The sequence below is a fragment of the Pelobates fuscus genome, chromosome 8 (assembly GCF_036172605.1).
Source record: "Pelobates fuscus isolate aPelFus1 chromosome 8, aPelFus1.pri, whole genome shotgun sequence".
Lineage (NCBI taxonomy): Eukaryota > Metazoa > Chordata > Amphibia > Anura > Pelobatidae > Pelobates > Pelobates fuscus.
Genome location: NC_086324.1, coordinates 160682246 through 160909487, shown reverse-complemented (window position 1 = coordinate 160909487; position 227242 = coordinate 160682246). Strand labels below are relative to the sequence as shown.

General features: G+C 43.5%; 2 protein-coding genes across 3 annotated transcripts; both read left to right on the top strand.

Annotated features, from left to right (window-relative positions):
* Positions 1-806: 806 nt before the first annotated feature.
* SRL (sarcalumenin) lies at positions 807-41510 on the top strand. 2 transcript variants are annotated; one of them, XM_063430559.1, is made up of 8 exons: positions 807-888; positions 26480-27856; positions 29589-29687; positions 32440-32535; positions 35591-35626; positions 37237-37353; positions 37686-37919; positions 38430-41510. In XM_063430559.1, the coding sequence occupies exons 1-8, from the start codon at positions 828-830 to the stop codon at positions 39239-39241; spliced, it is 2832 nt and encodes a 943-aa protein (XP_063286629.1). In that variant the 5' UTR covers positions 807-827; the 3' UTR covers positions 39242-41510. The 2 variants fall into 2 exon arrangements, with proteins under 2 accessions (XP_063286629.1, XP_063286631.1); XM_063430561.1 differs by lacking the exon at positions 35591-35626.
* Positions 41511-110940: 69430 nt separating this feature from the next.
* ADCY9 (adenylate cyclase 9) lies at positions 110941-215288 on the top strand. Its single transcript, XM_063430558.1, has 10 exons — positions 110941-113289; positions 183373-183551; positions 192065-192166; positions 192384-192604; positions 197608-197710; positions 198124-198332; positions 203650-203809; positions 205936-206084; positions 208487-208525; positions 211667-215288. The coding sequence occupies exons 1-10, from the start codon at positions 111615-111617 to the stop codon at positions 212739-212741; spliced, it is 3912 nt and encodes a 1303-aa protein (XP_063286628.1). The 5' UTR covers positions 110941-111614; the 3' UTR covers positions 212742-215288.
* Positions 215289-227242: the final 11954 nt, after the last annotated feature.

The window sequence follows — 227242 nt, the reverse complement described above, 5'->3', positions numbered from 1 at the left end:
GTCGACCATAGCGAGGCCTGTTCTGAGCAGAACCTGTCCTGTGAAACCGCTGTATGGTCTAGCCCACCATGCTGCAGCTCAGTTTCAGGGTCTTGGCAATCTTCTTAAATCCTAGTCTATCTTTTATGCAACAATCCTTTTTTTTAGATCCTCAGAGAGCTCTTTGCAATGAGGGGCCATGTTGAACTTCCATTGACCAGTATGAGAGTGTGAGGATTATAACACCAAATTTAACACACCTGCTCCCCATTCACACCTGAGACCTTGTAACACTAGGCTAACATAGGCTGTACACTTACTCCTTTACATTGTAGCAGAGTGTCATTTCTTCAGTGTTGTCACATGAAAAGATATAATAAAACATTTTTAAAAATGAGAGGGGTGTACTCACGTTTGTGAGATACTGTATGTGTGTATGTATATATATATATAGTCAGTCACTGCTGTGTATGTGGAATGCAGACCGAAGGATCTGAAAACTGAACTGCAAATTCTCCAACTTAGCTATTTTAGCCTAAATGTTGCCATTCATATTTCAGGTTCACACACAGAAGAAAGCCCTGTGTATAGGGAGTTCCGGGTTTCCCAGATTTCCAGGGTCAATCATATAAATAAGACGGTAATGTTAATATGAATATTTGAGGCGGTCTCGGGGCTGCATTTCTGTTGAGTGTCAGGAAAGGTCAGCTGTGTCTGTGTCAATGGGTTTTGTGACCACCTGTGTGACAGCAAGTGACGTGTGTGACAGTGTGTGTCGCTTGTTCCTTTCTCGGTCAGCTGCTGTATATATAGAGCAGTCCAGCGTTCCGAATTTCCTGGCTGACACCATGAGAGGACCAGGGTTACTTAGCTGCTTCTTTGCAGCCCTTTTCCTGACTGCACATGCAGGTAGGGACTCTTAACCAGCTCCCCATAACCTCTGCTTCTCACTTAACAGGCTGGGCCAAGATCCACGCTCACAGTTGCTTTATTGTTATTTTGATTAAAAGTTCTCAGCGGATTTTGTTTTCTAAACTAGGACTTTCAAATTATATCATAGTGGGGGATTTGCAACTTTAAAAAAAAAAATTAAAAAATTATATATATATTTTTTTTTTTCTGAAGAAGTCAGTGACACCGTAGGTTACGTTACAATCCAGGCAAGATGTTGGGCTGGAAAAGGTGTTGTTTGATGTTCTTTAGGTCATCAAAAATTTCAGAAATATATATATTTGTTTCTAGAGTAAATACTGATTTATCACTTTAGTTGATGCAGTTAACGACCAGAAAAAGGACCAATTATTCACCCTTTAAGTAAGAAATATTGATCTTTAATTTATTGTTCCTAAAGATGTCAGGACCTTTTCTTGTGTGTGTGTGTGTGTGTGTATCACTGAGTGGATTCAATTGACTTATGCAACTAGCCAATAATTAGCACCTATCACTAGAAATTGCTGAACATTTCACATTTTTGTTTTTATATCTTGATCCGTATTACATTTACAATGTAAAATTTCAATTGTTTGCGTGTACAGTTTTTTTTTATTTATTTTTATTTTTTATTTTTTATTTTTTTTACACTGTTTTGCCTGTGTTTATTTATAAGATAACTTTATATAAAAGTCTTGCTTTGCCATCCAATAACTTTATATGTATGGGAGTACTGTGTCTGAAGTTAATTCTCCTATGCACATAAAAGTATTGGAGCAAAGCAATGGTGCTAAATGGCAGACTGCGTTCTCTCATCCAATGGAATATCAATATCAAAGAGGTCACTTTAGACCTCCTTTTGATGAGGCAAGGAATCTGTGACCTATACCGTGTCACAGCAAAAACAGTTCCTCTAAGACAGTCATCTTGGAAAACCGTCAGATTTCACATTCAGAGTTTTTCACTTAAATGTGGATTTTTAGAAATTCAAGTGAATCGACTAAGTTCACTCTGAGTTCCATTTGAATTCCTGGCATTTCACAGTTTGGTGATTAACCCTTATAGTACAGCCAGTGTAGCTCCTTACTAAACTAATTAGGGTGTTTGAGAGTCAAGCTGATCTGTTATTTAGAGCCATCGATGATATATATTGACATACGTCTATATAAACTCTTCAGGTTATTCAATAAGCCGTGAATCCCGGGGAAGTGACATTAAACTTGCACACGTTAGGCCAAAATAGTCAAATTTGAAAAAAGGATCTGCGTTGGAATGATTTTTCAAATTCAACTAATTTGACCTAAAATGTCTAATTCTCCTGTCAATTCTTCACGGTCCCAAGATTAATGAATAAAATTCATTGGATATAGTAAGTAGTCACAGAACCTGACAAGCTCTGTATAACAGATAATAATTATGTCAAAGTGTAGTCGCTGTTCCTATCTGCACATTAATGTAGCACTATAAAACTTGTGGAACGACTGTACAGAAATGTTCTGTAAGTAGCAAATGTATTTATATATTTTTGTTTTTCATTCATTAGATTTTATTTCCCTAATTATTATTTTTTCATTTTATTATTTATATAGCGCCATCAGATTCCGTAGCGCTGTGTAATATATTGATTGTCGTCAAATCTCGTGTCGTTTACTCTTTTTTTCCAGTAGACTTGTGTACAAATCCCTTCAGATGTGCCGAACAAATCAAATGCCTTTCAATCTCTAGACTGACAAATCGATTTGTTATTCAAATCAGGACAAATCAATTAGGTATCTCTGATTTTATCGTTGCACTTGAAATGGATTTGTGCACAAATCTATTATCTAAAACATGTCCTAACGTGCTCTTTGTATTGTGAAAATATTATACTAAATAGCAGATTAAAAAAATCCTCACTTTCTATGCAGAATTGTTGTGGCTCAGAATACAAGTTTTCTGGTAACATGACTTTGCAAACACGTTTCATTTACTTTTTGTTTTAGTAGCTATCGTCTTTACTGAAAAATCAGCTGTTTATTTTATAAAGTAGAATTATTTACTTTTTTTTTAATTATTTTTTTTATTGGTATATTTACAGTGGTTTTAAATATAGTTTGCATTAAGCATTGTCCTAGCAAGTTGGGGTCTGTGGTAAATCTCATTAAGAGTAACTGAGAAAAACACTTTAGTTCTGTCTTCCAAATGGACTATCCAGAGATAATGAATAATTCCAGTGCCTTTTCCTTTGTAGCATTTAGAAAGGCACAGATCAAGGATACAACAGCTGACGCTGACTGCACTGTGTAACATGAGGTGTCCCCAGAGTGCAGGGTGACAGATGGCTTTGGAAGGTGGAGGGAGCCACCAAAAAGGGGGGGGGGGGGAGGGAGACGGGACGCACTGGTGACAAACCAAGAGACTCTTTTACAGACAGTCCGACATTAAAGGGTTTAAGAACCAATGAAAACTATTAAATAGTTAACATTTTTGGAAACACGATATTTCTCAAATATATATTTTCAGACCCACCCCTTGCACACACAGATGGCATCTCACACAGCCAATTCCCACTATGTTTAAAAAAATAATCTATATATATATTCAAGGAAATCACTTAATGGACCACTTGACTACATTGTTTTACAATACTATCCCTTCTTTTGAAAAAGTGTAGCAAGATACGCCGCCTCCTTATAGTTAGCGAGAATTAATGCAGCGTAAGATCTCCATTGCGGCGGGTATCCCCCTTATTAACCTTTTCTTTCTCTTCCCCCTCTATCCTTGTTTATGAATTACTTATAAATTAAAAAACTAGTATTATTATTATTGGTATTTATATAGCGCCAACTTATTCCACAGTGCTTTACACCAATGTGAAAGGAGGGAAATCTAACAATAAATGGGACATTTCATATGAGCAATCTGTACTGTCAATATGACGCGCGATATTGCGAGACATTACCTATGTTACCGTTTGCACTTCTACATGTCATTTATCACGGATTTCATTTCATGTATTTACTGCCTTTAATGTTCATCTAAAAAAATAAAATAAAAAAACCCTCTGTATATTATCTATGTTAGTGTGAATCCTGCCTGGGTATTTTGCAGGAATATTTGCAATTTCCAATATTTTACGTTTCTGCCGCTGTTTGAGTTGTTACTAGATACAAGCACAGTTGAGCTCAGCTGATTTCTAGTGCAAATCTGGAATTTTAATCTATAATAGGCACCGTCTCGCTGTCATTGAGTAGTGGCCAGTTGTTCTGATTTTCACCCAGTGTCTCTAGTCTGGTAATTGGTGGAGGGGGCTGTAGTAATTTGTGTTTAGACTTGCATAACAGAATGAGGTCTCTTGGTCAAGAGGCAGATTACTGCAATCTCAGAATTATGTTCTGATAAGTCTTTCAGGTTTGTAGTAAGTCTTATTTTTTTCTTCATGAATCAAAGTCAACCTCCGTGATGGAGGGAATTCTATCGGTTACGATTTATGGTCAGGCTTGAACAGTTCTTCTTATTGACTTTAACGAAAACAAATGTGTTGGGGCAATAGATGTTGCATTCTCTGTTTTAGGGTGTGTTCCTTAGTTTTGAGGCAAGTTCCTCTGGTTTTAAAAACAGAGAGGCGTGTTATTGGCCAGTACAGAGGTCAGTTTGGTCGGCTATATGCTTGGTATGGGGTGAGGCTTGAAGAAAATGTATCAGTTTCAAAGCTACAAATTCACCTTACTGATTTTATTTTTCCTCTTGGCCTGGACCCATCTTTCAGAGATAGAATTAATCACATTAAATTGTTGTCGGAGTCTCAGATTTAGGACGCCTGATTAAGTTTTGTGGTGTATTATTGAGTTAAGCTGCAGTTTTACATTACCGGGCACTTTTGGTTCCTAAATCCCTCATCGACTCCAAGAACCTGACCTGGGTGGCAAGTCTCCTATTTTTATTTCCAGAGCTGCGGGCGATGATCCCTCATCCATCACTCTAAGTGTGACCTGCAGCCCTGATGCAATCACAGACGGTGGCATTAGCAGGTCTAGGTGATACTTTCTCTTTCAATAAAAGTAACATCTACATAGCATGTGAGAGGAAACTTAGGGAATATATTATCTTTAATTAACCCAGTGCAGTCCAGGAACCATAACAGAACGTCTCTCTATGATAAGTTTTGTCGTAATGGATGTTTCAAGGAGTATGTTACTCCGTTACGTGCGTTCATAGTAACGTTTTGTTGGTTCCTCTTCAGGTACATTGATGAACGCTAAAGATAGCGTGGTCGCGGACCTGATGTGGCAAAGGGTTTAGATGATGACATCTCAGCCCTTTGTCACTGACAAGGGCAACTTATTCTACTGCTGATAATCTACCGGTCGAGTCAAAGGTCAGGAACCAAAAATGCCTGCACTTAGGGTGAGATTTATCAAGGCAAAACAGGAAACCAATAGAATGTATATAACTATTTAGCACTGTGCTCCACAATGGCACCATTTTTTAACATTTATTCTTTATATATCTCCTTTTTAATGTTGATTAATCTAATGACTACCATATACGATAGTTTGTACCTATGATGTATGTTAGACTACCTCGAACCATCCTAAAAACCATAACTAGATATGCCACAAGCCCAGGTAGGAGGGGGCGGCTGGTGGGCCAAATGTGATAGATTTTCCTGGCCGAGCACTGCAGGGCCGGCACTGACTGGAGAGGTGCACTTGCTCTCCATCTCCTTTGCACTGAATCAGAGCAATGCCGCTGGTAACCATGGCAACACTCTGATACATTTCCCAGCTCCGGCCAGTAGAAGCTGTGAGTACCAGGAGGAGGGCAGACATGCTGCATCTCCCACCGGAAACACCAAGGATCAGGATTCACCCTCCATAAAAAAAAAAAAAATACTAAATGAGCCCCTACTCCCCACTACAGACCCTAGAGGGGCTATAATGGGGTGAGATTTGCTGTATTGGGGGGGGGAGGGGTAGAGACTGTAGAGGGCTGGATCCACAGCCCCTGTTACCCAACTCTATTCACTATCCACCCCACAATAGTTCTATCCAACCACTACAGCTCCTATTCTCTCACTACAGCCCCTGTCACCCCACTATACCCACAATAATCCCTATCCCACCTCTACTGCCCCTGTCCCCCCACACCAGCCATTGTCACCCCTCTATTGCCTGTATCACCACATGACAGCCTCTGTCACTCCATCATACCCAATGCCCACCCCACAATAGTCCATATTCTCCCATTACAGCCCCTATTTCCTCACTATAGCTGCTAAAACCCCTGTCACCCCTCTATGGCCCCATCACCTCACCATACACCCCACAATAGTCAATATTCTCCTACTGCATCCCCTATTTTGCTTACTACAGCATCTATTCCTCCACTATAGCCCTGTCACCCTAGTATACCCATTATCTGCCCCCACAATAGTCCCTGTGCTCTCACTACATCCCCTGTTTCCCCACTACACGTCCTATACCCCCACAATAGCCACTTCCCCCCTAAAGTCCCTATTCCACCACTACATCCCCAACATAACAAGCAACCACCCCCAGACACACCACCCCGTAAGCAGCATTCCCACAAGCATACACCACCACAAGCATCCTCCACACACATACACGCTCTCCCAGCCCTATCCCACTTATCATCTAGCCACCCACCTAGTCACATTCACCGTTCTATCAAACCCCAAACCAGTCATATAAATGCATCCTATCTCATACTCCCAACTTTGTGTGTTGAATGCATTATCATGTAAGCATCCTATTAAGAGTTCTGTGGGAACAAATCAGAAAGGTCACTTCTAGAGACGGGTGTGGGAGAAGAGCAATGTTTGACTTTGAAGCTAAAGTTCTCCTCCTTGTAAAAAACAGAATTTATCAGAACAGAAAGGAGAACAAGTGAATTGGCCCTTCCACCATTTAGGTCATGTGAGAAAATTCTACAGAACTACATGTTTGAGGTTAATAAGGATTTGGGCTTTGAGAAACTTGTTTCTAGTGAATCACAGTGTAAAAGAAAACTGTTTAAAAGCTTGACATTACAATAGGAATGGTCACATGACGGATATCCTTTATATACAAATTCTTAGACTTGGTTAATCAGAATCACTTGGACTTGGAATGTGAGATCAGTAAGTGTCCATCTAACATTAATCACGATATGCTGGTTAATTACGCTGGTGGAATGTCAATTTAGAGAAATATGTAATCTTGACTTCCCCAACTGGGGTGTTAGAGCTTTCAAATGTGCTCCAGACCAGCAGGGACAGGACAGTCCACCTTTTGAGATATGCTGGGAATCAGTGAATGTGAGTCAGTCTGCTGGGTATGAGCCAATCTGCTTCCTGCGTAGTTTGGGTTCGAGGGTTTTTATACCCGGTGTACATCGATATTGCATTTAGCTAGTAACATGATAACGAACATGTTCTATGGGTCACACTGGTATGTTATTTATCTTCTGCAATCACGGTCTGTGGTGGACCAGCAAGCGATGATGGTTACTGAATCTCAGTTTATGGTGGTACATGAAGACCACAGCTTCAATCACTCTGCTATGTAGTAGTAATAATAATAATGTACGTATCGGAGTCTTTCTATTAGGCGCCTATCTGAATCAATTTACTGTCTGTGTATAATAATCAGTTTACTTTATAAGTTTCTGAGTGAGCCCGCACGTCAGTCTCGGGATGTTAATTAGCTTTTTGTTGAAACATCAATCAGTTCTTATGGACGTATATTTTATGCATTCACCACCCTGCCCATAAATATAGTGCGGAGACCGATACTCCTCAAAGAGGGAGTATGGTTCTCAGACCATTTCCTTCCTACTAATGTGCTTCCTGGAGATGTTAAGCGTTACTTTGTGTGCTAGCTAATCATGTGTTTTTATAAATGACTTCCTCAATGAGATTCTTTAGATATGGTATCTGAAGATTGACTACAATACTGTATTTTGCTCATACAGCAATAGTGAGTAGAACAGAGTCCATTTACATTCTAGATTTTAAAAAAACAGGGTGGTGCACTTACTGTCACCATAGGTAAGTGAAAAGTTAACCGTGACTAGTAGAAATTTACCTCTGGAGAGTGTGTCATGGAGAGTGTGGCTAGTAACTCTTAATGACTGGCTAGTAGTTTAGGATATTGATATTTTAAGCTATGGGCCTGTACATGACACCTTAGCATTATCTGCTGGGCATAGGATCACCCAAGCTTTTCCTTCACCTCTCACGTACTGAGAAGCAGACAGGGGGGCCCGACTAAAGTGGCATCATCTGTAAAATAATTTAAAAAGTCTTTCCCTATGTACATTCTGAGACTGATTCCAATTATAATCTAATTTACAGATATCTTGGTGACAAAAAGATTGTGGTGAGACCAAACACAATATAATTTGCCACAATGCAATTAAAAAATTACTCTTGGGCATCACCTTCATACCTCGAGTTGGACTTTGAAAGTCTTCTTTTGGCACAGAAACTCGAGACATTATGTTTCCATAACGTTCCAAGCTTGGCATGTAAATGAGCACAGACTGGCATCTTGTTAGATAATGTGGATAAAAATAATAAACCTGCTAGCCCTGAGTTAACAAAAAGTATGTCTCCAGATGTGGGGATTGGCATTCTCCTGATGCTTTGTCACTCTTAGATGAGGCTGTATATCATGTTAGTTATGCAACCTGTAGAAATCTACACATTAGTTGCCGCTGTTTTACGATGTATGGAAGATGTTCAGAATAGCTTCCTGTGGTATTGTGGTTACATTATCTAATGGCCACTGGTAGTATGTTAACCCATCAGCTCTTTGTATGAAACCACCCCAGATGCATGGAATCAGGGGCAACTCCTTCAAAGAATGCAATGGTCACCCCTTCTGCTGGCTGTGCTTAAAGGGACACTCCACACCCCTAAAACACTTCAGCTAAACGGTGTTTTATTTTTCTTTTGGGTATGGGCAGTGGAATGTTCCTTTAATACATTTAGTGGAGTGTCCCTTTAATACATTGAGGTACTCAAAGGGTTAAAGCCAAGTAGATTCCCATTTATACTGGTTAATATCTATTAATAGTGAAACATTCTACAATATATGGTATCTGTGTCCCCCTTACCCCCTTAAAGTTTGCACAGTGTTGTTTGTGGGCACAAAATATTTTGCAATTCACGTTTACTGGCATTTCCTAGGTGTGCCTCCAATGCATTTTGAGTGCTCCTTTCACTGGCCAAACCTTTAAAAAACATGTAAAAAAAAATTAGGATTGAAAATATAGACCATATAAAATAATTCGGATTCCTAAATTACTTAAATAATGTGCTGCAAACATACACTGTGAAAACTAAAATAAATCAACCAAAGGAATTTTTATTTTATTTATTTTTTCTCTTGAAACGTGACACGCATGCTTGGCATTGCATATATAATATTGCCACCAAGTAAATGACTATAAATATAATAATGGATGATATATATATAATAATGGATGATATATATATATATATATATATATATATATTATATATAAAATAATGGCTGATCTCGGCCCTGCACGTGGCTGGCTGAGCATTATGGAAATGCCCTTTGCAGTGCCAAGGTTACCTGTCACTAATATGTGCATTTGGAATACCGAGTAATATTAATTAACCCTTCTTCCTCTTCTTCTGTATTTGAGGAACTCCTTCCAGAGAGAAACGCACTGCATTCTTCTTTCTCTTGCAAATCTCTTGGCATCCTAAAGAGGGGGAAGCCCACATCGCCCCGTCCTCTCTCTGGAGCTGGCTTGCCTATACCCTTGCTCGCCCTTGGGTAAATTTAGGATGCTTCCCACTCCCCCGGGGCCCAGGATGCGTACCTAATTATTCTAGTCAGCTTGCTAAGTATGGAAACACTACTGTAACAGGATCCCAAACTGCTATGGGCAAGCACATCTCTGTACTCCTCTCCTAGCAAGCCGCCTGCCCTCCACTGTCCCAGCATGGGCAGTTTGTCCCCGTCCCTCCCTCCCACTCCTCACTGTCACTCTGGCCCACAGCTGCTCTCTTCTCATACTGTCATACAGCACAGTTGTGGACACTGACTAACTATACCCATTTAAGGTTATATTTCACTGCCCACGCGACCGTCGGGGAGCAGCCAACTGGGGCTTATTCTGGAGCAGCCAAACTTTACATATGGACTCTAAGAAGTCTTCCCTCTCCAGTGAGGTGCTACGGCAGATCAATACAGCCGATAATGTTTTTTATGATCTGTTAACAGGGTTAGCCACGAACGTGTGAGATATTTCGTTCCTGAAATGTGAAATTCACATTTAATTCCTGACAAGTCACACTCTAGTGAATGACTCTGACGATAATTACTTGAATTTTGCTCAGCTAATGCCAGACATGTATATTCAAAGTAACTGCTAGCTCATATTCACTGGTGTATTCTTCATGCAATAACTGTATCCATTAAACATAACAGGCATGAAAAGGGGGCTTTCAAAATGGTGAGCACTTCTGTGATGCGTAGAGAAGAGCACAGCTTTGTTACAGAGCTCTTAATAATTGCGTAATTAACTTTTTTTTATATTAATGCACAGGATTTGTATTAGCGTTGTTTTAGCGTTATATCATGGTACACAAAGTTCCGTAGAAAACGCAGAATGTCTTCTGTGGCTTAGGGTATGCTGAGTTAGCATTCTGCCTGGAATGTCTCTAGTTTCCTCATGTGTCTGATATATATTCACTTTTTCCACAAGATTTGCTTTTAACACTCTGAATGCAGTGCATTCCTCTTCAATGAACTTTATTCATAAAAGGAACAGTCAGGGCACTATAACAACGTAATCAAAATAAAGTTGTTATGGTGCAAGGAGGTCGCTGACGCTTCTTTAACCTTAGGAGGTAAGCCGTTCACGAATGGTTTAACCCCTGTATTGGCTCATCCAACGCCGTTCTTAGCTGTCCCATCCACACCCAGTTGCAGAAAAATGGTACGTACCTTTCTCAAGCCATTTTATGAATGGGGAGCTACTGAGTGAGTGGTTTAGTACGTCAACTGACCAATGAAAGCCAATTAGGGGCGCCTCTGCCTTTTAGCTGTGGCTTCCTTAAGCTGATTTTCTAAAAGTAGATGTGTACGCGGAGAACAAGGAACGGCGATGGAAAGCCAACTTTTCTTGTTATGGGACCTGGAGTTCCTTTAAAGGGTGAATTGTGGGGGATTCAAAGTGAAATAAACATACTCGGCCAAAATAACTAAACTGAAAACATAGATGACTTTTTATTTGGACTATATTTGCCATAAAATGTTAGAGAATAACCCTGTATAGCCTCCGATAAGCAGAAAGAATTTGGCGTATTGGGGGGGAGCTCTTTTTCCAGTCGCCCACTCAAGGCTTGTTAACAACGCGTGTGGCTGTAATGAGAACCCACTCTGTCTCTCTCACAAGCCCCCATCACCAGCCGCTATTTAGTTACATTCACCTGTCATGTACCCTGTCACATACTGCCATATCATCACCCAGTTACGTAACCTGTTACATATTCCCATAGAGTTACATACAACCACCCACCCACTTACATTCACATCAACAACCAAATTACATATATTTATCCAACAATGCAGGCACACTCACTTACCTAACCGTCTCCTACGTACAGTATGAACCAGCTCACATACACACATTACATACAGGCTGTCATGCACAGATCATAAACAGGAGCACATACACAAATTACATGTGCAGTACATGTATGACATATCTGCAGATTTAGGCTGTACAGAATGGGAGCCTGCAGTATTATGGCTAAAGGAACACTACAGCAATAGGAAATGGAATACAACCGTGTGTTCTCCTCCCTATGTAGATTCAGGAACCCTGTTAAATTAAATGGAAAAAAGAGAAGAAAGGATTTTATGTTTTTTACTTACCTATTTTCCATCAGTGAGACTTGCACAGAGCTGCTGCCTGGGCCACCTCCTGTAACGTCATCCTGCAGGTGATGCTTCCGTGGCTCCTCGGCCAATTGAATGCTTCTAATAAAGAAGCATTAGGGAGAAGTAGCAAATGCATGTCAAGCTCCACGCTTGTCCTATCAAATTCTTCTCACATGGAAGAATTGCCTTCAATGCTTCCCTATGATCAGCATTTGACGACATTGAACGTCACGAAACCAAGTTATATCGGTCGCTGCAGAAGCACTCTCTAATTGCTTTCAGGAAGACTTCCTGTATTTCGCCATGCAATCAAAACATTGCTGTATCCACTAATTCAGTGTTTCCGCACCCAGTCCTCAAGGCACACCTACCAGTCCAGGATTTAAGGATTACCCAGTTTTGTCTAAGGTGTTTTTAGAAAAAAAAGAAAAAACACCTTAGACAAAACTGGATAATCCTTAAATCCTGGACTGGTAGGTGTGCCTTGAGGACTGGGTTGGGAAACACTGCACTAATTGACAATATTTTAGATTGCAGGGCTAAAATGACAGGGACACAGCACCAAGACCACTTTATTGAGATGAAGATTAGATTTCTGAGCAGCGGCGTACATACCGCGGTCGCAGCTGCAACCGGGCCTGTCACTCCAGGTTACCAGCTGTCACATTTTGCAGCACCGGCTTGTGCGGCAAACCGCCGGGCCGCATGTTAAGTGGTCCATTGGGTGCTGTCAGGGCCACCTGATGGATATGGATTGTCAGGGGGCCCGGTCAGCGCTGGGCGCTTTAACAGCGCGACCGGGCCCCCTGTGATGACATCACTGCTGGGAGGAAGTGACTCCCCGGTCACTCCTCCCAGCTATCAGCCCTCGTGGGAGGAAGCAGGAGGGAAGAGGGAGTCAGAGTGGGAACCTGACTCCCATCAGGCTGAGCCCCCACTGGACCCCAGGGAAAGTAACAAAAGGTAGGAAACATTTGTGTGTGTGTCTCTGTATGTGTGTCTGTGTGTATCTCTGTATTTGTGTGTTTGTGTATGTGTGTGTCTGTGTCTCTGTATGTCTGTGTCTCTCTATGTGTGTGTGTCTCTGTATGTATGTATGTGTGTGTATGTATGTGTTTGTGTCTGTATGTATGTGTTGGGGGTGCCATGGTCAAGGGGGACGAGGGTCTAGGGGGGGAGGGGAAGAGGGGGAGGGGAAGAGGGGAGAAGGGGGCCCACGGATCAGTTTGCACCGGGGCCCCATGGATTGTGTGTTCACCACTGTTTCTGAGGACAATGTTTCCTATGATGTCCTTTATTGGGGCATATAAAATGAGTAGATGTATCAACAGAGGGGAATGAAATAGATCCATATACAGATCCGAGATGTCCTTCACCCAGGTCAGTGACCCTTGGGTTACCACTGCAGGGTGCATTTATCGATTTATCTATGACTGTGGTTTGCCATTTCTCTGGGATATTGGATAAAACAAATTGTGCAGAAACAGATCTGCCTAGTAGATCACTTAGCACAGGCTCCATATCACACATAGATGCTTTGTACATGTATAGGGGTTTGTTCTAGCATGCTCTATGTGCTTTGTACAGGACTGGATGGTGTGTTGGAGACATGTCATCACCAGTGCATGAGCTAAGTTCCCCTCCTCGTATATTCAGATTATCACGTAAGAAACTCGCGTGCTGTTCCAGTGGGATTTACGGCCATTACGTAAGACTCAATGAGAAAAATAAACTCTCTAACAGATGTTAGCCTGCATTGCACCAACTTATAAATAGGACCCAGAGAAAAAGCAGAGGGGCTTTCTATAAATTCAGCGGGGCTGTGATAAATGAGACAAGCCATCACCATTATAGACTGCTTTCTGATTGACTCGGCCATGGTTTTGTTAATTGACCTGATGGCCTTCTACAAACAGGAACCTTTCTCCAAACAAAGGGAGCTGGCTTACTGTCTTCGAGGCTGTGTGCGAAAGGACAAAAGTCTTTTTGATTTGCATTTTAACCTTTGTTTCATTGATCAGAGGGGGTAGGGGCAACCTTCCACATATAGAGCACACTTTCCAAGCTGATTTCAGCTATTAGTGCAGATGTGGACAGTCTGAGGCCCAGCAGATGTTCTACAGATTTCATTATCTTTTTAAGGGTCTTAAAAATAGAGATGAGATGGATTGCAATGGATTAATACAAATCCGACATATACCCAGCAGCAATAATTGGTAAGATTGGCAAAGCATCATGGGAGATGTAGTCCAAAGCATCTGATATGGTATTGGTTGCCTTGGCTGGGTTCATAGTGTCCCCCATGGAAGGGATTTAGCACACAGTAAGTGAAAACTCACTGTTTATGAGCAGCACTGAATGAGCTGACCTCACAGCCACTCACTACTACCAATGCAATCTGACCAGGGGCCGCGGGGTTACATGCCAGCCTATTTGGCAAAGCAGCAAAGAGGCGAGATTTCGTCACATTGATGAAATACACACTTTGAGATCTGGGTCAACAAACTCAGACCATAAACCGTGTTACAGTGTTTGATATAACTCGTTGGCTACAATCCTTGTAGCGTTGCAGTCTGGACTCTTAAACTCTCTCTCTTCTCTTACTTTTTCCAAACCAAAACTTTATTTAGAAGATTAGGGTGTTGTTGCTCATTTTGACATCAATCATTTTCGAAGAAAGTGGGGTAATGGGACAGGAGGGAAAAAAAAGTTTAATAATGTGGTTATTGACCTCACACACTTTCAATATAGACTAAGATTCAAAGATGAGAAACTGTGAAATTTCACACTAAGGCTGATTTCAGACTGATTAATATTGTAAAGCGCTACGGAATCTGTTGGCGCTATATAAATGGCAATAATAATAATTATAATAATAATTTCACACTTATTATATTCCGTGTAATACTGCGTAAGTAAATAGGAATGTCGTCATCTTTGAGTTAGAAAGTAAAGTATAGAAAACCCTTAAAGGGAAGTTATGACCTCCCTGGGTTTTTGAAGATTATTGCGTTTATTTAATATTTTTGAATTGGATTTTCAAATGATCACAACATATACGAAAAACATCTGTACCATTTACATCCGGGTTTCCTGAAGACGACTGGACATTGTAGATGTAGTGCAGGTGCCATGCAGGACCCATCCATTTTTTGTGAGGTCATTTGCTAAATCTTTTATAGACCAATAAAATAAAATTAATCATTCCATGAAAAGGTTCACTCCGAGTTATAGGTTTCAATGTTTTAATCAAGAAGTGACAGATCCCATTTAATTAATAATCTTTAGCATAGAATTATGGATAACTTTTATTCCCTTGCGTTAAAAAATAAATAAAAAAATAAATCTGTTCAGCTTGTGTGAATTACGGTATTAGCGGGGGGAAAAGGGTTATTCATGGGACATGAATCTTGCTGGTTGTATTCTGGGCAGAACTATTCGGATTGAGATTATATATAATTTGTTATTTCTCTATTCCTCTGGTAGAGGGGTTGTAAATATTGCAATGGCCACTTGATGTGTCTTGTTTCCTAATTATTTCGTTCTGATCAGTTCCTTAGAGTTCTGGATTTATGTCCAGTAATTCCTAGTATAAAAATATACCAAGCTCAGTCTTGCAAGGATGAAAAATCTAATCTTTAATTACAGTAATTAGGTAACGTGATATACAGCACATCCTTTAGAAATTGCAAGTGATCCCCAAAGCTTGGCATCTTTTCAATGTGCACATCCAATCAGGAAAGGGTATCCCTGTGTGGTATTAATACTCAGATATATGAGACAAAGTTATATATTGTAATGACTACACATGATAAATTGTGGTTGGCCATTGAACAAGGAATCAAAAAAGTGATCGTTAAAGAGGATTATGGACTGGAACTGATCCATTCCAATCAATCTAAAATAATAGGATAAAAGATACTCTTTATATTTCTGAAGAGCTCCTCACATCACATAAGGATCTTTGAGCTTTTCTTTTTTTTGTCAATCTTTATTTTGTTGAGGCATTAGGTAAATGGGATACAGAATGAAGAAGAGGGGTCGTTTGTTTTTCATACAGATTGGGAATACGATAACATTATCCAACCTTTCCCTTGAGTAACAGCCTCATTTTATATTAATTATACGTTCAATAATAGTGCTAGCTAGTTCAGTAAAATAGCAGTAAGTGTAGTTTGGCATAAGCAGAACAACAAGCAAGGTTATAACAGGCATGTAACATGAGGAACAGTGTACCTTGTAGTGTAATGTGGTAGAGCAATAGCCTAACTTTCCAGCTCAGCCTAATAACATAAATGCAGTGAGTATTCATATGTGAAGTCTATCGTGCGGTGCGTGTGTCTATGTCAGATCTAGCGTTTCTAGTGCAAGTCCTGCGGGTGATCGTGTCTAGCTGGTTTGAGTTGCCATATCCAGTGGAGCGCTAAGGACAGCGTACTCTCATGGTTGGTAGATTACTAGGCATCAGAGTCAGTAAGGCTGGGGTATGGTTAGTATGCCTCAAGTCTGTCTGACTGCTTGTCACTGCATGTCTTGCTAAGTAGGCATAAGCTAGTAGAGGTCTGTATGTGAGGTACATAGTAGGTGCAGTCAACAACAAGCATGCACACGCGGAACAGTTTAGCTATTTCTGGCTATCAACAGAAGCAGGTGATCTAGGCTATCATATCTGGCTCAGGATCCCCTCAGGATCCCCTCTAGAGTAAAATATTGTAAAGTAGAACAGTCCCTGTGCAGAGCATATTTTACGGTTTGGTAAGGAGTGAAACAGGACCCACGTTCCATATTGGTCTACTCTGCATCAGGATCTTTGCATTTCTGCACAGCGTCTTTTGGTTGATGCAGAGGGGGGTGTCTTCTGTGTGATGCCTGGTTAACCAATTCCTCTGGGCGGGAGTTGCGGCAGCGGTTTCAGGTAAGTCAGCGAGGAGTGTAGGTGAGTGCAGCGAGAGGCTTCTCCCTTGCTTCTGGCAGCTTGTGGGGTCATCACCATCTGGCCACAGACTCGGGTACCTCTCGGGGCCGGGTCTTTCCCGTTATGGGCTTTGAGCTTTTCTTACACCAGAAAGTAATTTGGCCAATCGGGATCCTCCCATTCTATTGTGAACTGTTGGATGTGTTAACCTCAGCACTGCAAGGCTTAAAGAGACACACTATAGGCACCCAGACCACTTCATCTCATTGAAGTGGTCTGGGTGCAGTGTCCCCATCTCCCTTAGTCCTGCAATGCAACACATTGCAGTTTTAGAGAAACTAATAACTAATAGTACTAAGACTGCCTCTAGTGGCTGGAGGCGCTTCCTGGAGACTCATGGCGCTTCCTGGAGTTTCACAAAGTTTGACTCTGCATGAGAATGTCCAGTGTCAGAGAAAACCACATAGGAAATCATTGAGGCGCTCTCATCGCTCACATTGCATGCACATTAGGTCCCCCATCAAATGACACTTTAGGACCCCCATCAAATGACACTTTAGGACCCCCATCAAATGACACATTATGTCCCAAATTGGATTGCACAATAAGTCCCCCATCGGATGACACACTAGGTCCCCCATCGGATGACACACTAGGTCCCCCATCGGATGACACACTAGGTCCCCCATCGGATTACACACTAGGTCCCCCATCGGATTACACACTAGGTCCCCCATCGGATTACACACTAGGTCCCCCATCGGATTACACATTAGGTCCCCCCATCGGATGACGTCAGAGGAGGTAGACCATGACATAGCGATGAGTGACCTGGAGCTGGAATTAGGTAAGTGAATAAAAATTTACTTAACCCTCTACAACATGGGGAGAGAGGCCGCGGTGGGTGAGGAACACTTTAGTTTTAGGAATACATCTTTGTAGGGTACTAAGTGCTAACATGAGGGAAAGACCTGGTAAGACTAGGAGGGGTACGAAGTGGGGACACAAGAGAAGGTACTAACTGAGGACACTGGGTAGGGTAGTAAAAGGACTTATTTCAAATCTTGCGCCTGGAGTATTTGCTCCAATAGTTCTAATGTGTCATGGTAAGTATTCCCCAATATGCAGCTTTTGAACTTACAGTAACCTTGGACGAGGTTAGAGGTTAGAGGCACATTGCCGGTACTCATAGTGACCAGGCTTAAAAAGTGAATAATAAAAGAATAACCAGAAACAGGCAGAGGTAAAAGGGTTGCAGAGAGCAGAGAGAATGATAAATAAAGCCGGGTCAAGGAGGCCAGGAATCAGGGGAAATCATCCTATAGCTGCATCAAAACCAGATACATTCTGCACACAAAGAACAAGCTATTGGAACCAAAAAGGAACCATAATAGGACGATATACTGCATGGTGGGAGACATATATATTGTCAATTGTGATGTGCACAATACATTGTTGCCCGAATGAAGCAGAGCACTCTGCACCCTTATCCTGGCGCAGGTTAACTTATAGAGAGTGTAAATGGACGCAGGTTCACAGCATCCAGTGTCAGAAATGATACCACCATAATGTGCACCTAGAATGGAGCAGCGTTTGATGTCTGTAAACTGACGCATACTTGGCGATGTTCTAGAGCCAGAGGTACCCTGACACAATGTTAATCTCTATGATGTGCTGGGGGCCCAGTAACTGTGCCGTGTGCTTGTGTCATGGCGGGGACAATCCAGATTACTCTTTTTTTGGAAAGACTCTGATGACTTATGTTTGACTTTTTATCTGTTTAACCCCTTAAGGACACATGCCATGTGTGACATGTCATGATTCCCTTTTATTCCAGAAGTTTGGTCCTTAAGGGGTTAAGGTATAGATCCCTTTTTCACTGAATCAATAATAGGAGAACATAAATTCTGTTTCATAGTATAAAAAAAAATGGGATTGTAATAGTTAAAAAATCATTAACGGCTCATCGGCAGCTGTTGACATGATGATAATTCTCTACGGAAGTTGGTAATTTACCTCTAGGTGACTGAAAATTACAAAAACGTTTCCTTACAATGAATAGTTCAGCTTTTAAAACATATCTGTTTTTTAGTTTGTATTTTTTAAGTAATACATGTTTACTACATTTGCTCATCTGATACATTTTGTTATTCTTAATGTGGTCTCTTTTCAATTTATTGGTTTATAAACGTAGGGAGCATTTTACCTTCTGGGCTGGTCTTCGTTGTATCACTCAGAATTGGATTTGGCTTCCCAGTTGTGCAGCTAGCCTCTAGCTCGAGAGATTGATAACTGTACAAGGGAAGCTGTGCTAGTACTTGCTTGCCAATGCCACGACTTTAAATTTAGGTGCAATTCACATCCCCACATCCTCTGACAGACTCACACATAGCTATCTATTGGATAGTCTGTACGTTGTGCACACAACCAACTTCATTCATGACGGAACATCAACGACGTTATCATCACATAAGATAATATCTCCTTATCACCCTCACTGGTCACTTTTTAAAACGAAAATATCATGAAAAAAAATCACTTCTGTGAATATATGGCACTTAGCAAATATGTAAATGTCATAGTTATTTACTTTAAAATAAGAATTGTAGCTGTAGTGTTCCTTGCCTATTCTACAAGCAGCACTTGGCAATGTCTAACTTTTTGGCTCCGTGGCAGCAGCCTGTTACGCACTGATTACAGGAGGGCGACTGACTGTCACTCATAGGAATTCTTAATGTTGTATTCAAGGGTAGCTCTCGGGGGCCAGATGGGGAAGTAAGCTAAATAACACTTTTATTAAAAGTTCTGACCTGCCTGAGCAATTTGGTTCTTGTCCAGTGTATGGGGCACAGTAATACATTACTCCTACCTTATGCTATCTGGACTCTGACCAAGGCCTACTACCTGGCTTTGATTTCCGACTGCCCCGTGCCTTCACTTGTGGATCTGTAGAATATTTGTACTTTGACCTTGGCTTACCTGCTCGTACTTAAAATAATGCCAATAATAATAATAATGGATACTGACTTCAGACTTATGTTGGTCTCTGCATTTACGGATCACCACACATAACTTCTCTTTAAACGTGGTGTCCTCGTATTCTGAGAACCAACCCCAAACCATTCCTGAACATGGGATATTAGAGGTGTATATAAGCGGTATAAAAGAGTTAGCGATGTCGCTGGTCAAATAAACTTCCGATCTAAAGTATATTAAAGTATCACTATTTAGGTGCGGCACCTACCCCTTGTTTTATCCAGATTTTAACCGGAAGACACTCCGTACTTGGTGATTGAGCTGCCATTGGACTGTTATCATTTTATAAGCGCTAAATTTTATCTTTTGGTTTTTGTACATTAAAGTATCAGTTTACGGCATTCTGTTAGAAGGGATAATATAAAAGTATCAGTTTACGGCATTCTGTTAGAAGGGATAATATTATATCTTGTCACCGAATAGCATAATTCTACTGCGAAACTGTTCTATTACAGGAGATAAGCTTACGTGTTTAACATGACCTATTCCTATGAATAGATTTCCCTCTTCCAGAAAACCATTGCTGCCCTATTGGATGGATCTTATATAAGCATCCACAGCTATGGCGAGGTCAGCCACCCTAAGCAAAGGTTGGCCATCTCTGAGACAGATTGTCCCAGCTGCCTGGATGTAATGGTTAGACATGAACACCCTGCTCCTGGTCATCTCTAGGACGTCCCATTACGGACGGGAACGGGTCGAACAGAGCTGGGGTGATGATTTAAAGGCATCTCCTGTCTGTGTCCTCTCCGTGAACAAGTATGTGAAAAATGTAGCTTGCGCTGCATCAGCGTTGACCTCAGAGGCATACCTTTCCCATAATCCCTCTGGAATATGCGACTGAATGTCAGTGACACAATACAGAGTATCTCATGTGTATCGCGTTTCTGTGTCCCAGTTATAAAAGGCACTGTCTTTCTCTACAATCAGCAAATAGCCATGACGCGTTGTGTCAGCAGTGTTTAAGAATACACGGCGCTCTATATAGGTGTGAGCGTGTATAAATTACAGGTGTGTTTACTAAACCGGAAATAGGAACTCAAAACGAATTCCAAATTTTAGATGGAATTAGCACACATGGAGAAATTCTCCTATTTAGCCCTGTTTTCAATTTGAATAGTCTGGCCTAAAATTTAATATTCACTTTGAATTCCTGACAAATCACACTTTAGAGAAAAATCTGTAAGTGTTTATCTGATAAAGCGCCATTATTATTTTTACGCAGTCCTGCCTCAATAACCGATAATTAGAGCGATGTACAGTAGAGTAGGACTATGAGTATGTACTATGAGGACTTAGAGTTGTTGGTGTGTTTTCTGATCTTTGACCCGAATCCACTTTACAAACTGATCCCAATCCATAATCCGGGAGCCATTTTACTGCCAGAATACAATATCGGCTTAAAATGCCCAACTTGGGATATACTAGTTAATCTCTTGAAAGGCCAGGTGGCAGGTGTGTCATTAACCTATTATGTGCCAAATGGACATTGCTGTGTAATGCATATTTGTCCTATTGCACTAACACACACAGAAATGTTTGGGGATTATGGTTACGTGTTGGAGAGATGTTTCCAGTGACGTTTTGGTGATGAATTCACTACATGTTTGATAATTCCGTTAAAGTTTTTGAGAACTCCTCTTAGACAGCATTGTGATTGAATAAACTTAATTGTTTAATGCAGGCCTGTCCAACCTGCGGCCCCCGAGATGTTGCTGAACTACAACTCCCATGATTCTTTCAATGAAACAGATAGCCAGGGAATCATGGGAGTTGTAGTTCAGCAACATCTGGGGGGGGGGGGGGGGGGCTGCAGGTTGGACAGCCCTGGTTTAAGGTAAGGCACTGGGAAATGTTTCACTAAATTCTGAATTGTGGAAGTGTTATTGAAACGTTTTAGAATGGCGAGATTGCGATTACTGCGATTAACAACAGCCGTTAGTGTGCCAATAATTATCAAACAAAAGATTATAATGTACCCCATGGCTCGTTAAGAAATATCTGCGGTATGCTCCATTTATGCCTAGTCTGTGGTTACAAAGGTTAAATGGAATCCCATTTCAAGCATATTTTGCATCAATAATTATTTATTGATGATAAAATTAAAGTCTATCCTAATTTTTCTTTTTTGTCTCAGCTGAAGTCAGCTGTAAAAGTTAAAATAGGATAAGTGATTATGCAAAGTTGTAGAGTCACAGTTTTGGCAAAGCATTGTGGGAATTTGAATTCCCCGGCAGGAGTCGTTCATAGCTAGAATACCCAGTAGGAAATGTATCAGTTTTGTGCGAATGCAGACTGGGTTCACAACTGTCCTGGTTGTGCCTGAGCAAAACTGCCCTGTATGGCTTCACACAGAATAAAGTGCATTTTATCAGGAGATAATTTTAATATTTGGAAAAAAAAATATTTGAAATCTTTATCGATAAATATTAAATCATTTGAATAGCTTATCAAAAAATATTAAATCGAGGCCTATGTCAGGAATCAGGACTGTCTTTTTGGATTCTGGACAGTTGGGTGATATGCTTCCAGGACTATCTCATTGAATTTGGGACACCTGGGTGGTATGCGTATACACCAAAGTGGTAAAAGGTTAGATTCCTGCAGCCATATAAAATCATTCCTCTTCTCTTATGCTATTCTATTTCATAAAATGGGCTACATACCCACAGAGAAATGCCTCTTATTTGTACATTTTAAAGTAGTTTCCATTTTAGCAATCACTTGTGAAACACCTGTTAACCCTTCATAAGACAGTTGCCTGCTATGTTGGGATAAGTCTCCTGTTCAGTGGTTCCACGCAGATCTATGCTTGTGTTCCCAAGTCTCTGCTTCGAGTGCTACTCTCAAAGCTATTTTTTGTCCCTGTGTCAGACACCTGTTGGGAGTTGTCACTTAGTTCCGGGACAGTGACTTTCGGCTGGCAAAAAGTGACCACATTCCTAAACTGAATTCTTCTAGGTATACTTAAAGTGCACACGTCATTCCTAATGTGAATGAAAAGGTGCTCTTCAGGTAAGTCGTAAAATGTGATCTGTACATCGTGCAACACATTTGAAAATTTATAGATCAAATGAAAGTCTTACCTTATATTTTTGCTTGACCTTTGCAACATGCATTTTTTCCCTTTATTTAGAAGGGAGAGTCCACATTTTGACTGCAAATCCCTCTGTCCCTCTTCTGTATCCTAATGTCCCTCTTTCCTAGGAGCTCCATATTGTTGGTGTGTCTGAGTGTATAACAGAGCTCAAAATCAATAATACTCCCAGTGATGTGTCTTTAAACTACAATAAATGTGTTTAGAAACCAGTCTGTGTAAATAACATAATCTGTTTTACGATAACCAGTCTGTTTAAATTATGGTTTTTTGATGAATAATGAAGAAAAATGTGCATATAAAATATCACTTTCTCACTCAATATGCTAAGTGTTTTTTACTTGAATATATTTATACAGTTATTAGCTGTATTAACAATTTTGTGCTAATTAATAACTCACTGCTAATGCTTCAAGCAAACAGTATTATTTCTTTTTTAATCCTTTAGGGTTTTATTTATTTTTTGGCACTTTAATTACATTATGCGCCACCAAAACTAACACAATGGTTTAACGGAAGTCAAAGATTTTCAGGTGGTAAAATCCAATAATCAAATGGAAGTTTGAAACAAATGCAACGATTCAAATGGTGTCCTCCTGCTGTCCCTGCTAATATTCTTATAATCCCCAGACATGACCAGCATGTCACACATTGAACATAGGACACACAGACGACAACTTAGCAAATTTCAAATGTATTTTTACCTTTTTTAAAGGGCAGATGCTTTAACATCCCCAGTAGAGTTTCCAGTGCTGTCAGAAGACTACAGTACATTACACACCGTTCTATTCTATCGGGAGTTTTTTTTTTTTTTTTTTTTAAATATGTAACATCCGATTATTTTCAACAAAAACTGTGTACTTATTAAGTACAACAGTGAATAACAAGCCATCAAAAAGTGCTGCCATGTAATCGGAATTACCTCTTGCAATTCAAGTGCAAGCAAAACAAAAAAAGAGTGTCTCTAGTGAAAATCTCATGCAAAATACAAATAAATCTGTAGGTGTTTTGTTACCTTAAGCTTCAGCATGTTCTCATATAAACCAAAGAGAGAGGAGAGAGAAATATGCATATATAGTGTAGTATTTTAATAAGAAAAGATAAAATTTACATTTAATGAACAGACACTCACAAAATAATAGCACAACAAAAGTGTACTAATAGAGCTTTGCCCTAAGGGCCACTTACCTTCAATTAGTCCTTTAATCTTCTCCTTAGCTGGTCCACAAGTCCTCCACACAAAAGGATTTGTGGATGCGTTTTGTCTCGTCGTCTTCTTCAAGAGCTTCTTTCTTCTTATGTGTGTTTCATCTTTTGTCGGTAAAATATTACGCTATATTTGCATATATTTATTTCTCTCTTTTGTTTTATATGAGAATACACTGTACCTTAAGGTAAAAAAACATCCACATTAAAGCAGCACTGTCACCGTTTGGGGACTTTGCTGAGTTCGCAAACTTTCCCGAAGGTGACATTGCTGCTGGTGATCCGGAGACCGGGGGGAGAGGAGGGGAAGGTAGGGTGGTGGCAGGTAAAGGTGTGTTTAGTTACCTGAACCTATCCATCGCAGGCGCCCAATCTTGATCCAGTGGGGTCCTCTTCGGCACTGACGTCATTTCTGTAATCTCACTCAGGTGCGAGAGTACAGCACTGAGCTCTATGGGGGATCCCGCAAGACCTTCCATAGACACAGCCAATTGCCTGCAGCCGTCATCTGTTTGACTCTTGTGTTAAGGAAAGTCAGGTGGCATTTGAAACAAATCGGGGAAGTATGTAATGCCTTGTTGGTGTCTTTGGCTTTAAATATGATAAAGAAATGATAGTTATACCGGCCTGGTATAATAGATGTTTGGAAACAATATATTTTTGCTGGTAGGGCCTATCAACCTCCATGTACGTGATGGTTTACAATAGTCAGTATGACCCTTTTCAGGAAAAATACCTTGAAAGGCAAAGGCAGTATTATATAATTTTTGATTTTTTTTTTTATAAAACGACAAAATATTCTGCAGAGCTGTACATTGGTGGACTAGTAAACAAATAATATAATTTGAAGCTACACATTTGCTAACACATTCACTTACACAGCCCTAATCCCCACTTAGGTTGCTTTGGGAGTTTGGGAGCCGTATAAAAAGGAGCAGCACTTTTTGGGAATTAAATGTAATCCATATTCTATCATTATTGAAGATCCATTTTAGATTAGTATGGTAAGATATGGGCTGAGCTATGCAAGGATTGATTTGTCCTTAGCTGTCGAGGTCAAAAGAGGATTCCCATGGGGATCCCCTGGCAAGAGGTAACTCTTGGAATAATAATTCTAAAACGTTTGGTGGATTCCCAAGCAAACACAAATTAATGTAAAATCTTAGCCTAGTCTTAAAATGAACAGAATAATAATAGATTTCCACTCTAATTGTTTTATTTATGCTCTAAAACAGAACTGTCACATATGAGATTTTTGCCCAATCAAGTACTTAACGAACAGCTATTGGTTGTGCTATTTAAAGAGCACGCCAAGCACCATAACTACTAAAGCGAGCTGTAGTCGTTATGGTACCAGCGCTGTCATGGTGCTTCCTCATTGTAAGGATTCAAACTGTTTTCAAACATTTTGCATTCTTACCTGGTGTCCACCTGGCACCGATCCTGTATCCACTAATGCTCAGTGAGAGCCAGAAGATTTCTTCACTGAGCTAAGTCTATTTTTCTCTTTCTTTTTAAAAAAAATCACACCAGTTCAATAGTTTTTTTTATTTACGAGCCCTGCAGAGTATGGCATGTATATTAACTGAACTCCTGCAGTGCTGTACACTTTGTACATGCTGATGGAATGCTTGAGTGCGCATGCAGAGTGACAAAGTTGCGAATAATGCAGAAATGTGGCAGAGGTAAGTGCATTTTGCTTTTTTTTCACCCCAGTAAATGCTAAAATAGTGTTTACTGGGGTGAAATAACAAAGCACTATGACTTCCAATGAACTCAAAGTTCCAAAAATGAATTTGGTGAATAGAATTGTGCTGCTGTGATATATAGTAAATAAAAAAAAGCACACAAAGTTTTAAAAGTACACATGACTGAGAATTTTTAACCCAATATTAGCCAGTGCTAAGAGAGTTTATTTGCATAGTTATGAAATATATCAACAACTCACGTTATGATTGATCAGTTACTGCCGTTACTAAATTCAAAAATGTAGTCATTATAATATTTATTTTTATTGTTGTTTAGTACATGGCTCCCTTGAAGTTTTTTAGTGCTAAATGTCAAAGGTATGCGGATGCTGTAATTGTGTGACATACGTACATAAGGCGCAAACAAAACAGATTGAAATTTTTAAGGTGTTAATTACTTGCAGGTATATATCAAAACTATAACTTTTACCTAAGTTTACCTTAGTAGTTATTTGTAAATTAAGGTTTGTTAGGTGTTTACACATGCGGAATACGCATGCATGTATATTCGGGTCACACGCTGTAATTATTACAAACTTCCCTTATGTCGCTATTAAACAGAAGCTTGGACTAACAGATCATGCAGATATTAATGTTTTGGCTCTACTCTACTGAGCTCAGTGCTTGGATGACACTGACTGATCATCTTCTAACCATTTAGAATTTCAAGTCACTTCCCCGGACGGCCCTGAAGATCCAGGAAGCTTCGCCGATGGCCAGCCAGCTGCCGTGGATTCTGGCTTGGATGAAAAGTCACTGCATGTTGAGCAGATTCCGAATCTGCTGGTGTCCTACACAGAGGGCCTGGAGGCTGAGACACAAGACCTGAAGCCGCAAAACTGCAATTCTGAGGTTAGGGACGAGATAAAAATTGAGACTGAGACCTTGAAGAATGATGGGCAAGACGAATGCAACAAATCTTGGGTTTTACCTCCTAGTGAACATACAACAAACATTATTGATGAAGTAGATGATTCAAGTAAAGAGGATGACAGTACACAGGAGGGGGACTCAATCATTGTTGAAACTCTGGAGGTTGAGGAGCCTGACATTATAGAAGATGAAGACATACAAGCCACCGAAGAGTCAACTCAGAGTGAAAAAGTAGAAAGCATACCTTCAACTGAGGAGACACTAACTGAAAAGGCTGAGTATGACAAAGGTGATGATGATTTGGTTTTTAGGCAAGAGGAGAGTGATTCTGGCATGGAAGAAGCTGGAAGTTTACTAGAATCCAAACAAAGTCTGGCAACCGGAGATGAATCAGAACAAATTGCATCGGAAGAAGAAACATCAAATGAAGTTGAGGATAAACTTGATCATGAAACAGATGACAAAGACTCGGGAGATGACATTGTTGATCTTCAACTGGAAGACAGTGATGCCCACACTTCTGAAAGAAGCACTGAAAATATTCTTGAAACAGATACAGACAACTTAAAGTCTAGCAATGATGAGTCAACAAATGAGCATGAGACTGGAGATGTTGTAGAAGAGATATCTGAGCAAGAAACAAAAAGTGAAGAGTTGCAGGAGCTTCATGAACCTTCTGGAGACTCAAATGAACTGGAAACATCTGAGACAGAGAATGTCAACCAAGAGGATTTGAAAGAGTACACTAATTCTGAAGAGCTTTCAACAATAGTAGTGCCACTGAATGAAAACATTGCTGAGCAGCCATATGAAGAAGACACAGAAGCAGGCAATAAAAAGGAAGCAGAAGAAGAGCCGAAAGAAGAAACCATTGGGGATGTAGAAAGGGAAGACATTCCAGAAGAAGATGAAGAGAAACCCGAAGAGCAGCCAACCAATGAGGACATCGTTGCAGAAGAAGAATCAGAGCAAATTGCTGAAAGCAAATCAAGTACAGATGACTCCGTGGAGGATCAAACTTCGGAAACTCTGCCAGTAGATCAAGTGATAACAGTCCAGGATTCCATAGAACAGGAAAGTGACAATGAAGGAACGAGCTCTGATGAAGATGAGGCTACAACCACTGATCAAAGGATTACCAATAAACAAACAAAAGAGCTAAAAGGTATAGACTGAGTCATATCTTCACTCAAAACTAGCAATGTGGAAGAAAATATGAGTCTTAGGAAGTAAACATGCCCATTGAAATATTGAAGCCATTTCTAGAAGGTGTCTTTTTTTTTTTTTACCATGTTTTATAGGTTTTGACAGTCGACATGGAGATGTTTAGAAGGAAATTTAAAAGTGGAAAAAGCATGTGCAGAGACTCTTTATCAATCTTCTCCCTGTCCTCTTCATTCCTTATCATTAACCTGGGAAAAAATAGCTCCCAACAAGCTTCTGCAGTGTATATATTTTGGGAAGTGCACGGTTATCTCAAGGGTAATCGGGCAAGGGTCATCAGTGACTCGAGTAGAGCTTAAAGGACAGTATAGTATATCTTATTATATATCATTAATTTATTATTAATCAAGTTACTTTGTGCTGCAGAAAACCAGACCAGTGCATCAGTAGTTATAGGTAGAAGTGTAATCGTCGCACAGATCAACATTTTTACAATGTGTTCCACATTACAGATGGGTAGAGAACAGAACCTTTTGTTCATACATGAGGCATCTGGGTCTTTGAAACAGGCTTGGGCGACTGAATTATATAGTTTGGGGGAAAAGGAACATATTGACTTTTGCTCCAACACTTAAAAACTGTATATTTACTTCTTAGAGTGGTTATATGAAAAAATGTTGCATACTTTAGCCCTAATTATAACACAAGGATTTTTAGATTGTTTAAAGGAACACTATAGGGTTAGGAATACAGCAATCGGCCGGCACTGGCCCCACCTCCAAACCGCTTCCTATCTGAAATCATCAGAATTGATGATCTCACCCAATCCAATGCTTTCCAACGCTACCCTGGCCAATCAGCATTTCCTCATAAAGATGCACTGACTCAATGCATCTCTATGGGGAAAGTTCCCTTCAGCGTCAGTTCTGAGTGACCTCCAGTAGAGATGTTCCTAGGCAGTAATATAAACACTACCGTTTCTCTAAAAAGACAGTGTTTACATGAAAATGCCTGCAGGGACTGACTATACTCACCAGAACAACAACATTAAGTTGTAGTTGTTCTGGTGACTACAGTGTCCCTTTAACCTTTCTGAGAATTGTTTGAGCCGGAGAACTTTGAATTGCATGCAGTAGTCAATGATAATTTAAATGCTTTTATACTTTCAAACTTAACCATGGTAGATCGATCTTCAATTATAAAATTTAGCTCAGAGACCCAGCTTTTCATTTGTCACATTATACATGCTGAAATTACTATTACGTAACTCCTTCAATAGATCATTCTGAGATTCATAGGGCTCTCAATTGTACCAGCGATAGTGGTGCTTTGACTGTGAACTATTCATTGTGAGCAGTAATTTGTGATCGGACATCTGATTGGTTGAGTTATTGAGGACACTAGGGACATAGTTTGAGGTTTACTTTAGGCTATGGCAAAGACCACAGCTATTATACCTCATTACTAATGTTTTGTTATCTCTACTTTAGCTTGAACAGGAAGGTGTAGACAACTGGTTATTCTAAACAAGTACATTCTGGGCCAAGTTCTAAAGGTGGAGCAATGGCCAGGACTATTTCAATGGTTTCCATAGTGATTGTTTCACTTTTAGAACTTTGACTCAGAATTTCAGCTTAGCTCTGTAGTGTGATGGAATTTGTATATTGAAATGCTTTTTTTGCAGACAAGCTGCAGATTAAAGTCTAACACCATTTTCTCTTTCTTTCTAATAGAGGACACAGAGGAATCTGAAGACTTTGTAAGGAGGGAACGAGGCCACATAGACAGCACATTGAAACTTACAGAGGAGAAGCCAATAGATGACTACTCAGGTACCCTTTAAAATCGCCCATGCTCAATTTTTTATTCAAACATTTCATCTACAAGATTAGAGCTTGTCACCAGCTTTGCCTAAAAACCACTCTACCGAAACTGTGATCCTCCTCTATTCATTGTACGTTTTTTTCACGTTTGTTTGTTCAAATTTTTATTAGATTTTGTGGGAAATTGCAGAAAATTTGAGGTGAAATGGGGCTGAAAAAGAGCATCACAGATGTATTTGAACAAAAACAGCAAACGTTTCAGGGAAAGAGGAAACATTAGACTTATGTATTTCTGGAAGCACGATGTGTAGGTTAAATATTACTACCTAGATAGGACTGGGGTGTTCTAATACAACAAGATTTGAGAGCTTGAAAAATGATTTTACTTATTTAGCTTGTGAGACATTATTCAGATAACTGGTAAATGATACTAATCAATGTAGGCAGATAGGAACAAAGATCGACAATGATCCTACTCAAGTGAGCTTACACTCCAATCAAGGCACTGTACCAGGGCCATTCAGGAAGAGGGGGTGAAATAAGGCCAATTAATTTAGCAGGACAAATTGGGGTGAAAACTATGAAGAGCATGGTGTGATCCAATATTGGGAATTTCATTTAATCTCATGTAACAGTTAGTGTTGTGATATTCAGAGAGCAAAGCAATGTTGTGTAAAGGTTAAAGGAAAACTATAATCACCCAGACAACTAAGTCTCAAATAACTTTTGTAGAATCCACTAAAGTATTGTCATGCATGAAAAAGGGCATTAACTCTCGGGACGAGAATATAATTTTGCCTCTTTATAAATCACTGGTAAGACCACATATTGAATATGCTGTGCAATTTTGGGCACCTGTTCTAAAGAAGGGTATTATGGCACTAGAAAAAGTGCAGAGGCAGGCCACAAAATTAATAAAAGGAATGGAACATATCAGCTATGAAGAAAGGTTAAGAAATTTAAACCTATTTAGTTTAGAAAAACGTCGCCTGAGAGGGGATATGATATCATTATACAAACATATTCGGGGCCAATACAAACCATTGTGTGGAAATCTATTCACAAACCGGACTTTACATAGGACACAAGGCCATGCGTTTAGACTGGAAGAATGAAGATTTTGTCTAAGGCAAAGGAAAGGTTTTTTTTACTGTGAGAACAATCAGAATGTGGAATTCTCTGCCTGAAGAAGTGGTTTTATCAGAGTCCATACAGATGTTCAAACAGCTACTAGATGCATACTTGCAAAAACAGAATATTCAAGGATATAATCTTTCAATGTAGGGTAATAACTGCATGATCCAAGGATAAATCTGACTGCCATTCTGGGGTCAAGAAGGATTTTTTTTCCTAGCTTGTTGCAAAATTGTGCTTCAAACTTTTTTTTTGCCTTCTTTTGGATCAACAGCAAAAAACAAATGTGAGAAAGGCTGAACTTGATTGACGCAAGTCTCTTTTCAGCTATGTAACTATGTAATGGCACTTACTCCACCAACTCCCCACAAACTCTGTCCTGTATTAAAATGCTGCTGTTAGCAGCATTCGATTGGAGGAACACTGTATTTGGCCATACATGCGCATCTTCAATCTATTAATAACTATGAGAAGCAATGGATTGGAGGAGATTGTGAGTGATGTCAGCTTGGATGCTGACATCACCGGAGGAGGAGCTGGAGGTTGCAGTGGAGGAGTACACACAAACACAGTACACAGTAAACACAGTTGCACAGTAAACAAGGTGAGTAATCATTATTTTATTTAATTTTACACAGCAAAGGGGGGCAGACAGAAGGGAACCTATAGTCCCAAAATTAAGATTTTTATTTTTGCCACTATTAGTTTCCTTTAAAGATATGGTTTAACTTTCCGTGCAAGTATTTTAGAAGTAGATGCAATCAGTTCAGCTGACCTCTAGAAAATATCATTTGCAGACCGCATGTCATAATATTTATTTATTCTCTACAAACATTCCAACAGTATGTGATGGGTCTCCGCACAGCTGTCGAGTTAGCCCACATGTTCCTTGAAGTTGTGGAGGAAATAACATGAACAAATGTTACTTCCAGGCCTGTTTGCTCAGTAAAACAAGACGACTCCCGCTCTTTGCAAAGTCACATTTTTTGGGATTGCTGTCTTTGACCAACAGTGCCTATGCAGTATTTCTGGGCATGCTGGTCTGGATCTTTTTCAGAGACCTTGAAATGGATGGCTGAGCATTACTGGAAATCTAGTTTCCAGAAATTGGGGTTGGAAAGTTTAACCATCACTCTACTATATCTAGATTGTCCGTCACATATGACAGTTGACAGAATTCATGATAGAACATCTCAGCTTGCTCGAGTTAGAATCGGTTGTGTTAAAAGAATCTTATGTCTTACTGGTAGTATTTTTCCGGGGGGGGGGGGGGGGGGGGGGATAACTTAGTCAATGCAGGAGCCAGAAACAGATGCAGCCAATAACAATGCATGGAACCAATAAGGGCCAATCAGAAAGAGGTCAGGTAATGAAATAAGGTCAATGAGTCACAAGGAACTTTTTCAGAAAGGGCTTTGGCTGGCATTAACTAGTACTAGGACAATCCATGTGAAGGTAATTGAATGCCTGGTGGCAGCTAATCCCATGCTCATCTCTTTTAGAATAGTCTCTGTTTTTATTGACAGAAGTGTTAAAAGCATAAACACTAGGACTGCATTGATTCCGCAATCATCTGAGATTTTCTTTGCTTCCATTCTTAATGTTCCATCTTTTCTCTCTCTTGTAGCGGCATTGCAGCGGCTGAGGAAGATTTACCACTCGGCCATCAAACCCATGGAGCTGTCTTATAAGTACAATGAGCTGAGACAGCACGAAATTACAGGTACATGCCTTATATAATGATAAAATGAGTATACAAATGCCTAGTGGTGTCACTAGTACAGTGTGAATGAGTGGCAGACACAAAAGGTGAAACACAATTTTTCAAGGCCACTATTGACTGGGTACAGGGCCGTCTTTAGCGCGGGGCAAACGGGGCAGCTGCCCCGGGCCCAGTTGCTCCTGGGGGGCCCCTGAGCAGCTGCCCCGTGGGCCCCGCGATTTGAGCAGCCCCCATGTACCCGGCCCGCCAACTAAAGATCCCCCCTGGGTGGACCATGCACCCGGGCCACCCGGTAAGCATGTGTGTGCAGGGGCCCGGTCGGGCGCTGTGACGCTTAAACAGCGTGAGCGGGCCCCTTCCTGTACCGGCTGGGAGGAAGTGAGTGCCGCGCGTCACTTCCTCCCACCGGAGATAAGAGCCGCGCGGGAGGAGAAAGGCAGGAGGAGGGGAGTTCCAGAGGAGAACTCCCATCTGCCTCAGCCTGCCACTGGACCCCAGGGAAACCACCTCCAGGAAAAGGTAAGAACCTGGAGGGTGGCTAAATGTGTGTGTGTGTGTCAGTAGTATGTCTGTGTGTGTCAGTATGTCTGTGTGTGTATGTCAGTGTCTGTGTGTCAGTATGTTTGTGTGTGTGTCAGTATGTCTGTGTATGTCAGTGTCTGTGTGTGTGTCAGTATGTTTGTGTGTGTGTCAGTATGTCTGTGTGTGTATGTCAGTATATCTGTGTGTGTATGTCAGTGTCTGAGTGTGTGTGTGTCAGTATGTCTGTGTGTGTATGTCAGTATCTCTGTGTGTGTGTCAGTATGTCAGTATGTGTGTGTGTATGTCAGTATGTCTGTGTGTGTGTGTGTATGTCTGTGTGTGTGTGTATGTCTGTGTGTGTGTGTGTGTGTCAGTGTGTGTATGTCTGTGTGTGTGTGTGTGTGTGTCAGTGTGTGTATGTCAGTATGTGTGTGTGTGTGTGTGTGTATGTCAGTATGTCTGTGTGTGTGTGTCAGTATGTGTGTCATTATGTTTGTGTGTGTGTATGTCAGTGTGTGTGTGCCAGCATGCCTGTCGGTGTGTATGTTAGTATGCCTTGTGTGTCAGTATCCCTGTGTGTGTCAGTATCCCTGTGTGTGTGTGTGTGTCAGTATCCCTGTGTGTGTGTGTCAGAATGTCTGTGTGTGTGTGTGTCAGAATGTCTGTGTGTGTCAATACATCTGTCTGTGTGTGTTTCAGTATATCTGTCTGTGTGTGTTTCAGTATATCTGTCTGTGTGTGCTTCAGTATATCTGTCAGTGTATGTGTATGTGTGTGTCAGTATGTCTGAATGTATATTAGTATATATTTGTGTGTCAGTATGTATCTGCGAATGTTTTAATATATCTGTCTGTGTGTGTTTCAGTATATCTGTCAGTGTATGTGTATGTGTGTGTCAGTATGTCTGAATGTATATAAGTATATATTTGTGTGTCAGTGTATGTGTGTCAGTATGTATCTGCGAATGTTTTAATATATCTGTCTGTGTGTGTGTATGTGTCAGAAGGTCTGTCAGTGTGATTGGGGGTTGGGCGTAATTGGGGGGGGGGGGGCAGGGCCTAGGGGGCCCAAGAAAATGCTTTGCCCAGGGTCCTATTCATATTATAGACGGCCCTGACTGGGTAGCATTAAACACATGGTTTAGGAATGACTTAGAGCTCATTAATATTTGAGATAAGCAAGCTCAACTTAGCCTGCACCCGTCAATGTTCTTCAGCTTTGTCCTGATGGAACAGATGCAGCCAATGACAATTCTCCATTTGCCTCCTCCCAACATTCTTAGATAACTAAAGTATTAGTGCTATTAAATGTGAAATAGATAATGCACATCCAGAAGCTAGGTTTGAGCAGAACAGTGCAAAATTGCAGCCATTAGACCTTGGTTCAGTTTAAATGAAGCCTTCCAATCAAATATTTGCAATTTCTGTAAAATAAAAAACAAGTCTCCAAATCACATGTATTTAGAACCAAGCTAATTTTTTTTTTTGCTCTTAGTGCCCTACCTCAACCAATTAACCAACGTCCCACCCTACAGCTAGCTACCCTCCCACTCTTTATCTAAGATGCCCCTCATTTGTGTAATCTAACCCTAGAATGCCTTGCTGTGCTTTTGTGACTTATGTATGTATATTCATATTAATAAATACTATATTTAGTTTGAAAACGGAGGAACATCTGGCTACCAATCTTCATTTTTAACATTTGCAAGCATGGCCAGTCCACTTTAACCTATCCATAATTTCTGGTCCACCGTGTCTAGCTTTGGTATTAGCTAGCTAATAATTGTATGCTTTGTTTATCCATTGTACTGCCCTGCAGTATTTGTTCCCAATTTATACATGATCTTATAATATGAGGCCATGGTCAGAAGAAGCATTATCATAGGTTGAACCTTTTCAAATATATAGAAAGGTGATTGACCAACAGATTGCTTGATTTATAAACAGCATTGACTCAGTGGGGTTCAAGAATGGCAGCTGAGTTTAAAGGATAGACACAGGGGCTTTGAAAAACAACACAAGAGAGCTCTCGTACTTAACAATAAGAGTTTTAGTCAGGAAGAGTCTTCCACCAAGAGTCAACAGGTGAAGGAGTTCAGAAACTGTTTCAATTGACACATGGAGGGTGGAAGGTTGAGAAGAATGCCAGTTTGAGGGAGGTTACAGAACTTTATTTTGATGATAATGGGATGGTTCGACAATAGAGTTAAATGTAATGAATGAATGGATGACTCCTAGGAGGTGGGATCGATACGATGGCTGGGTTATTCACGAACCTGTGGATTGTCGTGAAATTACCGGTATATGACAAATTTTAGCAGGAAACAGAGAAACCAGGAAAATAATCTTACATTTGTGATTCCTTGGTGACCTCCAGACAATTATCTGCTTAGGGAATTGCCCATTCAGAGTTTAGGAAGGGAGAAACATAGGTTAGATAATATATTGGTTGTGTTTGGGCTAGGTGGAGTGTTAGGGCCCTTGCATCTTGTAACTCCATGTTGACGTGTGATTTCCCTCCCATCTGCTAACAGCCTACCACGGACGTACCCTTGCTGACTCGGCCACAGGTTGGTAAAACTGCCCGAGAAGCACGTATCCTGCCTGGCCTTCTCAGCTTGTGTGTCTGGCCTTCCTCCATGTAGCTCATGGTTGAGGAGTCCGTGCTCAATCGCCTGCTCCCTTAGCCTTGCTCCATTGCTTACGCCCTGCTCAAACAGAGCTAACCTGTTTCACATGAAAATTACCCTGCAATGTGTGTCAGTGCAATACTAATATCGCAGCTTACCTTGTTTCGAGGTGAAGGCATCCTTGGGAAACAGCTCAGATCAAAGAAGCTAACGTAAATAAATACACATAATCACATAATATAAAGAAATACAATTAAATACTAAAGTGGGCACATCAATAACAAGTACAGCAAAGAAAAATAGCCTAAATGACATTAAAAAAGGATTTCTAAATATTTTTAATCATTGGAACCTGCCCAGCATGTTATCAGTGGAAATGTAGTGAACATATATAGGGTATATTTATTAGAATAACCTAATACCCCTAGATCTTTCAGGATGTGACGCTGTAAGTCAAACCAGCTTTTTGCTGTCTGTGGTTAATTTTTCTGTTTTCCTGGCTTTTAGAATTTTATTTTTTTTTCATTCCAAACAGCCTGTGACTGCAGAGTATGTACATTAAAGCGACATTATAAGAAACAAATAATTTTAGCTTAATGAAGATGTTTTGGTGTAAAGATCATGCCCCTGCAGTATAACAATAGGACAGTGGCACTGACCAGCACCGTAGCTACATCCGGGGTTAAATAGAGGCAGAAGCGCGCAATGTTTTTGAGATGGAAGCGGCAGGATTTGGCAATAAACTGGACATGAGGGGTGAAGTAGAGGTCGGAGTCAAAAAGAACACCTAGGCAGCGAGCCTGCGAGGTAGAGGTGATGGTAGCACCATTGACTTGGAGGGAAACAGAAACGGGAGGAGCAACACTTGAGGGAGGAAAGACCAGAAGTTCTGTTTTGGACAAGTTGAGCTTAAGGAAGTGGGCAGCCATCCAGTTAGAAATCAGGGGAGGACAGATAAATAGGGTTAACTCCACCTCTAATGGCTGTCTACTAGACAGACACTAGATGGACTTCAGGGCCGTTAGGTGATGTTTGGTTGCCTAACTGACACTGGATATCCTCACGCTTTGCATGTGGTCTTCCAGCGTCACCCAAAACCCCATAGGAAAGCATTATATAATCCTTTCCTATGGGGAAACCATAATGCAAGCGTAGCCATTGCCCTTGGGTCTTCCCGCCGGCTGACATCGGCAGGGGGAGGAGCGAAGGTGGACTGAGCCAGCGCCGAGGGACATCGGTGATGGACTGAGGTAAATACAGAAGGGGGTGGGGGGCACGAGGGAAGGGGAAGCTATAGTACCAGGAAAACAACTTGGTTTCCCTAGCACTATAGTTTCCCTTTAGCTACTGTCCATAGGATATTCCTTACATAAACCATTCTCTCTGAATGACCCCTGGGATCATAGTCATAGTATAAAACCACACGGTTTTTCCTATTGACTCTTCTCATGTACAGACAGGAACCACAGAGCAATTCTGGAACAAAGCAAATGTGTTTCTATAAATCAGAATTACATGTCATCTTTTTTTCTGTTTCTTCTTACCCCTAGATGGAGAGATTACATCTAAGCCAATGGTGTTATTTTTGGGACCTTGGAGTGTTGGCAAATCCACTATGATCAACTACCTCTTGGGGCTAGATGAATCCCCTTATCAGTTGTACACAGGTAACGACAGAAGACATCTTTGTTTCAATATTAGAATTTACTTTTTTTTTTATGGCACTACTGCTGGCCACATGTCAATTCCCATTCGTGTTTTAGAAACAGTCTTGTGCACTGAGAACACACAAAGGGCAAGTAATATCTATCTGCCCATCTTACTTATATTAGTAGACCGACCGTTATATGGACAGACAGAATGCATAATAATACAATTTTTTAAGAAAAAAAACAAAACATTCTGCCTATTTCACAATTTCTCATATTTAAGACAAGTGAGAATCAATAACCACCATAAAGTCCATTGAATTTTATGGAAATTTCGTTTTTTTTGACAGGTGCTGAGCCCACCACTTCCGAATTCACAGTCCTGATGCATGGGCCAAAAGTGAAGACCATTGAGGGCATTGTGATGGCTGCTGACAGTGGCCGCTCTTTTTCACCACTGGAAAAATTTGGACAAAACTTTCTGGAAAAACTCATTGGGATTGAGTTCCCCCATAAGCTGCTAGAGAGAGTTACGTTTGTGGACACCCCTGGCATCATTGAGAATCGCAAGCAGCAGGAAAGAGGTAAGGATGGTTTAACAGACACGTCCGTTTTGTTAAATTTGATACAAATTAGCTGGGTTTTTGGTAACATACCATTTGCTAGTGGAGATGTGCATAGAAAGAATTTTTGTTTTGGCTGGTTTCAGTTCAGTCGATACTTTTCGATTCTTAGTTCAGTCGAAATTAGCATCGATTCAATTCATTCGAGCCGAAAATATTTTCGATAATTTACTGAATTTCTGTCATCTGTTAATCCCTGTGGGAAATCAATGAATTCAAAAAGAAGCAGTCCCAAAATTCCCTAAAGGGGGATATTCAAGTAAGAAAGGTTACTATACACCATTGAAAATCAAATTAAGTTAAATAATAATTAATGAAAATTTGATTGGTGTGAAAACGATTACACATGTCTATTTTCTAGTCAATGTCTGAATTGGTATAATGATAAAGGTTAGAGTGGATTTCTCATCCAAAACTGGGGACTTTTTGTTATTTTGTGTCGTGATTCCTTCTCTATCACTTCCAATGCAGGTTATCCATTCAATGATGTCTGCCAGTGGTTCATTGATCGTGCTGACCTGATCTTTGTGGTGTTTGATCCAACCAAGCTGGATGTAGGTCTTGAACTAGAGATGCTTTTCCGGCAACTGAAAGGTCGAGAGTCTCAAATCCGTATCATCCTGAATAAGGCTGACAGCTTGGCCACCCAAGAACTGATGAGGGTATATGGAGCCCTCTTTTGGAGCTTGGCTCCCCTGATTAATGTGACAGAGCCCCCAAGGGTATATGTTAGCTCCTTCTGGCCTGAAGACTACCATCCTGAGACACACAGAGAACTCTTCCTCAAAGAAGAGATCTCCCTACTAGAAGATCTTAACCAGGTCATTGAGAACCGTCTTGAAAACAAGATTGCCTTCATCCGCCAGCATGCTATCAGGGTGAGGATCCATGCTCTGCTGGTGGATCGGTACCTGCAGACTTACAAAGAAAAGATGACTTTCTTCAGTGATGGAGAGCTGGTATTTAAGGACATTGTGGATGACCCTGACAAGTTCTTCATTTTCAAGTCCATCTTGGCTAAGACCAATGTCAGCAAGTTTGACCTACCCAACAAAGAGGCTTATAAAGATTTCTTTGGCGTAAATCCAATTACAAGCTTCAAGCTGCTGTCCCAACAGTGTTCCTACATGGGAGGCTGCCTCATAGAGAAGATTGAGAGAGCCATCTCCAATGAGCTCCCTGATCTGCTTGGCAGTATCGGCCTGGGTAAAAAGCCAGGTGCTCTCAACTGTGATGCAACTGGCTGCGGAGAAGCACCAAAAAATCGTTATAAAAAACACTAATTCAACTCTGTCTTCATCCCTCTTATATTTCCAGAAAATTTTAAAAAAGAAAACACAGTGTTTCAGATCCATAAAAAAGGTCCTGTGATCTTTTGGTGACTGAACTTATCTGCTCTAGAAAACCTTGCAGACCCCATCCTTTCTACAATGTGTCCTTGACGCATGTCACAAAGATCCTTGTATACGTTCTCTTCGGTGCTGAAGGGATCAATGTGTCTCGTTACCCTGGTGCTGACGGAATCAAAGGAAAAGTTAGTGGAATCTACTGGAAACTTGAAACTTTCAGAGAGGCTGCAGTGACCCAGTAAGATTCCTCTCATCTCATGGCACCATCCATTCTCTGATTAAAAAGAGGGGGGAATGTGATTGTTTTTCTTTGTCTTACTAACACTATGAGATAGATGGCTTAGTGTGGAGCTCACTGCAGACTCTCTGATATCTTCAGTATAAGTCTAATTCAAGAAGGCAACACTTTTATATGTGAACACTTCACTATGGTAGATCCATGCAGTCTCTGTGGCTTATCTGGCATTCCATGCCTGTAGAAAATCAAGTTATCACCAATATTTAATTACAATTAGGATCATTTTGCATTTGACAATCTAATCCGTTATATTTTCTTTGTTTTAATTCAAATTCTTTGAAGAATCTGGGTTATTCTTTTACAAACACAAAATGTAATAGGTTGTAACACTACAACACAGGTTTCTGACACATGGTACATAAATGGTATAATTGTTTAGTACAGACATATAGTTTTACGTAGAGAAACACAAATACTCTTTTGACCACAAGGCTGCTTTATTTACTTTGTTTTATGTTAATGTATTTATTTTTCTGTGAGTGTGAAACCACTGCCAATCACAACTTGCAATTAAAGAAGTAATACAGTTTGAATACACAAGCTAAACAAAGGTCTTCTCGTTGTATTGTCCAGTATTTACCACATAGCCCATCAGGGTAAATATTGAGCTCACCCCTCATAACTGATCAAATTAGAACTCACCACATTCACGATGGTGGCAGAAGTGGGATCGCAACATCTCAGCGACACACAGAAGGGTGATAACTTTCAGTGACCATATGGTTACAGTATTGCAAGACTGATACACAAAAGCAGATTTTGTTTAAATTTGATTTGAGCAAGATAAATTAAGAAAGGAAAACACTGCTGTAGAAATAAGTGATATTTAATGTGATTGGCTACAATCTCAGCTAAAAAATCCTGATTTTAACAATGCCACAGCAGAGCCATATTGCCTAAAAACCATCATGTTTAGAGACAGGCTGAATGCTAAAATGCCTCGATGCCCTTGTGTGATGTTACACTTCACAGAGGGTCACACGGCCATAACACTATTAAAAGCACCTTTCAGATGTATTATTAGAATACAGATACTTATATATGTGCCATGTCACTAGTAAGGTAAGGTTCTGCACAAGGTCCCAATGCCAACACAGTAGAGTATGGAGACTCTTTAAAAGATAACTTGTATCGACAGGGAGGTATGTGATTTCATCAATTTCATCATTTGGCCAGGGAAGAGCACCTTCAAAAAAATACAGTTTTTGAAGTAAATTAAAATAGAAATTAGCCTAAAAAGGCAGTGGATTGTCTCTCCGCAGTACCTAAACATCAAAATAATGCCTTAATACTGGAGTTTGTTTTACAAAGGGTGAATTGTGCCTTAACCATTTAGAATGCTGGGTGGACAGTAGACATAAGAAAGGTTTACCGGAGATATGTTGAACGGAGATGGAAACGAGGGATTAGAAGATGGGTAAGGATTAGAGGAAGTGGGCGGAAATATCTTATTGTTACAATTAAGTGTGGTTGTCGTAGGTTTAATTATCCCTCCTAATGCAGGGCTGGTTAATGGCTAAAACTCCACTAAGCATCCAAGGAGTTGCAGTCCAGCAGCAGGCCTCTGTGGTCTTAAAGGAATACTGTCATGATTTTTTTTTTACTTCTATTTAAAATAAACTATTACATCTATTATAGCCTCTGTGACTGTGTGTATTATTTTGTTAAGTTGATATCACTTTTTATGAAATTTCTGGCTTACTCTTGCTTTATGGGAGCGGCCATCTTTCAATCATCCTTTGGTCATTATGATCTTAGCAGATAAGTGTTTTTTCACAACTACAGATGGTTATATATATATATAGCAACCCCAGGTAGCAAGGGTAGTCACGGATATTCACTGAAAATAATTAGCTTTTAATTAGTATTCAATAGAAAACATCTCGCTTCCCCCTCCCCCCCCCCCCCACATCCTCCGAAAAAAAAAAAAATCCATAAAAAATAAACAAAAGCAAAAATGCACAAGGCTATATTACATGCAATCTTTGTTTTTTTTTTGGTAATAATAAAAATCTCTGACAGTTTTCCTTTAAAGTGACTCGCACAGTTCATTACACACATTTCCATGTTAGAACAGTGTGTTAAAGGTGCATTCAGCTCCTGAAGGGGTTAATTAATATAGGGTACAATAGTTTTAGAATTATTGGTTAATTAGCAGTTGTCATTCCCACGGTTGACGTAATAAAAATCTGTTGATTGTTTCTACCATAAACACACCATTCACTTTGTCATAGTGATCCTCCGAAATGATTTTATCCTCTTGAACAAAATAAAAAGTTTGAGCTTGATAACAATAAACAGCATTTTGGACCTGATTATTCCACCTTATTACTGCAGTATTACTAGAGCACTCTTTGTACCTGCCTGCCACTTACTTAACGGATCACTATAGTGTCAGGAAAACAGGTGTTTTCCTGACACTATAGCATCCTTAGGACCCCCCACCCTCAGGGCCCACCTCCCCCGCTGACCTCAGCGCGCGCATTCAAACAGTCCATAGGAAAGCATTTCTCAATGCTTTCCTATGGACGTTCTGCACGCTGGATGCGAATTTCGCATCCAGCGTCGCAGAAGTGCCTCTAGCGGCTGTCAGGAAGACAGCCTCTAGAGGCCGGATTAACCCTGCAATGTAAACATAGCAATTTCTCTGAAACTGCTATGTTTACATCTGAAGGGTTAAAACCTGGGGGACCTGGCACCCAGACCACTTCATTGAGCTGAAGTGGTCTGGGTGACTATAGTGTCCCTTTAAAGAGCCTCCTGATCTCTGAATGTATGTTGTATGATTTTGTACAATGTGACAATGTTTGGAGCTGGTCTGGAATATGCTGTTGCTGAGATTAATGGGAGCTGAAAGGTTAATCATCGTAACTGCAACAAATACTTTAATGTTCTAATTCTAAACCTAACCTCTACTTTGATCACGGTCAAATGGGGCAAGTGTTCTGCCCCCACAGAAATAATTCCTTATTTAATTCAATTCAATGTTCAAAGGGACACTATAGGCACCAAGACCACTTCAGCTTATCGAAGTGGACTGGGTGCAGTTCCCCTGCCAGTTTAAACTGGCATTTGTTATTATTGCAGTTACTGAGAAACTGCAATAATTATCTTGCTGGGTGAACTCCACCTCTAGTACCAGACAGCCACTAGAGGCGCTTCCATGTGGTTAGACGACTTTTGATCGCCTAATTGATGCCGAACGTTCTCACACTATACATCAGCTAAAACCCCACAGGGAAGCTTTGATGCAATGCTTTCCTATGAAGTATTCCTAATTAGAATGCGCATTCGCCCCCTCACCCCTCCACTGGGCAGTGAGGGAGGGGGACACTATAGGGAGCTATAGTGCTAGGAAGTTTGTATTCCTAGCACTATAGTTTCCCTTTAAGAGTGAAAGTGTCTGTATAATAGCTTTGTTCCTTAATGGAAAATCTTCTGCAGATATCACAGCTTTGAACACTCTGAGAACCATAACAACCTCATCTCAGTGAAATTATCATGGTGCCTGGAGGTCCTGGGTACTGAATTACCTTAAGGGGTTATACTATTTAGGAGTGGACCAGACGCCACCCGCTTGCAGGTACCGGTGTCCCCTCCCCTGTGTCCAACTTCAGTGCGGCAGCTGGCACAGAGGAACGGCTAACCTGAGACCTGTAAGACTGCCACTGTTTGGACCACATGGGAATTAAACAATTCGTAAACCATTTAACCCTTTTAGATGAGATGGCACCCAGGACTTCCAGACACCATAACAACTTATTCCATAAAATAATAAAAATAAATTAGTATAACCATTAGCTCTCCCATTTATCTTGGAGACATAGAAACAGCCCTTTCCGGTTCACAGTTCTACGCAAGAAACAAAAACAATACAATTTCATTATGTGTATATGTTATGCAATCAAACGTACTGAAAGAAAATTTAAAGGAGAACAGTCACCTCTGAAAGTCCCTCTTTTGGACCTGGTCTTTGTTCAGTGTGGACATTACGGTTAATAAAACATTACACAAGAAGTGGCTGGGATCATTTGGCTAATCCTGGTCTTCCCATAGTGGTCCCTGTGAGATTTACCAAGCGTGGTTATTTAGGTTTAGTCATTCCCCATTCACTTTAAAAATTGCAGTAGATCCCCATTAACGAGAAAATGATATGCAGTGCATTATGGGAACCAATAGCCATGTTTACATTAGCCTCAAAATCAATTTATTCCTGACCCTATACTGTTAAAACCACCATCTAGCCCCTCTTGCCCCCATAAATATAGTAAAATCTTACTTGTAGTAATGTCTGCAGTTGCTGGCTCTCCCCCTGTCTGCCCATGACCCGCCTGCTGTCTGCTGACATCATCAGAAGTGGTGGCCTGAGCCAATCACAATGCTTCCCCATAGGATTGCCTGAGACTGTCAAGGTGGCAGATTAGGGGCAGAGCCAGGACAAGTCAAACGTCGCCCTGGCCAATCAGAGCCTTTTCATAGAGATCAACTGAATCAATGCATCCCTATGAGGAAAGTTCAGTGTCTGCATGCAGAGGCAGGAGATACTGAATGTCAGTCAGACTGTGCAGCACCGCCCCAGGAAGCACCTCTAATGACCATCTGAGGAGTGGCCAGTGAAGGTATCACTAGGCTGTAATGTAAACACTGCATTTTCTCTGAAAAGACAGTGTTTACAGCAAAAAGCCTGAAGGGTATGATTCTACTCACCAGAACAAATTCAATAAGCTGTAGTTGTTCTGGTGACTATAGTGTCCCTTTTAAAATTTACAAAAAATCTCTTGCAAATCCCCAAAAACCAATATTGCGTCCAAAAACAACATAGCCTCATTTTGATCTCATTCTTTGACATAATTATTTTGCCTTAAGATCTTAACAGTACTTTCTTTCAGAGCAATAGAAGTGTAAATTAGTATCCCTGGGCACTGCTCAATGGATAGTCAGAAGACCTATATTATGAGGTAAGCCCTGCAGTGTAAAACAGTTTGACTCCTTACAAGGGGGTGTGGGGCAGGACACTCATGGCACCATAACCACTACAGTATACTGTAGTGATTATAATACTTGAAGTGTTACTTTAAAACTTTTCCAATTTGGCTATTATGCCATAAAATTTAAAATTCACTTTGATTACACTTAAAGAATATGAACCCCATCACACCAGCTTATAAACTACCCAGGCATAGGCAATCTTCGGCACTCCAGATGTTTTGGACTACACCTCCCATGATGCTTTGCCAGCATTATAACTGTAAGAGCATTATGGGGGATGTAGTCCACAACATCTGGAGGGCTGAAGGTTGCCTATCCCACAACTAGCATAAGGATTAATCTTTTCACCCAAAAAGTACAATGCCATTAAAATCTAATCTTGTAAAATAATCGCATTTTAAAATGTACTAATAATTGTACAAGTACAATAATCCTGTAATATTAAACAATGTCGTTATTTCTCATCTTCTGCTCCTGGCACTTGATTGTTCCTTTAATATAGTTTATTATACAATGTTACATGACTTGATAGAATTAAAAAGAAGATCTTAAGCATTACTTGATTTTCAGATGATTTCCAACAGCTTATTCATTGTTTAAATTTAAGAACAGTGACTGTTTCACTACACAACTGGTATCTCTGAAGCTTTACATCGCTGAACACTGCACTGACATCCCAAAACCTGCCTCAGTGGGCAAGCCATACGACTGGGCAAATGTCTCGTTACATTTTTGAAAATATGCAAATGTTTGAATTTGTTCCTAACCAAATTTGTGACCTAATAAACAATGACCGGCAGAATTGCGAGAAAATGGAGCGGTCTGGTACCCTTTCATCGGCTGTTTCTGTGGGATGGAGAGATGATATATGAGATGTTTATGAGATACATGAATATACCGAAGTTACTAAACTAGAAAAGCACTTGGAGAATTCCTTAGGAATTCCTATAGGCACCCAGACCACTTCAGCTCAATAAAGTGGTCTGGGTGCAGTATCCCAGGTCCCTGAACAGTTTAATATTGCAGTTTTTAAGTAACTGCAATAATTACCTGCTAGACTTAACTCAACCTTTAGTGGCTGTCTACCAGACCGCAATTAGAGGAACTTCTGGGCTGTCAGGCGACTTTTGATCTTCTAACTGACACTGGACGTCCTAATGCTATGCATGGGAACGTCCAGCGTCACCCAAGACCCTATAAGAAAGCACTGAATAATGGTTTCCTATTGGGTAATCCTAATGCAAGCGTGACCATTGCGGCCAGGAGAGAAGGCAGACCCATGCCGGCGCCGAGGGACATCTGCGCTGGACCCAAGTGACAGAAATGGTCATTAACCCCTTCTGCACCACAGGGGGGAGAGGGGGGGACGGAGTAGGAAGCTATATTGCCAGGAAAACGTGTTTGTTTTCCTGGCACTATAGTTGCCCTTTAAGGTTGTTGAATTGGAAAAATTCTCAAAGTCAGCTTTCCTACCAATTTAGATACTTTCTCCTGAAATTTGAAAATTCTCTTTGAATGCTCACTTTATTGAATAGTCCTGTAAGTCTTACCAGCATATAATTCCTCCAGGGTAAGACACGTCTCCCCAGTGCCCACTTCTTAATTTCGCACTGGCAAGGCACCTTCTCCAGCTATAACAACAACAATAGAGAAACACACAGCAGGTATCCAACCAAACAGAACCGCAAATACATCTTAGGGAAGGTGGGACCTTGTGTGGATCAGACTCCAGTCCTTCTGCTCAGATAAAAGAGGATAAGCACTTCCCTTTTACCTTTAATAAACCCCAAGCTATGGTATGGTGGTAATCACAAGAAGCTAGACTATCTCTGCGTGGTCTGTGGCAGAGACAGCTTTAACACCTTCACTTGCAGTCCCACACAGTCTAATAGTGACAGGTAGGACACGATACTAGACACTGAGGATAATGCAATGAGAGAGTGGATGGCTGACACATTACTGTCATAGTGAAAAGAGAAACGAGAGTGTGGAAGAGAATGCAACAAACAGATTAGAAAGAAGCCCAGAGACCATTCAACGAAAGGTCCTGACGAAACACCAATGAAATGTTCCCTGTGTGTTACTCTCAAGTAACTGTGTGGCCGATCTGCACAGTTGAAAATCAGCAATATATTTCTCAAACGATGACCAAACAGCTAGTTGATCTACACAATGTGAAAATAAAAAGTTCCATTTAAAACTGCTCGTCCCAGTGGTGATAACTAATTCAACAAAGAGGGGCCTTCGGGTCCAAACGGTAAGTCTATGGGAGTGGTTTATAGATTTGGTTTTGGGGTTTAATTTCACACACTCATTATTACAAAATTCTTGGCATTGCACAAAGAAGGTCCCATGCCGGCTGTGGCTGAGAGTGATGGGAGCAACCCTAATGGATCCACAAATGGGGGTTATAAAGGCAACATGCCTTAAAGCTACTTAGAGTATGTGGGTGGTGTGACAGCTGCTTTCTCGGAGTGTATAATCCCCTTTGTGTTTTCGGAAACCTGCAGAGGGCTGTGTCAGTCTCACTGAGCAGCAGCTGCAGCACTAATGCACCAGGAAAATACTCTGAGTGATGTACAGCAACGCTTTGAAACTCATTGGTGGCCTGGGCAAGCCGATAAGACAACAATGGAAAGCTAAATAATGTGTTAGACATGCGGATCAGCTAGACCTAAAAATAAAGGATAGACAAACAGACAGACACATAGATAGATAGAGATGATACATCGATAGATACTTAGATAGATAGACACATAGATAGATAGACAGACACATAGATAGATAGACACATAGATAGATAGACACATAGATAGATAGATAGATAGACACATAGATAGATAGACACATAGATAGATAGACAGACACATAGATAGATAGATAGACACATAGATAGATAGACAGACACATAGATAGATAGACACATAGATAGATAGACACATAGATAGACACATAGATAGATAGACACATAGATAGATAGACACATAGATAGATAGACACATAGATAGATAGATAGACACATAGATAGATAGATGGACAGACAGACACATAGATAGATAGATAGATAGATAGATAGATAGATAGACACATAGATAGATAGACAGACACATAGATAGATAGACACATAGATAGATAGACACATAGATAGATAGATAGACACATATATAGATGGACACATAGATAGATAGATAGATAGATAGATAGATAGAGTGAGTGAAAAAAGTATTTGATCCCCTGATTTTGAATGTTTGCCCACTGACAAATAAATGATCAGTCTATAGTTTTAATGTTAGGTGTATTTTTTAATTCTTTATTTTTGTTGTGCGCTCATCGTAATCAGCAGTGACGTCACATTTGTTTCAAACACGATATAGAGGAACAACAGTGTCAGTCTTAATAAGCAGCACATTATACAGTAATGATTCTAATGTATGATATAGAAATACTGTAACGTTAACCCAGAGAAATAAAAAAAAGACAGATCCAAGCAGGGTTAATGCGGGTACCCCAGGATTGTGTGTCGTTACCATAGCGAGTGGTGTTGCGGTGGATTTCGAAATATCTATGCGGGGATGTCAGTGTGGATGGGCAGACTAACAGAGAACATTGCCTTACTGATACACACTCACTGACACTCATTGTCTCACACACTGTTTAATTAACTAACACACACGTTCACTGACAGACACACTGACACGAACACACTCTCAGAGACACATGCACTCACTGAGATACACTGAGATCATTGGCAGAGCAGGCACTTGCCATCATGGTAAGCAGGTGCCTACTCTGCCATACCAAAAAACGGCCACCTCCCGGGTCCCCTGTGACAAGGCTCTTCCGGGTGCCCCCATTTTCGGGGGCCTGGAGGATTGGCCTGGCGCCGAAGGGGGGCGGATCTGTTCGCCCAACGCTGCAGCTCAGGACAGGGGGAGCCCACCAGGAAATATCCTAGTCGGTGCCCCAAGCAGGCCGGCGCCCGAGGCGAATGCCTAGTTAGCCTATCGGTGGCCCCAGAGTCCACTGGGTTAGCGTGAGATGGGTAATGTAAACAAATAAAAAATTACTGCTAGGCCGTGCTACATAGAGAGACACTGTGAATAGGACACCGATCTGAAACAGCTAGGCCATGATACCTAGAGAGACACCGTGAATAGGAGACAGATCTGAGACAGCTAGGCCGTGCTACATAGAGAGACACTGTGAATAGGACACCGATCTGAGAGAGCTAGGCCATGATACCTAGAGAGACACTGTGAACAGGAGACAGATCTGAGACAGCTAGACCATGTTACATACAGAGACATGTGAATAGGAGACAGTCTGGGGTAGCTAGGTCGTGTTGCATAGAGAGACACTGTGAATAGGAGACAGATCTGAGACAGCTAGACCGTGCTACTAGAGAGACACTGTGAACAGGAGACAGATCTGAGACAGCTAGACCATGTTACATACAGAGACAGATAAATGAGAGGCACAGGCCAAGGATTAGCAGATAATTTACGGATTATTGACCTAGTAAATGATGATCTGCCTATTGAGATATATTTACTGTGAAGGAAGATTATGTATTAATACCGTAAAATCTGTGAATGTCAGATAATCCGAGAAAATGGATTAGAGATCATCAGATAGCCATTCTAGAAAGTCAGATTTATAATGGATAGACAGACTGCTCACCTTCCGCTAGAACTAAATGCAGCAGGCGGAAATCAATGTCTATCGTCTATTGAGACTTACATGAACTGCTTATAGGGACATGACTGCTGTCTAGATGACTGTACCACCCACCCGGTGCCCCCCTTTCCCAATGACACACAGAGACCGTATAAAGTTGGGTAAGGGCATCGGCCACAGCTTTATTAATTTTCCATGCCAGCAACATAAATACTGTCAGCTGTTGGGGTGATTGCCCAACAGACAGGTCTATCCCCACAAACCATGAGTCCATGAGCAGCCTGCCTCCGCCATCAGCTCCCAACAGGCTGCGACTCCCCAAGCCTCCTCGGCAACTCCATCACTTCTGCCTGCGCTGGCCAGGACTCCCGCATGCTGTGACAAAACAAGAAAAGACAACCAACAACAAGCACCAGAAACAAAACCCACATTCCTTCAATAACCAAATGTCCTAAGGGCGGGAGGGCGGGAAAGTCAGGATCCCTGCACTTCCAAGAGCTGACTGGTAAGTCCCCTCCCCTCACTGTCCTTATAACTGTCTTCCATCTTAGCAACTATGTATCCATATATCCCCCTCCCATCTGCTCTTCCTTTAAGACTCCTTATCCTAGCCGCAGTCATGTCCCCCCTTCCTTGTCAGTCCAGGGAGGTGTCTTGACTGCTGTCTAGATGACTGTACCACCCACCCGGTGCCCCCCTTTCCCAATGACACACAGAGACCGTATAAAGTTGGGTAAGGGCATCGGCCACAGCTTTATTAATTTTCCATGCCAGCAACATAAATACTGTCAGCTGTTGGGGTGATTGCCCAACAGACAGGTCTATCCCCACAAACCATGAGTCCATGAGCAGCCTGCCTCCGCCATCAGCTCCCAACAGGCTGCGACTCCCCAAGCCTCCTCGGCAACTCCATCACTTCTGCCTGCGCTGGCCAGGACTCCCGCCACCGCGATGACGACTTCCCCTCACGCCTCCTGCCGTCATCGCGCCCCCCGCCGACAGCGCAGCCTCAATCCCACTCTGCAAACCCGTGTTCAGGATGTCCAAACCTATCTCATTTAAGTGGACCCCATCCCTCCTCATTAAGTTCTGGTTCTCCCCTTCCAGCTCCACGTGTCGAACGACCACCCCACCTAGCCGCCGGACAAATTTCCCCACTGCAATGTTCAGCTTGCGCCGGCTCTTCTCCAAACCGCGCGAGTGCGGCAGCGCGCGCCAGCACGGCCTGGAAACCACCTCCGACCAAACCAAGGTCATGTCCGGAAACAGCGCCATGCACCTCGCCAAGTCGTGCCGAATCGCGTGGAGAAGGTCCACAGTCCTGGAAACCCCCAAGTCGTTCCCGCCCGCATGGACCACCACCACCACCGGCCCTGACACAAACTTACGGAGCTCCACGAACTCAGGATATACTTGCTGCCATCGGAGGCCCCTAATGCCCTTCCACCTGACTCGGGCCAAGTCCACTGAGAACCCCAAATTTCGTCCATAGGCCCGGTCTTCAGCTCGCCTAGCTGCCCAGTACACGTAGGAATGCCCTAGTATCCACACGTACCGGGGCCGCCCACCTACAACGAGAAGAGGGTTACAGCATATGAGGTCGGACATAAGACTTAAAACGCCCCGACTCCCATCTTCCAATGCGTTTAATGCCCGCAGCCGAGTAACCCAAAACACTTGCCTGGGTAGCCGCCCCAATCCGAAAGGAATGGGCCGAAAACCCTTGACTTTCCATACCACCCGCGGCCAATGCTCTCTTCAGCATAGCCGAGAACTGATAGCGTGTTAGGGGAGACCCATCCGCGTGAGCCAACAAAGGGCCTCCCCGCTCCGGGCGCACCTCCAGAAAATCGTGAAAAGCCCCGACAGGACAGACGACATCCCTCGTGGCCCCTAAACGAACCCAGGCACCCCGGGCCGCCTGGTCCGTCTTAGAGCGCCGCACAAAAATGTCAACGGAGGAAGTAGACCACCGCACATCCGACAATGCCAAAGGCGAGGCCTTCCCCTTGCTCGGGGCTACCAACTCGCCGATGCGAAAGGCTCCAAAAAAGCAGACCGAGAAGGCTACGCGAAACAACTTCGATACATAATCCGAGCCACAGACCCGCGGCAAGACTAAAAGAATCCGCCGCAACATTTCCACCGAAATCGGACGACGACGATCCGGGCGACGCCGCAGTCGCCACCCCTTCACCACCCTCTGGATCCCAAATTCCTTAGTAACATCCCGCCAGCCCATAAATCGAAACAAGAAAGACAGGGCAGCCAGCGCCTTCTCCGCTACTGCGCAAGACCTACCTCTCCTGACCAAGTCATCCAGCAACACAAGAGTCGCCTCCGTACGTCCCATTTCCGTGGATACATCCCCGTCCCGTGCTGCCGACAGCCACTGTTTCCACACTGCCCGGTATGCCTTCCAGGAAGCCTCCGCCAAGGAGTCCGATACCAAACCCATCAGGCCTCGAAATCGAGCTTCCATAAGGAGTCCGGACACTGCAGACCGGTCCGCCGCGCCTCCGGCGCTGCCTCGCGAAACCGTTCCCACTGCAAGCGAGACAATGCATCAGCCACCACATTTTGCACACCCGGGACATGTTGCGCCCGCACCCAAACATTAAACTGAAGACTAAGGAGCACGAGGTGACGGAGAAGAGCCAACACTGGAGGGGACGAGGAGGACGATCGGGCAATCACATGGACCACACTCATGTTGTCCGTGTGAAAGACCACCGTGTGATTTCTCAGCTCCTCACCCCACAGTTCCAGGGCGACCACTATCGGAAACAGTTCCAAAAAGGTCAAATTCCTTCGAAATGGGGAAGACTGCCATTCCTCCGGCCACTCCCCCGCGCACCACTGACCCCGAAAATACGCTCCAAAACCAACTGACCCCGAGGCATCGGTAAACAGATCCAAGGCAGCATTGGTGGTGGCCTCCCTCAACCAGCAAGAGTGCCCGTTGTAACGTCTGAGGAAGGAGCTCCACACTGCCAGATCCGCCCGAAGGCGCCTCGTGATCCGAATGTAATGGAAAGGTTCCTTCACCCCCACCGTGGACAAGGACAATCTACGACAAAATGCCCGACCCATCGGTAACACCCGACATGCAAAAACCAAGTGCCCCAACAGGCCCTGCATCTGACGCAACTGAACCTTCTTGGAACCTTTGACTAAGTCCACCAACCGCAGCAACCCCTCCAACTTCTCTTCCGGAAGCCGGAAAACCATTCTCTCGGTATCGATTTCGATACCCAAGAATGAAAGGACCAACACCGGGCCAACCGTTTTTTGTTCGGACACAGGAACCCCGAACTCAGCCGCCACCCGCCGGAATGCCTGAAGCAACGCTGTACAATCCTGGGAACCCGACGGACCAACAAACAAAAAATCATCCAGGTAATGTGTCAACGAACACAAACCCGCAACTCTGGACGTGACCCACTCCAAAAAAGAAGAAAACAGTTCGAAATGATAACAAGAGATAGCGCAGCCCATGGGCATACACATATCATAATAGAAGCAACCGTTAGCGAAACACCCCAACAAGTGAAAGCAATCCGGATGAACCGGCAACAAACGAAAGGCCGATTCAATGTCCGATTTTGCTAATAACGCCCCACGACCGGCCCGCCGCAGGAGGAGCAATGCCGAGTCGAAGGACGCATAACGTACCCTGCACGCATCCCTGTCAATGTCATCATTGACCGACGACCCCGAAGGGTACGAGAGATGGTGAATCAATCGAAAAACTCCCGGATCCTTTTTGGGTACCAGACCCAGCGGAGACACCCTCAGGTTGTGGAATGGGGGGGAATCAAAGGGGCCGGCCATGCGGCCCCGTTGAATCTCCGCCTCCAACTTTTCTTGTAACAAAACCTCTTTTCCCCGCGTGGACCGAAGATTGTCCGCGAACTGGCCCTCGTCCGACAGCACAAAGGGAATCCAGAAACCCGTTGTGAAACCGTCGAACAAGAGGCTAGCAACGTCCCTCTTAGGATACTGGACGAGCCATGGACGCATCTTTTCCACGCTCACTGGAGTCCTCTCTGCGAGGAACGTCGTCCCTACCAGAGCCCTTGGAGGCAGATGGTCTGCCCTTCTTGAAACAACGGAGAGCCGGGTGGGCTCCCCCACAGTGGGCACACTCGTGCCGGAATCTGCAGGAGCTAAACCACTTACAGTGGCTCTCGTTGAAGAGCCAACAGACTCCCTTCCTCTGACCTGCCGACGTACCCGTGGGGACGCCGGCCGCCCCCGAAAAGGGAGAGGGTCTACACGGGGTCATAAGTAGCAGCCACAGGCTGCCGTCCTGCACCCCAAAACCCATACCCGGACACGCCGCCATCTTCTGGCGGAATTGCTGGTCGTATTTGAACCAGCATTGCCCTCCAGAAACCTTGTAGACGCCCCAAATTAAGTCCAAATAACCAAATAAAGAGGGGGCCCTCTCAGGGAAACGGCGCACTAGTACGCTGGCAAAGATATTAAATCCTTGCAGCCAATTACCGAACGTACGCGGGATAGCCTTACCCTTTTCTCCCTCCAATTGTTCGCCACGTCGCGGTCTGTCCACGGACTCCTTGTCTGGCGGAACGAGAGAAAGGAGATCCACATACTCACCACGAATAATCTTCTCTTGCACCTCCGCTGGCACATGTAAACCTAGGGGAGCCAGTTCACACCCTGGGAGAAAGGAACCCACCCCAACCCCATGACCCCTCAAACTATCCGCACTACCGGGACCCTGAGCCCCTAGCCCAGTACCCCTGGCTTGCCCCTCCACTAACATCCTCAGCAGGCGCAACACCTCGCTATCCTGACCTGAACTCCCTGCAGCACCCCAGGCGCCTGCGCATGCTGACTCACCAAATGAGGGGAGGCGCAGGGGGCGTCCTCCTTCACCTTCTCGCTCCTCCTCAGACTCCTCCTCCTCACCGGACTCCCCCTGGAGCCTCCCAGCTCCCAGAGGGGCTGCAGCCGACACGGCCTCCCGACCGCCGGCATCCTGGCAGTACTGCAATCTTGGGGCTGCCGCCTGATCCGCGGCACCCCATGAACCGGCCGGTCCTGGGGACTCCCATCTCCTTGGGGCTGCTGTCCGGCTCACAGCACCCCTATTGCCGCCTTCTTCCGCCGGCGCTTGTGGTCTCCGGGCGCCCGGCGTCCTATTTCCGGCGCGGGCACCCACTTCCGGGTTTTGCCCGTCGCCGGCTGCTGTCGTCATATCCGGCGCGCCGGCCGTGCGCGACCGGCGTCGTGACGTCACTTCCGGCCGCGCCGGAAGAGAAGGTGGAGGGCTCCTGGATCTTCCCGCCGAATCGCCATCTTGGAAATGGCTGCCGGACGCAGCCGCAGCTCTCACCTGGGACCGGATCGCTCGGGGGGACGACACCAGGCTCGGCTCCACATTCCCAGCCACTCCAGCTCGCCGGCTTCTTCGGCCTTCACGACCTCCTCTCACCGGGCTGGGAGACAGTCGCGACGGCGGCCTTGAACGCCTGGCCCGCCGCCCACCTTCCACAGGTCGAGCCTCTTCACCGGGGACGCCATCCATGCCGGCCAACACCTCTGCTAACGAGCCTGCACCATGTGCAGCCCGATAAGCCTGCAACAGGGCCACCAACGATTCCTGGGAAACGTCCATCACTCTCAAAATTCAGGAACAGGTAAGTATAAAACTTTTTAAGAATAATGTCTATAATATTTTTTTTTTTTTTATTTTTTTTTAAGGGGTCAGCAAAGAAAGACAGATGCAAATCTGAAAATCTGAAAGTCAGGATCCCTGCACTTCCAAGAGCTGACTGGTAAGTCCCCTCCCCTCACTGTCCTTATAACTGTCTTCCATCTTAGCAACTATGTATCCATATATCCCCCTCCCATCTGCTCTTCCTTTAAGACTCCTTATCCTAGCCGCAGTCATGTCCCCCCTTCCTTGTCAGTCCAGGGAGGTGTCTCTATAGTCACTATAACAACTACAGCTTATTGTATTTGTTCTGGGGAGTATAATCAGTCCCTTCAGGCTTTTTGCAGTAAAAATGCAGTGTTTACATTACAGCCTAGGGATAACTCCACTGGCCACTCCTCAGATGGCTACTAGAGGTGCTTCCTGGGGCAGTGCTGCACAGTGTGAGTCGACTGACATTCAGTGTCTCCATCCTCTACATGGAGACAGTGAACTTTCATCATAGAGATGCATTGATTCAAACCCTAACATGGGGTGCTTACTATTACACTGAGCTCTAAACACTAGGATGGAGTGCTTACTATTACACTGAGCTCTAAACACTAACATAGAGTGCTTACCATTACACTGAGCGCTAAACACTAGAGTGCTTACTATTACACTGAGCGCTAAACACTAACATAGAGTGCTTACCATTACACTGAGTGCTAAACACTAACATAGAGTGTTTACTATTACACTGAGCGCTAAACACTAACATAGAGTGTTTACTATTACACTGAGCTCTAAACACTAACATGGAGTGCTTACCATTACACTGAGCTCTAAACACTAACATGGAGTGCTTACCATTACACTGAGCTCTAAACACTAACATAGAGTGCTTACCATTACACTGAACGCTAAATACTAACATAGAGTGCTTACCATTACACTGAGCTCTAAACACTAACATAGAGTGCTTACCATTACACCGAGCGCTAAACACTAACATGGAGTGCTTACCATTACACTGAGCGCTAAACACTAACATAGAGTGCTTACTATTACACTGAGCTCTAAACATGGGCATGGAGTGCTTACCATTACACTGAGCGCTAAACACTAACATGGAGTGCTTACCATTACATTGGGCTCTAAACACTAACATGGAGTACTTACTATTGCACTGAACGCTAAACACTAACATGGAGTGCTTACCATTACACTAAGCTCTAAAAACTAACATTGAGTGCTTACCATTACACTGAGCGCTAAACACTAACATGGAGTGCTTACTATTACACTGAACGCTAAACACTAACATATACCATTACACTAAGCTCTAAAAACTAACATAGAGTGTTTACTATTACACTGAACGCTAAATACTAACATAGAGTGCTTACCATTACACTGAGCGCTAAACACTAACATAGAGTGTTTACTATTACACTGAGCTCTAAACACTAACATGGAGTGCTTACCATTACACTGAGCTCTAAACACTAACATGGAGTGCTTACCATTACACTGAGCTCTAAACACTAACATAGAGTGCTTACCATTACACTGAACGCTAAATACTAACATAGAGTGCTTACCATTACACTGAGCTCTAAACACTAACATAGAGTGCTTACCATTACACCGAGCGCTAAACACTAACATGGAGTGCTTACCATTACACTGAGCGCTAAACACTAACATAGAGTGCTTACTATTACACTGAGCTCTAAACATGGGCATGGAGTGCTTACCATTACACTGAGCGCTAAACACTAACATGGAGTGCTTACCATTACATTGGGCTCTAAACACTAACATGGAGTACTTACTATTGCACTGAACGCTAAACACTAACATGGAGTGCTTACCATTACACTAAGCTCTAAAAACTAACATTGAGTGCTTACCATTACACTGAGCGCTAAACACTAACATGGAGTGCTTACTATTACACTGAACGCTAAACACTAACATATACCATTACACTAAGCTCTAAAAACTAACATAGAGTGTTTACTATTACACTGAACGCTAAATACTAACATAGAGTGCTTACCATTACACTGAGCGCTAAACACTAACATGGAGTGCTTACCATTACACTGAACGCTAAGCACTAACATGGAGTGCTTACTATTACACTGAACGCTAAACACTAACATGGAGTGCTTACTTTTACACTGAACACTAAATACTAACATAGAGTGCTTACCATTACACTGAGCGCTAAACACTAACATGGAGTGCTTACTATTACACTGAACGCTAAATACTAACATAGAGTGCTTACCATTACACTGAGCGCTAAACACTAACATGGAGTGCTTACTATTACACTGAACACTAAATACTAACATAGAGTGCTTACCATTACACTGAGCGCTAAACACTAACATGGAGTGCTTACTATTACACTGAGCGCTAAACACTAACATAGAGTGCTTACCATTACACTGAACGCTAAATACTAACATAGAGTGCTTACCATTACACTGAGCTCTAAACACTAACATAGAGTGCTTACCATTACACCGAGCGCTAAACACTAACATGGAGTGCTTACCATTACACTGAGCGCTAAACACTAACATAGAGTGCTTACTATTACACTGAGCTCTAAACATGGGCATGGAGTGCTTACCATTACACTGAGCGCTAAACACTAACATGGAGTGCTTACCATTACATTGGGCTCTAAACACTAACATGGAGTACTTACTATTGCACTGAACGCTAAACACTAACATGGAGTGCTTACCATTAAACTAAGCTCTAAAAACTAACATTGAGTGCTTACCATTACACTGAGCGCTAAACACTAACATGGAGTGCTTACTATTACACTGAACGCTAAACACTAACATATACCATTACACTAAGCTCTAAAAACTAACATAGAGTGTTTACTATTACACTGAACGCTAAATACTAACATAGAGTGCTTACCATTACACTGAGCGCTAAACACTAACATAGAGTGTTTACTATTACACTGAGCTCTAAACACTAACATGGAGTGCTTACCATTACACTGAGCTCTAAACACTAACATGGAGTGCTTACCATTACACTGAGCTCTAAACACTAACATAGAGTGCTTACCATTACACTGAACGCTAAATACTAACATAGAGTGCTTACCATTACACTGAGCTCTAAACACTAACATAGAGTGCTTACCATTACACCGAGCGCTAAACACTAACATGGAGTGCTTACCATTACACTGAGCGCTAAACACTAACATAGAGTGCTTACTATTACACTGAGCTCTAAACATGGGCATGGAGTGCTTACCATTACACTGAGCGCTAAACACTAACATGGAGTGCTTACCATTACATTGGGCTCTAAACACTAACATGGAGTACTTACTATTGCACTGAACGCTAAACACTAACATGGAGTGCTTACCATTACACTAAGCTCTAAAAACTAACATTGAGTGCTTACCATTACACTGAGCGCTAAACACTAACATGGAGTGCTTACTATTACACTGAACGCTAAACACTAACATATACCATTACACTAAGCTCTAAAAACTAACATAGAGTGTTTACTATTACACTGAACGCTAAATACTAACATAGAGTGCTTACCATTACACTGAGCGCTAAACACTAACATGGAGTGCTTACCATTACACTGAACGCTAAACACTAACATGGAGTGCTTACTATTACACTGAACGCTAAACACTAACATGGAGTGCTTACTTTTACACTGAACACTAAATACTAACATAGAGTGCTTACCATTACACTGAGCGCTAAACACTAACATGGAGTGCTTACTATTACACTGAACGCTAAATACTAACATAGAGTGCTTACCATTACACTGAGCGCTAAACACTAACATGGAGTGCTTACTATTACACTGAACACTAAATACTAACATAGAGTGCTTACCATTACACTGAGCGCTAAACACTAACATGGAGTGCTTACTATTACACTGAGCGCTAAACACTAACATGGAGTGCTTACTATTACACTGAACGCTAAATGCTAACATAGAGTGCTTACCATTACACTGAGCGCTAAACACTAACATGGAGTGCTTACTATTACACTGAACGCTAAATACTAACATAGAGTGCTTACCATTACACTGAGCGCTAAACACTAACATGGAGTGCTTACTATTACACTGAACGCTAAATACTAACATAGAGTGCTTACCATTACACTGAGCGCTAAACACTAACATGGAGTGCTTACTATTACACTGAGCGCTAAACACTAACATGGAGTGCTTACTATTACACTGAACGCTAAATACTAACATAGAGTGCTTACCATTACACTGAGCGCTAAACACTAACATGGAGTGCTTACTATTACACTGAACGCTAAATACTAACAGAGTGCTTACCATTACACTGAGCGCTAAACACTAACATGGAGTGCTTACTATTACACTGAACGCTAAATACTAACATAGAGTGCTTACCATTACACTGAGCGCTAAACACTAACATGGAGTGATTACCATTACACTGAGCGCTAAACACTAACATGGAGTACTTACTATTACACTGAACGCTAAATACTAACATAGAGTGCTTACCATTACACTAAGCTCTAAAAACTAACATTGAGTGCTTACCATTACACTGAGCGCTAAACACTAACATGGAGTGCTTACCATTACACTGAGCGCTAAACACTAACATGGAGTGCTTACTATTACACTGAACGCTAAATACTAACATAGAGTGCTTACCATTACACTAAGCTCTAAAAACTAACATTGAGTGCTTACCATTACACTGAGCGCTAAACACTAACATGGAGTGCTTACTATTACACTGAACGCTAAACACTAACATAGAGTGCTTACCATTACACTGAGCTCTAAAAACTAACATAGAGTGCTTACTATTACACTGAACGCTAAATACTAACATAGAGTGCTTACCATTACACTGAGCGCTAAACACTAACATGGAGTGCTTACTATTACACTGAGCGCTAAGCACTAACATGGAGTGCTTACCATTACACTGAACGCTAAACACTAACATGGAGTGCTTACTATTACACTGAGCGCTAAACACTAACATGGAGTGCTTACTATTACACTGAGCGCTAAACACTAACATAGAGTGCTTACCATTACACTAAGCTCTAAACACTAACATGGAGTGCTTACTATTACACTGAGCGCTAAACACTAACATAGAGTGCTTACCATTACACTAAGCTCTAAACACTAACATAGAGTGCTTACCATTACACTGAGCGCTAAACACTAACATGGAGTGCTTACTATTACACTGAACGCTAAATACTAACATAGAGTGCTTACCATTACACTGAGCGCTAAACACTAACATGGAGTGCTTACTATTACACTGAACGCTAAATACTAACATAGAGTGCTTACCATTACACTGAGCGCTAAACACTAACATGGAGTGCTTACTATTACACTGAGCGCTAAACACTAACATGGAGTGCTTACTATTACACTGAACGCTAAATACTAACATAGAGTGCTTACTATTACACTGAGCGCTAAACACTAACATGGAGTGCTTACTATTACACTGAACGCTAAATACTAACATAGAGTGCTTACCAATACACTGAGCGCTAAACACTAACATGGAGTGCTTACCATTACACTGAGCGCTAAACACTAACATAGAGTGCTTACCATTACACTGAGCGCTAAACACTAACATGGAGTGCTTACCATTACACTGAGCGCTAAACACTAACATGGAGTGCTTACCATTACACTGAGCGCTAAACACTAACATAGAGTGCTTACTATTACACTGAACGCTAAATACTAACATAGAGTGCTTACCATTACACTGAGCGCTAAACACTAACATGGAGTGCTTACTATTACACTGAGCGCTAAACACTAACATGGAGTGCTTACTATTACACTGAACGCTAAATACTAACATAGAGTGCTTACCATTACACTGAGCGCTAAACACTAACATGGAGTGCTTACTATTACACTGAACGCTAAATACTAACATAGAGTGCTTACCATTACACTGAGCGCTAAACACTAACATGGAGTGCTTACCATTACACTGAGCGCTAAACACTAACATGGAGTGCTTACTATTACACTGAACGCTAAATACTAACATAGAGTGCTTACCATTACACTGAGCGCTAAACACTAACATGGAGTGCTTACTATTACACTGAACGCTAAATACTAACATAGAGTGCTTACCATTACACTGAGCGCTAAACACTAACATGGAGTGCTTACTATTACACTGAGCGCTAAACACTAACATGGAGTGCTTACTATTACACTGAACGCTAAATACTAACATAGAGTGCTTACTATTACACTGAGCGCTAAACACTAACATGGAGTGCTTACTATTACACTGAACGCTAAATACTAACATAGAGTGCTTACCAATACACTGAGCGCTAAACACTAACATGGAGTGCTTACCATTACACTGAGCGCTAAACACTAACATAGAGTGCTTACCATTACACTGAGCGCTAAACACTAACATGGAGTGCTTACCATTACACTGAGCGCTAAACACTAACATGGAGTGCTTACCATTACACTGAGCGCTAAACACTAACATAGAGTGCTTACTATTACACTGAACGCTAAATACTAACATAGAGTGCTTACCATTACACTGAGCGCTAAACACTAACATGGAGTGCTTACTATTACACTGAGCGCTAAGCACTAACATGGAGTGCTTACCATTACACTGAACGCTAAACACTAACATGGAGTGCTTACTATTACACTGAGCGCTAAACACTAACATGGAGTGCTTACTATTACACTGAGCGCTAAACACTAACATAGAGTGCTTACCATTACACTAAGCTCTAAACACTAACATAGAGTGCTTACCATTACACTGAGCGCTAAACACTAACATGGAGTGCTTACCATTACACTGAGCTCTAAACACTAACATAGAGTGCTTACCATTACACTGAGCGCTAAACACTAACATGGAGTGCTTACCATTACACTGAGCTCTAAACACTAACACAGAGTGCTTACCATTACACTGAGCTCTAAACACTAACACAGAGTGCTTACCATTATACTGAGCGCTAAACACTAACACAGAGTGCTTACCATTACACTGAGCTCTAAACACTAACATAGAGTGCTTACTATTACACTGAACGCTAAACACTAACACAGAGTGCTTACCATTACACTGAGCTCTAAACACTAACATAGAGTGCTTACCATTACACTGAGCTCTAAACACTAACATGGAGTGCTTACCATTACACTGAGCGCTAAACACTAACATAGAGTGCTTACCATTACACTGAGCTCTAAACACTAACATAGAGTGCTTACCATTACACTGAGCGCTAAACACTAACATGGAGTGCATACCATTACACTGAGCGCTAAACACTAACATAGAGTGCTTACTATTACACTGAGATCTAAACATGGACATGGAGTGCTTACCATTACACTGAGCGCTAAACACTAACATGGAGTGCTTACCATTACATTGGGCTCTAAACACTAACATGGAGTACTTACTATTGCACTGAACGCTAAATACTAACATAGAGTGCTTACCATTACACTGAGCGCTAAACACTAACATGGAGTGCTTACTATTACACTGAGCGCTAAACACTAACATGGAGTGCTTACTATTACACTGAACGCTAAATACTAACATAGAGTGCTTACCATTACACTGAGCGCTAAACACTAACATGGAGTGCTTACTATTACACTGAACGCTAAATACTAACATAGAGTGCTTACCATTACACTGAGCGCTAAACACTAACATGGAGTGCTTACTATTACACTGAACGCTAAATACTAACATAGAGTGCTTACCATTACACTGAACGCTAAATACTAACATAGAGTGCTTACCATTACACTGAGCGCTAAACACTAACATGGAGTGCTTACTATTACACTGAGCGCTAAACACTAACATGGAGTGCTCACTATTACACTGAACGCTAAATACTAACATAGAGTGCTTACCATTACACTGAGCGCTAAACACTAACATGGAGTGCTTACTATTACACTGAACGCTAAACACTAACAGAGTGCTTACCATTACACTGAGCTCTAAACACTAACATAGAGTGATTACCATTACACTGAGCTCTAAACACTAACACAGAGTGCTTACCATTACACTGAGCTCTAAACACTAACATAGAGTGATTACCATTACACTGAGCGCTAAACACTAACATGGAGTGCTTACCATTACACTGAGCGCTAAACACTAACATAGAGTGCTTACTATTACACTGAGCTCTAAACATGGGCATGGAGTGCTTACCATTACACTGAGCGCTAAACACTAACATGGAGTGCTTACCATTACATTGGGCTCAAAACACTAACATGGAGTACTTACTATTGCACTGAACGCTAAATACTAACATAGAGTGCTTACCATTACACTGAGCGCTAAACACTAACATGGAGTGCTTACTATTACACTGAACGCTAAATACTAACATAGAGTGCTTACCATTACACTGAGCGCTAAACACTAACATGGAGTGCTTACTATTACACTGAACGCTAAATACTAACATAGAGTGCTTACCATTACACTGAGCGCTAAACACTAACATGGAGTGCTTACTATTACACTGAGCGCTAAATACTAACATGGAGTGCTTACTATTACACTGAACGCTAAATACTAACATAGAGTGCTTACCATTACACTGAGCGCTAAACACTAACATGGAGTGCTTACTATTACACTGAACGCTAAATACTAACATAGAGTGCTTACCAATACACTGAGCGCTAAACACTAACATGGAGTGCTTACCATTACACTGAGCGCTAAACACTAACATAGAGTGCTTACCATTACACTGAGCGCTAAACACTAACATGGAGTGCTTACCATTACACTGAGCGCTAAACACTAACATGGAGTGCTTACCATTACACTGAGCGCTAAACACTAACATGGAGTGCTTACTATTACACTGAACGCTAAACACTAACATAGAGTGCTTACCATTACACTGAGCTCTAAACACTAACATAGAGTGCTTACCATTACACTGAGCTCTAAACACTAACATAGAGTGCGTGCCATTACACTGAGCTCTAAACACTAACATAGAGAGCTTACCATTACACTGAGCGCTAAACACTAACATGGAGTGCTTACCATTACACTGAGCGCTAAACACTAACATAGAGTGCTTACTATTACACTGAGCTCTAAACATGGGCATGGAGTGCTTACCATTACACTGAGCGCTAAACACTAACATGGAGTGCTTACCATTACATTGGGCTCTAAACACTAACATGGAGTACTTACTATTGCACTGAACGCTAAATACTAACATAGAGTGCTTACCATTACACTGAGCGCTAAACACTAACATGGAGTGCTTACTATTACACTGAGCGCTAAACACTAACATGGAGTGCTTACTATTACACTGAACGCTAAATACTAACATAGAGTGCTTACCATTACACTGAGCGCTAAACACTAACATGGAGTGCTTACTATTACTCTGAACGCTAAATACTAACATAGAGTGCTTACCATTACACTGAGCGCTAAACACTAACATGGAGTGCTTACTATTACACTGAGCGCTAAACACTAACATGGAGTGCTTACTATTACACTGAACGCTAAATACTAACATAGAGTGCTTACCATTACACTGAGCGCTAAACACTAACATGGAGTGCTTACTATTACACTGAGCGCTAAACACTAACATGGAGTGCTTACTATTACACTGAGCGCTAAGCACTAACATGGAGTGCTTACCATTACACTGAACGCTAAACACTAACATGGAGTGCTTACTATTACACTGAGCGCTAAACACTAACATGGAGTGCTTACTATTACACTGAGCGCTAAACACTAACATAGAGTGCTTACCATTACACTAAGCTCTAAACACTAACATAGAGTGCTTACTATTACACTGAGCGCTAAACACTAACATGGAGTGCTTACTATTACACTGAACGCTAAATACTAACATAGAGTGCTTACCATTACACTGAGCGCTAAACACTAACATGGAGTGCTTACTATTACACTGAACGCTAAATACTAACATAGAGTGCTTACCATTACACTGAGCGCTAAACACTAACATGGAGTGCTTACTATTACACTGAACGCTAAATACTAACATAGAGTGCTTACCATTACACTGAACGCTAAATACTAACATAGAGTGCTTACCATTACACTGAGCGCTAAACACTAACATGGAGTGCTTACTATTACACTGAGCGCTAAACACTAACATGGAGTGCTCACTATTACACTGAACGCTAAATACTAACATAGAGTGGTTACCATTACACTGAGCGCTAAACACTAACATGGAGTGCTTACTATTACACTGAACGCTAAACACTAACAGAGTGCTTACCATTACACTGAGCTCTAAACACTAACATAGAGTGATTACCATTACACTGAGCTCTAAACACTAACACAGAGTGCTTACCATTACACTGAGCTCTAAACACTAACATAGAGTGATTACCATTACACTGAGCGCTAAACACTAACATGGAGTGCTTACCATTACACTGAGCGCTAAACACTAACATAGAGTGCTTACTATTACACTGAGCTCTAAACATGGGCATGGAGTGCTTACCATTACACTGAGCGCTAAACACTAACATGGAGTGCTTACCATTACATTGGGCTCAAAACACTAATATGGAGTACTTACTATTGCACTGAACGCTAAATACTAACATAGAGTGCTTACCATTACACTGAGCGCTAAACACTAACATGGAGTGCTTACTATTACACTGAACGCTAAATACTAACATAGAGTGCTTACCATTACACTGAGCGCTAAACACTAACATGGAGTGCTTACTATTACACTGAACGCTAAATACTAACATAGAGTGCTTACCATTACACTGAGCGCTAAACACTAACATGGAGTGCTTACTATTACACTGAGCGCTAAACACTAACATGGAGTGCTTACTATTACACTGAACGCTAAATACTAACATAGAGTGCTTACCATTACACTGAGCGCTAAACACTAACATGGAGTGCTTACTATTACACTGAACGCTAAATACTAACATAGAGTGCTTACCAATACACTGAGCGCTAAACACTAACATGGAGTGCTTACCATTACACTGAGCGCTAAACACTAACATAGAGTGCTTACCATTACACTGAGCGCTAAACACTAACATGGAGTGCTTACCATTACACTGAGCGCTAAACACTAACATGGAGTGCTTACCATTACACTGAGCGCTAAACACTAACATGGAGTGCTTACTATTACACTGAACGCTAAACACTAACATAGAGTGCTTACCATTACACTGAGCTCTAAACACTAACATAGAGTGCTTACCATTACACTGAGCTCTAAACACTAACATAGAGTGCGTGCCATTACACTGAGCTCTAAACACTAACATAGAGAGCTTACCATTACACTGAGCGCTAAACACTAACATGGAGTGCTTACCATTACACTGAGCGCTAAACACTAACATAGAGTGCTTACTATTACACTGAGCTCTAAACAAGGGCATGGAGTGCTTACCATTACACTGAGCGCTAAACACTAACATGGAGTGCTTACCATTACATTGGGCTCTAAACACTAACATGGAGTACTTACTATTGCACTGAACGCTAAATACTAACATAGAGTGCTTACCATTACACTGAGCGCTAAACACTAACATGGAGTGCTTACTATTACACTGAGCGCTAAACACTAACATGGAGTGCTTACTATTACACTGAACGCTAAATACTAACATAGAGTGCTTACCATTACACTGAGCGCTAAACACTAACATGGAGTGCTTACTATTACTCTGAACGCTAAATACTAACATAGAGTGCTTACCATTACACTGAGCGCTAAACACTAACATGGAGTGCTTACTATTACACTGAGCGCTAAACACTAACATGGAGTGCTTACTATTACACTGAACGCTAAATACTAACATAGAGTGCTTACCATTACACTGAGCGCTAAACACTAACATGGAGTGCTTACTATTACACTGAGCGCTAAACACTAACATGGAGTGCTTACTATTACACTGAGCGCTAAGCACTAACATGGAGTGCTTACCATTACACTGAACGCTAAACACTAACATGGAGTGCTTACTATTACACTGAGCGCTAAACACTAACATGGAGTGCTTACTATTACACTGAGCGCTAAACACTAACATAGAGTGCTTACCATTACACTAAGCTCTAAACACTAACATAGAGTGCTTACCATTACACTGAGCGCTAAACACTAACATGGAGTGCTTACCATTACACTGAGCTCTAAACACTAACATAGAGTGCTTACCATTACACTGAGCGCTAAACACTAACATGGAGTGCTTACCATTACACTGAGCTCTAAACACTAACACAGAGTGCTTACCATTACACTGAGCTCTAAACACTAACACAGAGTGCTTACCATTATACTGAGCGCTAAACACTAACACAGAGTGCTTACCATTACACTGAGCTCTAAACACTAACATAGAGTGCTTACTATTACACTGAACGCTAAACACTAACACAGAGTGCTTACCATTACACTGAGCTCTAAACACTAACATAGAGTGCTTACCATTACACTGAGCTCTAAACACTAACATGGAGTGCTTACCATTACACTGAGCGCTAAACACTAACATAGAGTGCTTACCATTACACTGAGCTCTAAACACTAACATAGAGTGCTTACCATTACACTGAGCGCTAAACACTAACATGGAGTGCATACCATTACACTGAGCGCTAAACACTAACATAGAGTGCTTACTATTACACTGAGCTCTAAACATGGGCATGGAGTGCTTACCATTACACTGAGCGCTAAACACTAACATGGAGTGCTTACCATTACATTGGGCTCTAAACACTAACATGGAGTACTTACTATTGCACTGAACGCTAAATACTAACATAGAGTGCTTACCATTACACTGAGCGCTAAACACTAACATGGAGTGCTTACTATTACACTGAGCGCTAAACACTAACATGGAGTGCTTACTATTACACTGAACGCTAAATACTAACATAGAGTGCTTACCATTACACTGAGCGCTAAACACTAACATGGAGTGCTTACTATTACACTGAACGCTAAATACTAACATAGAGTGCTTACCATTACACTGAGCGCTAAACACTAACATGGAGTGCTTACTATTACACTGAACGCTAAATACTAACATAGAGTGCTTACCATTACACTGAACGCTAAATACTAACATAGAGTGCTTACCATTACACTGAGCGCTAAACACTAACATGGAGTGCTTACTATTACACTGAACGCTAAATACTAACATAGAGTGCTTACCATTACACTGAACGCTAAACACTAACAGAGTGCTTACCATTACACTGAGCTCTAAACACTAACATAGAGTGATTACCATTACACTGAGCGCTAAACACTAACATGGAGTGCTTACTATTACACTGAACGCTAAACACTAACAGAGTGCTTACCATTACACTGAGCTCTAAACACTAACATAGAGTGATTACCATTACACTGAGCTCTAAACACTAACACAGAGTGCTTACCATTACACTGAGCTCGAAACACTAACATAGAGTGATTACCATTACACTGAGCGCTAAACACTAACATGGAGTGCTTACCATTACACTGAGCGCTAAACACTAACATAGAGTGCTTACTATTACACTGAGCTCTAAACATGGGCATGGAGTGCTTACCATTACACTGAGCGCTAAACACTAACATGGAGTGCTTACCATTACATTGGGCTCAAAACACTAACATGGAGTACTTACTATTGCACTGAACGCTAAATACTAACATAGAGTGCTTACCATTACACTGAGCGCTAAACACTAACATGGAGTGCTTACTATTACACTGAACGCTAAATACTAACATAGAGTGCTTACCATTACACTGAGCGCTAAACACTAACATGGAGTGCTTACTATTACACTGAACGCTAAATACTAACATAGAGTGCTTACCATTACACTGAGCGCTAAACACTAACATGGAGTGCTTACTATTACACTGAGCGCTAAACACTAACATGGAGTGCTTACTATTACACTGAACGCTAAATACTAACATAGAGTGCTTACCATTACACTGAGCGCTAAACACTAACATGGAGTGCTTACTATTACACTGAACGCTAAATACTAACATAGAGTGCTTACCAATACACTGAGCGCTAAACACTAACATGGAGTGCTTACCATTACACTGAGCGCTAAACACTAACATAGAGTGCTTACCATTACACTGAGCGCTAAACACTAACATGGAGTGCTTACCATTACACTGAGCGCTAAACACTAACATGGAGTGCTTACCATTACACTGAGCGCTAAACACTAACATGGAGTGCTTACTATTACACTGAACGCTAAACACTAACATAGAGTGCTTACCATTACACTGAGCTCTAAACACTAACATAGAGTGCTTACCATTACACTGAGCTCTAAACACTAACATAGAGTGCGTACCATTACACTGAGCTCTAAACACTAACATAGAGAGCTTACCATTACACTGAGCGCTAAACACTAACATGGAGTGCTTACCATTACACTGAGCGCTAAACACTAACATAGAGTGCTTACTATTACACTGAGCTCTAAACATGGGCATGGAGTGCTTACCATTACACTGAGCGCTAAACACTAACATGGAGTGCTTACTATTACACTGAACGCTAAATACTAACATAGAGTGCTTACCAATACACTGAGCGCTAAACACTAACATGGAGTGCTTACCATTACATTGGGCTCTAAACACTAACATGGAGTACTTACTATTGCACTGAACGCTAAATACTAACATAGAGTGCTTACCATTACACTGAGCGCTAAACACTAACATGGAGTGCTTACTATTACACTGAGCGCTAAACACTAACATGGAGTGCTTACTATTACACTGAACGCTAAATACTAACATAGAGTGCTTACCATTACACTGAGCGCTAAACACTAACATGGAGTGCTTACTATTACTCTGAACGCTAAATACTAACATAGAGTGCTTACCATTACACTGAGCGCTAAACACTAACATGGAGTGCTTACTATTACACTGAGCGCTAAACACTAACATGGAGTGCTTACTATTACACTGAACGCTAAATACTAACATAGAGTGCTTACCATTACACTGAGCGCTAAACACTAACATGGAGTGCTTACTATTACACTGAACGCTAAATACTAACATAGAGTGCTTACCATTACACTGGGCGCTAAACACTAACATGGAGTGCTTACTATTACACTGAACGCTAAATACTAACATGGAGTGCTTGCCATTACACTGAGCGCTAAACACTAACATGGAGTGCTTACCATTACACTGAGCGCTAAACACTAACATAGAGTGCTTACCATTACACTGAGCGCTAAACACTAACATGGAGTGCTTACCATTACACTGAGCGCTAAACACTAACATGGAGTGCTTACTATTACACTGAACGCTAAACACTAACATAGAGTGCTTACCATTACACTAAGCTCTAAAAACTAACACAGAGTGCTTACCATTACACTGAGCTCTAAATACCAACATAGAGTGCTTACCATTACACTGAACGCTAAACATGGAGTGCTTACTATTACACTGAGCGCTAAACACTAACATAGAGTGCTTACCATTACACTGAGCTCTAAACACTAACATAGAGTGCTTACCATTACACTGAGCTCTAAACACTAACACAGAGTGCTTACCATTACACTGAGCTCTAAACACTAACACAGCGTGCTTACCATTACACTGAGCTCTAAACACTAACACAGAGTGCTTACCATTACACGGAGCTCTAAACACTAACATGGAGTGCTTACCATTACACTGAGCTCTAAACACTAACACAGAGTGCTTACCATTACACGGAGCTCTAAACACTAACACAGAGTGCTTACCATTACACTGAGCTCTAAACACTAACACAGAGTGCTTACCATTATACTGAGCGCTAAACACTAACACAGAGTGCTTACCATTACACTGAGCTCTAAACACTAACATAGAGTACTTACCATTACACTGAGCTCTAAACACTAACACAGAGTGCTTACTGATGTGGAATTATTAAAAATCTTTATTGTACTTGTATTGAATTATTGTACTAACTCCATTTTAACTTTATACTGTGACTTCGTCCTCCATTTTGTCCTCCTAACCTGACTTCTTCAATCCTCCATTTTGTCCTCATGACTTAACTTGTTCATTTTAAAACTACATTACGTGACTGAACTTCTCAACCCAATTAATACAGTAGACAAAGACCGTGTTTCCTTCAAGGACAAGTACCAGGAGGTGCTGGCTACTCCTTAAGACTTGCTGGCTACTCCTTAGAGCTTGTAAGATAGTACAGTTTGAAGGCCACAGAACACAGTAGTAATGAAATGTTCTATTCATAAGAGACCTTGCACCTGGACATAAAGCCTGATATCATTGACCGTGTAAAATGACGCTTAGGACCCCCTTGTCCCCCACCCGTGTCCAGAATAATCCCACCTCTGATGGGTGGGCACGGGACTAACCTCTTAATTTTACGAACCAATAGGTAAGACACTAACCCCGTCACTTAACAATTAATCCAATTGATGATGTTTATTTGCTGATATTCTAATAATCAATGATGACGCAAAATGCCTCTTAAAAGGGCCTGCGCGCCCGCTTTTTCTTCACTTGCCAATAAACTTTCTCGAAGTTATTTTAACCTGAACCTCGTGTGTCAGACTTAATTACTTCAGCGTATATACGCAATTTAATTTTATTGATTTGGACAGGAACAGATAGACTTTGAACATTTTGGTTTACTTTCAAAAAGTACCATAACAACTTGGCGCCCAACGTGGGGCATCGGGCTATGTCCGGCCGGTGAGCCGTCCTAAGGAAGACAAGGGTGGACGGAGGAATCCAGGGGGAAGGAAGGGAGATTGATCACCTCCAGATACACGGTAGAGACTTCTGCAGAGCCACCGGTACGTTCCGGCCCCTTTGATTGACCCGTCCACGTGTCTGTGACTGCTTCCCGGGAGGACATCAAAGACAGGTAATATCTTGCCCGGTGTCTCGTTACTCACTTGTTTACCTGCATTTTAGTCTATCTGTTGCCTGGGTGTGTTTGAATTGTGTTTGAATTGTTTGCCTGTTTCCCCATTTTGAGATAAAGGGGGGGTGGACCTGCAGGGGATTTGCCTGGGGTTCTGTCTTGCTTGTTTTCCCCTTTTTGGGATAAAGGGGGGTGGACCTGAGGGGACTTGCCTGGGTCTTCTGTGTGTCTGTCTATCTGTTTGTATTTTACCCCTTTTGGGATAAAGGGGGGTTGACCCGTGGATGTGTTCCTGGGGGGTCTTCTGTTGCCTGTTTTACCTCTTTTAGGAACCACGGTGCTGTGGTTGTAAGGAAAAAGAGGGGTTGACCCGTGGATGTGTTCCTGGGGGGTCTTCTTTGCCTGTTTACTTCTTTTAGGAGCCTCGTGGCTGTGGCTGTAAGGAAAAAGAAGTTTGTGGAACTGTGGGATCTGTGTAGAATCATAGTTTCCTGTGATCCAAGTTTGTGTCACTTTGATAGCCTAGCTAGCTTCACTGTGCGCGTTCGGACTATCCAGCTCTAGTTGAGTTGGGGACGTCCTGACCCGGACCATCCAGCTCTAGTTGAGTTGGGGACGTCCTGACCCGGACCCTTCGGCTCTAGTTGAGCTGAAGGTCCACTGATTATTTAATCGTGGTAGGAGACTTAGCCTTGTGGCAGGGGACTTTGTTTCCTGGGGGAATTCAGGCAGGTATTGCTTGTTTTTCGCATCACGTGGTAGTGAGACTTATAAGTGGGTTTTATAGGGGCACTACGGGAGTGAGGATAGACGTGGCCACATTCTTGTGGACTGCAGAGTAGAGGGAGGCTGGAAAGGATTTCGGACCGGTGTTAGCTGTTATCCTTGGCCGCTGGTAGTGAGACTTATGAAAGTCGTTCTCCGAGCGGGGACACTACGAGGTTGAGAAAGGTGACTTTGGAGTAAGCACATGTAGAAGGAAAGGGATTATTGTTGATTTTATTTGAACTGTAATGCATGCACTGTATTTCAATTGTATTGTTGTCTTGTCTGTTTTATTAGGAGTCTCATGAACTCCTGTGTCTGTCTCTAAGGATTTTTTCCTTGCCTTTCATCTTTTCTAAACTTCCTATATTATTATACTATCCACTCCCATTTCTCTTGAAAGAGAAGTGATTGGTCACACACTTCTCACCTCGCTCCAATCCGTGTCTACCACCCCGGGTAGGCGGATTCAGTGACTAGTCTACGTTTTGGGAAGACGCACCTGAGAAAGTCCCACGATTCTCGGGTGGCAGTCGAGCATTGTAGACGTTCTTGTTCAGTTTTCCTTCTCTCTCCCTATATCTAGGACGCTGGTATAGGGGTAAAGGGATTATGGGACAGGATTTAAGCAAGCCCAGTAAGGGCTGGTTAGCATGTGATTTAGTCGAAGACAGAGAGGGTGAGGAAATGGTTAAAGGTGTTGAAAAGATTGCAAAAGTATGTAGAATTGCTGTACCGACATGTGGAAGATTGCAACCAGAAAGTTGGCGTAGGTTACTGACAGAAAAGAAAGGCAAACTTACAGATAATGGTTTATTAAAGACTGCTGAAGCATGGTATAGAGTAGCGAAGGCTATTCAGCTAGAAGGTTGGGTTGAGGAAGAGATAAATCACAAAGGTGTGAAATTGTTTGTGTATCATAATAATTGTGTTGCTGGGGTCTATCCTCAGCCAGCGCCCAAAACCGGCGCCCAGGGAATGTCTATCCCCAAGGTTCAGTCAGCAATTAGTGATAGCCAGCTGACTATGTTCCCCACTCCCAATACCCATCCCATCACCTCCCCTGTCTGCCCGGTCCTGAATTCTGATGGATCTTTCTTTTCCCCTGCCCCATCTTTAACATTCCCATCATCCTCATCCATCCCTACGCTACCTGCTATACCTTCCCCTAACATTTCATCTGCCATTCCTGCCCTACACTCTCTCTCTGTTCATGACCCCCTCCTCTCTTCTTCCACCCAACTAACCACCTCCTCCGCCCTTGCCCCGGCTCCTCCCTCTACACCCACCCCTACCAATCCCTCTCCGTTCCCTCCCATCTCCACCCCAGCTCAATACCCCACCTCCTTCCCCTCCCCAGCCTGGCCCTACCCCTTCCCATATCCCATGGCCCTGCCCTATCCCGGATATCCACTCCCCACTCCCCAAGCCACGCCCCAGGTTCCGGTCATGCCCAGTCCGGCACAGTCTGCCCCGGATGTGCCCTCTTCCAACATGGCCGCCACTTCTTCCCTTAACCCTAATGTAGTACCTTCTCCGGCCACCAATATGGCGGCCCCCAGTTCGGCCCTGATGCCGGTAATTCCCGGTGACTACCTATCCCCAGGTTATGACTCGCTAGCCACCCCTGCATCTGGGGCTCGTTCCCAACCACCGATCCTTTCACCTCATTCAGGCCCTGCACCACGCAAAAGAGCCAATATCATAGAATTCGATGATGACGAGATGGACAGGGTGTCCCATGTCTCATCGGAGCTTGCCGCGGGAGCCCCAACTCATCGTTCTATCGATGACCCCTTTGGCCACAAGGGTCGGGGAGAACAGGCCCCTCCTAAATATGTTGCTTTCAATCCCACTCAAGCTAGTGCTCTAATGAAATCACTCCCTGACCCAGAAAAACAGCCTATGCCCTTCTACCGAGGGATAGTTCAAATTCAAAAGACTTATTCCGCAGCATGGCGTGATCTACTGAGCATTTGTGCTATAAAAGCAGGGGATGCATATTGGCCAAGCATGGCCCGACACCTCAGTACGGATCTGCTCGGCAGTGACGTTGATTACCCCTCCGGAGTAACTTTTTGCACCCAATTAAGAGAATGGGCTAAGGACAAACTTGCGGATCAGGCTGCTGGCCTTACTGATGTTATTCAAGATAAAGGAGAATCAGTGGAAAGGTTTCATGCAAGGCTGTATCAAATGTTCACAGATTTGGGGTTTGATCTTACTGACAAGATTCATTCACAAATGCTGTCAGGTGCGTTTGTCCAAGGTGTTAAAGACTCTATACGCAAGGGAATCATTGCTGCACGTCCTGAATACAAGGTTGTTCCCTTGGATACCCTGCTTTTAGTTGCTAGAGGTCTGGAATCTGTTCAGACCCCAAGAAGACCCAATCCAGCTCCACTCATGGTGGCCCGCGCTACCCCCATCACCTCTGGCACCAAGGGTGCCAAGCTAGAGGATGTAACTTGTTTTAATTGTGGGGCTCAGGGACACTACAGAAGTGATTGTCCGGAACCTAAAAAGGAACCTGGGGCACCCAGAAAGTTCTCTAAATCTGCCCCAGGCCCCAAGACCGAGAAAAAGATTCCAATTATTGAAGAACCAGATGATTAGGAAACTGGCAAGCCTGTGTCTGTAATCCCTGTAATGGCAGCGTCTACAGGGGATAAGGGAGGGCCACTTGCCACAGTGACTTTGCCCATTGAAGACCATCCTACTACATTTCTAGTTGACACAGGTGCAGCCCGTAGTGTTCTACGAGAACAAGACCTGCCAGACCCATCCTTCCTGTCCAGTATTGATGTCTCTTGTGTTGGAGTGGATGGCCAGCCAAGACGTAGCCCTTTAACAACTCCACTACGAGTTGGCTCTAGCCTGCTTGCTCGCTTTGTAGTATCCTCCACATGCCCCATTAACCTGTTAGGTGCTGATGTTCTCTCACGCCTGCAAGCATCCATCACCTTTACCCCGGATGGGCAGGTAGAAATGTTTACACCTCTGTCTGTATCAGACACTTCAGCCCTATGCTCTTTGCCTCTGATGCTGCATATAGAAAAGCCCCGTGAGGAGGCAGCAGAATTAAGGTCCAATTTCCCAGAGGAATTAAAAACACAGGTGCCCGCTAAGTTATGGTCCTCAGGCCCAGAGGACATAGGTCACCTAAATGTTCCCCCTGTGGTGGTAAAGCTTATTTCAGGAGCTAAGTTACCAAGAAAACCACAATATCCATTAAAACCAGCACAGTCTGCTGCAATTTCTGTCCACATCAAGGCACTCTTGGGGAAGGGTGCCCTTGTCAAATGTAAATCTGAATGCAACACCCCGTTATTTCCTGTGAAAAAGAAAACTCCAAAGGGTGAGCCAGAGAAGTACAGGATGGTTCAGGATCTCCGTGCTGTTAATGAAGCTACCGTCCTAGACACCCCTCTTGTACCAAATCCTCATACTCTGCTCTCCGGAGTCCCACCATCTGCAAAATTCTTCACAGTTATTGACCTGGCCAATGCCTTTTTCAGTGTCCCACTGGACCCATCCTGTCAATACCTGTTTGCTTTCACTCATGAAATGCAACAGTATACCTGGACTGTCATGCCCCAAGGGGCACAAAATTCTCCAAGTCAATTTGCTAAGGCCATGGGCACCATCCTTGACCCATGGCAAGCTGAGCACCCAGAAGTTGTCCTACTTCAGTATGTGGATGATCTACTGCTGTGTGGAGATGATATTTCCACTACTGAAAGGTGTTCAATCAGTCTTCTTTCCTATTTGGCAGAACAGGGATGCAAAGCTTCACTCATCAAGCTACAATTCTGTCAATCTTCAGTGATCTTCCTTGGACATTGCCTATCTCAAGGTACCAGACATCTTACTCGGGACCGGGTAAGAGCTGTTCTGGACATTCCACCTCCGAGGACTTCAAAGTCTCTTCATGCCTTCCTAGGCCTCATTTCCTACTGCAGAGCATGGATCCCAGAAGCCTCTCTGCTTATGCAACCTCTCTATGACGCTCTTAAGTCTGACCCGTTTTGTCTGACCAATGACGCCCTGGACAATTTCGATGCTTTAAAACGTGCCATTGCTTCAGCTCCTGCCTTGGGCCTACCTGACTACTCCAAACCTTTCAAATTATTCGTCTCTGAAAGACAAGGCCATGCTACAGGAGTCCTCACCCAAACTAATGACTCAAGAGGCCGCCAGAGGCCTATTGGATATTTCTCATGTCAACTGGACATTGTGGCCAGAGGGACTCCTTCCTGTCTCAGGGCTGTTTTTGCTGCGAGAGAACTCATAGAAAGAACCTCAGACCTGGTCCTTGGCCACCCTCTGGTTGTTTTGGCCCCTCATGACATTTCTGCCATCATCAACCAAGTCCAGCTCAAGCACGTGTCTCCAGCCAGACATCTGCGCTTACAGTGTCATCTTCTTTTGCCTGACAACATTTCCATACAAAGATGTCAAGTGCTTAATCCGTCCACTCTTCTTCCACTCCCTGAGGGGGGTATCTATTATGGATTTATCACGGATGAAACCTACATTCACCTGCTCTGTGGATGTATCAAGAAAGTCATGCATCCACATTTGACATTTTATGAAGGCGAAAAACCTCTCTGTGAAGGCCCAGATCACGCCTTCTGCACCATGTGGTACAAACCGAACATTACTCCTGAACCTTGCTATGAAGATGAGCTTTACCACCGGACCGATGTAAAGCTCACTGCACAAGACTTCTATTGTGACTCTGAAGGCAATAGCATGGTCTTGATCCAGCTACCTCAACAACTTAACTACCTTTACCGTCATTGGGATACTGCTATCCCACATATTCCTGTTACCAAGTTGAAGACAAGGTCATGGAATGATCTTGGGCCCATGGCAAAACTATGGGCCACCATGAACGAAGAACAGCTACAGGAAAATGGTATTGTCAAATACCCAACAACTGACCTTCTAGAAGCATGGCCACGCCATTTCCTGGAAAAGGAATTCCAAGATCTGGTCATAAAGAATGATTATGACCCAGAAACACCTCATGACTGTTTTGAACAGATGAAAATGGAAACAGTGCACTTACCAACTGTGCATGAGAACCCATTACCAGATCCGGATTTTACCCTGTTTGTGGACGGATCGAGATATGCCGATGAAGGAGGAACATATCACACAGGATATGCCGTAACCACAACAGATGAAGTCATTAAATCATCATCCTTACCGCCAGCAATGTCTGCGCAAGAAGCTGAATTACAGGCTCTGACTTCAGCATGCAAAATTTCCGAAGGAAAACGTGCCAACATCTATACAGATTCAAGATATGCTCTGGGTGTGGCACATGACTTCGGCCTAATTTGGAAGACTAGAGGATTTCTTACCACCGCCGGTACACCAGTCAAACACAGCACTGCAATCAAGGAGCTAATGGATGCCCTCCTACTCCCCAAAGAAGTGGCCGTTTTGAAAGTTAAGGCCCATGGGAAATTGGATACAGATGAAGCAAAGGGCAACCATTTGGCTGATCAAGCTGCTAAGTTAGCGGCCAGGGATCTGCAGGAAGTGGATGAAGAAGTGTCCGGACAAGAAGAAGAAGAAGAAGAAGTCCCTATTTTTGCTTTGCAAACTCTTCCTACTGATTTGCGAATCTTACAAGAACAACAAGCTGCAGTCACTCCTGAGGAAATCCAGAAATGGAAAAAGAAAGGAGCTGTCCAAAAGGACGGAATATATTACAACAACTTCAAATTTTGTCTTCCCAGAAATTTATACCCAGCAGTGGTCCAATGGGCACATGGGCCTGCACACCTGTCAAAAGAACTGATGGCCGCCCTCATACAGAAGTATTATGAAGCACCCGGAATCACAACATTGATAAGCAACTTCTGCAAAGCCTGTGTTATTTGTGCAAAATGCAACCCGGGAAGACCAGTCAAGGTGCCTGCAAAGAACCTGGCAAAGCCCATGTACCCCTTCCAACGAATTCAAATTGACCACATCCAAATGCCCAAGAGTGGGCCCCATGAATATGCACTAGTAATAGTGGACATGTTCTCAGGCTGGCCAGAAGCCTACCCAGTGGCCAATATCACTGCAAAGACAACCGCAAAGCGCCTAATTACAGATATTGTATGCAGATTCGGACTCCCAGAAGTCATTGAGAGTGATCAAGGCCCAGCCTTTACGGCAACTGTGACTAAAGAAATTTGGACTGCTCTAGGGGTGACTCTAGCCTTCCATACCCCTTACCACCCACAAAGTAGTGGTAAAGTGGAGCGCATGAATGGCACTCTAAAAACCAGAATGTTAAAAATGTCACAAGAAACAAAGATGCCCTGGCCAGAAAGCCTACCAATAGCTCTATTCAGTGTTAGGCACACACCTAGAGGGAAGCATTCACTGTCCCCATATGAGGTTCTATTTGGGACAGCACCCAGACTAGGTTGTTATTATCCGCAGCAGTTGCAACTCCAATCAGATGTTTTAGTAGACTATGTAACTGAACTTGCAAATGTCCTAAACAAAATACATGCCCAAGTTTTCTCTTCAATTCCAGATCCCGAATTGGATACAGGTTCCCATAACCTACTCCCCGGAGATTGGGTCCTGGTTAAGAAGTTTGTGCGGAAAAATACCCTAGAACCGAGATTTGACGGTCCATTCCAAGTTCTCCTGATTACCGCAACCTCCGTCAAATTGGCCGGTAGGCCAAATTGGATCCACGCTTCCCACTGCAAGAAATCTCCTGCCCCAGAGGAGGCGAATATCGCACAAACATGTATCTCTGGTACATCTTCCCCTTAATTAGCCTTATGAAGGCCCAGCAAGTAGCCATTACCAAAGACATTAGTGGGTACACCTTCTGGTATAATTCATCATGCACCCAGGTGGCTACTTATACCTTTGACTACTGTGATATTGTAGAATGCCCATTTCCCACACCACAAATCCAGAGCATCTATAGAGATATCCCTCATTCGAAAGACCCATATGTTTGTGTAGTTGACAAGCAATGGGGGCACAATTGTGACCATTGGGGGGCGGCGGGGTGGAATGCCGGGCCTGCCTGGGGTTACAAACCAAAAAGTGCCATAGCTAAAGTAGATGATCGTGGTAGATCGCTTCTCCAGAGAATGACTTTGAGAAAGCCTGGGGGGAGCACACCAATGAAATTAATCCTTAACATTGAGCACCCAAGCCCAACAGATGCAGACCAGTATGTGATGGGAATGTACTGGAAAAGGGGTTCCTACCAGAAATTAGGGCATTTCTACCTCAAAGATATGTGCAACTCTTCTGAGTGGCAAGGGGCCACCCATATGGTCCCTAACCCATTAAAACCCCATATCCAGACCTTTCAGGACATGATGGCCATTGCTAACCCCACTTTTGAAGATACCATGGCCGCTGAAACAGGTTTTAATGATGTAAATTTATGGTTAGAATGGATGAAATATAATGCTAATAAGCATAATAGAACCGCATGTTATGTGTGTGGAGGTGCCCGGCCTCACCTGGGTACCGTACCTTTAATCCTACCCGTAGATATAGAAGAATGTGTTTTAAGCCTTTTTGCCTATCACTATAATTTTAACAGGTCCATATGTATTGCATGGACAAAGGAGTATCCTCTTCTAGCCAAAGACGTCAAACCCCCTGATGGTATTACCGTATATAAAGGTAATTACACTTGCTATGCCATGTACGATGGTATTGGTAAATTTGTAGGTAACTTTTCCAAAGGCTATTGTGCTACATACAGAACTGTCCCTGTACGTTTGCTGCAACATCACACTAGGTCACTAGGGGACATTTATTGGTTGTGTGGGGATTTACAGCTAAGATCCAGAATGGACACAGAATGGTGGGGAGAGTGTACTTTGACTAAGGCCATTATGCCTATACATATTATTTCTGACACACACCTCAACACCCATGAGTTCAGCCACACTAAGGTTAAACGTGACGCCCCAGTGAAAGGAAGTTTTGATCCTCATGTATATATTGATGCCATTGGAGTGCCCAGGGGGGTGCCCAATGAGTTTAAAGCTAGGGATGAAGTTGCTGCAGGATTTGAATCAATTTTTACCATAGTTACCGCAAACAAGAATCTAAATTGGATAAATTACATTTATTATAATCAACAGCGTTTTGTCAATTACACCAGAGACGCCCTCCAGGGGTTGGCCGAACAGTTGCAGGCCACATCCCAAATGACTTTCCAGAATAGAATGGCCCTAGATATGATCTTAGCCGAAAAAGGAGGGGTTTGTAAGATTTTACCCGACACTATGACATGTTGTACCTACATCCCAGAAAACACAGGCCCTAATGGTAAAGTCACACTAGCTATAGAAAAATTAAATGACCTGTCTGAAGAGTTAAAAAGGAATTCGGGGATAAAAGATCCCTGGGAAAGATGGTTTGGTTGGATGACAGGATGGCAAAAGGCTTTAATACAGATTGGTATGGCTATACTAATTTTTCTTTTTATTTTTGCTCTTCTCTTTTGTTGTGTCCTCCCATGTCTGAGAAAATCCCTCATGAAGACTGTTGACCAAGCAGCACCCACTTTGACCCATCTCGAAGTTGATGACCAAGAATTCCAAGACATCAACTCACCCTGTCTGCCGCTGCAAACATTCCCTTTTGTTGATAAAGTGCAGGAATTCTAGGAAGGGACTAGCTCAGGGACAGCATCTGTCAGTGAATGGTAAAGGCCCCATGTGGAGAAGTGGTGGGTTAGCTGCCATGGGATACCCTTGGGTGTGAAGCGTTCGAGAGCCATACTGACGGATGGTTAGCCTATTAGGGTCAGATCTAGGGACAGCCTTGCACTTTGCATTAACACCTAGCTAGCGGACACGGGGTTTCTGTGCCTTTGGGTTAACACGTCTTCTGATACTAATATAATAAAGTTTTATCTCTTAGAATCTAACATTTCATAGGGGGGACTGATGTGGAATTATTAAAAATCTTTATTGTACTTGTATTGAATTATTGTACTAACTCCATTTTAACTTTATACTGTGACTTCGTCCTCCATTTTGTCCTCCTAACCTGACTTCTTCAATCCTCCATTTTGTCCTCATGACTTAACTTGTTCATTTTAAAACTACATTACGTGACTGAACTTCTCAACCCAATTAATACAGTAGACAAAGACCGTGTTTCCTTCAAGGACAAGTACCAGGAGGTGCTGGCTACTCCTTAAGACTTGCTGGCTACTCCTTAGAGCTTGTAAGATAGTACAGTTTGAAGGCCACAGAACACAGTAGTAATGAAATGTTCTATTCATAAGAGACCTTGCACCTGGACATAAAGCCTGATATCATTGACCGTGTAAAATGACGCTTAGGACCCCCTTGTCCCCCACCCGTGTCCAGAATAATCCCACCTCTGATGGGTGGGCACGGGACTAACCTCTTAATTTTACGAACCAATAGGTAAGACACTAACCCCGTCACTTAACAATGAATCCAATTGATGATGTTTATTTGCTGATATTCTAATAATCAATGATGACGCAAAATGCCTCTTAAAAGGGCCTGCGCGCCCGCTTTTTCTTCACTTGCCAATAAACTTTCTCGAAGTTATTTTAACCTGAACCTCGTGTGTCAGACTTAATTACTTCAGCGTATATACGCAATTTAATTTTATTGATTTGGACAGGAACAGATAGACTTTGAACATTTTGGTTTACTTTCAAAAAGTACCATAACACTTACCATTACACGGAGCTCTAAACACTAACACAGAGTGCTTACCATTACACTGAGCTCTAAACACTAACATAGAGTGCTTACCATTACACTGAGCTCTAAACCCTAACATTGAGTGCTTACCCTTACACGGAGCTCTAAACACTAACACAGAGTGCTTACCATTACACTGAGTTCTAAACACTAACATGGAGTGCTTACTATTACACTGAACGCTAAACACTAACATGGAGTGCTTACCATTACACTGAGCGCTAAACACTAACATGGAGTGCTTACCATTACACTGAGCGCTAAACACTAACATGGAGTGCTTACTATTACACTGAGCGCTAAACACTAACATAGAGTGCTTACCATTACACTGAGCTCTAAACACTAACATAGAGTGCTTACCATTACACTGAGCGCTAAACACTAACATGGAGTGCTTATCATTACACTGAGCGCTAAACACTAACATAGAGTGCTTACTATTACACTGAGCTCTAAACATGGGCATGGAGTGCTTACCATTACACTGAGCGCTAAACACTAACATGGAGTGCTTACCATTACATTGGGCTCTAAACACTAACATGGAGTACTTACTATTGCACTGAACGCTAAATACTAACATAGAGTGCTTACCATTACACTGAGCGCTAAACACTAACATGGAGTGCTTACTATTACACTGAGCGCTAAACACTAACATGGAGTGCTTACTATTACACTGAACGCTAAATACTAACATAGAGTGCTTACCATTACACTGAGCGCTAAACACTAACATGGAGTGCTTACTATTACACTGAACGCTAAATACTAACATCGAGTGCTTACCATTACACTGAGCGCTAAACACTAACATGGAGTGCTTACTATTACACTGAGCGCTAAACACTAACATGGAGTGCTTACTATTACACTGAACGCTAAACACTAACATAGAGTGCTTACCATTACACTAAGCTCTAAAAACTAACACAGAGTGCTTACCATTACACTGAGCTCTAAAAACTAACATAGAGTGCTTACTATTACACTGAACGCTAAATACCAACATAGAGTGCTTACCATTACACTGAACGCTAATCACTAACATGGAGTGCTTACTATTACACTGAGCGCTAAACACTAACATAGAGTGCTTACCATTACACTGAGCTCTAAACACTAACATAGAGTGCTTACCATTACACTGAGCGCTAAACACTAACATGGAGTGCTTACCATTACACTGAGCTCTAAACACTAACACAGAGTGCTTACCATTACACTGAGCTCTAAACACTAACACAGAGTGCTTACCATTACACTGAGCTCTAAACACTAACATGGAGTGCTTACTATTACACTGAGCGCTAAACACTAACATGGAGTGCTTACTATTACACTGAACGCTAAATACTAACATAGAGTGCTTACCATTACACTGAGCGCTAAACACTAACATGGAGTGCTTACTATTACACTGAACGCTAAATACTAACATAGAGTGCTTACCATTACACTGGGCGCTAAACACTAACATGGAGTGCTTACTATTACACTGAACGCTAAATACTAACATGGAGTGCTTACCATTACACTGAGCGCTAAACACTAACATGGAGTGCTTACCATTACACTGAGCGCTAAACACTAACATAGAGTGCTTACCATTACACTGAGCGCTAAACACTAACATGGAGTGCTTACCATTACACTGAGCGCTAAACACTAACATGGAGTGCTTACTATTACACTGAACGCTAAACACTAACATAGAGTGCTTACCATTACACTAAGCTCTAAAAACTAACACAGAGTGCTTACCATTACACTGAGCTCTAAAAACTAACATAGAGTGCTTACTATTACACTGAACGCTAAATACCAACATAGAGTGCTTACCATTACACTGAACGCTAAACACTAACATGGAGTGCTTACTATTACACTGAGCGCTAAACACTAACATAGAGTGCTTACCATTACACTGAGCTCTAAACACTAACATAGAGTGCTTACCATTACACTGAGCGCTAAACACTAACATGGAGTGCTTACCATTACACTGAGCTCTAAACACTAACATAGAGTGCTTACCATTACACTGAGCGCTAAACACTAACATGGAGTGCTTACCATTACACTGAGCTCTAAACACTAACACAGAGTGCTTACCATTACACTGAGCTCTAAACACTAACACAGAGTGCTTACCATTACACTGAGCTCTAAACACTAACACAGAGTGCTTACCATTACACGGAGCTCTAAACACTAACATGGAGTGCTTACCATTACACTGAGCTCTAAACACTAACATAGAGTGCTTACCATTACACTGAGCGCTAAACACTAACATGGAGTGCTTACCATTACACTGAGCTCTAAACACTAACACAGAGTGATTACCATTACACTGAGCTCTAAACACTAACACAGAGTGCTTACCATTACACTGAGCTCTAAACACTAACACAGAGTGCTTACCATTACACGGAGCTCTAAACACTAACATGGAGTGCTTACCATTACACTGAGCTCTAAACACTAACACAGAGTGCTTACCATTACACGGAGCTCTAAACACTAACACAGAGTGCTTACCATTACACTGAGCTCTAAACACTAACACAGAGTGCTTACCATTACACTGAGCTCTAAACACTAACATAGAGTGCTTACCATTACACTGAGCTCTAAACACTAACACAGAGTGCTTACCATTACACGGAGCTCTAAACACTAACACAGAGTGCTTACCATTACACTGAGCTCTAAACACTAACATAGAGTGCTTACCATTACACTGAGCTCTAAACACTAACATAGAGTGCTTACCATTACACGGAGCTCTAAACACTAACACAGAGTGCTTACCATTACACTGAGTTCTAAACACTAACATGGAGTGCTCACTATTACACTGAACGCTAAACACTAACATCGAGTGTTTACTATTACACTGAGCGCTAAACACTAACATGGAGTGCTTACTATTACACTGAGCGCTAAACACTAACATGGAGTGCTTACTATTACACTGAACGCTAAATACTAACATAGAGTGCTTACCATTACACTGAGCGCTAAACACTAACATGGAGTGCTTACTATTACACTGAGCGCTAAACACTAACATGGAGTGCTTACTATTACACTGAACGCTAAATACTAACATAGAGTGCTTACCATTACACTGAGCGCTAAACACTAACATAGAGTGCTTACCATTACACTGGGCGCTAAACACTAACATGGAGTGCTTACTATTACACTGAACGCTAAATACTAACATGGAGTGCTTACCATTACACTGAGCGCTAAACACTAACATGGAGTGCTTACCATTACACTGAGCTCTAAACACTAACACAGAGTGCTTACCATTACACTGGGCGCTAAACACTAACATGGAGTGCTTACTATTACACTGAACGCTAAATACTAACATGGAGTGCTTACTATTACACTGAACGCTAAATACTAACATAGAGTGCTTACCATTACACTGAGCTCTAAACACTAACACAGAGTGCTTACCATTACACTGGGCGCTAAACACTAACATGGAGTGCTTACTATTACACTGAACGCTAAATACTAACATGGAGTGCTTACCATTACACTGAGCGCTAAACACTAACATGGAGTGCTTACCATTACACTGAGCGCTAAACACTAACATAGAGTGCTTACCATTACACTGAGCGCTAAACACTAACATGGAGTGCTTACCATTACACTGAGCGCTAAACACTAACATGGAGTGCTTACTATTACACTGAACGCTAAACACTAACATAGAGTGCTTACCATTACACTAAGCTCTAAAAACTAACACAGAGTGCTTACCATTACACTGAGCTCTAAAAACTAACATAGAGTGCTTACTATTACACTGAACGCTAAATACCAACATAGAGTGCTTACCATTACACTGAACGCTAAACACTAACATGGAGTGCTTACTATTACACTGAGCGCTAAACACTAACATAGAGTGCTTACCATTACACTGAGCTCTAAACACTAACATAGAGTGCTTACCATTACACTGAGCGCTAAACACTAACATGGAGTGCTTACCATTACACTGAGCTCTAAACACTAACATAGAGTGCTTACCATTACACTGAGCGCTAAACACTAACATGGAGTGCTTACCATTACACTGAGCTCTAAACACTAACACAGAGTGCTTACCATTACACTGAGCTCTAAACACTAACACAGAGTGCTTACCATTACACTGAGCTCTAAACACTAACATGGAGTGCTTACTATTACACTGAGCGCTAAACACTAACATGGAGTGCTTACTATTACACTGAACGCTAAATACTAACATAGAGTGCTTACCATTACACTGAGCTCTAAACACTAACATAGAGTGCTTACCATTACACTGAGCGCTAAACACTAACATGGAGTGCTTACCATTACACTGAGCTCTAAACACTAACACAGAGTGCTTACCATTACACTGAGCTCTAAACACTAACACAGAGTGCTTACCATTACACTGAGCTCTAAACACTAACATGGAGTGCTTACTATTACACTGAGCGCTAAACACTAACATGGAGTGCTTACTATTACACTGAACGCTAAATACTAACATAGAGTGCTTACCATTACACTGAGCGCTAAACACTAACATGGAGTGCTTACTATTACACTGAACGCTAAATACTAACATAGAGTGCTTACCATTACACTGGGCGCTAAACACTAACATGGAGTGCTTACTATTACACTGAACGCTAAATACTAACATGGAGTGCTTACCATTACACTGAGCGCTAAACACTAACATGGAGTGCTTACCATTACACTGAGCGCTAAACACTAACATAGAGTGCTTACCATTACACTGAGCGCTAAACACTAACATGGAGTGCTTACCATTACACTGAGCGCTAAACACTAACATGGAGTGCTTACTATTACACTGAACGCTAAACACTAACATAGAGTGCTTACCATTACACTAAGCTCTAAAAACTAACACAGAGTGCTTACCATTACACTGAGCTCTAAAAACTAACATAGAGTGCTTACTATTACACTGAACGCTAAATACCAACATAGAGTGCTTACCATTACACTGAACGCTAAACACTAACATGGAGTGCTTACTATTACACTGAGCGCTAAACACTAACATAGAGTGCTTACCATTACACTGAGCTCTAAACACTAACATAGAGTGCTTACCATTACACTGAGCGCTAAACACTAACATGGAGTGCTTACCATTACACTGAGCTCTAAACACTAACATAGAGTGCTTACCATTACACTGAGCGCTAAACACTAACATGGAGTGCTTACCATTACACTGAGCTCTAAACACTAACACAGAGTGCTTACCATTACACTGAGCTCTAAACACTAACACAGAGTGCTTACCATTACACTGAGCTCTAAACACTAACACAGAGTGCTTACCATTACACGGAGCTCTAAACACTAACATGGAGTGCTTACCATTACACTGAGCTCTAAACACTAACATAGAGTGCTTACCATTACACTGAGCGCTAAACACTAACATGGAGTGCTTACCATTACACTGAGCTCTAAACACTAACACAGAGTGATTACCATTACACTGAGCTCTAAACACTAACACAGAGTGCTTACCATTACACTGAGCTCTAAACACTAACACAGAGTGCTTACCATTACACGGAGCTCTAAACACTAACATGGAGTGCTTACCATTACACTGAGCTCTAAACACTAACACAGAGTGCTTACCATTACACGGAGCTCTAAACACTAACACAGAGTGCTTACCATTACACTGAGCTCTAAACACTAACACAGAGTGCTTACCATTACACTGAGCTCTAAACACTAACATAGAGTGCTTACCATTACACTGAGCTCTAAACACTAACACAGAGTGCTTACCATTACACGGAGCTCTAAACACTAACACAGAGTGCTTACCATTACACTGAGCTCTAAACACTAACATAGAGTGCTTACCATTACACTGAGCTCTAAACACTAACATAGAGTGCTTACCATTACACGGAGCTCTAAACACTAACACAGAGTGCTTACCATTACACTGAGTTCTAAACACTAACATGGAGTGCTCACTATTACACTGAACGCTAAACACTAACATCGAGTGTTTACTATTACACTGAGCGCTAAACACTAACATGGAGTGCTTACTATTACACTGAGCGCTAAACACTAACATGGAGTGCTTACTATTACACTGAACGCTAAATACTAACATAGAGTGCTTACCATTACACTGAGCGCTAAACACTAACATGGAGTGCTTACTATTACACTGAGCGCTAAACACTAACATGGAGTGCTTACTATTACACTGAACGCTAAATACTAACATAGAGTGCTTACCATTACACTGAGCGCTAAACACTAACATAGAGTGCTTACCATTACACTGGGCGCTAAACACTAACATGGAGTGCTTACTATTACACTGAACGCTAAATACTAACATGGAGTGCTTACCATTACACTGAGCGCTAAACACTAACATGGAGTGCTTACCATTACACTGAGCTCTAAACACTAACACAGAGTGCTTACCATTACACTGGGCGCTAAACACTAACATGGAGTGCTTACTATTACACTGAACGCTAAATACTAACATGGAGTGCTTACTATTACACTGAACGCTAAATACTAACATAGAGTGCTTACCATTACACTGAGCTCTAAACACTAACACAGAGTGCTTACCATTACACTGGGCGCTAAACACTAACATGGAGTGCTTACTATTACACTGAACGCTAAATACTAACATGGAGTGCTTACCATTACACTGAGCGCTAAACACTAACATGGAGTGCTTACCATTACACTGAGCGCTAAACACTAACATAGAGTGCTTACCATTACACTGAGCGCTAAACACTAACATGGAGTGCTTACCATTACACTGAGCGCTAAACACTAACATGGAGTGCTTACTATTACACTGAACGCTAAACACTAACATAGAGTGCTTACCATTACACTAAGCTCTAAAAACTAACACAGAGTGCTTACCATTACACTGAGCTCTAAAAACTAACATAGAGTGCTTACTATTACACTGAACGCTAAATACCAACATAGAGTGCTTACCATTACACTGAACGCTAAACACTAACATGGAGTGCTTACTATTACACTGAGCGCTAAACACTAACATAGAGTGCTTACCATTACACTGAGCTCTAAACACTAACATAGAGTGCTTACCATTACACTGAGCGCTAAACACTAACATGGAGTGCTTACCATTACACTGAGCTCTAAACACTAACATAGAGTGCTTACCATTACACTGAGCGCTAAACACTAACATGGAGTGCTTACCATTACACTGAGCTCTAAACACTAACACAGAGTGCTTACCATTACACTGAGCTCTAAACACTAACACAGAGTGCTTACCATTACACTGAGCTCTAAACACTAACATGGAGTGCTTACTATTACACTGAGCGCTAAACACTAACATGGAGTGCTTACTATTACACTGAACGCTAAATACTAACATAGAGTGCTTACCATTACACTGAGCGCTAAACACTAACATGGAGTGCTTACTATTACACTGAACGCTAAATACTAACATAGAGTGCTTACCATTACACTGGGCGCTAAACACTAACATGGAGTGCTTACTATTACACTGAACGCTAAATACTAACATGGAGTGCTTACCATTACACTGAGCGCTAAACACTAACATGGAGTGCTTACCATTACACTGAGCGCTAAACACTAACATAGAGTGCTTACCATTACACTGAGCGCTAAACACTAACATGGAGTGCTTACCATTACACTGAGCGCTAAACACTAACATGGAGTGCTTACTATTACACTGAACGCTAAACACTAACATAGAGTGCTTACCATTACACTAAGCTCTAAAAACTAACACAGAGTGCTTACCATTACACTGAGCTCTAAAAACTAACATAGAGTGCTTACTATTACACTGAACGCTAAATACCAACATAGAGTGCTTACCATTACACTGAACGCTAAACACTAACATAGAGTGCTTACCATTACACTGAGCGCTAAACACTAACATGGAGTGCTTACTATTACACTGAACGCTAAATACTAACATAGAGTGCTTACCATTACACTGAGCGCTAAACACTAACATGGAGTGCTTACTATTACACTGAGCGCTAAACACTAACATGGAGTGCTTACTATTACACTGAACGCTAAATACTAACATAGAGTGCTTACCATTACACTGAGCGCTAAACACTAACATGGAGTGCTTACTATTACACTGAACGCTAAATACTAACATAGAGTGCTTACCAATACACTGAGCGCTAAACACTAACATGGAGTGCTTACCATTACACTGAGCGCTAAACACTAACATAGAGTGCTTACCATTACACTGAGCGCTAAACACTAACATGGAGTGCTTACCATTACACTGAGCGCTAAACACTAACATGGAGTGCTTACCATTACACTGAGCGCTAAACACTAACATGGAGTGCTTACTATTACACTGAACGCTAAACACTAACATAGAGTGCTTACCATTACACTGAGCTCTAAACACTAACATAGAGTGCTTACCATTACACTGAGCTCTAAACACTAACATAGAGTGCGTACCATTACACTGAGCTCTAAACACTAACATAGAGAGCTTACCATTACACTGAGCGCTAAACACTAACATGGAGTGCTTACCATTACACTGAGCGCTAAACACTAACATAGAGTGCTTACTATTACACTGAGCTCTAAACATGGGCATGGAGTGCTTACCATTACACTGAGCGCTAAACACTAACATGGAGTGCTTACCATTACATTGGGCTCTAAACACTAACATGGAGTACTTACTATTGCACTGAACGCTAAATACTAACATAGAGTGCTTACCATTACACTGAGCGCTAAACACTAACATGGAGTGCTTACTATTACTCTGAACGCTAAATACTAACATAGAGTGCTTACCATTACACTGAGCGCTAAACACTAACATGGAGTGCTTACTATTACACTGAGCGCTAAACACTAACATGGAGTGCTTACTATTACACTGAACGCTAAATACTAACATAGAGTGCTTACCATTACACTGAGCGCTAAACACTAACATGGAGTGCTTACTATTACACTGAACGCTAAATACTAACATAGAGTGCTTACCATTACACTGGGCGCTAAACACTAACATGGAGTGCTTACTATTACACTGAACGCTAACTACTAACATGGAGTGCTTGCCATTACACTGAGCGCTAAACACTAACATGGAGTGCTTACCATTACACTGAGCGCTAAACACTAACATAGAGTGCTTACCATTACACTGAGCGCTAAACACTAACATGGAGTGCTTACCATTACACTGAGCGCTAAACACTAACATGGAGTGCTTACCATTACACTGAGCGCTAAACACTAACATGGAGTGCTTACTATTACACTGAACGCTAAACACTAACATAGAGTGCTTACCATTACACTGAGCTCTAAACACTAACATAGAGTGCTTACCATTACACTGAGCTCTAAACACTAACATAGAGTGCGTACCATTACACTGAGCTCTAAACACTAACATAGAGAGCTTACCATTACACTGAGCGCTAAACACTAACATGGAGTGCTTACCATTACACTGAGCGCTAAACACTAACATAGAGTGCTTACTATTACACTGAGCTCTAAACATGGGCATGGAGTGCTTACCATTACACTGAGCGCTAAACACTAACATGGAGTGCTTACCATTACATTGGGCTCTAAACACTAACATGGAGTACTTACTATTGCACTGAACGCTAAATACTAACATAGAGTGCTTACCATTACACTGAGCGCTAAACACTAACATGGAGTGCTTACTATTACACTGAGCGCTAAACACTAACATGGAGTGCTTACTATTACACTGAACGCTAAATACTAACATAGAGTGCTTACCATTACACTGAGCGCTAAACACTAACATGGAGTGCTTACTATTACTCTGAACGCTAAATACTAACATAGAGTGCTTACCATTACACTGAGCGCTAAACACTAACATGGAGTGCTTACTATTACACTGAGCGCTAAACACTAACATGGAGTGCTTACTATTACACTGAACGCTAAATACTAACATAGAGTGCTTACCATTACACTGAGCGCTAAACACTAACATGGAGTGCTTACTATTACACTGAACGCTAAATACTAACATAGAGTGCTTACCATTACACTGGGCGCTAAACACTAACATGGAGTGCTTACTATTACACTGAACGCTAACTACTAACATGGAGTGCTTGCCATTACACTGAGCGCTAAACACTAACATGGAGTGCTTACCATTACACTGAGCGCTAAACACTAACATAGAGTGCTTACCATTACACTGAGCGCTAAACACTAACATGGAGTGCTTACCATTACACTGAGCGCTAAACACTAACATGGAGTGCTTACTATTACACTGAACGCTAAACACTAACATAGAGTGCTTACCATTACACTAAGCTCTAAAAACTAACACAGAGTGCTTACCATTACACTGAGCTCTAAATACCAACATAGAGTGCTTACCATTACACTGAACGCTAAACATGGAGTGCTTACTATTACACTGAGCGCTAAACACTAACATAGAGTGCTTACCATTACACTGAGCTCTAAACACTAACATAGAGTGCTTACCATTACACTGAGCTCTAAACACTAACACAGAGTGCTTACCATTACACTGAGCTCTAAACACTAACACAGAGTGCTTACCATTACACTGAGCTCTAAACACTAACACAGAGTGCTTACCATTACACGGAGCTCTAAACACTAACATGGAGTGCTTACCATTACACTGAGCTCTAAACACTAACACAGAGTGCTTACCATTACACGGAGCTCTAAACACTAACACAGAGTGCTTACCATTACACTGAGCTCTAAACACTAACACAGAGTGCTTACCATTATACTGAGCGCTAAACACTAACACAGAGTGCTTACCATTACACTGAGTTCTAAACACTAACATGGAGTGCTTACCATTACACTGAGCTCTAAACACTAACATAGAGTGCTTACCATTACACTGAGCGCTAAACACTAACATGGAGTGCTTACCATTACACTGAGCTCTAAACACTAACACAGAGTGCTTACCATTACACTGAGCTCTAAACACTAACACAGAGTGCTTACCATTACACTGAGCTCTAAACACTAACACAGAGTGCTTACCATTACACGGAGCTCTAAACACTAACATGGAGTGCTTACCATTACACTGAGCTCTAAACACTAACATAGAGTGCTTACCATTACACTGAGCGCTAAACACTAACATGGAGTGCTTACCATTACACTGAGCTCTAAACACTAACACAGAGTGATTACCATTACACTGAGCTCTAAACACTAACACAGAGTGCTTACCATTACACTGAGCTCTAAACACTAACACAGAGTGCTTACCATTACACGGAGCTCTAAACACTAACATGGAGTGCTTACCATTACACTGAGCTCTAAACACTAACACAGAGTGCTTACCATTACACGGAGCTCTAAACACTAACACAGAGTGCTTACCATTACACTGAGCTCTAAACACTAACACAGAGTGCTTACCATTACACTGAGCTCTAAACACTAACATAGAGTGCTTACCATTACACTGAGCTCTAAACACTAACACAGAGTGCTTACCATTACACGGAGCTCTAAACACTAACACAGAGTGCTTACCATTACACTGAGCTCTAAACACTAACATAGAGTGCTTACCATTACACTGAGCTCTAAACACTAACATAGAGTGCTTACCATTACACGGAGCTCTAAACACTAACACAGAGTGCTTACCATTACACTGAGTTCTAAACACTAACATGGAGTGCTCACTATTACACTGAACGCTAAACACTAACATCGAGTGTTTACTATTACACTGAGCGCTAAACACTAACATGGAGTGCTTACTATTACACTGAGCGCTAAACACTAACATGGAGTGCTTACTATTACACTGAACGCTAAATACTAACATAGAGTGCTTACCATTACACTGAGCGCTAAACACTAACATGGAGTGCTTACTATTACACTGAGCGCTAAACACTAACATGGAGTGCTTACTATTACACTGAACGCTAAATACTAACATAGAGTGCTTACCATTACACTGAGCGCTAAACACTAACATAGAGTGCTTACCATTACACTGGGCGCTAAACACTAACATGGAGTGCTTACTATTACACTGAACGCTAAATACTAACATGGAGTGCTTACCATTACACTGAGCGCTAAACACTAACATGGAGTGCTTACCATTACACTGAGCTCTAAACACTAACACAGAGTGCTTACCATTACACTGGGCGCTAAACACTAACATGGAGTGCTTACTATTACACTGAACGCTAAATACTAACATGGAGTGCTTACTATTACACTGAACGCTAAATACTAACATAGAGTGCTTACCATTACACTGAGCTCTAAACACTAACACAGAGTGCTTACCATTACACTGGGCGCTAAACACTAACATGGAGTGCTTACTATTACACTGAACGCTAAATACTAACATGGAGTGCTTACCATTACACTGAGCGCTAAACACTAACATGGAGTGCTTACCATTACACTGAGCGCTAAACACTAACATAGAGTGCTTACCATTACACTGAGCGCTAAACACTAACATGGAGTGCTTACCATTACACTGAGCGCTAAACACTAACATGGAGTGCTTACTATTACACTGAACGCTAAACACTAACATAGAGTGCTTACCATTACACTAAGCTCTAAAAACTAACACAGAGTGCTTACCATTACACTGAGCTCTAAAAACTAACATAGAGTGCTTACTATTACACTGAACGCTAAATACCAACATAGAGTGCTTACCATTACACTGAACGCTAAACACTAACATGGAGTGCTTACTATTACACTGAGCGCTAAACACTAACATAGAGTGCTTACCATTACACTGAGCTCTAAACACTAACATAGAGTGCTTACCATTACACTGAGCGCTAAACACTAACATGGAGTGCTTACCATTACACTGAGCTCTAAACACTAACATAGAGTGCTTACCATTACACTGAGCGCTAAACACTAACATGGAGTGCTTACCATTACACTGAGCTCTAAACACTAACACAGAGTGCTTACCATTACACTGAGCTCTAAACACTAACACAGAGTGCTTACCATTACACTGAGCTCTAAACACTAACATGGAGTGCTTACTATTACACTGAGCGCTAAACACTAACATGGAGTGCTTACTATTACACTGAACGCTAAATACTAACATAGAGTGCTTACCATTACACTGAGCGCTAAACACTAACATGGAGTGCTTACTATTACACTGAACGCTAAATACTAACATAGAGTGCTTACCATTACACTGGGCGCTAAACACTAACATGGAGTGCTTACTATTACACTGAACGCTAAATACTAACATGGAGTGCTTACCATTACACTGAGCGCTAAACACTAACATGGAGTGCTTACCATTACACTGAGCGCTAAACACTAACATAGAGTGCTTACCATTACACTGAGCGCTAAACACTAACATGGAGTGCTTACCATTACACTGAGCGCTAAACACTAACATGGAGTGCTTACTATTACACTGAACGCTAAACACTAACATAGAGTGCTTACCATTACACTAAGCTCTAAAAACTAACACAGAGTGCTTACCATTACACTGAGCTCTAAAAACTAACATAGAGTGCTTACTATTACACTGAACGCTAAATACCAACATAGAGTGCTTACCATTACACTGAACGCTAAACACTAACATAGAGTGCTTACCATTACACTGAGCGCTAAACACTAACATGGAGTGCTTACTATTACACTGAACGCTAAATACTAACATAGAGTGCTTACCATTACACTGAGCGCTAAACACTAACATGGAGTGCTTACTATTACACTGAGCGCTAAACACTAACATGGAGTGCTTACTATTACACTGAACGCTAAATACTAACATAGAGTGCTTACCATTACACTGAGCGCTAAACACTAACATGGAGTGCTTACTATTACACTGAACGCTAAATACTAACATAGAGTGCTTACCAATACACTGAGCGCTAAACACTAACATGGAGTGCTTACCATTACACTGAGCGCTAAACACTAACATAGAGTGCTTACCATTACACTGAGCGCTAAACACTAACATGGAGTGCTTACCATTACACTGAGCGCTAAACACTAACATGGAGTGCTTACCATTACACTGAGCGCTAAACACTAACATGGAGTGCTTACTATTACACTGAACGCTAAACACTAACATAGAGTGCTTACCATTACACTGAGCTCTAAACACTAACATAGAGTGCTTACCATTACACTGAGCTCTAAACACTAACATAGAGTGCGTACCATTACACTGAGCTCTAAACACTAACATAGAGAGCTTACCATTACACTGAGCGCTAAACACTAACATGGAGTGCTTACCATTACACTGAGCGCTAAACACTAACATAGAGTGCTTACTATTACACTGAGCTCTAAACATGGGCATGGAGTGCTTACCATTACACTGAGCGCTAAACACTAACATGGAGTGCTTACCATTACATTGGGCTCTAAACACTAACATGGAGTACTTACTATTGCACTGAACGCTAAATACTAACATAGAGTGCTTACCATTACACTGAGCGCTAAACACTAACATGGAGTGCTTACTATTACACTGAGCGCTAAACACTAACATGGAGTGCTTACTATTACACTGAACGCTAAATACTAACATAGAGTGCTTACCATTACACTGAGCGCTAAACACTAACATGGAGTGCTTACTATTACTCTGAACGCTAAATACTAACATAGAGTGCTTACCATTACACTGAGCGCTAAACACTAACATGGAGTGCTTACTATTACACTGAGCGCTAAACACTAACATGGAGTGCTTACTATTACACTGAACGCTAAATACTAACATAGAGTGCTTACCATTACACTGAGCGCTAAACACTAACATGGAGTGCTTACTATTACACTGAACGCTAAATACTAACATAGAGTGCTTACCATTACACTGGGCGCTAAACACTAACATGGAGTGCTTACTATTACACTGAACGCTAACTACTAACATGGAGTGCTTGCCATTACACTGAGCGCTAAACACTAACATGGAGTGCTTACCATTACACTGAGCGCTAAACACTAACATAGAGTGCTTACCATTACACTGAGCGCTAAACACTAACATGGAGTGCTTACCATTACACTGAGCGCTAAACACTAACATGGAGTGCTTACTATTACACTGAACGCTAAACACTAACATAGAGTGCTTACCATTACACTAAGCTCTAAAAACTAACACAGAGTGCTTACCATTACACTGAGCTCTAAATACCAACATAGAGTGCTTACCATTACACTGAACGCTAAACATGGAGTGCTTACTATTACACTGAGCGCTAAACACTAACATAGAGTGCTTACCATTACACTGAGCTCTAAACACTAACATAGAGTGCTTACCATTACACTGAGCTCTAAACACTAACACAGAGTGCTTACCATTACACTGAGCTCTAAACACTAACACAGAGTGCTTACCATTACACTGAGCTCTAAACACTAACACAGAGTGCTTACCATTACACGGAGCTCTAAACACTAACATGGAGTGCTTACCATTACACTGAGCTCTAAACACTAACACAGAGTGCTTACCATTACACGGAGCTCTAAACACTAACACAGAGTGCTTACCATTACACTGAGCTCTAAACACTAACACAGAGTGCTTACCATTATACTGAGCGCTAAACACTAACACAGAGTGCTTACCATTACACTGAGCTCTAAACACTAACATAGAGTACTTACCATTACACTGAGCTCTAAACACTAACACAGAGTGCTTACCATTACACGGAGCTCTAAACACTAACACAGAGTGCTTACCATTACACTGAGCTCTAAACACTAACATAGAGTGCTTACCATTACACTGAGCTCTAAACCCTAACATTGAGTGCTTACCCTTACACGGAGCTCTAAACACTAACACAGAGTGCTTACCATTACACTGAGTTCTAAACACTAACATGGAGTGCTTACTATTACACTGAACGCTAAACACTAACATGGAGTGCTTACCATTACACTGAGCGCTAAACACTAACATGGAGTGCTTACCATTACACTGAGCGCTAAACACTAACATGGAGTGCTTACTATTACACTGAGCGCTAAACACTAACATAGAGTGCTTACCATTACACTGAGCTCTAAACACTAACATAGAGTGCTTACCATTACACTGAGCGCTAAACACTAACATGGAGTGCTTATCATTACACTGAGCGCTAAACACTAACATAGAGTGCTTACTATTACACTGAGCTCTAAACATGGGCATGGAGTGCTTACCATTACACTGAACGCTAAACACTAACATGGAGTGCTTACTATTACATTGGGCTCTAAACACTAACATGGAGTACTTACTATTGCACTGAACGCTAAATACTAACATAGAGTGCTTACCATTACACTGAGCGCTAAACACTAACATGGAGTGCTTACTATTACACTGAGCGCTAAACACTAACATGGAGTGCTTACTATTACACTGAACGCTAAATACTAACATAGAGTGCTTACCATTACACTGAGCGCTAAACACTAACATGGAGTGCTTACTATTACACTGAACGCTAAATACTAACATAGAGTGCTTACCATTACACTGAGCGCTAAACACTAACATGGAGTGCTTACTATTACACTGAGCGCTAAACACTAACATGGAGTGCTTACTATTACACTGAACGCTAAATACTAACATGGAGTGCTTACCATTACACTGAGCGCTAAACACTAACATGGAGTGCTTACCATTACACTGAGCGCTAAACACTAACATGGAGTGCTTACCATTACACTGAGCGCTAAACACTAACATGGAGTGCTTACCATTACACTGAGCGCTAAACACTAACATGGAGTGCTTACTATTACACTGAACGCTAAACACTAACATAGAGTGCTTACCATTACACTAAGCTCTAAAAACTAACACAGAGTGCTTACCATTACACTGAGCTCTAAAAACTAACATAGAGTGCTTACTATTACACTGAACGCTAAATACCAACATAGAGTGCTTACCATTACACTGAACGCTAATCACTAACATGGAGTGCTTACTATTACACTGAGCGCTAAACACTAACATAGAGTGCTTACCATTACACTGAGCTCTAAACACTAACATAGAGTGCTTACCATTACACTGAGCGCTAAACACTAACATGGAGTGCTTACCATTACACTGAGCTCTAAACACTAACACAGAGTGCTTACCATTACACTGAGCTCTAAACACTAACACAGAGTGCTTACCATTACACTGAGCTCTAAACACTAACATGGAGTGCTTACTATTACACTGAGCGCTAAACACTAACATGGAGTGCTTACTATTACACTGAACGCTAAATACTAACATAGAGTGCTTACCATTACACTGAGCTCTAAACACTAACACAGAGTGCTTACCATTACACTGAGCTCTAAACACTAACACAGAGTGCTTACCATTATACTGAGCGCTAAACACTAACACAGAGTGCTTACCATTACACTGAGCTCTAAACACTAACATAGAGTACTTACCATTACACTGAGCTCTAAACACTAACACAGAGTGCTTACCATTACACGGAGCTCTAAACACTAACACAGAGTGCTTACCATTACACTGAGCTCTAAACACTAACATAGAGTGCTTACCATTACACTGAGCTCTAAACCCTAACATTGAGTGCTTACCCTTACACGGAGCTCTAAACACTAACACAGAGTGCTTACCATTACACTGAGTTCTAAACACTAACATGGAGTGCTTACTATTACACTGAACGCTAAACACTAACATGGAGTGCTTACCATTACACTGAGCGCTAAACACTAACATGGAGTGCTTACCATTACACTGAGCGCTAAACACTAACATGGAGTGCTTACTATTACACTGAGCGCTAAACACTAACATAGAGTGCTTACCATTACACTGAGCTCTAAACACTAACATAGAGTGCTTACCATTACACTGAGCGCTAAACACTAACATGGAGTGCTTATCATTACACTGAGCGCTAAACACTAACATAGAGTGCTTACTATTACACTGAGCTCTAAACATGGGCATGGAGTGCTTACCATTACACTGAACGCTAAACACTAACATGGAGTGCTTACTATTACATTGGGCTCTAAACACTAACATGGAGTACTTACTATTGCACTGAACGCTAAATACTAACATGGAGTGCTTACCATTACACTGAACGCTAATCACTAACATGGAGTGCTTACTATGACACTGAGCGCTAAACACTAACATAGAGTGCTTACCATTACACTGAGCTCTAAACACTAACATAGAGTGCTTACCATTACACTGAGCGCTAAACACTAACATGGAGTGCTTACCATTACACTGAGCTCTAAACACTAACACAGAGTGCTTACCATTACACTGAGCTCTAAACACTAACACAGAGTGCTTACCATTACACTGAGCTCTAAACACTAACATGGAGTGCTTACTATTACACTGAGCGCTAAACACTAACATGGAGTGCTTACTATTACACTGAACGCTAAATACTAACATAGAGTGCTTACCATTACACTGAGCGCTAAACACTAACATGGAGTGCTTACTATTACACTGAACGCTAAATACTAACATAGAGTGCTTACCATTACACTGGGCGCTAAACACTAACATGGAGTGCTTACTATTACACTGAACGCTAAATACTAACATGGAGTGCTTACCATTACACTGAGCGCTAAACACTAACATGGAGTGCTTACCGTTACACTGAGCGCTAAACACTAACATAGAGTGCTTACCATTACACTGAGCGCTAAACACTAACATGGAGTGCTTACCATTACACTGAGCGCTAAACACTAACATGGAGTGCTTACTATTACACTGAACGCTAAACACTAACATAGAGTGCTTACCATTACACTAAGCTCTAAAAACTAACACAGAGTGCTTACCATTACACTGAGCTCTAAAAACTAACATAGAGTGCTTACTATTACACTGAACGCTAAATACCAACATAGAGTGCTTACCATTACACTGAACGCTAAACACTAACATGGAGTGCTTACTATTACACTGAGCGCTAAACACTAACATAGAGTGCTTACCATTACACTGAGCTCTAAACACTAACATAGAGTGCTTACCATTACACTGAGCGCTAAACACTAACATGGAGTGCTTACCATTACACTGAGCTCTAAACACTAACATAGAGTGCTTACCATTACACTGAGCGCTAAACACTAACATGGAGTGCTTACCATTACACTGAGCTCTAAACACTAACACAGAGTGCTTACCATTACACTGAGCTCTAAACACTAACACAGAGTGCTTACCATTACACTGAGCTCTAAACACTAACACAGAGTGCTTACCATTACACAGAGCTCTAAACACTAACATGGAGTGCTTACCATTACACTGAGCTCTAAACACTAACACAGAGTGCTTACCATTACACGGAGCTCTAAACACTAACACAGAGTGCTTACCATTACACTGAGCTCTAAACACTAACACAGAGTGCTTACCATTACACTGAGCTCTAAACACTAACATAGAGTGCTTACCATTACACTGAGCTCTAAACACTAACACAGAGTGCTTACCATTACACGGAGCTCTAAACACTAACACAGAGTGCTTACCATTACACTGAGCTCTAAACACTAACATAGAGTGCTTACCATTACACTGAGCTCTAAACACTAACATAGAGTGCTTACCATTACACGGAGCTCTAAACACTAACACAGAGTGCTTACCATTACACTGAGTTCTAAACACTAACATGGAGTGCTTACTATTACACTGAACGCTAAATACTAACATAGAGTGCTTACCATTACACTGAGCGCTAAACACTAACATGGAGTGCTTACTATTACACTGAGCGCTAAACACTAACATGGAGTGCTTACTATTACAGTGAACGCTAAATACTAACATAGAGTGCTTACCATTACACTGGGCGCTAAACACTAACATGGAGTGCTTACTATTACACTGAACGCTAAATACTAACATGGAGTGCTTACCATTACACTGAGCGCTAAACACTAACATGGAGTGCTTACCATTACACTGAGCGCTAAACACTAACATAGAGTGCTTACCATTACACTGAGCGCTAAACACTAACATGGAGTGCTTACCATTACACTGAGCGCTAAACACTAACATGGAGTGCTTACTATTACACTGAACGCTAAACACTAACATAGAGTGCTTACCATTACACTAAGCTCTAAAAACTAACACAGAGTGCTTACCATTACACTGAGCTCTAAAAACTAACATAGAGTGCTTACTATTACACTGAACGCTAAATACCAACATAGAGTGCTTACCATTACACTGAACGCTAAACACTAACATGGAGTGCTTACTATTACACTGAGCGCTAAACACTAACATAGAGTGCTTACCATTACACTGAGCTCTAAACACTAACATAGAGTGCTTACCATTACACTGAGCGCTAAACACTAACATGGAGTGCTTACCATTACACTGAGCTCTAAACACTAACATAGAGTGCTTACCATTACACTGAGCGCTAAACACTAACATGGAGTGCTTACCATTACACTGAGCTCTAAACACTAACACAGCGTGCTTACCATTACACTGAGCTCTAAACACTAACACAGAGTGCTTACCATTACACTGAGCTCTAAACACTAACATGGAGTGCTTACTATTACACTGAGCGCTAAACACTAACATGGAGTGCTTACTATTACACTGAACGCTAAATACTAACATAGAGTGCTTACCATTACACTGAGCGCTAAACACTAACATGGAGTGCTTACTATTACACTGAACGCTAAATACTAACATAGAGTGCTTACCATTACACTGGGCGCTAAACACTAACATGGAGTGCTTACTATTACACTGAACGCTAAATACTAACATGGAGTGCTTACCATTACACTGAGCGCTAAACACTAACATGGAGTGCTTACCATTACACTGAGCGCTAAACACTAACATAGAGTGCTTACCATTACACTGAGCGCTAAACACTAACATGGAGTGCTTACCATTACACTGAGCGCTAAACACTAACATGGAGTGCTTACTATTACACTGAACGCTAAACACTAACATAGAGTGCTTACCATTACACTAAGCTCTAAAAACTAACACAGAGTGCTTACCATTACACTGAGCTCTAAAAACTAACATAGAGTGCTTACTATTACACTGAACGCTAAATACCAACATAGAGTGCTTACCATTACACTGAACGCTAAACACTAACATGGAGTGCTTACTATTACACTGAGCGCTAAACACTAACATAGAGTGCTTACCATTACACTGAGCTCTAAACACTAACATAGAGTGCTTACCATTACACTGAGCGCTAAACACTAACATGGAGTGCTTACCATTACACTGAGCTCTAAACACTAACATAGAGTGCTTACCATTACACTGAGCGCTAAACACTAACATGGAGTGCTTACCATTACACTGAGCTCTAAACACTAACACAGAGTGCTTACCTCTACACTGAGCTCTAAACACTAACACAGAGTGCTTACCATTACACTGAGCTCTAAACACTAACACAGAGTGCTTACCATTACACGGAGCTCTAAACACTAACACAGAGTGCTTACCATTACACGGAGCTCTAAACACTAACATGGAGTGCTTACCATTACACTGAGCTCTAAACACTAACACAGAGTGCTTACCATTACACGGAGCTCTAAACACTAACACAGAGTGCTTACCATTACACTGAGCTCTAAACACTAACACAGAGTGCTTACCATTACACTGAGCTCTAAACACTAACACAGAGTGCTTACCATTACACGGAGCTCTAAACACTAACACAGAGTGCTTACCATTACACGGAGCTCTAAACACTAACACAGAGTGCTTACCATTACACTGAGCTCTAAACACTAACATAGAGTGCTTACCATTACACTGAGCTCTAAACACTAACATAGAGTGCTTACCATTACACGGAGCTCTAAACACTAACACAGAGTGCTTACCATTACACTGAGTTCTAAACACTAACATGGAGTGCTTACTATTACACTGAACGCTAAACACTAACATCGAGTGTTTACTATTACACTGAGCGCTAAACACTAACATCGAGTGCTTACTATTACACTGAGCGCCATGTGTAGATGGATGAATAAATTCTATATCCTGACTGCAATGTAATGCAACTGTAACCATTAAAAACTAAGCAGAGTTTCTAACCAATTAAAGATCCCACAGTCACCGTTTACGACGTGTTACTTGTGTGTGTGTATATATATATATATATATCACCAACAGATGACATAGCGCAGCACAATAGGAGCGCACGCAGAGCATCATAAATGTTACTCACAGTTTCATTTTGGAAATACTGAAGGAGAGGGTAAGAAGGGTCACAGATGGAGCCAGCTATTGCAAGAATACTGAATTGTAAAGATAGATCAAATGTGTACAATCCGTTTCAATCTTTATTATATATACGAGAAAAGGCAGCGTTTACAATGAAAAGTCAGCAGGGACAGGCTATAGACACCAGAACCACTACAGGTTAATATAGCCTGTCCCTTTAATAGTTTGGTTATAAAACAACCCTGGTCTGGTGCAAGACCTGTAGAGGCCACGTTGCAGTTTACCAGTTTTTCCACCAGAGAGCAGTGTTTGCCTAGTGTCCATGTCAGATATATATTCCTGCCAGGAATTGCAGAGAGCTGGCAGGCTAGCTATGGGGACAATGACATGAACTGATGCCTGGAATGAAAATCCTGCTAAATCATAACTCTGAGCATTATGGGAAATGTAGTTTAAAAGGGCCTGGGTGCTAAGGCTAGCTTTATGATATCTGGCATATGGCCTTTTAAGGAATTTACGTTTTCATTAACCCCTCCATGGCCACACATTTCTTGTCAATGTGCGATACCTGACATATTTATTTGTAAAAGGTTTTGCGAATTAAAAATGAATTTCAAAGTTAAGTTTAAAATGGCTGTACTGGACAAATGCAACAAGACTGTTAGTTCAGCTAGTCTGGTCTTAAAGGACCACTATAATGCCAGGAAAACAAACTTGTTTTCCTGGCACTAAGGGTTTTTTAGGTACCTCCCACCCTCTGGGTCCCACTCTTGCCGAGCTGAAGGGGGAGGAAGGGGTTAAACTCTTACCTTTCCTCTCCTCCTCCTGCAGACGTCAGCTTTGAATGCGCATGCGCAGCAAGAGCCGCTCGCGCATTCAATCAGTCCATAGGGAAGCATTTCTCAATGCTTTCCTATGGATGTCCAGCGTCTTCTCACTGTGATTTTCACAGAGAGAAGCGCGGAAGCACCTCTAGCGGCTGTCAATGAGACAGCCACTAGAGGCTGGATTAACCCATAGGTAAACATAGCAGTTTCTCTGAAACTGCTATGTTTACAGCTGCAGGGTTAACCCTAGATGGACCTGGCACCCAGACCACTTCATTGAGCTGAATATATTATTCAAGAAGTCTGGATGTGCACAAAGAGTGTGGGATATTTAATAATCAGGACCAGCATTCACAGTGTAGGTATTTGTTTAACAAATCAGGACAGGTTTACACACCCAGATTTGTAACTGATCTGGACAGGTTTGTCCAGGATGGGTTTTTCATTTTACAAAATGTGCAGGTTTTAATAGAAAATTAACCTTATTACACCTCCTTGGATGCCAGACAACCGGTCCTTTTACTTCCAGGTTTGTTTAGTTCAGTGGAACAAAACTCATGACACAGCAATTGCCCAGAGTACCTGCCTTGCAAATACATTGAGCTGCATTGGGAAGTCTGTGATTGGACAGACACAGAAAGTCTGGGCGGGGTTAGAGGGGGAGGGCTTGCAAAGGCTGCAGACAAGAGATCTACAGCTTTTGCAAGCTATTTTTAGATATTTCCCCAATGAAAAAATGGATAATGAAATATGTGTATTCATTAGGGGTATATTTAGTAAATTGTTAAAATAATATTAACAATAATAATATAATATATATATTTCCATTGGAGTGTTCCTTTACTCAGGACAGACTGGAGCAGGATGGATATTGTAAGAAATCAGGACATGCGGGAACAGTGCTGCTTCTATTTATCTGCCAAATTAGGAATTCTCACACCATAAAACTAACTATAGAATGAATCAGGATAGGCGTAGACAGACAATAATATATATATATAAAAAGTGTAAATGTAAAGAGAAAGATATGGATATAGAACAAATGACTCACTAAAACTTTACTTTTATTGTGACTCATGCTATATCTATACATTGCCATCTTCTTGTAAATATTGTTACCTACAATTCTTTAAGAAGCATACTTTTTCGGAAAGCATCTGAATTTTGGTTTATGGGCCATAAATTAATATGTTTATTTTCTATATATTTTTTGTGTTTATAATGGACCAGGAGAGACTCAGCAATTGAGGGTGTCCGTACAATAATACAGGAGAGGCTGCGTGCAGCGAGCTGGGCCATTAGAGCTCTGAGCGCGTCCATGGGACCCAGGCAGCACTTTTAAGGGGGGTGGGGGGTACTCGTTGAGCTGCATTGGGAAGTCTGTGATGTGTTAACAAAACTATATCCAAAGAATCAAGACAGGATTAGACATTAAGGTATCTATATAATTAATCAGAGCAGGCTCAAACATTAACAAACTTTATACAACGAATCAGGGCAGGATCAGAAATTGAGATATCTATACTATTAATCAGCATAGGCGCAGACATTAAAGGACCACTATAGGCACCCAGACCACTTCAGCTCAATGAAGTGGTCTGGGTGCCAGGTCCCTTTAGTTTTAACCCTGCAGCTAAAAACAGCTAAAAACTGTTTCAGAGAAACTGCTATGTTTAAACGGCAGGGTTAATCCAGCCACTAGAGGCCACTTCCGCGATTTACACTGAGTAAATCGCACTTATTTGACGCTGGACTTCTTCATGGACCTCCAGCGTCAAAAAAGATCCCCATAGGAAAGCAAAGGAGTAATGCTTTCCAATGGGCGGGTTTGAATGCGCGCGCACCTCTGGCCACACATGTGCTTTCGGCTCCACTCTGACGTCGATGGAGGAGGAGAGGTCACCAGTGCCAAGGGAGCCCAGCGCTGGATTAAGGTAAGCAAATAAATGGTTAATTAACCCATTATTCTCCGCATAGCGGGGTCCTAGTCATCTAAATGGTGACTAGGGTTCTATAGCGGTAGAAATACATATTTGTATTCTTAACGCTATAGTGTTCCTTTAACAATCTCTAATGAACCAGAACAGGATTACGCTTTGTGGTATCTATACAATAACTCAAGACATGTTGAGGCATTGAGGTAACTATAAGATTAATCTTTACAGGTTCAGACATTTAGGTATTTATACAAAGACTCAGATATAGTTATCTATAAAATGAATCAGAACAGGTTGAGACATCGATTTATGTATATACTGAATCAGGACAGGCTCAGACATCGAGATATCTCTATAATGAATCAGGACAGGCTCATACATATCAAGGCATCTATATAATGTATCAGGACATGCTGAGACATTTAGATATCTATTTAATGAATCAGGACAGGCTTAGATATCGCGATATCTATATAATGAATCAGGACAGGCTCAGACATCGAGATATCTCTATAATTAATCAGGACAGGCTCAGACCTCTCGAGGTATCTTTATAATAAATCAGGACAGGCCCACACATCGAGATATCTATTTAATAAATCAGGACAGGCTCAAACATAGAGATATCTATATAATGAATGAGGTCAGGATCAGACATCGAGATATCTATATAACGAATCAGGACAGGCTCAGATATAGAGATATCTATATAATGAATCAGGACAGGCTCAGACATCGAGATATCCATATAATGAATCAGGACAGGTTCAGACATCGAGATATCTGTATAATGAATGAGGACAGGGTCAGATAGTGGATGAGACAAACAAATCAGTACACTGATTGTGTCAGTAATGGGACTTTTATTTAAAAAAAAAAAAAAATCTGTTAGACAAATAAATCAATGAGTGACCAACTGACCTCTATTCATTCACTAATTTTATTTACGAGAGCATACTAGAATTAAAGCCTCTGGTGGGGGTGGGGATCTGTGTTTATATGGGGATCGGTTGGAGACAAACCCTCTCCCTGTCCTGGCATGTATCATAGTTTTATTTAGCATTTATCCCTGGCACCATGATCATAACACATGTTTTCATTCTGAGATTTCGTGTCATATTTTTGCAATTCACACTTGTAGATCCCCAGATGTTGCAGAACTACAACTCCGGTGATGCTTTGCATGCCTTTAGAATGCTTTAGAATGGCAAAGAATCATGGAATCTGTAGTTTAAAAACATCTGGGGATCTACCTTTTGGGTACCCCTGCACAAGAGAACGCCTCCCTGTGTGGTCCCCACTTTCATAGAGATACATATATACTGGATTATTTACTGAACTGTAATCCCCCACGGGATTGTACATTTTAGGCTAAAATAATTCAACTAGAGAAATATTCCAACTCATCTATGTTTCCGGTTTGATTTTTGTGGTCTACAATGTGCAATTCCTCCTCATTTCACAGTCCAGTGAATACACCCCCCCGACAGAGTAACATTGAGCAATGTCACCTCACCATGGCAAACTGTCCCTGAAATTATTTTTGGATACTAACAGCTAGTGAAACAGGTGTTACCAACGTTACCAGCTAATGAAATCCACCGAGATATGGGGAAGAATTTCTATGAAACTTCTAGAACAGAATTTAGAGCAAAAACAGAGGTCACAACAAAAGGATAAATGGAATCTGTGAATAAGCTACTTTGTTCTTGGAAGTCAGTTGCAAATGTAACGCTGCCCACAATTTAAGGAATGATCCTAATAGTCTGGGCATTGGTAATTAAATAAGAAGCAATTGGGATTCCGAGTTGCTAACATCTCTGTTACCCCATGGGGTAAAAATGGACGATATTAAATATTCCTTCTGTTTTTCAGGTTTGGGAAACCTTCAGCCTACACAACCCGTTGACGCAGAGAGAAAAAAAAAGACTTTGACAGCAGAACATGGGATGTCAGAATCCAAACATCCTAACTATAGCTGAATTACAACATCTATTACCATCTGCCAGCCAAATAGTGACCACTTTATATTATGCCTGCTGAAATACGCAGCTAAAAAATATTTACAATTAAAATGCAACTAGGCACTTATAAAATATATATATATATATATATATATATATATAAAATGTCAAAATTATCAAAAGCATATAGCTGTGTAAAACAAACATTTAAAATGATATCTACACATTTATTATTTTTATTTAAACGTTAAACATTAGATACATGCAAGATTTCATCCACAGACATTCTATTATAACACACAGAACTTGTCCATTTAGTCACAAGGTGCTCTGTTACTTTTCCTTGACATTTTTCTTTAGCGTATATCATTGGTGGAGGGTGATAGGGGTTGTGGTCCAAATAGGGACTATTGGATCCCTACTAAAACGAATCCCCTTTCTTTACTCTCTTTACCTTTTGTATCGGTCTGTTTATATCGTACTCTCTTTATTTTGTACTGTCTTTTTTTCCCAATTGTACAGCGCTGCGAAATATGTTGGTGCTTTATAAATGGCAGTAATAAATAAACACAAAGAAATTGCGGTACGGTCCTCCGTTAGAGTCATCAGGCCACTAGACAGTTGTATCATGTGTTCTTTTAACCCCTTAAGGACCAAACTTCTGGAATAAAAGGGAATCATGACATGTCACACATGCCATGTGTCCTTAAGGGGTTAAACCCCCCAAAAACAACAACACCAACCACTGGTTCTTTTCTCCCTCCTCTTCTCTCCCCTTTTCTCTCATCTCTCTCTCTCTCCCCCCTCCCTTCCCTCTATGCCTTCCCCCTCCAATTCCAGCTCCTCCCTGCCTGCCTCCCTGCTCAGCCCAACATAGGAAAGCAGCCAGATAGAGAGAGAGAGAGAGAGAGAGCGAGCGAGGGGGAAAAGAGAGAAATAGAGAGAGGCCTGTCTGATTGCTGGAGAACGATCCCTCATGGCTGTTAAAAGAAGAAGAATTCTAAAATCCCCATCGGCGTACCCTTAACCACAGAGGAGGCATCACCTTGACACCCTGGAACACAACGAGATAAAAAAAGGATACAAAGTATCAGACATCTGGTCTAACCAACCTCTCCCCCCCCCCCCCCCCCCCCCCCATTTACAAAACAAAATCCCTCAGCAAAAGGTAACATACACAAAGGGATTCTGGGAAAAAAAAAGATTCTTGCCTTTCATTTACCCCAAAAGAAGAAAGGGACAGTCTACACCAACCGGTTGAAGACAGAGACTGTGAGTGTTTGTTCTCCTGCAGTTACTTTATCTTGCTGTTCCAGGAATGTTCGACCATTTCCCCCAGGAAAGATGGAGGTCCCCCGACTGAATGGAATATATATATATCTATATTATTTCTCCCAGAGGGCTTATGCTAAAGAGCAGATCCTAAATATTTACAGCATGAAGGAGGAGGGGAGATGATCAGAAGCACATGCCATAGGCTTCCTACATAAATTTTAATTTGTATATATGCATATATATTGGTATATATATGTCTTTTCCTTGCACTGTTATGTTGTGGCTGAGTTTGCGGCGAGCCGTACTCTATACTGTAATAAAGCTCTTTTACTGTAATAAAATGCCAGGGCTGAGAGACAGTACTGGGGACATTGCATGGAGGTACAAGTGACGGCTGCTTTGGGCAGGCTGGAAGCTGTCAGAATCCTGCTATTTCTCTGGAACTGAAGGTTAGACAGCTAGAGGGGGGATTGCTAAGAGAGAGAGAGGAGGGGGGGGGGAAAGTCCCAGGCAAACTCCATATCGACAACATGGCTTCTCCAGCAAACCAGCAGCTGCTGCATCATACGGAGGTGAGGTGTGATGGAAGTGGTGACTGCAGCAGCGTAACTGTAAGAATTAATAGGCAGCACCACCAAGGGTCGTCCAGACGTTGCAAGTACAGTATATCATCCAGCTGTAGCTCGGGGGAGTCTGGGGTCAAGAAGAGTGGAGGATCTGGTGGAGTAAGAAGGCAGAAGAAGCTTCCACAGCTTTTTGAGAGGTCCACGTCGAACTGGTGGAACCCTAAATTTGACTCTAATAATTTAGAGGAGGCCTGCGTAGAGCGGTGCTTTCCACAAACGCAGCGAAGGTTCCGCTATGCCCTACTGTACCTCTCAGTGTCGGGTCTGCTTTGGAGTATCTATTTTGGTGTCCACATGAAATCCCAGCTGGTCGGCCACCTAGTTCCCACTTTGTGCTTCCTTACGGTGTGCCTAGGATTCTTTTTTTTCACCTTCACCAAACCATATGCCCGTCATTGCACCGCAGTCTCACTGCTCGTTACACTGCTGGTCTTTGCCTTGACTTTGGCTTCTCAATTTCAGGTGCTTACTCATGATGTCGGCTTTGATGAAATCTCCAATGACACCTCGGTCCCAACGCACAACTCCACCTCGTGCCTGTCTCAGGTGGGCAGCTTTTCTATATGTGTGGAAGTCCTACTTCTGCTCTACACAGTCATGCACTTACCCCTATACCTCAGTGCCTGTCTTGGGGTGACATACTCTATCCTCTTTGAGACATTCGGATACCACTTTAGGGATGAGGGTTGCTTTGCACCTTTGGTGGGCAGGATGGCTCACTGGGAGCTGTTGAGCAAGGCTCTACTCCATGTTTGCATCCATGCTATTGGGGTCCACCTCTTCATAATGTCTGAGGTCCGATCACGCAGCACCTTCTTAAAGGTTGGTCAGTCCATTATGCATGGAAAGGACCTTGAGGTCGAGAAAGCACTCAAAGAGAGGATGATCCACTCAGTCATGCCACGGATCATCGCAGATGACTTAATGAAGCAGGGCGATGATGAGAGTGAGAACTCTGTCAAGCGCCACACAACCTCCAGTCCCAAAAGCCGCAAAAAGAAGTCCTCTATTCAGAAGACACCTATAATTTTCAGGCCTTTCAAGATGCAGCGGATTGAGCAGGTGAGCATCCTGTTTGCCGACATTGTAGGATTCACTAAAATGAGTGCCAACAAATCTGCTCATGCTTTAGTAGGGCTACTCAATGACCTTTTTGGCCGATTTGACCGTCTATGCGAAGAAACAAGGTGTGAAAAGATCAGTACATTGGGTGATTGCTACTACTGCGTGGCAGGATGCCCAGAGCCGCGGGCAGATCATGCTTATTGCTGCATTGAGATGGGTCTTGGCATGATCGAGGCCATTGAACAATTTTGTCAGGAGAAGAAGGAAATGGTCAACATGCGTGTTGGGGTTCACACTGGCACGGTCCTCTGTGGGATACTGGGAATGAGGAGATTCAAGTTCGACGTTTGGTCAAATGATGTCAACCTGGCCAATCTTATGGAACAACTGGGTGTTGCAGGAAAAGTCCATATTTCGGAAAAAACTGCCAGGTACCTGGATGATCGTTACTTAATGGAGGACAGTCAGGTGGCCGAACGTGTCGGACAAATAGTGGCTGCAGATCAACTAAAAGGTAGGGGCAATTGGGTAACATGTTGGGAAGTGGTTGCAAAACAATATTTGGCCTGTTGTGTTCGTAAATAGAGGCCCACTGACAGTAGCAAGTTTGGCCTTCACTCAGTTTGATAACATGGCAGCCGAACTGTGGCTTCGTCAGGTGATTTTGAAATACAATTCCCAATAGGCTGGCAGAGGTTTATGGGAATTGTAGTCCAACAGCATTTGAAGGGGAACACAGAGTCTGATATGCTCCATTATCTTGCACTGCAGTCAGATCATTGTATCGCTGGGCCAAGTTACTTTAGGTAGGAATATTAAAACAGGCCTTGATTTTAAATGCACATGTTGTTGACCTGCATGTTTTATACTGGCAGCACATCAAGTACCCGAAAAATGTGGAGTGTGCGACTTTGGCACTTGAAGGGTGAAATGATTGTTGAGTTTTTTTTACTTTGAGTGTGTTTGTCTTGCAGTGACAGCATTTCAGTGTCATCTTACTCTGAGCCACTTGCAAACCAGCCCATTGACAAACTATGATTAACAGGCATTAAATGGTATATCTACACATCTCAATGTTTCACAGATGATCTAAACAAGTTATTTCAATTTATTTTAATATAGATTTAGGGAATGATGTATTTTGATAGATTAGGAATCAGTAATTTTTAAAATTTGGTTAATGCAATTGATATAGTAAACGCTGTTGCATGCATTTAAGGGTTTTCATTCATTTCTGAATTGTAGAGAATTCTAATCTAAATGGTAAACTTCAGGCTAAAGTAGTTGAACTTGAAAAAATCTCCAACTCAGGTCACAGTTTGACAATTTTAGCCTAAATTATACCATTCAGATTTTAATTTGATACAATTTGGAGTTTAATGAATAACCATGTAAAAATACAACCCAGCATTGACTGAGCCTGTCCTGATAATATGCAGTCAGATCTCTTACTTTAGCTATAAATAGCACTGACTGAGCCTGTCCCGATAATGTGCAGTCAGATCCCCTACATTAGATATAAACCCAGCATTGAGTGAGCCTGTCCTGATAATGTGCAGCCAGACCCCCTGCATTAGATAGATTAGATATTAGATATAAACCCAGCGCTGACTGAGTCTTTCCTGATAACATGCATTCAGATCCCTTACTTTAGGTATAAATAGCGCTGACTGAGCCTGTCCTGATAACGTGCAGTCAGATCAACTACATCAGATATAAACCCAGCGCTGACTGAACCTGTCCTGATAACATGCAGTAGGATCCCCATTAGATATAAACCCAGAACCTTTTGTGCCTGTCCTGATAATGTGTAGTCAGACCCCCTACATTAGATATAAACCCCGCGCTGTCTGAGCCTGTCCTGATAATATGCAGTCAGATCCCCTACATTAGATAGAAACCCCGCACTGACTGAGCCTGTCCTGATAATGTGCAGTCAGACCCCCTACATTAGATATAAACCCCGAGCTGTCTAAGCCTGTCCTGATAATGTGCAGTTAGAACCCCTACATTTGATGTAAACCCAGCGCTGTCTGAACCTACCCTGATAAAGTGCAGTTAGATCCCCTGCATTAGATATAAACTCAGCGCTGTCTGAGCCTGTCCTGATAATGTGCAGTCAGATCCCCTACACTAAATATAAACCCAGCATTGAGTGAGCCTGTCCTGATAATGTGCAGTCAGAGCCCCTAGATTTGATGTAAACCCTGCGATGTCAGAGCCTGTCCTGATAATCTCCAGTCTAATCTCTTACATTAGATATAAACCCAGCGCTGTCTGAGCCTGTCCTGATAAGTGTGGTCAGATCCTTCATTCCAAATCCAGCACTTTCCCTCTGAGCCAGTCCCATCGAGGTGCAGTTTGGGTGTTGCTTTACACAGTGCCCTGAGTCTGTCCTGATAACTTGCACGTACCATACCATTTAGTGCTGAGTTTTGAGTCACAGATATCACTTTTCTGTCTTGCTGATTTTGTTTAAAGGGACACTGTAGGCACCCAGACCACTTCAGCTAATTGAAGTGGTTTTGTGCTGTGTCCCTTTTGCACTTAGTGCTGCAATGTTCTAACAGACAGCCACTAGAGGGCTTCCGGAATCCAAACAGACTTTTGGTCCGTTAACTGACACTGAACGTCCTCACGGACCTCCAGCGTCAGATTTTCGCCATAGGAAACTATTGAATAATGCTTTCCTATTGGGAGGTCTAATGCGTGTGGCCATTGCCGCGCATGCGCATTGGGTATCCCCAGTCGGAGCCTGGGCCGAGCATAACCCCGCGCCAATCCACATCGGCGTTGGATTCAGGTAAGCCCCGCGAGAGGGGGCGCGAGGTACTCCAAAATAGGTTTGTTTTCCTGGCACTATAGGATCCCTTTAATGGATTGGCAACAGTAAAACAAAGCGACCATTGTAAATTGATACAAAATATCTGTATGGAACTTGGAAGTAAATAGCATTTTCCCTGGTTTACAAGGCAAGTCTCTGATTTATTTTTTGTAAACAAGAAAATAACGGAGCAGTTTAGCCGTTTTAAGGATAGAAATATTAATCTGCTTCCTTTTCCTGGCAGCCATTAAAGTCATATTTCTTTCTGTTTACCTGACAGTCTGTAATTACGGACAGCAAGGTTCCTCTGACCTCTTAAAAAATGGCCGCTGTGGAAATATTTGGAATGCAACACTTGCAAAACTGTTTATTTCTCCGTTTCTCCCCCCTGCTTCTCAATCAACGCCTTTTGCTACAAGATTTGAGTGTTTAAAAAAAAAAACAACCAAAAAAACCCCAAAACAACAAAAACTTTATTTATAGAACTGAATAGTTGTATGACAAGTACAAGAAAAATGTTTTAACTCTCCGAATGATAGTGGCATACCAAACACATTGCTTTTCAAGGAGTTGAAAAGTCAACTGAAACTTTGTAGTAAACTATACCTCCCAAGGTTCCATGAAGGACGATCTTTACTTTAGGCCTAAATTTTTTTTGCGCTCCCCCCTTTTTTTTAATGCCCCCCTTGTACAGGACTAGTACATGTTTAGAGGTTAGGCTGTGTTAATAAAATACTTTGGTGTTGTTCTAAATAATTTTCATATACATACATGTCTCCCAGTAGTGTGCATTAGCCCTACATGTACACACCCATTCACATCCCCTAAAATGAAATGAGCTCATTGTTAATATCTAGATGGCAAGTGGGTTGTCATCCAAAAAACCCAGACGGTGACATCGGCAGGGGGCATGGAAAGGTGAGATCTATTTACTTGAATCTGACCCTCGTGGGCTCCGCCATATTTTTCCGACGTCCCTGCTGATGGCAGTACAGCGCTGAGGTCTATAGAGAATCCCATGAGAACGTAGGTTCGTACAAAGAATACAACTAATATCTCTGCAGCTGTGGGTGATTGACACTTATAGATGGCAGTAGGTTCGCCGAGTAGCCGAGTCCCTACTTTGTCTCAGTAAATCTTTCGACATGGTTGGGATTTTAAGGAATTTGCAACACAATCAGCATGAGAATTTAGTAACAATATTATGTTTATGAAGTACTCATTTTGCAGGGGGGTGACAGTGTCCCTTTAATTTTAGGTGTGTGAGTAGGGGGCTGGTCAGGGTGGGGCTGCTCTGAGCAATTTTAGGTGACTTACTAATAGGTAATTTAGAACAAGCACAATGTATCTTATTTACACTGATTTCTAAACATGCTTATTGTAGTTTAAAGACACATTACTCTGTTACACACAGAGGCACACTAACATTGTGAAGCTCCTAGAAACGAGGGGCATTAGGATTGTAAATAGGGACTGAAGGATTTTGGCCACAAATAGGGACGGCCCTCCTATATGGGGATACTTGGGAGATATGGTAGGCTCTTTGGAAGCATGGTAGACACAGAAAGTGAACTCAGTGCCTTCTCACATTAGGTATTGATGAGTTCATCAGTGCTGTGGTCATCCCTAAACCTTCCACCCAGCTTTCCCTGTAGACTCTGGGCTTGATGGTCCTCTAAAAAGTAGTCTTGTCGTTGAAGGCACACAGTTCAGTATTTAGGCATTTCCCAATTTGGTTTCAATTGGGGATACTGAGAAATCCAGGACAATTGGTGTGCCTTCAGGGTGTCTCTAGGAACCTTATTAATTCCCAAGCCTGAAGGTTATTGAACATTAAAATACTAGGACAGACACAGCATAGGGTAAAAGCAGCAAATACCCCCTCCCTGGTCCAGTAACCAACGCCATGCCAAGCAACATCAGAATATTCTTTTTTTGAAATGTTGGAACTTATTTAAATGTACTGTTGAAGGATTTGTGTATAACCGTGGTAAATTCCGTCGTTGCGTTTCACATAATTGTCAGGCAGTCAGTGAAAAATTTAGGGCAATATTAGTAGAAAGGGCCCTCTTTGGGCTCCAATAAATACATATCTCACTCCTGAACGTCAACTAGTTTTATTGGTCACTTGGATCAATATGGGAGTCAGAGTGTTGTGGATTGTACATGTCAGCCAATTGAATTCTGCCATGTCATCAAGGTGTGACACAGTGTGATTGTCGGGATCCCGCGGGCGGCTGCGAGGGGAGGCTGCACTCCGCTCGCAGTACTCACCATCCAGCCGTCCGCGGTCCCCTCCTCCACGTGGGCTCGGCGAGCGGCATCCTCCCAGCCTCGGATGCCGCCCGCGTCTTCCTCCACGTCCCCCAGCGGCAGCATGCATGACGCTGCACGCTGGGAGACCGCCCAATATATTACACGCCGGGGTCAGTCACCTGACCCGGCGTTAAAGGCACAGTGCCTTAATCACAGTGGGAGGTTTAGATATCTCCCACTTGTGATTGTTAATTCTGATTGGAAATTATCCAATCAGAATTAACCTTATGGTTTAAATACTTACCTTTCCTGTTCCTCCCTGCCCTGTTGTGGTCTTTGCTTACTAGTATTGATACTGAACTTGTGTTTCTGGTTACATACTCTCTGGCTTGTTAATCTGACTTTGTGACTTTCTCCTACCCTTTGACCTCGGCTTGTTTCTCGTTATTCTGTCTTCTGGTTCCCCTTACTCGGCTTGTCTCCTGACTATTCTGTGTGTGCTTAGCCCGGCTACTCTAAGGTCCGGTACTGCACCTTTTCTGTGTGTGTGTGTTAGCGTGTTGGGTTCCCCGAATCGTGACAGTGATGAGCTTGACCACATGTTCATTTTGCTCTGAGTGCAAAATTTTAGGTTGGGTGTGGTGCACACCACCCTGTCCTTCAGATGTCAGTGTGACCTTTCCTATATGAGACTCTGCTACATAACCATGCTGAAGAATTTTCCCAGGTCAGATATTTGAGGTTTAATTTGTTAAAATTCAGAGTTTGGTTACCATCTGTACCCTTACATTCCTGTATAGTCCCACTCACTCTTTCACATCTTCATACAAACATGCGAACACACAATGACCCTCAGACGTGCCTTTGTACACGCTCTTGTCCTCACATACGGTGCTCTACATTAATGGTAACGTTTTGTGTCCTGACATTTATGCTTACAGTACCGGGGTTGTAAATCCAAGTCTTGACAGACCTTTAAGATGAATAGCCAATTAGCCCATGTAAAACTGCCAATAACAGACAATTGTTGTTGTAAACAAACCTCACCGTGCCATTGCCTCCCTACCCATCTTACATTTAAGTGGTGATGTGCTCATTATTAAGTCATTCTCCGTGTTGAAACTGTCATCACTTAGCTGGGAGCGTCGTGGGAAGGAGGTTTGTATTTAAAACCACCAAGGGGCTCATAGATTGACATCAGCAAACAATGATCCTCCACCCTAGCCGTGTATATACATACACATACACACACACACACACACGCTCCCGTCAATCTCTTGCAGATAAAAACCATCTATCGCACACAACACACTCTGTTTGCTTCTGATAATCTAATGCCTGAAAATGGTTCAGTACTTACTAAACATAACCTTTTACCTTTCTGTTTTTTTTCTGTGTACTTCAGCAGGACACGAAAGAGTTTAACGTTTAATTGCTTCCTAAATACTGATCAAGTACCCCCATAACAAATGCCTCACAGGTCTCCAAGTTTATTCTAAGAACCATGACTACTTTGGTGTTTTAAAGCGCTCATGGTTCTAGAGACCTATATGTGCAGGAGACTGAAATGCTAAAAATACTGATATATCTAGCTTCCGGAGGTGTAGCTCAACCTTTGGAAACTTTCATTAACCAGTCCCAAAAACTTGATATTAATTCTGTGCATACGGCTTGCACAGAGTTTATTATTTTGTTGGAGAAAGCTCAGCTAATGCTTTGCGCCAATGAATGAGCGGAAGGATCGGCAGAAGCAGGATGTGGTAGAGCCGCCATCATTTGAGATTTAACACCCAGTGGGACCCAGTAAAGTATCCTTGTAAAACAGTTTGCCCCGTACTAGGGAAAGACACTAGATTCATCTTTGCACCATAACCACTACAACAACTGCAGTGATCATGATGCTTGGGGTAACTATTTATTGGCCAACATTTAGCATAAGTAGTCATTGGCTTTACACTTTCTTGGTTTTTTTTTTCTTAATTTTTATATTTTTAGTAAAAGTAAGTGACAAAAAATATATTACATATCCAATCACAAAATCAACATAAAAGTCATCTTATCCAAGCATAGTACAGCATAAAATATCAATAGGAATTATGCCATGTCCGAAGAACAAAATAGACAATATTACGTTGAGTTAGACTCAAGAGCGGGTGGCTAGTGTTAGAAGTGGTGAGATGAATCGTTTTTCTGTTCTGGTCATACTATTGTTTAAGGGGCGGTCACATGGCTTGTATTTTCAAGGGGTCACAAGATTAGATTTGAAGTGGTCAATTAAATAGCATTTGTAATGGTGAGATGCTTAGTGTTAGTTAGATGACTAGCACGCTGAGTGGTTTTTCACAGTGGGACTATATCAATTCTAGGATCATTTTAGTTTCTGTATATTTGTCCTGTTGGTAAAAAAATAACCAAACCTGAACTGAATCCCTAGAACTAAGAACCACCGGCTGTAATAATGCCCACTAACATCAGGTTGAGCTATTGAGTTGCCATTGGACTGGGGTGAACTGTCACCAATGAACCCTGTTTCATCCCTTGGAAGAGGACCTTTGGTATGAATTCAGGAAGTGGTAGATTCTGAGTGGGCACTAGCTTTGCCACTCCAATATAGTCTCAATTAGTCCATCCTAAGTAGTGATTATTTACCCCTCAAAAACAGATTTGAAACCATTGTTTAAGCTGATTTTTTTTTTTGTGAAACATGGACATATTAAAAGGCTCTTTGGCTGGGGAGTTACTCAGACATAATAATAACCGTGAGAGAATGAATCACCTATAACAACTTTTTTCTATTAAACCTCTGATACAATAATCATTGTGTAGTAAAGGGACACTTGTGGATTTCCATTAGGAATGTAAAATGCCCAAACGTTAGTGTGTCCAATACTGGGGAGTGGGGGTTTTCAGTCAAGGAAATAATTTGTTGTACAGTAGCTGTCCCTCAGTGTTGTATCATGCACACTGTAAATTGGGGGGAGAGCGACCATACAAAGAACACGGCTGTCGTACTCTATAATAGGTTAATCCCAACAGCCTGGCATAATCTTTATAAATAATTAGCTGTTACCCTGAACTTGGTACACAGCTACAGGGTGAGGGGTCCTGTAATAGAGCAGTGATAGGTACAGTTATAGGGTGAGGGGTCCTGTAATAGAGCAGTTATAGATACAGTTTTTTTTATGAGGGTTCCTGTAATAGAGCAGTGGTGGGTACAGTTATAGGGTGAGGGTCCTGTAATAGAGCAGTGATAGGTACAGTTATAGGGTGAGGGATCCTGTAATAGAGCAGTGATAGGTACAGTTATAGGGTGAGGGGTCTTGTAATAGAGCAGTGATAGGTAGTTATAAGGTGAGGGGTCCTGTAATAGAGCAGTGATATGTACAGTTATAGGGTGAGGGGTCCTGTAATAGAGCAGTGATAGGTACAGTTATAGGGTGAGGGTCCTGTAATAGAGCAGTTATAGGTACAGTTATAGGGTGAGGGGTCCTGTAATAGAGCAGTGATAGGTACAGTTATAGGGTGAGGGTCCTGTAATAGAGCAGTTATAGGTACAGTTATAGGGTGAGGGGTCCTGTAATAGAGCAGTGATAGGTACAGTTATAGGGTGAGGGTCCTGTAATAGAGCAGTGATAGGTACAGTTATAGGGTGAGGGTCCTGTAATAGAGCAGTGATAGGTACAGTTATAGGGTGAGGGGTCCTGTAATAGAGCAGTGATAGGTACAGTTATAGGGTGAGGGTCCTGTAATAGAGCAGTGATAGGTAGAGTTATAGGGTGAGGGGTCCTGTAATAGAGCAGTGATTGGTACAGATATAGGGTGAGGGTCCTGTAATAGAGCAGTGATAGGTACAGTTATAGAGTGAGGGGTCCTGTAATAGAGCAGTGATAGGTACAGTTTTTTTTATGAGGGTTCCTGTAATAGAGCAGTGGTGGGTACAGTTATAGGGTGAGGGTCCTGTAATAGAGCAGTGATAGGTACAGTTATAGGGTGAGGGGTCCTGTAATAGAGCAGTGATAGGTACAGTTATAGGGTGAGGGGTCTTGTAATAGAGCAGTGATAGGTAGTTATAAGGTGAGGGGTCCTGTAATAGAGCAGTGATAGGTACAGTTATAGGGTGAGGGGTCCTGTAATAGAGCAGTGATAGGTACAGTTATAGGGTGAGGGTCCTGTAATAGAGCAGTTATAGGTACAGTTATAGGGTGAGGGGTCCTGTAATAGAGCAGTGATAGGTACAGTTATAGGGTGAGGGTCCTGTAATAGAGCAGTTATAGGTACAGTTATAGGGTGAGGGGTCCTGTAATAGAGCAGTGATAGGTACAGTTATAGGGTGAGGGTCCTGTAATAGAGCAGTGATAGGTACAGTTATAGGGTGAGGGTCCTGTAATAGAGCAGTGATAGGTACAGTTATAGGGTGAGGGGTCCTGTAATAGAGCAGTGATAGGTACAGTTATAGGGTGAGGGGTCCTGTAATAGAGCAGTTATAGGTACAGTTATAGGGTGAGGGTCCTGTAATAGAGCAGTTATAGGTACAGTTATAGGGAGAGGGGTCCTGTAATAGAGCAGTGATAGGTACAGTTATAGGGTGAGGGGTCCTGTAATAGAGCAGTTATAGGTACAGTTATAGGGTGAGGGGTCCTGTAATAGAGCAGTGATAGGTACAGTTATAGGGTGAGGGTCCTGTAATAGAGCAGTGATAGGTACAGTTATAGGGTGAGGGTCCTGTAATAGAGCAGTTATAGGTACAGTTATAGGGTGAGGGGTCCTGTAATAGAGCAGTGATAGGTACAGTTATAGGGTGAGGGTCCTGTAATAGAGCAGTGATAGGTACAGTTATAGGGTGAGGGTCCTGTAATAGAGCAGTGATAGGTACAGTTATAGGGTGAGGGTCCTGTAATAGAGCAGTTATAGGTACAGTTATAGGGTGAGGGGTCCTGTAATAGAGCAGTGATAGGTACAGTTATAGGGTGAGGGTCCTGTAATAGAGCAGTGATAGGTACAGTTATAGGGTGAGGGTCCTGTAATAGAGCAGTGATAGGTACAGTTATAGGGTGAGGGGTCCTGTAATAGAGCAGTGATAGGTACAGTAATAGGGTGAGGGTCCTGTAATAGAGCAGTGATAGGTACAGTTATAGGGTGAGGGGTCCTGTAATAGAGCAGGGATAGGTACAGTTATAGGGTGAGGGTCCTGTAATAGAGCAGTGATAGGTACAGTTATAGGGTGAGGGGTCCTGTAATAGAGCAGGGATAGGTACAGTTATAGCGTGAGGGATCCTGTAATAGAGCAGTGATAGGTACAGTTATAGGGTGAGGGGTCCTGTAATAGAGCAGTGATAGGTACAGTTATAGGGTGAGGGTCCTGTAATAGAGCAGTGATAGGTACAGTTATAGGGTGAGGGTCCTGTAATAGAGCAGTTATAGGTACAGTTATAGGGTGAGGGGTCCTGTAATAGAGCAGTGATAGGTACAGTTATAGGGTGAGGGTCCTGTAATAGAGCAGTGATAGGTACAGTTATAGGGTGAGGGGTCCTGTAATAGAGCAGTGATAGGTACAGTAATAGGGTGAGGGTCCTGTAATAGAGCAGTGATAGGTACAGTTATAGGGTGAGGGGTCCTGTAATAGAGCAGTGATAGGTACAGTTATAGGGTGAGGGGTCCTGTAATAGAGCAGTGATAGGTACAGTTATAGGGTGAGGGTCCTGTAATAGAGCAGTTATAGGTACAGTTATAGGGTGAGGGGTCCTGTAATAGAGCAGTGATAGGTACAGTTATAGGGTGAGGGTCCTGTAATAGAGCAGTGATAGGTACAGTTATAGGGTGAGGGGTCCTGTAATAGAGCAGTGATAGGTACAGTTATAGGGTGAGGGGTCCTGTAATAGAGCAGTGATAGGTACAGTAATAGGGTGAGGGTCCTGTAATAGAGCAGTAATAGGTTCAGTTATAGGTTGAGGGGTCCTGTAATAGAGCAGTGATAGGTAGAGTTATAGGATGAGGGGTCCTGTAATAGAGCAGTGATAGGTACAGTTATAGGGTGAGGGTCCTGTAATAGAGCAGTGATAGGTACAGTTATAGGGTGAGGGGTCCTGTAATAGAGCAGTGATAGGTACAGTTATAGGGTGAGGGGTCCTGTAATAGAGCAGTGATAGGTACAGTTATAGGGTGAGGGTCCTGTAATAGAGCAGTGATAGGTACAGTTATAGGGTGAGGGTCCTGTAATAGAGCAGTGATAGGTACAGTTATAGGGTGAGGGTCCTGTAATAGAGCAGTTATAGGTACAGTTATAGGGTGAGGGGTCCTGTAATAGAGCAGTGATAGGTACAGTTATAGGGTGAGGGTCCTGTAATAGAGCAGTGATAGGTACAGTTATAGGATGAGGGTCCTGTAATAGAGCAGGGATAGGTACAGTTATAGGGTGAGGGTCCTGTAATAGAGCGGCGATAGGTACAGTTATAGGGTGAGGGTCCTGTAATAGAGCAGGGATAGGTACAGTTATAGGGTGAGGGGTCCTGTAATAGAGCAGTGATAGGTACAGTTATAGGGTGAGGGTCCTGTAATAGAGCAGTGATAGGTACAGTTATAGGGTGAGGGTCCTGTAATAGAGCAGCGATAGGTACAGTTATAGCGTGAGGGATCCTGTAATAGAGCAGTAATAGGTACAGTTATAGGGTGAGGGGTCCTGTAATAGAGCAGTAATAGGTACAGTTATAGAGTGAGGGTCCTGTAATAGAGCAGTGATAGGTACAGTTATAGGGTGAGGGTCCTGTAATAGAGCAGCGATAGGTACAGTTATAGGGTGAGGGTCCTGTAATAGAGCAGTGATAGGTACAGTTATAGGGTAAGGGTCCTGTAATAGAGTAGTGATAGGTACAGGTTATAGGGCGAGGGTCCTGTAATAGAGCAGTGATAGGTACAGTTATAGGGTGAGGGGTCCTGTAATAGAACAGTGATAGGTACAGTTATAGGGTGAGGGTCCTGTAATAGAGCAGTGATAGGTACAGTTATAGGGTGAGGGTCCTGTAATAGAGCAGTGATAGGTACAGTTATAGGGTGAGGGTCCTGTAATAGAGCAGTGATTGGTACAGTTATAGAGTGAGGGTCCTGTAATAGAGCAGCGATAGGTACAGTTATAGGGTGAGGGTCCTGTAATAGAGCAGTGATAGGTACAGTTATAGGGTGAGGGGTCTGTTACGACACTCGCCGCCTGGGGAGTGAAGCCGCCGTTTAGCCGATAATCCCCTTTCTCCAGAAATGCAGTTCCAGCATTACCGATCATAAGACTCCCGACCGGAGCATACGAATGCGGTAACTCCCGATCAGCAATCCATCCGAAATCCTTCCACAGCTAGAAATAAACGAAAACGCTGTCCCAATAGTCAATCCCTCCACAAACGAGACAAAGCTCCGTTTTGAAGGTCAAGCAGAATGTGTTTAATGGGGGCTACCTGCCCAGTATTTATGCAGGTCTCCACCAGGTAGACACTCCCCTAGGGGACCTGGTGGAAGACTGTAAAATATATTTAACAGTAGCCAATCGCAGTGGCCATAACACAAGCCCTCCCCATTTTACCCATAAGACATTTCTTCCTATCCCGGAGATAATTAGGGAGAAATCTAATTAACTCCGAGGATAGGAACCATCGCCATTTTAAACACAAACATACAAAATGCAATAAAATACATAAAATCCGAAATACCGAAGATATAGTGTTCGTCCAACGTATCCCCAGATAGCCTGAATCTGAAGGCATATTCCTGCCGAATAGCGCTCAGATCCGAAGTACACAGTCCAATCGCCATGGAGTCAAAGTCTCTCATAAGTCTTTCGGTGTACGAATGACTCCATGGGCCGGCTATCTGGGTAAGTCCATACGGATGAAGAAAACCCCCGAACGGAACAGGGTTCGTATGCCTCCAAGGGAATAGAAGGAGGGACGGCCGTCTCCAGCGGTGTTCGGTAGATAAAGAGTCCGTTTTTAGATCCATGGGTTTTGCACCGAACACCGCTGATTCGCCTCGTGTCCAAAATGGCCGCCGCCTCGTGGTCGGCATACGAACGACGACCACCCGTATGAAATGGAATGGAGAGGTGTTTGCGGTTAACCACAGCGTTCTAATTTGTGGTCAAGGTGTTAATGAGCCGCACACTCCTCTCCTGGGTGGCCGATGTTCGGTAGTTTTATTCGGTACTTTAGGAAACGAAAAACCAATAGCGTACGGACAGGAAATCCACGAATCTCATGGAAACAGATGAACCCGCAATACAGGTCTATGCAGTAGGGTTCGTCACACGGCTCCCCCCTTGTGGAACACTCCGGCAGACCCGGCTTGGCCCTTTAGCGGGTCAACGTGGGGATGACCGGACTAGGAAGTAGTAAGGACGTCGGTTTGCCGGGATAGCCCATCTGCATTCCCATTCTGCTTACCGGGTCGGTAACTGATGGTGAAGTTATATGGCTGTAATGCTAAACTCCACCGCAGCAGTCTACCATTGTCTCCCGAGACCCGGTTAAGCCAAACAAGGGGATTGTGGTCCGTGATAAGGGAAAATTCCTGTCCATACAAATAGGGGCTCAATTTCTTCAATGCCCAGACCAGGGCCAAACACTCTTTCTCTACTGCCGCATAACTCACTTCCCGGGGTAACAGCTTTCGACTGAGGTATGCGACAGGGTGTTCTCCTCCATCTTCCCCGACCTGGCTTAGCACAGCCCCCAGTCCATACATGGAAGCATCTGTATGGACGAGAAAACGTTTGTTAGGAAGTGGGGCAGCCAGGACAGGGGCATTCATGAGGGCCTGCTTAAGTGCTTGAAACGCAGCTTCACAAGCTGGAGACCACAGGACCTGCTTAGGGAGGTTCTTCTTAGTCAGGTCTGTCAGGGGTTTAGCTATCGAGCTATAGTCGGGGACAAAGCGTCTGTAATACCCTGCAGTCCCTAGGAAGGCCAATACTTGGGTCTTGGTTATAGGTGTGGGCCAGTTCGCTACTGCCTCTATCTTGGCCGGCTCTGGTCTCTGGCTCCCACACCCTACCCTGTGACCCAAGTATTGTACCTCAGCCATACCTAGATGACACTTCTCTGGCTTTAACGTCAGGCCAGCGGCCCAAATTTTATCCAGTACTACCCCTATGTGTACCAGGTGTTCCTCCCAGGACTCACTGTAGATCGCAATATCATCCAGGTATGCACAAGCAAAGTCCTGGAAGCCATCAAGGAGCCGATCCACCATTCGTTGGAAGGTAGCCGGGGCGTTCTTCATCCCAAATGGCATAACCTTAAATTGGTATAAGCCAAAGGGGGTGACGAAGGCCGACTTGGGGATGGCGTCCTTGGCCAGGGGAATCTGCCAGTAGCCCTTACACAGGTCTATGGTGGTCAGGTAGCGTCCCCTGGCAATGCGGTCTAATAACTCGTCTACCCGTGGCATCGGGTAGGCGTCAGTGGTGGTCCGCTCGTTGAGCCTCCTGTAGTCCACACAGAACCGGGTGGTCCCATCTTTCTTAGGCACCAGGACTACAGGGGAGGCCCAAGGGCTATCGGAGTGCTCGATGACCCCAAGCTGGGTCATCTCCTCTATCTCCTTCCGCATTCCTTCTCGGACTGCTTCAGGGATACGGTAAGGGGGCTGTCGTAAGGGGTTCTGTCCAGGGGTCTCTACCTTATGTACAGCTAGGGTAGTGTAGCCGGGTTCTTGGGAGAACGTCGCCTGCTTCTCCCACAGAAGCTGTTTCGCCTGTTCCTTCTCCGTGGGGCTTAACCTGTCCCCTAGCTGTACGAGCTCAGTCAGATCCGTCTGGGCACCTCTGGCTAATAGGTCGGGTAGGGGTAAGCTTTCGGTATCGTCTGCAGCGGGGGCACACACTGCGGCTATATCCTCCGGTCGTTCCTGATATTCCTTTAGCATGTTCACATGAAAGGATCGCTGGATCCTGTCATCTGAACAGCTGGCTATAAGGTACGTAGTATCGCACACCTGGGCTAATACTTTATACGGGCCCTGCCAAGATGCCTGCATCTTGTTCGCCTTCACAGGTTTGAGCACTAGTACCTTCTGCCCAACCTGGAATACTCGCTGTCGGGCACCCCGATCATACCATTCCTTCTGTCTCCCCTGGGCCACCCGGAGATTCTCCCTTGCCATCAGAGACAGTTTCTCCATGCGGTCCCGAAGTTCCAGAACATACGGTACTATGGGGGTACCTTCCTGCTCTGTCTCCCCCTCCCAGTGGCCTCTAATGAGATCTAGAGGTCCGCGGACCCTTCTCCCATAAAGCAGCTCAAAGGGGGAGAACCCAGTAGATTCCTGGGGCACCTCTCTGTAGGCAAACAACAGATGAGGCAGGAATCGCTCCCAGTCTCGGCAAGTGTCAGAAAAGGTCCTCAGCATCTGTTTGAGGGTGCCATTAAATCGCTCGCAGAGACCGTTAGTCTGTGGATGGTATGGGGAACTAAGTATCGGTTTAATGCCGCATACCCTCCACAGCTGCTGGGTGAGCACAGCGGTAAATTGGGTTCCCTGGTCAGAGAGAATCTCTTGAGGGAACCCGACCCTGGTAAAAATCCTAACCAGGGCATCAGCAACTGTCTCTGCCTCTATGTTAGACAGCGCCACTGCCTCTGGATAGCGAGTGGCGTAGTCCACCACGGTGAGAATGTATCTCTTACCAGATGGACTAGCCCTGGCCAGTGGACCCACAATATCAACGGCTATGCGGGCAAAGGGCTCCCCAATAATAGGCATCGACATAAGCCTACCTTTTGGGTGGTCCCCCCGCTTCCCTACCCGTTGACAAGTGTCACACGTGCTACAATATATCCGCACAGCCTGGTTAATTCCTGGCCAAAAGAAATTCTGCATAATCCTATGGCCTGTGCGGCGGGACCCTAGATGTCCGGCTAGCGGGACATCATGCCCTATCCGCAGAATCTCTCGCCGGTACTTCGCGGGTACTACCAGCTGTCGATTCGGCGGAGGGGCAACACTTTTCTGGGATGGCTTAGGGATCCGATATAACCTGTCCCCTACCCACTCATACCGCTCCCCCTCTACTCCCTCCTCTCCAGTGTCTGCTCTGCCTCTATACCTCTGGAGAGATGGGTCTGTCTGGGTTTCCCTCCCGAACTCCTCCGGGGAATCCCAACTAGCTAACGTCGGCCCTGGGGTGTCAGTCGGGGAATCGGTCCTTACCTGGGTCTCAGCAGCAGGTGGGCCGGTTCCAGCAGCACGGGTCTGAGCACGGGTAGTCACTGGGTTGGCTTCGCCAGGTCCCATAGTAGCATAGGCGGAAATCAAAGGGGCCAAATCATTTCCCAGCAAAACATCGGCAGGCAAGTCCTTCATAACCCCCACATTCACATGTCCAGCTCCCGCTCCCCAGTCCAAATGAACTCGGGCAACAGGCAGACGGAACACGGCGCCTCCTGCCACCCTTACTGCCACAGTGTTCCCGGTGTGTTGGTGTTCCGAAACCAGGTTCTTTTGGAGCAAGGTCATCGTAGCCCCGGTGTCTCTTAGACCAGTGACCTCTTTCCCGTTCAACTTAACGGTCTGTCTGTGGTGTTGGCGGTTGTCCTGCTGAGCTGCGTGAACTGGGTCTGCTTCGTGCAGGAAACCCCAAAATTCCTCCTGCTCCAGGCAGTGAGCAGAAGGCTGAGGTGGTTGCTGGGCTCCGCCGGCTGGGTTTCTCCAGGATGGCGCTTGGTTGGCGTGGTTTAAAGGGCATTCCTGTTTTTTATGTCCCATCTGTTTGCACCCAAAGCACTGGATCTGGTTGGAGTAACCCCGTTTGTTGAATCGGGCTGACTGCCCATGGTTGGTTGCTGGCGGTATAGCGGGGGTACGTTGTGCTGGGGGGTGATATAGGTTGGTGGTTGGAGGTGCTGCCGGTTTGTATTCCACTCGGGCAGGGACCTTGGCTGCTGTCTGATCGAGCTTACGGGCATCAGTGTATTCGTCAGCCAGACGAGCAGCTTCGTGGAAGGTAGCGGGTTTGCGGTCCCTGACCCACTCTCGAACTCCTGCAGGTAATTTGTCAAAGCAGTGTTCTAGCAGGAACACTTGCAGCACCTCTTCCCCAGTTACCGCTCGACATCCTGTCATCCAGTGGGCTGCCGTGCGGTGTACCCGGCATGCCCATTCCACATAGGAATCACCAGCCTGTTTATTATTGTCCCGGAATCGCCTCCGGTACGCCTCAGGGGTAACAGCGTACCGGGTCAAAAGAGCATCTTTTACTGTCCGGTAGCTAGTGAGTTCCTCCTCTGGGATGGCCCGAAAAGCTTCACTAGCCCGGCCGGATAGTTTCCCAGAGAGGATAGGAACCCATTCTTCTGCGGGTACCTGGTGTAAAGCACACTGTCGTTCAAAGTCCGCCAGGAACCCGTCTATCTCTCCTTCCGTCTCAATAAAGTTTTTAAAAGCAGCAAATGGTACCTTTTTCTTCCCATTGTTATTATGGGGTACCTCTGCTGCTGCAGCTCCGCTTCTCTGGAGCGCCTGTTGTGCTGTTACTGCGGCTTGTACTTGAACCACAATATCCGCTGCAGGGTTGGGGCCAAAGTGTGCCAGCCTGATCTGAACTGCCCGGTTAAACGCTATTTCCTCGGGTGTTAGATCCAGTAGGCCAGGCACATTAGCTATCTCCCTTCCCTGTGCTGTATCCATCTCCACCAATATAGCAATAATCTCTCTTTTCTTGAGATTGCTCGCTGATCGTCCTCTGCGCTCCAAAATGTCTTTAAGGGTAGCACGCCTTAACTCCTCATATTGCATTTCCAATCCGGGGTGTGTAGCTGGCCTTCAGGGCGGTGGGATTCATCCCGTCGCTTGCCACCAGTTGTTACGACACTCGCCGCCTGGGGAGTGAAGCCGCCGTTTAGCCGATAATCCCCTTTCTCCAGAAATGCAGTTCCAGCATTACCGATCATAAGACTCCCGACCGGAGCATACGAATGCGGTAACTCCCGATCAGCAATCCATCCGAAATCCTTCCACAGCTAGAAATAAACGAAAACGCTGTCCCAATAGTCAATCCCTCCACAAACGAGACAAAGCTCCGTTTTGAAGGTCAAGCAGAATGTGTTTAATGGGGGCTACCTGCCCAGTATTTATGCAGGTCTCCACCAGGTAGACACTCCCCTAGGGGACCTGGTGGAAGACTGTAAAATATATTTAACAGTAGCCAATCGCAGTGGCCATAACACAAGCCCTCCCCATTTTACCCATAAGACATTTCTTCCTATCCCGGAGATAATTAGGGAGAAATCTAATTAACTCCGAGGATAGGAACCATCGCCATTTTAAACACAAACATACAAAATGCAATAAAATACATAAAATCCGAAATACCGAAGATATAGTGTTCGTCCAACGTATCCCCAGATAGCCTGAATCTGAAGGCATATTCCTGCCGAATAGCGCTCAGATCCGAAGTACACAGTCCAATCGCCATGGAGTCAAAGTCTCTCATAAGTCTTTCGGTGTACGAATGACTCCATGGGCCGGCTATCTGGGTAAGTCCATACGGATGAAGAAAACCCCCGAACGGAACAGGGTTCGTATGCCTCCAAGGGAATAGAAGGAGGGACGGCCGTCTCCAGCGGTGTTCGGTAGATAAAGAGTCCGTTTTTAGATCCATGGGTTTTGCACCGAACACCGCTGATTCGCCTCGTGTCCAAAATGGCCGCCGCCTCGTGGTCGGCATACGAACGACGACCACCCGTATGAAATGGAATGGAGAGGTGTTTGCGGTTAACCACAGCGTTCTAATTTGTGGTCAAGGTGTTAATGAGCCGCACACTCCTCTCCTGGGTGGCCGATGTTCGGTAGTTTTATTCGGTACTTTAGGAAACGAAAAACCAATAGCGTACGGACAGGAAATCCACGAATCTCATGGAAACAGATGAACCCGCAATACAGGTCTATGCAGTAGGGTTCGTCACAGGGTCCTGTAATAGAACAGTGATAGGTACAGTTATAGGGTGAGGGTCCTGTAATAGAGCAGTGATAGGTACAGTTATAGGGTGAGGGTCCTGTAATAGAGCAGTGATAGGTACAGTTATAGGGTGAGGGTCCTGTAATAGAGCAGTGATTGGTACAGTTATAGAGTGAGGGTCCTGTAATAGAGCAGCGATAGGTACAGTTATAGGGTGAGGGTCCTGTAATAGAGCAGTGATAGGTACAGTTATAGGGTGAGGGGTCCTGTAATAGAACAGTGATAGGTACAGTTATAGGGTGAGGGTCCTGTAATAGAGCAGTGATAGGTACAGTTATAGGGTGAGGGTCCTGTAATAGAGCAGTGATAGGTACAGTTATAGGGTGAGGGTCCTGTAATAGAGCAGTGATTGGTACAGTTATAGAGTGAGGGTCCTGTAATAGAGCAGCGATAGGTACAGTTATAGGGTGAGGGTCCTGTAATAGAGCAGTGATAGGTACAGTTATAGGATGAGGGATCCTGTAATAGAGCAGCGATAGGTACAGTTATAGGGTGAGGGTCCTGTAATAGAGCAGTGATAGGTACAGTTATAGGGTAAGGGTCCTGTAATAGAGTAGTGATAGGTACAGGTTATAGGGCGAGGGTCCTGTAATAGAGCAGTGATAGGTACAGTTATAGGGTGAGGGGTCCTGTAATAGAACAGTGATAGGTACAGTTATAGGGTGAGGGTCCTGTAATAGAGCAGTGATAGGTACAGTTATAGGGTGAGGGTCCTGTAATAGAGCAGTGATAGGTACAGTTATAGGGTGAGGGTCCTGTAATAGAGCAGTGATTGGTACAGTTATAGAGTGAGGGTCCTGTAATAGAGCAGTGATAGGTACAGTTATAGGGTGAGGGTCCTGTAATAGAGCAGTGATAGGTACAGTTATAGGGTGAGGGTCCTGTAATAGAGCAGTGATAGGTACAGTTATAGGGTGAGGGGTCCTGTAATAGAGCAGTGATTGGTACAGTTATAGAGTGAGGGTCCTGTAATAGAGCAGTGATAGGTACAGTTATAGGGTGAGGGTCCTGTAATAGAGCAGTGATAGGTACAGTTATAGGGTGAGGGTCCTGTAATAGAGCAGTTATAGGTACAGTTATAGGGTGAGGGTCCTGTAATAGAGCAGTGATAGGTACAGTTATAGGGTGAGGGTCCTGTAATAGAGCAGTGATAGGTACAGTTATAGGGTGAGGGTCCTGTAATAGAGCAGTGATAGGTACAGTTATAGGGTGAGGGTCCTGTAATAGAGCAGTGATAGGTACAGTTATAGGGTGAGGGGTCCTGTAATAGAGCAGTGATTGGTACAGTTATAGAGTGAGGGTCCTGTAATAGAGCAGTGATAGGTACAGTTATAGGGTGAGGGGTCCTGTAATAGAGCAGTGATAGGTACAGTTATAGGGTGAGGGGTCCTGTAATCGAGCAGTGATAGGTACAGTTATAGGGTGAGGGTCCTGTAATAGAGCAGTGATAGGTACAGTTATAGGGTGAGGGGTCCTGTAATAGAGCAGGGATAGGTACAGTTATAGGGTGAGGGTCCTGTAATAGAGCAGGGATAGGTACAGTTATAGGGTGAGGGGTCCTGTAATAGAGCAGTGATTGGTACAGTTATAGGGTGAGGGGTCTTGTAATAGAGCAGGGATAGGTACAGTTATAGGGTGAGGGTCCTGTAATAGAGCAGTGATAGGTACAGTTATAGGGTGAGGGTCCTGTAATAGAGCAGTGATAGGTACAGTTATAGGGTGAGGGTCCTGTAATAGAGCAGTGATAGGTACAGTTATAGGGTGAGGGTCCTGTAATAGAGCAGTGATAGGTACAGTTATAGGGTGAGGGTCCTGTAATAGAGCAGTGATAGGTACAGTTATAGGGTGAGGTGTCCTGTAATAGAGCAGTTATAGGGTGAGGGGTCCTGTAATAGAGCAGTGATAGGTACAGTTATAGGGTGAGGGGTCCTGTAATAGAGCAGTAATAGGTACAGTTATAGGGTGAGGGTCCTGTAATAGAGCAGTGATAGGTACAGTTATAGGGTGAGGGTCCTGTAATAGAGCAGTAATAGGTACAGTTATAGGGTGAGGGTCCTGTAATAGAGCAATGATAGGTACAGTTATAGGGTGAGGGGTCATGTAATAGAGCAGTGATAGGTACAGTTATAGGGTGAGGGGTCCTGTAATAGAGCAATGATAGGTACAGTTATAGGGTGAGGGGTCCTGTAATAGAGCAGTGATAGGTACAGTTATAGGGTGAGGGTCCTGTAATAGAGCAGTGATAGGTACAGTTATAGGGTGAGGGTCCTGTAATAGAGCAGTTATAGGTACAGTTATAGGGTGAGGGGTCCTGTAATAGAGCAGTGATAGGTACAGTTATAGGGTGAGGGGTCCTGTAATAGAGCAGTGATAGGTACAGTTATAGGGTGAGGGGTCCTGTAATAGAGCAGGGATAGGTACAGTTATAGGGTGAGGGTCCTGTAATAGAGCAGTGATAGGTACAGTTATAGGGTGAGGGTCCTGTAATAGAGCAGTGATAGGTACAGTTATAGGGTGAGGGGTCCTGTAATAGAGCAGTGATAGGTACAGTTATAGGGTGAGGGGTCCTGTAATAGAGCAGTGATAGGTACAGTTATAGGGTGAGGGGTCCTGTAATAGAGCAGTGATAGGTACAGTTATAGGGTGAGGGGTCCTGTAATAGAGCAGTGATAGGTACAGTTATAGGATGAGGGTTCCTGTAATAGAGCAGTGATAGGTACAGTTATAGGGTGAGGGTCCTGTAATAGAGCAGTGATAGGTACAGTTATAGGGTGAGGGGTCCTGTAATAGAGCAGTGATAGGTACAGTTATAGGGTGAGGGGTCCTGTAATAGAGCAGTGATAGGTACAGTTATAGGGTGAGGGGTCCTGTAATAGAGCAGTGATAGGTACAGTTATAGAGTGAGGGGTCCTGTAATAGAGCAGTGATAGGTACAGTTATAGGGTGAGGGGCCCAGTAATAGAGCAGTGATAGCTACAGTTATAGGGTGAGGGTCCTGTAATAGAGCAGTGATAGGTACAGTTATAGGGTGAGGGGCCCAGTAATAGAGCAGTTATAGGTACAGTTATAGGGTGAGGGGTCCTGTAATAGAGCAGTGATAGGTACAGTTATAGGGTGAGGGGTCCTGTAATAGAGCAGTGATAGGTACAGTTATAGGGTGAGGGGCCCAGTAATAGAGCAGTTATAGGTACAGTTATAGGGTGAGGGGTCCTGTAATAGAGCAGTGATAGGTACAGTTATAGGGTGAGGGTCCTGTAATAGAGCAGTGATAGGTACAGTTATAGGGTGAGGGGCCCAGTAATAGAGCAGTTATAGGTACAGTTATAGGGTGAGGGGTCCTGTAATAGAGCAGTGATAGGTACAGTTATAGGGTGAGGGGCCCAGTAATAGAGCAGTGATAGCTACAGTTATAGGGTGAGGGTCCTGTAATAGAGCAGTGATAGGTACAGTTATAGGGTGAGGGGCCCAGTAATAGAGCAGTTATAGGTACAGTTATAGGGTGAGGGGTCCTGTAATAGAGCAGTGATAGGTACAGTTATAGGGTGAGGGGTCCTGTAATAGAGCAGTGATAGGTACAGTTATAGGGTGAGGGGCCCAGTAATAGAGCAGTTATAGGTACAGTTATAGGGTGAGGGGTCCTGTAATAGAGCAGTGATAGGTACAGTTATAGGGTGAGGGTCCTGTAATAGAGCAGTTATAGGTACAGTTATAGGGTGAGGGGTCCTGTAATAGAGCAGTGATAGGTACAGTTATAGGGTGAGGGTCCTGTAATAGAGCAGTGATAGGTACAGTTATAGGGTGAGGGGTCCTGTAATAGAGCAATGATAGGTACAGTTATAGGGTGAGGGTCCTGTAATAGAGCAGTGATAGGTACAGTTATAGGGTGAGGGGTCCTGTAATAGAGCAGTGATAGGTACAGTTATAGGGTGAGGGGTCCTGTAATAGAGCAGTGATAGGTACAGTTATAGGGTGAGGGGTCCTGTAATAGAGCAGTGATAGGTACAGTTATAGGGTGAGGGGTCCTGTAATAGAGCAGTAATAGGTACAGTTATAGGGTGAGGGTCCTGTAATAGAGCAGTGATAGGTACAGTTATAGGGTGAGGGTCCTGTAATAGAGCAGTGATAGGTACAGTTATAGGGTGAGGGTCCTGTAATAGAGCAGTGATAGGTACAGTTATAGGGTGAGGGGTCCTGTAATAGAGCAGTGATTGGTACAGTTATAGGGTGAGGGTCCTGTAATAGAGCAGTGATAGGTACAGTTATAGGGTGAGGGTCCTGTAATAGAGCAGTGATAGGTACAGTTATAGGGTGAGGGGTCCTGTAATAGAGCAGTGATAGGTACAGTTATAGGGTGAGGGTCCTGTAATAGAGCAGTGATAGGTACAGTTATAGGGTGAGGGGTCCTGTAATAGAGCAGTGATTGGTACAGTTATAGGGTGAGGGTCCTGTAATAGAGCAGTGATAGGTACAGTTATAGGGTGAGGGTCCTGTAATAGAGCAGTGATAGGTACAGTTATAGGGTGAGGGGTCCTGTAATAGAGCAGTGATAGGTACAGTTATAGGGTGAGGGTCCTGTAATAGAGCAGTGATAGGTACAGTTATAGGGTGAGGGTCCTGTAATAGAGCGGCGATAGGTACAGCAGTGATAGGTATTAATTTTATGGCAAGACAGGAGGCTTCATATTTGCTTATCTTTCTTTACTGAAACTCCCAGCAGCAAAGAAACAGTTAACAGCAGTGTAAAAAAGTTTAACCAATCAGAGTGCATCACAGCAATATAAACTGTCATCAGGCTCCTCCCAATTCCTCTTTCTTTGCTGCTTAGCCTCCCAGGTGAGTCTATTCTAATTATACTCCTATTTATGCTCAATTTTTATATATATTTATATGAGTATATTGCTTTAATATTATATATATTTATTCATATACTTATTCTAGTATTTTCTCAGCCTTTCTGTGCTTTTACACACTGCTTAGGTGACATGGGCTGACTCCCCAGTCAACCTATAAACACAATTGCCTCTCTTATTTTTTCTACCATACTTGTATTCTTATACTCTCTGTTTAACTGACACACTTTCCCCGCAGCGCCCGGCATTTTGCCGGTCCGCTCCGCTCAGTTTTTTCCCTCACACACTTCGTGTATTGCCTTGCGTCTCCATAGAGACGTTTCCCGCCCTTTTCTTTCCGCGGCCATTTCTATTTACCTTTTCCCGGGCTTCCTCTCAGCGCCATCTTGCGGAAATTTTATGCGCGGCGGTTCACTCGCATTTCAGCTCCCACTGCAGAACAACGACCCAGCTGTTCGGTAAGTACTTTTTATCCCTTAAAGCCCCAGACCTTTTTATTTTAAATCATTAAGGATACATACTCAAAATTTCCCCTTTTCTTGACAGGTTTTTTCAACTTAAAAAAATCCTTGCTTGATACTGAGGGTGACCCCCTCAAGCCTTTTTTCAGAGGGTGACCCCCTCTAGCCTTCCTTCAAGGGTGACCCCCTTTTTTTCTGCCTCTATACAGGGTAATCCCTATTTGATGACACAGGCACATACCTGTTATTTGATTTTGGACATTTCATTGTCCTTCCTCTCTGGGTGAACCCCATTGATGTATTGTGGATGAACCCCACTGTTACAAAAATTACTTTTCTGTATAAGTCCACCGCCTCATTGTAATTAATTTGTCTGCATACCAAAAAAATTAAAAAAATAAAAATAAAAAAAATAAAAAAATTTAAACTATATATATATATTGTATATTATATTATTCTCTTTGTGGTGACCCCACTGTTATTGACATTATGTCTGATGTGCCAGAACCAGCAGTTTCTGCCGAACTTAAGGCTTGGCTATTCAATGCCATCACTGAATCCATTCCTAAAGCTTTAGCGGCTTTCAGCGAGCAGACAATACCAGCCCCTACGGCGGCCATTACCCAACTCTCAGATTCCGAAGATTCTCACACTTCGGAACATGAAGGAGCCCCTCGCAAACGCCCTTGGAAGGGCGATAGCGCCACCGCCGGTAAAGGCAAAGCGCCCGCTAAACACCCTAAAGTGCCCTATTCAAAACCCAAACATGATAAATTTGACGCATTTGAGGGTTCTACCTCTGATTTTAACCTCCAAGTATTAGACGAATACTACGCAGAACACTCTGATACTGAGGCTCCGCCTCATAAGACATTCCGAGACCTTTATCCATCCGATTCTGCAACTAATGAACCCCTCATACCTCTAGAGGAACTCCAATCTGAGTCTGACCCCATAGATACCTTATTTGACACCTCTGGACGCCCTCTATTTGACCCCAGGTGCATTAAGCACCCTAGATCGGCCGAATGGACACCCCCAGACCACATTGCCAAATACTGTAGAATGTGGCTCCGTCGGCCTTTAGAAAAAGAGGTGAGAGCCAAATTAAGGGCTGAATGCCCACGCCCCACCATCCCAGACAAGGTGGCCAATACACCAGAATTCGACCCCTTCCTTGTGACCTTTCTAACCAAGTCAGGGAAAGACCCCCGTAAAGGTCTAGAACAAGGTCTTAAAACTGCTCAAGACAAGTTGATGGATGTGGCGGGCCCGCTCACACAAATCTTCATTATTGCAGACGAGGCTTTATCAGGTGGCACATTTGACGCACATATGGTGCGAGAGTGGGCACAAAGGGCCTTATGCCTTTTAGGCAATGCCAATGTGGCAATATCAACAGAGCGGCGGAAAGCCGTCCTTTATAAAATTGATGCTAAACTTGCCGAACTAGGCACCAAAGAACTTGGTCCAGAAGCTCAAGGCATGTTATTTGGAGACAAGTTCATAAAAGAACTAAGTAAACACGTCTCTGTTTTTACAACACTGACAAAGGCACAATCCTCTATTCGCAAGGTATTTCGCTCTCAGCGTTTTTCTGGAAGAGCTGGTCGCTATAGAGGCCGAGCGACTGGCAGAGCCGCCTTCACAGGCTACAGGCCTCGACCTTCAGACACCTGGAATTCGGGCAATACCCGATTCCAACCCAGACAATTTTTTCCCTCTCGCGGAACAATCCGAGGACGTGGATCCGCTTCCCTACGCGGTCGCTCTGCTACAGGTAATGGACCTTCCTTATTCTCTTATTCCTATTGCAGGCCGGTTAACCCTTTTTTCCCAACAGTGGTCTCAACTAACTCAGGATTCTTGGATCCTTCAAACGGTGTCCGGGTTCCACCTGGATTTTTCAGTCGAACCAATTCAAAATTCCCTTACTACCCCAATAAAAATGTCTTTGCTAGACGAGTCGACTCTACGGAGCGAACTCAACGATCTATGCACCAAAGGTGCGATCGAACGAGTTGTGGGCCCACAGGTCTTCGTAAGCAACATGTTTCTGGTAAAGAAAAAATCAGGGGGTCTACGACCAGTCATCAACCTGAAAGATCTGAACAATTTCATCGTATACCGTCACTTCAAAATGGAAGGGATCCATTTATTGAGAGACCTACTCTCCGAGGGAGATTGGTTCTCTCGCTTTGACCTAAAGGATGCATACCTCACGGTGCCGGTAACACCAGCACACCGCTGCCTCCTTCAGTTTCGTTGGGAACAGACACTATGGCAGTTCACCTGCCTCCCCTTCGGCCTATCTTCCGCACCCTGGTGCTTTACCAAACTAATGAAACCAGTGATGGCCTTACTGCGGTCCCAAGGAATCCGCTCCATAATCTATCTGGACGATATCCTTCTCATGGCACAGGACCAGGAAACCCTCCTCCATCATACAAACATGACCTCCGCCCTATTGCAGAATCTTGGCTTCGTGATCAATCACCAGAAATCATCTCTAACACCGTCCCAGACGATACAATTCCTGGGATTCCAGATAGACTCCGTTCAAGCAGTCCTTCAACTTCCGGCACCCAGAATAAAATCCATAAAAAGAGACATTCGGAAGTTACTGATATCACCACACCTTCGCCTACGGGATCTAGCCCGCACCATCGGCTTGCTCTCCGCCTCAATACAGGCTATATTCCCTGCCCCACTGCACTACCGGGCACTGCAACGATTAAAGACCCAATACCTACACCAGTCGACATCTTACGACCAACAGATCACACTCACGGACGAGGCCCGGCTCGAGCTCCATTGGTGGCTACAACATATGGATGCCTGGAATGGAAGAGCCATTTTCGGATCCCAACCAGACTTCATCCTGGAATCAGATGCAAGTTTGCTCGGATGGGGCGCAACCTGCTCGGAAACCTCTACAGGAGGACTCTGGTCCCACTCAGAACGCGCACTTCACATCAACTGCCTCGAACTGATTGCAGGCTCATTTGCAATCCGCAGCTTCGCCAAAGATGCCTACAACTGTTCAGTTGTGCTGAAAATGGACAACGTGTCCGCAGTCCGCTACGTGAATCATCTAGGAGGTTCCAAATCAAAGATGCTCTCAGACCTGACCAAGGAATTATATCAGTTCTGCCTAGACAGGAATATCTCCCTGCGAGCGGAATATCTGCCGGGAACAGACAACCTCGTCGCAGACTGGTTCTCCCGCCACTGGAGGGACTCCAGCGATTGGCAACTGAATCCACAAATATTTCAGCATCTCCAGATTTGCCGGGGACCATTCAACCTGGACCTCTTTGCATCTCGCCTCAACAGGCAGACGGATGCTTTTTACAGCTGGTTACCGGACCCAGCGTGCCTTGCAGTCGATGCCTTCCTACAGAAGTGGCCGATGTCAGGGGCATATGCGTTCCCTCCATTCTCCATGATTCCACGCACGCTACAACTTCTCAGAACTCAAGGTGTCAAGATAACTCTAGTGACCCCGCTATGGCGGGCCCAACCATGGTACCCTTACCTACTGGAAAGGTCAGTGGACTTTCCCCTGCTACTACCCTGCACCCACGACCTCCTCAGAGACTCGATAGGCAACTTTCACCCATTGGCGATCCAAGACCATCTCCAACTAGTGGCTTGGACCATTTCAGGGGATCGTGGAATGTCTCAGGCCTTTCGACAACTGCTCAGGGACTCCTTTGGGACTCATGGGCCCCAGGAACCAGACGCTCTTACATCTCTGCATGGCGCCTATGGAGTTGCTGGTGCTTGGAAAGGAACCTTGATCCCTTTTCAACACCTATAATTAATATTATTAACTTCCTGTCGTCTTTATTCGACCAGGGTAAATCCTACCGGACCATTAACGTGTTTCGGTCTGCTATTTCTGCAGCGCACGTTCCTATAGAAGGCTCTTCGGTGGGCAAACACCCGTCTGTCTGCAGACTTTTGCGGGGCATCCGCATCGCTAGACCCCCGAATCCCAAATATAATCAATTCTGGGACGTTGCCGTCATGCTCACGTTCTTGGAAGCTTGGCCGGACAACGAAGCGCTTTCCCTACGCCAATTATCAGCCAAATTAGCTCTCCTCCTCTGCTTGGTCTCCTTCCGAAGAGTTTCCGACATCAGGGCTTTCGACTTTCACGCCCTCGATTTCACACCAGAGGGGGTACACTTTCACATCACTAGACGCACTAAGACCAACTCATCTACCGTGAGCTACCCTTACTTCTCGGAGAGACCACTCCTATGCGTAGCCCGGTGCATAAGACACTATCGCTCGCACTACCCTTCTCAGAGCACCTACCGGGCCCCTCCTGGTATCCTATGTACGGCCTCACAAACCAGTTTCGTGCCCTACCATTGCACGCTGGATCAAATGGCTCCTAGCCCTGGCTGGCATTGATGCATCTTTCGGGGCTCACTCGGTTAGAGGCGCAGCCGCCTCTTCAGCACTCTTAGCTGGAGGTTCCTTAGCGGAAATTCTATCCTCCGCTGATTGGTCTAGAGAATCCACCTTCCGTACCTTTTATTTTAGACACTCTCCTCACGTTTCTCTGTCCTTACTATCTGTGCGTTAAAATAGCAAATATGAAGCCTCCTGTCTTGCCATAAAATTCGGGATTATTCTAGCTCCTAGTGACCGAATAATCTAAATTTTATTAAAGACAGGAGGCGAATATTTTCCCACCCTAGTTTTCTCTTCCCACCCTTCTAGGTAAGTATCCTGTACTACCTCCAATTTCTACTATGACTTACATCCTCTCTTTCGCTAACCTAGACTCATTAGGTCGTTATTATTATAACCCGTTTTTTATATTATATTTAGTTCATTAAATTCTAGATGGTCATTTACTGTTATACCACTCTGTTATTACCATAGTTAGAGCTTGCACTAAATTGGAAGTCAGTTCACTGCATTTATTTGGTTTTCTTTTGCCAAAGAGACCATACTTTCACGATATTTCTCCTTCCTCCTAGTGTGAAGATCGCTTGCCTTCTGCCTTGACTCTATCTGCGGGTTGATCACTACCTTCATCCTTAAAGATACCTTCACCGTTACCTGTTCATCGTTTTAATGACTACTTTTACATGGTTGACTCTACAGCTGATCGGCTACATCAAGAAAGAGGAATTGGGAGGAGCCTGATGACAGTTTATATTGCTGTGATGCACTCTGATTGGTTAAACTTTTTTACACTGCTGTTAACTGTTTCTTTGCTGCTGGGAGTTTCAGTAAAGAAAGATAAGCAAATATTCGCCTCCTGTCTTTAATAAAATTTAGATTATTCGGTCACTAGGAGCTAGAATAATCCCGAATTCCTTAGACATATCGATAGAGTGGGTTAATACCCTGCTCTGTGTTCTGCTCCTATGGGGCCTTTTTGAGGAACTCTTTTAGAAACAGCTGTTGCAGTCCATCGTACTCTCACGCAAGCTCTCCAGCCAGATCTACAGACATAGACAAGGTACAGTTCATGCCAGTAAATACACGTATGGCTAAAGCAGGGAAGGAGTCATACTACAGTACACACAGCATTGAATTCCTATCAATACGCCGCTTTCATGCTGTATACATAATACCGGATTAGGCAATGCACTCGACGACCTGGCTCAAAATATGTAGACATCAAAGGGGTTTATCCTCTAAATTGTAAGCAGCCGGTGGTTGACAACCTACTTCCAAGCTTACAGAATGTAGGCCAAAATAGTCAAATAGAAGAAAATCCCCAACTTAAATATTATACAAGCGTGCAATTTAAGTGCAGAAACCACAAGTGTTGAGAATTAACCAATTCACAATAATAAGATAAAATGTAAGATATTGTGCGCAACAAAATTGCATATATACTTATACAATCTCACAGATATTCTCCATGTATCATAACCTTGAGAATCTAAAACGTGCATATACCTAGTGCAGACCAATATTAACGATATTCCCCATCAGATATCCCCACATTAAAGCAATTCACAAAATGTGAGTTGTGGGCCCCTCAAACTACAGCGTTCACAGAGGGTCAAACCATGGCTATCGGTGGAACCCAAACTTTCTTATAATTCTTTATTTTTACTGTGCAAAGAAATATAACAATATGCACGAGGTACCCCGACGGCATTCCTCGTGCAGATTTTCAACAGTTATAACAATGGGGTATACAGGGTTGCTTGCACATTTTTAGTTAATTAGTTTTAACGTAGCTTAACATGTCTAGTAACATCTTGACAGCGTAGTAGCATAGATGAGCATATTTAAGCTAGACATTGCTTAAGTGAAAGGGTTGCTGACTTCAGGTTTAAGCCTGAGGTGATGGGTCACTGATTATAAAGTATAGCATTCTAGGTTGTTATATATGTAGTTAAAGAGCAAGATTTGGTAAGACCTCAGCATCTGTAATAGTGGGATTTTACTCCACACACATCCCCCCGTGTGGCGAGGTGCCCGGCATTAACTCTGGAGCTCAGTAGCAGGTAATCGCCCGAGAGGCACAAGCTTATTGGCAGCTGCATCATAAAATAGAGTAGGTTAGTGCCATTTTGCTAGGCTACTGCCGTGGTCCGTCTGATGTGTGTTTCAAGGGGGGTCCATGCTTTTCTTCGCGGGTTGTGGAGTACCCATCTCACCACGCTGTTGAGGGGCAGACCGCCGAGAGTTCTCCCTTCTGGCGCCCTCTTTTGTCTCGGAGTGTTCGCCACCTGAAGGCTGTCCAGGCGTGTTGGCAGTGAGTTGCAGCGGTACGTGGAATTCGCGTGGTTTGCGGGAGCCGTTTCAGTGCTGGCAGCCGCCATCTTGGGTGAGACGTCCTCTCGCCTGTGTCCCTCCATCTGGGGGTGTGCGTGCAGTTCCAGGTCGCCAGTAGTGCTGTGGTGGACCGGGATGACCCCCACCGGTCCAAAGGGGGGGGGAAGGGATCCGCGATGCCCTGCAGGACTTCGGAGCTGGGAGACCGGCCACGTCAACCGTTCTGCTTCAACCGCTAGGCCGCAGGTCGGACCTGCCACTCGGAGTGCGTGGGATGAGTCCATAATGTTCCATCCCTGCTCCTGCCGAGATCACTGTGGGGTGAGTATGCTTTGTACCCGGTTGGTTTAGCGGTGTCTCGGTTTTTGAAGTTTATATTCTGCCATTTGGTCGGAGCTCCGGGTGGATTCGAATACCCGGCATGGCGGTCAAGCTCCGCCCCCCCGGATCCCAAACTTTCATCAGCCACCATGATGTAAATTGACAAACCTATAAACCAGAAACTGGGCTATTCATAATTTTATTAAATCATCTACATTAAAAAACCCTCAGATAAGAGTAAGTAAGCTACGAAACAGTCAATAAGTTGGCGGTATCTCACGTGTGATACACTTGAGAAAGATCAAATGGGTTAAGCGAAATGCGTCAAGGGTGATGTCGCCGATACTGGAACAAGAAGGAATACATGAAAGTACATGCTGGGAACATACAAAATTTGTTGAAGAAATGCACCGCAGTAAGCTACCTAAAATGTATTGACTGTGTCATGACTTGTTTACAATAAGCTCCGAAGTATTCTTAATGTGGAAGATTTAATTAATACAAGTTCCTAGAATGCAGATGTTAAGTCTGTCCATTTGCATCATGGTTGTTGATGTGAGTTGGGATCCACCGATAAACAGGGTTAGATCCTCTGGGAACGCAGTAGTTTTAGTGGCACTTAACCGCTCACATTTTGTGAGTTGCTTTCATACGGGGATATCTAAAGGGAAATATCGTTAATATTGGTCTGCACTATGTATATATGTAGTGTTTATAATTTTACGGTTTTCATACATGGAGAATATCTGTGAGATTGTATAATTTTTTTGCACACCATATCTTACAATTTATATAGCTGAGCAAAAAGTTACAGGGTACTAGGAGTTGTTCATTCGCGAAATCCACTGCTAGTTCTAGCAGCGTTTTCAAGCCTATATGTGTGAGCCAGTGTTACAAGAGGCCACCTGAGTTCATGGCTTGCTGTAACGGGACCCGGTTCCACTTGCCCTTATCATGCTAGTTATTGCTCAGTCCTTGCAAACCAAGGTCCAGGTACTACCATCTTTGCTCTCCAGACACCCAAGAAGTGAAACGCATGGGATTAAGGACAGATTGTAGAGAGTGAGGTTACGGAAAATTATCTGAGCAGTTGCATGAAATATATTTTTTAGAATAAAAGGAAAAAATTATGGACATTACGTAAGATCTCATATCTGGAATGTGAAAAAGAAAGAGGTTAAAGTCTCACTTATTTGGCAGTATATATATTTCATAGTTTGTGGCGCATTCCATTTCCTTCTATTTGCATACTCACACTTGTCTGTACACCCCTTGTCCACTTTAACAGGTACACCTGTGCCTCATAGAGGTTGGATTTTGAGGTCCTGATTTTCATAGTCACAAGAGTCCACAGAGTACGGTGTGATGAACAAAAAAAAACATCCCATTAACAACAATTCTCTGGGTGAAAACACATTGTTAATGAGAGGTTACAGGAGAATTGGAGGACGTCTTTAAACTAAAATCACCCCCTCCCCCCACACCCCATTGTAAGCTCCCCTAGCTTACAAACTGTGGCATTGAGAAAAGCATCTCTGTATGTGCAAAACCTCTGTGTGCAAAAATCCAATGGCTGGTTACTTTCCTAGCTGAGTAAGAACAGAAATATAAGACCAGAGTAGACATGGGAGCACATGCAGTGTTTATGGTTCTTGGAGGATATATGCTGTCCTTTTTGTTTTTTTGTCAATTATATAATTAGCACATATTAAGCCCATCCCCTCAGTTTGACATCATAATTGGGACATTTCCTGGTTATTGGTCCCAATGTGTGAGAGACGCTGGGCTGCATTGCTGTTGGCTGATGACTTTTCCCAGGGAGTGTCCGACACAGCATTGCTTAGGGCCTCTCATTGGATGTCATGATCAGTGTTGGTTAGCGCAATGCAATCGCGTGGCCAAAAATAACGCATTATGACATCAGAAGCTAAGAGGATGGGCTTTTGGTACTCTGATAGCCTCCTAGAAACATTGCCAATACAATAATGTGCTGTAGTTATGGTGCTTGAGGTGTCTCTTTAGGAATGATGTGAATGGAATATCCAGTCTCTTGGGTTCATATATTTTGTACAGCATATTTTTGCAAAACACCCGACTGTAACGAATCCAGCAGACCTGTCTTGTCTGCGACCCCCGTGCAATGTCCCACGTTTTACCTGATGTCCAGCATCTTGGGACACCAGAGAGAAAGCAGCCATTAATGCATGTATAATGTGATCTGCCTGTGTGTGATGTGCCGGTCTATGTGATGGTGTCTGTCTGTGTGTAATGGGAGTGCTCTGTCTGTGTGTGATAGGATTTTTCAGTATATCATTTGAATATGTGATGGAACTGGCAGTCTATGATGTGGCCTGTTTGTCTGGGATGGGAGTGACCTGTTATTTTAGTAACAGACACCACAATAGAAATAATAAGATATAACAGAAAGCAATGTGTCTGGAGTGATTCTGTTGGTAATTGCTTTCTGATGCACCAGCTTCTTTTCTCAAAATAGGCGCAGTGCATTGTTTGTCACAGTAGTAGTCGATGGGTTAATACCGTATAATTTGAGCCTAATTTTTTTTTTGTCTTTTCCTAGAACGGTTCTCGATAATAATGCTATAGGTTAGCCCTATCTTGCTTTCTGAAGGTTTCTGAGCTCCCATGTTATGTTTTTGTGCAGCGAGATGAGTAAATCAGTCCTGGCCTACGCCGTCAAGCTGCACGCTCACCCCTCCTCCCCACTCTCCATCCAGCTGTGTTGACTCTATGGCACCGCCACTCAGAGCACATCTATACCACCCAGATTTCTCTCTCTTTGCACTCAATAACAGTGACACACTTTTCATTGAATAGAAGGGGTAAACTAAGGGCATATTAAATATTGGGTTACATACGCAGTCCTGGTTTAGTTCGTGGGATAAGCTGTTACATGTTTATATTGAATTATAGGCCTTTTTGATGGAAGAAAGAGAAATAAGGACTTTATGGCTTGACATCATAAATGACAATGCTGCTTTTGAGCTCCACGACCAATAGGGAGCTGTGCCTTACAACTACAGAAAATCCCAGCACTTGCGCGAAGGGGCTCTGGAACTTCTAAATGATTGTTCCCTTGGAGAAAGATTTATTAAGTTAAGGTAATAAGTTCTTCAGGGGATATTTACAGTAGGGATGGGTAACGTTGGATGGATGTGAAATTCACACAGGGTTTATCAATTAAACACTTAATTGTAGTGACTTGAAATCTCAATTGCAAACTGTACGCTAAACTGTGATCTTGCAGAGAATTTTTCCAAATCACATATCTTTGCCTAGATTTCGCAATTTGATTTTCAATTCACTACCGTTTGGTGTTCAGTATATAAATATTTGCTCAAGTTGAGCTGGAGCCATCTTGGAGATACAATGCGTCTTTGCTGGGAGTATTCCGCAAGCTGAGCACTGTAGCTGGTTGTCTTCGCTAACGTGACTAACATCTTGAAGATCCTCTGGGGATAGTGGATTCCCAGATATGCCACAGTCCAGGTAGCGCAAGTTCCTGTGGAATTTCAGGTTAGTGAATTAACTTTGTTGTGTTTATCTTGGCTGTGCATCATGGGAATCGCAATTCACAGACTACTGCAGTGTGCTTTCACTGGGGTAAGGGGTGAAGGGGTCAGTTAGAGCTTGCGGCTGAGTGGAATATAAGTGTATTTGTATTGTGGCCAGTTTAGGCAGTAGGAACTAGATTTTTGTTTTTCCTGTATACACGGGAGGTCGGGATTAGGATAAAATCCATCTTAATGTGTACAATGCTGAGCAGTGTCTTTTGTATGTGCACATTGTGTGTGTTTGTACCAGAACTGGATTAGTGTTGCCCAGGGCCTTAGGCAAGATGCCAGATTGGGGCCCCATCCAAGAGCCCTGGGCTCTGTTCTGGGAGTGCTGTGTGTGTGGGAGATTGTATTTGTGTGAGAATGCAGGTAGTGGCTGAGCGCTGTGGGTCAAGCAGGCTGAGAGCTGTGTGTGGATGGGAGGCTGAGTGTGTTTGTGTGATGGTTAAGTGTTGTAAATTTGGAGATTTTGTGTCTCTAGTGTCTTACCTTTCCCTCGTCTGGTGGGGGAGCATTATAGTCTGCACCAAAAAAAGGGTTTGTTTGTGGTTCGGCGCTGCGTTAATGACTCAGTCATTGAGAACCCCTTGTTGGGATATCATTGGAGCTTTTGAAGTGATCTGCACCAGAGAGAGGTGCAGACTACAGTGCTTCCTTTGGAGTGGTGAGGAAGATTTTTTTGTTCTCCCTGCCCGTTCAAGTAGGGAACCCTCATAGCCAGAGACAGAACTCTAGGCCCTGAGCCCAGGCCCTAGACAACCGCCTGTGCCACCTTATGGGGGATCTGGCTCTCATTTATAGGTATTTAAAAAATATGAGATGTAGTTTAGAAAAAAAAAAAACAGTAGAACAATTCAGTAACATTACTTTGTCACTGGCATTAAAAATAAAAGTAAATGAATAAAATACAGTAAGTTTAAAAACATATGAACTGCAATGCTAACTTATTATGAAAGCAAGGATTGCAAAGACAATTATGGTTATTTCATAGATGAAGCAACTGAACCAACTGAAAATTGGTAAGTGTGATGAATTCTAGGCACTTCAAAACTACATTCTAAAGTTGCAAAGTAGCTAATTTACCAACTCAGATGTAGACGATAGCTAAAGCTATAGCTATATAAAAGATATACACTTTAGATAAAGTCTTCTTTTATATATAACTATCTTTTTTTTCAAATGCAATAGGTTTATTGTGTAAAATAACAAAGCTACAGTGTAGCAAAATGCATTCAGATAATGTGTATGTTATAGGAAGGAAGGAGCAGACCAGAGAATCCGTCCAGAAGTGAAAAGGGGATATGGGGGAAGAGGGGAACACAGGTATAAAAAAAAAAAAAAGAGGAACCAGCACCAAAATCCATTCTTCGTATCACCTACCTAGGGAGTGTAATTGTTGGGGTTGGGACAAAGAGATCTAACTGGATCTAGGGATGCTTAGTGTTTTGTACTAACTGATATGGTTGCATTTTATATATAGTTATATTTTGCAATAAAAACTAGCAAATGTGATCCATAGTTTGAATATTTTATATCGTCTGTAGGATTAGACTGAGTGTTGTGGCGATTGAAAGCAATTACTTAAATTTATGTTAATATGCATACCTTTTAGGCGACATTGGAAGGTTATAATTAGAGGGGCAAAGGTTTAAAAATAATATCAGGAAGCATTACTTTACTGAGAGGGTAGTGGATGCATGGAATAGCCTTCCAGCTGAAGTGGTAGAGGTTAACACAGTGAGAGAGTTTAAGCATGCGTGGGATAGGCATAAGGCTATCCTAAACTTAAGATAAGGCCAGGGACTAATTAAAGGTATTTTGAAATATTGGGCAAACTAGATGGGCCGAATGGTTCTTATCTGCCGTCACATTCTGTGTTTCCATGTACAAAGAGAGACTGATAAAGGGGAATTAGAGAGTTATAGAACTCAGTTTTAGAGAGACTGAGTTTCAAGGTGCTGAGAGTATGTCATGAAATATACGCAAATTGCGCAAGGCAACGGAGGGCACTTCTGGACATGGAAGAGCACTTATGCACCACTACACTCATTGTCGTTCCTGGTTGGCTGACTGTCAACATGGAACACATATGCATGGAGCAGACATTCCTTCATTTTGGTCCTGTACGATATATATTGAGGCAGTGGTAGGGACGTTGCTGGATTACGCCCCAGTCCATGTGGATATTGTTACCTCTCAATGCTATGGACTGTGGTAGAAACCACCTTTTTATAATTGATATACATATCTATAGACTTAATTTGTGTTTTAATAAAATCAAATTTTTGGGGTTTAGAGACTAAATCACTCTTACCCAGGGCCCCTTAATGACTACAGCTGCCTGTGCTGCTCAGCAATGCGAGAATCAGAAACATTTTGTGAATAACAGAGGAACCCGCTAGCTGAGTATGGATCTGCCGACCAGATATCCCAAAATATGAAACAGGTTGGGCCTTCAGCGAGTCGCATTCCTGACAGAGTGGTAGAAGGTAATATAGTGAAGAATTTAGCAGTGTTGTGCTGCAATGTTGAAGAGTTCATGGGGCCGGAGTATATTGCTTTGGGATTGAGGAGAGTTAGCAGTGGAGAACAGAAGAATCTTTTTGTCTCTTGTAAAATTCCAGAGTTCTCGAGCTGCTTTTAATAAAACTGTAATATGTTGCAGCTGCAGCAACAGGTTATTGCAATTTTTACCATGCCAGTGATGGACGTATAGGAGAGGTGATTATCTCTGTGCCAAGATTATTTACCCATGTGGCAATTTCAGTTTGCTACTTTGACGGGTTTACTTAACCATCAATTGCACAGATGACTCTGAAATTTATATCCACATCGGAATGGCATGTTTATATAGTCTATACACATACGCAGATATATATACGGATATTGGATTAGCCGTATTAGTCCAGTAGACAAGATGCCAAAATACCAGAGTATTGCAATATGCATTGATACCTTTTTTATTAAACTCACTGAACACTTAAAAGAGTTTTAATTTCTTCCTCAGGTCGCAATACCTCAATACAGTAATTTGGCAGCATATATTGATTTATTTATATTTCTACGATCCATACTTCCAATTCACCAGGATCTAGAGGGAGAACCCTGACTTTTGACTCTAGTCTGGCTATCCCACTCTGGTTTACACTCTGCAGAGGTCGTACAAATTTTGCCATTACATGCCACATCAGGGGTCTCCACCTCTCTGGGCCACTCCCCCCCCAGTCCTGCTTTCATGCCTACTAAGATTTGACTCCAGGAAATGTGCCCGACTACAGTTTAATCACAACGCACTCAGCTGCTTTTAAAATCAATATGTGCTCAGTTAAGTGATGTTTCAAATGCCTAATGCATGTCAAAAAAATAGAGTATGGTAAAACGTTTAACAAGCTTGCTATAGTGCACCTAAAGAACAAATTAATGTTTACTGGAGAGGCGCTCAGGAATATGGCTGTAGCAAACTCGCCCCTTTAAAGGAGTTTGCCCTGAGTTCTTGGAGGGGGCTGCTTGCCCGCCTCCTGCCCAGTGATTATGGTCCCGGGAAGATGTGGCCCTTTAAGTACAATGGCTGGGCTTAATGGATTTTGTATGGCACTGCTGGCCCTGTAAGAACCTGCTAAGGACATATAGTATAACAGAGACTTCGAACTATATACCTTATGCAGCGAAGGACATTGAGCTGTCTACCAAAATTAGTGTGTTTTAATATGCTTTCGTGTATTGCTTACTCTGTGTATTCACATTGTATGCATCATTCGTCTGATTGTTCGGTAAGATCACTACGTTATTATACGAGTGAAACTACCGAACAATCAGACCACCCCCAGGGATAAGTGTGCCTCTCATTACCGTTCGCAACAATGTTGCAAACCAGTAATTGGCAATCAGTACTTTGTTCTATGGGTGGCTGCCGTTCGGGATATGAACACGTGGTGGAGGCCATCTTAACTCCCGAACAGCGGTGTTTGGTCGTCAAGTGTCTGGAACCCAAATCGGACACTCGACTAAGCAAACACCGCTGAGACCTCCGGACTTCCAGAACTTTGTGCTGAAACAACCGAACGAGCCGCCGTTCTGTAGAAAGACTCATACGAACAAGGGGATTCACATGAAGGCAAGCAACAGCTATTTAGTTCGGTATTTTCATCCGTTTATACCCACGAACAGAGACCGACCGCAAGGCCAAAACTTATTGAACTGTTGCCTGTGCGGTCGGTCAAAACTTGACTCCTCCATAACTTATGGGTGTAGCCTATGTATTTGGGGTACATCCAGAAACTGGGGAAATCATGTACACCGATTAAGTGGATTATGTGTCATGCTGAGGGGAGGAGATGTGTGGGAGGCAACATGTATTTTATTGGTTACTGTAATAATTACTGTGCGTGTCTCCCTTGCATGGGAGAATTGCTTAAAACAGGGAATGTGAAATTAAACCTCAGTTAAGTTCTGCTCCTGATACTGCGTGTCGTCCAGTCATTAGGAAAGGTGATGGGATATTATTGGATTGTCTTAGTGATCGTGCCTGCTACTCTATGGGATTTATTACTTGTTCCTGAGCCACACCTGGACTACCAGCGGAAATAGTCTGTGAGAGACCGGCGTTCCGCAACAATGGCAGGTCATGTTTCCTATGTTCGTAAAAATAGTTAGCATTCACAATTTCAACACCTGGGGAAAAAAAATTGGATAATGGCCCAGATATGATATAGTTCCTCTTTCTATGAAGGTAAATTATTGTTGTCCTTAGGAGAAGGTTACGATGCATGAGTCAGTAAACATGGGCATTCCAAAAAGTAAGCAAGGAATTATCTAACCTCCACCCTTGAGGAGCAGAGCCATACCATATTGCTAACTATTGTAGGGAACATGGTTAGGTTCTGCTACTACTAGAAGACAATATTAAGACCAGGATGGGTGATGTTATAGCATACTCTATCGTGACATAAATAGACCATATGGACTATTAGAACTTGAATCGATACCAAGGTTGACAAGAACCTAGTAGAGGTCAAGATATTGCCAAGTTGGACATTGACCCATTAGATATCTACACATTGTCAGGCCATCCAAAAGACATTCAACCACTGTCCTGCAGAACAAGAATTCTACAGTGGTCCAGAACTTGCCATGCATAACTAGGAACCTATAGAGGTCCAGACTCCAGATATTACCAGACACAACAAGGACAATGTAGAGTCCATCCTCTGGGGGCTGGTTTAAAATATCTCTCCATTTGAAAAACTTTACTCACTCACTTTTTGAAAGGAATTAAATATTCTACAAAGAATAGTAGTTATGTATATGAGTACAGCGACTGTTCCTGTTACTTGTCATTAGGAAGGCAAGCTGATAACCTCTTACACTTGCAGTATAAAACACACTCAGTGGCATACAGTCACTGTGTGTTTAAGATAAATGATAATACCATTGGATTGTAATACACATTCCAAGACACGGTTCTGTATACAATAGATAGTTCAGGTTACCGAGTGCCTAACTTGCACTCCTCGTAGATTCCAGGAGATTACTGTTTTCTAGGAAACAGATTTAGATATCTCAATTCTTAAACACAGGTGCGTATTAGATTACAGCGTGAGGACAGGTTGACAGACTCAAGGAAACTGTCAATGCCGTTAGCACTGCACTCCATGGAGTGCAACATTACCAATGAAACTAACTATGGCTAGAAAACTACAAACTTCAATCATAGTTAATATGTTCTAAAAAAAAGTATCCACAAGACTCCCTGCTGGTTTAGAGTTTTGGGATCACGTATAATCTCAAGTGACAGAAAAAGGTTGGACGGAGTATAGTGATAGTACACAGGACAGCAACTGGAGATCATTCAAACTGATCTGGCTGCCGAGATTTAACATTTGTTAAAGTGACCCTACACCGATCAAATAAACAAATAAATAAAATGACTATTTAGTAGATGTACCCCCAACGAAAATATGCATGCATCTAATTATGTTTTTTTTTCCTTTTGGTATATCTAAAAACAGCTTGCAAAAGAGGCAGTTCTTCTGTTTGCAGCCTTTACAAGCCCTCCCCTTCTAACCCCGCCCAGACTTTCTGTGGCTGCCCAATCACAGACATTTCAATGTAACTCAGTAAGAAGTCTCTGCAAGGCAAGTGCTCTGGGCAGTTGCTGCCTCTTGAGTTTATTTCCACTGAGCTAAAACAAACGAGGAAGTAACAGGACCTGCTGTCTTCTTGACAGCCAAGGGGGTGTAACTAGGTAAAATTTGTAAAAAGTGCCAATTTTTATTGAACTCTAAACATTTCTAAAATGAAAAAAAAAAAGAAGAAACATTTTTCATAGGTAAAGCATTTGGGGTCAGGCTTGGGGTCTGGAGTGCCCCCTTAAGGAAGCCATACTAGTGCTTACATAAGGGACCCTAATATTTTGCACTGGCACAAAAAAAAAAGATGACAGGTGGCAGACAATAGACACACTAACTCAGAACAGAACAAGAACATTACTTGACAAAGTAAAAGAATACATTGCTTTCTTTCTTTTTAAATTATAGAAATTCGTTGCACAGTTGTTTACGAAAGGTTGCGTTCTGGCTGACTCCACACGTCACCTTTAAGGGTGGCGCCAAAATGGATGTGCCTCCTGGCGGGATCCTACTGCTGCCTGGAATATTAATTCCTGAAGTGCTGCCAATTACCTATTAATACAAGTGTTTCCGTAACACACACCGTGCTCGGAGTAAAGTGAACTCGATGCCAACTCTTGTTGTGTGGAGGGGTGTGTCAACTTCCACAAGTGTTTGGGCTCTTAATCAAAATGGTGGCCTAAGGAGAAATGATAATTGCCTAATTCTGTGATGTTTCCGCTACAATTTAATTTTTTAAAATATAGATTTGTTTGGTTTCTTCCTCCTAGTTCTTCCTTCCACATTGTAATTCACTAAAAAGTGAAATGTCGAAGAATATTTTAGTTTGGATAATTTGGCCTAACATTTTTAATTAAGTCAGCTATATTTTAACTTCTGCTGTTTTGGCCTAAGCTTACTTTGAATTTACATTAAATACTGCCTCCCCCCCCCCCCAAAAAAATCACTCTGAGAGGGTTAGATTTAGGCGGGAAAGAGAGATCTCCTTTTACTAAATACAAACTTGCCCTTACAAGCATACAAAGAATCTTGGGTGGCTGCAACGACTATAGTACACAACTCTAATACACACAATAAAAACCATAGAAAAATGTACTTGTGCACTATCCCAGATCCCTATGCACATTTAAATAACTGGAGGGTTTTTAGTTTCACTTCAAACTTGCCCAAAGTTTGCGAAATTGTAAATTTAGTAATTGAACGGAGCAGGAATTGGGTGCAGTGAAATGTAAAGTTCTACTGCTCAAAGTCTGTCCTGTGTTTTATCCATCAAATAATATGATAGGGTACATCTGCTGAGTTCTGTGTGTTTGTGTCTGTATGTTTATGTGTGAGTATTTTATTTATTTTGGATGTGGGGGCAGGGTGAGGGATTAGACCGTAAAACTGATATGGGCTCATTTCTTTGATGACAATGTGAATTCTCAGAAGATAACATGTTTATGACTTGTGTCCATCTTATCACCCAGTCACCCATCCAACCTTTTTGACTTAACAGGCAGTTTTTACTATGATAAACTCGGACAATCTAGCGTACAGTCTGAGTTCCTAATAAGACAAATCCTAATCTATCCGATGTTATTAAGAGGGTTAAGTGACTTCGTATTTGCATTTGACATTAATTTGAGCTCTGCCATTTATGAAGCCTAATACTTCTTGTTGCAAGTGAAAATTGAATCTGGTAACTACAGGCCGGTGAGGCTGACAGATGTAGCAAAGTGGAGCTGAATGAAAAACAAAATGGTTTACATAAAAAAATAAAAATAAATTAGCAATGAAGGTGGGAGGTATTCAATGCAGAGAGAACATGTCAAACATATATCTTATTGTTTTATTTGGGTAACTAAGGTAGTAAATCCGGGTGAAGTCGTTTTTACGAGGAATTACCCCAGCACGCAGAGCCTAGGATAACAGTATCAGACTCGACAGAACTAGAGGTATTATAGGGCCTTAGAGTGGTGAGGTTTAACGTACAATAGGGAGGAACCTTAGTCAAATACAAATAGGTTAGGGAAACAGAGAGACATCGAAAAAGAAAACTAGCCGGAGTCAGGTAAACGATATATATCAATAGGACAGGTAAACAAGCCAGGAAAAGATTACAGAGAACAAAGCCAACAATGTAACAATGAATGCACTAAAGGATACTGAGAACAGACACCACGATAGGGCACAGTAAATGGATCCAGAGGAGTTTAAATACTGTTATGTGTGATTTGATTGGTCCACATCATGCCTGCAACACCAAAACGTGCGTGAACGTGGACGCCAGACTGAAACGGACCAGCCTGAACCAGAAATTACGTTAAGTCCCCTGTGTGTCTTTATGAACGAGCTCCGAATGCGAGCAGTGTTCTCAGGGCTGCGATTTGGGCAGCGCAAACAGTTATTTTGTACACGTTCGGGGGTTCCTGATCGGATCAAGTACGAGATAAGTATCATTACAGAATTATAGCTGCTTGTCTAGGCATCATAACTGTAAGGAATGATAAAGGTTTGTGCATTATAAACAAGAAAATAAAGGAATGATTAACTCCATACTATAAGTACACCCCCTCCGGCTGTCACATCCAATAGAAAGAATTTTAACCGCTATTACAAAGTGTGCAGCGTTTTTATGTACCTCATTGTTTGGCCATACAAATAAATTGGATCCTTCCATTCACTTGCTTGAGTGACTTCCTCTCATTTTCGTAAAGTGAATGCGAAGCTGCTCTTATGTGTAAGTGGCAATTCCGTATGCAGACGCCGGTATGATGTGACGGACACGCCATGGATCAACAAGCGATGGCAGAAACAGGGTTTTCTGGGATGTGCTGCGATTTCCTTAATCGATTGGAATCAGGAAGAGGGTGCTGTTTCACAGACATAGATAATTAGCATTTAAATGTGATATTATTTTACTATTTAATGCATTATATAGATAAAACCTTTTGATAAGGGTGCAGAAATCCAAACTGTATTGTCTTTTAAGCAAAAAAAAAAACCTGATACATACAAAAAAAATTAAATAAAAATGTACAATGGCTCTTAAAATAAACTTGATTCTGTTTGGCATTAGATTACGAACATAGCACACAGAATGGATTGACACGAAACTTTTCCACTTACGTTTCCTGTCCCTTGTGCTCAAAATAATATTTCCCAGCATGCATGTCAACTCCTTTTCCTGATTGGCTGCTATTACTTGTACCCTTTGAATTCTTTATAACTTAACCCGTTCAGGACCAGTCTTCGTTCATTCATAACGCAGGTTAAAATCAGAACGAAGTTCCTTAAATGCCTCTGCCTTAATTCCTTTACTGCAAGGCTAGTTAAAGGAACACTGTAGTGTTAGGAATACACAATATTGACAAATAAATGGTTATTTCAAATACCTGATTCGCTCTGTGCCTCTTCCGACGTCAGCGATGGGGGGGGGGGGGGAACGTAATGCGTATCCACGGCAAGTGAAGTGCCCATTAGGCATTCTTCATAAGAAAGCATTGACTCAGTGCTTTCCTATGGGGATGGTTAGGCGCTGGATGTCCTTATGCAAAGTGTGAGGACTTTCAGCATAATTCCATGGAGTTAAACTCTGTAAAAGGCCTGTTTGGAAGAAAACTGCTATAATTTACATTGCAGTGTTAAAGGGACAGGAACACTACACACAGACCACTTCAATGAGATGAGGTGGTCTGGGTTCCGATAGTGTCCCTTTAATAAAATGAAAAATAAGAAGGAAAAAAAAAAAAGCAATGAATATTGAGTGTTATGGTATTAAGGAAGATAATACGTTAAGCACAGGATCTATAACTAAAAGGCAATTTCACCTGTAGTTTTAAGGGACTATAAATTAGTAGTGATTATGCAGTCAAGGTTTAGTGAAGAAAAACAACGTGCTTTCTTTTCTCAGAAATGCATTGTGACAGCACGCAAGGATTAAACAGTAGAGCTGGCAAAGGAGCAAGAAATCTTGTCTGGAAAATTTAGATTATAACTGGCAGACAGTTCAAAAGTCAGGGCAGGCGGCTTGGGATCAATATCTATGCACGGTCCAAAGGTCAGGGCAAGCAGCAGACGGGAATAAAGTCAAACGCAAGCACAGACAATCAGAAGAACACAGAAAAAAAAATTACATAGGAGAACACAGAAGCAAGTAAGTCAGAGTAGTTTAGATAGTGCCAGAAAACTCTGTGCACCATAACCACTGCAATGAGCTACGCTGTTTAGGGTGCTAGGTGTGCACCTTCAATTGGACAAGACATTTTTATTTAGGCAAAACTGGAGAATAGTGTTAAATTAGGCCTTATCACCATGGAAACCAGTACAATAAGGGATTGTATAAAAAAGTATTGTGTTCTGAAAAATGGGCTAAAGTAGCAAAAGAGGGCTGGTCACCGTGGAAACCAGCGTACAAATTCCATTGGTGACTCCGCCCCTTTACCATGTTTCCACCGTGCTCGTAACAGACACTTTTCCTACATAACTTCCAATTTGTCTCATGATTCCACCCTATCTAAGAATTTCCTCTAGAAATCTCCCATTTGACGCTTGATAAAATTGGCCTTTAAACCTTTGTTTGCTATTGGTGTGCCATGTGGTGCACCATCTGGAAATTAGGACGTTATGGCATTAAAATAGTCCAAGAGAGTATCGTTACAGAAGATAAATATTACAGCAGTATAATCTTATTAGCATTCTCACATGTGCGGTGCTTAAACAATATAATAAACCTTTTGTTTATGCAGCCCTAGCCACACCTCCCCTGGCTGGGATTCACATAGCCTCCCTACACACATCCTGTAAAGAGCCTATTTTTATTTTTTTTTAGCTTCCCTTATTGCACAGTGTTTTATCTTCATCTCTGGTGATTGACGGCTAGAGCTCACAGCAGCCTTATGCGTCTGTCAGTTAAGAACTTCTAAAGTAAACATACTGTGCTGTAAGACCTGTTTGAAAATTAGACCATTTTTTTTCATGCAGGCTGTGTCAGTCACAGCCAGGGAAGGTGTTTTAACTCCTGGATAGCAGAGAATTAAGCAGTGAGACTGCAGGGGCACCAGAACGGTTTTATTAAAGGACCACTATAGGCACCCAGACCACTTCAGCTTAATGAAGTGGTCTGGGTGCCAGGTCCAGCTAGGATTAACCCTTTTTTCTATAAACATAGCAGTTTCAGAGAAGTCCCCTGCCCGGCGCTGGAGAAAGAGGTAAGTTTAACCCCTTCCTCCCCCTAGAGCCCAGCGGGCACTATAGTGCCAGGAAAACGAGTATGTTTTCCTGGCACTATAGTGGTCCTTTAAGCTAAAGTTGTTTTGGTGCTTAGAGTATGCCTTAACCCTAGCCCAGGCATAGGCAACCTTCGGCACTCAAGATGTTTTGGACTACACCTCCCATGATGCTTTGCCAGCATCATGGGTGTGGGAGCATTATGGGGGATATAGTCCACAACATATGGAGTGCCAAAGGTTGACTATACCTGCCCCGGAAAAATAGGAGTTGCAAACATAACTGCCTTACTTACCTTTCCGTTTTTTTAAATGTCACTCAGCCACCAACCTCCATCTAACACACATTTCACTGTATGTTCTGTGTTTTCTTCCCTCCACACTCTGGTCAACATTCTAAGCCATCAGATGAATGAATGTTCGCACATAATTACCTTATATGGGCCAAAAGTATCTACTGTGCGCTCAGACTGATCGCTTGGTACAAATATGTCTACAGTCACTTATTCGCTAGCATGAAATAATTAGCACCCAATATGAATATTCTATTTCATTATTCTAGGACCTGTGATAATTGTATAATATGTACATTTATTTAGTTACCCCCTAATTCTTGTCTAGCTTTCAATGCAGCATTTTAGTGGGTCTATTTTAAAAAGCCAGCTAATGCTTCCAAGTAGTAAATCTAAGATCCTGTTAAAAGGTTACTCCAAGCATCATGACCACTTCAGTGATTTGAAGTGGTCATTGTGACTGGAGCATGTTTGTGTGTTATGAAACGCTGCAGATATGGATAATAACCACTTTGGAGCCCAAAGTGTAACTACACCTACGTCAGTGTTATTGGGACGTCATTGGCCAATGTCAATTCTGTGCATATTTCTATGCACAGAGGTCCAATAATTGGCTGAGAGCGGTCAGCTGAGGCAGAGTTCCGGGTGGCAGGCATGTAATTGCAGCACAGCCCCCCTGCCCCCACCCATGCTGCCCATATCCTCCTCTCAGCGTGCCCTCCCTGACATCCATCCTCCTCCGTTGAGTGGGAGCGACATCAATGAAGGAAGATCCGGCTACTAGGATAACTTAGCTTTGGCGCTGGAACAGAGGTAAGTTTAAGTTGTTTACTTTTTTTTTTGGAGAGGAGAAGAACTGTATAGGAATGGTTAGTGTGACCTATGCAGTTTTTTGTATTTCCTTTCTCCATGCCCTTTCTTATTTTAACTAGCCATGCATTTGTATCCATGTTTGGACATCACCCAGTTACAGAATATAATCTCTTGAGATTTATGTACCTGCAAACCTTACAATACACTCATTCAAATAATTTTATACATTTGTGATCTATAAGAAGGCTATTTTATAGCAAAAGCAAATTGAGAGACTCAGAATTCGGATATGTGAATGCAAATTGTTATGTGTATATTTAAACACATGTAAACCAGCTTGGAAGAAATCCCTTCCCCGGCCCCACTGTGTCTCTTTGTGCCTCCCAGCCCCTCTAGGTGTCTCTCTCCCAAGCCCTGGTCTGTCTCTTTTGCCCCTTCCCCAGCCCCTCTGTGTCTCTTTGTGCCTCCCAACCCCCTCTAGGTGTCTCTCTCCCAAGCCCTGGTATGTCTCTTTTGCCCCTTCCCCAGCCCCTCTATGTGTCTCTCTCCCAAGCCCTGGTCTTTCTCTTTTGCCCCTTCCCCTGCCCCTCTGTGTCTCTTTGTGCCTCCCAACCCCCTCTAGGTGTCTCTCTCCCAAGCCCTGGTCTGTCTCGTTTGCCCCTTCCCCAGCCCCTCTGTGTCTCTTTGTGCCTCCCAACCCCCTCTAGGTGTCTCTCTCCCAAGCCCTGGTATGTCTCTTTTGCCCCTTCCCCAGCCCCTCTATGTCCTCCCAGCCCCTCTAGGTGTCTCTCTCCCAAGCCCTGGTCTGTCTCGTTTGCCCCTTCCCCAGCCCCTCTGTGTCTCTTTGTGCCTCCCAACCCCCTCTAGGTGTCTCTCTCCCAAGCCCTGGTATGTCTCTTTTGCCCCTTCCCCAGCCCCTCTATGTCCTCCCAGCCCCTCTAGGTGTCTCTCTCCCAAGCCCTGGTCTTTCTCTTTTGCCCCTTCCCCAGCCCCTCTATGTCCTCCCAGCCCCTCTAGGTGTCTCTCTCCCAAGCCCTGGTCTTTCTCTTTTGCCCCTTCCCCTGCCCCTCTGTGTCTCTTTGTGCCTCCCAACCCCCTCTAGGTGTCTCTCTCCCAAGCCCTGGTCTGTCTCTTTTGCCCCTTCCCCAGCCCCTCTGTGTCTCTTTGTGCCTCCCAGCCCCTCTAGGTGTCTCTCTCCCAAGCCCTGGTCTGTCTCTTTTGCCCCTTCCCCAGCCCCTCTGTGTCTCTTTGTGCCTCCCAACCCCCTCTAGGTGTCTCTCTCCCAAGCCCTGGTATGTCTCTTTTGCCCCTTCCCCAGCCCCTCTATGTCCTCCCAGCCCCTCTAGGTGTCTCTCTCCCAAGCCCTGGTATGTCTCTTTTGCCCCTTCCCCAGCCCCTCTATGTCCTCCCAGCCCCTCTAGGTGTCTCTCTCCCAAGCCCTGGTCTGTCTCTTTTGCCCCTTCCCCTGCCCCTCTGTGTCTCTTTGTGCCTCCCAACCCCCTCTAGGTGTCTCTCTCCCAAGCCCTGGTCTGTCTCTTTTGCCCCTTCCCGAGCCCCTCTGTGTCTCTTTGTGCCTCCCAGCCCCTCTAGGTGTCTCTCTACCAAGCCCTGGTCTGTCTCTTTTGCCCCTTCCCCAGCCCCTCTGTGTCTCTTTGTGCCTCCCAACCCCCTCTAGGTGTCTCTCTCCCAAGCCCTTGTCTGTCTCTTTTGCCCCCTCCCCAGCCCATCTGTGCAGTGATAATTTTTGCGGCAAATTTCAATTTAGTTTTAGTCATAGTCTTTTGACTAAAACGCCATTTTGGTTTTAGTCGTATTTTAGCCATCAGAACTGCTTACGTTTTTGTCTAGTTTTAGTCGACTAAATCTAAAAAATTTTAGACAACTACAATTTGAAAAAAATTGTTAGTCGACAAAATGAACACTGCGTCACTGGAACGTGTGGCTACACAGAACATCTGTGGTGACATCTTGTGATGTTGGCAGCTCTGAAGAATGTATGGTGGAGTTTTGTTATGTTCTTCTCCCATTGGTGTTTAAAAAAAAAAAAAAAAAAAAACTTGACTGAGCCTCTGCTGTGCTATTTTTTTACTTTATACTATTAATATTCCTTTGCTAGTGATGATAAATAAGTAAATGTTACTTCCTTCTCTCCTTTCCATCGCATGGACACCACATCCCCAAATTTTCAGTATCTGGTATTAATTTATCGATGTTCCTTGTGTGTTGCAGTTGGCTTGAGATGGTGTTGAGCCAACAGCCCATTGAGAAAGCTTTGATTGAGTCGGTTGAGATCAGCAGGGAAGCCGTCGTTTGGGTAATTTCTGCGATGAGTCAAAGAGGAACGCAGTGAGCCCCCTCCATTTGCTTTCTGTCTCTGTAGTTTGCTGGAATGTGGTGCAGGGGGTATATTTAGAAAAGTTTGCCTGCACCCCCAGCCCCCCCGTGGGAGACAAGACCCATACAGCTTGGAAGCCATCCTGCGAGGCCTGGGAGAGTCTTGTCTGAAACGGATCATTCCCACGAGAACCCTTAACCTGTTCGTTGCCTACAACGCTCGAAGAATATTTGCTGTCATTACAGTTCATAGTCAGAACCATGCATTTATTTTTCCAGTGTCATAAACCCGCAAAACAGTAAATGAGTGCTTGTTACAGCCAAAACTGGCTTCAGGAGCCCGGAGGTAGTTATTAAGGTCCTTCATTCATTATTGGACTACATTTCTGTCACACAATCCTCAGCCAGCCATCAGTCACTGCATGCGTTATTGGATGGACAGATTTGCCCCAGCCCTGGCAGACACTGTTTCGCATGTTTTATGGAATGAATGATGTAGAGCAAACAACGATTTGTTAAAAGCAGGAAAGAGGACTTTTACCAAACGTTTTTTTTTAATCCATGAAATTGGTTTTAATTTGACAGCTATGTTTTCCCTTGAAGTGCACCCACGTCATTATCATTTGACAGGTCCACTTTAGGGAAAAGAATGTGGTGCAACTTGACCTCTACATCCTGCCTCCCACATATCTCAATATATATTACGTATACATGTTAGAGTTTTATTTCCTTGCAATAAAAGTAGGCCCATACAGTGCCGTTTTTTGTAGAAGTCAGAATTCTATGAATTAAGAGTTTACTCTTAACTGTTCGTTCCGCTGCACAACAGAGATACTGCTCCTTCTTCTTCCCCCAAATCACTAACACCCATTTATATACATCAGAATTATATGAACCTGTGCATTCTGTGTATAATTACATATTGGGTAATCGCTCACCATTCTGACAAACATTGCCGCAGTATGACTTAGAATGATCCCGGTAGGACACCAGATTACTTGACGATTGCGTATATAGAGATTATTTTAATTTTATTATTAATATTTATAGAGAGCAATAAGAGGGAGAGAGATATATCACAATGACGTTCTCTCCAATTACATGCCCCGTCACACACAGGGGTGCTGCGATGGGTGTGTTGCAGACATATTATGCCAGAAAATATGTCCCAGGTCTGTGTTTTAGTTCTGGGGGAAATGACACAGAGGGGGCAGTTTGGGCAAAATTGCTACAGGGATGAACTGTGAGAAATTTCATAGGTGTAAATTAAAGGACAAGCCAATAAGAAATAACATAGTTAAGGAAAAATGAATGAGGGTAAATGACAGGGGAGGGAACTGAGACAAATGGAGGGGGGGCATATCCTAGGTGCAGGGGTGCTCAAAATGTAGATCCCCAGATGTTTTAAATCTACAGCTTCTATGATGCTTTGTCATTCTAAAAGCGCACAAAGCATCATGGGAGTTGCAGTTCTACAACATCAGTGGATCTACCCCTTTTGCCCATGTACTAGACTAGGGGAATATAGCTGAGAGACGATGACTTGGGGTAGCATGGTTTGGAAGCAATGGCTTTTGGGGCCATAAATTGAGGGAATTTCTTAGTGGGGGATCAATTGGAAGAGCAGAGCTGGGTACATGGGGTACGATGACTTTATTTTGTATATTCGTTGTGGACAGTGGATATGGTGGTCAGCTGTGGGGAGGAGGGGGACATTAACTGGTGTGAGCAGAGGGGCATGAACAGGAGAAGTAACTGAAGGGGGGACCAACTGTGGGGGTAGCATAGAAAATCACATATTAATTAGGTGGCAGAGGAAAGTTTCCTGTTATGTAATAAAGTGTGGGGCACCATAATAACCTTGGATTCAATGAACCATAAGATTGGTTATAAACTAATGTGAGAATTGTATGGAATTCAAAATTATCTCAAAGGGAGTTTCATATTTAGGCCAAAGTAGCCGAACTGCAGGCATAACTAATTGGAGAATGTTACCAGCTCAACTATATACACTTGTATGTCATTGTATATATGAAGGGTTTTTTATTGCATGTTTAAGTGCAGTACACGACATGTGTAGTAAAGGAACACTATAGCGTTAGGAATAGAAACCGCTACTCTTAATGCTATAGTGCAGGGGTAGTACTGTGCCAAAACAGGATCTTGAAGTCCCTTGGTGTGTCGGTCCAATTTTTTAAAATTGAAGTGTCTATGTTATCACATTCTGCTTGTGTTATTATGGGTGCTCCAGTTGCTTTGTAACATTGTATTTGTGCGTATGTGGGCTGTTATATTGTATATGTTCATGAGTAGTTTGTGTATGATACCCATGAAAGTAAGCTTTGTATGGGGACTGCTTGTGGAATTGTGTGTCGGTATGTCAGATAGTGTGTTTGGTGGTGTGTGTACGTGTGGGACTGCTTGTGGAATTGTGTGTCGGTATGTCACATAGTGTGTTTGGCGGTGTGTGTGTGTACATGTGGGGCTGCTTGTGAAGTTGTGTGCATATATCTGGATTGTCAGTAGTGTTGTGTTTGTGGGGACTGTGTGTTTGTTTAAGCGTGGGCTGTTTGTATTATTTGTATGACAGGGAGAGGCTTTTTCTACAGGTCTGTGTATTTCTAGAAGTGTTGGTGACTTCCCTGGGGTCCAGTGGGGAACAGGCTGTCCAGGTAGAGGTCAAGGGCAGGAACTGCGATAGCTGCTATGGGCTGCTCTACTCCAGTGCGGATTCCCGTTCACAAGTGCTGGGAGAAGTGATCTGAGATTTGAGATCCTAGGTGCTTAAATCTGTAAAATGATGATTGTCCCTCACTACCTGCAATCACTGCTCAGTTTTCACTAGGAGATATCTGAAGTAGCATTGACACTCCTGATTGGCCAAAGCCTGTTTGGCTCTGGCAGCTTTTGGTGCTGTGCAAAGGCACCACGAGTGGCACACGTGACACAGGTTGCTGACCCCTGCTATAGTGTCCTTGTCTGTATCTAGTTTAGATCCCCACCCGTTGTCATAAAACTACTAAAAATAAAGTTTTTACTTCTCTTTTTCCAGTGCCGAGACTCTTTCAGCACTGCTGGTCTCTCTGCCCCGGAACGGTACTGATGAGAGTTGATTACCTCCTGCAATGGTCCAATCCAGTTCTCCTTATAGAGGAGCATTGGGGGACCTGATGTGCATGCGTTGTGAGGGCCACGTGCGCATTAAACGCTTCTCATTGAATCCAATGCTTCCCTTTGAGCTGCAACTTCACGTGGCAGAGTTTTACTTGGTCAGTGGACTGGAAGTGCCTCTGGTGGCTGTCAGTATGGTAGCCACTAGACAGCCAACGGCAATGTTTCACTTGTAGGTAACTTTAGTGGTCCTTTAATGGAACACTATGGCATCAGTAATACAAACCTGCCTTCCTAATGCTAGAGTGCCCCCCTACCGCCGTTTGCAATAAAAATTAAGAAAATAAAGGTTTTACGTAAATCTTTCCTGCACCAAGGAATTGTCATCAAGAAGGGGTCGCTTTTTTGTCGAATCCAGTGCTGCTCGTTGAATGCGTTACTACGAGCTGTAATGTCATGTGACTGAGTTTCTACAAAATGGCACTATTTTACTTTACAGGGTTAAAGTGACCATTGCACCCAAACCACTTCATTGAGCTTGTGCAACTTTAGTGTTCCTTTGTATTAGGTATATGCACGCTGTTCTGGTGACTCCTAATCTCCATTTAAATTTTTTATGACTATCAATTCTTCATCTAAATTACATAATCTCCAAAGATATACAAACTAAGGCGCTGTGTATAAACCAGCATATATTTCAAACTCCCTCCTGTCCTGTTTGACACGTCAGGTATATCCAGTGATCTATGCATGTATATAGAGCCAGGCCTGTGTGCCTGTGTTATAGGAACAGAGCAGAGATCTGGAGCTGCGGCCTACAGTGTTTACTGAGAAACCTAGCACACAGGGAGACTTCCTGGAAATCGGTAAGCTTTTCCAGCATTGCCTAGTACAGACCTCCCCGCTGGGAGAGGAAACTCGCAATGTGTGACAGGCCTGGCTTTGCACAGCCTGCACTGCAGAGCACCAAGCTAATGGGTGCTTCTCTGCAGAGCATTGTGCAAATTAGCATTTATCTGTATCACAGAGGGAAATTATCCCTTTGCCATACTGAGCGCGGTTCTGTGCCCTTATCGCGGCAGAGGATCGCTCTAATGATCATATCCCTGCAGAGCTTTGCCCTAAGGATTCTATCAATGCAGAGCATCAAGCAACTGATTCAATTTCTGCAGAGCTCTGAGCTAATGATTGGGTCTCTCCAGAGGACCAAGTTAATTCTTCTACATCTGCGATGATTCAACAGAATGACACCGAGATTTATTCACTAAACACTGAAATGTAGTCAGCTGAAAACCAGATTGCAAAAATTTGACTATAACAAAGCAGAAGAATTCTTTCGTTATCAGCACTTTTTCGCAAAAATTTTGCAATTTGATTTTCAATTACAGTTCGTGTTTTGGAAGTTAACCCCAAAATGTCTGCAGAGCATTTTGCTGTTAATATCTGTTTATGCAGAGCATCTCACATTGAGACTGTGAAGACACCTCTCCTATTTCACTGCATTCCTGCATTTACTCCTCGGTAGCCTCTTTTATAAGCCGGCTAACAAACCTGCAGAGCTGTCGTTTGGGAGGCTGCGTGCAGCGCAGACATTACACAGACAGGAATTGCTGGGTGATTAATAAAACGTGCAAAACCTCCTCTTTCCCGTTTCCCTTTTTCACCTTGACATCTTGGCCCATAAAAGGCAGAAAATATCATTCTATTCCTTGCTGCTGGTGCAAAGCACTCTGAGAATTTGTCTCTTCTTGGCATTAAATGGCAAGAGCCAACGTTAACTCCTTCAATCCTAGGTGAATCAGTAACTAAGAGCCTTGCAATAATATTATATAAAAATATACACATATATAATTATATATACACATCGCTGGGGTTTGGAACGATTTAGAATGACGGTAATTATGTCCCTGATAAATCTGTTATTTAATATGGTTATTAATAATAAATAACAGACGTATCAGGGACATGATTACCATATTAAAAATATGGTTACTGAGTTCTGCCAATATCCAGTTTCCCTTTAGTGCCAATAGGAAGGACAACCAACTACTCAATTTATTGCAGTCTACGGAATCAGCAAAGAAAACATTTTATTTAATGCCAAATGCAAAAAGATTTTTTCCCAGATGCCTCGCTTCTACATGTTGATGGGCAGTTAATTAAGAGAGCTGCCCTGTAGTATGTAGCATTCATATACCGCAAAAGGTAAACCAGACCCAGATATGGAAAAGGACAAGGGGGTACCAACTCCAGGCTCCTCGTTTTGGAGTGCCCTGCGGGTATGAGTGATGTAAAGTAGTATCTCTGACTTCATATGTCTTCACCTGCTGATTGTGGGAGGGAGGACTCCAATACACCCCAGGGAGTGTGCAAGGCCTTGCTCACTCACAGAGAATAGAAAAGGGAAGCTGGGAGGGTAGACAATACCTATTTGTGTTTGAGTATCTGTGCGCATGCGCAAGCTTATCATGTTGTATGTGAGCATATGTGTGTGAAAATTCCTGTAAGGCACCATGTGAATTTTTTAAACTGCGGGGCAGAAAGCCCTTTTTATACATGGCTCCCAATGTTTTAATTATGGGATCCAAGACAGGGTGAACGGGGCTAAAAGGTAGTGGCGACGATGGATGGATCGTCCCAAAAAAAGGGAAGGGTCAGCTTGGCATACTGACAGCCTTACTGAGCAGCCCTACTAGGCACTAACCATATGCACAGCACTCCTAAAGTGCATGGCCCGCAAGCCCAGCGTTCCCTTTGTGCAGGGCGGGTGCGTCTATTGATACACTATGTGTTGATTGGAGGAAATCCCCTCAGACAGAGCTACAGGACCCTGTATTTAGGATGGTCTCGCAACCCCAGGGCAATTAGGAGATATGCTTTGTATTTATCACTAATCCTCACAACAAAATTATATTTGTCCAGAAAAATAGGATTGTTCTGGGAACCCTAATCAGTCCGTACACAACACAGACGCCAACGTGTCGATTTTTCATGGTTAGAAATCAGAGGGATGTTATTGAATGGGTTGTGCCGAGGTCTTGCTGGAGATAAAACCATTTCAAAATACATGAGGTCACTCTCTGCACTGGCCTGCTTTAAACTTTCTACCAGCAGTTAAACGCAGTATTCTAAGAAACTAAACCCTCGCTGTGCATACACAACAGCAATTAACTCTTTCAGTGTTAATTCCCTTGATCATTTTCCACAGTTCCCCGCTAGGCGAGTAATTGCCTACGTTTTGCCATTCCTTTTCATTTTATGATAATTCAGGTCACATTTATAAGACTTTCTGATTTAAAGGAACAGTATGGGCACCATAACCACTTTGTGGTAATGTCGTGGTTATGGTGCCACTAAGACCTCCAATTCAAAGTTGCACAGTTTTATAACTTCACCCACAGCCTAATCTCACCATAACTACTACATTAGCACGTAGTGTTTCTGGTGCTTAGACGGCCCTTCTAACGGCTAGATTATAGACTGCAGATCAGTTTTATATCCAGTACTATTGGGGATAAGTGTTGCCTATACAATAGCCATTATAATATCTAGATCAGTCCTGTCTAATTTGAGGTCTGCAGGCTGCTTCTTACCACACCACAAAATCTATACATTCGCCTGTATGACATTATTGATTAAACAATGTGAGCATTCACTCTAATTCGTAATGACAATTAGAGCACCATGTAAAAAAAAACTTGCTGGCCATATGCTTTTATTATTTTCCCTCGTACTGTAACAGGCTGAATTCAGGAGAGAGATGCTGGAGGCTATAGAGAGATGCTGGGGGCTGCATTGAGACTGCTGGGGGCCAGAAGGAGCACTGATTCCAGGGTGTGTGTGTGTACCACCAGGGCACAGCACCCCTCATACACACACAGCACCCCTGACACAAAGCACCCCACACACACACAAACACACACACTGCACCTTTCATACACACACAGCAACCCTCACTAACACACACACACACACACACACCACTCCTGACACAAAGCCCCCCTCACACACACACACAGCACCTCTGACACATACTCTCAGCACCCCCCCACACACACACACAGCACCCCTCACAAACTGCACCCCCACACACACAGCACCCGTCACAAACTGCACCCCTCACACACAGCACTCTTTACACACTACACCCCACACACACACACACACACACACAACACAGACACTGCACCCCTCTTGCAGTCTGTGTGTATTCAGCAGTCTCTGTGTGTGTATTCAGCAGTCTGTATGTATTCAACAGTCTGTGTGTGTATAAAGTAGCCTGTGTGTATTCAGCAGTCTCTCTGTGTGTGTTCAGCAGTGTGTGTATTCAGCAGTCTCTGTGTGTGTTTCTGTGTGTATTCAGTGTACTGTGTGTATGCACTCTGTATGTGTGTGGGTGAACTCTGCAGTCTGTGTGTGGGTGAACTCCGCAGTCTGTGTGTGCGTGAACTCCGCAGTCTGTGTGTGCGTGAACTCCGCAGTCTGTGTGTGCGTGAACTCCATAGTCTGTGTGAGTACTCCGCAGTATCCCAGAATAGTTAGTGCTTCCTGTATAGTGCTGCTCTCTGTATAGTACAGGCCTGTGTGTATAATATCCCAGAATAGTCTGTGTGTATAATATCCCTTATAGTGCTGCTCTCTGTATAGTACAGGTCTGTGTGTATAATATCCTGGGACAGTCAGTGCTCCCTGTATAGTGCTGCTCTCTGTATAACACAGGACTGTGTGTATTTTATCCTGGGACAGTCAGTGCCCCCTTATAGTGCTGCTCTCTGTATAGTACAGGCCTGTGTGTATAATATCCTAGAATAGTCAGTGCCCCTTATAGTGCTGCTCTCTGTATAGTACAGGTCTGTGTGTATAAAATCCAGTGACAGTCAGTGCTCCCTGTATAATGCTGTTCTCTGTATAATACAGGTCTGTGTATAATATCTGAGGACAGTCAGTGCCCCCTTATAGTGCTGCTCTCTGTATAATACAGGTCTGTGTGTATAATATCCTGGGACAGTCAGTGCTCCCTGTATAGTGCTGCTCTCTGTATAATACAGGTCTGTGTATAATATCCTGGGACAGTTAGTGCTCCCTGTATGGTGCTGCTCTCTGTATAATACAGGTCTGTGTGTATAATATCCTGGGACAGTCAGTGCTCCCTGTATAGTGCTGCTCTCTGTATAATACAGGTCTATGTATAATATCCTGGGACAGTTAGTGCTCCCTGTATAATGCCGCTCTTTATATAATACACGTACAATACTCACAGACTCCAGGAACTAGAAGAATCAGAAGCAGTGGAGTGGTGACTGAAGTCTCAATCTGAGACATTTAACATGTTGAATTGGTGGCAAGAATATGGGCTAATGGAATATGTGCATATGTTTTCCTTTTGCTCCCATTTCTCTCTTTAATTCCATTCTGTAAATTCTCCTTCTATATCTTTCATTTCCTATTTTCAGCTTCAATATACCGTATTTATCGGCGTATAACACGCACCGGTGTATAACACGCACCTCATTTTTAGAAGGAAATTCCAGGAAATTTCCCCCCCTCCCATAGTATTCCCCCCCTCATCCCATAGTATTCCCCCCCTCATCCCATAGTTTCCCTCCCCCCCTTTCCATAGTGTCCCCCCCCTTTCCATAGTACTCTCCCCCCCTTTCCATAGTATTCTCCACCCCCTCCCATAGTGTTCCCCCCCTCATCCCATAGTGTCCCCCCTTTTCCATAGTATTCTCCCCCCTCCCATAGTATTCTCCCCCCCCTCCCATAGTATTCTCGCCCCCCTCCCACAGTATTCTCGCCCCCCTCCCACAGTATTCTCGCCCCCCCCTCCCACAGTATTCTCGCCCCCCCCTCCCACAGTATTCTCCCCCCCCTCCCATAGTATTCTCCCCCCCCTCCCATAGTATTCTCCCCCCCTCCCATAGTATTCTCCCCCCCTCCCATAGTATTCTCCCCCCCCTCCCATAGTATTCTCCCCCCCCCCCATAGTATTCTCCCCCCCCCTCCCATAGTATTCTCCCCCCCTCCCATAGTATTCCCCCCCCCCCTCCCATAGTATTCTCTCCCCCCCCCCTCCCATAGTGTCCCCAAGTGCACTTTCCCTTATCCCATAATTACTTACCTGTCTTGAAGAGTGGGGCGGCTTCACAGCGCGCACCGCGGTACAGGAACTTCAATTTCAGGTTCCGGTTTCCGGCGGGACTGAAAGGAAGTGTGCACAAGTGTGCACACTTCCTTTCAGTCCCGCCGGAAACCGGAACCTGAAATTGAAGTTCCAGTACCGCGGTGCGCGCTGAACACCGGCCCACGCTTCAAGACAGGTAAGTAATTATGGGATATCGGCGTATAACACGCACCCATCATTTCCCCCCTATTTTCAGGGGAAAAAAAGTGTGTGTTATACGCCGATAAATACGGTAATTGTTTTTGTGAACTAATGTGTGTGCTATGGCATAGACACAACTCTCTGACGGAAGGACTGACAGTGTCACCACTGATACCCAACTCACCTAATAGTGATAAAATGTACCTGCCTGATAGGGGTGGACTGAGAGCCTTTGGGGCCCCCAGGAAAAAATAGATCCCAGACCCTTTGAAGGCCAAATATATGTGCATTAAATAAATGTTAAATATAACTCTCCTATAATACGGCATTCCTTTGGATGTGTATATTGTGAAGACCTGTGTATCAATGCATGTTTGTATTTGAGTCTGTGTGAATGCACTTGTGCATGTCTGGATGACTACATGTGCTTTTTTGTATATAGTGTCAGTGTGAATGCATATGTGTATTTAGCCTTAGTGTGTGTCTGCATGTGTAGGGGTGTGGAATATTGAAAAAAAAATCGACTTGTCCAAGAGGGTGACAGGTGACAGAGGGAGGGGGTGACTAGTGACAGAGGGAGGGGGTGACTAGTGACAGAGTGAGTGAGGGGGTAACTAGTGACAGAGTGAGGGGGGGGGTGACTAGTGACAGAGGGAGGGGGTGACTAGTGACAGAGTGAGGGAGGGGGTAACTAGTGACAGAGTGAGGGAGGGGGGACTAGTGACAGAGGGAGGGGGGTGACTAGTGACAGAGTGAGGGAGGGGGTGACTAGTGACAGAGTGAGGGAGGGGGTGACTAGTGACAGAGTGAGGGAGGGGGGGTGACTAGTGACAGAGTGAGGGAGGGGGTGACTAGTGACAGTGGGGGAGGGGGTGACTAGTGACAGAGTGAGGGAGGGGGGGTGACTAGTGAGGGAGGGGGTGACAGAGTGAGGGAGGGGGGTGACTAGTGACAGAGTGAGGGAGGGGGTGACTAGTGACAGAGTGAGGGAGGGGGTGACTAGTGACAGAGTGGGGGAGGGGGTGACTAGTGACAGTGAGGGAGGGGGTGACTAGTGACAGAGTGAGGGAGGGGGTGACTAGTGACAGAGTGGGGGAGGGGGTGACTAGTGACAGAGTGGGGGAGGGAGGGGGTGACTAGTGACAGAGTGGGGGAGGGAGGGGGTGACTAGTGACAGAGTGGGGGAGGGGGGGGTGACTAGTGACAGAGTGAGGGGGGGGGTGACTAGTGAGGGAGGGGGTGACAGAGGGAGGGGGGGTGACTAGTGACAGAGTGGGGGGGTGACTAGTGAGGGAGGGGGTGACTAGTGACAGAGTGAGGGGGGGTGACTAGTGAGGGAGGGGGTGACAGAGTGAGGGAGGGGGTGACAGAGGGAGGGAGGGGGTGACTAGTGACAGAGTGGGGGAGGGGGTGACTAGTGACAGAGTGAGGGAGGGGGTGACTAGTGACAGAGTGAGGGAGGGGGTGACTAGTGACAGAGTGGGGGAGGGGGTGACTAGTGACAGAGTGGGGGAGGGAGGGGTGACTAGTGACAGAGTGGGGGAGGGAGGGGGTGACTAGTGACAGAGTGGGGGAGGGAGGGGGTGACTAGTGACAGAGTGAGGGGGGGGGTGACTAGTGAGGGAGGGGGTGACAGAGAGAGGGAGGGGGTGACTAGTGACAGAGTGGGGGGGGTGACTAGTGAGGGAGGGGTGACTAGTGACAGAGTGAGGGGGGGGGGTGACTAGTGAGGGAGGGGGTGACAGAGTGAGGGAGGGGGTGACAGAGGGAGGGAGGGGGTGACTAGTGACAGAGTGGGGGGGTGACTAGTGACAGAGTGGGGGAGGGGGTGACTAGTGACAGAGTGAGGGGGGGTGACTAGTGAGGGAGGGAGGGGTGACTAGTGACAGAGTGGGGAGGGGGGGTGACTAGTGAGGGAGGGGGTGACTAGTGACAGAGTGAGGGAGGGGGGGTGACAGAGGGAGGGAGGGGGTGACTAGTGACAGAGTGGGGGGGGTTACTAGTGACAGAGTGAGGGAGGGGGGGTGACTAGGGAGGGAGGGGGTGACAGAGGGAGGGAGGGGGTGACAGAGGGAGGGAGGGGGTGACAAAGTGAGTGACTCTCCATCTTCCCCTTTTTATTTCCTACCTCTCTCTGCACCCTCTGGTCTCCCAGGCTGCTGCTCCTTCCCCTTGGATGTGAGAGGGCTCTGTGTGAGAGGAGAGTACAGGAAGTGATGTCACTTCCTAGCCCGCCTCTCCCATCACACAGAGCCGCGTGGGACAGGAGACCTGGCAGAGAGAGGGCAGGGGAAGCTGCCAGGTCTCATGGGGGGGTGGATGTGCGCTCCACCAGGGGCCCCTCAATCAATTCATGGAAGAGATTTTTTTTTTTTTTTTTTTTTTGCTGTTCCAGTTGGAGAGATCTCTGATCTCTGATCTCTCCAGCTGGAGCATGGCTGTGCGGCCGGGCCCCTGGCTGTCCCGGGCCCTCAATCCATGACCGATGTGCCCGAGTGGTCAGTCCGCCCCCGCTGCCTGATACAGATGCTGTGCTGCGAATGTATCTATCGCACACCAAGGATGATGGTACTGGTGGTGGGAGCTTGGGGTTATAAAGGTCTACTCAACAAAGAGAGAATCGCAGGGAATTGTGTTGGGAATTTAATACTTTAGGCAAAACTAGTGCAGCTGAATGGGAGAATTATTCCAACATCGGCTTCTTTGGCCTTAAATTTGAAATTCACTTTGAATTCATATAAATATTTACAAGCTTGCCTATTTTGATTTAAAGCTGTCTTTTCAGGATATTCAGGCTAAAATAATCGAATTGTGACTATTTTGGTCTGATATTTTCCAATTTGTTTTTAAGGTTCCTGTTCAGTGAATAAAGCCGTTTTGAAATCACCCTTTCCTTTTTAACATGTGTGGGCACTCTGCTAGCACTGACTGATTTAGTGACGGGGTTAGGGGACTATTGCGAGGGGATGCTACGTCTGAGCATTTTTGCTCGAGGTTTTTAAAGACATGTGTTGCCCCTCCAAGGAACAATAAGGCACTGAGCTAAGGGCTGGGTAATTACACACTGTGCTTTATGTGTGCCCGATCCATGCCCCTGAAGTTGGCAGTGTGCCAGTCAGGCATCCGACCAAGGGGAAAAATGTTTGTTAGTATTAGACCGGGAGCACTAGAGAAGCTGGGTGTTTAACTCTTATCATCCCAGATACTAATCTTCAGGATGACAGAATTGCTCAAACTTTGAGATTTTTAACACTGTTAAATTCAAACAGTAAATTTTAGTAAAAATACATATGAGTGGGAGGTATGCAGAGCAAGACAAGCGGGCGTAATGGTGATGACACCATGTAAACTTAATGAGTAAAGCCCTAAACTCCTCTGTTCCTGTGTGTCCAACTCGTCTTGTTATAACTACATGTGTGTTGGTCCTCCTATTGTACAGCGCTGCAGAATTTGTTGCCGCTTTAGAAATAACAACAAGGCCTTCCTGGCAGACCCCAACCTGCAGGACCATGCAGGGAGAGCTGCTGATGCGGGACTCGAAGGAACTAAATAGGGACTTTTGGGGGGGGGGGGGTCTGAAAATAGCGAAAACTACCGTTAGCGGAGTTGGCGAAATTTTTTAAATCTGTTAATTTTTTACTACAATTTGCAATTTGGTGTTTAGTGAATACACCTGTGCATGTCCGCTGTATAGGCACCGTATTGGAGTGTCCGATTATACGTTTATTCATTATACAGTGAATAAATATAGTGAATTGTGAAGAATTCTACAATAAGCAAATGAGAGATTTTTGTCCATTACAGCTACTTTTGACACATTTTGAATTTTAATTGACTATTTATTATTATTATTATTATTATTTTATTATTTATATAGCGCCAGCAAATTCCATAGCGCTGTGCAATTCTATTTAGGGAACAAACCCTAAAATATTTGTGAATTTGACATACAGCCGATCTGGAAGTACAGGGTTAACGACACATTGCCGGTCGGTGGCTCTGTGACAGATGGTAGGCCACTGATTATTATCCTCTAGAGAGATGTTTGTATTAGTCACATAACGCCCAGCCAGCCACCCCAGTACATCCATTCCCTGCACAGTCTGAGATCTGATGAGAATTCTAGGAAGTAAAGCCCATGATTTCTGGATTGCCAATGTCCTCTCTCTCCCCAGTTCCATCAGCCCAATTCTGTGTAGCTACAGAGATCATGTTATTGCTGGATCCCTTTCTCCCCACTCTCTCATAATCTGTTTCCCCCTCCCTCTGTCTCCCTCCCCCTTTCTATGTAATGCTGCCAGAGGAAAGGCTATCCATCACTGTAAAATAAGAGAAACTATTGCAAGTGTGATCTGGGACAATTCTGGCTCCTGTGCTGTCCCTCAGCCAAGATCTGTCACCTCACTCCCTCCCGAGCCGCCTGCTCTGGGCTAATCTTTAAAAGGTGCTGTGTGTCAGGATTTAACCCCTTGCTGACCAAGTGCAGAATAAGGGCTCCTTGTTTGCAGGCCTGAAATACTCTGTGCTCACTGGTATGACAAGAAAACAGGACAGGCTAAGCTTGGCAACCCAGCTGTTTGTGCCAGTCTGATAACATCTTGTGTATCGAGGGGAATTTAATTTATACACATTTGGGGTACTGGTATTGGCCGTCATTGTCCCAGAGTGTTTACTACAGTAATCGCTCTGCGTTTTTAGTGCTGGGGAGAGCAGTGATGTAAAAAAAAATACGCCAAACATTTTGAAACAGACAAAGTGGCACTTTATTCTAGGGCCGGGGCTAGTAGACTTACTAATAACAATTTATACAGCTAAAATGTAATATAGTCCAATAGCAATACAAATGTAAACTGTGCACAGACGTTGCCATACCTATTGTTAAATAGCTCTTCTAAAACAGCCAAAAGTAATAGTGACCAAAATATAGTATTCATAATATCAAGAAAAAGAAAACGTGTCCAAACAGAAACATTTCTCTTTGTTTCTTGAATCCATGTATCCCATGTGTGGCCTAACCGAGCATATATAGGAGATGTCTGCCTAAAAGTTTGTTCGAATCCTTTGTTTTCCACTTCATCATTTCTCACTTGAGTGGCATTTCTAAGCACATTTATTGTAGTTTAAAGACACATTACTGGGAGTATTAGTGCTGCGGAGCTCTGTTATAAACTCAAGACACACCAACATGGAGCTCCGAGAAGAGAGGGACATTAGGATAGGAAAAGGCACTGTCCCTCCTAAATAGGGAGACTTGGGAGGTATGTGTAAAGCAGAGCAGTGTGTCTCTGTAGCAGCAGTGGGTAGAGCAGCGTGACTCTGTAGCAGTGGTGGGCAGAGCAGGGCCGGCGCCACCGTTAGGCGAACTAGGCATTTCCTGGTGGGCTCCCCCTGTCTGGGTCCGCATCGCTGGGCGAGCGGCTATTGAGCCGCCCCCAGCGCCGGGCTGATCCCCAAGGCGTCCGAAGGTGGGGGCGCCGAGAGGAGCCCTGTCACAGGGGTGGGAGGGCGTCTGAGTTTTGTCATGCCTAGGGCAGCACAAAACCAGGATACACCACTGAGTGAGTGTATGTATGTCAGTGAGTTTCTGTGTGTGTGTGTGTGTCAGTGAGTGAGTGACATGAGTTGGCGGCAAAATGGATGTTTGCCAAGGGCGGCAGAAATCCTTGCACCGGCCCTGGGGCAGAGCAGCGTGTCTCTGTTGCAGTGTTGGGTAGAGCAGCATGTCTCTGTAGCAGCGGTGGGCAGAGCAGCGTGTCTCTGTAGCAGCGGTGGGCAGAGCAGCATGTCTCTGTTGCAGTGTTGGGTAGAGCAGCGTGTCTCTGTAGCAGTGGTGGGCAGAGCAGCATGTCTCTGTAGCAGTGGTGTGCAGAGCAGCGTGTCTCTGTAGCAGCGGTGGGCAGAGCTGTGTGTCTGTTGTGGAGCTGTACAGAGCACTGTATAAGTTGTAGCAGCGGTGGGCAGAGCATCATGTCTCTGTAGCAGCCGTGGGCAGAGCTGTGTGTCTGTTGTAGAGCTGTACAGAGCACTGTATAAGTTGTAGCAGCGGTGGGCAGAGCAGCATGTCTCTGTAGCAGCGGTGGGCAGAGCTGTGTGTCTGTGGTGGAGCTGTACAGAGCACTGTATAAGTTGTAGCAGCGGTGGGCAGAGCAGCATGTCTCTGTAGCAGCGGTGGGTAGAGCTGTGTGTCTGTTGTGGAGCTGTACAGAGCACTGTATAAGGTGTAGCAGTGGTGGGCAGAGCACTGTATGACCACTAGAGCAGAGCTGTGTAGAACAGATTATCTCTACAGCTGGGATGCGCAGAGCAGTGTATTTCCACAGGAAACAGAGCAGTTTATCTTCGGAGCAGAGCTGTGTGGTGCTGCATTCATGGTGAAATGCTTTGTGTTCCCACACCCATGTCTGTGGCTTTACTCTGTGTAACTTGGCCCTGGTCCCAACTCTAACAGATGGGCCACTTACCAAAACAGAGATTCATGTGGCACGTTGTCTCAGACGCAGGACCAGGGCTAATGTCTGTTCCCTACCCCAGAGAGCTTGCAATCTATGACGAATGTGAAACCTACTTTATCTTCTGCCTGCCCCCCAACTCCCCTCACCTTTATTTGTACCTCCCCACTCCTCATTCCGCTCCTTTATTATTTTATTATTTATATAGCGCCAGCATATTCCGAAGCTCTGTACAACACTTTATTTCCTTAATGTGTCCCCTCTTCCTCCATGCTTCCTTCCTTCTTCCTTCAGTACTCGTCTGGCCTTCCTACCGTTAATCCTCACACCTCCTGGTCTTTTTCCTTTCATTCCTTCTGTGTCTCCCCTATTTTTTCCCCTCTGTTCATTCCATGCTTCCTTCCCTCTCTCCTGGAGTTTTTCCTCTATAAATTTCCTTTTGTCATCTCTCTATCTTATTTAATTTTCCATTCTTTTTCCATTTTCCTTCCCTTTTATTATTTCCTTCTGTCCACCTCTCCCTCTTTTTCCAAGACATTCTGCTCCTTACTCACTTTACCCGTTTTTATTTTCCCGTTCAGTTTCCTTCCTTCATTCCTGTTCTCTCTCTCTTGTGCAATTTTTGTATCCCCTTTTCAGTTCTCATTCTCTTCTCTTTCTCTCTTCCTTTTCCCTGCGCTGTCTGTCTCTCTCCTTTCCTACTTTCTCCCTGTCTCTCTTGTCCTCCCTCTCACCCAGTTGTGTCCTCTGGCTCCCTGCCATCCGCTCTCTTCTCAATGCTCCCGTATCTGCTGAACGTTTAAGCTTTGTGAAATATACATGAGGACACGAGTGTCATTTTCACAGGACAAGTCATCGTTGACACTGAGCCCAGCTTCCCTTCAAAGACCACCTATCACTCCCTCAAGAGAGTGCACAGACTGTCAGGAAACCTTCTGGAGATAAATTACCGTATGGATCTAGAACCCGCGCAATATAAACAAACGCACAGCCTTATCCGCTGTAAATGAGATTAAAATAGAACTTTAACACTGCGTGGTCTGATCTATGTAAAACAAAATGCTTTCATGCAAACGAACTTGTTAGAACAAAATGAAGACCTCTTTAATTGATAACTTCATTTGCCATGGACCTCTATGTAATTTAGCAATCTCTGGTTTTGTCCTGCAATCTCTTTCTTTCAGCACTGGGAAGAAGCCACCATGAACATGCACGGACTCAGACACAATTTGTTCACAATGACTGCTTCAACAATTTTTATTGCATTTCCAAATATATAGTTTTTTTTTATTCCTTATCCAATCAGATAGTTACACCTGGTCTTAATGTATAGCGAGGGTAGTAAAAGGGGGGTTAGCAGTTTGGACTTTACAGCTGTTACTGGGCAGATCAGCAATAAGGGGGGATGTTTAAAGGGACACTATAGTCACCAAAACAACTTTAGCTTAATGAAGCAGTTTTATTATATAGATCATGCCCCTGCAGTGAAATCACTGTTATATCTGTTTATGCAGCCCTAGCCACACCTCCCCTGTCTGTGACTGACACAGCCTGCATGAAAATAAAATGGTTTCATTTTCAATCAGATGTTAACTCACGTTTAAAGTTTTTTTTCTCCTGTAAATTGAACTTTAACCACAAACTGGAGATTCCTGCAGGGTCTATCAAGCTATTAACAGTGCGGGAGATAAGACATTGTAAATGAAACAGAATTTGCAATAAAGGAAGTGTAAACATTAGATGACTCTTTACAGGAAGTGTTTAGGAAGGCTGTGTAAATCATATGCAGGGAGGTGTGACTAGGGTGTATAAACAAAGTGATTTAACTCCTTAATGGCAGAGGATTGAGCAATGTGACTAAAGGGGCATGATCTATACACCAAAACTGGTTCCTTAAGCTAAAGTTGTTTTGGTGACTATAGTGTCCCTTTAATTAGGACTTTACTGTTGTTACTAAGCAAACAGCAGTAAGGATGGTAGGAGTTAGGAAAAAAGGTATAAAGTCCAAACTTGTAAACAACAAAAAAGCTTACTATGCTAAAACTTAGAAATGTATTCTAGGGGTTTATTCACTAACATATTAAAAATAAAAAAAATCAGTGGGATTTGCACTTCTGGGCATTAGCTGCTGTTTGATAAGCCAGGCAAGGAACTGGAGAGACAGGCATAGTGTGGTTCTCTCTCCCCAGCTCCAGTAATGGCTTATCATTGATGGCAGAGGGGCTGAATTGCTGCCCAGGAGAGTAACTCCCATAAATCCTTGGCAGCCTAAAAACTGCTGAACAGGAACATCGACATTGAAGCTCAAAGAACTTTAAGTGTAAGAGGTCACAGTTAACGCATGGAATTTCAGAACAGGACGTGGCATGATGGGACTTTTAGTCCAAGGCAACTGGAAATGTTGTCTGGATATAGGAGGGATTCATAAACACAGAATAAAGTACTTGTGCCCGAATTTTTGTGGTTGCTTGTAAAAATGGAACAATAGGCATGTCAGATCCACACCCTTATTTTTATAACAGTCATTAAGTCTAACCGCAAGTTAAATAAAACCACTACAGTGGACTGTTCGGTATTGAATTCATATATGCTAAGTCACATCGAGGTGATATTATTAATTTGGGAATTAATGAAGGTGTTTTATACAAAGGAGAATCTCGTATTGATACATTCTCTCCAGTTAGAATAAGACACTGCAGGAAGGATCTTGGGCTTCCCTCATATTTTTGGATTGACTACAGTAATTTTGTCATTAAAATGGACAGTTTTAAAAACCATACTGAGTATGTAGAGTACAGCACTGTGCTACACGCTGTCAGTCTGTTTCCTTAGACTATTGAGGAATGCAACACTTTACTCCTTAAATTGGAAGAGTCACTTTTCTGGTCACGAGACCATTGAATAAACAAATTGGAAATCATCTATAGTTTGTGTGAACCTTTTTTTTTTATGTGATACTTTGGTTTTGTTTTAATTATTATTTTTTTTATTATTATTATTTTATTATTTATAAGGCACCAGCAAATTATGTACAGCGAATATTTAATTGTATAGCAAAGATTTAGCAACTTGTGTAGGAATCCTTTTCTGTCCTGGCACAGCCAGGGCACACAATGCAAATGAAGAAGAGAAGCAGAAATGTTGCTTCTGTTTTAATCCACCCTCACGTACTATGCTCAATGACAGAAAAGGTCAGTGTTTGTAATAATGACGGGGAGCCAAGATGGAGGCATTCAGTTCCAGAATAGAGCTAAATACAGCAGTGTGGATTTTGATATTTAGAGGGTTGCTCCAACCTTCATAACCGCCTAGAAAGCAGGTGCTCATTAAACTAATACTGCCTTAAATTGCAAGCTTCAGTAATTTTAAATATCCCAAACCATGAACACCACAGTAACCCAATAATGGAACACTCCAACCACCATAACCAGTACAGTACAGCCTGCTACAGTGGTTATGGTGCCATGTGTGCTTTGTCCTGTGCCACCAGAAGCTCCCTGCTCTGAGCAAGCCCAGCGCTCTGCGGGCCCTTTCACTCAATGATTCAGCACTGCATGAGTGGCTTAGCTCAGGGGAGCTCCACAGAGGGATGAGCATGATGTCTTGTGTACCCCAAGTATGTAACCAAAATGTTCGAGTCAGGTTGGCTACTTACAATGGGAGGGAACCACTGCAATTCTGGCACTATAACCACTGCAGCTAGGCTGTGGTGATGATGGTGTGTGGAGTGATTCTTTAACTTATGTGGCGGGCAGCGTGTTTATATACAGCCCACCAACACAATAAATCCTGAACGTTCTAGAAAACATGGTGTTTATGCAACCCTAGTGTTGAACTGGAATCCCTCTGCTCTGTAGCTATTGGTTTGTTAGTGTGCTGGGAGTTGTAGTCCTGGCACACCATGCATCTGGCTTCCAAGGGACGATTGGGAGCTGCGGCCCTGTGGAATGACAGCGTCCTAAAGCTTACATTATGGGGGCTTTTCATTGGACGCTCATGTTAAAGCTGAATATCGATACTGTTTCTTTATCTTAGGTAACTTGATTTCCCTAACTACCTAATGCATGATGGCTACCATGACGCCAACATACTTTACACTTGTGTGAATACTGCCATCTGCTGCATGCAAAATACAATGACATGTTAGTATTCCAAAAAATGTGTACAGTCGAGATTAGAGATGTTCAGAAATGCCTTTATTTCCTCCTAATACAGTGTTATGCTCTTTATATTATTTTAAGGATATTTGTAAAGTTTTCTTTAATATTAAGGCTGCAGTCTGACTTACATGTCCCAGTCTTCCCAAGATCGATGGGAGTTACACTCCAGCGCAGTGGCTGATATCCTTAAGGCAGTCTCTTTCTCTTTATTGAGGAACGGGGAATGGAGCTGGGGTGATAGAATTGCATTGCCTGTCTCTCTTGTCCTTTCAGGATAGAGTCTGAATTAAACTAACATTCCAAGCACCATAACAACTACAACTTGATTATTTATTTAAGTCTATGCATGGATTTGGTGGAGCTAAGAAGCCTGTTGGTAGTTTCATTCATGTTTTTTCATGAATTAATTTACTTGGTTGGTATTGCCGAGCTAGACAGGCAAGGGGTGAATGATATGTACTTTGCCCTTATTAAAAGCAAGGATTGCCTTTTAAACCCCGAGCCTCTTTCTGCTCCCCTACAGGAATTGCTGCAGTTGTAATTGTAGTTATGTTTATAATCATGTTTAAAAAAAGGGGTCAGCACGTGCCAAAAATCAATGTGTCAGATGTGTGTTTTAGTGGAAAACAAAAGGAAAATGAATCTTTAATTCGATTATAACAACCAGACAGACTAATAATTACTAGCAGTATTTCTTCACGTTCTCTTATTTTCTAATTTTCTTTGAAGGCTTGAAGACGTTTTTGATTTCCGGACGCAGGCCCCGGATTCCAAGCTGTAGCTGTTCCCAGACTCTTCTTCCAGCCCAAGATGGTGCTGGATCTGGCAACGCATCACCAGGAGGCCCTGGGCAAGGGGGTCTAATTACAGACAGCGGCAGTGACTCATACGTGCCTGACAGAGTCAAGGTAAGCAGTGCATTTAGTGATATTTTACTGGATACCATCATTAAAGGGACACTATAGGCACCAAAACAACTTTTACTTACTGAAGCAGTTTGCTGTATCCCCTGAATATAAGCCCTAGCTTATTTTCGGGGGATGCTCCTTATATAAGCCCTACCCCAAAAATAAACCCTAGTCATTCGCTAATCTATGTTCGGGGAATTTTCCCCGAACATTGATTTGCAGGATTCCATGTCCTAGTGTATTGGTCTATGTCCGGGGGAATTCCTCTGGACATAGACCTGCTTTCTAGCACGCTTTTTTCTTACTGCAACGCCAATCATACAGCAGAGCAACAAGCACACGGGTGCAGAAGACGCCTCTCGCTACAAGCCCTGCCTGGGTCCCTCTCAGTTGCCCACTGGATAATCATGCCCATATTGAGCTGTGTTTTACCCTCTCTGGATACAGGTGGCACCATCATCCTGGTCTGTGATTTATGCCCGGTGGGCATAGGCTAAAATGACATGTCTGCTTGGAGTTCTGTCTCCGCATTCTTCCTTCCTCGCATGGAACACCCACTCGCAGTTTAAGATGGATATAGTTTATTTGGGGAGCCAGTTACATTCCATAAACAGTGAACAGTGAACTCGAGACCCATGTTCAAAATAACCATCTAAAGAAACTCAACGAGGACTTCATTGCTCAACTCGAGAAGATCACAGGAGACCTGGAAAGAGCACAGGGCAAACTGCAAAGTCTGTGAAAACAAGAGCAAGAAGAGCAGGAACACAAGAAAAGAGAGGTGTTTAGAGTCTCAAGAAATTTGCAGAAAGAGAACCAAAGCCACCTGAGCAAACTGGACATTCTCAGAGACATGAAAAAAAAGCTTCCAGATGATAAGGATGTGTTCGAGTGAAGAAACTGGATGCTTTAAAGAAAAGCCTTTCAGAACCAGTTCCTTCCCTAGGTCACTGCTGCTCTCACTCCTCAGAGTCCATAAATTGGAACACTGGCCTGTGACGTGGAGAACCTGGAACGTGCAATGTTATAATCAATGTCATGTATAAAGAGTGATATACTGGTGGAGTAATCACCATGGTGATATTAGTGGTGATTAGATACATGGTGATATTACTGGTGATTAGATACATGGCGATACTACTGGTGATTAGATACATGGCGATATTACTGGTGATTAGATACATGGCGATACTACTGGTGATTAGATACATGGTGATACTACTGGTGATTAGATACATGGTGATACTAGTGGTGATTAGATACATGGCGATACTACTGGTGATTAGATACATGGTGATACTACTGGTGATTAGATACATGGTGATACTAGTGGTGATTAGATACATGGTGATATTAGTGGCGATTAGATACATGGTGATATTAGCGGTGATTAGATACATGGTGATATTAGTGGTGATTAGATACATGGTGATACTACTGGTGATTAGATACATGGTGATACTAGTGGTGATTAGATACATGGCGATACTACTGGTGATTAGATACATGGTGATACTACTGGTGATTAGATACATGGTGATACTAGTGGTGATTAGATACATGGTGATATTAGTGGCGATTAGATACATGGTGATATTAGTGGTGATTAGATACATGGTGATATTAGTGGTGATTAGATACATGGCGATACTACTGGTGATTAGATACATGGTGATACTACTGGTGATTAGATACATGGTGATACTACTGGTGATTAGATACATGGTGATACTAGTGGTGATTAGATACATGGTGATACTACTGGTGATTAGATACATGGTGATACTACTGGTGATTAGATACATGGTGATACTAGTGGTGATTAGATACATGGTGATACTAGTGGTGATTAGATACATGGTGATACTAGTGGTGATTAGATACATGGTGATACTAGTGGTGATTAGATACATGGTGATATTAGCGGTGATTAGATACATGGTGATATTAGCGGTGATTAGATACATGGTGATATTAGCGGTGATTAGATACATGGTGATATTAGCGGTGATTAGATACATGGTGATATTAGCGGTGATTAGATACATGGTGATATTAGTGATGTCCCGAACTGTTCGCCGGGAACCGTTCGCCAGCGAACATAGCTTGTTCGTGGCGAACGCGGCGGGCGAACATATGCGATGGTCGGTCCGCCCCCTATTCTTCATGGAGGTGGGAGGGTCTGGGAGGGAGGGTCTGCTGCTGATTGGCTGGAATGTGTCTGCTGACTGTGAGGTACAGGGTCAAAGTTTACTCAATGATGACGAATAGGGGGCGGACCGACCATCGCATATGTTCGCCCGCCGCGTTCGCTGCGAACAAGCTATGGTGATATTAGCGGTTATTAGATACATGGTGATATTAGCGGTGATTAGATACATGGTGATATTATTGGTTATCAGATGGTTGGTGATATTATTAGCAATACATGATGATACATGATGATATTAATGCACACCAAAACTTTCAGATAAAACTGCTCTGGGTTATCAACATCTTCTAGTTCTGCTACAATTCTGTCCGTAGCACTCGCATCCCTTAAATTATAGCGTCCCTGTTTGTCTATTAGAAATATTGGGCGGTGTGGTATACCTTAGTTTCTCTGTTGGTTAATGGGACCATCACTCTCATAATGTACAGTTTTCACTGCTCTATATTCTCTTTTTATCCATTTCAGGACTGCTGCACTATGTGCCCAGATAGCTACTACACAACGGTGCAGATCTGCAAAAAATGGTCACAGATTGTGCCAGGCTGTATGCAATAAATTGTATAACTAACAAGCAGTATATTTACCGCTTGTCAAGGTGGCGGTCCGGAGCCCGGCACCCAGACACTGTCCGGGCGGCGGTGCAGGACCGGGACCCAGTATGCCTGATGTTCAGAGTAGGAGTCACAGCGTGGAGGTGGATTAGCAGGGTCTGGTGCAGGGCAACCGAACGCCCCCTGGTGTTGAGCACCAGCGTTTGTGCAGCCACATACCAAGACCCTGAATCAGCTTCAGCGGATACCAGGAACTAGGAGCATGGAAATTAGCAGACCTCCCAGGAGCTGAATAGGGAGGCTCTGCAGCAAGATTGTATCCAGTACTAGAAACAAGGCAAGACTAGAGATAGGCACCAAACATGAAAACAAGACAGAACTAGTAGAACCCAGAACCAGAGAAGTATAGTAAGCTAAACCCAGAACATATACACAAGACATGAGGAAAACATGAACATAACATGGGCATGACTGAACAGGACTGTACATGGACTGGGTATACAAAACAAGACAACATAGGCAAAACAAGAGGATAAATAACTAAGTACTACATGTGAAAATCATGGGGATTTAGTCACACTATATGATCATACATTGCATAAGCCTGCCAACAACGCCAATGTACCCCATATCTAGCAGGACCTACACTGCCTAATGTATACTAAAACATCCACAGATTCAGAACACATATATAGTACTTGCCTGCAAGAAAGGGCAGAAGCTTTGAGCAGCTGCCTGCAGGAACTCTGACACATAATGAATGACTGAAAACAAACGCGTGTGTCACCATAAAACAAACATTTAAATGAATCCAGGAGACTTGGAAATCCAGGGGTAGATTATAGAAATGAACCCAGAAACCCAGCATAAAGAAAACCAGACACAGAATAGAAAACCAAAAACCAAGAAAAACTAAACAAGAATTGTAACAAGAGTACTGGATACTAGAAGCCAAGGCCAGACATCTCCAGGATGTGACACCGCTCCATCCTATCCCTCCAAAAACTCTTGATCTTTTACCTAGTTTAAAAAGCCTATTGATCTGTTGGAATTTCTAATCAAAAAGATAATGGACGTTGGTTATGAGATTTTATGTGCAAAACTCTGGGACATAGGAAATGGTTCTTAAATTATATATTAACAAGCTTCTCTCATATATAATATATATTTTATTGTCTTGCACATTTTTCTTACGCTTGACAAAACTTGACGGCGGCAGCTCCGCTTTTTGTCAATTCCCCCAGCCGTCACTTGTGACTGCTGTGTAAAGTAGGCATTGTCTCACTGATGGCAAGACAATATCTATGGAGGTTCCTGCAGTATTGTGCATGTGCGAGAGTAAAACACTGTCAAGGGCTCTTGGCAGATGAAGTGCCAGGAGCTGAAGAAAGAAAATGGCGGCGCCCATGGGTGACAACATAAGGTAAGTACAACTCATGTACACTGCACCCCCGGGCCAACACACCAAGCAGTGATGCCACCATCTGGAGTCCTTACGAAATATCCATAGACGCCAGATAGTGACAAAGTCGCTTATCGTTTGTTTTGAGAAATATTTCATATGGTTAATATATGTTATAAAGTACATGTTCACATTTTAATTTGTGAATTGTAAAATTAGATTAACCTCTTACCTCCCAGCCCTGTCTCTAAAACCTCTCACCTCTGTGTGTACGACAAATTGCTCTCATTTTCAGATTGAAAATGGAATCAATAATGAAAAAAACTCCTGAAATTGCTCATACACTCCCTGTCTTCACATAAATAATGCAATGATTTCCTGTGCGGTTTTCGTATCTCACTGCCAAATAAACAAAAATCAAGAACTTGTAGTTACCTGATTATATTTGTTTCAAGTCCCTAAAAAGCAATTTTATGCACGAAAACTCGTAACGTTGTCCATATGTCTTATACATTCGTGTATTTAAAGGACAACCATCAATTCCCAACATTTTTAATATCATGTTTACTTATTCGCTTTATTTAACATACATGTATTTTTGAGGTGTTAAAATGAAATTAAATGTTGAAATTCACACCGCTGTATTTTATTCTATCCTGGAACGTCTCCATCTTGGCTCTCTGTCAGTCAATGTTATAAGCCAGAGGCACCCAAAGGTGTAGCAGAATGGATGCTCTAAATACACTTTTATTCCCTTTTGTCCTGCTGTCCGTACACCCCTGTTCGTTTACCGAACCAACTCTATGTGGTCCCCTTGTTTGCACCTTTTAAGTACCGACCACTCCTGGCTGTTAACTAAAAATTGGTTATTAGTGCAACTGTTTTCCCTGTGTGGCCACCATTCATATAACCGAATGTCCGTGTTCAAACAATAGGCGGCCATTTTGTCTCCCGAATGTGGGAAGTGGTACATGGTTGTCGACAGCGTGGAACTATTTTCGGATACATGACCCGGCGAACACCCGGGAAACTCGTACCACTGCCCATCCAACTTCCTTAATTAACAGTTAGGAGAATGGTGTTCGGGAGGCAGAAACTACCGAACAGGGGGAGCATTTTGTATCCTAACAGCCAGGGGATGGATTCATCAAATTCGTGCGAGAACCCCCAAAAAATGACTGGTCGTTGCCTTGGTTTCTCTGGAACTGTTTTGGGGCATCACCTCGTGGCCGACCGGTCAAAACTACATTCAAATGGCCTTCCCGAACAACCGAACTACCGAAGGGATCTGAGTGATATTTTGGGAGAGTGTACACTCAGATCCAAGTTATTCTGTGATGTGACTTTTGTGGGGTTCTCAAGGTATTAAGATGTATTTTTGGGGTGTTTTAAAATATTGTAGATTTTGCTGTACCTGAGAGATAATTAAGTTATTGCTTTTTCTCACTCAATTATCTCTCAGGCACATTTTCCTATGCCCATCAAAACCATTTGTGGTGAAGTAGTTAATACGTTGCATGCAGATCTGATATATGTTTGATGCCACAGGGTAAATAATGTGTCCTTGGGCTGACTGTCCCGGGATTAATTCAGCTTCAGTTCACAAATGTCTAATGCAGGTGACAGAGATAAGCATTTGGTGAATAAGCATTCTCTGCAGGCTGCTAAGTGATGGTCCCTGAGAGAAATCCCCTGCCACCTTTAGCTCTCATTAGTAGCTATTAACTACAGCACCCTCTAGTCCCTCTCTCCTGGTGGAAGCCTGTCTTAATGAGGTTCACGTGAAATATTAATTTATTAAAGTCCCCAGACCACCTGCATGTAGGGAGAGAAGGGCATGATTTTCTCTGCTTAAAGACGTAGGCCACTGAAAATATAACTGATTGTCTATGAATATATATATATATACATATATAGGTTGGAAGGTAGCTTGCACGCAAGTTAAAATACCATTCTTTATTTGAAAAAAGTTCAAATGAGGATCAGCGTTTCAGTCCATGTTGTGACGCCTGTGGACTTCTACAGTTTATTGTCCCTGGTGGACAGCAGACCTCCCTCCACGGAACTCCACCGTACATGTGCTTGTGTGCAGCATTCCCTTGACTTTATTCATAAATTCTTTTTCTAATTTTTATTCTTTATTTTTGCAGTGCATATACATATAACAGTCGCTTGTGAGGTACCCCAACGGCAATCCTCTAGCGTGTCGTAGTCATTTGTAACATTGAGGTATACGAGAAAGCATGCACAATTTTATAATTAAGTAGAGGTTAACAAGAGTAGCATGGTCTAGTTACCGTACATTGCAGGTGTCCTGTATTGTCACGGCAGCATGTACTAGCTAATATGCAAAACATGGTAAACAATATCATGGCACAATATTATATTAGTGATAATTTGGTTACAAAAATTACGCCTGATAGGCTAGCCTACGCTGGACAATAGCGGAGTAACTGGCATAGCTGGGTGCCTTATTGTAGATCAGCACGTCAGTTGTGGGGTGAGGCTGGTGAGGTACTGGGACAGGCTAGCAGCCTAACAGACTAACTGCTTGTGGGTTGCCAGTGCCAGGTGGTGTTGGTTAAAAATAAAAAGAGTGAGTAAGAAGGAAATCCCTAAGTATAACTCTGCTAGTCAACTTCAAATAACATGCTAGGTCTGCTGTGCCTAGTGGTTAATAAAGAGGAGACATAAATCATGCTGTCTAAATATAGCTAGTGTTTGCTGTTCAATGTTAATTTAGGGGATTATGCTTATGCATGGTATGTCAAGGAAAGGGCACGTATTCTTATTGTTAAAGCTGGTTACATGTCCTAATACATGTCAAGAGGTAAGTGCACCTGCCAGGTGCAGTGAGTATTCAAGCAATTGGTAGTAAGGCAGGCCGTGTGTGTCGTGTCAGTCAGCCGTTACCCTGAAGGATCACAAAGTCTTCCTGGTATGGCGGTCTGCGCCATGCTTTCAGCAGTCCAGGAGTGCGGGGGAGACTGGCTCATGGCTTTGTGTGAGTTGTGCCTGTAGAGTAGGTTCTTGCGGCATGGGTCACTGCGGGCACTTCCATGGTGTAGCTTGAAGTGGAGCCTCCGGGGATTCTGAGGTCGTCGAGGGGGAGGAATAGTGCCTACTGTTTGCTGAGGCCTCCGTTTTGGTAGCGGTCCCATCTGCAGCGCGGAACACTCTGCTGCATCAGGAATATGCACCGGTTGCTGAGGTAAGGCAGGAGCCAGCAGCGCAGATGTTATACTTTGCATCTTGACGGTAAATGTACACTGGTGTAGTTTTTCCCAGCATCGCAGGACATTTTCTTCGAGGCGTTGTAGGGGATCTGTGGTAGTGACCTGATGGCGCCTATGGCTGGGAGGCAAGCTTTGAGTATAGGGTGAGTAGTCAGCCGCCATCTTGGATGCGCCACGAGGGCCAGCTTCTTGATGCAGTATTCGAGACTTGGTATTCGTGCCGGGTAGATTGCTCTCAGCTCCTATTCATGTTTTGTTGTCGGACCCGCTGTGAGGGTCTCCGCTGGGGTCGGTGGCGGGACCTGTGCTCTTATGGTGCGGTGCCTTGAGTCTCCGACATTTTACTAGGTAGGCCTCGGGTGTTAGGCTCCTCGTAGCTCGAAGTCTCCCCAGTGGGGACCGGGACGACCCCCCCGGCCCAGAGGGGGGTGAACGGGGCCGTCAAGCGACTCAGGGTGTAGGCGTGTGGCAGCTTGAAAGGGATGCATGGTGGCGGCCGTCCACCTCGCTCCTCTCCTGAGTAGGCCGCAGCCCCCAAAGTCTCGTACTTCCTTCATGGGGTCCGAAACTCACGATCTCAGGGTCTGCTACCTCTGCCGCAGCCGTGTGGGTTTCTCGTGGGTTTGTTTTAAGTCAAAAGCTTCTGAGTGTAGCGTAAGAGGCCAAATTTCTCCGAAGCCTCTCCTGCATGCGGCCGCTCAGCATGGCGGTCCGGCCCCGCCCCTATTCATAAATTCTAATAAAGATTATCCCCCGTGCTGGCCCTCAGCTGTCTGGTTGCCCTGTCTTCTATCAGGGTTCCCAGTTAGATTTGTCTCGCAAGGGTCTGCTAGACTCCACACGTCGACCACCCATCATCAAACCTTGACACCCACAGACCATTAGCCTTAAGAACTAAGTAATTTACCCGGATGCAAAAACAGTTGTCCCATTTGCCCTGAGACCCCAATAATTAACCCATTCAAACCATGACCATGAGAGACTGACAATTACTAAACCCTGACAGTCAGCCATTGACCCTGAGATTAATCGTCTTATTACTCTGAGAATCTGAATTTAGCCTTGAGACTATGAAATGAGCCTTCCCTGATTACCTAATTTGTATTTTCTAGGGCTGTCAGTCATGTGGAGACACTGGGAATAGAGGTGGAGCAGAGGAGGCAGCATCTGCAGTAAATGGTGGCCAGGACGAATGGAAAAGTGGAATCAACCGGGTACGAAAAATGTCGAACTATCTGAGCTTGGATTGTGGGTGGGCTGAGGAATGGGTCCATTCAGCAAAGGAATTCATAAGCTTATTATTGTAGCCATGGGAGATGGGGTGATGAGGGGTACGAAAGAGGTAATTAACGGAACAAGACTTAGTATATCCTAGGTTTTCTTATATTCCATAAAAAATCTGCCATTAGTATTATTACTAATGTCTTCCAGCCTTCTGCCATTGGACGTCACATGAAGACCCAGAATGGTCTCCTAAGCCCACCACCGGAAGATACATTGACCAACAGCCAGGCATCACTGTATGAGATGCTTCAAGAAAAGGGACGCTGGTGTGGTGTCAGCATGGATCAGTCTGCATTACTTCCTCTCCGCTTCAAGAACATACGTGAGAAGACAGATGCCCACTTTGTGGAGGTCATCAAAGAAGACAGGTGAGTCACACTGGAAAAAGTCATGTGGGAATAGCTGTTGGCAACATGATGGGGGACACAAAAGCATGTGGGAGATAGTTGTGAAAACATGATCTGGAACATACAGGGAATAATTATGAGGAGAGTATGGTAGGAGGAAAATAGGGAATACTTGGGTAGGGAGGTAGCTGTGTGCAGCATAGTAGAGGGTAGACTTGCACATTCAGTTTCAAACTTACTGCAATTTGTCTGCATTTGTTTGTGAGAGTGTTTGAATGTGAGTGTCTGTCATTATGTCTAAGTGTTTTTGGTATCTCTGTGTCCCTTTAAGTGCCATTAAGAGAGTCTTTAAGTGAGGGAGTGTGTCTGTAAGGGTCTATGAGGGTATCTATCATTGTGACTGTAAGTGACACTGTGATGGTTTTTGAATGAGTCCATCAGTGTGTCGGTGAGTAAGTCTACAAGTGTGTCTGAGAGTGAGTCTAGCTGTGTGTTAGTGAGGAGTCTATCAGTGTATATTTGATGGGGTTTGAATGTGTCTGTGAGTGAGTCTATCATTGTGTCTGTGATAATGTTTGAGTGTGTGCCTATCAGTGTGTCTGTGAGTAAGTCCATCAGTGTGTCAGTGAGGAGTCTATCAGTGTGTCTGTTAGTTAGTATGTCAGCGTGTCTGTGAGTGTGTCTATCAGTGTGTCTGTTAGTTAGTATGTCAGCGTGTCTGTGAGTGTGTCTATCAGTGTGTCTGTTAGTTAGTATGTCAGCGTGTCTGTGAGTGTGTCTATCAGTGTGTCTGTTAGTTAGTATGTCAGCGTGTCTGTGAGTGTGTCTATCAGTGTGTCTGTTAGTTAGTCTATTAGTGTGTTTGTGAGTGAGTTTGTCAGTGTGTCTGTGAGTGAGTCTGTCAGAGTGTCTGTAAGTGAGTTTATCAGAGTGTCTGTAAGTGAGTTTATCAGTGTGCTGGTGAGTGAGTTTGTCAGTATGTCTGTTAGTTAGTCTATCAGTGTGTCTGTGAGTGAGTTTGTCAGTGTGTCTGTGAGTGAGTTTATCAGAGTGTCTGTAAGTGAGTCTGTCAGAGTGTCTGTAAGTGAGTTTATCAGTGTGCTGGTGAGTGAGTTTGTCAGTATGTCTGTTAGTGAGTCTATCAGTGCATCTGTGAGTGTGTCTATCAGTGTGTCTGTGAGTGAGTTTGTCAGTGTGTCTGTGAGTGAGTTTATCAGAGTGTCTGTAAGTGAGTCTGTCAGAGTGTCTGTAAGTGAGTTTATCAGTGTGCTGGTGAGTGAGTTTGTCAGTATGTCTGTTAGTGAGTCTATCAGTGCATCTGTGAGTGGGTTTATCAGTGTGTTTGTGAGTGGGTCTCAGTGTGTTTTGTCTGTGAGTGTTTCTATCAGTGTGTCTATGAGTGTTTCTATCAGTGTGTCTGTGAGTGTGTATATTAGTGTTATGTGAGTGTTTCTATCAGTGTGTCTATTAGTGTTATGTGAGTGTTTCTATCAGTGTGTCTGTGAGTGTGTCTATCAGTGTTATGTGAATGTTTCTATCAGTGTGTCTGTTAGTGAGTCTATCAGTGCATTTGTGAGTGAGTTTATCAGTGTGTCTGTGAGTGGGTCACAGTGTGTTTTGTCTGTGAGTGTTTCTATCAGTGTGTCTATAAGTGTTTCTATCAGCGTGTCTGTGAGTGTGTCTATTAGTGTTATGTGAGTGTTTCTATCAGTGTGTCTGTGAGTGTGTCTATCAGTGTGTCTTTGTTGGTGTCTGTGATTGTGTCTATCAGTGTGTATTTGTTGGTGTCTGTGATTGTGTCTATCAGTGTGTCTGTGAGTATAATTATGGCTGGATGTCTGGGGTCCTAAGGCCAGCCCTAAGTGGGTGCAGTGTTGGTAGGAGTGTGTAAGTTATATGGCTGCAGTGCACTGGGTATTGGCGAACATGGAGCTTGCATTGTGCAGAAAAGGGAATATAAGGAGAGAGTCACATATTGATCTTTCAGAGAAGGTCTTTTAAGCAATCACAGGAAGCTGTTCAGCCTCTGATATTAGCTCAGGAGTCAGAGTTCCTGTAATAAATAGATCAGATCCTGATAAAATGGTTCCTTGTTGCAGCATTACATGCACTGTGAGCGTGCTCCAACGGCCTATTCCCATGTCAACAGGGATTTAACGGGACACTCTGGGCACCATAACCACTTTATCAGAATGAAATTGTTATGGTTCCCAGAGTGTTACTTTAATGCAACAAATTTAACAAAAGACATGTGATCTATCGATATAATTAGAAATAGAGTCATGAGATGTATTGCCTCACAGTATATAGTGGTACAACATGGATTGTCTGTAGTGTGTACAATTACATTAGATGCTAGTGCTCAGAAGAGCTAACAATCTAAAGAAAAACGCTGACCTGACTCTGTGTTGGCATGTGTTTTCGCACATACAGTTGCAAGAAAAAGTATGTGAACCCTTTGGAATGATATGGATTTCTGCACAAATTGGTCATAAAATGTGATCTGATCATCATCTAAGTCACAACAATAGACAATCACAGTCTGCTTAAACTAATAACACACAAAGAATGAAATGTTGCCATGTTCTTATTGAACACACCATGTAAACAATCACAGTGCAGCTGGAAAAAGTATGTGAACCCCTAGACTAATGACATGTCCAAGAGCTAATTGGAGTGAGATGTCAGCCAACTGGAGTCCAATCAATGAGATGAGATTGGAGGTGTTGGTTACAGCTGCCCTAATAAAAACACACACCAGTTCTGGGTTTGCTTTTCACAAGAAGCATTGCCTGATGTGAATGATGCCTCGCACAAAAGAGCTCTCAGAAGACCTACGATTAAGAATTGTTGACTTGCATAAAGCTGGAAAGGGTTATAAAAGTATCTCCAAAAGCCTTGCTGTTCATCAGTCTACGGTAAGACAAATTGTCTATAAATGGAGAAAGTTCAGCACTTCTGCTACTCTCCCTAGGAGTGGCCATCCTGTAAAGATGACTGCAAGAGCACAGCGCAGACTGCTCAATGAGGTGAAGAAGAATCCTAGAGTGTCAGCTAAAGACTTACAAAAGTCACTGGCAAATGCTAACATCCCTGTTAGCGAATCTACAATACGTAAAACACTAAACAAGAATGGGAATCCTCATGGGAGGATACCACAGAGAAAGCCACTGCTGTCCAAACAAAACATTGCTGCACATTTACAGTTTGCACAAGAGCACCTGGATGTTCCACAGCAGTACTGGCAAAATATTCTGTGAACAGATTAAACCAAAGTTGAGTTGTTTGGAAGAAACACACAACACTATGTGTGGCGAAAAAGAGGCACAGCACACCAACATCAAAACCTCACCCCAATTGTGAAGTATGGTGGTGGGGGCATCATGGTTTGGGGCTGCTTTGCTGCGTCAGGGCCTGGACGGATTGCTATCATCGAAGTAAAAATGAATTCCCAAGTTTATCAAGACATTTTGCATGAGAACTTAAGGCCATCTGTCTACCAGCTGAAGCTCAACAGAAAATGGGTGTTGCAACAGAACAATGACCCAAAGCATAGAAGTAAATCAACAACAGAATGGCTTAAACAGAAGAAAATACGCCTTCTGAAGTGGTCCAGTCAGAGTCCTGACCTCAACTCGATTGAGATGCTGTGGCATGACCTCAAGAAAGCGATTCACACCAGACATCCAAAGAATATTGCTAAACTGAAACAGTTCTGTAAAGAGGAATGGTCAAGAATTACTCCTGACCGTTGTGCATGTCTGATCTGCAACTACAGGAAACGTTTGGTTGAAGTTATTGCTGCCAAAGGAGGTTCAACCAGTTATTAAATCCAAGGGTTCACATACTTTTTCCACCTGCACTGTGAATGTTTACATGGTGTGTTCAATAAAAACATGGCAACATTTCATTCTTTGTGTGTTTACTAGTTTAAGCAGACTGTGATTGTCTATTGTTGTGACTTAGATGATGATCAGATCACATTTTATGACCAATTTGTGCAGAAATCCATATCATTCCAAAGGGTTCACATACTTTTTCTTGCAACTGTATATCACTTATGCATATTGAAGGAAAGTACTTCCCAGTTGTATTGATCAAGGAACTGATAGAGGTAGAAAACAAAGAGGTTATTTAAATCAGAAATACTGCAGAATATGAATTCTGCATACTGCAGGGCAGCATGTCCCTGCCTAGCAATATGACGAATTGATAGGTTTGTGAGCAAACGCTGCAGATTTAGCAGCTGTAGCCCTGATCGATCATCCAGAGACTTCTACAACCCTTTCATTTAAAGGACCACTCTAGGCACCCAGACCACTTCAGCTTAATGAAGTGGTCTGGGTGCCAGGTCCAGCTAGGGTTAACCCATTTTTTTTATAAACATAGCAGTTTCAGAGAAACTGCTATGTTTATAAATGGGTTAAGCCTTCCCCCAAAGCCTCTAGTGGCTGTCTCACTGACAGCCGCTAGAGGCGCTTGCGTGATTCTCACCGCCCAGCGCTGGAAAAAGGTAAGTTTTACCCCTTTTCCCCTTTCCAGAGCCGGGCGGGAGGGGGACCCTGAGGGTGGGGGCACCCTCAGGGCACTATAGTGCCAGGAAAACGAGTATGTTTTCCTGGCACTATAGTGGTCCTTTAAAACCCTCTGCAGTAACAGTCCTATTACTTGCCCCCTCTAGTAGGACGTAGCACATAGAGTATCAAATGCAAATGTAGTAACAGTGCGGTCAGTAGATTCTAGAGGCACATTCTCCAAACTCTGGTCTTCCAGAGAATCATAGGAGTTGTAGTTTAGCAACATGTTGTGAGCCAGATTTTGGAGAACCCTGTTCTAGACATATCAAGCCCCCCCTCCCAAATTTTCTCTTGTGTATCTTCGTACTGTTCCTTTAAGGAGGAGACTAAATTTAACAAAAATGAAAGATAAAGACAGAGTTTTAGGGTAGAGATGGGGCCACGGCTGTTCAGTCCATTTCTTGCAGTTTTGTCATTTTCATAATTTCTCTTTTTTCTCCTAAACAGTCTAATGAAGGATTACTTCTTCAAGCCGCCCATCAACCGTCTCAGTCTGAACTTTCTTGATAAAGAGCTGGAGACCTCGTACCGAGCCAGCTACCAAGAGGAGGTACCTGTCGGGAAGCCAGATATCATTAACCGTGTTCCTTCTAAGAATTATTATCAGTATGGTCAACACTGAAAATGATAAGAAACAAATGTTTCAGTGCTAGGTTGCCAACACATAAATATGTATTCAAATACATTCATTTACACTTTAATATATATATTCACATAAATGCATTCTTTCACAAAATCTGCATATCTCACTTACAGGGCACGTTTTAGTGTTGGAGTTTATATGGGGATCATAGGATCAGTTTGCACTAGGTTAGAAAAACACTAAATGCATTATTAATACACTTACAGTAGACTTGTTATCCCTCTACCACAAGGGTTAAAGAGCATGTTCATGAAAACAGAATGTAATTTGCTTGATAGAACACCTGTACAGAGTATTCTCACACCTGCGGCCTCTTACAGGTGATCCGGATGGCTCCAGTCAAGACCTTTGCCAGTGCCACCTTTAGTTCCCTGTTGGACGTCCTCCTGTGTTTTGTCATCTTTCTGTTACTGTCCATCACCTGCTTTCTGAAGCCTGGCACGGACCCTGTCTTCCCCCCAATGGCGGCAGTTGTGGTTCTGGCCGTATGTGGCGTTCTCGGCATTCTGTCCCTCTTGGTCTCTGTCAGGTGAGCATAGACTATATTGGACATCAGAGGATGGGACCTTCATATCCTTCCTTTCACATTGTATTTAGTTCTGTATTGGAGGTAGCCAACACTTCCCAAGGATCACGCGAGTTGCAGGTCTTGAGGAACTTGCCATTGGCTAACTTGGTGGTTATATCACTACTTCACAGAAAATGTCCATGTATAGGATACAGCCTCCCAGCAAAACACAAGAGTGAAATTCAGATCATTCATCTGAATAAGACACAATACATGGGGAGTCTAAAGACGTTTGTTCACTAATTTGGGAATTGTGGCGAATATACACATTTTACACCAAAATAGATATGTTGTTCAATTTTGCCAATTAGGCTGTTTTGATCTAAAATCTACAGTTTCCTGGTCAATTCTCCACAATTCCTGTTTTACAGAATATCCCTTAAAGTTAATTTGGTTAGGAAAATGGACAATGTATAAACCAGGGTGTTCTTATCTGCCATCAAAATCAACCTTGTTATACATATTGTTCAGTTCCTATGTAATGTCTGTATGTTTTCTAAGCATGCCATTTTGTGTAGTGCATTGCATGCTTTCAATATGTGTTTTGTATGTTTGTGATATGAAATTACCAGATTTACTTCTTAAAGCTTTATAGTGAATTTTTTGTTTTTTATTCTTAAACGTTAAAGGGACACTATAGTCACCAAAGCAACTTTAGATTAATGAAGCGGGTTTAGTATATATATATATATATACAGGGCCAGATTAAGATCCCAGTGGGCCTGGTGCTGACAATTATGATGGGCCTAATTACAAAATCTTATTGACCAAAAACACTAAAACAGTCTTACCTCCCAAACGTCATGTATCTGATGGAGATGGTGCTGGAGGAAAACTCTAAAACGCTATAAGAAAACACATGCCCTATGCTAATCTCACGCTTTCATCTTTCAAGTAAACCCATACCCCCTAACAGCCGTGTCCAATAAAGTAGGAAGTCTATGGATGCGGTAAAAGGATGGGCCACTGACACAAATCACATAACCAGAACTGCCTAAAGGGCGAAACGACACAAAAAGGGGGCATGTCTGTGTCCCCATGTCTCCCAGTCCCTTAGTGTCTGTGTCCCCATGTCTCCCAGTGTCCCCATGTCACTAGGACACTAGGGGACATTAAGAGACATTGGGACACTGGGAGACATGGGGACACTGAGATACTAGGAAACACTGAGAGACCTGGGGACACTGAGACTCTTGGGGACACTGGGAGACATGGGGACACTGGGTGACTTTGAGACACGAGGGGACACTGGGAGACATAGGGCACTGAGACACTGTGATACATAGGGGACACTGTGATATATAGGGGACACTGGAGACTTGATAAAGACCTGGGTACAGGTAAAAACCTTGCGGTATCCAATAAACCTACTTAAATCTATCACAGTGAGTGCCTGAGATTTTTTTTCTTTTATACTAGAGGACACTGAGACACTAGGAGACATTGGGACACTGAGACACTTTGGGAGACTAGGAAACACTGAGACACTAGGGACACTGACACACTATGGAGAATGAGAGACACCAGGGACACTAGGAGACATGGGAATACTAAGATACTAGGGACACTGGCTGGGAGACATGGGGACACTGGGAGTGCCCCATGTCTCCCAGGTCTTAAAGTAGCCCAATGTCCCCATGTCTCCCTGTATCCCCCAGTGTCTCCATGTCTCTGTGTCCCCTAGTGTCTCAGTGTCACCATGTCGCCCAGTGTCCCCTAGTGTTTGTATTCCCATGTCTCCCAGTGTCCCAATGTCACTAGGACACTAAGGGACACTTAGAGACATGGGGACACTAAGAGACTAGGGGACACAGACACTAGGGACAGGGTCTCAAGGTCCCAATGTTCCCCAGTGTCCCTATGTCTCCCAGTGTCCCAATGTCTCAACGTCCCCAAGTCTCTCACCGTCCCCGTGTCTCGCAGGCTCAGAGCTGCTGTCTGGACTCTCTGTGCAGAACTGCTCCCCCGCGGATCAGTGAGTAGAGAGAGGCAGGGAGGGAGATGCTGTAACTTCTTATCCCTGCCTCTCTCCACACAAACAGCGACCCCTACTGGCCGGCGCTGGTATTGCAGAATAATCTCTGTTTTTACTGAGACAGACATTTGTATTGCCGGTATTACTGCAATACCGGCACCGGCTAGGCAGCTTCAAATACCTGAGAAATACTTCTGAGAAATACCTGGCAACCATAAGAAATACATGAGAAATACCTGGCAACCCTAAGAGTAGTGTTTTAAAAAAAAAAAAAAAAAACTTTTTTTTTTAAAATAAATGGGCCTATTCCATGGGCCTGGAGCTGCAGCTCCATCAGCCCCTATGTTAATCTGGCTCTGTATATATATCATGCCCCTGCAGTCTCAGTGCTCAGTTCTCAGACATTTAGGAGTTAAATCACTTTGTTTATACAGTCCTAGTCACACCTCCCTGCATGCGACTTTCACAGCCTTCCTAAACACTTCCTGAAAAATATCCTTGTAATTTTAGGTTCCATTATAGCACACATTCTTAATCTATAATTACTTATCACCTGCTCAGTTAATAACCTTGTAGTCCCTGCAGGAGCATCCTGTGTGTCATTAAAGTTCAATTTACAGAGCAAGAGATAAAATATTCTAAAGCAAGTTGACATCTGATCAGTGGCGGATCCAGAGCCTGATCTCGGGAGGGGCACTTGTAGATTATTTAAATAAATAATGCAGACACAATAACCACTACAGCTCAGTGTAGTGGTTATAGTGCCAATAATGCCAAGACCCCCTCCCAGAGTAAGTAGTCAAACTGTTTAAGAACTGTTTGACAACTTACCTGAGGTCCTCTGGGAAATGGGGCTGTAGTAGGGCAGAGGAGCAGTGGTATGTGTGAGTGGTGCAATGTGTGAGTGGTGCAGTGTGTGTGTGTGTGGGGGACAGTGTATTAGCAGTGTGTGTGTGAAGGTTGCAGTGTGTACGTGAGGGCGGCAGTATATGTCAGGGGTGCAGTGTGTGTGTGTGACAATGTATGTGTGTGGGGGCAGTGTGTTTATGGGGGGCAGTGTGTGTATGGGGGGCAGTGTGTTTATGGGGGGCAGGGGCAATGTGTGTGTGTGTGTGTATGGGGGGCAGGGGCAATGTGTGTGTATATGGGGGGCAGGGGCAATGTGTGTGTGTATGGGAGGCAGGGGCAATGTGTGTATATGGGGGGCAGGGGCAATGTGTGTGTGTATGGGAGGCAGGGGCAATGTGTGTGTGTATGGGGGGCAGGGGCAATGTGTGTGTGTATGGGAGGCAGGGGCAATGTGTGTGTGTATGGGGGGCAGGGGCAATGTGTGTGTATGGGGGGCAGGGGCAATGTGTGTGTATGGGGGGCAGGGGCAATGTGTGTATATGGGGGGCAGGGGCAATGTGTGTATATGGGGGGCAGGGGCAATGTGTGTGTGTGTATGGGGGGCAGGGGCAATGTGTGTGTGTATGGGGGGCAGGGGCAATGTGTGTGTGTGTATGGGGGGCAGGGGCAATGTGTGTGTGTGTGTGTGTGTGTATGGGGGGCAGGGGCAATGTGTGTGTGTGTATGGGGGGCAGGGGCAATGTGTGTGTGTGTATGGGGGGCAGGGGCAATGTGTGTGTGTGTATGGGGGCAGGGGCAATGTGTGTGTGTGTGTGTATGGGGGCAGGGGCAATGTGTGTGTGTGTGTATGGGGGGCAGGGGCTGTGTGTGTGTGTATGGGGGGCAGGGGCAATGTGTGTGTGTGTATGGGGGGCAGGGGCAATGTGTGTGTGTATGGGGGACAGGGGCAATGTGTGTGTGTGTGTGTGTATGGGGGGCAGGGGCAATGTATGTGTGTGTGTGTATGGGGGGCAGGGGCTGTGTGTGTGTGTGTATGGGGGGCAGGGGCAATGTGTGTGTGTGTGTGTATGGGGGGCAGGGGCAATGTGTGTGTGTGTGTGTGTATGGGGGGCAGGGGCAATGTGGGTGTGTGTGTGTATGGGGGGCAGGGGCAATGTGTGTGTGTGTGTGTATGGGGGGCAGGGGCAATGTGGGTGTGTGTGTGTGTATGGGGCAGGGGCAATGTGTGTGTGTGTATGGGGGGCAGGGGCAATGTGTGTGTGTGTATGGGGGGCAGGGGCAATGTGTGTGTGTGTGTGTATGGGGGCAGGGGCAATGTGTGTGTGTGTGTATGTGTGTGTGTGTGTGTATGGGGGGCAGGGGCAATGTGTGTGTGTGTGTGTATGGGGGCAGGGGCAATGTGTGTGTGTGTGTATGTGTGTGTGTGTGTGTATGGGGGCAGGGGCAATGTGTGTGTGTGTGTGTGTATGGGGGGCAGGGGCAATGTGTGTGTGTGTGTGTATGGGGGGCAGGGGCAATGTGTGTGTAGAAGAAGGATGGGGGGGGGCTTTTTTTTTAATGTGTGTGGTTATTTTTTTTTTACATTTAATTAAAAATTAATATATACTTTATGTCCCCCCTCCCTTCTTACCTTTACTGGGAGGAGGGGGGACATCTTTCGTTCCCTAGTGGTCCAGTGGGGTTCATTGGTGGTCCCAGTGGTAGGAGTGAACTCTAGCCCGCGCTCCAGGGCTAGAGTTCACTCTCGCGAGATTTGGAGCGTTGCCGTGGTAACCGCGGCAACGCTCCAAATCTCGCGAGAGGAGGACCCGGAGGAGCTGCTGGTAACAGCTCCCGGGTCCTCTCTCCCTTCCCTTCCGGTCGGCTGTCAGTAATGTGCCTGCGGACCGGGGAGGGAGATCACTGATCACTGATCTCCCTCCCCGGTCTGCAGGCACATTGCAGGGCTGGCACTTGGGCAATGTCAGCCCTGCACTAGCCGGCAGGGGAGAATCTCGGGGGGGGCAATTGCCCCGTTGCCCCCCCCCTGGATCCGCCACTGCATCTGATCTAAAATTGAACTATTTAGTTTTCATGCAGGCTGTGTGAGTCACAGCTAGGGGTGGTGAGGCTAGGGCTGCATAAACAGAAACAAAAACGATTGAACTCCTAATTGGCAGATAATTAAGCAGTGAGACTGCAGGGGCATGACCTATACACCAAAACTGCTTCATTAAGCTAAAGTTGTTTTGATGTCTACAGTGTCCCTTCAATTCATTTTAATCTGATGTTAATTTTATCGATACATGGCATCTTCCTCTAGATCCTCCTCTCACTTTTCTCTCCAACACTTGTGGCTGTAAGATTGCACTGGCAACCAAGTTGCAAAACTATAGCCACAAATTCCCAAAGCTGCTCAACGTGACATGTGATCTGTGGCGGTTTCGTTACGTTGTTTTGGTTTTCCCAATGCAGGATGGCGTTTTACCTGGAGGACATGATGTTATGCACCAGGCGGTTCTTGGAAATGATCTCGGGGTGGTTACCCCGACACTTTATTGGCACAGTCCTCGTTTGCTTGCCAGCCACTGTGGTCTTCTCTTACATCACGTGTGACTTCTTCACCAATATACATGTAAGTCGTGGCGAGGGTGGTGGATCTTAGAAATGTTATGCTATTTGTCCAAATAATTTTACTGGTAATTGTCGAGCGAATGGATTCTGTGAATCGATCTACCTGTGGTGTCTTCAGGTGAGATCGATTTGGAATCTGTTTGTTCTGGTATCAATTCACAGGAATTTTATTCCGACGAATCACTTCAAACTCATTTTTGTACAAGTCTATTGGATATTAATCATGAATCTAATAATACATGGATTTGACTGCATGTGTACATTTATATTTAGATTCCTAAAGCAGAGATTTATATCCCTTGTAAGAATTCAAATATAAAGTATATGTGTATGCTTTTTATTATAGACATCATCTTAATAGAGTATTTTAGTAAATTCAAAAATAAGAACGTACGCAAAGTATTTTCAGTAAATGTTTACATCGACAAAGGTCTTAGATGTGTAGAATGTATTTACATATTCACTCCACCTTTTGACTTTTTATTTCTGTATAATTATCCATTATTTCACCTAAGACAGACAGGTTTATAAACAGTTTATTATTATTTTAATACGCTTCTGCTTATTCAGCACTCGGACTATTTGATTTGTCTCCCACGTTTGAATTAGTGTAGGGCCCACCGATATTGGGTTACTGTGAAGTAGTGGTGGTCTTAACACAATATGGCCGTATGGTGGAATTAAATCCTCATATTTGTTTGCTGAGATAGGTAGTGATAATAATAATTAATTACTAGTATTTATATAGCACATTTCTCCCAGTGGGACTCAAAGCACTCTCAGAGTTAACCAAATCAGCAGCTGAATAGTAATAGATGTTATTATTACCCAATTGATGGCACTCATTTTATCCACTGTGGAAGGATAAAGGGCTGAGTTGACCCTTGAACATACTTTGTAGTCAGGGAATTTACCAACTGACTTTCCCTCACCAGCTTTTTAAGGAACACTATAGTCACCTAAGTTACTTTAGCTAAATAAAGCAGTTTTAGTGTATAGATCATTCCCCTGCAATTTCACTGCTCAATTCACTGTCATTTAGGAGTTAAATCCCTTTGTTTCTGTTTATGCAGCCCTAGCCACACCTCCCCTGGCTATGATTGACAGAGCCTGCATGAAAAAACAAAAAAACTGGTTTCACTTTCAAACAGATGTAATTTACCTTAAATAATTGTATCTCAATCTCTAAATTGAACTTTAATCACATACAGGAGGCTCTTGCAGGGTCTAGCAAGCTATTAACATAGCAGGGGATAAGAAAATCTTAATTAAAAAGAACTTCCAATAAAGAAAGCCTAAATAGGGCTCTCTTTACAGGAAGTGTTTATGGAAGGCTGTGCAAGTCACATGCAGGGAGGTGTGACTAGGGTTCATAAACAAAGGGATTTAACTCCTAAATGGCAGAGGATTGAGCAGTGAGGCTGCAGGGGCATGTTCTATACACCAAAACTGCTTCATTAAGCTAAAGTTGTTCAGGTGACTATAGTGTAACCTTATACAATTTAAAAATGTATTTTTATGTGTGTGCTGTTCCTTAATCTGTGTTAGGATTATAAATAATGTCAGTGTTAAAGCAAGTTTAGAATGGATTGTGCAGGATTTTGTAATTTGCAATCACCTTGGTTTTAATCCTTTTTATTAAAAGGCACTGTGTTTCACATATAACAGGTATAAATGTTAACAAAATATTGACTGGCCTCACTATGAGGCCTTAATTTAAAAAGCTGTCCAGATGATTCAATACTGTTAGAAAAACTTTTTCAATGATTATCTACAGAAGTCGCCAATAGAGTCTATGGGAATTTTCGGAGATAAATATTTTAGAAAGCGTATTAAATTGAGGCCTACGTTTGTATGAATAGGACTATGATATTAGGAATTCAAACATTACGTTAAATAGTAGATTAATTGTGATTTGCTTTTAAAGGGACAGTGAGGCCATTTCTTACCACGCACTGTCACGTTATTGTATGTTATGGAGCGAGTGTGAGTGTGCTGGAAAAATAAGCCTAACTTTATATAACGGTCATACAGATCACGTAGATGTGTTTATAGAATTACAGACGTTTTCAATATGGCGGCTATTTGTAAACGGCGGTGGTGACTGACCTCTCTCTATTTCCGCAGTACACCATGTTTCTCTGCTCTGCCCTCCTGATCCCGATGGTTCAATACTGTAACTTTTGCCAGCTCAGCTCCTGGCTACGCTCTACCCTGGCCACCATCGCGGGCGCCGCTCTCCTGTTACTGATCCACCTGCCCCTCTGCCAGAAAAGGTAAGGAAAATGCAAGAGATGGAAGCGACAGCTGTTATATATTTTTTTTTTTGTATAGAATTTTGAGAGAATTTTACTTTTAATATTTGTTGGGTCAGATTCTGTTACCTGATCATGTTCCATGTGAAAATTTGATGACGTGTCCTTTCACAGCGTCCTTTGGTAGTGAGTAATGGATGAATTTATTAACATTGACAGGAGGGTTAATATTAAAGTAAAACTTTAGACATAGTAAAAACAAAGAGAACGTTACTTGCCCTCTGGCCTAAATCCCCATGTACATTTAAACAAAATGGAGGCTCTTTTGTTTACATGTACATGGGGATTTAGGCCAGAGCTCAGGTAACGTTCTCTTTGTTTTTACTATGTATTTTAAGCTGTTGGATACTAAGCTACTGCTGCTGTAAGCGCGGTGCTTTATCTTTGTGTTTTGTATAAAAACTTTAGACATGTATATTATAAGCAGTAGGTAGATTGTGTTTGCAATAATCGTACTTTTTTTTTTACAGAATTTATTTTTCATAATAATTAATTTGCATTTTTATTTTTTTTAATTAAAACAAATAATTCTTAATTTTGCATCTGCTCCTGTCTCCTGTATTTAAACTACAGACTTTCTGTTTTTTCACTGCAACAGTAAAGCTATAATTGGCTCCAGCACATTATGCTAAATGGGTACACAAGCTCTCTCGTGGAATTCTATGAGAGAGACTGTGCATTCGCCATGTACTTCAGTAGCCACAGTATGCTTCCGTCATAAAAAAAAAAAAATACCCACAAATTAAACTATTTACTCAGGGGAGCAGGAGCTTTTATTTATGTGATCATTATATTTGCATGATTATAAAGCATTAAAAGCAGGAGCGTCAAGTTTATTTGCCAAAATTGATAAAAAGGAATGGAGCATTTTAGTTATGAAGAAAGGTTAAAAATGTTTAATCTCTTTAGTTTGGAAAAACGTCGCCTGAGAGGGGATATGATAACATTATACAAATATATACGGGGCCAGTACAAACCATTATCTGGGAATCTATTGATAAACAGGGCTATACATAGGACACGTGGTCACACATTTAGGCTGGAAGAAAGGAGATTTCATCTAAGGCAAAGAAAAGGTTTTTTTTACAGTAAGAGCCATAAGGATATGGAATTATCTGCCCGAAGAGGTGGTTTTATCAGAGTCCAAACAGATGTTTAAACTGCAATTGGATAAATACTTGCAAAAACATAACATACAGGGATATAATTTCTAATTAGTGGGGTAATAGCTGCTTGATCCAAGGAGACATCTGACTGCTATTTTGGGGTCAAGAAGGAATTTTTTCCTAGTTTGTTGCAAAATTGGAAGTGCTTCAAACTGTTTTTTTTTTGCCTTTTTTGGATCAACAGCAAAAACATATGTGAGGAAGGCTGAACTTGATGGACGCAAGTCTCTTTTCAGCTATGTAACTATGTAACTATGTAACTATTGTAACTATGTAACTATGTATTATAGATGAATGCAAGAATGGAGGGCTGACTGTAGAATTCTGTGTACCGTTTGTATATGTGTGTTTGTGCGTGTATGTGTGTGTGTATATGCTTTCAGGCATCTACCTTATCTCTGTGGGGTTTTATTGGACGTTATCCTTTGACCTCTGTCTCAGTATTTTCCCCAATCATATCTTTTTGTTCTTAATCAGTCTATTTCCATTTTATATTCAATAAAGGTTTCTTCAGATAGACACTTAGACAAACCAAGGCACAGTAAATGCAAGTACAGAGATACCATATACCCATGTTAAATAATAAGCCTCATAGATAAGGCATCATCCGTGTTAATGATGCACTCTGTCGCTACCTTAACCACAATTCTCCATAGCTCATCCAAGGAGGGCCAAGAAAAGGTCGGTAATAATAAGTGTACGAGCAGGAATGAGAGAGAGAGAGAGAGAGAGAGAGAGAAAAAAGGGAAGGGAGATAGAGTGAGAGAGTATAAAAAAAGTTGGAAGGGGGTAAAAAGATAGGATCCGATCATGCATCTCTTGTCTATTTTCCATTTAAAATTGTCTTTTTTTGCCCCCTTTGTACACTTCTCTCTTGGCTCCCCTTTGAAGATTTCAAAACCTGTCTGCCTTCCTCTCTGTCTCCACTAGGCCTCTATCTTCTTGCACCCCTTCTTATCTCTCTCCAACTGTGTGAGTTCCTTTGTCCTGGACTGTCGTCTTAGTCCTAGCAGTCATGCACAGCAGTGCAAAGTGTGTGATCCTTGTTTCATGCATTCCTGCTGCACTGTAACTCCTGCGGACCAGATTCATAGCACGCCATATCTGTCCCGCAGGCTGTGTGCAATAAAGGGTGTCCAGTCCAGCGTGCTTTAATTACAAATTTAAACTATCGCACTCTCTATTCTTGTTTTGCAGTGCTTTGATGATCCCAGAGTCAGACATGTCAAATTATACGTAAGTATCAGATAATGTCTTCTAAATCACTCATTTTTATTATATCCTCTTTTATTTGAAGTGGTCATGCTCCTAGAGTCTGCATGTGTAGCATTTTCGCTATGCACCTCCACATCAGGCAGCATCATTGGGGCATTATTATTAGAGTTCCATGTTGGCTAATGTTAATTCTGTGCAAATTTTCATAACGTTCTCAGCCTCTGAATGGCGACTGGTTTGCGCCAGCGCTGAAGGAGCCACGGATCCCAACAGGGACCCATAGGGGCGTACATGCCCAAAAATGGGACGTGTCTGCCCGAAGAATTAGAAGGTCAGTCTGGCGTGAATGCATGTCAGGCTGCCTGCCAATAATGCAGGCAGGCCACTAAGGGCATATTATGCAGACAGCACCCTGAGCTCGGCATAAATGCTTGCTCCACGCTTTCTAAGGACTGTCCCCTAGCACTCAATTGTCCACTTCTCTCCTAACTTTCTTACTAGCAGGCAAACGCTCGTGTTGTACAGTCTGGGACAGAGAAAAGGTGTATGTAGTGAGTGTTGAAGAAAGAGAACATGCAGTATTTGCATTCTTCTAAACTTAAGCAGGAACATATGAAGAGAAGTAGAAAAAATAATATATATATTTTTTTACTCAATGGGCATATTCCATGGGCATGGACCTGGAGCTGCAGCTCCATCAGCCCCTATGTTAATCCAGCCCTGACTACATCCTGTTTCACAAAACAGCTACATCAGTCTAACAGAATTATTCACTAAAGTGACAATTGTCAGGAATTCAAAGGGAATTTCAAATTTTAAAGCCAAAACTTTTTCCAAGTCACCTATCCTTACATTTTGGCTATTTTTGTTTAAAATCAGAATTTTTTAATTCCTGACAATTTTCACTTTAGTAAATATGTCTGCAAATTTAGCATTTTGCTTTTCAGTTTTCTACAATCTGATATTTAGAGAATAAACCTGTTATGTTAATTTCCAACAATGGCCTTGATTTAATTTGTTTGGAATCATTTCTGATTCTGATTCAATCTGTTGGATCAAACATTTCAAATCATTTATCTTCAAAAATGACCATAGACTTTAATTGTGACTTCTGTACATAAATCAGCCTTGATTTGAATATTTTAGCATAAGCGTTTCAAATAATTTCAGATTTTTGGATGCAATTTTAAAATGATTTCAGATTTTTGGATAAGATTTTTAAATAATTTCAGATTTTTTGTAAGATTAATAAAATGTTAAAATGAGTTAATAATTTTAAAAACATTGTAAAACATTGATAGATTTTTAAAAAAAATATTGGATATATACTTTTTTTATATGCATGATATATTTTATATATCTTCATATTTTAAAAAGGGTTATTTAAAAATATAAAATCGTTTGAAGAATTAGGTTTAAATTCAGAAAATCTTCATGTATAAATCACTCATTAATGTATCGATCATTTATATCTCCGTATTATTACATCACGCAGAAATATTGAATAACTGTATTGTCTACTATTCTGTATTATTTCAACTGTCCTTGTTATTACAACACTCTTATGTATTAATGAATTAATAACTGTATTAGTGTTAATTCACCACTCTATTATAGCCCTGCATTATTACATCACTCCGAGTTAATGTATCTATTATGTGCCTTCATTATTATATCACTCAGTAATATTGTAGAATAGCAATGTATGCCTTCATTATTTAATTCCTGGTTTTACGTCACTCATTAATATTCCAAAAACCTATTATAAGTATATAAATGCATTATTACATCACTGTAATATATCCATGTATTATTACGTTACTGTATTATATCCCTGTATTATTACATCACTACAGTATATTATTTCCTAACATTATTACATCACCCAGGAATATTCCATAACTGTATTATATCCCTGTATTATGGCATCACTTATGACTAACCACTCTATTCTATAACATTTTTATTACATCACTCTATATTATTTCATTGCTGTATTCTATACCTACATTATTACATCACTGTATTATTTACTATGTATCCAATACCTACATTATTACTTCACTCAATATTATATTATTACATCACTGTGTTCTATACCTACATTATTACATCACTCTGTATTATTTAATCACTGTATCCAATACTTGCATTATTACGTCACTCAATATTATTACATCACTTAATATTATTGTATGTCACTATGTTTTATCACATCACACTGTTATATAACATCACTAACAAATCAAACAAATGTCCTTTTATCACTTCCTAATATCACTGGATGGTCCATGGAAAATGATGCTATCTGTGACAGGAGCATTCAGACTTTGGTGAATAAATATTGCTGTGTTTGTTTTTTATAGTCTATAGCTTCGGTTTTATAGTCTATAGCTTTTACTAACATCCATGTGGTTAATACCCAGGAGGTCCACCATAATAGGCTGATACGGCATCTTACCTGTATTCAAAATAACCCTGAGTCACATATAGGATAGGTATTGAGAATCACGGCTACTACCATCCATAATTGGAATATGCGAGGGAACAATGTTTTTTCAGTTACCTTTTATCAGCTACTTAAACCTGGAATGGATCATTCTAACGTTTATATATTTTAATTTGGCATCGTGATGGCTTCACTTAGGTTCTCTCCAAGCTTCTCTCCCTCTCTGACTCTGTAATGTTAAAAACACCATCTAGTCCCCCATGTGCCCTTAAATATAGTAAAATCTTACCTTTACTCCAGTCTGCTGGTGCTGGCTCGGCCCCCTTAGCTGACATCATCAGAAGTGGTGATGTCAGCCAATCACAATGGTTTCCCATAGGAAAGTATTGGATTGGCTGAGATTGTCAAGGAAGCCGATCAGGGGCAGAGCCAGCGGAATCCAAACACAGCCCTGGCCAATCAGCATCTCCTCACAGAGATGCATTGAATCAAAAACATCTCTATGAGCAAAGTTCAGTGTCTGCATGCAGAGGGTGGAGACACTGAATGTCAGTCACACTGTGCAGCACTGCCCCAGGAAGCATCTCTAGGCTTCCAATGAAGGTATCTCTAGGCTGTAATGTAAACACTGCATTTTCTCTGACAAAACCATGTTTAGTCAGGGAAGTGGAATGTCCTGAACAATGTTACTTAATTTTTCTTCTTTCTTTCAGGTCCTCCATGCCACCACACATCAGTATGCACCCTGATAGAAGGGGGAGCCCTTTCTCGCTCCTCGGCCAAGAGCTAGCTGTTGCCTATTTTCTCCTCCTCTTGCTGGTGTGGTTCCTGAACCGTGAGTTTGAGGTCAGCTACCGGCTTCATTACCATGGGGATGTGGAGGCTGACCTTCACCGCACTAAGATCCAAAGTATGCGAGACCAAGCAGACTGGCTCCTACGCAACATCATACCTTACCATGTGGCTGAGCAATTAAAGGTTTCTCAAAGCTACTCCAAGAACCACGATGATGCTGGAGTCATCTTTGCCAGCATTGTCAATTTCAGTGAATTCTATGAAGAGAACTATGAGGGTGGTAAGGAGTGCTATCGTGTGCTCAATGAACTGATCGGGGACTTTGATGAGCTTCTTAGCAAACCTCACTACTCCTGCATTGAGAAGATCAAGACCATTGGAGCTACCTACATGGCTGCCTCTGGACTAAACCCATCCCAATGCCAAGACAGCAACCAGCCTCACCGCCACTTACAGACACTATTTGAGTTTGCCAAGGAAATGATGAGTGTGGTGGACGATTTCAACAACAACATGCTTTGGTTCAACTTCAAGTTACGTATTGGCTTCAACCATGGACCGCTGACAGCTGGTGTGATTGGAACCACCAAGCTTCTCTATGACATTTGGGGTGACACCGTCAACATTGCTAGCAGAATGGACACTACAGGTGTTGAGTGTCGTATTCAGGCAAGTGAAGAAAGCTATAGAGTGCTGGTGAAAATGGGTTATGACTTTGATTACAGAGGAACAGTTAATGTAAAGGGAAAGGGTCAGATGAAAACATACCTATACCCTAAATGCACAGACAATGGAGGTTTAGTCCCTCACCATCAACTGTCCATCTCTCCTGACATTCGAGTACAGGTGGATGGAAGCATTGGGCGATCTCCAACAGATGAGATAAGCAGCCTTGTCACTGGAGGGAAGGGACAAGTGGAAGCTGGAAGTGGGGAGGCGGGACGCAGGAGAGAGAAGACAGAGGAAAGAGGCCGGGATGGAGGAGCACGGTGAGACAGGTGGAATGGAGAAGGACCAGACCATTTTGGGGGCCCCCCAGTGATGCAAGAGACTGGCAGCCCGAGCATTCATGCTCTTCACTATGCCAGCTCACAGACATTTTCATTTTGTACTAAGGACCGCTGCATCATGCCAGAACTCAGTCTTATTGTGATGTTGGCTTATGATGGCTGTCTACATGGATGGCTCTTTTCATTGTCCTTTGCTGCGGGCTGGCAGGTTGCTGTCTTCTGCATGCTCCTTATGAATCGTACATCATCTCTTGCAAAAGCATCGGAAGGGAGTTGAGGCAGTGATACGTGTCCTTACTCTGTTGTAGAAGCAGAGCCATGACTGGCTGTAAGGATACATCAGCCTGGCGGTTGGGCCTGCTCCCCACCCCAGTTTAGCTTGAAGGCCTCTCAAATGACTGTTGGCAAGAGCACCACTTGCTTTGTGTTGGATCCAGTCATGGTGTACTGCAGGCGAAGGCTTTGCATGTCCTTCTCTGCCAGTTTTACTTCTGGTGGTCACTACGGAAACTGGACAGATGTTTAAACTGCAAGACACATTTAGTTCCCTTTAACCCCAACTCATGCCTCCTCTTCTTGCACCTACCTTCAGCCATACTGAGGATTGAACAAAGTGCCTTCTGCTCTCTGGGGATTACTACCCCAAGTGAGAGAATAGTGACACCTTGACGCAATTCTCGCTACAACTTGCCAAAAGCATGCGCCTCTCTTGACTGCTACCTGCCCTGAGGAACAAGAAGTGTGTGAGAGGGGAAAGGGGAGGTCGGGTTGGAAAGCTTTCGTTAACCCTTTAAGGAACCAGTACAATGTATTGCTCGCCCCCTGATTCTAGAAGAGTTAATCTGAACAGGGTGTAGAGGTTTTCCTTCAGTACTTTCCTAAGACGATGAGATTGTAATGTGTTTTTAGTAACACTTTAGCTGCCTTCAATTGGTCCTATTAGCCTTTCCGTCCATCCCAAAGGATTTTTAAGGTGTAAGCAAAAATAAAATAAAAAATGTAAGAATCAAGAGTCTCTTAATATATATGTATATCCTCTTGATTGTTAAAACGCTCCTTTATATCCTAAAATATGTTTTAAACTTTGTTGCCATAGCTGAACAATGTATTATTTTACCTCTATCTCTGGTTTTATTGGGGGGAGTTGAAATCTTGTCTTCCAGGGCCTCTCTCTCACACACCGGGTCTATTTAAGCACATTGCTTGGTGATACTGAATGTTAAATGTTTGTTTACATACTAATAGAATAAATCCGGAAACTCTGGCAGGGTGAAGACCCTGGAAGACTACATTCTGCCCCCTTAGTATTAGATGGAATCTTGCAGTTCTCCTCTGTACTATACCCACTGTTGGAGAGTGGGCATTTTTGGTTTTCAGTGTGGTCACAAAGCGATCTCAACCCACAAAACCAGGATTATATGTGGCTCTCAACCTGGTAACACCACCGAAATTTGCACAAGTAAAGAAATGAGAAACTGTATTGGGGGAATGTGTTTGGATTGAGATTTGGTATATTTATACGCACACGTCAACCTGCATATACACAGTATACATATACCTGGGAACTGTCCGTGAGCTGATTCCGAGAATCTTCTCAGTATTAAATATCTAATAGCTCATCGCAGACAATCTAAGTGTTAAAAAAACGAACTCCTGGGGAACCCAAACCCCAGCAGCAGTAAATGTATCTTCAGTGAATGATCGCTAATTGAAGCAGGGATCTCGTCTGTGTCATATTTGTACGATAAACTTGTCTTGGGAGCTTTAAGTGTCATTAAATACGGTTATAATGTCATTCATAATACTCATTCACCCTAAGAATCTGTCCATTATCTCAAGAATCTAGTGAGAATCTGCCCTTTCACCTTGGTAACCTTGACTCTGCCCATTCACCTCTCGATCATGAGAATCTGCCAATTCAAAACGAATCCTAGAGACCCTTCCTATTCAACCTGGAAATCCTACCAGGTGCCCTGAATATTACCAATTTACCCTGAGAAGCTACAAATCTGCCTAAATACTAGGGAACAGGGGGGACACGTCTGAGTTCCCAGGTATGTGTGTAATTAATATGTATGTAAGGGTTTTCTATGTGTATGTATGTAAATGTATATAAAATAGAGTGTGCGTTTAGGGAATTTCTACTGTATCTGTCTCCCACATTTGTTGTATACTACATATAAATGTTAAATTTTGCCGTACATATGTGTTAGTATATTTATGCACGCAAACATGTATACCCATGGGTTTGTGCATATATACGTATTCATATGCACGTATATTTATTTACCTGTACATACATAAAAGCACACAGACAAATGTATGTACCTCTTCATTGTCATACATATTTGTGTATGTAAGTGTACATAGAGAGGCCGGCATTGCCGTGGGATACTTTGTATTGGATGTTAAGACGTTTTATCTCCTGAAAGACCACATATCTCTGAGAATTCCCCCTTCCTGCTGCGCAATATATTCTCTACTGCAGAGCATCCTGCAAAAGCCAAAATAAATTCATTGAGTAGTCAGAGATGTGGTGAGTGTGTGTTTGTGTCTCAGTGTTTCCAAATACACCAGGATCAGAACATACATTTTCCAACCTTCCTTAAAAAGAACGAAAATTAGAACCTGAGTGCATATCTCTGATGTGAAAGTGTCTTGTGACATTTACACTATATTTGGTATTGCCTTTATTATTATTTTTTTAAGTGATATATCATCCATTTGCTGGTGTCTAAACACAGGTATCAGAAGACATCCCTCTCACCTCCTCCTAATACACAGACACCGGGACACATCCCTCTCACCTCCTCCTAATACACAGACACCGGGACACATCCCTCTCACCTCCTCCTAATACACAGACACCGGGACACATCCCTCTCACCTCCTCCTAATACACAGACACCGGGACACATCCCTCTCACCTCCTAATACACAGACACCTAGACACAACCCTCTCACCTCCTCCTAATACACAGACACCGGGACACATCCCTCTCACCTCCTCCTAATACACAGACACCGGGACACATACCTCTCACCTCCTCCTAATACACAGACACCGGGACACATCCCTCTCACCTCCTAATACACAGACACCTAGACACATCCCTCTCACCTCCTAATACACAGACACCTAGACACATCCCTCTCACCTCCTCCTAACACACAGACACCGAGACACAACCCTCTCACCTCTTCCTAATACACAGACACCAGGACACATCCCTCTCACCTCCTGCTAATACACAGACACCGGGACACATCCCTCTCACCTCCTCCTAATAAACAGACACCGGGACACATCCCTCTCACCTCCTCCTAATACACAGACACCGGGACACATCCCTCTCACCTCCTCCTAATACACAGACACCGGGACACATCCCTCTCACCTCCTGCTAATATACAGACAACGGGACACATCCCTCTCACCTCCTCCTAATACACAGAAACCGGGACACATCCCTCTCACCTCCTCCTAATACACAGACACCGGGACACATCCCTCTCTCCTCCTAATACACAGACACCGGGACACATCCCTCTCACCTCCTCCTAATACACAGACACCGGGACACATCCCTCTTACCTCCTCCTAATACACAGACACTGGGACACATCCCTCTCACCTCCTCCTAATACACAGACACCGGGACACATCCCTCTCACCTCCTCCTAATACACAGACACCGGGACACATCCCTCTCATCTCCTCCTAATACACAGACACCGGGACACATCCCTCTCACCTCCTCCTAATACACAGACACCGGGACACATCCCTCTTACCTCCTCCTAATACACAGACACTGGGACACATCCCTCTCACCTCCTCCTAATACACAGACACCGGGACACATCCCTCTCACCTCCTCCTAATACACAGACACCAGGACACATCCCTCTCACCTCCTCCTAATATACAGACACCTAGACACAACCCTCTCACCTCCTCCTAATACACAGACACCGGGACACATCCCTCTCACCTCCTCCTAATACACAGACAGCGGGACACATCCCTCACACCTCCTAATACACAGACATCGGAACACATCCCTCTCACCTCCTCCTAATACACAGACACCAGGACACATCCCTCTCACCTTCTCCTAATACACAGACACCTAGACACATCCCTCTCACCTCCTAATACACAGACCCTGGGACACAACACTCTCACCTCCTCCTAATACACAGACACCGGGACACATCCCTCTCACCTCCTCCTAATACACAGACACCGGGACACATCCCTCTCACCTCCTAATACACAGACACCGGGACACATCCCTCTCGCCTCCTCCTAATACACAGACACTGGGACACATCCCTCTCACCTCCTAATACACAGACACCAGGACACATCCCTCTCTCCTCCTAATACACAGACACCGGGACACATCCCTCTCACCTCCTCCTAATACACAGACACCGGGACACATCCCTCTCACCTCCTCCTAATATACAGACACCAGGACACATCCCTCTCACCTCCTCCTAATACACAGACACCGGGACACAACCCTCTCACCTCCTCCTAATATACAGACACCTAGACACAACCCTCTCACCTCCTCCTAATACACAGACACCGGGACACATCCCTCTCATCTCCTCCTAATACACAGACAGCGGGACACATCCCTCACACCTCCTAATACACAGACACCGGGACACAACCCTCTCACCTCCTCCTAATACACAGACACCGGGACACATCCCTCTCACCTCCTCCTAATACACAGACATCGGAACAGATCCCTCTCACCTCCTCCTAATACACAGACACCGGGACACATCCCTCTCACCTCCTCCTAATACACAGACACCTAGACACATCCCTCTCACCTCCTAATACACAGACCCCGGGACACAACCCTCTCACCTCCTCCTAATACACAGACACTGGGACACATCCCTCTCACCTCCTAATACACAGACACCGGGACACATCCCTCTCGCCTCCTCCTAATACACAGACACTGGGACACATCCCTCTCTCCTCCTAATACACAGACACCGGCACACATCCCTCTCACCTCCTCCTAATACACAGACACCAGGACACATCCCTCTCACCTCCTAATATACAGACACCGGGACACATCCCTCTCACCTCCTCCTAATACACAGACACTGGGACACATCCCTCTCACCTCCTCCTAATACACAGGCCCCGGGACACATCGCTCTCACCTCCTCCTAATACACAGACACCGGGACACATCCCTCTCACCTCCTCCTAATACCCAGACACCGGGACACAACCCTCTCACCTCCTCCTAATACACAGACACCGGGACATATCTTTCTCACCTCCTCCTAATACACAGACACCGGGACACAACCCTCTCACCTCCTCCTAATACACAGACACTGGGACACATCCCTCTCACCTCCTCCTAATACACAGACACCGGGACACAACCCTCTCACCTCCTACTAATACACAGACACCGGGACACATCCCTCTCACTTCCTCCTAATACACAGACACCGGGACACATCCCTCTCACCTCCTCCTAATACACAGACACCGGGACACATCCCTCTCACCTCCTCCTAATACACAGACACCGGGACACATCCCTCTCACCTCCTAATACACAGACACCGGGACACATCCCTCTCACCTCCTAATACACAGACACCGGGACACATCCCTCTCACCTCCTGCTAATAGACAGACACCGGGACACATCCCTCTCACCTCCGCCTAATACACAGACACCGGGACACATCCCTCTCACCTCCTCCTAATATACAGACAACGGGACACATCCCTCTCACCTCCTCCTAATACACAGAAACCGGGACACATCCCTCTCACCTCCTCCTAATACACAGACACCGGGACACAACCCTCTCACCTCCTCCTAATACACAGACACCGGGACACAACCCTCTCACCTCCTCCTAATACACAGACACCGGGACACATCCCTCTCACCTCCTAATACACAGACACCGGGACACAACCCTCTCACCTCCTCCTAATACACAGACACCGGGACGCATCCCTCTCACCTCCTCCTAATACACAGACACCGGGACACATCCTCCTCACCTCCTCCTAATACACAGACACCGGGACACATCCCTCTCACCTCCTCTTAATACACAGACACTGGGACAAAGCCCTCTCACCTCCTCTTAATACACAAACACCGGGACACATCCCTCTCACCTCCTAATACACAGACACCGGGACACATCCCTCTCGCCTCCTCCTAATACACAGACACTGGGACACATCCCTCTCTCCTCCTAATACACAGACACCGGCACACATCCCTCTCACCTCCTCCTAATACACAGACACCAGGACACATCCCTCTCACCTCCTAATATACAGACACCGGGACACATCCCTCTCACCTCCTCCTAATACACAGACACTGGGACACATCCCTCTCACCTCCTCCTAATACACAGGCCCCGGGACACATCGCTCTCACCTCCTCCTAATACACAGACACCGGGACACATCCCTCTCACCTCCTCCTAATACCCAGACACCGGGACACAACCCTCTCACCTCCTCCTAATACACAGACACCGGGACATATCTTTCTCACCTCCTCCTAATACACAGACACCGGGACACAACCCTCTCACCTCCTCCTAATACACAGAAACCGGGACACATCCCTCTCACCTCCTCCTAATACACAGACACCGGGACACAACCCTCTCACCTCCTCCTAATACACAGACACCGGGACACATCCTCCTCACCTCCTCCTAATACACAGACACCGGGACACATCCCTCTCACCTCCTCTTAATACACAGACACTGGGACAAAGCCCTCTCACCTCCTCTTAATACACAGACACCGGGACACATCCCTCTCACCTCCTAATACACAGACACCGGGACACATCCCTCTCGCCTCCTCCTAATACACAGACACTGGGACACATCCCTCTCTCCTCCTAATACACAGACACCGGCACACATCCCTCTCACCTCCTCCTAATACACAGACACCAGGACACATCCCTCTCACCTCCTAATATACAGACACCGGGACACATCCCCCTCTCTCCTCCTCATACACAGACACTGGGACACATCCCTCTCACCTCCTCCTAATACACAGACACCGGGACACATCCCTCTCACCTCCTCCTAATACCCAGACACCGGGACACAACCCTCTCACCTCCTCCTAATACACAGACACCGGGACATATCTTTCTCACCTCCTCCTAATACACAGACACCGGGACACAACCCTCTCACCTCCTCCTAATACACAGACACTGGGACACATCCCTCTCACCTCCTCCTAATACACAGACACCGGGACACAACCCTCTCACCTCCTCCTAATACACAGACACCGGGACACATCCCTCTCACTTCCTCCTAATACACAGACACCGGGACACATCCCTCTCACCTCCTCCTAATACACAGACACCGGGACACATCCCTCTCACCTCCTCCTAATACACAGACACCGGGACACATCCCTCTCACCTCCTACTACACAGACACCGGGACACATCCCTCTCACCTCCTAATACACAGACACCGGGACACATCCCTCTCACCTCCTGCTAATAGACAGACACCGGGACACATCCCTCTCACCTCCGCCTAATACACAGACACCGGGACACATCCCTCTCACCTCCTCCTAATATACAGACAACGGGACACATCCCTCTCACCTCCTCCTAATACACAGAAACCGGGACACATCCCTCTCACCTCCTCCTAATACACAGACACCGGGACACAACCCTCTCACCTCCTCCTAATACACAGACACCGGGACACAACCCTCTCACCTCCTCCTAATACACAGACACCGGGACACATCCCTCTCACCTCCTAATACACAGACACCGGGACACAACCCTCTCACCTCCTCCTAATACACAGACACCGGGACACAACCCTCTCACCTCCTCCTAATACACAGACACCGGGACACATCCCTCTTACCTCCTCCTAATACACAGACACCAGGACACATCCCTCTCACGTCCTCCTAATACACAGACACATCCCTCTCACCTCCTCCTAATACACAAACACCGGGATACATCCCTCTCACCTCCTAATACACAGACACCGTGACATATCCCTCTCACCTCCTAATACACAGACACTAGGACACATCCCTCTCACCTCCTCCTAATACACAGACACCGGGACACATCCCTCTCACCTCCTCCTAATACACAGACACCGGGACAAAGCCCTCTCACCTCCTCTTAATACACAGACACCGGGACGCATCCCTCTCACCTCCTCCTAATACACAGACACCGGGACACATCCTCCTCACCTCCTCCTAATACACAGACACCGGGACACATCCCTCTCACCTCCTCTTAATACACAGACACCGGGACAAAGCCCTCTCACCTCCTCTTAATACACAGACACCGGGACACATCCCTCTCACCTCCTCTTAATACATAGACACCGGGACACATCCCTCTCACCTCCTCCTAATACACAGACACCAAGACACATCCCTCTTACCTTCTCCTAATACACAAACACCGGGACACAACCCTCTCACCTCTTCCTAATACACAGACACCAGGACACATCCCTCTCACCTCCTGCTAATACACAGACACCGGGACACATCCCTCTCACCTCCTCCTAATACACAGACACCGGGACACATCCCTCTCACCTCCTAATACACAGACACCGGGACACATCCCTCTCACCTCCTCCTAATACACAGACACCGGGACACATCCCTCTCACCTCCTGCTAATACACAGACACCGGGACACATCCCTCTCACCTCCTCCTAATACACAGACACCGGGACACATCCCTCTCACCTCCTCCTAATACACAGACACCAAGACACATCCCTCTTACCTTCTCCTAATACACAGACACCGGGACACAACCCTCTCACCTCTTCCTAATACACAGACACCGGGACACATCCCTCTCACCTCCTCCTAATACACAGACACCGGGACACATCCCTCTCACCTCCTCCTAATACACAGACACCAAGACACAACCCTCTCACCTCTTCCTAATACACAGACACCGGGACACAACCCTCTCACCTCTTCCTAATACACAGACACCGGGACACATCCCTCTCACCTCCTAATACACCGACACCGGGACACATCCCTCTCACCTCCTAATACACAGACACCGGGACACATCCCTCTCACCTCCTGCTAATACACAGACACCGGGACACATCCCTCTCACCTCCTCCTAATACACAGACACCGGGACACATCCCTCTCACCTCCTCCTAATATACAGACAACGGGACAAATCCCTCTCACCTCCTCCTAATACACAGAAACCGGGACACATCCCTCTCACCTCCTCCTAATACACAGGCACCGGGACACAACCCTCTCACCTCCTCCTAATACACAGACACCGGGACACAACCCTCTCACCTCCTCCTAATACACAGACACCGGGACACATCCCTCTCACCTCCTAATACACAGACACCGGGACACAACCCTCTCACCTCCTCCTAATACACAGACACCGGGACACAACCCTCTCACCTCCTCCTAATACACAGACACCGGGACACATCCCTCTCACCTCCTCCTAATACACAGACACCGGGACACATCCCTCTCACCTCCTCCTAATACACAGACACATCCCTCTCACCTCCTCCTAATACACAAACACCGGGATACATCCCTCTCACCTCCTAATACACAGACACCGTGACATATCCCTCTCACCTCCTAATACACAGACACTAGGACACATCCCTCTCACCTCCTCCGAATACACAGACACCGGGACAAAGCCCTCTCGCCTCCTCTTAATACACAGACACCGGGACGCATCCCTCTCACCTCCTCCTAATACACAGACACCGGGACACATCCTCCTCACCTCCTCCTAATACACAGACACCGGGACACATCCCTCTCACCTCCTCTTAATACAAAGACACCGGGACAAAGCCCTCTCACCTCCTCTTAATACACAGACACCGGGACACATCCCTCTCACCTCCTCCTAATACACAGACACCAAGACACATCCCTCTTACCTTCTCCTAATACACAGACACCGGGACACAACCCTCTCACCTCTTCCTAATACACAGACACCAGGACACATCCCTCTCACCTCCTGCTAATACACAGACACCGGGACACATCCCTCTCACCTCCTCCTAATAAACAGACACCGGGACACATCCCTCTCACCTCCTAATACACAGACACCGGGACACATCCCTCTCACCTCCTGCTAATATACAGACAACGGGACACATCCCTCTCACCTCCTCCTAATACACAGACACCGGGACACATCCCTCTCACCTCCTGCTAATATACAGACAACGGGACACATCCCTCTCACCTCCTCCTAATACACAGAAACCGGGACACATCCCTCTCACTTCCTCCTAATACACAGACACCGGGACACAACCCTCTCACCTCCTCTTAATACACAGACACCGGGACACAACCCTCTCACCTCCTCCTAATACACAGACACCGGGACACATCCCTCTCACCTCCTAATACACAGACACCGGGACACAACCCTCTCACCTCCTCCTAATACACAGACACATCCCTCTCACCTCCTCCTAATACACAGACACCAGGACACATCCCTCTCACCTCCTCCTAATACACAGACACATCCCTCTCACCTCCTCCTAATACACAGACACCGGGATACATCCCTCTCACCTCCTAATACACAGACACCGTGACATATCCCTCTCACCTCCTAATACACAGACACTAGGACACATCCCTCTCACCTCCTCCTAATACACAGACACCGGGACACATCCCTCTCACCTCCTCCTAATACACAGACACCGGGACAATGCCCTCTCACCTCCTCTTAATACACAGACACCGGGACGCATCCCTCTCACCTCCTCCTAATACACAGACACCGGGACACATCCTCCTCACCTCCTCCTAATACACAGACACCGGGACACATCCCTCTCACCTCCTCTTAATACACAGACACCGGGACAAAGCCCTCTCACCTCCTCTTAATACACAGACACCGGGACACATCCCTCTCACCTCCTCTTAATACACAGACACCGGGACACATCCCTCTCACCTCCTCCTAATACACAGACACCAAGACACATCCCTCTTACCTTCTCCTAATACACAGACACCGGGACACAACCCTCTCACCTCTTCCTAATACACAGACACCGGGACACATCCCTCTCACCTCCTCCTAATACACAGACACCGGGACACAACCCTCTTACCTCCTCCTAATACACAGAAACCAGGACACATCCCTCTTACCTCCTCCTAATACACAGACACCGGGACACATCCCTCTCACCTCCTCATACACAGACACCGAGACACATCCCTCTCACCTCCTCCTAATACACAGACACCAGGACACATCCCTCTCACTTCCTCCTAATACACAGACACCAGGACACATCCCTCTCACCTCCTCCTAATACACAGACACCGGGACACATCCCTCTCACCTCCTCATACACAGACACCGAGACACATACCTCTCACCTCCTCCTAATACACAGACACTGGGACACATCCCTCTCACCTCCTCCTAATACACAGACACTGGGACACATCCCTCTCACCTCCTCCTAATACACAGACACCGGGACACATCCCTCTCACCTCCTCCTAATACACAGACACCGAGACACATCCCTCTCACCTCCTCCGAATACACAGACACCAAGACACATCCCTCTTACCTTCTCCTAATACACAGACACCGGGACACAACCCTCTCACCTCTTCCTAATACACAGACACCGGGACACATCCCTCTCACCTCCTCCTAATACACAGAAACCGGGACACATCCCTCTCACCTCCTCCTAATACACAGACACCGGGACACATCCCTCTCACCTCCTAATACACAGACACCGGGACACATCCCTCTCACCTCCTCTTAATACACAGACACCGGGACACATCCCTCTCACCTCCTACTAATACACAGACACAGAGACACATCCCTCTCACCTCCTAATACACAGACACCGGGACACATCCCTCTCACCTCCTACTACACAGACACCGGGACACATCCCTCTCACCTCCTAATACACAGACACCGGGACACATCCCTCTCACCTCCGCCTAATACACAGACACCGGGACACATCCCTCTCACCTCCTCCTAATACACAGACACCGGGACACAACCCTCTCACCTCCTCCTAATACACAGACACCAAGACACATCCCTCTTACCTTCTCCTAATACACAGACACCGGGACACAACCCTCTCACCTCTTCCTAATAAACAGACACCGGGACACATCCCTCTCACCTCCTCCTAATACACAGACACCGGGACACATCCCTCTCACCTCCTCCTAATACACAGACACCAAGACACAACCCTCTCACCTCTTCCTAATACACAGACACCGGGACACAACCCTCTCACCTCTTCCTAATACACAGACACCGGGACACATCCCTCTCACCTCCTAATACACCGACACCGGGACACATCCCTCTCACCTCCTAATACACAGACACCGGGACACATCCCTCTCACCTCCTGCTAATACACAGACACCGGGACACATCCCTCTCACCTCCTCCTAATACACAGACACCGGGACACATCCCTCTCACCTCCTCCTAATATACAGACAACGGGACAAATCCCTCTCACCTCCTCCTAATACACAGAAACCGGGACACATCCCTCTCACCTCCTCCTAATACACAGGCACCGGGACACAACCCTCTCACCTCCTCCTAATACACAGACACCGGGACACAACCCTCTCACCTCCTCCTAATACACAGACACCGGGACACATCCCTCTCACCTCCTAATACACAGACACCGGGACACAACCCTCTCACCTCCTCCTAATACACAGACACCGGGACACAACCCTCTCACCTCCTCCTAATACACAGACACCGGGACACATCCCTCTCACCTCCTCCTAATACACAGACACCGGGACACATCCCTCTCACCTCCTCCTAATACACAGACACATCCCTCTCACCTCCTCCTAATACACAAACACCGGGATACATCCCTCTCACCTCCTAATACACAGACACCGTGACATATCCCTCTCACCTCCTAATACACAGACACTAGGACACATCCCTCTCACCTCCTCCGAATACACAGACACCGGGACAAAGCCCTCTCACCTCCTCTTAATACACAGACACCGGGACGCATCCCTCTCACCTCCTCCTAATACACAGACACCGGGACACATCCTCCTCACCTCCTCCTAATACACAGACACCGGGACACATCCCTCTCACCTCCTCTTAATACAAAGACACCGGGACACATCCCTCTCACCTCCTCTTAATACAAAGACACCGGGACAAAGCCCTCTCACCTCCTCTTAATACACAGACACATCCCTCTCACCTCCTCCTAATACACAGACACCAAGACACATCCCTCTTACCTTCTCCTAATACACAGACACCAGGACACAACCCTCTCACCTCTTCCTAATACACAGACACCAGGACACATCCCTCTCACCTCCTGCTAATACACAGACACCGGGACACATCCCTCTCACCTCCTCCTAATAAACAGACACCGGGACACATCCCTCTCACCTCCTAATACACAGACACCGGGACACATCCCTCTCACCTCCTCCTAATACACAGACACCGGGACACATCCCTCTCACCTCCTGCTAATACACAGACACCGGGACACATCCCTCTCACCTCCTGCTAATATACAGACAACGGGACACATCCCTCTCACCTCCTCCTAATACACAGAAACCGGGACACATCCCTCTCACCTCCTCCTAATACACAGACACCGGGACACAACCCTCTCACCTCCTCTTAATACACAGACACCGGGACACAACCCTCTCACCTCCTCCTAATACACAGACACCGGGACACATCCCTCTCACCTCCTAATACACAGACACCGGGACACAACCCTCTCACCTCCTCCTAATACACAGACACATCCCTCTCACCTCCTCCTAATACACAGACACCAGGACACATCCCTCTCACCTCCTCCTAATACACAGACACATCCCTCTCACCTCCTCCTAATACACAGACACCGGGATACATCCCTCTCACCTCCTAATACACAGACACCGTGACATATCCCTCTCACCTCCTAATACACAGACACTAGGACACATCCCTCTCACCTCCTCCTAATACACAGACACCGGGACAATGCCCTCTCACCTCCTCTTAATACACAGACACCGGGACGCATCCCTCTCACCTCCTCCTAATACACAGACACCGGGACACATCCTCCTCACCTCCTCCTAATACACAGACACCGGGACACATCCCTCTCACCTCCTCTTAATACACAGACACCGGGACACATCCCTCTCACCTCCTCTTAATACACAGACACCGGGACACATCCCTCTCACCTCCTCCTAATACACAGACACCAAGACACATCCCTCTTACCTTCTCCTAATACACAGACAC

What these genes read in the sequence shown, in the direction of transcription:
- SRL (XM_063430559.1), top strand. Translation starts at nt 828, where the DNA reads ATGAGAGGACCAGGGTTACTTAGCTGCTTCTTTGCAGCCCTTTTCCTG. An exon ending in CCCTTATCAGTTGTACACAG is followed by an intron (nt 37,354 to 37,685) that starts GTAACGACAGAA and finishes TTTTTTTGACAG; the next exon opens with GTGCTGAGCCCACCACTTCC. An exon ending in TCGCAAGCAGCAGGAAAGAG is followed by an intron (nt 37,920 to 38,429) that starts GTAAGGATGGTT and finishes CTTCCAATGCAG; the next exon opens with GTTATCCATTCAATGATGTC.
- ADCY9 (XM_063430558.1), top strand. Translation starts at nt 111,615, where the DNA reads ATGGCTTCTCCAGCAAACCAGCAGCTGCTGCATCATACGGAGGTGAGG. An exon ending in GGAAAAGTGGAATCAACCGG is followed by an intron (nt 192,167 to 192,383) that starts GTACGAAAAATG and finishes AATGTCTTCCAG; the next exon opens with CCTTCTGCCATTGGACGTCA. An exon ending in ACTTCTTCACCAATATACAT is followed by an intron (nt 203,810 to 205,935) that starts GTAAGTCGTGGC and finishes CTATTTCCGCAG; the next exon opens with TACACCATGTTTCTCTGCTC.